At 41.5% G+C, this 280,029-nt stretch overlaps 9 protein-coding genes, 1 long non-coding RNA gene and 2 other non-coding genes across 16 annotated transcripts; 4 read left to right on the top strand and 8 right to left on the bottom strand.

The window, feature by feature from the left end:
- Positions 1-3,388: 3,388 nt before the first annotated feature.
- znf16l (zinc finger protein 16 like) lies at positions 3,389-18,321 on the bottom strand. Of its 2 annotated transcripts, XR_015128284.1 has the most exons (4): positions 17,441-18,321; positions 15,966-16,178; positions 5,893-7,498; positions 3,389-5,569 (listed from the first exon to the last, which is right to left on the bottom strand). XR_015128284.1 is itself a non-coding variant. In XM_086285393.1 (3 exons), exons 1-3 carry the CDS (start codon positions 18,186-18,188, stop codon positions 6,792-6,794), a joined length of 1,668 nt encoding a protein of 555 aa, XP_086141519.1. In that variant the 5' UTR covers positions 18,189-18,321; the 3' UTR covers positions 3,389-6,791. The 2 variants fall into 2 exon arrangements, 1 of the variants encoding a protein (XP_086141519.1); XM_086285393.1 differs by having other exon boundaries at positions 3,389-7,498.
- Positions 18,322-28,475: 10,154 nt separating this feature from the next.
- Positions 28,476-37,971, top strand: LOC147336489 (actin-associated protein FAM107A). Its single transcript, XM_086287676.1, has 3 exons — positions 28,476-28,574; positions 37,249-37,390; positions 37,852-37,971. Exons 1-3 carry the CDS (start codon positions 28,516-28,518, stop codon positions 37,969-37,971), a joined length of 321 nt encoding a protein of 106 aa, XP_086143802.1. The 5' UTR covers positions 28,476-28,515.
- Positions 37,972-42,244: 4,273 nt separating this feature from the next.
- On the bottom strand, positions 42,245-53,148 carry snapc2 (small nuclear RNA activating complex, polypeptide 2). Of its 2 annotated transcripts, XM_086285392.1 has the most exons (7): positions 52,902-53,148; positions 51,695-51,868; positions 49,848-49,968; positions 44,959-45,047; positions 44,421-44,865; positions 43,168-43,256; positions 42,245-42,911 (listed from the first exon to the last, which is right to left on the bottom strand). In XM_086285392.1, exons 1-7 carry the CDS (start codon positions 53,109-53,111, stop codon positions 42,594-42,596), a joined length of 1,446 nt encoding a protein of 481 aa, XP_086141518.1. In that variant the 5' UTR covers positions 53,112-53,148; the 3' UTR covers positions 42,245-42,593. The 2 variants fall into 2 exon arrangements, with proteins under 2 accessions (XP_086141518.1, XP_086141517.1); XM_086285391.1 differs by having other exon boundaries at positions 44,421-45,047.
- An 18,540-nt stretch (positions 53,149-71,688) lies between these two features.
- vgf (VGF nerve growth factor inducible) lies at positions 71,689-79,991 on the bottom strand. The gene is made up of 2 exons (XM_086285390.1): positions 79,751-79,991; positions 71,689-76,066 (listed from the first exon to the last, which is right to left on the bottom strand). Exon 2 carries the CDS (start codon positions 76,014-76,016, stop codon positions 73,869-73,871), a length of 2,148 nt encoding a protein of 715 aa, XP_086141516.1. The 5' UTR covers positions 76,017-76,066; positions 79,751-79,991; the 3' UTR covers positions 71,689-73,868.
- A 4,317-nt stretch (positions 79,992-84,308) lies between these two features.
- Positions 84,309-96,194, bottom strand: ap1s1 (adaptor related protein complex 1 subunit sigma 1). Of its 2 annotated transcripts, XM_086285389.1 has the most exons (6): positions 95,985-96,193; positions 94,931-95,073; positions 93,553-93,731; positions 90,031-90,139; positions 88,774-88,911; positions 84,309-88,090 (listed from the first exon to the last, which is right to left on the bottom strand). In XM_086285389.1, the coding sequence occupies exons 3-6, from the start codon at positions 93,729-93,731 to the stop codon at positions 88,043-88,045; spliced, it is 474 nt and encodes a 157-aa protein (XP_086141515.1). In that variant the 5' UTR covers positions 94,931-95,073; positions 95,985-96,193; the 3' UTR covers positions 84,309-88,042. The 2 variants fall into 2 exon arrangements, with proteins under 2 accessions (XP_086141515.1, XP_086141514.1); XM_086285388.1 differs by lacking the exon at positions 94,931-95,073 and having other exon boundaries at positions 95,985-96,194.
- Positions 96,195-98,260: 2,066 nt separating this feature from the next.
- On the bottom strand, positions 98,261-102,796 carry serpine1 (serpin peptidase inhibitor, clade E (nexin, plasminogen activator inhibitor type 1), member 1). The gene is made up of 9 exons (XM_086285386.1): positions 102,670-102,796; positions 101,635-101,873; positions 101,147-101,371; positions 100,841-101,035; positions 100,539-100,737; positions 100,319-100,419; positions 99,317-99,403; positions 98,906-98,989; positions 98,261-98,820 (listed from the first exon to the last, which is right to left on the bottom strand). Exons 2-9 carry the CDS (start codon positions 101,870-101,872, stop codon positions 98,777-98,779), a joined length of 1,173 nt encoding a protein of 390 aa, XP_086141512.1. The 5' UTR covers position 101,873; positions 102,670-102,796; the 3' UTR covers positions 98,261-98,776.
- Positions 102,797-111,525: 8,729 nt separating this feature from the next.
- Positions 111,526-111,599, top strand: trnat-agu (transfer RNA threonine (anticodon AGU)). Its single transcript has one exon. It is a non-coding gene; the product is annotated as a tRNA-Thr (tRNA).
- A 238-nt stretch (positions 111,600-111,837) lies between these two features.
- trnas-uga (transfer RNA serine (anticodon UGA)) lies at positions 111,838-111,919 on the bottom strand. Its single transcript has one exon. It is a non-coding gene; the product is annotated as a tRNA-Ser (tRNA).
- Positions 111,920-121,983: 10,064 nt separating this feature from the next.
- On the top strand, positions 121,984-122,450 carry LOC147336482 (uncharacterized). Its single transcript, XR_015128283.1, has 3 exons — positions 121,984-122,061; positions 122,152-122,230; positions 122,345-122,450. It is a non-coding gene; the product is annotated as an uncharacterized LOC147336482 (long non-coding RNA).
- A 9-nt stretch (positions 122,451-122,459) lies between these two features.
- Positions 122,460-226,151, top strand: zanl (zonadhesin, like). Its single transcript, XM_086286196.1, has 145 exons — positions 122,460-122,581; positions 122,688-122,881; positions 123,738-123,879; positions 128,473-128,717; positions 130,739-130,887; positions 131,355-131,483; positions 131,570-131,708; positions 131,908-132,049; positions 132,450-132,646; positions 132,835-132,973; positions 133,500-133,616; positions 133,891-134,015; positions 134,452-134,597; positions 135,039-135,182; positions 135,312-135,419; positions 137,228-137,397; positions 137,920-138,122; positions 138,811-138,955; positions 139,222-139,415; positions 139,505-139,646; positions 139,809-140,053; positions 142,136-142,284; positions 143,399-143,527; positions 143,614-143,752; positions 143,952-144,093; positions 144,495-144,691; positions 144,880-145,018; positions 145,564-145,680; positions 145,955-146,079; positions 146,516-146,661; positions 147,103-147,246; positions 147,376-147,483; positions 149,286-149,455; positions 149,978-150,180; positions 150,869-151,013; positions 151,280-151,473; positions 151,563-151,704; positions 151,867-152,111; positions 154,188-154,336; positions 155,451-155,579; positions 155,666-155,804; positions 156,004-156,145; positions 156,547-156,743; positions 156,932-157,070; positions 157,484-157,600; positions 157,875-157,999; positions 158,436-158,581; positions 159,036-159,179; positions 159,309-159,416; positions 161,854-162,023; positions 162,591-162,793; positions 163,330-163,474; positions 163,741-163,934; positions 164,024-164,165; positions 164,328-164,572; positions 166,337-166,485; positions 166,953-167,081; positions 167,168-167,306; positions 167,506-167,647; positions 168,048-168,244; positions 168,428-168,566; positions 169,027-169,143; positions 169,418-169,542; positions 169,979-170,124; positions 170,566-170,709; positions 170,839-170,946; positions 175,288-175,457; positions 176,025-176,227; positions 176,916-177,060; positions 177,327-177,520; positions 177,610-177,751; positions 177,920-178,164; positions 180,248-180,396; positions 181,498-181,626; positions 181,713-181,851; positions 182,051-182,192; positions 182,594-182,790; positions 182,979-183,117; positions 183,531-183,647; positions 183,922-184,046; positions 184,483-184,628; positions 185,070-185,213; positions 185,343-185,450; positions 188,109-188,278; positions 188,846-189,048; positions 189,577-189,721; positions 189,988-190,181; positions 190,271-190,412; positions 190,575-190,819; positions 192,591-192,739; positions 193,207-193,335; positions 193,422-193,560; positions 193,760-193,901; positions 194,302-194,498; positions 194,687-194,825; positions 195,239-195,355; positions 195,630-195,754; positions 196,191-196,336; positions 196,778-196,921; positions 197,051-197,158; positions 199,817-199,986; positions 200,554-200,756; positions 201,285-201,429; positions 201,696-201,889; positions 201,979-202,120; positions 202,283-202,527; positions 204,299-204,447; positions 204,915-205,043; positions 205,130-205,268; positions 205,468-205,609; positions 206,010-206,206; positions 206,395-206,533; positions 206,996-207,112; positions 207,387-207,511; positions 207,948-208,093; positions 208,535-208,678; positions 208,810-208,917; positions 211,355-211,524; positions 212,046-212,248; positions 212,876-213,020; positions 213,183-213,430; positions 213,937-214,114; positions 214,220-214,328; positions 214,631-214,725; positions 216,323-216,499; positions 217,263-217,471; positions 217,557-217,701; positions 217,802-217,899; positions 217,990-218,136; positions 218,239-218,403; positions 218,583-218,710; positions 219,674-219,945; positions 220,022-220,230; positions 220,412-220,556; positions 220,654-220,901; positions 220,992-221,121; positions 221,214-221,409; positions 221,684-221,845; positions 222,105-222,235; positions 222,617-222,819; positions 222,902-223,037; positions 223,455-223,598; positions 224,090-224,186; positions 224,400-224,443; positions 225,929-226,151. The coding sequence occupies exons 2-145, from the start codon at positions 122,747-122,749 to the stop codon at positions 225,982-225,984; spliced, it is 22,251 nt and encodes a 7,416-aa protein (XP_086142322.1). The 5' UTR covers positions 122,460-122,581; positions 122,688-122,746; the 3' UTR covers positions 225,985-226,151.
- Positions 226,152-227,815: 1,664 nt separating this feature from the next.
- On the bottom strand, positions 227,816-245,234 carry trappc14 (trafficking protein particle complex subunit 14). Its single transcript, XM_086285385.1, has 12 exons — positions 244,720-245,234; positions 242,316-242,399; positions 238,952-239,081; positions 238,672-238,758; positions 237,697-237,817; positions 237,432-237,579; positions 234,269-234,330; positions 232,843-233,015; positions 232,222-232,355; positions 231,839-231,984; positions 230,955-231,116; positions 227,816-230,467 (listed from the first exon to the last, which is right to left on the bottom strand). Exons 1-11 carry the CDS (start codon positions 245,152-245,154, stop codon positions 230,975-230,977), a joined length of 1,662 nt encoding a protein of 553 aa, XP_086141511.1. The 5' UTR covers positions 245,155-245,234; the 3' UTR covers positions 227,816-230,467; positions 230,955-230,974.
- A 2,359-nt stretch (positions 245,235-247,593) lies between these two features.
- Positions 247,594-274,696, bottom strand: gal3st4 (galactose-3-O-sulfotransferase 4). 2 transcript variants are annotated; one of them, XM_086285384.1, is made up of 5 exons: positions 274,580-274,696; positions 272,342-272,598; positions 262,168-262,284; positions 252,592-252,892; positions 247,594-251,831 (listed from the first exon to the last, which is right to left on the bottom strand). In XM_086285384.1, exons 2-5 carry the CDS (start codon positions 272,356-272,358, stop codon positions 250,749-250,751), a joined length of 1,518 nt encoding a protein of 505 aa, XP_086141510.1. In that variant the 5' UTR covers positions 272,359-272,598; positions 274,580-274,696; the 3' UTR covers positions 247,594-250,748. The 2 variants fall into 2 exon arrangements, with proteins under 2 accessions (XP_086141510.1, XP_086141509.1); XM_086285383.1 differs by lacking the exons at positions 272,342-272,598; positions 274,580-274,696 and adding an exon at positions 266,151-267,914.
- Between the last annotated feature and the right edge of the window lie 5,333 nt (positions 274,697-280,029).

Genomic DNA, 280,029 nt, shown 5'->3' with positions numbered 1-280,029 from the left:
CAACCCCCATGAACAAGATGAAGACTAAATATGTTTGATAAAATAACATTAAGAGAACAGAATTTGTAATTAGTTTGGTGGTACTGAGTAGTATTACGTGTTTGCTAACAGGATTGCCCAAGCCTGGTCATCAGGAACAAATTCATTTGATTGATGTGTGCCGATGACAGAGTCTTGTTTAACTTCTTACAATTAAAAAATGCATCTCAAACATCTGTGCTGCTATATCTCTTGGCACAGATTGTGTATGCTGTTAACTTCCAGTAACTATTACAAGCCTCTGTGACCCACCATTGCTGTTTATTGGAGTCAGCGGAGATGATTCACCTCTGACCTACTGACTGGCTAATATGTACTGACCTACACACTGGAACACTTGGAAACAACAAGACAACGTTGATGAACAGATAGCGTATTTATGAGATAAATTTGGTTTAGCTAGGGTCTCAACTTTATTTAATCTAGGAAAGGCGGGTTTAGCTCATTTCTGGGGGTGCTGAAGCCCCCCTAAAAATGAATCAAAGCACCCCCAAAGATTTCTTACTTTTTTTGACAATATTGCTGTTTGTGTGACACACTAGTAAAAATATAAAAACTATACTTGGTACTTGTACTTGGTTCAGTCATAATAATGTGACTAGAATAGTGCATTTTCACAAGTCACTTCAGACCTTTCTGATTTCTCTCATTTTTTTTTAACATTTTGAAAAAGTATGTTTACTTTTCAGATGTACAAGCTAAGAGAAGAGAGAAAGAGTTCTTTATGGAGCTGATGAATGCTGAAAATAAGAGATGAGAGATGACAGATGGAGGATAGTAAATGAGAGAGTGGAGTGCATTACTAAAGAAGAAGTGAGAGCAGATATGAAGAGGATGAAGAGGATGAAGAATAGAAAAGACCAGATAACATACCTGTGGACAGACAGTGGACTTTTTGACTGGATTGTTTAACACAGTCTTGGAAAATGGAAGGATGTCTGAGGAATACTGAAGTGTGCTAGTGCCGAGCTATAGTAACTACACAGGCATAAAGCTGATGGACGTAGTTGAAGCGAGGGTGAGAAGAGAGGGAATCATGCTCAGAAGACAAAGATTGCTTTGGACTGTTGATAAATATAGAAAAGGCCAGAAACAGTTCCACTGTGTTGTGTCTTTGTCCTGGTCAGCTTGGATTGTGACAGGGAAACAAACCAAAGATACTTGGATAGTCTCTGCAACTGTTTCAGCTTTGTTTTGGGACTGTACTGCATTAGACTGACATAGCAAAATGCACCAAGCATTGTTTCTGACAGAACAACATGTTTTTGTGACCAAGCTGATAACCAAACATTACAGAGCAGAGATCGACCACTTCCAGCCACTAAGATAGCACAGCGCTGCTGTCACACTGACAGCCACTAATCGAAACAGACTGTGGCGCACCTCCAAACCAGTGTACTTTATGGGAGTTCTACAGGTTGTAAGGTGAGATAATATTTAGCCGAGGGTGGAAGAGACTTGTGGTGGGAGTTCTGGAGGTGCATCAGCCCAACTGTGGGAGAAATCCAGATGTTTGCCATGCAAAAACTCAGGCAGTCATTAATAACAAGTTTAAATTGGTCAGTCTAGGGCCTCCTTTGGAACCCCACCTCCTGTTCCCATAACTTCCTTTCACATTTTCTTTCTGGGAGGCAATGTTTAACCAAGCCATTCCCTAAGTCAAGAGTGCTACAACCCACTTAAAAACCACAGGCTCTCATGGGACTCACCCAAACTTAACTCTTCACTCTAATCGTGATAAAAAGAAAGCATCCTAATACATACCAGCCCTCATGGCCTCACAAAAGGGCGAGGTTTGCCATCAGATCTTTTTTAAACTATGTGTTTGTTTGTTTTTAAATATTATTTTTATACCACTAGGTCAAGACAGCCATACCCCAAGGCATTCTCACGCTCCAACTCAACCTTCCAAAAATATAACAGGAAGTAGTGCGTTAGTCATGAAGACAGGGGTTAGTGAAAGGCAAGTAGAAGGTTGGTGAAACAGTGGGTCTAAAGGATTTTATTGCCATATTTGTCAGCATGTGTATCCCTCCATGCAGCATGCAGCAGTGCTTTCTCACCACTGCTGTACTTTTAGCAGTCTTCCAGATCCAGTTCCAGTTGTATAAATAACAGCAAAAGTAACTAGAAACCAGAATTGCACTGATGAATACCTGGTAGGCAAAACCTCCTTCTTGACCAATTGTTGCTTTGTATATTTCATGACCATGCACACCTCTGTACAAGGAGAATAAAAGTGTCTAAAGCTTTGTAGTAGTGTCTTAGGCCTTTTCCAGACCGCACAGCGATGTATGCCGACCTATATTCACTGTGTGTGTAGTGGTAATTCAATTCAATTCAAGTTTATTTATATAGCACCAAATCACAACAACAGTCGCCTCAAGGTGCTTTATATTGTACAGTAGATCGTACAATAATGGGGATAGGGTAGGTAGTAGTTTCTGTTACATAGGTAGTCCCTATGTTGCAGAAACATGTGTTTATTTATTGGAAAGAGGTTGTTTCTACATTGCTTAGCACTGTATTTTACCTGTCTTTTAGCACTTACAGACAGGGGTTGTGTTGTGCTGATGGGCCAACATTACACCAAGAAAAAGGGTGAAATGTTTTTACACTGAAATGATGTAGCACCTCTGTTAAACCGTCATCTAACGTTGCTTTAAAAAGAAAACATTCCTACATTATCCTATAATAGATAATAGTGAAGAAAACAAATTAAGAAAAACATGGAAACACCGCTAAAATTCAATGTGTGGGCTAAAAATAATCCAGACAAATCTATAACCTATTTTAAAACCTTAAAACACTGAAGATGGTAGAACACCATAGACTTAATCAATGACAAGAATACTTTTGTATCTTGATATATTTTAAAACACATTCAATCACACATTCATGTTTCACAGCAGCTGTAGCTGAAGAAGACGCCCGTGCAGAATAATAAAAAGGAACGGGGCCAGCTGGACTGCAGAGGCTATTAATGTTTGCAGACAAGAGCAAAAGTGTGCCAAACTTTGAAATGTTAAATACAATAAATGTCTTGGCACAGTGGATGTGTTCTCTCGTCAGCGACGCTGGTCCACTATCTGACCGAGGTCTGAACATCTGTGCACATCTGTCTGTGGATGGAAGTCAGGGAAAAGAAGCTACTACATGAAATTATGATTTCAGTTGGGCTGACACAGAGCACAGCTGACTGCATGGATATCTTTCAGGCAGTTTTAATGGTGTATAAAATACTCTGTCTTAAAACACAAAATGCAGGAATAGAATCTGACATTGAGATCGTGAGGTGACTGGCACTGATGCCCTACAGCAAGAGGGCTTTGTGTTTAAACTAACTGGTTAGCTAGAGCATATTTGTGGAGTTTATAGGCTCTTCCACAGTCCAATGAGACACATGTTAAGTTGGAGCAGCTGTACCTCAGAAGGTAGAGCAGGTCTTTCTCTAATCAGACGGTTGGTGGTTTGATCCCTGCTGCTCCCAGTCAGAATGCCAAATATCCTAACTACTACTAACCCCAAGTTCCTTCCTGATATGTCCCATGCTCTGGGGGGCGGGGCTATGGCTTCCCACACCCTCTAGCACATAAGTGTCAAACTCATGTTTGACACTTATGTGCTTTTTTTTTCTTTCAGTGGCTAATGACTTTTCTGCAATTCACAATTTTGTATCATCAAACACACAAACTGTAGAATTAGGTTTTAAATATAAACACAAAGTAGCATCAGGACAGCAAACATATCACAAAAGCCAAGTTTTGTTGGTGTTACACAAACAGTCTACATGTGGGTGGTGCTGTCCAAAAGCTTCGTCAGGTCCGTCCATTTAGTTACACATGTAAGAGGGATCCTGGAGATTCAGCGGGTTTGAGAACAAATCAGTTAATATGAACCTACGAGAGTCAAACTGTTACATTTTAGTTATCAAAGATTCATGATTTAAACATACTTCAACCATGTTGGTCAAATAAGAAATGCTTTGCCTTTCTGATTGAAATATCCCAGCATGTCATCAAGTTTCTGAATGCATAAAAAAAGACCAGTGTTTTACTGGCCTGGTAACAAAGATCATTTTATTACTTAAATAATATGAGGAGTAACATAGTGTATAATAGAGGAGCCAATACTTGTAGTTAGATTTATTTTTATTCATATTTTCAGGAGATAAAAAGTCTACACAATGCTGAGGAGGAAAGCCATTAACTCAGGGAAGCTGACCATTAATCTGGGAAGGGTTAAAGGCCATTTCCAACAATTGCATCTCATTCTGCAGTGAGAACAATTATTCACAAGTGGATAATATTCAAAATCACTGACCCAGGGTTTGATGTCACAGCAAATTCACATGAAGGAACTGTAAACAAACACAAAAAAACAAAACAAAAAATTATTTGGTCTGCTTGTTCTGTTTTGCAGCCACATGATCTCGTAGTCATTGAAGCAGTCATGAGCTTTTCTAATACTGCAGCAGGACAATGACCACAAAACAGAAAATATCAAACAGAATGGTTAAAAAAACAGAAAAGAAAGTGTTGCAATGGCCCAGTCGAAGTCCAGACCATGTCGTGAAAGCTGTGGTGGGCCTTAGCAGACCTGTACATAAACACTGAACTGAACCAACGCTGTAAACAAGAGTAGGCCAAAGTCCCTCCACAACAATGTGATGAGGAGACTGATAAAGTCACACAGAAAACATCTTCTTCAAGTGGTTCTCCAAGTTACTGAGTTCATGGAGTGTACTTAGCTTTTCATACGCCATTACTCCAGTTTGGCATCGTTTTTGGTAAATTATTAAAATGCGTTGTTGTTTCAGGATCTTTTGAAATAAGTGCAGAAAGTTCAGTGTTCCAGAAACAAACACACACAGGCTTTTCTTTTTTTTTTGCCTTTGCTTGTTCAACAAACCTAAAACCCAAGTTGGGAATAACAGGTATCACAATAGTGATTAACAGCTGTCTCTGTTAAGCCGAGCTCTGTGTGCGCTCATATAAACATGGGACTTTTGCACGTCATATGACTCTTCCGCATAAAGTGATCTCTTGGGTTTTTCCCCAATCGAATCACAAATGTTACCAGATGATGATGATAAATATAAAGAATATACAAAATGTAAGTTAAATGCAACATTTTTATTGACATGATGAGAGAATAATGCTGCAGAAAGTTATTAATGTGGTGTTTTATTGCACAGAGTGCTTCAATTAATATTAATTCGAGTTAGTAACTTTAGCTCTAACTGCGCCCTTAGTGCTGCTTTTTATATTGACATTGACAGCTGCACATCGGAGCTCTGAAGATTTCATTTGGACATATTTAAATACTAACTATATTAACTATACGCTAATAAAAGAGATGTGTAAATCGCCTTAATTTGTCAGCAGATCAAAATGAAATTATTTTAATGACTGAAGAGGTATTCTTGATGTGTGTACAATGTTCAATGAGCTGCAACTCCGGTAGAGTAGAATCACTTCTCAAATCTAAAATCAAACCCTCTGCAAAGGACCAGATGATTTCTTATGTCCTGATATAAATGGTAAATGGCCTGTATTTATATAGCGCTTTACTAGTCCCTAAGGACCCCAAAGCGCTTTACATATCCAGTCATCCACACACACATTCACACACTGGTGATGGCAGCTACATTGTAGCCACAGCCACCCTGGGGCGCACTGACAGAGGCGAGGCTGCCGGACACTGGCGCCACCGGGCCCTCTGACCACCACCAGTAGGCAACGGGTGAAGTGTCTTGCCCAAGGACACAACGACCGAGACTGTCCAAGCCGGGGCTCGAACCGGCAACCTTCCGATTACAAGGCGAACTCCCAACTCTTGAGCCACGATCACCTGATAAGCAAAACCTGCGAACCAGCAGCTACTCCAGAAAGAAATTATACTCTAGCTTTAATTCTCAATGTCAGGTGAACTTGTCATTATGGCAAAAAATAAATAAATAAAAGAATTAGCCAAAGGCTTGCCTGATATGTGACCTTGTGGATGCAATACTAACAACAGACAAAATGAAACCCGGTTTAAAAATATAATATTTTGCCATAATTTAGAAATTTGGCTGTGAATATGATATTCTTATTATTAGAAAGGAAGAAATCTAGGACCTTACCTGTTACACATAGAAGCTGACAAGTTTCTGTGTCTGTTCAAGCAGTTTTAAATTTAAAAAATATGTTGTGCTTTACTTCAGGAAGTAGTTAAGTGACTTTAGAGACAGCAGGTTCTTGAGAATTTAGCTATGACACACCTGCCGTCATGTTTATAAGCACCATACTATACACTATACACCATAGGTCTTCCAAGCTCAATGTATACACATTGAAAAAAACTTTACCAATCTCACTGCAGGACAGGTAACTTGTACCAGTGGTTTGCTTAATAATCATTTTGCCGGTGGTTTCCGATTATTCTCAGAGAATTTCAGACTTCATCTGGTGATGAAGGCGTTGCAATACTGTTGAAAGCTAAAGAACAATTCAATGTATTTGCCTTGAGGTCAGTTTATTCAAGACACTGAGGCTCATTAAGCACATCTCCATCATGAATATAACAGAACATGAACATTGGGGCATCATCTCATAAAACCGAATCTTCACATGTCCAGCGTCCTCACGGTGTCATCAGAGAACACTGAAATTACGACTTATGAGTCAAACTCTGGATCACAATCTATCTTTGATCTACATTTTAGACTTCATAGTATTAGGAGTGTGGAGAGCAGAAGCAGAGGCCGATTACTGTCCCGGGGTGCAGCGGTGACTCTTGTAGGTGCCCAGATGTCGGAAGCTGCGCCCACACTGCTGACAGCGGTAGGGTGTGGCCCCGCTGTGAATCCTCTGGTGGGTGTACAAGTTTCCCAGTTCTTTAAAGCGCCGTCCGCACTGAGGACATGCGTATGGACTCTCACCAGTGTGCACCCGTTGGTGTCTCTTGAGTCCTGACAGCACAGAGAAACCTTTCCCACACTGAGGGCAAGGAAACGGGCTCTGGGCACCGCTGTGAATTAGCCTGTGGCTTTTTAAGCGGGCTGCATGGCGAAATCTCTCCCCGCACTCTGGACACACAAAGGGTTTTTCTCCAGTATGGATGCGCTGGTGCTGCCGCAGGTTGCCGAGGTAGTTGAAGCGGCGGCCACAGTCCCCACATTCATACCCCCCCTCAATTTTTATCTCCTTTTTTATAGGACCCCCTCCTTGACTGATGCTTGCAACAGACCCAAATTGTGTGCTTCCCTCATTTTGGCTCCCACCAGCCCTCCTGGAATCACCACTGCTATCTCCCATGGAGGGTGTAGTGGAGGATGTGGACTGGAGTGCCTGGAGAGCCAGGGCTCCAGCAGAGTCTGAGTGTATTAGTTTTATGTGCTCCTCCAGAAAGAAAGAGTCAGGGCAGAAGGTTCCACACATTGAGCAGATGTAGGTGTGACTGGATAACTGCTGGTCTGAAACAAAGACAGTTAAATTTACAATGATGAATAACACAGCAGTAGGGAATAAATTGCATTACAGTCTGAAAGTGCTGTAACTAAGTTTACAGATATAATTCCTCCACTGTTATCGTCTTCGATGACATGTTCCAACATAGAGGAGAGCAGCTACCTGAGCTCCCCCAGATCTAGTTGTTAATAGTGTTGCATCCTCACTGGATATGACTTTGGATACCGTAACTACTCTAAGAAGAAAGTCTCAAATCAGAAGTGCTCTAATGGGGTGATATGGTCCTATAAGGTGGGTGGCTGCAGCTCAGGTGGTAGAGCGGGTCACCTACAAACCAGAAGGTTGTTGGTTCAATCCAGTCTGCATGCCAAATATCCTTGTGCAAGATACTAAGTAAGGGTGAACGTTAGACACAAACTATGCTGTTAAAAACAATATAGAAAAAGCGCTTGTGTGAATGAACCAGTCCACTGACTGATGAGATGTATGTGAGGAGCAGGGTTCTGGATTTAACAGGGAGCCAATGAAGGGAAGCCAATAAAGGAGAAATCTGCTCTCTTTCTAGTCCCTGTCAGGACTCTTGCTGCAGCATTTTGGATTAACTGAAGGCTTTTCAGGGAGTTTTAGGACATCCTGATAATAACGAATTACAGTCGTCCAGCCTAATAAATGCATGTCACTCTGAGACAGAATATTTCTAATTTTAGAGATTTTGCACAAATGGATGAAAGCAGTCCTACATATATGCACTGAAGGACATATCATAGTCAAAAATGACTCCAAGATTTCTAATGCCATGTGATGATCCTGAGCTCTGTCTATCCATGGAGCCAGATAACACACACCAGTTACTTAAACTGCAGGAAAGTCTTAAAAACAAAGACCTAGATGTCCTCTAACTTCCTGCTCCTAAATTCAGATAAACTGAGGTCATTGCACTAAAAATGTTAGAGATATGATATCTAACCAGATCTTTAACCTGGGTGCCATTGCTTTGGCCTGCATTAATAGTGTGAGGAATTTAGGAGTCATTTTTTTAACAGGATATTCTCAATGCACTACTGTAATGAATTATTATCACGTTCCCCCAAAAACTCCCTAAAAAGCCTTCAGTTGATCTAAAATACTGCAGTGACAGCACTGACAGGGACTAGAAAGAGAGAGCAGCTTTCTGCTATATTGGCTTCCTTTCATTGGCTCCCTGTTAAATCTAGAATTACATTGAAAATCCTGCTCCTTACATACAAGGTTTATAATAATTTACCCTATTCTATATTCTTCTTCTTCTCTTGGCTCTTGATGGAGGCGGTCACACTTTCTCCTTCTCCCTCTCCCTTGTCTTTCCTGCTTGGCTTCTCATGTCTATTGTATAGTCTCGCTTATTCTCTAACCCTAAGAGAGTCTCCCAGACTGGTTCTCTAAAAACCTAAAGAAGAATTATGGATTTGATCAACTGGTCCCTTAATGAAACTGACACCTTCCTGGGCTTGGGAGAGCCTGATTGTCCTGCGGCGACGTTTGCTGACGGCTACTCAATGGTAAGTTGCGTCGTGTGTCTGGCGACACTCTCGATGGAGGACAGTGAACGACATCTACCAATTCGGAACCACGATAACAGAGTTCTGGCTGATTGGACCTGGCTTACTGAAGAACAAGAAGCGGCTACAGCTGTTCAAAATCCCACAAGGCTGGCCGACATGATAGACGATGGACAGGGCTGTGAGTACTCAGACTGTGTTTTTGAATGCTATATGGATAAGATCTTGGAGAAGCTCATGGCTCTGCTATATGGATAACATCTTGAAGAAGAACAACACGAATTGAGAGACCTGGTGACCAGTGACAGACATTAGACCAACTGTAAAATTGGAAGCAGTTTGTTCGCACTAACCAAAACAACTACCATCTTCATCTCATGGCGCCAGTTGGATGCTCAAGGCAAAAGCTGACGGGAATAACAATCCTCCTTTGGATAACAAGACTGTGTTGTGACTTTCTCCCTCCTCATTCAAGGCCACCCGCGTCGACCGAAGATTGTTGACTTTTGTCTAACTGGGTGAAGGGACACTTTCTCTCGGCTGAACACGGAACACACACACACTCATACGCACACATATGCATGTACACTGACACAGACCTACAATCACCCCCCTCCTCCAAATGCCTTCGAAGCTTATGTCTTCTATGTAGTGAGATGTGCTGATTCATGTGCTGAGGTGTTTTTTTCTGTTCTCAAACTGATCTCCCTGTTTGAGTTATTTTTTCTCCTCGTCTTTCCTCATGTTATGCATTTTCCATTGTTCTCCAAAAGTTGATTCTGTTCATCTGGACGTAGCATTTTCAGTCTCAGCTGACTGCAGCTTTCAATCTTATAAACAGTACATTTGCATGATGACTGAAACCAGCCCACTGAAGGAACAATGAGCTAGGAGGTCAGTTCCTTAATCTTAATTATGCAAATTTTCATGACCATTGATCAATGAACTGAACTTCAGGTAAGAAGTTATGACCTGCAGTCTATCTGGGTCAGATATAAACCAAGTTTAGGTGGCGTTTATTTTCCTTGTGCTGACTTTTTACTGTCAGTTACAATAACTCGTACTGCATACTAGCTAGCATGACGGAGTTTCTATACAGCTGGGTGGTGCTATGATGTTACTAATAGTGAACTTTATTTTATTCATAAGGTTAGTTAGTAGGGTTGCCAACCATGCCGTATAAAACGGAATCGTCACGTATTCAGAGAAAATATCAAGCGTTTCGTATTGAGCTGAAAAGGAACACAGTTTGTCCTGTACTTTAGCTAGAATGAAAAAAAGACACAAAGCTGGAGTCATTCTGAATCTTTATGCTGTCAGCTGCCTTTTCTTCTCTCATTCAATCATGAAACTGATCAATAATCAGCTGATCGGTATTTCTGATGCAAGTCCCGTCTCTCCTTTGTTTATCTCTGACTTTGCGCCAGAAAGAGGAAACCAGCGGATGTCGCGCTAAACAACAGCAGCACGTTTAAGCTTGATCAGCTGTTGTTAGAATTTATTTAATATTACTTTCTAGTATCAGCTGATGTTTGCTGGAGCCACAGCTGTAAAGCTGCTGGTCATGGTATCGGTTTGGATATGTGGTGAGAGGGAAACATGAAGATGAAACCAGGAGATGTCCTTACTGAATCATCAGAGCTGAGCAGGTGATGGAGAAGCAGGTTTACCTTTTAGGTGACATGAATGAGTTGAAGGGAAGTTATGAACTGTTTCTGAGAGACAAATAACACCAGGATCCTTTTTTAGGTAGCTGACAGCTGGTAACTGTGCAGGGGCGGGTCTAGGAAAGTTTTGCCAGGGGGCCAGGTAGGGCATTAACAGGGAGAGGGGGGCACAAAGACATACTTTCTTATTTTCATTTAAAATATCTAGCTTTTATTAAATAATTATCTGAAGCTTAAACCAAAGTTTTTATCTGATGTAAAATGTATAGAAATCATACATATACCAACAAGACTGTACATCACTGTCACCACAGCGTTTGTTTTCATGCAGTGAATTAAAAAATAAATGGCCGGGCCAGCGGTGCACATTGCAAATTAGCTCGCATAGACACATTAGTTGTACCGCTTCTTAATGACGGTATCTTAGCTAACAACCCCAACTACCAGATTCAACTTGTAATTGGCTAAAAATCACTTAGCCTACTGGTGAGAGGGACGTTGCTAGCTGTCAGTTTTTTCAAGGGATGTTGAAATTTCCACATTCTGACACTTCAAATGTTTCAGGAGCTGTCCGCTCAGCGCAGCAACTGTTAATATAGAGTGTTATTAAATTTATTGCTAATGCAATTATATGGCACATTGACTTCTGAGGAAATTTTAGATGGCACTCGTCATCAAAAAGGTTGCCTACCCCTGCTCTAGGACAACAGGACACACATGCTGTTTGGTTTCTGTGGCTTGATGAACCTCCAACCAAAGGCTGCAAAACTGAGTTGTGCATTATGTGAATGAGTGTTCAAAGGAGCTTACAAAGAAAAGCGGCTGGACTTCTTTAAGTTGCTTGAAGACGTTTCACCTCTCACCCGTCTTCAAGCAACTTAAAGAAGTCCAGACGCTTTTCTTTGCAAGCTCCTTTGACTACAATGACCTGGATGACTGAGAACCTTCACAGACATGTGAATGAGTGGTATTTGGTGTGTTAGCCGGCCTATTCCTGTTAGCTGCAACCATAAGAAAACATCTCAGGCAGTATGAAGCGTTTCCGTTGCAGTTCATGTAATGTGGTGGCTGTAGCTCTTGAGGTAGAGCAGGTCACCTACTGATTGGAAGGTTGGTGGTTAGATCCCTGGCTCCTCCAGTCTGCATGCCAAGTATCCTTGGGTAAGATACTCACCCCAAGTTGCTCTCCGATGCATCCATCGGAGTGTGAATGTAGTTAGAAAAGCACTCAGTTTAGAGTCAGTGCTTGTGAGAATGGGTGTGAGTGGGTGAATGTGACATGTTGTACAGAGTGCTTTGAGTACTCCGGGAGAGTAGAAAAGCGCTATATAAGAATCAGTCCATTTACCATTTGTGGAGAAGGCCTTTTTGGTTACCACAACAGCAAAGGAGATTCTGTCAAACGCAGCCATGAATCTGTGCAAATGGGACAAAATCACCAGATCTGAGAGTTATGTGGACAGACAGTGCACACAAATGAGGTGGTCGTGGAAATGTCAGAATCAGAATCAGTTTTATTGACCACGTATGTGCGCGCGTATACAAAGACAACAACAACACGTATGGTGCAGAGAGCAAAAATGTTGGAATGAAATTATGGGATAAATAAGGGATGGATAAGTAATTACATACAAAAGAACAAAACAGTGTATGCAGTACGCTTTGATTTCAGCAGGTATGGTCCTGTACTATGACTGGTACAGGACTATGTGAATGTAGTAAGTATTCATCAAAGTGATGGCCTATAGAAAGACGCTGTCTTCTTGTTTTGGCATACAGTGCTCTGTAGCGCCTACCAGCACCAATGACTTTTTCTGCAGACCTCATTGTCCGTTGTAGTCTGGTCTTGGCCTGTTTGGTGGCTGATCCAAGCCCTACAATAATGGATGAGCAGAGAACAGACTGGATTATAGACTGGATCAACAGTTCCTGAGGTGAGACTGTGGATCCCAGAAACCTGAAGGTTTCCACAGCAGACACAGTGCTTTTGAGTACGGTGAGGGGGGATAATGGAGAGTCCACAACTAGGGCTGGGCCATATCATACCGTTCACGGTAATACCGGTATAATGTTGGGCAAAAATAAGAAAATGACGCATGTGCAGTGCCTTTGTTTTCATACGCACATGGCGGAAAAAGCATGGCGGCGACGGAAAATGAGAAGGGCGAAAGCGGATCGTTGAATGAAACGGATGAACCAGAATTGGTTTGTAAAAATGCTGCAACTTCAGTGGTGTGGAACTGGTTAAGCTTTCATCCGTCAGATACACAACAAAGCACTATTTTGTCAAATGTTTTAGTACGACTTTGCTAAGCTACGAAGCCGCACTGCTTGATGGACTGTCGGAGCATTACGGCTATCGTAGGCGGAGCCTCGCGGAGTGATACGTACTGTGCTTCAACATAATGTTACCGTATTGTGTGTGCATAACCTCTTTTTAACTTTAGTGGATATTATACATGGTTATGCTGAGGATAAGTCGGCCAATTTCCACTGGAAATGCCTTTTGGTTAAACTGTCAAGAAGGAATTTGCATTTGCAATGTTAAATGTTTATATAACTTTAATGCACATAAAAAACAGCTGCTTGTTTAAGTGAAAATACACTGATGGTTTTTTTTTTTGCACTAATAAAGTTGTGGAGTTGTAAAGTATTTTGTTTAGTGTCAATCATATCGTCAGTTATATCGTTATCGCAAATTTTCAAATGTATATGGTGATAAATATTTTTGGTCATAGTGCCCTGCTCTAGAACTGGGCGATATGACCCAAAATTCATATCTCGATATTTTAGTTTTAAAGCCATAAGGTAAGAACAAAAACAGAGTTCTTTTTGCTGTGTCCCAGATGTCACACAGGCACTTTTATTAACATAGAGCGTAGATGTACATGAAGAAATTACTCAAAAATAAATTATGAGCATTTATTAAATAATAATGTTCCATAAATAAAAGAAAACTGTTTTTGTGCATAACAAAAAGCTCACAATTGTGCAGTCAAAATGTAAACTGACAGACGCTGAGCATAATAACAGACAGATTTCACAGCTGCTCTGTTCCCAAGTTCTACTGCGTGACTGACAGCCTTGAGTTTGAAATCCGCTTCATAACCACGTCTCTGAACAGGTGCCATTTATGGTCCTTATACACAGTACGGTAATATCACGTTGAAGCACAGTACGTAACACTCCGCGAGGCTCCTCGGTAGCCGTAATGCTCCAACAATTCATCAAGCGGTGCAGCTCCGTAGCTTAGCAAAGTCGTACTGAAACATTTGACAGATTGCTGAGCGCTGTGTACCACATAAAATCGGTTTGCGGTCATCAAGCACTACCAGAATTCATACATAAGGCGCGCTGTCAATTTATGAGAAAATGAAAGGATTTTAGGCCATGCTAGGCCATGGTGTTAGGCGGTTAGCTCGCTAACATGTTGACGCTGTCCACCCCCACGCACGGGGCGATCCGCGGTAACTCGTTAACGGAGATTTGCCGTGTCCATCTTGTCATTGCCTGCAGGCGAAGCTATGGGGGAGGAGGGGGAGTGGTGTTCAGTGAAGGAGAGGCGAGGCCGAGTAACGTTGCGTAGAGACAAAAGTGGATGAAAGAGAGGCAAACTTGCGGCTCCACAAGAATAGTTATAACGTAACATGGACTATATCGATATAAACGATATTGTCACATCTTATATGTCGTATGAAAATATATCAATATTTTTAAAAAACTCGATATATCGCCCAGCCCTACCCTGCTCTATCCACAGCCTCTCTAGTTTTGAGCGTATTCAGTTCTGTTACTCTGACTGCACCACAGGGCCAGGTGTTGAACCCCACATCTGGTAAATGGAGTGGTTATTATACAGCGCTTTTCTACTCTGAGTGCTCAGATAGAGTAGAAAAGCACTCAAAGCTCAAAGCGCTTTATACAACTAATTCTTTCACCCAATCAAACCCACATCCACACCACACAAGCACGTTTTCTAAGTCGTTAAGTGCTTACTATCTAACAGTCATACACAGTCATACTGCGATGAATGCATCGGAGAGCGTCCATTCTTGATGAGTCCTGAACTTTGAGGTGTTAACTACTTTACTTGAGGTAGAGGCCATGTTGAATTCACGACCTCTTTCTTATGTGTACAGTGATGCATCAGAGGTCCATTTGGGGGAGACTCACTTCTATTCTGCCAAAGACTACACTTTGCCCATCTCAGACGATCAACGCAAGCTGGGGGGACATTGGTCGAGGACGAAGTATGGGTAGAGATTCTTAACCAGCTTATGGAGCCACTGGCAGTGACAACTTGACAGACGGCTCTGAAGTGAACTGCTCTGGATTTGCTCTGAAGTGTTGAAAGTGGGAGATGTTGTCTTGACTGGAGACAATAACTGACCCTCCCAAACCTGGAGGATCGGGAGAATAGCATTTTTTTCCAGGGAGCGATAAACACATTTGTTCATGTAATGTTCGCACTTGTGAGGAAGTTTGCTGAAGAGACCTGTTCGGCTATCACATCCATTAGAGATGTAAAGTAGCTGGATACTGATGAACAACTGCTGATGGGGGGGTGGGGGGATGTTGTGAATTGAAATTAAATGACACTTTATGATATTGGGTTCAGCTGATTCAGCTTATTCTTCTTGTCATTTATTACAGTGAATATATAAACTGCAGCTATGTTTAAACTGCTAGTGACAATTATTTTTGCTTTATTTTGAAAGGTATAGACAGGAAGTGTTTTTATTTTGAAATGCAGGGAATTATCCTAGTGCTGCTGCTAGCCTCTTGCTGATGTTATGAAGGTTATGTGCAGAATATGAAAGTTATGTATCCCTTGCTATTCGTCAACATCAGCATTTTCATCAAGTAAATATTTAGTTTGAAATTGTCGGTTTCAGTCGTTATTTGAAACGTCCACCACACAACATGCCTTGAGTTGATTATTGTTGTGAACTGGCACTTAAAGGTGGGTGATTTAGCCTTGAAATTAAATCACAGTGTTTCAAATAAATTCACGATAACATTTATGACATAAACACTAAACAAAATTTCATCGCCGAGCGCAGCAACCAGGCAGCTGCATTTATTAGTGTGCACAAAATGAAAGTTATTTTCTTATCAAAGTTTCTGTCACTGATGACAGACAACCTATCTATGTGTCACCACCAGTATTAAAGTTCAGCTGTATACACTGACCTGGTATTGCAATATGCCACTTGTAATTGTATGCAATAAGTACGGGGTTTTAAAATAATTCGCTACATTCGCACCTGCCTCAGGCCTGTCTGTGCAGTCCTCCAAAGGATTCCCTTCCTCCCCTGGAGAGCTCTGAGGCTCCATAGAGAAGTCGCAAGGCTGGGCACGTGACAGCGGAGTCTGTGCTTGCTCAGGTATCGACCCCTCCCTCGTGGTCGAGTCATCTTCATTCCCATCATTCTCTGTCTCAGTGGTGCAGGCGTTCTCATGATCAGGCTCCTTTATAACTGCGGCACAATAGCAGAAAAATCAGGGTTAATATTAATGTTCTACAAGCCAGTGGTTACCATATAAATAGACTGATACAACAGATCAAATCAATATAAAGACTTATTACTGGCAAAACTGTCCAGATCTAAAATGTTGATATATTATTGGATATTTTTGAACAATTAAGTTCAAAATACAAAACATGAATTTGCAGAAAAGTAAAAGTCAACAATGGAAATCAAATTTATCATGAAGTGTATGAATATATTATTGTATTACATTTTTATGCTGTTCATAAAAAGGTAATGATTGTGCTTGATGGTGATGTCCTGGAGTCAGGTGGTCTGCCAGCACCACTTACCTACTAACCCCATAGAGGCCTGTATAGGGTTAGGGTAAGTAAGTGGCCCCCAAATCACATGACTGATTTAAAATGACACAACCTCGCAGTGTCTCATTTCAACTTTTGTCCAAAGTGTGAACCAATATGTACCAGTTTTTTTATTTTGCTGATAGGCAAAGCACAATAAGACTTATGATAAATGATTTACACGATGCTTTCCATGAATGCATCGTCACATTTAGTGCAATAAGAAAAGGTAAAAATGGGATTTTCTAAAGAAAGCCCTCACAAACAAAGTGCTTGTGAGAAAAAGAAAGGAAAAACAAACATGTCACTCCCCATTTCTGTAGGAAAAATGCACCACACCAACCAGGGGAAGAGTGAGCGTAATGGTAAAAGATTTGTGACACTCGGCTTATTTGGAGTGTGTAGTTAGTGTGTAGTTAGTGTGTAGTGTAGTCATTATTTTCTTTTGTGCATCCAAACAGTGAGCCAACTGTTGAATGTCACAGACGCTGGTAAAAAAATCTACCAAAGACAGTTTGCAATATAAACACTGTCCCCACGTGGACAACAGGAGGATGCACCCTGAACGTGCTGGGCTTGTGATGTCATTAGTTATTTTGTTTTAGCAGCAAACTGCAAAAACACATAATTTGTTCCCATTTTAACACTACAAAAAAAAGTGCCAAAAATGGTCACTATGTGCACAGAAGAGTTCATGAGAGGTTCGCGTGTGAAACGCATGCTCAGTCATGCTTTAGGACGCATTTGGAGTTGGAGAGCCTTGGATGCCCTTCAACAAGCCTGGAGAACTACTTCAAGCACTTATACGTTTCTATATTGTGGTAAACACGTACTTGGCTCTGTAGTCATATTAGTCATCAAGTTATAAGTAAATAAGCATTATTTATGACTACGTCTATGTGTGTTTACCTTTCAGGTCTGAAGTGTATTCCATTGGTGCCATCCATTCATAGTCATACATTCGCTTGCTACCGGAAGGGAGCATGCTGAAGATGTCATCTGTGGTGGACTCGGAATCTACGTGCATAGACACGGTCCCGGCCATCCCGCTGTCCGACCACAAGTTGAGGGAATGCGGGTCTGGCCCTTGGCGCACCTCCCTGTCACCGGCCTGGTCGCTCTGGTCTCCGTCCATTTCAGCACATCCTCTCGAGTTCTTGTCTTTCATCAGATAGTGACAAATGGCGTCTATATTTTCCTTCTTCACACCAGACATGAGCGCTTTGGCTCTCCGTGGGTCGATATTGTTGTGCTTGGCTCCAGAGCTGAAGTCATGTTTCTTGAAGCCAGCCTCTGCAGGCGGCTCTACGCTCGCCACGCCAGGAAATGCGTCCCTACCATCCCGCTGAACTGTATCCAGTTGTGCTTTTAACATTTCGATTTCTTCGCTTTTCTCGCGAAGTTCCATTTTCAATACTCTTATCCGGATGCTGACCATTTTACGGATCTCGGACAACGCAGTCTCCAGCACTACGGTGATGTTTCTCCCGAGGTGCTCAGTGATGTCGCTAACCGAGCAGAGAAGCTCTTCGTCGGGTTCCAGCTCCACGAAATCACCGTCAGCTGCACTTACTGACCCGGGAGGCTCCATGAAGACGCCGTGGGCTTCAGGAGACAGGCTCGCTTCAGTGAAACTGTGGTTTCGTTTGCGACTCATAGATTATTTGGATGGAGCGCTCGGTTTTCTTCAGTTTGGGTAGCTGGAAGCTATTTAGCAAGCTAATGTTTGGATGGTGCTGAGAGACGGTCGGATTGTTAGGTTTGCCTCACTTAACGTGACTGTTACCGGAAATGTATTTTCAAAATAAAAGCATTTCGTGCCGAATAGCTGTCTGGATGTAGGCTCATTACCCATTTTGTTTCGAAATGAGTGAATGGAAGTATTGTTTTCGACACGTGGTACTTGACAGACACAGAACAGAGCTGCAGCAATATCAGAGTTTACATGAATTACTATAAGCCAAAAGCATGCACCAGAAAACGAATGCACTGCACTCAGTGAAAATAGGAATGGAACTGATCTTATATTTATTTCACACATAACTATACCATATAAAATCTATTTGAAAACAAAAGACATATCAGTGCATCTGTATATTTGCTGTCTCTATATAAACATCTGTATACTTATTTGTACATAATCTGTTCATAACTATTCCCACCTGTTATCCCCCCACTCTGTGTATAATCTGCTCCTGTTGCACTTACTGCTCTTGCACTTCTGATTAGATGCAAACTGTATTTTACTATCCCGTATTTATACATGTGTATTTATACAATACAGTTGAATCCTAATATCATTAGATACATAAAAACAGCGTCTTATAAAAACAAAACGCTAGTGACTCTATCAATGTTATTATTGATGGACTGAATTTACAAGTTTTGCTGTTTTCCTGTTGGATTATTATTGTTATCAGCATGAAAGACACATAAGTGCGTCGGTGGCCAAGGCGTGCCTGTTCTCTCCTCAGTCTCTCTCCTCTCAAAGATCAGAACAAAATCAGTGTTAGCTTAGAGTAGGTTAATTAGATAAGTATAATTCAAGTCATTTGATTATTATGTGATTATTATTATTACTTGGTTTGTTGTTTGCTTTGCTCCTGCTAAATTGCTTTACTAAAACAATCTTCAGAAAGTCTAAATTGTGGACATTCCCTTTTTAAAAATCTGAGTATTAGCCTTTAAATAAACAGTATCACCTTGGAGCTTAGTTTTCCAAGCCACTAAATTGAATCCACCAAGTCCACCTATGTAGAAGGGAGCTTCTGCAACAGTGTGGCTGGTGAAATACTGGGCCTGCAAAGCTATTCATGACCACTGGGTTTTTATCAGAGTAGGCAGGGTAGACATCTGGAGGATAGAGGCAGTTAGAACTGGGGGAGTCCCCTCACCCAGCAGCTCCATCTAACTTCTTCAAAGACTACTGGGTACCGGTAATACTCACAGGAGCAAACATTAGGATTTCTTAAACAAAGAGCCGATTCAGATTTCCAGTATTGGGGTGCTGGCTCTACAGATTAACAATGCTTTTCAAAGCTTTTAATCAGCTCAGAAACACAGGCCTACATCATAATTTTAAAAAGTAAATTTTACTTTAAAATAAAAGCACATCTGAAATTAAGGGAGAACTGTGTGACATGGTTCACTGTATATATCTACAGGATGATTAAAAATGAATTATGTATTAGCAAAAAAGCTGTTTACATGTTGTACATTTAGCCAACGATGTTTTTTCATTGATATGTTAATATTAAAGTATCTGTCTACCCTCTCTGTTTTAAAATGCAATAGATGCCCTTATCTGTTTAACGTGGAGAAGGGCATCTATACAAGTAGTTGTATGTTGAAATGCAGGGTTAAAGTGGACATGAAACTCCACATGTGTGAAGACTATTTGAAGCGTGGAGCCCTGCTCTCAAAAACTGGATTTAGGGAATAAGTGCTTAAAGTTAGAATTTTTAGAATATGTTTAGCACCATCTTGTGCCAGTACTAAGCATGACAATTACCCCAGCCTACGCAGCAGCAGAGCAGCCCACCAGACCCCCGACCGGGCCAGCCTGCAGCCCCAGAGAGGCGAAGGGGGGTGGGGGGCATGATGCCAATGACCGTTTGCCAGACAACAGCTGGTGTCAGCTCAACCCCTCCCAAGAACCCTCATACAGAGTGCAGGAGTAGAGTGCAAATGGCCAGAAGCAGCAGGTAGTGGCTGAATCTGTGATGATGTCGTGAAGCAATACAGAGGGTATACTGGCGCCTACAGCGAGCAGGAGAGTGCGGTTCAACTGTGGTATAGGCACAAATAAGAAAAGCACAAACAATCAAACATATTTTAAAAAAACTGTGGTACAGGAAAGAGGAACTTCAAATAACACAGGAACATGATCAGAGAACACTGCATCACAAGTTGAGAAAAGAACATAAATGAAGATCAAGTGTGTCCGCCTTTATGTGTGGAATGAGACACAAGGTTAAAAGTGTCCGTGATGTTTACAAAGTCCTTTGCCACTGGCTCATTAATAGAACGTGAACATTAAAATCCCTAACAATGAGGACACCATCATATAAAGCATAATGTCAGTCAAGAAACCATAAAAGTCAGCCCATCCATCCATCCATCCATCCATCCATCCATCCATCCATCCATCCATCCATCCATCCATCCATCAATAAACACAGACAAACAGGCACACACAGACACAAACATGCATTGCCACCCTCATGCACACATATGCAAATACTCAGCACGCACCCAACATGGAGACAAACAGAAGTGAACACTATACACACACCAACATTCTCATACTCTATGTAAAGTCCCCCCTCCCTGGACCCAGCAACCCCGCCGACCCTGGTAGGCACTCCCGTTCCCTGGAATCCACCAAGGGCAACAGCCTGCCCTTGGACCAGGGGTACTGCCAAGCCCCACAGACGCTGGGGCCAAGTGCCACACACCAACCCGGACCCATGCCCCCAAGGCCCAGCCAGAGCCCCAGCCTGGAGGTGGAGCACACACAGAACCCCAAGCCTGCCCCAGACCCACCTAGGTGCAGCTAGACTACTAGCCTGGTACCTATGTCTGCCAGCACAGGCCAGCCTCCATCCTCCTGCACACAGCCAACAGAAAAACACCACCCAAGAGCACATAAACTACAATAATGAAGGCAGGACAAGACCACAACCACGCGTCGACCTTTGCCTTCGGTCGCACAGACTTCCCCGTACAGGCACCAACTCCACTGGGTAGTCGCCATTTCAGCCACCATTCGGGCCAGCTCCTCGCCTTGCCGGCCTGGTCGTGGGTCTGCCGTGCCCCCCATCCTGGGTTTCGACATCCCTTTAAACATGCACAAGGTGAGCCTCTCTAAATTAAATGAAATGGGCTTAGAAGAAAATCATCTATTTGATGGTAAGTCCCTCTCTCTAAAAAGGATTGATCCAATCCACTCCAAAGCCACAAAAATCCTTATTTTTGCACAGATTTGACCTTTTAAAGGCATGTGGTCTAAACTTTTGATCAGGACTGTACTGTAACACTGTTGCACAATTTTTGCACGCAGGAACATATTTTCAAGAGTCCCCCAATGATGTCTTGAATACTTTGTCATAAGTTGAAAAATGCAACAGCGCTGTTTTCACAAACGCAGTTCGACTTCTCAAACACTTTCTGACCAAGAGGCACTGAACAATGAGGGCCACATTTAAGGCTCTCAAGTAACACTAGTCTCAGTATCACTGCCTGTCAGCTCCACACTATGGCTGATGTCCTCAAACAACAAGCTCTCAGGAAGGAACAATGCAGCAAAGGTAGGGCTAAATCCGGCATCCTTTCCCTTTTACTTTGGCTGCTGTATATAAACTACGTAGAGCTGCATGGAGCGGCACTATGTCCAACTGTCACATCATACATGACAATTTTTCATTTTAACAGCTTCTTAGACACGCCTGATAGAATACCTGGATGCAGGTCTGCACATTTCACATTTCTGACTTTATATCATCTGTTATATTTTATCTGTATCATATTGAATATCTTTCTGTGTCAGAATGTGTAACTGTTATTCTGTTTTATAGAAAACTAACATAACAGAGCAACATCAGTGCAAATTACAAAATGTAAATTCTTGTCTGCATTTTTCTTCATGATCTGGCATCGTTAGGCAAGAAGCATTTCTTTACTTTCTACATTTTGTAGTTTTGTAAGTGCGATAGATGATCATTTTTACATTTAATCTCTGTCAAGTAACCATTTCTTATCTGCACTGGGGTGAAGCATTTACATATACACCTACTCAATGACAACATCAATTATGCATTTCTACTTTAGCTATCAGTTTCCACACTACTGTTTCTCTGTCTGCTATCGACTCACATTTCAAGTCTCGCTTTTCATGATACTGAATCAGTCATCCCCATTCCCTGTGCCCTATAAGTTGCTATTTGGTATGCAACAGCAGCTGTGACTTCAGTCTAGGTTCACGCGTACTACTCTTTATCGTGATTTGCATGCACCAAAAATCACCTAAACTGCCCTTCTGTCTCTCATCTCTGCTGTAACATCAACCCAACACATACGACTCATGTGCTTACCTTGTCAAATCTGAAAAAGAGACAAAATAAAATGTACCAAAATAAAGCGATCAGTTTGCTTTCATCTCAAACACAGCTGTCATAACCTCTGGTCTTTCACTGATGGGAGACCAGTGTACAAAGCAGGCTGCTGCCAGCTCTGCTTTGCGTGGTTGTTGAATCTGCATATAAGAACATCATATATCCGAGATGAGTAACTTAAATTTGTCATCTAAACATAATTTAGTCTTGTAATTGTCATATATATGCGTTTTCTCTGGAAGCTCCGCCCCCTGGACAGCAGCTCAGTCCACCATTGTTTGGAAACTTTATTGTGGTCTGGAGATCTACACTTTACAGGTAAATACAAATTTAAAGCTAAAATACCAATGAGAAAGAGCGTAGACCCTTTATATATAGGTAACATTTGGCGGTAACATTTTTTTTACTAGTATGTTGGCTGGTCAGGAGCAACGTAAGGCACCAGTTAGCTAATGTTAACCAATGTCAATTGGTGTGAGAATCAAATCAGAAATATTCAAATATAATGTGAGTTAAGATTATTTACATTTTTAAAGCTAAATTAACAGACCATTATAAACTTTTATCAGTGTCTGGTGTTACCAGCAACAATTACAAAATTATTATTATTAATGTAGCTGCTCCTTTGAAAGTGTGTCAGCAGTAACAATATCCACACACAGCCTTGGGCACGATAAACATGCAGAACTGCAGAAACTACAGGGTGGGCCACTTATATGGATACACCGTAATAACATGGGAATGGTTGGTGATATTAAAGTCCTGTTTGTGGCACATTAGTATATGTGAGGGGGCAAACTCCTCAAGATGGGCGGTGACCATGGTGGCCATTTAGAAGTCGGCCATCTTGGATGCAACTTTTGTTTCTTCAATAGGAAGAGGGCCATGTGACACATCAAACTTGTTGGTAATGTCACAAGAAAAACAATGGTGTGCTTGGTTTCAACGTAACTTTATTCTTTCATGAGTTATTTACAAGTTTCTGACCACTTATAAAATGTGTCCAATGTGCTGCCCATTGTGTTGGATTGTCAATGCAACCCTCTTCTCCCACTCTTCACACACTGATAGCAACACCGCAGGAGAAATGCCAGCACAGGCATCCAGTATCCGTAGCTCCAGGTGCTGCACATCTCGTATCTTCACACCGTAGACAATTGCCTTCAGATGACCCCAAAGATAAAAGTCTAAGGGGGTCAGATCGGGAGACCTTGGGGGCCATTCAACTGGCCCACGACGACCAATCCACTTTCCAGGAAACTGTTCATCTAGGAATGCTCGGACCTGGCACCCATAATGTGGTGGTGCACCATCTTGCTGTAAAAACTCAGGGAACGTGCCAGCTTCAGTGCATAAAGAGGGAAACACATCATCATGTATGTCTGTGAAGGTTCTCAGTCATCCAGGTCATCGTAGTCAAAGGAGCTTGCAAAGCCATCATCATGTAGCAATTTCAAATATCCAGTGGCCTTGAGGTTTCCATTGATGAAGAATGGACCCACTATCGTTGTACCCCATATACCACACCAAACCATCACTTTTGTTGTACCAACAGTCTTGGAGGGATCCATCCAATGTGGGAACTGAGGGTCCTGTTCCAATTTTTGTTTTGCCCATTCTGCAAATTCTGTGCGCCGATCTGGGTCATCCTCGTTGAGATGCTGCAGTAGCTGGAGTTTGTAAGGGTGCCATTTGTGAGTAGCTAATATCCGCCAAAGGGATGTTCGACTAATGCCACTCTCCAGTGACATGTGGCGAGTGCTACGCTGTGGGCTCTTGCTGAATGAAGCTAGGACAGCCACTGATGTTTCTTCATTAGTGACAGTTTTCTTGCGTCCACATTTTGGCAAATCCAACACTGAACCAGTTTCACGAAACTTAGCAAGCAGTTTGCTAACTGTAGCATGGGAGATGGGTGGTCTCGTAGGGTGTCTTGCATTGAAATCTGCTGCAATGACCCGGTTACTGCGTTCACCAGATATCAACACAATTTCGATCCGCTCCTCACTTGTTAACCTCTCCGACATGTCAATGGCTGTGAACAAAGAGAAACTTGTAAATAACTCATGAAAGAATAAAGTTACGTTGAAACCAAGCACACCATTGTTTTTCTTGTGACATTACCAATAAGTGTGATGTGTCACATGGCCCTCTTCCTATTGAAGAAACAAAAGTTGTATCCAAGATGGCCGACTTCTAAATGGCCACCATGGTCACCGCCCATCTTGAGGAGTTTGCCCCCTCACATATACTAATGTGCCACAAACAGAACTTTAACATCACCAACCATTCCCATGTTATTACGGTGTATCCATATAAATGGCCCATCCTGTAGTTTCTGCGGTCAGGGGAATCTACACAGACCCCAGATGTAGTGTAACAGTTATCCAAATGTTGTGTATCCTGTTTGCAAGCACTGAAAATATACTAAATCAAATTAAATGAAAGCTTGCTCCATGCTAGCTGCATGTTCACCATAGACAAGACTGGGCATACTCCAGTTTGTGGGACAACCAACAGCACGCACAGCATTTAGAAAACTGCTCACTTCTTGCTGGACCTACATCTTCCACCGTTTATACACAATGACAGTGACTGACAATGACTGACTAGTTACAGTAAACTGTCAGTGCAATAGCTGCTGCTGTTATTTGGAGTATTGAACACTTACCTTGTAGCTCTGGATACTCTCCTGAGCTGAAGGTTACTTTTGAGGTACTATGGCAGCTTGGTCTTGGGCCGCGTCCCACTTTACTACTTTGCTATGAGACAATTTAGTAATTTTCCTGTTGTAGCTTTTCTTGCTCGAGAGCAGCAGGTTTTCTCAGTGCTGTGTTGTATTACAGTTCAAAAAAAGAGTGTCACATGCTTACAGTGTTAAGTGTAAGTCCAGTTTTGTAATTCTGCAATACTGAGAAAATACAGATAACTGGTTAAAGACACATGTTTTTGTTCATTGCCTTGCTGTTTTTAAAGTGTTTAGAATTAATATCTCAGAGATATTTATTTAAACCAAATGATGTACAAAATGTATTTATCATCTGCAGATGTGAGCCTGTAGACCAACTGATATTTATCTGTAATTTGAGATTAGCAAGACAAATACATATATATAATAATTATTAAAATTAAGTCATTATATTGGTTTAACATAAGATAACTAAATACACTGAACATAAAAAGGTTAAACATAAACAAACATTTTGTGTTATATTTACATGCAATAACTGTAAATGACTGAAAAACATAATAAATATCATATAAAAATCATGTTCATTTAGCATGTAAAAGTTGTGCAGCTATAAATCAGAACATTAATGTTGACTAACCAAAACTTATTGTGTGCAACTGATGTACATATTAATTTTTCTTGTTAATCCAACAGTTTACTTTTTTAAGTGTATAGCTTTCATTTTCTGAGTGAATCAAATATGTTCTAGTTGTTCATCGTTGTTATGTACATGCACACCAAAATATTATGGATACTTGTAGCTGATAACTAGGTGTGAATACTGTCTTTTTGTTTGATGTGACCTTAACTTCTGTGATGAATTTAGGCTACATTTTGTAGATGTTACAAGTTAGGTAAAGGCAGACTGACTTTGTACTCAGTGTTTAGCCATATAGTCATTGTTTGTGTGACTTTTCACTTGCAGTTGATCAGCTGTGTTACCTTCAGTATTGTTTTGCACTGAATAATTTGAATTGATTATTTTATACAATATTTTTATTTGAGATTATCTGTTACTAATTTTAAGTAATTAATACTGTCTAAGTCTAAATATTACTCATATACAATATTATCAGTCACATGCTTCTGTGTTTTGTAGTTCTTTGTGTGCCTAATGTCCAGTGTAACACATGTTCATTGTAATTACAAAGTAGCTCTAACAATACAAAGAGCTTTAATATATAAATGTCCCAACGAAGGACACAAGGTGCCCCTCAAACAAATTAACAACTATTTTCTCTTCTTAGAGGATGTGCAGATATTAATTTATTGAAAAGTTTCAAAAAGAAGAGAAGCTGTGCTTTACAGGGATCTTTGGTGTATTATGGTAGCACACAGTGTTCACAAGCTACTGCTGTCTGAAAAAAGAAAAGTCAACACAGCTTAGGTTTTACCATGTGCGCTTCATACTAACGTAACTCCTCGACCATTTGGACTAGAGAGACACTTCAAACGGTTACTGAAAGACGAGAAGACAAGCTTTACGAAACTTTATGGTGCATCATTAGAAAGCGCATGCAATAACAGTGCAATCACAAGTAAGAATTGATGACGCACGGAGCAGAGAGGCGGGTGTGGAGAAGTGGCAACGCACCAAAAAACAGATTTATAAAACTGAGTAGGCTCCAAAACGTTTTTGTACATATTTAGTGTAGTTCACATTTAAAGTTGATGTTGTGTTGCATTTTGTTCCTGTTTCCACTTAACTATAAATCTGAAAAAACAGAGTCCGTTTGTTGTTGTTTTTCGAATTTAAACTGTGTTTCCATCATAACAATACAATAATATAAAATGAGGCCAGATATTGAAAGCTGAGTTTATTCTGAAAAAAGGGGACAAACGCATTCGTTTATAATATGATTTCTGGTCTTTTTCCAGCCAAAATTACCATATAAGTCCAGGTGGCTTAAATGATGCTTGGTCGATAAAGGATTGTACAACTATTGCAGTGTATACTTGTGCTTTTAGGCAGATGTACAGAGAGATGTACAGGCATGAATGATTTCTTGTTTCATCTAGCCAGCATAAGTGGGAGGGCGAGCTGGAGTGGGACAAAAAATTGGCCCGGGCACTTTGACTCAAGACCAGCCCACCAGGTATTATCAGAAAAGCCATAAACCAACGCTGTTGCAACAGTGATGTACACTGCCTTGTTGGTATATAAGTATGATTTCTATACATTTTACATCAGATGAACACTTTGGTTGTAAGATTCAGATAATTATTTACCAAAAGCTAGACATTTTAAACCACCAACTCTCTCCAGCCATGTTGATGAATTACCTTTATTGGGTGAAAATGTTCATTTCCAGTGAAATGACACAGTCAGACTATGCTTACAGGATGTGATGTTATAACACTAATGTGTAATTTATTTGTTCAAGACGTATTTCTTTGTTATGGTAAAGAACATTAAAATCATGATGAACAACACGAGTGGCGATTTCTCTAAACTTGTGTATATAATTTGGCATTTCTTATTGTAGGTCAAAAATAAATACATAATATAATTTTATTTAGTTTAAAGGTTTATTTGCAAGACACAAAAACAGGCAAAATTAAAAGTTACAAATGTGCTGTGCATGAAACGAATTCAAACGGGGCGACGGAGCCAGGTGCAGATGTGTGTCACAAGTTAATCTGGCTGTAGGCTACTCAGCCACAGGTGGTGGTAATTGACTCGACTCCATTTGAGTGCACACAAAGTAAACTGCACACTTTAGCTGTGAAGTGAAAACACTGAAATCACAGTAATAACACGTACGAGGGGAATAATAACAAAGACTAGATTCTCCTGATCGTTACTCTTGCTGTCCTGTGAACAGCATCGGCGTGGTGTTAATTGTTTGCTGTTCTCACAATCGCCTCCTGCCTGGGAATATCACCAGGTAAACTTCCGACATTTTTAAACATTTTGTTGTTCAACAGCAACAAGACTGTCGGACTGTGTTTGAGGAAACCTCACAAATGTCACAGATGAAATATCTGTTTGCGTGTGCAGAGCGAGTTTAGATATTTGCATCTGTCATTCCTTTGAGCTACTCCTTTAACATTTTTTCTTTTGTTTTGTTTTTTTAATTATCATTTCTGTGTCAGATAATGGAGTCAAATCTGGCGCCTGTGTAGAGCACTCAAAACCCATGAAGGCTTCCAGGGCTCACGATGCACTCCACAAGGAACTGCTCCTGGCACATAAGAAGTAGGTACCATATGAAAACCAAATATTTTCTAACATTTGAATGAAGTCTAATGCGGTCTGTTCATCATTTTTTATCACACACAAATGTGACTTGTAGTCTAAATTACTGCGAGTGGTCAGTAAGACTAGAAAAGTGCTACACCACACTATAGGTGGGAGTACATTACATTGCAAGTCTTCACCTGTTCTTCAAGGGTCACCTGAGGGCGAGTCTGTTTTTACAGGCAACTTCTTTCAACATGTTGCACATATCTTTACAATCATCTGTTCGGGACATTTTTCCACTGATATCTACCATTACCCATGTGATAGTTCATGATTTCTTTGTTAAATAAACTAAATGAGCAAGCTAAGCTTTGTCTGTACAGTCTCTGTTCTTTGTTGTCAATTTTGAGCCAACTTTGTAACACATGTGGGCTCGTTCATAGCTTTGAATGCTTTTTGGAAGCACCAAGTAAAAGTTAATTCTCCAGAGAGAGGGGTTTTGTATGTTGTCAACACATGTAAGTTAGTTCTAGCTTTTTATTTTAGATTCTCGACTTAGTGAGTCCCACTATTGTTGATTTAAATGGGGGGACCGTTTTTCCAGCAGGTTTCAGAGATTGTGTTCTGGGTAACTGTACGTGTTTGTTGTCTTAGTTTGTCTTAGTGTTGTCTTAGTAAGGGTTTATTGCTGGTTAAAGGTGGTCACAAGAAAATGCCAGCTGTAGAACCCTGGTCTTCTGAGCAGGAAGCTAAGGAAGTTCACATTTGCATTGATTTTTGTTAGCTTTTGTTATTTTTATCTGTTGTCACATAAACCCCAGTGATCCTGTTTTATTTGCAGCCATACAAGGTTATCTTGGTTTCGTCAAGCTAAAAAATGTTTTCCAGAACAGAGCAGGCTCTTTTAGATTGGTGTCCATAGATGGACAGTGATACATCTGTCTCAATAGTGTTCTTGACCTGGCAAGTTGTTGTGATGAAGTTTGTCTTAACCAAGAAAGAATTCATCCACCTTTTGTCTTGTGTAGTCTTTTGACAGTTTAAGGGGTTAGTAGGCCACTGCAATAATTCTAGTGTCAGATTTTTCATTTGAAAAATTTTCTGACACTCCGCGGGCACCTTCGTTCTATTTAGCATCTTAGAGCACTGGATTTCGGTTGAAACCCACAGCGGGTAAGGAGCTTTCTTGTCTTGACCAAGGACCAAGATGGCGGCGCGTGAACACGAGGCTCAGTGTCTCTCCAGAATCTGCTATTTAGCGTTTTTTTAATCTACTTTCATCCAGAATTGCTGTGCGTTGCTGACCTACAGCAGACAAGAGCTTCTGGACATCTGGACTCATAACTCCAACAGTTTTATCGCCGATCTCCGACTCATCCCAGAGATCTCCAGAACACCAGAGGCTGCCCACTCTCCCCGGCCGGGCGGAAGTGCACGCAGACGGCGCCGAGAACGTAAACAAAGGCGAGGTAGGCGCGGAGGGCTATGGGCTAAGGGCTAAGCTAAAGCTAACAACAGTATTTTCCTCGCCAATGTCCGTTCTCTGGCAAACAAAATGGATGAGATATGGCTCTCCATCACTAACAACAGACGGATTATGGACTCAAATGTCATGTTTTTCACCGAAACATGGTTGAACAACAGCTGCCCGGACAATGCTATCGAGTTAGCAGGACGCCACACACACCGAGCCGACAGGCTAGCAGATGACTCCGGCAAGACCAGAGGTGGAGGTTTGTGCATTTATATTAACAATGCTTGGTGCATGAACTCCACTACTATTGAGAGTCACTGCTCACCTAATGCGGAGTCTCCTGCCACACCAGAGGAGACAAGACTTTAGACCGTGTTTATTCCAACCTGGCTGGAGCCTACAAAGCAACACCCCTCCCCCACATTGGACAATCGGACCATGTCTCCCTGTTCCTCACACCTCGGTATTCACCACTCGGTATTCACCACTCGGTATGCACCCACGGTGTGGGACGGAGAGATTTCGCAGGTCTTTGCTCCCCACTGCTGTCAGACTCCATAATAAAGACTTTAACTGATCAAGCACACACATCCATACATATGCAATAATACTAAGTGCAATAATCCTTTCTGTCATCGTTGTATTTTTACTCAGTTGTATATAGTATTTGTATTTGTATTCTATTTTTATCTTATTGTATATTTATTTTATTTTATTCTACTGTATATAGTATTTTATTTTATTCTATTCTGTACAGCTGTGTACTGTATTTATTCTTATTGTATTCTAATTTTTGCCTCATAACTTTTGCACTGTCCACTTCCTGCTGTGACAAAACAAATTTCCCACGTGTGGGACTAATAAAGGTTATCTTATCTTATCTTATCATCTAACGTGTGAAACCTGCTGTGAGGACAATTAAAGTGTGGCCAGAGGGGACAGACGCAGTGCTCCAGGACAGATTTAAAAACACAGACTGGAATACGTTCACTCACACAGACCTGGACCAGTACGCCTCATCTGTACTGGAGTACATCTCCAAAACCACAGACAGTGTCACCACCCAGAAACGTATCACCATGTACCCCAACCAGAAGCCTTGGATGAACCGGGATGTTCATCTCCTCCTGAAGGCCCGCAACACCGCCTTTAGGTCAGGAGATGCACACGCCTACAGTACAGCCAGGGCTAATCTAAAGAAGGGCATCAAAAAAGCCAAACACCATTACAAAAAGAAGGTAGAAGAACACTTCTCCAACTCCAACCCCCGACGCATGTGGCAAGGACTCCAGACCATTACAGACTACAGGACCACCAAACCCTCCCCCGCATCCTCCGATGTCTCCTTCCTCAACAAGCTCAACAACTTTTATGCTCGTTTTGAGCGAGGGAACCCCACAATCACAACCAAAGCAGACGTGACGCCAGACCACCAACCTCTGACTCTCTCCCCCACCGATGTAGGAGCGGTGCTGAGCAGGATCAATGTCCAAAAGGCGGCAGGTCCTGATGGCATCCCCGGGTGTGTTCTCAGAGCGTGTTCTGGGGAGCTTGCAGGAGTGCTCACAGACATATTCAACCTGTCCTTGGCCCACGCTGTGGTACCGGCCTGCTTCAAATCCACCTCCATCGTCCCGATACCCAAAAACTCCAACCCATCTTGCCTCAATGATTACCGCCCAGTAGCACTCACCCCCATCATCACTAAGTGATGAAGCACACTTCAAATCCTGTCTCCCCCCCACCCTGAACCCCCACCAATTCGCATACCGCCAGAACAGGAGCACAGAGGATGCAGTCTCCATCGCACTGCACTCTGTCCTCTCACACCTGGACAACAACAACGCCTACGCCAGAATGCTGTTTATAGACTTCAGTTCAGCATTCAATACAATCCACCCCTCACAACTCATCAGGAAACTGACAGACCTGGGCATCAGTTCCCTCATCTGCAAATGGTTACTGGACTTCCTGACCAACCGCCCCCAACATGTCCGGCTGGATAACCACTGCTCATCTACAATCACAATGAACACCGGTGTACCACAAGGCTGTGTGATGAGCCCTTTCCTCTACTCCCTCTTCACCCATGACTGCAGGCCTGCCGATGGTTCCAACACCATCATTAAGTTTGCAGATGACACCACAGTGATTGGCCTCATCAGTGACAACGATGAGGCCGCCTACAGGGAGGAGGTGGATCGTCTGGCTGAGTGGTGCGACAGAAACAACCTGCTGCTTAACACCGAGAAGACCAAGGAGCTCATCGTGGACTACAGGAGGAATGCTGACCCACATCCACCCATCCACATTAAGGGGACGGCTGTGGAGCGTGTGAGCAGCTTCAAGTTCCTGGGAGTCCACATCTCCGAGGATCTCATCTGGATGACCAACTGCTCCAAGCTGGTCAAGAAGGCTCACCAGTGCCTCTTCTTCTTGAGGACTCTGAGGAAGAACCACCTGTCCTCAGACATCCTGGTGAACTTCTATCATTGCACCATCGAGAGCATCCTGACCAAATGTATAACAGTCTGGTACGGGAACTGCTCTGCCTCGGACCGGAAGGCGTTGCAGAGGGTCGTGAAAACTGCCTAGCGCATCGCCGGAGCACCACTTCCTGCCATAAAAGACATCTACAGGAAGCAGTGTCTGAAAAGGGCTGGGAAAATCATCAAAGACCCCAGTCACCCATCACATGGACTCTTCACCCTCCTGCCCTCTGGGAGGTGCCACAGGAGCCTCCGGACTAAGACCACCAGGTACCGGAACAGCTTCTTCCCCACAGCTGTCAGACTCCTGAACTCTGCCTCCTGACATCTGACCCACGTTAACACATGGACTGAACATACACACCCCCACAATGGACAACTGTACCCTCAAACACACAATAATAACATGGACTGAACCACCATTCACAACCACTAGCACTTTATATAGCCTCTGTAGGAATTATATCTCACTTATCTTAACTGCACTACTGTATAGCTCTGTGTAAATAATCATTCTGTACATACGATAATTTTTAATCCTACAACTGTTTATAACCTGCATAGTTCCCATTTCTGTATAGCTGTATATCTCAGATTTCTGTATATTTTTTTATTTCATATTCTGTATAGTTTTTCATAGTTATATCCTGTTCATAGCCTGTACAGCTTGTACTCACTACAGCCTGGACATACTGTACTTAAAGTTATAGCATATTCATAACATACCTTCATACTGTGTATTATAACATACCATAATAGACATATTTCTGTAATATACTTACATATCTACATTATTGCTAATATATATTATAATATATCTATATCATGGCTAAAGCACTTCTGGATGGATGCAAACTGCATTTCGTTGCCTTGTACCTGTGACATGTGCAATGACAATAAAGTTGAATTCTATTCTACTCTAATTCTATTGATGTCAGTGGCTTTTATTTCCTCCTTTCACCAGCTTATTGTCCTTATTGTCCTGTGTTGACTGCTGGGATCTTGTTCCAGAGGTGTGGACTTGAGTCATATGACTGAAAAGAAAAAAGTCTTGTGACTTGTCTTGGACTTTTACACTGATGGCTTGCAACTTGAACTGAACTTGAAACTGTTTACTTGAAAAGCCTTTAGATTTGGAGTAAAATAAAGATAATAAAGTTTATGTCATGGTCTGCGACCCAGTGAGTTGAATTGTTTATTATTTACTTGCCACATTATTGCTGTCGGTGTTTTGGTTTTCTTCCCTTTGCCCCTCATGTTTCTCTGTGCTCCCTCTGTTCTGTGTCTTGCTATCTCTGCCTGTGTGTTCCCTTGTTTCCAGTGTAGTCAGGTCACTGTGTAAAGCCCGTCTCTCTGAGTCTGTGTCTTTGCATGTGTGTTGAGTTTCCTATTTTATCCTGTTGAAGATGGTGGACATCTTGTAACCTTTTGAAGAAACAACATATTTGACACAAGGTAAGAACAAAGTCGCAATTAGTGCTGTCCATCCATACTGTTCCTCAATCACCACCTTAAAAAACTTAAGCCTCAAGTCAATTTCCTGAATGGCCTGGTAAGGAGTTTCCAAGCATCTTTGAACAAAAGATTTCTTGGAATCATTATCAGTGTGCGAATGGCTAGAGCAGCCTCCTCAGATCCAGTGTACCTCAAAGCAGCTGCTTTGGATCCAAAACAATGACGTGGTCCCACCTCTGTCTTGTTCTTCCCACTCAGCTGACATCTCAGGATTTGCCTTACTGTCTGTAGATATTTTGTGGTTGCTGCTTTCCTAGTGGCAGCTTCACGGTTCCCATTTGGCTGTGGGGACACAGGTCTTAAGGAGACAGGACTCACCCCATCTGGTCCAGTAGACTTGCCTGAGTGGAGTCTTCTCATTTGTCTCTGAACCTGGTCTTGAGTGAAAAAGATAGGTGGGGTGATAGAGGGGCGTCAGGACTTTTACAGGAGGCAACGGTGCAATGTGGAGAGGGAGGGAGAGAGAGTGGTATGGCTGTGGATGTAGCTGACTACAGGTAAGGCTGTTGGGGGGTGAGCATTCACTGCAGTGTCGAATCTGTTGAAAAACACATTCAATTCATTAACTCTGTCCTGGATGACTCAGCCCCAGCCTCTGCTGCTGAATTGCTGCATCTGTTGTTTTCTTTAGCCAGTAGATGTGGATCATCGCAGGGGCTGATACTGTCAATCTCCCCCTGCTTGGGACACCTACTTGAATATCTGCCACTGCGATGGATACTCAATCCTGTTTATGGAGGTTACTATAGTCTGCTTTTAGCTCCACTAGCCACTAAGCACTGGTGCAATATGTTGTGTCATTCTGCCATATGCTCTTCTGATATTGCTCGGTCTCAGTTGGGCTGTATACACTGATAGTATACCTTGGATGTCTCAGTGGAGAGTAGCTGGCAGCGCTTCAGGACTACTTCGTGCGCACAGACGGGAGCATGTTTAAAGAAGCAGCCACACGAAACGGCCTCCTGGACCTGGACAAGTTCACTGAATTTGTGACCTGCTACATCAGTAAGTGCACAGAGGATGTAACGGTCTCCAAAAACACACCACGAGAACCAACGAGAAGCCCTGGTTCACTGCAGCAGTACGTGCATGTCTGAGAGAGAGAGATGCTGCTTTCCGGTCTGGAGATAAACCGGCTCTCAGAACAGCCAGAGCCCACCTCTCTCACGCCATCCGACATGCAAAGCGTGTGCATGCACAAAAGATCCAGAGCCACGTCCACAACACAAAAGACTCACGCAGTTTATGGCAGGGCATTCAGGCCATCACACAGTACAAGCCTGGACCAAGCAGCTGCATCAGTAAGGCCTCCTGGATTGTGCTTGACCCCTCACACTCCTCACATGGACTCTTTTCTCTCCTTCCATTTGGCAGACGCTACCGCAGCATCGGGGCCTGATCCTCCAGACTACGGAATAGCTTTTTCCCACAAGCCATCAGACTCCTGAACTCACTACCAGGCCCCCATCTCCCCCCACAACACACCCCCACACAAACTGTTAACAGACTCTTTTGCACTTTACACACCACTCCCTCTGTAAGATGGTAAATGGTAAATGGCCTGTATTTGTATAGCGCTTTTACTAGTCCCTAAGGACCCCAAAGCGCTTCACACTACATCCACCCATTCACACACTGGTGATGGCAGCTACATTGTAGCCACAGCCACCCTGGGGCGCACTGACAGAGGCGGAGCTGCCGGACACTGGCACCACCGCCACATGCTGCTTTATAGACAAATGTTTTACTCCAGGTTTACAAGCTGGTGACTTTAAACCACTCCAAACTCTAAATTGTAACTTCTCTTGATCCCCTAAGACTTAAGTGTATATTTGTTTTTCGTACTCCTTTTTATATCTATTTATTAGCCCTTTTCCACTGATGTAACCGGAGCCCTGTCGTCTTGCTTCTCTGTATGCTGCACTGGATATAGCAGAGATGACAGGATGAAGTTTACTCTGACTTTGACTTTCCTGAATTCTGTCTCCATTGTATACCTCTTCATGATCCTAGCCAGGGATATGAGTCTTTACTTGGCAGTGCTCTACAGCTCCAATAGCTAGCTTTGGAATTTCTCCCCATGTTGCCTTGATCTTGGCATTGCATATCCGTCTCCATGGAGGGTCCTCCTCATTGTGGGTCCTTGTAACCAAGCATTCCAGTGGTTTTAGATAAGTTATTTGGTTGCAGTGATGGTTGCAGTAGAGATTGTCTGTGCTGCATATACATCTGTAGTTGGTACTGATAGGTTTGTAACTTGAACCCATCCGCTGGAACGTTGAAGACAATATAATTACACAGCAAAGCAAGACACAAGGCACCAAAGTTCTCTGGTTTACTCATGCATGAGGGAGACCTGCCTAGAGCCAAGTGTCGTCCCACCACTTGACCTCCACCAGACTCTCAGCCAGGCTCCCCATAGCACTCCTTTTATTGTGGTTACATGAATATGCATAGGGTCATTAACATATAGCATCTTACATAGGTATACATGTGAACAAAGAATACTGTGTGTGTGTGTGTGTGTGTGTGTGTGTGTGTGTGTGTGTGTGTGTGGTACTGCTGATCAAAGGGTCATACATCCTTGGTCAGGAAGAGGGTAGCCTCACCCTAGATAACACGGTGAGGAAGTCCTGCAGCTCATCTAAACAAAAAGCACTTAGACTAGAACAGATGCAACTACGTTAATCCTACCATAAAACAATAAGAGAAGGTACGACCTCTCTCGTGCTCCCAGGATGTGGGTGTGCATTCTAGTGTGGAATACACACCAAGCCTTTGCAGCCTGTTAAAGATCACAGTCCTATCACTACACAATTGATTATACACCTCTAAGCATATGGTTAAATATTTCTAAGCATAAATGACAATCAACAATACAAAACCTAACAGGTACTTCACATAGTCTTGGTAAATCAGTCAGTAGGGTCTGATTTTACCAGTAGGCCTTTACCTGACATCATGGCTCCCCCTTGCTGTAGCTTTCGAGTTTTACCTCATCAATCTTCAGTTGTGATAACAGTTGCTTCCTGATGCTGGAACACTGAGCTACTAGTTGCTTCTTTGTTAGTCTAGATTTTAGGTGTTGAAGATTCCTTAGGTCCCACCTCCTCTTGATGTAACACCTTCCGCTGGTAGGTGTGGTAGCATTTCAACAGCCCCGTATTCTCATCTTAACTGCAGTTTTTCTCTGCTTCCTTTATGGATAAAGGGGTTTGGCTCTGAGCAGCAGATCAGAACTTCAGCAGGTGCTTGAGAGGAGGAAAAGGGAACAGAGTTACCAGGATGAGGAACAACATAGTAGGACTCCTCTGGAGAAAGTCCTACTCAGACGTCAGCAGAAACAGCATGAGGTAGTAAACTTAAAGTGTTGCACCAGCTTTAGCTACTTTTAGTAAGTTCCTTCATTTAATCGGATCATCCATTATAAACAGTGTCTAGTAGGGTTCAAGACCATTTCCTCCAAGACTACTGTAGGGTATTTATCTTACAATATAAACCACCCTGAGGTTACTGCTGTTGTGATTTGGTACTATATAAAACATAATTGTACTAAGGAAGGACTGTAGATAAAATGAGTGGATTTCAGATATCATGAAGAACATTATTAACACAGAACGCAAACGGACTGAACTCAGTTAAAGCACTTCTTACTCAATGCGTTTAATATTTGCATACATTCACGCAGAATGTATTTCATAAACAATAAACATATTATGTCATAAAAAGGACCTTTTTATGACATGAAAAAGTTACTTTTTCTCTGTCATTTATTTTCAATAATAAGTTCTATGTGCTTCTCTTTGTCTCTTAGAGAGAGAGAAAACAAGATGAGGAGGTACGAGAGGAATCCCAGCTGATGGAGTTTGTTCGAGTCCGACAGAACTTAAGAAAGATCCACACCGTGGTCCAGGAGAAGAATGCAAACTCTTGAACTGTTATTGAAAAATATGAAAAGATTTATTGTTTCATTTCACTTTATTCAATGTCTGATGTCCTTTACATGTAAAAACACTGGTTGTTGAAATACAGAAAGGAAAAAAAAAATTAATACAAAATTGTTACACATTTTTGTTATACTTTACATGTGCTATATTATATACTTTTTAAAAAGAAGATATTCATAAATGTAAATAGGAACTGTTCTTTAACTTGTGCTGTTTAGTTATATTGAAGTCTTGTTATAAATTACTGCTACGTTTATGTTTTAATAATACCAGATGTTTTTGCAAACAGTTGCACATAAAATCCTGAACACTGCAGGACAATTAGCATGTTTTGTTGTGAAGTGGAAAAAAATACAAATCAAAATGTAAAATTCACAAAATTTGGCCAATAACTCTTGTTAGTGATGGAACGGACTGTGCTGAGGCTTCGGGGTATGTGTCAAGAAATCCAGTATTAGGAATAAAATGATTATTGTGCAGAGGGTTTTGCAACATGCTTACACATTATACCGTTTAAAAGTCAGGATGATATTTCTGGGCCAAGGGATCAGGGTTCAGAATATCCTGAACTTAGATAATAGATAGAATCAGTAGGATAATATTAATCAAGGTTAGGCAGGGAGGAGTTTTCTGTTATATTCCAGGAGAAGAGCAGATACGAGACAAGGCCAGATGTGAACAGAGAGAGAAGATTCGCAGGGAGACGGCAGGACCGCCACTTTGCTTCCCAGAAGAAGACAGTCATAACAATACTTGTTTGTTCTTGTTTTATAAAACTGTACAGCCCGCTCTGATGGTCATCCTCTGTGTGAGACAGACGGCTGATTTCACTCTGAGGTCCAGCGCTGTAAACTTGTAATTTCAAGTGCTGAAGCAAATTAAATCTTTTAAACAACAGAAGTTCTCCTGTACTTCCTTAAGAAAAAACAAACATGTCACCAGAAAGTCTTTTATGAAGATTCTTCGTCATGAGGCTTGCTTCATTAGGGTGAGTGATGTCACCGATGACATCTGAAGCCTTGCTGGTTCAGAAAGTGGTTGGAGTGTTTGTGTAATTGATGATCATATATTAAGTAGATTGGATCCATGCAAAATTTTCATGTTAGTGTTCAAGCTTGTTTTCATGGAAAAAGAAGTGTCTCCCCCTATATGGCATCACTTTGTCCTGATTTCTCCTAATAAAATATTACACATAATGTGCAATGTGTTACTGCGACTACAATATTCACAAGTCGGATTTTTTTCATCATTCTAAGGTGAAGTATTTGTTGTGTGCCAAGCACCTGACCTATGGGTATCATCTAGAAAGAGGTGCATTAATCCAAGCTGGCTGTGGGATACTCGTCCACTCTGTGGGATACTCGTCCACTCTGTGGGATACTCGTCCACTCTGTGGGAGCCAGGGATTGAACCACCAACCTCCTGATCAGCAGCTGCCCTGCCCTACCTCCTGAGCTACAGCCACATCATTAAATATTTTTTTAAAGTGTCATTAATTAAAAAAAATGTAAAATCATTCAAAGGCATTTAAAGAAATTTGAAGCATTTAATAAATAATAAACACTTTAATGGAATAGTAATGACTGATATAGTTAATTATTTCAATTTTAATTTGTAATTAATTAATTACACATTTAATTATGTATTTATTTTGGCATTTGTGGGCCTCAAAGCCCAAGCACAAAATATAGTTTCTTCCCTCTGCTGCTGAGGATACATTCATCTGAGTCACCAGCCTCAGAAATCACAAGTTAACAGCAGCTCAGATCAGAGCCCAGATAGATGCACACAGAGCTCCAGTAGCAGACACATCTCTACATGTTCAGAGGAGACTGTGTGAATCAGGCCTTTATGGTCAAACAGCTGCTGAGAAACACAAGGAGTGGACATTAGACCAGAGGACATCTGTGCTTTGGTCTGTCCACATTTGAGATCTTTGGTTCCACCTGCCGTGTCTTTGTGCGATGCAGAAGTGAAGGCAAAAGGACCAACAAGTGCTCAGCATCTCTGGGAACTCCTTCAAGACTGTTGGAAACCGTTTCAGGAGACAACCTCATGAAGCTCATGGAGAGAACGCCAAGAGTGAGCAAAGCAGGACTCAAAGCAAAGGGCGGCTTTCATTACTACATAATTCCATATGTGTTCATTTATACTTTTGCAGTCTTGATTGCAGCAAGGAGGAATTATGGCAGGAGCCCTAGCTCCGCCTGGAAGAGAGAGCTGGGGATTCAGTAACAGCAGGTCCTCATCTTTGGCCTACACCTTTGCCATCATTATATCTGGCAAGGAGTAGGCTGGGGCGCCACACAGCTGGGCCTCCAACGCCAACTAAGACAAGCTTCTCTTAAACATAAAACAGAAATTTGGATGCCAGATGGATCAATATCTACCCACCCATCAGCCATAAATGAGTAGTTTGAGAAATTCTACCGCGACCTTTACATCACCTTTTTTTTTTTAGGTATTTACAAGTCTGAAGCTTTACTAGTAAGCACTTCAGACTTTCACAACCACCAGATCATTCAGTTACTGATGACATACTTGATTTGGACCCTTGTGCAAAAGGCAATATTTGAATAAATTATTTCAAGATTCACCGAGCTGGGAAAAAACTAGATTAACATGAATAAAGGATCTCAAAATGGAAATTCCCAAAGAATTCTGGCAGCTCTGTCTAGAGCTTTCTGTATTAGACAATGTTTGATACAATTTAAGAGAGTACTTAGTTACAGACAAGCAAAAATGTATCCAACTGTGAGTGTAGCATGTGCAAGATGCCAATCAGGTTCCAACCACATTAGGGAATATGTTTTGGGGGTGCCCTCGGCTACACAAATTCACAAGAATGTGTAGGTCTTTCATACACATGCAACAGAACAATTTCACCATCGGCCCACATCTCCACCTTTAGGATTCCTGCCCAAGCTGTTATGGTTTCGTCACCACAGCTAAAAGCGATTGCTTTCGCCTCAGTCACGGCTCAAAGGTTTATTCTTCTCCACTGGAAATTAGACAAACCTCCTTCTTTTAACAACTTGGTAAAAGAAATGCTTTAAATGTTACAGCTGAAAAAACTGAGCTACAGCAATTCAGTTCAATTTTATTTATACAGCACCAAATCACAACAGCAGTCACCCGAAGGCGCTTTATATTCTAAGGTAGGCCCAACAATAATCCTTACAGAGGAAAAACTCAGATTCATGGATTTAAAATGGACTCGTAAAGTTTTGGCGAACTTAAAATAAAACAAAAAATAAAGCTCGCTAGCAAACATGAAATAACTTTGCCAGTGTTGGTCTATGGGATGCCAATAATAGTCCATTTGATTAATTTACCATGCTGAGCATTGTTACGTTAACTTGGTGATGACTTTGCTTACAGAACTGTTATATCGTGAGTGGTGCTTCATATGCCAATGTGGCCACATTGTACATCATAGTCATGCACTTTATTTTCATGTTTTACAGTAACAGACACGCGTTTTCAAGAATACAGGTTTATTGAACTTTTTTAACTAACATTTCTCAAACAATTGTGAGGACAGAATATCCATTGTATTAATTTCATTTTTTATATCATGGATTTTTTGCATTTGTGACACTACCATTCAAACCCAGGTCTACTTAATAAAATTACATGTTTCCAACTTCCTGTACTTTTTTGCATTTATCAAAATATGCTGATATTTTATTTACAATGCTTTCTGTAGACAGTGCTGAACAGAACTGTTGGCAGGTCAATGAGCTGCATATCTATTGCTCTTCCTCCTCCAGGTCCCAGCAGCTGCTGAATAGGCAGGCATAATTCAGTCAGGTCCGCTGTTCTCCAATCCCCAAATCCAGACTCCTGTACCCAAACTGCCAGACGTAGAAGTGTGATTCATCACTCCAGAGAACACGTGTCCTCTGGAGTCCAGTGCTTTACACCACTGCATCCAAAACCTTTCATGTAAGGCTCGGATGCAGCTGATCAGCCACGGAAACCCGTTCAATGAAGCCGTCTAAGTGCTGCTCTCAAGCTCATTTGAAGGCTTTCATTCCCAGTGGTTTTCACTTTGTTATACTACTGGCAGACTGGAATATTCAGCATTGCACAGGCATCCTGTAACGGTACCACGCAGGAATGTATTGAGCTCATGACAGCGACCCATTCTTTCATAAACGTAGAACCAGTCTGCAGGCCTGGAGCTCGATTTTATACAGCTGTGTTCGTGGAAGTGATCGGAACACCTGAATTAAAGGGTTTGGGTAGGCGAGGGAATACTTAATATAGCTTTATTACATTCAGCCATTCTCATAGATGAAAGATCTGAAAGTGCTGTTTGGAAGTGTTGTTTAGTTATATTAAAAAGTCAAACAGTTATCTGCAGGAAACATTTCAATAAAAAAAAAAAAGAAGCTAAATGTCCCAAATGCATTTGTTTAACTGTACTAACATAATGAGCTGAAAGAACAGCTTTGCATGAATGATACAGCTCGAAAGTTTGAAATAAGAACCCACGTAATTCAAACAAATAAAGAAAATCAATTAGCAGGAGCTTTTGACACTTAACATACTGTGATGAGCTGAAAGCTCAGTAATGGGTTTAAAATCACTACAACAACAACGTCTAAATAATTATGGATTCCTGTCTACGCTTTAACAGTGTCAGCGGCACAATAAAAGGGTTAAGATGAGGGGGCGTCACATTTGAATAATCTAATTTGCTAGATGTGGTAGAGCTCTGTGTTGATTGGCTGTCGGCTTTGTGCATCAGTGACTTCTTTCCTTCACCGTCCGTGACGTTAGTGCTGTCGGTAGTTCCTGTAGGAGTCTGATGGTCTTGAGGAACCAGTGACTTTAACTGAGTAAAAAGTTCATCATCCAGTTCTTGAAACCTTCTTCTTGTCGTGTTAGAGTCAGCGGGGGCAGAGAGACACTGGTACATCTGAAACACAGAGGGTCTCATCAAAACACTGGAGCAAAAAGTTCCTATTTTTAGGTTCTGCCAGAAACATAAAAAGCCAGACGGCTGACAAAACCTAACCAGCACAGATCACCAACTGTCCTCGGCCTCCAGTGAAAGCCAAGAATGAAATTTATTTCAATCAAAGTAATTTTATCCTCAAAAGAAAAAACAATTTCAGGGCTTTCAAAGCCTGATCACATGAAGACGACGGCTGTGTGTAAGCAGCAGGTCTCACCTGGATCATATGTTTGTGCAGTTTGTTGCAATCTAGCAGGGGAAGCTCCTCTGGGAGAGACATTAAAAGGTCCAACACTATGGCACTCTCTGGATGACAAAATGTATTATTAGCAAATGTAAATTCATCAAGTGAAAGCTATAAACAGACTTTCAGGATCGATCCAATATTTTGAGTAACCAGAGGAACAAGAACACAATGCACGTTTCAGTTTTTCCTTTTTAGCGAAGCTTTGGTCAAAGACAGCACCAAGTCTGTTTCATAATAGTGTAAAAGGAGTTCACAGAGTAGGTGTACCCTGGTTTTATATGTTGTTTCTTCAATTTTTAATTAAAAAAAAATATCTCTTTCAGTCTCTTTGTTGGTAACATCTCCATTTCAACACCTGTCGGTGAAGACAGGTGTTGCCGGCATAAAATGTAAAATAAGCTTCTATTTTTTTAAAAATACAATAAAAAAAACTCAGTTTCAACATTTGAGAACTTGTTTTGTACTATTATGAACTGAATATATGCTTTAAAAGACCTGCATATCATTGTCTGCGTTTGTGTTTAGATTTTATGAAGTGTCCAAACAATTTGGGGTCAACTTGTGACGACCAAAATGGTTTCCCGGAGCTTGAGGGGTTTGCACATTCACAGGTTGCCTGATGGGAGGGGACGCTGCTGCAGACAGTTACAGTCAGACTGCAATCACTCCCAAAGACATTGATGAAGGTTGACAAATAATTGCTGTCGACTTATAGACAGATTGCCATCAGCTGGTTGTATTGTGCTTACTTTCTACAGAACAAGAAAGTTGCTGAGCGCAAATGAAGTCGTTAAATGTGAACTTCTATGTAGACAACAGACGTGAGTTTTTACTATTACAGTTAACTGCTGTATTATTTTACAGACTAATACCCGACTGTTAGCAAACTAAACTCTGTCTTATATTTAAGAAGCACATCTTGAGTACAGCTTTACCAACACGAATAACTTTTGATTTGTTTCTCGTGAAGACATCCTGTTGTTCTGAAGACAGAAACGAACCTTTTTTCATTAACCTCACATGAATATTACATAAAATACTGACGGCACCAGTGCAACCCCTCAGCCTCCTGGCAGACACACCTACATTTGAAAATCCTAGATGACTTCATACTTAAGTTTTCACATTCACAGGATATTTGTGGAAAGGTTTACGTGTGAAATTCAGCATGTTCAATGTGTTTGTTGCAAAAGGATTCTGCCATAATATTCAGCGATGCTTACCCATGGGAGTGAGTTGACAATCCTGATTCGGTTTTTGAACTGTACTTAAGAAGCCATAGATCCTCTCAAAGTCCACTACACACTTGACACCAAACATGTCTTTTGTGGCATATTTGCTGGTCCGACCAAACTTGGCATGAAATGCTGTGGCGGAGATGGACTGTGGGAGAGTAGTGGGTGTGGAGCAGCTGGAAATGGCTGAAGAGGCAGCAGTGGATAATACAGAACGGGGGACTGAAGTAAGGGTAGTGGCAGAGCAAGAGGCGGGCACATTAAGGCTGGAAGACAAAGACTGAGAGGTGGAGGTGATGGCGACGGTGGTGGGCTGTGACTCGGTGGGCTGCTGGGTGGTCTTGTTTATTGACCTGCTAAGACTTGGAGATGTCGAAGACCTAGAAGGGGGTTGAAGCGGTCCTTTCTCTGGCGTCGCTGTCAGAGATGCAGTCTGTAGATATACACATGGCTTGTCAGAAGTTTCAAATGTGGGCGCAGGCTGTTGCTGCGGTAGACAGATTGTGCCGTTTGGCATGCTACATACTTGAGATGGTGCTGGCGGTGTTTTGGATGGCCTTGTGGTTGGTGCTGGAGTCTTGGGTGACTGGACTGCCTTTGTGTACCGATGCGCACCTAGAGAGGGACGTTTTACATTTTTAGTTGCAATATATTTTTTTCACAATAATATGGCAGCAACTATCAACACATGTAATAAGGCGTTACCTTGGGGATCAGAAAGGACACACCTACAGTTTGGCTACTCTGGTCTGCATCTGTGGATGTGTTTGTAAACTTGCAGCTTTTTCCTGTGATTTGGTTTCTTTTAACACAGAAGAGTCAAACTGAACTCTGCAAACCTTAATTCATCCCTACAAACCATGTGAGACTGTTCACTCTGCTTACTGGTCAGCTGTGTCTGTGGCAGGAGTAACAGAAGTAAATACAGGGAGATGTTGCTGTGTGCCGGACTACTGGAGAACATGGACAGTTTACATAGAAATCACAGTTAGCTGCTAACCCATATATTGATGCCTATGATATATCTACCTGCACATTTTTAGTACCTTGATGGTGGAAATAACTCATTTTTGATGTAAACAGACTAAACACCACAGGTGTGAAAAGACCCAAAGACACAAAACAAACAGGCTGGTGACCACTTTCATAGTTGTGACAGAGTATCTGGTCTCACAATCAATATGCAAGTGGCACGACAGCTCTATGAGATTGTCTTAATATACAGTAAAAGCCATAGAAAGCAGGCAGGTGTTTGTTTGTTTTAAAAAAAAACAAGAACATATTTTTCCCATTACCATGTTCAGGTGCCCAAAATATGGAGCAAAACGGATATTACATTTCACAATATGGGAAGCTGTTATTCCAGCTTTATTCTTAAATGGATTAAACTCATTTTCCAATACAACACTCCCTAATGACAAAGTTTGCTTGAGAATTTCAATACATTTGCTTTTATTCCAAATTTATTAGTTAAAAACCAAAAATACAACATGCACATAAGTATTCACAGCCTTTACCGTCACACTCGAAACTGACCTCAGGTGCGCTGCATTTCCTGTTCTTGTCTGCAACTTAATTAGAGTCAAGCCTTGGTAAATTTAATTGATTGGACAAGAAAGGCCAGCTCATAGTTTATGGTGCAGGAGCTGTCTGTAGACCTCCAAGACAAGACAAACACAAATCAAGGCTGCAGACAAACTTCATGAAGGCCCCAGTGAGCACAATGGCCTCCATCAAGTTTAGAAGCACCAGGACTCTTCCTGGAGCTGGTGCTGATCAAGGTGTGGGACCGGGTGGAAGGGCCTTAGTAAGGCAGGTGACCAAGAATCCAACAGACACTTGTGGGCGATCGTGGCTCAAGAGTTGGGAGTTCGCCTTGTAATCGGAAGGTTGCCGGTTTGAGCCCCGGCTTGGACAGTCTCAGTCGTTGTGTCCTTGGGCAAGACACTTCACCCATTGCCTACTGGTGATGGTCAGAGGGCCCGGTGGCGCCAGTGTCCGGCAGCCTCGCCTCTGTCAGTGCGCCCCAGGGTGGCTGTGGCTACAATGTAGCTTGCCATCACCAGTGTGTGAATGGGTGGATGAATGGATATGTAAAGCGCTTTGGGGTCCTTAGGGACTAGTAAAGCGCTATATAAATACAGGAGTTTGTTACTAGCAGCTATATAAATACAGGCCATTTACCATTTACTCTGGTGCTGTTCCAGAGGGAGGAGAACGTTCCACAACGACAACCACTTCTGCATTATTCGACCAATCAGACCTGTATGGTCGACTGGACAGATTAAAGTGAATCCTCAGTAAAAGCGATGATGCTTGCCTGGAATTTGCCAAAATAGATCTGAAAGGCTCTTATACAGTGGGGCAAAAAAGTATTTAGTCAGCCACCGATTGTGCAAGTTCTCCCACCTAAAATGATGATAGAGGTCAGTAATTTGCACCAGAGGTACACGTCAACTGTGAGAGACAGAATGTGAAAAAAAAATCCATGAATCCACATGGTAGGATTTGTAAAGAATTTATTCGTAAATCAGGGTGGAAAATAAGTATTTGGTCAATAACAAAAATACAACTCAATACTTTGTAACATAACCTTTGTTGGCAATAACAGAGGTCAAACGTTTACTATAGGTCTTTACCAGGTTTGCACACACAGTAGCTGGTATTTTGGCCCATTCCTCCATGCAGATCTTCTCGAGAGCAGTGATGTTTTGGGGCTGTCGCCGAGCAACACGGACTTTCAGCTCCCGCCACAGATTTTCTATGGGGTTGAGGTCTGGAGACTGGCTAGGCCACTCCAGGACTTTCAAATGCTTCTTACGGAGCCACTCCTTTGTTGCCCGGGCGGTGTGTTTTGGATCATTGTCATGTTGGAAGACCCAGCCTCGTTTCATCTTCAAAGTTCTCACTGATGGAAGGAGGTTTTGGCTCAAAATCTCACGATACATGGCCCCATTCATTCTGTCCTTAACACGGATCAGTCGTCCTGTCCCCTTGGCAGAAAAACAGCCCCATAGCATGATGTTTCCACCCCCATGCTTCACAGTAGGTATGGTGTTCTTGGGATGCAACTCAGTATTCTTCTTCCTCCAAACACGACGAGTTGAGTTTATACCAAAAAGTTCTACTTTGGTTTCATCTGACCACATGACATTCTCCCAATCCTCTGCTGTATCATCCATGTGCTCTCTGGCAAACTTCAGACGGGCCTGGACATGCACTGGCTTCAGCAGCGGAACACGTCTGGCACTGCGGGATTTGATTCCCTGCCGTTGTAGTGTGTTACTGATGGTGACCTTTGTTACTTTGGTCCCAGCTCTCTGCAGGTCATTCACCAGGTCCCCCCGTGTGGTTCTGGGATCTTTGCTCACCGTTCTCATGATCATTTTGACCCCACGGGATGAGATCTTGCGTGGAGCCCCAGATCGAGGGAGATTATCAGTGGTCTTGTATGTCTTCCATTTTCTGATGGTTGCTCCCACAGTTGATTTTTTTCACACCAAGCTGCTTGCCTATTGTAGATTCACTCTTCCCAGTCTGGTGCAGGTCTACAATACTTTTCCTGGTGTCCTTCAAAAGCTCTTTGGTCTTGGCCATGGCGGAGTTTGGAGTCTGACTGTTTGAGGCTGTGGACAGGTGTCTTTTATACAGATGATGAGTTCAAACAGGTGCCATTCATACAGGTAACGAGTGGGGGACAGAAAAGCGTCTTACAGAAGACGTTACAGGTCTGTGAGAGCCAGAGATTTTCCATGTTTGAGGTGACCAAATACTTATTATCCACCCTGATTTACGAATAAATTCTTTACAAATCCTACCATGTGAATTCATGGATTTTTTTTTCACATTCTGTCTCTCACAGTTGAAGTGTACCTCTGGTGCAAATTACTGACCTCTGTCATCATTTTAAGTGGGGGAACTTGCACAATCGGTGGCTGACTAAATACTTTTTTGCCCCACTGTACCATTCTTGCCTGATGAAACAAAGACTGAACCCTTTGGCCTCGTCTGGCTCTCTTCCACAGCATCTTGTGTCATGCCTAACACCCCTCATCCCCAACTAGTTGCAGCAGATGGCAGCCTGAGCCCTGCTTTGCTGCGGCTTTCTTCCTGTTAAAAAGTAGTGGCTCCCCATCCAACCTGATGGAGCTCGAGAAGTTCTGTAAGTAGAATGGGAGAAACTGCCAAAAATAGGTGTGCAAAGCTTATGGTAACTTATCATTTTGTCATTATGGGGTGTTAGGTGTAGAATTTCTGCTATGATAAATGAATTTAGTCCATTTTGGTCTTGACATTGTAACATGACAAATTGTGGTCCAAGTGAATACTTTACAGATGCACTGTGAACCTTCAGGGGGAATGTTTTTGTTGTTTGTCAATCATTTCACACTGACCTATGAAACACATAAAAATATAGAAATAAATCAGTGTAGCGTCAATACTGGCAGGGCCCAGTCAGACCCTTCAGCCTCCTTGCAGATGCACCTATGGTATAAATCTCTGACTCTCTTCCACAGCATGTCTTTATCTTGTCTTCCATCTCTCCCCCCAACCGATCGCAGCAGATGGCCCCTCCCTCCCTGAGCCTGGTTCTGCTGGAGATTTCTTCCTGTTAAAAGGGAGTTTTTCCTTCCCACTGTCGCCAAATTGCTTGCTCATAGGGGGTCATATGATTGTTGGGGTTCTTTCTGTATGTATTATTGTAGAATCTACTGTACAATATAAAGCACCTTGAGGTGACTGTTGTTGTGATTTGGTGCTGTGTAAATAAAACTGAGTTAAATTCAATTCCAAAATCCAAAATGCCTCATTCTCAACTTATTGCGTTTAAAAGATTTCCAGAAAACCTTACGGTCAAGTTCACTGGCATTCAAAGTTTTTTGAAATTTTTTAGCAGATACATCTAGATTATCATTTTCAAAATCCTAGGTGACTTCCTTCTCCAGTTACTACATCACTTCGTTCTCGAGTTACGGCATACACAAACTTGATTGTTGGCATTGCCCACCCTCATTCCATCCAGTGTGATAAAAATACAAGACCAGCCTTTTATGGCTGATTTACCATGAAACCATGAAAAAAATTCAAATTATAGGCGCTTTGTTACTAGCAGCCTGTTACTTAAAAAATGGTAACTGAGAAACTGAGAAAGATAACACAATTTGACAGTACAAAAAAATATATATTTTTGCACCAACAATGCGATTCAGAAAGAGCCATTAAGCAAAAACCTGGCGTACATCAGCATACTGTGCAGTGTGCGCTTAGAAAACACTCTACCGCTTACCAAACGTTTATCAGAAATGGTCTCAATACAAGGGTGGCTACCATTAAAAATAAAAAGGAGCAGGCTCTCGTTTCTGGCAGCTGAATACATGATGCTGAGAGGTGGTTGGAGGAGCTACAGGTTTGTACCTTGCACTGGCACCGGTATTGGCCTCAAAGGGATGGTACGACCATCTGTGGGTGGTCTGTGCACCTGGGGAGGGTCACTATTTCTCAAAGTGCAAGGCTCTGTAGAAGACACGATCAGCATCTGAAAACACAGAGAGAAGCAGAATGTGGGAGAACAACATTGATTCAACTGTGTTTTTAACTACACAAATGTAACTATCAGCAGGAATTTTAAAAGCAAAGAACAGAAAACTTTAATTTACATGCAGCAAGAATTATTCCTTGCAAATTAAGATGAGCTGTTGCACATTATTGATTTGTCTTTTTTGAAAAAGCTATATTCATTTTGATATCAGCCAAGCTTATGAAGGTGGTACTTTAATGCCATATATTTTCTGAGGTGGTACTCATCATAAAAGGTTTGAGAACCGCTGCTCTAGCTGATCTCGATGAACACCAAGGTGTTCCCAGACTAGCTGAGATGTACAGTCTCTCCAGCATGTCCTGGCTCTGCCCTGGAGCCTCCTTCTGGTGGGACATACCCGTTACGCCTCACCCAGGAGGCGCCCAGGAAGATGTTAGATGCCCGTACCACCTTTACTGGCTTCTTTCCATGTGGAGGAGTAGCATCTCTACTCTGAGCCCTCCTGGGATGGCCAGAACACTCAGCTCTCTTTTCACCACAATTTTAGGTGCAGCATCTGCATCACTGCAGCCGCAGCATCGATCTGTCTGTGGATTTCCTGCACCCCCTCTCTCATCACTCAACAAGACTCCGATATACTTAAACACCCGCACTTGGGACAGTAACTCGTCGTTGACTCCACCCTTTTTCTGGCTAAGAACCATGGCCTCAGACTCAGAGGTGCTGCTTCACACTCGGCTGTGAACCGCTGCAGTGCGAGCTGGAGGCCACCACCTGATGAAGCCAACAGAACCACATCATCTGCAAAGAGCCGAGACGAAATTCTGAGACCACCCAATTTAAATTCTGTCCATAAAAATTCGATAATTCCAAAAGCACCTCTCACAGAATACTCCAAGGGACACGGTCGGATTCCTTCTGCAAGTTCACAAAAGACATGCAGACTGGTTGGGCACTGGCACCCACCCCGTGCAACCTCAAATAAGATTCGGAAAGTACTGGGAAAAATTCTCTGATACAAATATGTGAAACGATAGACTTTGAAAAACTTTGTTTTGCCTGTTTGTCTATGAGTCTTCTTTTTTTGTCAGTGGGTCTTTGGGTATAAAGAACAGGCTCCACCACTTTCCCCCCTCTTTGTTGGAGACAGCACAAAGCAAAGATGACAATCAGCACAAGGAGAGTTTTACCGATTACCACAGCAATTCAACTTGAGAAACATGAACAGGTAGGAAAGAAGGCTGCAGCTTGACTTGTTAGCTGCTGAAGTTCAGTTCTGGCTGCTGGGCTGGGGTCTGAGTAACTTAGCCTTAGCATTAGCATCCTGTCTGTACAGGTGTTTGCAGAGAGCTGAGGTTCTGTTAGCAGTATAATAAGAGATTTGTTTTTCTGTCCTGTATGTAGTTTGCACTTTATCATCATGCTCTTGTCCTTTTCTTCAATAAAAATAAGAGTTCGGTCCATATCCACGCTGTAGACTGCGCCACTATTTTTCTCCACAGGCACACAAATTGAAATCAGCTGACTGTACACAAGTGCAAGGAGAACCAATAAGTGGAACCAATAGGCAAGCAGAATAACAATCCCAATGAATTAAAATACTGGGTCTCGTTTCTCCCTACTGATAACAGATCTATCCTGAAGTATGACTGTTGTGTGAAGGATTTGTTGTTTACTTAAATTATCACAAAAATAAAGTTAAACTAAATTTAAAAATGCCTACCTGAGAGAAAGCAGTGGAAATAGTTTCCTCAAGGGTTCCCACTAAAGAAGAGGCCATGTATGTCCACTCCTCAATGGGTTTTCTAACGTTCCTCTCCTCCCTCCTTTGCCTTTTCAGCTTCAACCTGGCATTTAAGAGCACTTTGTTCTTCAGAAGTTCAACCACAGACTGGATCTGAAGGAGGGAAAGGACAGTGCGTGTCTTTATGCACAGTCAGCACACAGTATAAACAAAAATTAATAAACTCAGTTCAAAAAGTAAGGAATCTTGTGTTAGATTATTTTTTGTAACAATATTTGGCAATAAACCTCATGCTCTTTAGTCCCCTAAAACGCTGTCACGTTTCTAAGGAAAATGCACTTGCAGCGGTTACAACGATGGAAAACTTGCCAAATCTTCTCTATCAATGACAAACAACTTATTCTGACAAGATGCTGACAGTCAGGTCCCTGTGAGCATGGTCAAAGTATGCCACGCTGACTGACCCACACCATAGGGCAACGTTAAGCTGGTGTTGTTGGTCCTAAATCTCCAAATTGAAGACCAAGTTCGAAATAATGGGAGATGTCAGCACTCAGGAACCATAGGCGGTCTTCTACAGATTTGCAGGATTACATGGCACTCCAGACAATCTAGCATAGACGGCACACGGCCAGTCTCTGGCCTCATAGGGCTGCCATGACTGCCCTTTACTGTTTGCACTGGTATTGACAACATGTGCACTGGAACCTGAAGATGTGGAGGAATATCATCTTTGGTGATGATGAGTCCAGATTCTGTCTATGACACGGAGGACGCTACGCTGCTTGCTGCACCAATAAGGTGACAGCTTTCAGCTTTTGGTGAAGGAAGTGTGCGATGGTGTGGGATGTCATCGTTCTCACTGGAAATCCAAAGTTTGTCATTACTGGGGACTCATATTTCCAGTTTCTTCAGACTTTAATCATCCGATCCAATAAATGACACTAAATGTGAGCTGTTTGGCAGTGACAACGATCTGAAGGCACAAATACACGTTCCTTACGATTTAAGGGGAAATATACAGATTCAAGACGTATTAAAAATTAGGACTGTTAAAACAAACAAATAACCACTCAAACACATACTTCCTTACTTTCTGTTTATATAAATTAAAAAGGATATTTACGAAAGACTTGTTTTGACTTAAGTACCAACGAAAAGCGTCGTTTCTGTATGAGGGCCGTACCTCTGAAAGGGACCGAGTAGGCAGGTGTTTTCTCAGGAAGGCACAGTCGATGTCTGTTTTTCCTGCGGCGGTCCTGCTACTCAGTCCTTTAAGGGCAACAAGAAGTTTCTTCTTCTCGTCTCGATGCCAGCTGCATTTACCGGAACGTTCCGGCTCAGCGTCCAGTCTGTCAGCCCACTTTGTCCGAGTAACGCGAGGATGCGGCTTCATGTTCGCCTGAGATTCAACACAGGTTCCTGCTACTCAAAGCAGGAAAACCCAGTGCGCATGCCCTTTGCTCCAAAACTTCCGATAATACATTTTCAGAATAAAAGTTGAATATTTCTATTTGCTACAAATAATTTGTTGTTCAGTGTGCATTGAACTGAAATTACATTTATTTGGTGATACAATTAAAGAAAAAGCGTTTCTAATGGCCCAGGCTTGTGATTTTTTTATTAGATGTGATAATAAAAAATAAAACAAACAAACTGTCTGTCTGTCACATCAATATTATACATTTAAAAAACAAAACTTTTTGCGCTCCACAGGTTTGGAATGTGAAATCAAAGCATTTAGATCCCTTGCTCTCTCTCTCTCTCTCTCTCTCTCTCTCTCACACACACACACACACACACACACACACACACACACACGCACACACACACACACACACTTTTAAAAAAACTTGTTTTTAGCGTATATTGTGGATGAGTAGGTTTCCATTTTATTTTGAAGGTCGTACTGTTTCCGGGTAACTTCAGCGCTGACCTCCAAGGTAACGCAGCATAAAAATATGGACAGAGCTTCGTGAAATTCTGATCGCCTGGCAAAAAGTTTAAAAAAAAATCATTGCGGGAATTTAAGCTGTTATACGTCACCTGTTGACCTACATCTGTCAAAAATAAGCCAATCATATCTGTCACAAACAATTTCAAGTATTTAAAGGCCAAAACGAGCATTCCTGTCACTAAGTAGCTCCTGCAGTCAGTGTTTGGTAAAATATATATATCCTTTGTTTATCTGGGTAAAAAGTGTAATGTTTTTCAAAAAAGATCTTCCCCAAGAGGGAAGCAGAAATTGTGACAAATATAACGTCACAGTTTTATAAACTTATTTGAAACTTATTTGAAATGACCAGAAAGCACTGGATTGATGACAAAATGGGTACAAATATGCAGTCATAAAGATACTTCAGAAACAGGTCATTAATGTATTTGATATATAACCTCTTCATAAATCCTGTCACTACAGTCTGTTTACAGAATTAAAAATTAGATGTATAAAAAAAAACAACCATAAAAACGGAAATCAAATTTTGTCACAACACCTGAATTGAAGATCTTGAAGATGTTGTTCTGTGAAACAATGATTAATGTCTAACAAAGCTCCTTATTATACCAGACTGCCAGTTTTTATGAACAAGAGAAATACTCGCACAAACAAAGAAAGAAAAGTTAAAGACACTGTTAAAGACAGCCGGCTGTGACTCTAATAATGTGCTTCAGCAAAATTCTCCATTTGTTAACATTTGTGTTGCTCACAATAAATCAATCATGCGCTGTGGGTCAGCACGTCACCTGGGCCTGCCACGTCCGCCCCGCGGTTCAGCATGCCGCCCAGACCTGCTCTCCCCTTGCCGGGGTCAGCAGCGCGCCTGAGAGACATGCTCTGAACGAACTGGAGGTCAGCACTTTGCCTGGACCTGCCTAATGATTTTTCATGCATTGGAGCCAGCCAACACTGCCTACGGCTGCCATGCCACCATCGGCTCAATTGCCTGCGGCTCCAACGTCACCACCAGCTCTACCATCAGTAGCTTCTATCTCACTGTCAGGTCCAGCCAAGTCTCTGCCTGAGCCGGAGGTCAGCAAGTCCCCTGGACCTGCCATAGAGTGCCCACTCCGGGTCAGGAATGAGTTCCTACCCCAAGTGGTGGAGTCTAAGTACAGTGGGGCAAAAAAGTATTTAGTCAGCCACCGATTGTGCAAGTTCCCCCACTTAAAATGATGACAGAGGTCAGTAATTTGCACCAGAGGTACACTTCAACTGTGAGAGACAGAATGTGAAAAAAAAATCCATGAATTCACATGGTAGGATTTGTAAAGAATTTATTCGTAAATTAGGGTGGAAAATAAGTATTTGGTCACCTCAAACAAGGAAAATCTCTGGCGCTCACAGACCTGTAACGTCTTCTGTAAGACGCTTTTCTGTCCCCCACTCGTTACCTGTATGAATGGCACCTGTTTGAACTCATCATCTGTATAAAAGACACCTGTCCACAGCCTCAAACAGTCAGACTCCAAACTCCGCCATGGCCAAGACCAAAGAGCTTTCGAAGGACACCAGGAAAAGTATTGTAGACCTGCACCAGACTGGGAAGAGTGAATCTACAATAGGCAAGCAGCTTGGTGTGAAAAAAATCAACTGTGGGAGCAATCATCAGAAAATGGAAGACATACAAGACCACTGATAATCTCCCTCGATCTGGGGCTCCACGCAAGATCTCATCCCGTGGGGTCAAAATTATCATGAGAACGGTGAGCAAAGATCCCAGAACCACACGGGGGGACCTGGTGAATGACCTGCAGAGAGCTGGGACCAAAGTAACAAAGGTCACCATCAGTAACACACTACAACGGCAGGGAATCAAATCCCGCAGTGCCAGACGTGTTCCGCTGCTGAAGCCAGTGCATGTCCAGGCCCGTCTGAAGTTTGCCAGAGAGCACATGGATGATACAGCAGAGGATTGGGAGAATGTCATGTGGTCAGATGAAACCAAAGTAGAACTTTTTGGTATAAACTCAACTCGTCGTGTTTGGAGGAAGAAGAATACTGAGTTGCATCCCAAGAACACCATACCTACTGTGAAGCATGGGGGTGGAAACATCATGCTATGGGGCTGTTTTTCTGCCAAGGGGACAGGACGACTGATCCGTGTTAAGGACAGAATGAATGGGGCCATGTATCGTGAGATTTTGAGCCAAAACCTCCTTCCATCAGTGAGAACTTTGAAGATGAAACGAGGCTGGGTCTTCCAACATGACAATGATCCAAAACACACCGCCCGGGCAACAAAGGAGTGGCTCCGTAAGAAGCATTTGAAAGTCCTGGAGTGGCCTAGCCAGTCTCCAGACCTCAACCCCATAGAAAATCTGTGGCGGGAGTTGAAAGTCCGTGTTGCTCGGCGACAGCCCCAAAACATCACTGCTCTCGAGAAGATCTGCATGGAGGAATGGGCCAAAATACCAGCTACTGTGTGTGCAAACCTGGTAAAGACCTATAGTAAACGTTTGACCTCTGTTATTGCCAACAAAGGTTATGTTACAAAGTATTGAGTTGTATTTTTGTTATTGACCAAATACTTATTTTCCACCCTGATTTATGAATAAATTCTTTACAAATCCTACCATGTGGATTCATGGATTTTTTTTTTCACATTCTGTCTCTCACAGTTGAAGTGTACCTCTGGTGCAAATTACTGACCTCTGTCATCATTTTAGGTGGGGGAACTTGCACAATCGGTGGCTGACTAAATACTTTTTTTGCCCCACTGTATCTCTGGGTCTCGTTCACAAGTGACAGGAGAAGAGAGCAGGAGATTGACACGTGATCGGCAGTGATGCGGCCGCTTTACCGGTCTGTTGTGGTGAAGAGAGAGCTGAGTGTAAAAGTGAAGCTTCCAATTTACCTGTCGATCTACGTCCCTACCTTCAACTATCGTCACGAGCTGTGGGTAGTGACCAAAAGAGCGAGATCGTGGATGCAGCGGAAGAAATGGGATTTCTTTGAAGGGTGGCTGGTCTCTCCCTTAGAGATAGGGTGAGAAGTTCAGCCACCCGGGAGGGGCTCAGAGTAGAGTTGCTGCTCCTCCACATCGAAAGGAACCAGTTGAGGTGGCTCGGGCATTGACAACGATGCCTCCTGGACGCCGCCTGGGTGAGGTGTGCCAGGCATGTCCCACCAGGAGAAGGTCCCAGGGCAGACCCAGGACACGCTGGAGAGATTATATCTCTCGGCTGGCCTGGAAACGCCTTGGTGTTCCCCCAAGCTGGAGGAGGTGGCTGGGGAGAGGGAGGTCTGGGCTTCTCTGCTTGGCCTGCTGCCCCCGCGACCCGGCCGCAGATAAGAAGAAGATGTACGGATGGATTGAAATTAATGTTAAAGTCATAGTGTTTAACTGTTATAAACATCATGGGGGGAAAAACCAAAGAAAACAATACAAGAGTGCTTTACTTTATTTTTTCCAGAGAAAAAAAGTACAAATAAGTTTTCACTGAATAACATATTTAAACCAACTTCACATCAAATCATCAGTTTTAAACGTTTTACAGTTTTACTGTTTATCACTGTTAAATATTCAAATATCGTTCATAGTCTAGATTACAACAGTTCAGCAGTACCAGATACCTGAATTATTATATTATGGATGTATCACTCAGACTTTACACTTCACCTGGGTCTTGCTCTGCATTGTGCAAATTCACATAGCATTGTGGACCCCCTAACACAAATCCTTTGATGTGCCTTGCTTTTGCCTCTCTTCACCCTAATTTCTTTTGTAAGATCTCCCAGAAAGAGTTCTAATGAAGGAACCTACACACCTGGTCAAGGCGAATATAACAGAGTCAGTTCAGGAGTAGGTTGTAAGAACCTCTGACTGCTTTGTTCACACATATCTTAGCAGGGTGGAATCGCATTCCCTCTTTCTCATAATACTCATCAGTGTACTTTTGCAAAGGTTTTCTGGGTCACCCGACGCCTCTCGCTTGCATTTCAAAAACATTTTGACGTCAACCCTCTGGATTCTGATTACTTTTGATTTTATCCTTATATTTCACCTTTTCAAATTGTTCACCATGTCATGTTTGGTATCATTCTTTTCAGCACAACCTCACACGTCTGAATTTAAAGATATTGTTTTTATTCTCACATACTGTATTAACACAACTGACCTAAAATCGGACCAAAGACATAAAAATCAAGTATGAAAAAGTTTGATGTTTTTGCTGTGAAAAACACAAACAAGTTTAACGAATAATTTTCATAACTTGAAAAGAACATATGCTCAAATTTTGTGAAATATAGGTAAATATAATTATTTACCTAAAATGCAGCCAGTGCCTGAGGAGTTTTTCTGCAGCCACTAAAACTCTCTCTCTCTCTCTCTCTCGCTCTCGCTCTCTCTCGCTCTCTCTCTCTCGCTCTCTCTCGCTGCTGTCACTCACAAAGCTTCGCCATCTCCCGAAGCAACCAAATGCCACATTGCCGTAAAAATTTTTTTGATTGGGGCATTTGTTCAGCAATAGGAAAAGCACTCACCCTATTGGTTCTGCTCCTCAGCACAGGTACTACAGCGAGGAAACATCAGTTATCTGTAGGGAAGGCCTGGATGAAACAACCCACCAGGTGGCAGCACAGTGCATTTGACAAAAAACGTGTAAAGCATCTGAACTTGAACATTTTCTTTAATTCAATCTTGTGGTATAATTTCATTGCATCTGCCGAAGAAAGCATTACTGGGGCCGAGATGCTGTGGCTTTCTGTCTGGATGAAGGCCATGACTGTGAAATGAGTCAACTTTAATGACACCCAAAACATATTCTCACATGACCATAACATCAACACAGTGATGCAATCTCAATGCATGTACCTGTTCATAAAACACACAAAGCTCAGCGCAGGACCCCTAACTGACCGGAATAATCTTATAATCAGGATGACATGACAGACAGCCTTGTGAAAGCAGCTGGAAAATTCAGAAGTGGCATTGATGGAAGCGTCGAAACCATCCACAAAATATAGACCCACTCGCCTGTGAGAGCATGTTTCACTACAATGTTGTCTCTGTGGGCTAAAACTGAAGCCGTTCAATAGAGACATTAGTAAAAATCGTATTCTAATTAATATATGCTCCTTCATATGTGAGAGCTTGTATGTCTTGGGAGAGAAACAATGTTTTATACATGCACATACATGATGATGTTAAAGTAGTGAACAATGCACTTGGTCTACAGTTTATGAATGAATGTATGGCAATAGACACATCTTTAGCACAATAACGGTGCATTTCCAACTGAAAATCAAAGATTTTTCTGGAAGACAGTTTGGTATCAAGCCATAAATTTGGTTCACACACTTTCACACGTTGTGTCGTAGCCATCGAATGACAGATCAGGATATGATCCCACATTCATTGGCTGTATTAAATTTGTGTGGAAAGTGACCCTTGTCCAGGTCTTTTCTTATATGTTGTATCACACATTTCACAATACCTGAAATTGTCACAAGGAATCAGACCATGTCTCTGCTCTGGGGTTATTTGCAGATACGATTACAATCTGCATTTTTCACCATGTGCGTTGCTGAATTTGGAACTGTGGTGTAGGGGAGTCTCATGGCCGTAGCAGTGGTTACAGACATAGGATGCACTGAAAGAACCTGTGGAAACCTGTGAGTCATGTGGTGATGTTCATTGTGTAATTACAGCAAGATTGTGGATGTGGATTACTGTGTGTAAAAACACACCAGCAACATGATGGAAGATTACAATCTTGACATTTAAGTATTTTCAAATTTGGTGACATCAGTGTGGGATACCTGCTGATTATCATCTAGTCCTACTGCACTCTATAGCTTTCTTTCTCAGACATGGCAGCACTGGCTGAGTGTGCAAGACATAAACAGAAGTTAAACTTGTTTTCAATATTGTTTGAATTAGACAGTTACTTCCTTTTTTTGACAATATATATATATATATATATATATAAGGTACTCACTCCAGCCTTAAACATTACCCACCTCCATTAACTCTAGTTCTTTGGCTAATAGAATCATTATTACTCTGCATATCTGCTTCATCAAGAAATAAATCCAGGTTATAAATGTTATCTGCATTTAAAACAGCCTGAACATTGCTGGCTACTGAAGGTCCTCTAAAAACAGCATTTATCACACCACCAGGCTGGGAGCCGTCCACTACTCTATCAGGGACATTAGCCAGACTCTCTTACTCTGATGGGCACCTGTTCTGGGTTATCAGCACCAATATCTCTACATACTACTCAGGCATTGAAAGTGGATGTGCCTAATCGTTGCTGACCTGTCGTCACCACTACTGCGCCATAGTCACAGCGTCATTCACATTGTCAACACCAGAGGGAGCAAGAGAAACACGACTCCTGTCATCAGGAGACAGCAGTAGAAAAGCATCACCAGAATTAATATAACAATATAATATAACCACCATTGTTCACATTATCAACAGCAGTAGGTGGCATATAAACACTAGTGTTATAAACACAGCCAGAGAAACACTAACATTATCATAGTGAGAGCCAGAGAAGCAGCACAAGAACTGTTAAAAGCACCAGGAGGCACAGAAGCCACAGCAGCTGCAGGATTAACAAACACGTGGAGTAGTGAAACCAGATGGTTCACACACATGTAAGTGGGTGAAGAGCTTGTGCCAACCATCGCATCTCTATCATATGTCTATTATTATTACCATTAGCATTTGCAAATATACTAATTAGACATGGGTTTGTGAAACGGGGGGCGGGGGCTGCATGACATCTTGTGACAAAGACGCACACACAACAATAAGATTGTTGATTTGTGTATCTGTGCATTCTCACAGTTTGGTGTTCCAGGTGCTGTATGTTGTTTGTTTCTAATTCCCTGTGTTTGCGATACATCATGTTGTTCTATTTGTGCTCTATCATCTTATTATGTTTCCTTCTATTTTCTCCTACTGATGGTCCTGCTACACATATAATGCATTAACTGACATCGCACTAATAGAAATCAATAAATAAGCAGATAAAAGAAACACATGAACAAGAGAAGCTTATACTGACGTTGTAGAGCTCATCGTGGAAAAGCAAAGTGTGTTTGGCACAGAGAGCATTCAGATCATAAACCTGTCTGCAAAAGCTGCCTGACAGGAGGTCAACACACACACACACACACACACACACACACACACACACACACACACACACACACACACACACATGTGTCTCATCCACCAACACCATCATGCAGCCGCTGCTGCTGCATGATGGTGTTGGTGGATGAGTCATCCACTCCTCAGCACATGACATCATGAATCACTTAACCCCTCTGTAGGCAGGAGAGCTGCAGCCATTATGCTTTTCTCTCTCCTAGTAACAAGGCTAGGCACCTGACAGATTCGCTTTTTTGTATTCTTCTGTTTTTCTTTGTCATCCTATTTATTTCATGAGCTGAAATTCATTCTTTTTCAGGGTAGCCTACATTTTCACCCTTATACTTCAACCTTATATCCCTCCCATCTGTCTGTTTCAGTTACTGGTTCATCCATGCATCACATGGAGCAAACATGAATCAGTTTGTTACACACACGTGTCAGAAAAGGCATCCAGTGTGAAGTCTTTGCTAAATCAAACATGTGGATTCAAAACAGAGTCGTCTATACCAGATCAGTCAGGGTCCAGGTTAACAGTGATGGTCTCCAATGCCATTGCCCAACAGGTTGCTGGTGAAAAGTGCTGCTGTTGGCTGAATACAATATTGACATAGGAAAGGGATGAGGTGTGATAGGAGGCAGTGAGAAAAAAAGAAAAGGCAGGAGTGTGTAGGTGAGAACAGAGACTAAATGACTAGTAGAGGGGGAGTGCAGACTGATGTGATGGAGATGATGGCAAACAAACGATAAGTCAGGCTTCCAGCATTGTAGCCTCCATTTCTACACAACGTTTCTACAGTAGAATAACTGTGGTGATCGCTTTAATGTGTCTTTGGGCTGGTTTTCAACTTTGTTTGTGTTGAATGAATATGGTTCAGAGATGGTGACACTTACCAAAAAACAGAAGGTGGAGAAGGAGGTGAAAGAGCACAACATGTAATTATTTTTATTGGAAAAATTGAATAATGAGGATGGGCAAGATTAAAAATGAGTATATCAGAAGGATATCTCAGGTTGGGACAAGACAAGAGAGGTTTACATTGTTCAACACATGCAGAGGAGAGACAAATCATGCTAAATCAGAATCAGAAAACGTTATTGTTCGTTGCAAAGTAATGGAAATTTGTTTTAAACTTGGTTTTCACTGTATAGAAAATAATACAACAACAAAAAACACAATATAAACACAGCATACTGAGATTAATACATAAAAATTATCTCTTTTTTTAAAAACAATATTTTTAGTGCTTTTGCAACCACATACAAAGATTTGTTTTCACAGTAATATGCCGCAGTAGTAAGAACCCCCCCCCCCCCCCCCCCCCCCCACACACACACACACCCTCACCTCCCATCCCTGCTCTCACCCAAGCATACATCAAATAAAAACACATGAAATGTGCACACATTAGTATATTATGTGGCATTTATACATATTGAAGGAAACAAAAAGAAGGGAAAAAAACCAAAAACAAAATAGAAATAGCCCAAATGTACCCAATGCCCAAACCTGGAACCCTGCGTCCACATTTCCTGGTACAAATAAAGCATTTTTCCAAATAGGACTAAACCGAGAGAGATTATTCTTAATATTCCTCATTTCTTTTACTGTAAACCAAACTTCAATCATGTTTCAGACTATAGGATTATTTGTTTCTTTCTTTAATTGTTTTGGCTGTGCAGAGTATAAGTACAAGTTTAATGGCATTTTAAGAGAATTTGTTTCCATCCCCACCCAAGAAGGGATATTTTGGGATGAAAAATAAAACATTATTGTCCTTAGTTGAATAGCCAGATAATGCCAGTAAAAGTTGGGGGCATTTCAACCCCCCTGTGTCGAAGGGAAGATGCAACAAAGACAAGCAAATGCGGGGACGCTTCTTGTTCTAAATAAACTCTCTGATTACAGTTTTTTCTGAATGCTTAAACCCTAACTGTGATTCCTGTAGCACAATCTCTAAAACTATTCAGACTTATAGCAAAACCACTCACTGAGTTTGCAAAACTAAAAGCACAAAAACTGCTTTGCACTCAGTTTGCAATTTTGTAACACACACTTTGCAAAACTGTAGGCACAATTCACTGCACAACACTCAATTACCAAATTTCCAACACACTCCTAGCAAAAGTATACACATGTATGGCTATCATTAACACTAATTTGCCAACTGTCTGGCACACTTTCACATGTGAAAACTTTTTTAGATAATTAGTTCACTTTGCAATCAGCCTAAGCACTATAATACAGGTAAGCTGTGTGTGCGGAGTACAATGGAGGGAGCAGAAAGAGTGAGAAGTAGAGGAGGCCGAGGAAGAGGACGTGGAGGTGAAGAAGTAGGATGAAGAGGACGACAAGGACAAGGAGGAGCAAGAGGAAGACGAGGAAGGGGGAGAGGAAGATGAGGAGGGGGGAGAGGAAGGGTAGGAAGAGTAAGAAATAGAATTACTGATGACATCAGAGCTACAATAGTGGACCATGTAATCAACCGTGGAATGACCCTGAGGGTAGCTGGCCAACGGGTCCAGCCTAACTCGAGCCGCTACACTGTAGCAAGTACCATAAGGACATCTTGAAATAAGAATCGGTTAGTACAGTCACTTCGCACAAAGATTTGTAGCACTGCCGTATGCCAATGAGAAACACACCAATACCATTGATGTAAAAATACTGAAATTGTTACTTTACAGAGTTGCTAGATGACCAGATGCTGGGGCAGAGGAAGCATGTTCACTGCAGACCAAGTAACCCATATAGTCATTATGGCGATTGCAAATAATCCTATACTTGGAAATAAACACTTGTGTTTGTTTTGATGTGTTTGAATAAACACCAGTACTTGAAGTTTGGATCCCTCTATGCTTATGGATCTATGACAGAAGTATGAGCTCAAACTGACATAGCCTACCTTGTGCACAGAGAAAGCAAAGGCCAGATGTGTGTGCAGTTGGCGCATTATGTGCTTAGTAGATGATGGCTTGTGTGTACTGTTTGATACGGAAACACCATTTTTACGAAGGTGTGAAGAGTTAATCTAGCTGTGTTTGCTTTTGCAAGAGAACTACAATGTTTTGATGATTGGGTGACAGGTTTTCTTATTTGTGTGAAGAGTTTTGCAAAATTAGCCAATAGTTACAAAAAATGTGCTTAAGCAATCAGAAAAAACTGTAATGATGCTAGATTGGTAAACAATCCAGTAGGAGGAGCCAGTGGGACATTCTGAAACATTCATTTATTTTAAGACCACTTATCCTTCCAATAACAGATGTTATTATAAACTTATACAACGCTCCAGATCTTTAGAAATTTTCTGTAGAATTGTATTATAGTTAAGAAGCACCACATCTTTTAGTGAAGGAACTATTTTAATGCCTATAAGTGAATTCAGAATTAACAGTAAACCCAGATATATTCTGACTTACGTTTTGACTATACCCTTGTTTAAGTAACATTAATGATGGTTTTGTTACATTTACTTTATACCCTGAGAAGGCCCAAACTGGTCTATTAAATCCTTTTACTGCAGACGCAGAAGTTTTTAGCTTTAAAAATAAAGATTTTTAAAAATAAAATGACATCATCAGCAAATAAAGCAATTCTATGGTCCTGTCTACCAATCTTAACACCTTGTATTTGTCCACTGGTGCTAACACCTATTGCCAAAGGTTCAATAGCTAAAAGGAATAAAGGTGGAGAACCCTGCAGACACCCTCTTTTAATGTCAAATGGTTCAGAAATTATCTCATTAGTTAGAACCTGAGCAACAGAATGACAGCTTGATCCAATGCAAAAATGATTTACCAAACCCAAATCTAACAATGACATCAAAGAGATATGGCCATTTGATTCTATCAAAATCTTTCTCCATGTCAAGCGAGGGAATGGCTGTATCTTCCTGTTCACTTTGATTATGAAGAACGTTGAGGACTCGTCTTACATTATGAAAACCCTGCCTATATTTAACAAATCCATTTTGATTCAATTCAATTTTATTTATATAGCGTCAAATCACAGCAACGGTCGCCTCAACAATCATATGACCCCCTATGAGCAAGCACTTTGGCGACAGTGGGAAGGAAAAACTCCCTTTTAACAGGAAGAAACCTCCGGCAGAACCAGGCTCAGGGAGGGGCGGGGCCATCTGCTGTGACCGGTTGGGGTGAGAGAAGGAAGACAGGATAAAAGACATGCTGTGGAAGAGAGACAGAGGTTAATAACAGACATGATTCAATGCAGAGAGGTCTATTACAGTTTTTTCTGATTGCTTAAGCACATTTTTTGTAACTATTGGCTAATTTTGCAAAACTCTTCACACAAATAAGAAAACCTGTCACCCAATAATCAAAACATTGTAGTTCTCTTGCAAAAGCAAACACAGCTAGATTAACTCTTCACACCTTCATAAAAATGGTGTTTCCGTATCAAACAGTACACACAAGCCATCATCTACTAAGCACACAATGCGCCAACTGCACACTGATGGTATGAATACAAAACACATCTGGCCTTTGCTTTCTCTGTGCACAAGGTAGGCTATGTCAGTTTGAGCTCATACTTCTGTCATAGATCCATAAGCATAGAGGGATCCAAACTTCAAGCACTGGTGTTTATTCAAACACATCAAAACAAACACAAGTGGTTATTTCCAAGTATAGGATTATTTGCAATCGCCATAATGACTATATGGGTTACTTGGTCTGCAGTGAACATGCTTCCTCTGCCCCAGCATCTGGTCATCTAGCAACTCTGTAAAGTAACAATTTCAGTATTTTTACATCAATGGTATTGGTGTGTTTCTCATTGGCATACGGCAGTGCTACAAATCTTTGTGCAAAGTGACTGTACTAACCGATTCTCTTTTCAAGATGTCCTTATGGTACTTGCTACAGTGTAGCGGCTCGAGTTAGGCTGGACCCGTTGGCCAGCTACCCTCAGGGTCATTCCACGGTTGATTACATGGTCCACTATTGTAGCTCTGATGTCATCAGCAATTCTATTTCTTACTCTTCCTACCCTTCCTCTCCCCCCTTCTCGTCTTCCTCTTGCTCCTCCTTGTCCTTGTCGTCCTCTTCATCCTACTTCTTCACCTCCACGTCCTCTTCCTCGGCCTCCTCTACTTCTCACTCTTTCTGCTCCCTCCATTGTACTCCGCACACACAGCTTACCTGTATTATAGTGCTTAGGCTGATTGCAAAGTGAACTAATTATCTAAAAAAGTTTTCACATGTGAAAGTGTGCCAGACAGTTGGCAAATTAGTGTTAATGATAGCCATACATGTGTATACTTTTGCTAGGAGTGTGTTGGAAATTTGGTAATTGAGTGTTGTGCAGTGAATTGTGCCTACAGTTTTGCAAAGTGTGTGTTACAAAATTGCAAACTGAGTGCAAAGCAGTTTTTGTGCTTTTAGTTTTGCAAACTCAGTGAGTGGTTTTGCTATAAGTCTGAATAGTTTTAGAGATTGTGCTACAGGAATCACAGTTAGGGTTTAAGCATTCAGAAAAAACTGTAACACATAGTGAGTGAGAAAGGTGACTGGAAAGGAAAAACTCAATGCATCATGGGAATCCCCCGGCAGCCTACATTTATTGCAGCATAACTAAGGGAGGATTCAGGGTCACCTGGTCCAGCCCTAACTATATGCTTTAGCAAAAAGGAAAGTTTGAAGCCTAATCTTAAAAGTAGAGATAGTGTCTGTCTCCTGAATCCAAACTGGAAGCTGGTTCCACAGAAGAGGGGCCTGAAAACTGAAGGCTCTGCCTCCCATTCTACTTTTAAATACTCTAGGAACAACAAGTAGGCCTGCAGAGCGAGAGCGAAGTGCTCTAATAGGGTGATATGGTACTACAAGGTCATTAAGATAAGATGGGGCCTGATTATTTAAGACCTTGTATGTGAGGAGCAGGATTTTGAATTCTGGATTCAACAGGAAGCCAATGAAGCGAAGCCAAAACAGGAGAAATATGCTCTCTCTTTCTAGTCCCTGTCAGGACTCTTGCTGCAGCATTTTGGATTAGCTGAAGGCTTTTCAGTGAGTTTTTAGGACATCCTGATAATAATGAATTACAGTCGTCCAGCCTGGAAGTAATAAATGCATGAACTAGTTTTTCAGCGTCACTCTGAGACAGGATATTTCTAACTTTAGAGCTGTTGCACAAATGGAAGAAAGCAGTCTTACATATTTGTTTAATATGTGCGTTGAAGGACATGTCCTGGTCAAAAATGACTCCAAGGTTCCTCACAGCGTTACTGGAGGCCAAGGTAATGCCATCCAGAGTAAGAATCTGGTTAGATACCATATTTCTAAGATTTTCAGGGCCGAGTACAATAACCTCAGTTTGATCTGAATTAAGAAGCAGAAAGTTAGCGGCCGTCCAGGTCTTTATGTCTTTAAGACATTCCTGCAGTTTAACTCATTGGTGTGTGTTATCTGGCTTCATGGACAGATAGAGCTGGGTGTCATCAGCATAGCAGTGAAAATGTATGCTATGTCTTCTAATGATGCTGCCTAAGGGAAGCATGTATAATGTAAACAGAATGTATGGTCGACAGTAACGAACGCTGCACTGAGGTCTAGCAGGACAAGCACAGAGACGAGTCCACTGTTAGAGGCGCTGATCGTTTGGAGAAAGTAATTATTGAAGTGAGCTAAGAAAGATCAGTTGGAGAATCTAATTGGAGAGTCTAAATAAATATCAGCAGCCCTGAAATGAGTCACTTTTTTCGCTAATGGTTAACATTTTATTTGTGACAAAATTCATGAAGTTATTGCTGGTTAAGGTTAAAGGAATGTTTGGCTCAACGGAGCTCTGACTTTTTGTCAGCCTGGTTATCGTGCTGGAAAAAAAAAACTATACTGGATTAGTTAGTTTTACTTTTACTCCCTACATTTTTAACCAAACATCTGTACTTTCTACTCCTTATATTTTCAATGCTCCTAACTTTTTGTTTGAAGCATTTCAGTTGTTATTTCACGTCACATTGGTCCTTCATCAACATCAAACCAATCTGAACCTGTAACTCATGAAAAGCAATCCTTTTTGTGTATTAATGACCAGCAGATGTGGCATAAAAAGAGGTAAAAAACAAAATAAACAAACAGGCAAAACTATCAGGGGTTAAAGTGGATGATTTTTTGGTTTGTTTGTTTGTTTGTTAGCTCTCAGTAGAAATAATCGTGACGTGATTAATTTCCTCATGATGAATTTTTAAAAACAGATGTTCCTTCCTTTTCTTTGTTCTACTTAGTTGACTCAAGCCGAGTGCATTTACTAGAATTAAAATTTAGACTAAATTAAATTTTGTATTCCCATCTACAAATTTTATTATTACACAAGGTTCACTTTGCACAGCTGGTAGAGATATCCTCAAAAGAGCTACATTTTCACTTTTACTTGAGTAAAGAAGTTGAATCAGTACTTCAACTTTTACTAGAGTATTTGTCAACAGTAGTATGTGTAGTTCTATTTAAGTCTGTACTTTTGCTACCTCTGCTGAGGATTCACAGTATCCACACTCATACGCAGTGAAGATGTAAAACCATTAACAAGATAATGATATACACAAGATGATGCATGCAATTGAAGAAAAGAAAAGTGGAGGAATTAAAAGTAAGCACTTTCTGAAAGGTGTCTACCGTAATGAAATGAATTCCTCACTGCTGTATAATCCATAATTGTAAATGTGAATGGTATTAGGAAATGACCGGGCAAAAGAGGATCTTTGGAGAATATTGTTAGATGTTCAGGTTTTATGCCATTTGTCAGAATAGGTCTAGAGTGTGAATAACGTGGTGGATGGTTTCTTTTACACATTTAAAAAATTCAGTTGAGTCTAATATTGGAAATAGATATAAAATGTATTTAATCCCACACTGAGGGAAATTAGATAAAAAGTCAGAGAAATCAGAGTAAGGTCCAGGTGGATGATAGATAACAGCAGCAAAAGAACTGGCTTTTGAGTTTTCAGGTTTGGTTGAAAAATGCATCAGGCTTTCAAAACTCTGTCTGGTCTTTAGTGTGGAAGATTGCTGCCACACCCCCTCCTCGGCCTGTGCTTCGAGGATTCAGACAGTTAGTGTTTATTCATTATCACTTATGTTAGAGTTTGTATTGTTGATTGTCATTTATGCTTAGAAATATTTAACCATATATGCTTAGAGGTGTATAATCACTTGTGTAGTGATAGGATGTGTGATCTTTAGCAGGCCGCAAAGGCTTGGTGTGCATTCCAGGAATGCACACCTACATCCTGGGAGCATGGGAGAGGTCGTACCTTGTTTAATTGTGTTATGGTAGGATTAACGTAGCTACGTCTGTTCTAGTCTAAGTGCTTTTTGTGTATAAATGAACTGCTGGACTTCCTTACTGTGTTATCTAGGATGAGGGGGGGTCTACCCTCTTCCTGACCAAGGATGTTTGCTTGTGTGCTTTTATGACCCTTTGATCAGCAGTACCTCACACACACACACACACACACACACACACACACACACACACACACACACGGGCAAGGTACTCTTTGTGTGTATGTAGACGTCATATGTTAATGAACCTATGCATATTCATGTAACCTAAGGACAGGACAGTGGTACGGGAGAACGGAGGAGAGCAACTGGGGCCAAGCGAAGGAACGGCGTTTGTCCGGTTCTCTCCCGTGCACGAGTAACATGAAGAAGCTTGCCTATCCATCTCCATAAAACCTCTCTTGACATGTCTAGATGACATTAAAGCTTGGTTGGCTCGAAACTTTTTAAATTTTAATAAAAAGAAAACAGAAGTGTTGGTGTTTGGACCCAGTGGTCCCTGTGAGTCCTCCTCTGTTGTTTTAGGATCCCTGGAAGTCTATTTTAAATCTGTTGTTACTGACCTTGGTTTTAAGTTGGACAGTGATTTTAAATTGGACAACCAAATCAGAGCAGTGGTGAAGTCCAGTTTTTATCATTTAAGGCGACTGGCAAGACTAAAATCTTTTCTTTCGAGGCAGCACCTTGAAACAGTGATCCATGCTTTTATTTCTTCCCGCCTGGACTACTGTAACTCACTTTATGTGGGGGTCAGTCAGTCATTGCTCTCACGTCTGCAGCTGGTTCAAAATGCGGCTGCACGACTCCTAACAGGAACTCGAAAAAGAGAGCATATAACCCCCGTGCTAGCCTCTCTGCACTGGCTGCCTGTGTCTTTTAGAGTTCATTTTAAAATTCTTATGTTTGTTTTTAAATGTCTACACAGTCTTGCCCCGCCTTACCTCTCTGAGCTTCTTCATCCCCACATACCCTGTCGGTCTCTCAGGTCAGCTGACCAGCTGCTCCTGGAGGTACCGAGATCCAGGAGGAAGCTCAGAGGGGACAGGGCCTTCTCTATTGTGGCTCCAAAATTATGGAATAATTTGCCCATGCATGTTAGAGAGGCCCCTTCACTGTCCACTTTTAAATCACGTCTTAAAACCCACTTTTATTCCTTGGCTTTTAACCTCAGTGAGACTTAGTTTCTTTTTTAATGCAGTAGTTATTTAATTAATGATTTCACTCTTCTTTTATTTGTTTTTTATTTATATCTCATGTAATTTTATTTTACAGTTCCAATGTACAGCACTTTGTGTCAGCTGTGGTTGTTTTAAAGTGCTTTATAAATAAAGTTGATGATGATGATGATGATGATGATTTGTGTCTTGCTTTGCGGTGTAATCATATTGCCTTCAACGTTCCATGCTACAAACCTATCAACTTACATAATCATCCTGATGTAAACAGGTTTCTGTAAGGTAGAATAATCAGCATGTTGATCAATTATTAATTCATGTACTAACAGGGACTTAGAAGACAGAGAGACTTGCACTGTTTTACTCGTTAGTGCAGTATGTTGTTATATTGTTTTTCCTTTCATTTTCTGTGGATTTTTGTTTTTTGGTGGTCGGGGACCAGACACAGTCTCTAAGGGGATGGGGATTTGGGGGACAACAGGAGGAGAGAAACAGCAAAGAAATTTTTAAGACTGCAACCCTGCTTCCTGCTCCAGAAGGTTACAGAAATAAGAGCTGCTCCATCCAAAGTGGATGGATGCCATCTCTCCTAACAAGACCAGGTGCTCCCCTGAAAATTTCCATAGCAGGCGATAGCTTCAGTGTTGCCTGCTCTGGCCCATGCAAGACAATTCACTACGGTTGCTGGTGTCTCTGTCTTCACGTCTCAAAACAGAATTGGTAATATCCAGTTTTTTCCAGAGCAGAGTAGCTGGTGTGGAGTGGTTGGTCGTGCACTCACAGAAGATTGTCGTGGGGGCTCTTGTCAGGCCTGCATCGGCTAATCCACAGTGTTACTTGTGTGGGTTTTTTCACATAGTTGGGCCCCAATGAGACCCTGGACAAGCACATTCTCTTGGGGCTACATAGGATAAGTGTAGGTTTGCCCAGCCTCTACTGCTGGCCCGCACAGACATGTATGTTGGGAAGTAAGACTGCAGTTCTCTATTGAGCTGCTCATGATTATGATCATACTTCAACCAAATTGGACTGGCACAAATATGGTCCAAGCGAGCACAGTACATCATGCATTCTGGTAGCAGCCCGAGAATGATCTTTACCGTCCTGGTTGAGCAGTTTATTGAATCTAGCACTCTTTTCAAGACTGAGAACACTGATGAATACACAAAGGCAGTCAGTCAGGCACTCAGCAAACAGACAGTAGGGAAAAGCCTATACTGATAATCACTGTCGTGATGTGACAACTGCAAGCTCACCATCAGAAGTGTTCAGCTTTACTTTGGTCACCAAAGTCACACATGTTGCCGACCAAAGTGTCCAGGTTCGATGAGATGACGACTTTGCTGTTGCTGTCTCTCTCTCACAGTCTCTTTGTGTCCAAAATGAAACATTTTTTTAATAAAAATATTTTTCTTTATTTCTTTATGTGTAGTAAAATAGTAATTGACATGGACATTTACATCCAGCAAACACATATTTATTACAGCGGTTACAATGAGTTACATCTAGAAAGAGCGTTGGTAACACTCATTGCATACATGACGCAAACAGTTAGTAGTAGGTACACTGACGTTTTTGTTTCATTCATCTTTAAGATTTTTTTATACTTTTTTCATTGATGCATAAATGTCTTTAAAAAAAGTTGTTTTTCAGATGCAAGTATACATAAACGTGCAGACATTGTACCCTCTACTGTGTCTCAGCCCCTTTCTTTATTAATAAGCCAAAAAGAAAAGCATAAAAAAAGCAACAAATCATTAAAAATGACAAAAGTTCAGTTCATTCTTTTTGTTACTCGTAGCTCATGGTTACTTTTTTCTATGACACTTTCAATGCCAAGATGCTGTGCTGATACCTTGATGATGACAAAGATGAACACCAACAAGCCAAAGTGGAAAACTTCTTTTCGATTGGAAAAATAGAAAAAGTAGCAAAAGAAAGTTTTTATTGATGAATTATTATTAGTATCCATGTGAAAACGAAAATCAGGCTGTACAAAGTTTCTTTTTGTGTCATTGTCATTGAAAAATGTTTGGAAATGTGGAGCAAACATAAACATGAGCAAACTGTTAAGATGGTGAGAACATTTGCATTATGCACTTTAGTCTGACTGACCACACAAAGTGCTTCACACCAAACCTTACCATTTTACTCTGTTCTTGCATTGCTTTATTCCCTACACTTACACATTTGATCTGCATTTGACCTGCCTTGCATTCGTACTTTGGCAAATTTAGAACCAGTACATGTATCATGTATGTTTTTCATTGTGGGATTCTCACTAATTAGGAGATTTGAAACTAGAGCCTTCTTGATATGAGGTGAAGGGATGTTACTAAACACTGAACCACCATTACAGGAGAGTTTTCCTATAATCAACATTTGGATAATGGGAAAAATGGGAAAAATAAGCCAAATTAAAACTGAATTTAAAAATGACAAATTAAAAAAAGAACGAATAAAATAAAAGTTTAAAAAAAATGTGTGAAACTGGGATTTCAGAGCACTTAGTGCCAACAACACTTCTTGTAAAATAGAAACTTGTAACATTTACTAAAAAACTACAAAGGCCATCTTGCTTAGAAAAGTAATGTATTAAATGCAAACTGCTGCTTCTAAGGAATCTGTTGAGAGTGACTGAAAATGTAGAATTATTCTTTTGCTTTTAAATATCTCCATGAAAAGATCAGTATGGCTCCACCATTACATCCTCCTCCAATAGCAGGACGTGTAAAACACTGGACTGTTTTCTAGCCAGGGTTTGGCTGAATTTGTTATCACCGTAGCAACAAGGTTGTTGAAGTTATGCAAAAGAATGAGTCATCCAAGCTATTATATTGGTGGTAGTCTGGCTTTTTGATGCATTATGTTTTATTATAAAGAGCTTTGGTGGATATGTGTGAGTATACATTCACAGAAACGTGCTTTCCATTAAAAATTTATCCTTTTATATGAACAATAAAAAACTGATACATTTACATAAACATGTGGTCATTTAAAAGATAATTATAGGGAGTGGCTTTTGATTTCTAAGAGGTGATAGTGAAAGAATGTATGGACACCCTGCCTTTGGGGGCTATTTCCTTCCACTGAGGGGGGACTTTTGGTATCTTTTGGCCAGGCATAATTTTGAGGAAACTATTTTAATTTGATAATTTTCAAATTTTAATGCCAAAACTATCATTCCTGACAGTAGAGCCAACATGGGAATAAATGTTTTCAAATTCATCTGACTGATTCTGAAAAAGGCCTTCGGTACAGGTAACAGCATATTTAAACATCCTCCTTTGTTGGCATTTTAAAATGTCCATATAGAGAATGTTGTCAAGAAAAGTTAAAGGATAGCAAAGGAAATGAGTGCAGTTGTACATCTTTCATCCGTTTTATCCAGACCACCTCTGGGGAAAAGTCTTCTGTGGTGTCCTTGTCTCAATCATAACCAATCAAAATGATTACAGGAAACTTATTACATATGAAAAACCACCTAAATACTTTAACATAAATAAATACACTCTTTTCTGCTTGTGGCTCTTCTTCTTCTCGTCCTTCTTCTCATGTCTGTACTCAGTCCATCATGTATGGCTTCTTCATGGATATCTGCTGTATGTATTTCTCCAGATCATCATAGTTACTGTCTGGCTGCTTTCCAGCCACATAATAATCTGCAGGCGCTGGGGCTGAGTAATACAGCTGCTTCTGCTGAGAATGGATTCTGGGAAGTGGATGTAGTTTGGGGTTGGACGCTGGCTGAAATGTCCAAGGGTACAAAGAGAGAGGGTATCTGGTGTAGTAAGACTTCTGCTGTTGGCCTGTAGGGGGTTTTCTCAGCTTAGGTTGGACCCAGCTGTTGTATCGCCTTTTGGGAGAAAAAGCATAAACATCATCCACTGAATGAGTGAGGAAGTTGTTGAGAGTGAGAGCGGGCTTAAGGATCAAGTAATAGGGTTTAAGTCTGGGTGCAGGAGGAACATAGATGGGGTAGCCTTTGTAGGGCTTCTTCTGGTAGTAGGAAGGATAAGTGTGGGGGAAAAGGGGATAGTGAGGATATCTAGTCCAAGCAGCTTTAGGTGACGTGAGCCAGAGGTCCTGTTTGATCGGCACAGGAGGCTGGGCCCAGATATTTTGATTGCCAAGCTGAGGTTTTGCAGGTTTGTTCCAGAGATCCTCTGATCTTGTTGGATTTTTCTTCTGCAACCAAGTTTTGAGGAAATGAGCTGCTGGAAATGGTTGGTTAGAGGCGGGAATGTCATTTTGATTGCTTGAAATCTGTGATTCCGATGAAAATGGTGAAGATATGGGGGATAAAGGTCGTCGCCAACCTGATATCACGTCAGGCGACAAGTCTTTCTTCTTCTTCTTCTCCACGTCACTGATGATGTCCACCACATCATCAGCAGGGAGGTGGAGCTTGCTGGAGATCTCTATAAGCTTGTCAATGGTCTGAGGATCAATATCGTCTTCCTCTGTGACTTCCTGTTCTTCGTCAGACCTTTTATCCTCTGCAGCGCTGGAGAGAGAAGAGCTGTACTGCTTGTTCCCGTTATTCTGTTTGACCATGTACCGCAGCAGCATGTCTGAGGCAATATCAGCTAGCATCTCCTCCTCCATCTTGGCTCTTTGTGCCTCAGCTGCCTGTCTCCTCATCTCCTCCTGCTCACCTTTGGCCTGAGCCTCCTCTTCCTCTGGACTCAACACCTCCTCATCTTCTTCCTCCTCCTCGTCTGGATCATCATCTTCCATCGTCTGTTCTCTTGGAGCCTGGAGGTCTGCTGAGTTATGATTACTGTCATCAAATTCATCCATAAAATTATCTCCTCTGAACTTTGGGAAGCTGAGAGCTTTCTGCGTCTCTTCTTGCCATTTAAGCTTTTTCTTAGTGATAGCAAGGTCACTGCCTTTATTTATGGGCATGATGTCGTTGTAGCTGTAGTCTCTGCTTTCTCTGTGACTTTGCTCAGAGTCTCCTTCCCTCTTAATGGGCACATTCAAAGCAGGGAATTCCTTCATCATCATCTCAAGACTTTTTAGCTCCTCAGGGCTGAGCTGTTCCTCCTCCTCACTACTGGCTTGATCAGGGCTGGTTGATCCCTGCTGGGAACCAGTACTCTGTCCATTATCGCCTCTTCCATCTGAGCCAGTGGGAGGCTTCTCTCTTGCTATTTCGACTGTGTGGCTTGTAGTACGACTGGTCACCCTCTCGGTCAGCTCCTCTTCTTTTTGTGCTTTCTTCCTCTCTTCCTCTTCCCCCGTTTCCTGCTCCTTCCCCTGTGTCGCCATTAGCAGCTCTAACTCTTGTCGTCCGTCTCTGTCTCGGTCTGCTCCCTCAATCGTTCTCAATTTTCTGTATGAATCTTTGTTTTTATATTCCTCTTTCTCTGCCGTCATCTCTTCTTCCATTCCATCACGCCCCTCTCCTTCGCTCATTTGCTCTGCTTTTGAATTATTCAGTGCCTCTAGTAAAACTGCTGCTAGTTTTTTGGGATCAACATTTTTAAAAAGCTCTTCTTCATGCTCTGCTTCCTCTTGTCTCTGCATTGGCTGGCTTTCTTCACCACCTATATTCCTATATCCAGACACAGTCAGCCCTGACATATGTTGGTATGGCTTGTCAAGGGTGCTGAGAGGATTGGAGGTGGACAGATGGAGAAAGGATGCTGCTGTCAGAAGAAGCAGCCGTATTAAAGCACTTGAGGGATTATGGTATCTAGTCATGGCTAGCCAGAACAGGACTTTCTGTGAGCGGTGAAGGAGATCAGAAATCCCTGGAAAAGAGAAGAAACAGAATCAAATCTTCACTGAGAATGCAAGGATGTATATGTGGGTTTGATGAGTGAATGAGTGAGTACCACATATGACGGCTAAAGCTTGTTTTCTATCTGCAGTTAATCACAACTTTTAGTGTAACCATGACCGTTTCTTCTCCTGGTGCTTGACTAGCCATTCCACTCCTATCACACATATTGCTCCCATGAAAAGATATTCTAAAAAATGCATACTGTGTTTACACTTTAGTAAACCTTTTGTCCCGTTTCATTTTATGAATTTGAAATTAATCTCATTAAATCTGTTACTTTTATTAGATGTCACCAAAAGTTTTGGGAGCTGACACGTAGGGATGGAAACTGATGAGAGCTGAGTGATGCAGATTCCATTGTCAATATCACTTATCAATTATCGATTCTTGTTGGAGCTATTTATTCTTTTTTTATTACTTTGAAGTTTGCTAGGGGTTGTTGTTGATTTACATATATTTTTGGGTTATTCACAAGTTTTATTTGTAGGTTTATACTTCTTTTATTGTTTTGTTTTGTTGTTTGTTTTGTTAAGTCAGCCAGGAGGAACTGTAGGGCCATTTCCTTTAAATGAAGGCACTGGTAAGTGCACGTGGAACTGATAGGTGAGCAAATTTGACGAATCCAAGGAACTGAACATCTCGAGTCCCATCCCTACTCCTAGAGTTGTTCACAAAAAAGAGTTGTAACATAAGTTATAACACACAGGGACCTGAAGTGAACCTGAGAGTTAAAACAATGAAAGTGTCAATTGTCTGCACTTTTCATGATTTACATTTTGCTCTTTGAAGTTTTTTTAAATTCTCCTGTTCTGGTGAACTCTGATATTGTTCCCTGCTCTCTTCTGGCCCACTTGCTAACAATCAACCTTCTTCAGAAGTCCAGCTCCAGTGACAAGCAGTAAGGATCTTGGAGGACTGCACATCTCCTGAAGGTAAAAACCTTTCTCCATCCGCATCCAACCGAATTGTAGAGTTGGGCGGATTGATCCAAATATTGATAGCATCGATACCAGATCGATACTAGCACGATTGGATCAATACTTTGCTTTTATCCTTCAAGTTCAGTATGTGGCCCGCTGAACTGTGTTAATCACTTCTTTGGAAAAACTAAACCTCAAACACGCACTCTGAAAAACGTGCAAACTTTCTGTGCTTTAGATTCAGAATGTTTTTAATTCCAGGTCTCCAAAAACCAAGTTTGAAAACATGAAAAGCTGAAAGGTGTGTTTTGTTGTGTCAGCTAATTATTGTGGAAAGTAACAATCACAGTGGTGATTAAAATGTGTTCAGAATTTGCAAATTGAGAAATCATCTCATAAGTCATGGCAAACTATTCTCCCCCAATTAGCTGCTGAGTAACTTCAGCAATACTGGCCCTGTATTTGCTTTGTATTGGATCGATACCAAAATTTGTAGTGTGGCACAGAAATTCTGTGAATGAGGGAAAGTGTGAACGTGAAATTATGTGACGCTATAATTTGAAATACAATAACACATGAATAACACACAAATCCTGCGTGAAGCAGCCCAGACGAGGTCCTGACAGACATTGACTGATGCGCGCGCGCGCGCGCGCACACACACACACACACACACACACACACAGGGAAATAGGAAAGTGGAGACAGAACACAAAACAAACAGAAAACAGAAGCTCGCGCAGTGAGGACTGAGGGACGTGACGCTGTGCTCTAGCACTAGAGCAATGTTTCCGTGCAACACTAAGAGCACAGCTGGTTTTCACTTTCTGCGTTTTCGCGCGCGCGCATGCGTGTGTACCTGAATCTAGTGTAGGAGTAACTAACCAAGGTAGTTATAGTTAACTAAACCGGGCAGAGGAGGCGTGGGTTTTCACGCACGCAAGACGCGCTACCTGCAGTCCTCGAAGATCCTAACTGCGCGTCGCTGGAAGCGGATGATATGTGACTGCTGAATGTTGATTGGTTGACAAGTGGGCCGGAATAGAGCAGCGAGCGATAGCAGAAGCAGAAAAATAGTGAAAAAACGTAAAACATGATCAAATAAATCATCTCTCAATGTCGCTGCTGCTGACGCGCTGCTCTGCTTGGTGCTGCAATGTTGAACCCAGAGTGCAACAAGTGAAATATCTTGAAATCCGCAACAACCAAACCGGTGCGCATTCACTGCCATGCCGTCTTTGGAACGGGTAAGACGTTTATCACACCGAGTCGTTTACACCATCAGAAAAAGCTGCTCTTGTTTTCAGAAGCCACCGCCTGCCTGCATCGCCATGTGCCACATGCAGCAGTTAAACACTGTAAAAATGCGCAGGAACAGCAAACTCAAATGTATTTTCTAAGAATACCTAAACAACCAGTTGTACGGTGAGATTTTTTTATCCCTATTAAAGCAAAACAATTCAAGTTTAATGTCATTTCGTTCTCAGCTAATTACCACAAACCTTTTTGTTTGTTAAATCACCCAACAGTTCTATCAGTATATTAGTAAATAGTTGCTAAAATCCTTTTGTTTTTAGTTGCAGTAAACACACTTCGGAGATACAGGAACAGCATATCCTGCGGTGGAGGCTGGGCTGTGCCAAAAAAGGGATTTCACATGTTCTCGTGTGTTGTTGTTGTTGTTTAATGTCTAATACATGTACTTATATTCGTGAGTAGACTGTACTGAGCAGGATTTATGAAGAGGCTTTTGAAGTGTCTTCATCACTCTGTGTAATTGTACCCATTTTGTCATCAAGCCCTTCCTTTTTGGTTACTTCAAGTAATTTTATCGAACGGTGATGTTGAGAAATGATTGGCCTATTTTTGATAGGTTTCAGGTCAACAAGTTATTTTTAACCGTTTAAATGTAATCATTGTTTGGCACAACGAGATGACTCTGTTGTTTGCACTGTTGCAGCAGGTCACAGTTCCCAGAAAAGCAAATAAACATGAGCATACAGCCACCTCAGACTCTGTTCGACAGTAACCTCCCCGCAACTCGCACTTCACATGTAAACAACATTATCTCAGACTAACATGGACGTCAGTGTTATGCAGAGACAAAAGGTTGCCGTTGTCTCTGTGGTTTTTAATGCGAATGTCCCCGCGGTTACAGCTTCAGTCTACTTATTTTACAGTGCAGTTGTTTCAGTCTAGGATATGATTGCTGGAAATGACGATGATTGAGATGATGTGGCTGAAGATGAGAAGTAGGAGGGGTTGTAGGAGCAGACACGGTTGATTATAAACAATGAATTTTGACCACATCAAATAACAATACTTTGAGCTGCCATCAGTGCACAAATCCACTTCAACGTGACGCCTGACTTACGAACCGCCTGCGTGTCCGCAAAATATTGACTGGGGCCTAATTGATTTTTATTCAATAAAATCAATTAAATGTGCCACAGTTTGGGACGAACATAAATACTTCCGATTCATCTACTAAACCTCCTCCAACCCATCACACAGCAGGCATTACCACCTTTTTCTGCATTTTCTATATATTTTGCACATTTCCTGCGCCTCGCTTTGCTTTGACTACAAAGCTGTAGCGTGACATCATAATTTTGTTGCAATATTTCAAACATTTATGAGTATTTCTAAGAACGCTTATATTAATGAGCAACAGTACTTCTTTCGGAGAGCACAAGGTTAAATGCTTTAATGCAAAATAAGTTGCCGCTTACTTGCAGTTCAGTGTGTGCGGCGGGGGAATTCCTGCTTTCCCTCCTCGTCACGTCACACAGCTGCTGAAGTCCTGCAGTCATCCACTCCGTGCTCGTCGTGACGCGTGCCGTGTTGTAACGTGCTGTTAATCCTTGTTACTGTTATTGTTGTATGTCGCAGGGTTTCGGACTCTTCGTGTGCTCCTATCACAGGAGTCAGAACCTAATTCGTGTATTTTCAGGACTACGGACAGAGGCTGCGGCTGTCTTCTACCCCCTCCTTCCGCACACACGTGATCCTTGCGTCAAGGTCCCCATTGACGTCAATAGACTGGATTTCATTCATAAGATTTTTCTGCACCCCACCGACCTTATCTTATCCCTCCTCCCCTATTTTATCAGACCAATTAGCTGCAGTGCTGCTGTTGAATAAACAGAATATTCGTAATTCATGGTGCAACCTCAGAGAGCTGGTCCAAGCTTTCACGGGCAAACCTGAGTGCAAGAGGGAACATTTGGGGTTTTCTTTAGACATAGACACGCTTATTTCTGCGGCTGTCTCACGTTTGTGTGCCATCAGAGCTTAAGGATGCTGTGCACTGGTGTGTGACAATGGAGGCAAAAATAGCTCTCCTAATAAGCTGTGAAAGGGCTCAGTTTTAGTAAATAAATACATTTATTTTTCATGGATCATCATCTCCATCCTTCTGTTCACTGGTGCAATTCTGCATTCATCAGCGTCTCCAGTTTTGTGTTAAAATGTCTGGTTAAAAGTCCACTGCCCTCTCTTAGATATTTCCGCACTGCTACAGCTGCATCATCTGAACCTTTCATTCAGTGGTGCTGGTTTCAGTTATTGTGCAAACGTACAGTTTTTAAGTTTGGGGAAACCTGCAGTCAGCTGAGACATCATCTGTTCCTCCCACTGAAAACATCCAGATGAACAGAATCAACTTTTGGGGAACTTTTCTACTCTTCATTATTTTCATAGTTGCCTCAACTCCCTCTTAATTAATCTTCTGCACTTCCTGTTTCCAAGCGCACGCTCTCTGTCTAGCCAATTCATAGAAGTCCAATTCTCCTTCCATACTGTCCAATCTCACGTGCAACACACTTTTTCTTTTCCACCTTTCTTTTTGCAATGCACGTGCCCTACCAGTGTTCCTGGCTACTTCTCCTTCATCTCATAGACTGTCCAACTTTTTTATTACCACTTTTTATTTGCATAACACCAAGTCACAACCGTTGCCTCACGGTGTCGTTATGTACATTTACTTTTAATACCATTGATATTTGGACTGCTTTTCTCCATCATCTGCCTCCCTTGGTCACATTGCAATAAGCTGTTGATGGCTTCTCATGATGCATCATCATGGATTCATAATCTTCATTTAAATGCTTGCTCACAGGGGGTCACATGATTACTGGAGTTTTCTGTTTTCTTTATACTCTATGTATAGTTTCTTCACCTTCTAATATAAAGTATTTGCTCAAAGAGGCTCGTCTCGTTTTCTCTGTATTATTGTAAAGTTTTTTGCTTACAATATAAAGAGTATAAATCAGCTTGAAATATAAATGTCAAAGAATAAAACTGATGATGTGCCAACTAAAAAATATCCAATCCAATGTTTGTTCAAAACGTATCATCACTCAGTGATCACCACGACTACATTTTCTCTAAATAATACAAGATAAAATTCATCAGTTCTCAAAGTTTAGCTCTGTCAGTTAACCTTTATTAACACCAGGTGAAGAGTTCCTGTTATGAATCTGGATGACAAGCATAGTTTTTGAAAGTGCGTAGACTAGTCTTCTAGTTTTTTGTTAGCAGTTTAATCTCACAGTGGTTGGGCATGCTAGTCTTTACAGGTATCTCTGCAATATATCAATGCAGGAAACCCGCAGTCAGCTGAGACTGAAGATGTCACTTGGATGAAGGACGAAACATTTCTCCATCTGAAAACGCTACGTCCAGATGAACAGAATCAACTTTTAGTGTATCCGCACCAACAATCACACCCAAGGCCAATTTGGAATCACCAATTAACCCAGTGGTTCTCCATCTGTGGGGTGTATAGCTACTGGACGTGCACAACTAGTGAAATGTGAAAATAAGAATGTTTTTTAGGTAAACAACAGTTGTCATTGTTCTGAACTTTACTAAACTTGAAACCTTTTCTTTTACTTGCCAGTCAGGGTAATTATTATAATTCTTAACTATTGGGATTCTTATCTAAGTTAAACTGCGCCATTAAAGTTTTAAGTTGCATCTCTATATATTTCATATAGCTCCACTTGCCACACAGATGCATCTGTATGTGCAAGGGTGTGGATTTCTGTGCCACTTTGAAACTGGTGTGTGGAGTGACTACGCTGACCTGTCGTCAAATGACAGAAGACTACAGGATATTTCTGACTGCTGGACCATTCAACCTAGAGCCTAATATAACTGTACATTTGGAGAGACATGAAAAACATTTCCCCCTTACCCCCACCAACCCACCCACTGAGTGCTTTTGACTTTTACACAGGAAAGAAGAAAAAACAAAAACTGGACCATATAGTAGAACTACAGATCTATGGTAAATAAATAAAGAGCAAGTTCCATCACTTATTCTTTTACAAAAAAGGTAAATAAACTCCTAATGTGGGCCTTTTGGGGTTTTTTTCTTTATATATTTTGGCCACACATTGTGGAATATAGAGGATTTTGCCCAATTTTACACTGGACTGAATCAAAAATACACACATTTCATGCTGTGTGTTAACAGTGCTAACTGAATCACACTTGTTGTGATTTACCTCTTCAATATAAATACCTTTCAACAGAATTATGAAGGAAGATGGATTGAGTATATTGTATAAAAGACTTTAAACCCCTTTTCAGAAATGTTTATTAATCCCACCAACTCAGACTAATTTGTGTGATTACAAGCAGATGCATTCAAATTCAAAGGGAAAAGTAAACAAAGTTAGAAACATTGTTCCAGCTCATAAAATATTCCTGCTGAGACAGTATAACGAGCTAAGATTTATTTTAAACAAGCAAACAAACCAGAGAATCTTAAGCCCGACCATTTTAACATAATTTCCCTGGAAAATAAATCCAAGGTGATGAGGTGATGATACACGTCCTAATAATCCCATAAAAAAACATAGACACTGCAGCACCTTAGGGGGGCGTGCTCCATTTTGACCCCGAGACTTCCAGGCCATACTCAGCACAGATGTTTCTGTATCCTATGCCAGCCACTTGGTTATGGCGTTCCATGTATGTCCTGTTTGCTAGCATCTAGCACCCTGTTGTTATATGTGCTCAGGGGCATCTTTGCACAGCCCGCCCTTGGGGTCTTGCCTTGTGTGATAGACCGTAAAGTCTAGTGCTCAGAGTGTGTTCCTCCACTGCCATGATTAGTGCCTTTCTCTCAGTTCACCTTTGTCCAGCCACTGGTAGGATTTCTGGACATCAGCCACTTCTTCTGCCGGCCGTATATACCATGCAGGGTCCTGTAGATCCATGATGCTCCTCTTCTCAAATTTCTGCTGCCTGAGATATTAACTAACCACACTCTCAGTTGTGGCCATCTTCCTGAAGTACTTGTGGATGTTCATTGTCTCATCCTGGGTAGCAGTTCTGACACTCACTAGCCTTGGCCACCTTCCTCCTTCTTAGTGTACAGTCTTAGGGTGCTGCATGCATGTCAGTGGCTTCTATCTTCTCTTTTGGCCAGCTTATTTCATGGTTCGTTCCTATTTGTCTATGGGACTACCCCCTCCCCCTTTTCTTTTAACGATCCAACTACACTTCTCAAGTCCAAATGGGCTGGAAGTAGCCTGCATATGATTATATCTGGCCCTAGATAATTTCACGTCAGTTATTGATGGTCCTCAGTAGAAACAGAATCTTCGGCCCTGCGGAGAAGCCATGCAGGCAGGGATGGGACTTTATTCCGATGGGCACACCATGCAGGCAATCTGGGATCATATCATTATGTTAAAATAGGAAGGGGGCAGACGTTACAAAGACAACAAGTGTAGTGGTACAGGCTTAGTACACAGAGACAAGGGTGCCGGATTTAAACGCTAAGGTGTTGGGAAAAATGAGTGAAAAAAGTAAACTAAGCAGCACTTGGCTGCATTTTAAATAATACTGAAGACTGCTGAGTGCAGAATCTATCAAACTAGGAGCTGGCTAAAGTGACACCAGATTTTATTTTCATCCATTTGCCATTATGGAGGACAAAAGGTTTCAAACTTGTCCAGGCCTTAAAGCTGATGTGTGCTCTCCCATATAGTAATAAATGCATAAAAAATAAGGCTTTTCTGAAAACAATGAATAGAAAAGTCTCACAGGCCAGAATACATGCTTCAAGCCATTTATAATTCTTACCCTGTTTGATCTGTTGCTCACCACAAACAAGCACAAGAAAAATTTGTTACCCTAAACTTTAGTTGCATAAGTTTTACAGCTTTCCCCACTGATAAAAACGCTTCATACTACACAAAATAATTAAGCAAAAACAACTGAATGAAAAAACAACTAAACGTATATCAAAAAAATGGAGTCTGAGCAATGAGCTACCAGAACTTTACACATTTATTTCTTACACTGAAAACCAAAGAGTCATGCTGACAGATTTGTCACAGCAGCTTTTTCTTTACCATCTAGAAACAGTTCAGAATCAGAATCAGCATACTTTATTAATCCCTAAGGAAATTATGTAAATATGTAACTTCTTTACAGTGACGTTGAGTTTCACTAGTCCAGCCCCTTAAGATCAACATTTGCTGTAGATCCTGGTGGTGTGGATCAGTGAACCAGTGTCTCCTTCACTCCTGGCATACAGCTTGATATCATCAGTGTAGAGGAGGTGGCTAATAATTGCTTAAGTCCTTGGCCAGCCTGTTTGATGATCTGGCTGACGGGGGTTCAGGCCTATGCAGAACAGTAGTGTGGGGCAGAACATCTCCTTGGTAAATCCTGCACTTGAAGCTGACCTCTAGTGTTCGCCAAATCCCCATCAAATTCCTTATGGTCCTGTCTTGTACAGTCAGAGGAATCCCAGGATCCATGAGTGAGGCACTGAGTCATAGGCTTTCTTATGGTCAATCAAGGGAGTGCACAGGTTGGTCAGTCTTGTCTTACAGTCTCTGGTAACTGCTCAACCAGTAGCAGGTTTTCACCACTCTCACCACCCCAACATAGCACACTGGAACCTTCAACAGTTTTAGTAAATCCTTTTGTAACCAATGCCATCAGTATATTTTGTAACAAGCTTGCGAAGCTCTTGACAGAGCACACTGGTTTTACACAACATGAGATGTTCCTTGTGTGACACCTTTTTATAGGCCATCAGTTGGGACTTGAGAATTAGCTGATATTAATCTGCACCTGGCGGCAGGAATGCTTTCTAATTACAGAGGGAGTCTGACAAGAGCCAAATTGTGATAGCTAGACCACTGGATCAGCACATTTCCAAAACTGCAGCTCTTATGGAGTGTTCTCAGTCTGCAGTAGTCAAAAGTGGTTGAAAAGGACTAGCGATGAACCAGTGACAGGGTCATGAGCGGCCAAGGCTCACCAGTTCATCTGAGGAGCAATGGCTGGCCCGTGTGGCTGGTCCAACAGACAAGGTACTGTAGGCTTAAACTGCCCCCAAAATATTGGTTCTGAAAGGTTACTGAAAAACAGTGCATTGCATTTTGTTGGGTATGGAACTACATAACAGCAGAACAATATGGGTGCTCATGACCCATCCATCACCAAAAACACCAACAATGGGCACTTGAGCATCAGAACTTAAATGCCTTAATGCAACTGCTGTTGTGATTTGGTGCCATTTAATTGAAATGGAACTGAATTGACCGTGGTGCCATGGAAGAAGGTAGCCTGGTCTGGGAATCATGCTTTCTGGGAATGGCCAGGTTCTGCTGGGGAACCTTGAGTCCTGTCATTCATGTGGATGTTACTTTGACATGTACAGCCAACCAAAGCCTTGTTGTAGACCATGTACATCCTTTCACTGAAATTGTAATCCCTGATGGCTGTGGCCTATTTGAGCAGGATAACCCTCGCTGCCACAAAGCAAAAATGTTTCAAGAATGGTGTGAGGAGCTATCTGTTTCTAACGCCTTGGTGCAAGGTGTGTGTGTGTGTAAACTGTAATCGTTTTAGCAGTTTATCTATTAAGAAGTAGGGATGGGTATCGTTTAGGTTTTATCTGATACAAGTACCAAACCGGTACTTTTGAAACGGTGCCGGTGCTTAAACGGTGCTCAAACCGGTGCTTAAAGAATGGAGAACACAAAATTGGTCCAAAAACCTCTCATGTTTAGCTGTTTTCCACTTTTTCTTTGGTCATTTTAGCCTTTTTGGCCAGGGTGAAGGGAGTACCTGTCATCAAACAAGAAGACAGCTGCATGTAACTACGACGGTGTTTGCTAGTTCACCTTACATGCATTAATGTAATAACGTGGTTAGCCTACTCAACGTAAATTACACACGAACAACATTAAGCTACTCACGCAGAGAAGAGGAACGGCAGAGATGTGCACGGTGTGAGGTCTCGCAGCAAGCTATCAAATACGGCGCTTTTCTCGGCTTTTAAAAAAACGCTATGCGTCGCCAGGTGTTTCATCAGATTCGAGGTGTTACCTCCTTTGCACAGTATCAGCTTAAAGCACTTGTTGCAGGCTGCTGAGTTTGCATCTTTTGCTGTGAAGTACAGCCAGACTTTTGACCGCTTCGCCTTGGGCATTTTTAATCTGTAGCTCTGCTCTAAAAGAATGTACGTACCTGGGCCCGCCTACTACGCTCGCAAAGGTAAAATGATTGGCTGGAATCCAAAGTGCATGACATCTCAGGAAAAAAAAAAAAAAAAAAAAGCACCGAAATAAAGCACCGAAATGTGCGCTGCTTTTCGGTCTGGTTACTACCATTTATGTCAGAACCGATACCGGTACCCATCCCTATTAAGAAGTCTATTATCCTGGAATTTTGTCAGGGGTATCAGCCTGGAAATTTTTCAACTTGTTCAACTGATTTTGAATGACCCGTTCCATTACTGCCCACTGCTCATTCAGCAAAAGTCTGTTTTTCACACAGATGTCACACTGAAAACAAAACTTTGTAAAACATTTACAGAACAATAAAATATAGTTAAGCTAGATAATTCTATCTGCCTTGTAATTTCACCCCAGCCCAAACAAGTAACCACTGCACACAGCATGTCCCTCCTATAACTTTCAACTCTGACCTTTACCTGTGTTCCTTCTCATTCTAAGTTGCACTTTTCTTAAACTGCATATGACATTTCCACCTCATCAGGATACAGTACATATTAATGGTTCAAATGTAAATAAGATCCTTTTTTTTTAGTTCTGATGCCATTCTAAAATGTCTTTGGTTTATTCTTCACTATCAGTTTATCAAAGTTGTGCAATGAAAGATGGGCCAATAACAAGGAATATTCATACAATCTAAAAATATTAAACACCTGAAATAAACGTGATATATTCACACACCAATTGATTACCTAGTACAAGAACAATTTGAGTGGAGCCAGAAAATTAAAATGTCTAATTCTTGTAATTGTTTTGTTTTTAATTTCTTCACTGTTTTATGTAGCGCCTGCATTTCTTAACATGGTGTAAATATACTGTACAAGGCAGGAACACAAGCCATCATACGTGCGAATGGATTATCTAAATAACAGAATGACATTAAATGTTGTTAAATGTATGTATAAATTAAGTGTTTTTTCCCCAACTTACCATCGTCAATGCTTTAAAATTCACTAGTAGCACTTGTAGTGACATTAAATATTTATTACAGTCTTACTACTCAAGTGAGCCCATAGTCAGTACCTGACAAAGCTTCATGACATAATGTGCCTGCTCAACCAGTTTTTGTATCATAGCCCAGTCACACTGCAAAATCACAATACTGTGATAAACATTCAGCAAAATGTTACTTTGCTGAAGTGTATATAACCCACAGTGGTAAACACTGTGGGTTATTTTCTTAGCTGGACTCTGCCTTACTCCTTAAAAAGAATATAAACACACAACTCTGGCAGCCACATAGAAGTGACCTCCCCACCCACACACACGCACACTATCACCCACCCACCCAGAGCTAAAGGGCCTGGCACTGCAAGGTTCTTCCACTAACTGAGTCTCTCCCCCAGTTAAACAGTGTATATCAGTCCCCATTCACATATACATAGTACCAGTACTGTCAAGTTGATGCATGTTCTACCCTACACTGACCCACCCCCTGCCTTCTATATTCTCCCATTACGCTGCTGTGGGCTATGCCAAGCCCATCTCCTCCAGTACACTTCTCGGTGATTCGTCCTCCTGAAAAGATAAACAAATGGAAGACGCAACTTAAATTACAGACAACAAATTGTTCCATTCACATTGCATGGAGCTGTCACCTCTCACAGGCATACGTAGAAAGATGACCGTATGCCATTTATATTAGTATTACTGTATTATATGCAAAAAAAAAAAATGCAACAGTTAGGGCTAGCTGACTCAGAGTGCAGGCAGAGAGGAAACTTACACAAAACTGTTTTTTCACCGACCAGGGAGGAACAAAAACGACACAAATTTACATATGCAGAGTGTACGAACTGCACAACTCCAAACTGAAGTTAGTCTGGTGATCAGGGGCAGGGATAGCTCAGTAGGTAAAGTGGTCGCCCCATGATCGGAAGGTCGGCGGTTCGAATCCACTTAACGGCTACCCTGAGGTACCCCTGAGCAAGGTACCGTCCCTACACACTGCTCCCCGGGCGCCTGCTTAGTGGGCTGCCCACTGCTTCACTGAGTGAATGGGTCAAATGCAGAGAAAAAACAAGTAATTTCCCCATGGGGATCAATAAAGTATCCATTATTATTATTATTATTATTAACACAACAAAATGTGTCCCACAGTCAGTCCATGACTTGTGACTGACTTTTCAGTGATAACTCACAGGTCACTAACTTTAACGCATCGTCTTCTTGAGTCATGTCAACTCTGAAGCCCAGCTTACCTCCTGCAGTAGGTCAGCTTGTTCAATGGCTTTGAGGACACTCTTTTTAGATGTGTCCTGAATCTCTCCTCCCATCAGGAACTCGTCTAAAATGAAGTAGGCCTTCTCAAAATTAAAGATGATGTCCAGCTCACATACCTACACATACACAAAACGCCACTCTTTACCATGCCAGGGAAAGTCTCAGAATGGTCTTTCAACTTTTCCCTTTTGAGAATTCAAACAAAATTATGTTTGAATTCATTGTGAGTACATTTTAACAAGTAGACATTTATCTTTCTGACAATAATAATTTTAGAAAACGTATACAAAATGATTCAAAGAGTGACTGCATGTATTATAGGAGTACATTTTTACTTAAACCAACTAAGGATAAGTTGCTGTACTAAGAATTATTGTTACCCCTGGACAAAATGTCAAACGAAATGTCAAACGATCACTGCGGCATCAATGAGTTAAACTGTCTAAATGCTTTCATCTTTAATAAAATGATCAGTGTTGCAACTTTACCAGGTGTAACAATTAAGTTTAACATCCAAGCATCCATGAAAACAGCATTTATTAAATTCAGCAGTTAGAAGTTAGCAGGAAGTTAGCTTGCTAGTTTCCATGTAAATATACCATGCTCTGAGAGATTTCAGAAAGAAAAAAAATCAAACTTACAGCACTGCTGTCACTTAAATGAGGACAGAAAAACTAAACCGCACTGACCTTTGTAGGGTTACTGAAGTTGGGCTAGCTGGAATATAATGGTTTGCTACATGCTGGCTAGCTACAGAGCTATAGTTAGCATGATATAAAAACATTAGCACAGTGAAGCTGGAGGATGAAATATAAGTTTTTCCTGTTCCTGTTTCCATGTTAAGTTCCTGATCTTCAGCTTCATGTTCCCATTCCAATCTTTATTTGCCTCAGAGTGATTCTTTTCTGACTCATTCAAATTTTTGGTGTCTGAGCAGCTGGGTTGTAGTTACATGGTAAGGTTTTAAAACTGAGCTTTAAAAAGTGTTGCAGATGAATAGTAGTAATGAAAACCCAGACAGGTCGACAGTGATCATGGACTATTTTTAGGGGCTTGTTCTGATTAAACAGAACAAGATGCAAAGCATTAAAACATGCCAAAAACACAACAGCCTTAATAAACGCAGAGTAGTTTGGACCCGGAAGCAGGATTCATATGCCATCAACTAGTCTCTTCCTTCAAAGTAATTCACATGCAAATCAGAAAAATCACATTAAGATGCACATGTGACTTACACTGCCAAAATATTTATCCAGCAACTCTACGAAACGGTGTATAACTTCGAGTGTGATCAGCTCATTGTCTTGCTCTTCAATGGCACAACAGAAATAAAGGCTGGCATACCTGCAAGACAATATACACAAAAGTAGAAACAATTTTAAAATCCTACATTGCCTTGTTCTCAAGTTATCGCATTCACTAGATTTGCAGAAAACGTAACCTCTGACCTTTATGTTAAGGCCACTGAGATTGAAACTCAAACATATTAAGTAGATTCACCTATGGTATCAATTTGAAAACCCAATGTCGCTTCGTTCTCAAGTTAACAAAAACCACCAAGGCCGCAGACTGCCTGCTGTGAGATCCAGTTAAGACTTTCTGCCTCAAAATTCATCACAGATTTTAAAAAAGAAAGAAAGACGAAGAACAACAACAACAACAACAACAACAGAAATGTACATACAGTCGAAGTATGACAGTTTACCATACCTGTGTAGGGCTGCCAGACAGAGCAAGCGTGCAGAGTTCTTTCAGTCCAATAACCTGTGTTTGGGTGCTGACCTATGAAGTAGCATCGGTGTTTTAATCAGTCACTTATCCCCCTGATCTTGTTGACTTGCCTGATTTTGTAATTTGTCCAAGGTAAGTGGGCTAAATGATTAAATCCTTAATTCTGCTTTCTGTTTTAAATGCATTGTTTGCCTAGTTGTGTTGTAACCTCCAAGTTGTGCTTGCGTTTTGGTTATTAACACATCAATATCTCATTATTATATCAATATCCCAAAGGTGTTCTATTGAATTAATATCTGGTGACAGTGGGGGCGATGTGAGTATAGTGAACTCATTGTCATGTTCAACAAACCAGGTGACTGGGGGAAGCTGTCGTCACAGGATGGGCACAATGTGAGCATAAGGGTTGGACGGGTCAGGAAAAATACTCAGGTAATGATCCCATTTAACACCTGCCTGAACATTTCATACAGTGTAGGATAGCCCCATGCTTACAGTGTAGGATAGCCCCATGCTTACAGTGTAGGATAGCCCCATGCTTACAGTGTAGGATAGCCCCATGCTTACAGTGTAGGATAGCCCCATGCTTGCATACTATTTATGTCGAACTCTGACCCTCTCATCCAAACGTCGGATAAGAAACTGAAGCTCAACAGACCACACAATTGTCTTCCAATATTCTATTTCCCTATTTTGGTGAGCACATACAAAGGAATGGCACCCAGTGTGGTCTGCTGCTGCCATCTTGTCTTTTGCATACTTTGGCTGTAATGCAGGGTTATGTTGGTACTATGGTAAATGGACTGGTTCTTATATAGCTCTTTTCTACTCCACCTGAGCATTCAAAGTGTTTTATACAACTTGTCTTGTTCACCCATTTACACAAGCTCTTATTTTTCTCTGTACATGCTTTCTACCACATTCACACACATTCAAACTCAGATGGATGCATTGAAGAGCAACTTGGGGTTAGTATCTTTCCCAGGGATATTTGGCACATATGTATTTGGAACAGCCATGGATTCAGAATAGCGTGCGACAGAGCAACATCCATGCCACATTCAGTCACCTGAATTACATTTCTTCCCCATTCTGAGGTGCTGACCATGTCTACATAAATGCATGGACTGGGTTGCTGCAATGTCAGTGGCTGATTAGACATTCAACAAGTAGTTAAAAAGTTGTACCTAACAAAGGTATACCTAACCTATCTATAGACTTGGAGTACTATGTTAAGCCACCCATCCTTTCTTTATATTTTGCTTCCACTGAGCCAGACTCTTAATTTTTTGTAATTTTTATTCAAAACTTTTACCTGGACATTGTTAGGGCTGTTTTTGTTTTTGTTGTGCATCTGCACCTTATTGTTGTCAATGCCTACGCATGGGACAGTGTGAAACGTAATTTCAATTCCTTTGTATGGCAAGTACATTTGAAGAAATTGACAAATAAAAAAGTATTCTATTCTATTCTATTCTAATTGTAGTTCACTGCCCAGACTGTCCTGTATTTACGAATCACTTTTGTTTTTTTGATTGATGAAATCTCCATAGTAGATAGTGAAAAACAGGAACTTTCCTGTCAATTAAATGTTTATGCTGGTGTAGCATGAATGGCTGTAGATGAAGTCTTTATCAACAGAAAAGATTGTTAGAAATTATTATTAAAAAAATAAATAAAAATACAGTTAAAAGTCCAAAAATGTATGCCCTCCATCACATGTTCCAAAGACTCCAGTGGGCTGAATTGGTGTCTTTGCTGGATTGATTCTGCTCCCCTGGTCTTATGTTTAGCACCACTGATTTAGTCCAGTGTTAGACTATACTTGTAGAGGGGATGCGTTCTTTAGTGATGGTCAAGGGTGGTTCTGTGCCACATAAGATGGTTGTTGTTTTATGCAACAAAGTCTCAGGGACAATGCTTCTTTGGTCTAATTTCCTTCCCTTCGCCTCAGCTGAACTTGTCCGGTCTGTAAAATCTCAAGTATGCCTTCCAAAGCTCTGATGCAGAAAAGCAAATGTTCTAAGGCTTGTTGTGTCAACATTGGACTCAGCCATTAACTCTGCTAGGTGTGGCAAAGCCAGCTGATGTGGCTGGCCATAGTGGGAAGTAGGAGAGGCTACTGTGTCACTATATTAGTTACTATAGTGTGAAATGCGTAGGCTTCTTCAAATTTCAAATGACTCATAAAAATCTAATAATGTAACATTCAACAGAAAGACCTGATGCATCTTCTAAACCAAGTTGTTTTCCTTGGGTACAGCTGGTTTAAGTCCTTAAGATGCGTTTCTCTGACCAGGGAAGTCAAGGGAAGCAGGCCAGTAGTAACTTGACCTGATGCTAAGAGCTCCTGGCAGTTAAGGCAATGCAAATCCAGCCCATGGCCCTGGTGATCAGGGCCACCCATATTCCTCCACTGATCACCGGATGTATGAGGCCATGGTTAGGTTCTCTGTAGTTAGAGCTCAAAGGCAGTAGTTCACCTAATTTGCCAAAGCAGACTTATAGTTCATCTACGTGTTCCACCAGTGGGGGCTGGGCTGGCAGTGAAAGACCATGTACCACTGTGGTGGACGTGGGCCTACCGTCCCCATCTATATGAAAGCAGCTTCTCTTTCCAACAGACATTAATTTTAATGAAATACTCAAATACAGACAAATATGTAGTTTTCCTTCCTGCTGTTTCTTTCTTGGAGACGAAGCACTGCCACATCTCATCCTTTTTACATGTTTAATACTGTGTTACTAACATTTCTTTTAAAAATTTCTAAACAATAAAGGCTACTGCCTAAATGTATAAAAGCACTAGTGCATTTCTTTAGTTTCTTGATAATTAGTGATAAATCAACAGCAGTTCATAGCACGAGTTAGCTACAAAAGAAAATGAAACTGTAAATATCTACTCTAGAAACAACTGTCAGTAACGTTAAAATGAGAAAAGATGAAAATAGTGTAAAGAAAGCACCACAAGAAGCACGTGATGATGTGATGAGTACAAAATGCAGGACTGCCCATGGCACTTTTACCTTTTATAGACAATCTTGAGGTCGCGCCATTCTAGAAAACTGCACATCTTTGGTTTGCGAGCCAACACTATCTGCATCAGCTCCCTGACCATCTTCTTCTTGTCACGCTCAGCTGTGGCTGTGTACCACTTCTGCAGTCGCAGCTTGCCCTGCCGGCTGAACAGCAGCATGAAGCGCATCTACATGCAAAAACAGAACAGCCCCCAAAAAGACAGTACAGCATATATGAGAACATGTATTCAATGTGTAGGTACATGTCAATACATAAATGTAAATTTGAATTACTGGCCCAGTAAAGGAACCTTTCCTGTTAACTGCATTCTTGTGCCCAATTATGAGTCACTTCATCACAGTTTTTTATCATTTGCTCTTTTTGTAAACATTATTATCAAGTCTGACATCATTAACAATTTCTGTGTTCAAATGCTCTTTCAACTCCCAAAAGCAAAGAAATACAGGGACGTCATTAAGAGTTAAATATGGTCAAAACTATTTCAGCTCCAATAAAATAATCAGTGCGGCTGCTCAAGTGTTGCACCATTATGATAAAGAGGATAAATAGGAGGGCCCCATATTAATAGAGGCAGATGCCATCATATGGTAGGAATCAATGGTATGGTATCAACGTTTTGCAATGTGGTCTGGATTACTTGCTTAGAAAAGGTTCAGGTTCAAAGTTTAATATACAGTGAAATCTGAAGTCAGCCCAAGAGAATCACATCCTTGGTGACAAATAAACCTCAGTGTGCACTGTGAGTCTTTAGAAATTAAACCATGTCAACAGTGCACATCTTTTAGAGCACGCGGCGGCTCCTGTCTGCTCAAATAACAAAGAACTGCACCATGTTTGAAATCCAGCAGAATAGATGCTTGGGCTGAGATGTGCTGCACTCAAAAATCAACTCTGACATTTTGTGAGACTTTAACTTGTGGTAAACATTTCAGGTAGAAATATACTGCAAAAAAAAGAGAATAGCATGCCAAATTGTTTTCTCAAATCACAATAAAAAAAATAAAAAAAAAGGTCTAATCTCCACTTGGTGTCTATATTAGATCATCATCCCATATCTACTTGGTCCAAGGGAGTGTCACAATGAAACACATAGGGAGTTAAGCCAGCATTATAAAATAGCCATTTTAAAATGATTTTATGTTACAGTGATCCAGTCAAACCTACCAAAAAAACATAAATAAAACAACCTCATGGCTTTCTGTAATAGGTTATTTAAATTCCAGTCTACTTATCCCACGCCCTCCAAATCCCTCAGTTGTTAATGCAATATCTCTCTGATAGGTCCCAAGTACACTACTGAAAACTGGCAGTTCAAAAGTAGAAGGTGAACAAAGTGGAGCATTTAGCAGTTGAAGAGTCAGTTACCTTTTTCAGGTGCTGGAAGACCAAATTAGGACTAAAACCAAAATTAATAATGGATTTGGTCACTAAAGACTTGCACTAGGATGACAATCTTTAAATATTCTTTGTGAAGTCAGCTGGGATAGGCTTCAGCACCCCCCGCGACCCTGAAAAGGATAAGCAGAAGCAAATGGATGGATGGATGGAATGGATATGAAAGTCTATAATAACATAATGGCCATGACAAATTTACATTGCGATTGTATGTGGCGAGTGTTTCATCATCCTATGCTGTTTCCCCACTGGTAAAGGAAAGGGAGGAACTGACATCAAATGGCTATAATATTTTGGTTTGATATTACCTACACACATAGACGTCTTATACTGCATTTAAAGCAAACCCATATACATAACACTTCAATCACATAATGAAACCACTGGTATAAACTTAAGCTGTAATGTGTATTACAGCTATTTTAAAACTTTGCAGATTTGGCAATACTAATCCCCCGTATCACTTACTAATTATGTTTACTTACATGTGCCTGTTACCAGTCTACAGTCTATTTGGCAGGGACGAGTGTGGGAGCTATGGCAGGTAATATTAACATCACCAGTGTCAGTCACATCATTCGGCCACGCAGAGTTTCAAAAACAACTGCGCTGAGGTTAAGCAGAAAGTTAGCCACATAATGAAACCTATTTCATTACTTTATGTTGTAACCCTAGGCTGGCAGAAAGTAGGAAGCACGGCATCACCTCCGTTGCTGACGATAACTAAAACCTACAGATAAACTAATTACCTGCAACAAGGGCAGGCACACTAGTTTGTCCCTTATCTGTCATGCTAAAGTCTGACTAACATCACACAGATCACAAGCTGCACGAAAGCTATATACAGCGTAAGAAGCATGAAGCATGTTTCTTATGCTGGCCTGTTAGCTTGCAAGGCTATGCTGACAGAAGCCAGGTGTAGTTACCGCAGGTGGTGACTTCCTGGAATCATACACCTTGATAGCATTAGCGTAGCATACCCTCCACGTACACTTTTCCAGGCAGGTGAGACGTAATAACTTACCATTCTGTGGGGTTTTTAACGTTTGTGTCACGTTACAAACGGACTGTACTCCCTCGTTGCCCACTCAGACGTACACCCGAACTAATGCCGAAAGTTCATTCCCGTGTGAGGTGCTCAACTACTGCGCTTGTAATAAGCGCAAACCCTTCCCCGACCGTTGCTTCTGCCAAAGCACTTCCACATCCGAGGAGCATGCGCACTCCGGCACGTCTAACGTGACGTTTATGATTTCGTCTCACTTCCGGAGGGTTCGAATGATCTTAAAGTGTATGAAGTGTAGTGTTACATCCTCACCGTGTGTAACTGCGGACACTGAGTCCCTGGTAAAGAAAAAAAGAGAGTCTCCGTAGCGGTAGGATTTTCCATCATCATCATTCATTAAACACCGAAAAACCAGGTTTCTCTTCAGCATTGAAGCCACGCTCACAAAAAGTCAGAGCTCTGCTGAGTCAAGCATTCCTTTAACTTCATTGATTAAAAAAAATAAATGAAATTTTATCTATTGAAGAACAAATACTCAAAGCCATAGACACATCATTATTTTAAGCTACTTTAAATGTCATTTATGTTTATTTAGACTCTTTCACTTCAGCTAATCTAAATCTGAAATAACTTTAGTAATCGCTTCCTCCAGGTCATCAACGTGTCCATTAGACCTCATTACCCATTCTTACCAACTGCTCAAACTATTACAATTAGTAAATGCTTTAATCTTAAATATGATCATCTATCTCTATTAATAGGCTATGTGCAATTAAGGTGGCAATCATTAAACTATTACTTAAAAAGCAGTAACCTGACCCAGCTGTCTTATGTAATTATTGACCACTCTCCAGCATTCCTTTTATCTCAAAAATTCTTGAAAGAGTTAAACAGCTAACCGATCATCTGCAGAGGAATGGTCTATTAAAAGAGTTTCAGTCAGGTTTCAGAGTTCATCACAGCACAGAAACAGCTTTAGTGAAGGTTACAGATCCTTTCCTATATGGCCTCTGACAGTGGACTCTTACACACTAAGTTTAATTATCCAGTCTTTAAGTGATGACGGGATGAACCCTGCTTCTGGGTCAAAACTACTCTGTGTTTAATAAGGCTGTTGTGTTTTTAAAATGTTAAAATCTTTTTCTATTTATTCTGAACTTCAGCACCCCTAAAAAGCGGGGTGGCTTTTTAGGGACTTGTGCTCAGTTGGTAGAGCAGGTCAGATACTAACCGGAAGGTTGGTGGTTCGAGCCCAGGCTCCTCCTCTCAGTGATGCCGCAGTTTTCGTTTGAGTTTGGGACCTGAAGCGGAGTTTGGACCCCAAAACAGCTAATGATGTCAGACTTAAAGACCGGATTGAGTTCCACATGGTTCTGTGCTAGGACCAATTCTGTTTACATTATTCAAGCTTTCAGTAGTATCATTTGAAGTCACAGTATAGATTTTCCTCGCTAGCAGATGACACAACATGGTGTCTAACCAGATACTTAGTATCTAAATATGATGGGACGCAGAGTCTTCCGCTTTTAGGCCTTCTTTTCTAAAGTATATAGTCAGTGCTCGATCTGGTAACTCTAAATCCTTCCTTATTTGGACCTAGACTGCTGCAGGCTTCCTGTGATGCACGGACTGTTTCTTCGTCTTCACTTACCTTTTTCACATGTGTAACTTGCTAACTTAGCCCTGTAGAGTCAGTGTTAAACACCTGGAATGCACAGAGTTGATTGGTTAAGTGGTATCATGTGGTATGGCTTAGCTTCCATCCAATTGGTCTGCGCATTTCTGCAGCCACTGAACCACTATCAAAGACCAGAATAGCTGAACCAGTTAAAAATAGAACTGCCCTCCCTGGTGTTAAATCATAAACTTCTGTTTTGGCTGTAGGTCTTGGTCCATATGGGACAGCCTGTGGGTCGGTGTCAGTGTCGGGACTCTACCCCACCCTATATCTTTCTTTCAGATACTGTTCATCTACTGTAGATAGATACAGATTTTTTTAGACATGCTTTTGTCTTCCACTTGTCTAGTTTCCTCAGTCACTGCACACCATGCTGTTCAGGTTTTCAGCTAATACCTATTTTGCAGCTTAATAGGACAAAAATGCTGTTTTGTGCAAAGCTTATCTCTGGCAGATTTAACTAAAGAAATGGGAACTAATATTTCTGTTATGTGTAGAAACTATATTGATTTGTTAGGTGCCTTTTGATGCTTGACTCAGGGGGAGAACAGAAAAAGTCAATGTTAACCTTTCAAAGAACTCCTCAAAGACTGCAACAATGTAAAAAATATAGTAGTTTAATAAATATAAACATAGTGACAGAAATAAAAATGTAAGAACAAAACAAACAAAAAATATGAAATATATTTTTTAACAGTAATAATATCAAAATATAACTATTTATAAATACTAATTCATTCAGCGTCCCTCCCTTACAATTAAATCAATATCTTTTGTATCAGAAACAGGTGAAATACCTCATATGTTCACTTTCCTTTATATCACAATATGTTTTATCACTCAGAAACATTCAGAGAAATAAATAATCTATAAAGATATATATATATATGTGTGTGTGTGTGTGTGTGTGTGTGTGTGTGTGTGTGTGTGTGTGTGTGTGTATATATATATATATATATTTAGCAAAATCTTTTTCAATAATGTTGTAAATAAACCTTCCAGTGATAAAGTTTACAGTTTCAAATATGTCATCTGATGTAAGTAGTATATGTCAGATATGTCATCCATTGGATGGTCATTATGTGGAATTTTAGTAGCCTCACGCAGGGGAATGAAAGGTTTTCAGAGTGGGTTACTGCTGAGGCTGGTTGAACTGACCCATGAAAAGAACAGCACCTAAACATAAAAAGGAGAACATTAGGGAGCCACTCTACCAATTAGCAGTCTGGTATTGTAAAATTTTATTCTAGTGAAAGGTTACCTGTGAGTTTGTGCTGGATAAGGAAAAGGAACGGTCGGTCTAGAATGATCTCCTCTACTGCCATACGAGAAAACAAGACAGCAGCTAACAGAATAATGAAAAAGAAAGGGGGGTCAGTGTTGGGTTTATGTGGGGACCTCATTTGGACCCCTCACATTATCTTCAAATAGTTCTCCTGATACATTTTTTGTTGAAAAGTATTTGTTACAATATGATTAATCACAAAAAATGATTAAAATATTTTCTCTGTCTATAAATCAATATCTATAAACATTAAGAACTCTGCTTCTTTTGCCTATTTTCAACATCCCCTTTTAGCTTACATCATATTATGTTCCATACTACCATAAAAAATCAATTATATCACCTGTGCCACAAATAAAAATATATAGACTTGAGAAATGAGGGTACCTGTTGATGCTGCTCCTTTGGTTCCCTCTTCATTCACCTCAATTTTCAGTTTTTGCAGGACCTTCGACACACACAGCCTTTGATCCACTAGAGGGAAAAACACAAAAAAAAACCAAATGAGTAAATAAAGAAAAAAACAATTACATAAAATATGTTTGTTTTTTTCATTATGTAGTTTTTTTTAAACCTTAAATTTTTTTATCTGCTTATTTATAATCTATCATTAAGGCTTAAAATGCTTCAATTTTAAATATGGACAGTCTTGACACACAGGCTTTTAAGGTGGTTGTAATGAATAGATAGATAGATAGATAGATAGATAGATAGATAGATAGATAGATAGATAGATAGATAGATAGATAGATAGATAGATAGATAGATAGATAGATAGATAGATAGATAGATAGATAGATAGATAGATAGATATAAAAAAACTGAGTGATCATCTCTGAAAGACTGGTTTATTTCAAAAGCTCCAGTCAGGATTAAGAGTGTATCATAGTGCAGAAACAGCTTTAGTGATGGTCATGAACTATCTTCTGGACTCATCTCTTTGTTTGTCCTGCTGGACCTCATTAAAACACCATTCGTGTTAAACAGTTCAGTTGTTTGAATTCTATCTGTAACACACTCCGATTTGTTCATATAACAACACAATACACTCATGACTCCAAGTTTGTAAGGAATCTTGGAGACATTCCTGACTCCAAGATGATAGCACTGTTCTATCTACCCGAACACTCACAGTGCTTTATACAACTTATCTCATTTATACCATTCATATGCTTAAGTGCTTTCTATCTAACATTCACACTTAATTATACTCCAGTGGATGCATCGGAGAGCAGCTTGGGGTTAGTATCTTGCCTGAGGATATTTGGCATACAGACTGGGGTAGCTAGGGATCAAACCTCCAACTTTCTGATTGGTAGATGACCTGCTGCACCTCGGGAACTACAGTTACCCCCGAGAGGTGAACATTTAACAAAAAGGTTGACTTACAGGTGATGCGTGTGAAGTCTGCAGTAGCTGGGTTGAAGATGTCTCCTAGTCCCATGTTAACTAGCGCAGTCTTCAGATTCACCTCGGAGTCCAGAGTAAACCTTCAAAACACCAGTCTTTCAGTTTCTTGTGTTTTGTTTAGGCTGACAGCCTTGTGATAATCAATATGAATCAATATAATTTATTGTTAGCTCCAAAGATACACTCTGACCACTCTTACCTAGGCAAGGCCAGCTGCCTCCTGACATTCCTCAGCTCTGTCCTCCACTGTCGGATCTTCTGGCTGCTCAGATCTGCACTGAGCGTGCTCAGAGGAACTTCAGGCTCAAAGGGAGACACCAAGAGCATGCTCAGTAAGTCGCCCTCATATGGGACCTCAATCACATCGTAATCCACTCCATCAGCGGTTACAAACTCTCCTGTTAATTGAGGGGAAAAGAAAGGCCTTAATGAGTAAATACAGATAGAGACCTTAGTCATCTGTGGAACCGTTTGATAAACAAGTGCAACAACGTGGCCCACCGTAGTTGAAGCGGTTGGTGATTCTCATCATGTGGACTGGCACAGTGCTGCCATTAGCACAGTGGAACATCCTCTCCTGTGTCAGTTTTGGGTCAAAGGGAATTTTCCAGAGCCCCTGGAAGTGGAGCGCATTAAGGAGGATGAGGCGTGTCTGATCAGTCAGAGATCCAGACTGCAAGAATTCAGGGATAAGACCTGCAGAAGAGATGACCAAACGATTTCAAAGATGGACACAAAGATAGACATCAGCAGAAATCAAAGCTGATGGAGGTTTCAGACGGGTTTGAGTCTGCTATATGAATATACCTGCAGTGTGATCTGAGACCCATGCATTGATAACGCTGATGGCTTGGTCTGGCTTCGTGAAGTCCACCTGGTGAGGGTTGGTCTTGAAGGCCTTGGCCAAGGTCCGGTGATATCTCTTCTCCAGATTCATCTTCCTCTCCACCATCACCCCGTTGGCTATTTCTACCCCTTCCTCAGTGGACAGGCCCCGCTGCAGAAGCCACTGCTGCCGAAGCATCCCCCGCTCTGCGGGACGAGTTTTGTTTTTTCATGGTTATGGTCTTGACATGCTCTAGTCTACCAAAGTCACAAAACTACCTTTTTTTAATCTTTCTTTAACTTAGTTACAAACTTTCTTTTGCAAACGCTACAGTATGTGTAAAAACAGTAAATAGTGCCATATTGTTGTCCTGATGCTAAAAACTTTATGGATATATTCTCATTATTTCCTGTAACCTGTTCCTGTTGCCGCAGTCCCACTTTGTTGTCTGGATCTAGATGTCACTCACCTTGCAGAGAAAAACCCATAGCTGTAGTTAAGGCCTTGCTGGTGTTTCCATTTGCACCAAGCTGAGCCATGGCCAGAACAGAGGCCACACCATATGGGGACAAGACCACATTCTTGTCTGTTGACTCCTGGGCCAACTGGTAGAAGACCTTCAGCCCAAAATCAGTCTGCTTATCCTGCAGAGAACTCAGTCCCACTCTGCTCAGAGCCAGCACCAGGAAAATATATACACAAAGCATTCTGGAAAAGAAAAAATAGAATTTCATCAAATATGAATAGTGGTGATTCAGTATGCAGCAGACACTCTGTATCTGACACCTGCAAGTATAACCTTTCTTCTCAAACAGCTTTTCTCGCAGTGATTGTACACTACATCACTAAAACTGATGCATTCTTTAGAAATAGGTATTGTTTCCATTTAAAGAGGAGTGGGTTTTTGTTTAACCTTGTGTCTGTAGATCCTTTCTGATTCTTAGTAAGAAACTGCACTGGATTACACAGTGGTACAGAGAAAGGTTAGAGACCTGTCAAAAGTTGGCCATAAAATGATGTCTTAAAATTATGACTGTAAAAACTTGCATACAGAAAGGTTCAAGCAAAGAGTATGAAAATAAATAAAGACAGAAAGAAAACGTGTCAAACTAGCCACAACTGGTAGATGTAAAAAAAAAAGAAAGAAAAGAAGAAGAATATATTAGTCCACTTCTAACTGTGCTTCAGTCAAACACTGACTCAGGATAATGAGATTTAATAATAATAAACTTAATAATAATAATTCAGGATAGGATTTATAACAGATTCAGTTTGTTCTTAGGAACTGAATGCAAGTCAACATTATAGACATCTGTATTAAAAAAAGCTGTGCACATGTGATTGATGGTGTAATTTATGGATGTGGACAAGATCAACTGAAAACTACTCAAGAGGCTAAATTACACTTTATTGTATTAAATAACAATTTCCCTTCTAATTCCTTGTAATGCTGTGTGTGCCTGTATGTATAAGCTAGTCTGAACTGTCAGGTTCAGGTCCTTACCTTGTAGTTGGCGTGTGTCCAGTGTAGTATTTCAAATCCCTGTTTGTTCAGGTTTGTTCTCTGCTGGTCCCTGAGTTTGAAATACTGACAGCGGTTTGCCTATTTATACTAAAAGACTGCCTCCCTCCTACGCACACACATAAACACACAAAGCGTTGGAGACGATGATGTCATCTGACACTGTCTGGACAGACTTCCTTTTCATGAACACACATGTCCACTCACCCTCCCTCTCACTTTTTTCCTTGTCTCTTTTTCCAAGTTATCATTGAGGATATGGAAAGTCACTTAACTCTTTCCCCACACGGACACACACACATTAGTCTGTTCTTCCTGCTCATGCTGGAACAGTTAGTCAGAGGTGAATGCACAGTAATGTTTCGTAATCACTGATTTTTTAAAATGTCTGGATATAATAAATATTGCTGGCTGAGAGGCAAGTGCTGCACTCTCGAATGCTCTGCATTTTTCTACAGGAAATATGGTGTGGAAGTAAATGTGCTATCTGTTATTTGTTTTTCTTTGGAAGGCTATTTTTGACTTCTTTTAGCGTGTCACAGGTTAAAAACATATATAATCCAGTGCTGCAGTGAGTGGTATACATGCTCATGTGCTTTCACTTTGGGTGGGGATGCATCAGAATTCCAAATTTAGTCACAACTTTTAACATTCCTTATCCCACTACTCACCAAGCATCTGGTAGACAGGACAGAGAGTTGCATTTTACACACTTTTTCCAAGTCTATCTACGGAAGCTTGTGGCAGCCTAACAAAATGTAATTGAAGCCATTTGTTATATAGAAGAAAGCAAAATCAAAGAGCTTCCTGGACCTGATTTTGTTATGGAGTGTTTCAATTTCCATTACTAAGAAACAAAGAAACAAAAAGGACAAGAAGATGTTAAAACACTGCAGATACCCAGGAGACACAGAAATTACCAAACTGCATCCCTTAATCATCAGAATACAGTGTCAACAATTACCATCTGTGGATTATCCAGAGTAACAGAAACATAAGAATCACCAAAAACACAAACTAAGTATAAAATACATAAATAAAAAAGGTGAACAGATGTTGTGCTGCTGGAACATCGTTTCTGTGAGGGGACCTTATAAAACAAGCTGCATTCACACAAGCTGTTTCATCCTTGAGAGCTTTTCTAACATTCACTCACATTCTGATGGATGCACTGGGAGAACTCGGGATTAGGATCTTGTCGAAGTATAGTTGACATGCAAACTGAAGCATCCAGGGATCAAACCACCAACCTACTGATAAGTAGATGATGTACCTCTTGAGTTATACTCAGACTGAAAAGATGTGCAAATGTAATTTCATGAATACCTTATTAACAGAGAAAATCAGTTTAAACTAGTTCACCTTGTGTAAAACATTCAAAATAATTCCAAAGAAAAACACAAACCTAGGCTACAAATTTTAATGACAAGGTTTGGGAACCAGATCTTTCTTTATTCTAAGATAACTGAGTCTTTGACAAATGTTTATGGCCATTGACAGTGTCTGGCATTTTTTGCCCTGGCTTTTAAATAGATGTAGTTTTCTGTCTTCAAAATACTCAAAATTTGTTTATTAAGCCTGAGAAGTTCCCATTACTAATACCCTGGGAATGTGACACAGCCACAACAGTGAGAGAATAACAACAGTGAACAATGGGATGACAAGTCCGTTATCAAGCCTTTAGGATCACCACTGTTATTTTTACACATTATGCTGTTTTTGCTTTAGACAATGTTTCCTAAAATATAAAGATGCATCAGCACATCTGGTTACTGTAACTTGGCCCCACAACCCCTGAGGATTCAGTACATTCCATGTAAGGCTGTGACTGGAAATTTGGTTTGTACACCCACTCAGTTCTCTGTGAGAGAAAACAGGAATGAACTGTTGCCAAGGCAGCAAATAACACCACACACTGACTCTTAGTTTTGTTATTGCTTAGCTATTGATTTGTATTTATTCCCAGGTATTTTTGTCCTAGTTATTGGGTTTATTTGTTCCCTCTGTGGGGCTCGTCCCTCTGTATCACTTTTCTCTGGTTAATTTATTTATACATCCATGTTTCTCTATTTAGTTATAAGTCTTATTTCCTGTTTTATATCACCTTCTCATATTGGTAAATGGACTGGTTCTAATCAATCTGAGCGCTCGAAGTAATTTACATAACTCCACACAGTCTGGCTACACTGTCACTAATAACTCTGCGTGCTCTTTGGTTAGAATCCAGGTGACTTGAATAAACCTCATGGGTTTGAAAATAGAGTTAAAATTAAGAGGATAAACAGAAATTTCAGTTCAGTTGTATTTATATTGTGCTAGTTCACAACATTATTACTTTATATATAATTATAAATTTCAACAAAACCTAAAGGCTTAAAATTAACATTTGCACTAATTTTCAGCAATAATATGGTATATTACAGCTGATATATTGTTATAGTATAGCCTAAAAAAAGTGTGGTGACTGCTGCCTTTTGAGTAATACGGTGAGGGATGATCATGTTATGACTGATGTGTCAGAGTGTGGTTGTTCCTCTGTATCAGCCCATCACAGCTGCAGGGACATGTACAATAAGTCCTGAGTGTAACATTTCTGTAGAGACCTATCGCCACACATCAAAGCTGATGTGGTCCTTGTGTTGACTCATCCACTTTCTGTCTGTCTTGCTACATCATGCTCTCTTCTCTCCTGTTTTATGTTCATTAACTGCACCTTCTGTTTCAGGGTCTTCCTCTGTGTGCCACCTTTGCATCCAGCACACCTATATTTCTTCTCTGTGCAGGTACCTGGTTGTGTCTGGGGGACTTGCCAAGAGCGAGTTTTTCCTTGAGAAACAGTTTATCTGTGAATCTGTAGTGGAGACCAGGACATTCCAGCTATCATTCCTTATGCTGTCTGTTGTTTTTACCTTCACTGTAAATAAACACACTGTTAGTGAACCTACTGAGTCCAGTCTTCTCTAGTGTTCATGATGAAAGCATTTTGGCAGCTACCAAAATGCATCCTGATTTTTCTTAAAAACAAGAAATAATGGACTGTAATTATTCTGCTGATCAGTTCTAATAGTTTGTGGTTTAAAAGTAATTAACAGGGTTCATAACAGTTTGGCCGATCTCAGATGAAAATAATTTGTCAAAACAATTCATCCATGTGTTTTATCTTAATTACTCCCCTTTTTATCCATTTCTTTCAGAAAACTATCAAAAAATGTCAAAACTTTGAAGCGCTCCATATTAACAGTAGGTACTTTTGTTGACTTGGAGGCCCCATTATTTCAGAAGTTTTGGTTAAAACTTAAAGTACATAAATATCTCTGAAGACAAAAGTCACTGATGAAGATACACTGTCTTACTTTCAAACTAGCCTCTCCTTTTCTAAATGTATTCTCTATGAAATAAGCAGAGAGGGGGCCAATCACATTTATACTGAAATTTACTAACATGGTTATCATACAAAACACTAGAGTAATGTGACAGTTACTTTTAGTGTATTGACTATCATGTTGAGCTGTATACGACACGGCTCTCAGCCATCCTACCAAAATGAGATAAAACTGAGGCACAGTTATCATATTCATATCCAGCAGTATTCCTCAATTATTTTAACATTTTACTGATATACAGGGACCAAGCCTACAAAAACAACAGAAAGTAATTTTGTTACATAAGTTCCTGCTGTATGTATGATGAAACAGTTTTATATAATCCCTGAAAGTGCAAAGCAGTCAATGAGAGACAGAAGAAATGGAAAACTCAAGTGTTTGTGGTTAGGTGAGTAAATGGGTGTGATTGTGGTGAACAGATAGAAGATCGCTTATGTTCAGAAAACGGGAATTTCCATCCATGAAATGTATTCGCTACTTCATATTCCACAATCAACTGTTTATTATATTCTAACAAAGTTGATGCGATTTGGATTGAAAGCAACTCCACGTAAAATCACAATGGGATCAGTGGATAGTGAAGCGCGTGGTGTACAGTCATCCCAACTCTCTGCAGAATCAAACGACAGTTAGTCTGCTGTCTGCGGCAGGGGAGCAAACTTCCGGCGGCATGCGAGAATGTGTGACTTATTAGTGACCCGTCAGTAAGTGCGAGCTTCACCGGCCTGCTGACAAACCATGCAGGCAGGGGCGGGGCTTTGTGTTTATGGACACCAATCACACGCAAAGACAGACTAGGATCATACCATTACGTGAAACAAGGAAGGGGGAGGGGGCAGACATTCCAAAGACACCAAGTTAGTGGTACAGGCCGGGTACACAGAGGAGATGAGCATCTGGCTGCATTTCAGTGCGATTGGAGACCGCAAAGCAGAATGCAGAATTTATAAACTTAGGAGCTGGATAAAGTTTTGGAGGATGAAAGGTTTCACATTTCTCCTTAAACCTCATGCTCTTCTCCCTAGCAGTAGTAAATGAATTAAAAAAAAATGATGTAGCACTTATCTATCTATACTATTAGGCGAGTTATGTAAACTGCTTTGAGTGCTCAGATAGATATAAGAAGGTGAAGGAAAACTAAGCACGAGAAACAAATAACTGTCAAAGCAGGCAACTTCTAAATATCTCGTGTTGCCACATGTATTTCCACGTGTGGGACTAATAAAGGTTATCTTATCTTATCTTATCTTATTGCCTTCCAGTAAGTTTTAATAACCTGACAGTCCCAGAAAATATAATAGTCTGCATTTGTGTTTCCACATCACAGTCATAGTGAGATTTTTGGTATGTTGTAATAAAGTAACTTATCAGGCTTTTCCAACCAAACTCCCTCCAGCTCACACAGCGTCTTTGAATGGCAGAGATGTAGAAATGTGTGCATGTAGCACAGAGTCATGGTTCACTGAGTCTCAATGAGTCTCACAGGCCGGAATGTGCTTGAAGACTTTTACAATTCTTAACTTGTTTGATCAGCTGCTCACCACAAACGAGCACACATTTGACTTTTAACAGTTTATCCCACATTCATACTACGTGAAGTCATCAAGCAATAAACAGGAAATGACAAGAATTTGTTTTTACTTTCTAATGTCCAAGTTTGTTTTGTTTTCCAACTACAGGTTAAAAAAAAAACAAAAAACTGGAGTGTCGGGGCAATGAGCAGGACAATACAGGACTGTTAATTAAGACACTTTATTAACAAACATTAGCTTACAAGGCTCGCTGTCACGATGCTGTCCTAGTTAAAGAGCAGCTCAGTAAAATATTTAAACAACCATTTTGACCAGCCACTTGGGGAGGGAACCTACACGGGGGAGTGCCCAAGGGTGCCACCAATTACTCACCCGTGCAGTCTCTCTGCAACTTAAACTCCTATTAAAAGCATGATTAAAGTACAACAGTTAACACTAAAACACCATAAAACACAAAGAACCAGTCTATGCCAGTCAACACAACCACAACAAAGCAACAACAAGGCTACAACAAGACAGCAGCAGAGCGTAGGCCTGTAACAAGAGAAAGAAAGCAGTGATCCAGGGCCCACCCTGCTATAAGCCAAATTCCAGACAATCTATAACAGTGGTCCCCAACCTCCCAGGCATCGGACCGGTACCGGTCCGTGAGTCGTTTGGTACCGGGCCGCGAGAGTTGAGGCTCAGGTGTGAAATGTATAGTTTTCAGGGTTTTTATCGGTTTTCAGCATTATTTTGTTATCTTTTTATCGTTTACTCGGTTTTCCTTGGTCTTTTCACTGTGTTATGAATAAATTTTCTGTTTTTCGGTACCGGTACTAGTTTTATTTTGTTGTATTTATCCGCGACACCTTAAAGGCCGGTCCGTGCAAACCAGCTTCTGGTTAACAGCTAAGGGAAGGGTGACTGTTCATGCTGCAATCAGACACCATGCGTGAACCTAACACCTCCTATCAAGTCTAACCCACTCATACCTGTTATTAATCTCTGTCTCTCTTCCACAGCATGTCTTTGTCCTGTCTTCCTTCTCTCACCCCAACCGGTGGCAGCAGATGGCCCGCCCCTCCCTGAGCCTGGTTCTGTTGGAGGTTTCTTCCTGTTAAAAGGGAGTTTTTCCTTCCCACTGTCACCAGTGTGCTTGCTCATAGGGGGTCACATGATTGTTGGGTTTTTCTCTGTATGTATTATTGTAGGGTCTACCAAATTGCCTTGAGGTGACTGTTGTTGGGATTTGGTGCTGTATAAATAAAACTGAATTGAAAAAAATGACTTCTCGTAGCCTCTTATAGTGTGAGATGCTTAGGTCAAAGATATATCCAAACAGAGATATAGCCTGACTGCTCTTGAATACTGGAATATTGTGGAGTACTGTACATGTGTACCAGCAGATAAAAAGTTTCCTCTACCTGTAGTGACTAAATCCATTATTTTGACACTGTGGTTTCTAATTGTTTGGTAGTAGTTTTAACGTTCACTCAATCAAAGTTCACCATGCCGATCTTTGTTTCCATTCATATTCATGAGTCATTTATTTCATTTGCATTGTCTGGTTTTCTTGCCATTTCCATTTATAAAACGCAACAGGTAACTTGATTAAGCACAGGAGAAAACCATTTCTCATCAGCAACACCTGAACAGAATTACCCATGACCTTAAATAACCCTGTACCCGCTTCTGCCATAACCAGTACATAAAATGAAAAACAACCCTCTAGTGGTGATAAAGATAGGGAAACACTACCTCTGTGTGAACCTCTTTGCTCCACTGTTTGACAGTCAAAAGAGGCACGATCCCAAAGGTGTCAGACTGCTTACCCATAAAATGTTTTAGAGTCCATCACTCATGGGTTAAACAGAAAGAAAAACCTAAAAATGGCTAACCATGCACTGTTACAAAGGTTGTTATATGTCAGTATAATCATAAAAAGCAGTTTGTAGAATTACCCATAATGGTAATATATGTCCATATTTTTTTCTAGACATTTACCGTATTTTGTTCCTCAGGAGCCCTGGAAGCTGAAGGCTCTGCCTTCCATTCAACTTTTCCAACTTTGTTTTATTGATTTCAACCATGACATACAAAGTCAGCAACAGCAAAGTCCATTTTGATTTCAGAACAATTGTATGTCCATTACACCCTCCCAAATTCTCCCCCTTCCAGGTCCACCCTAGACAAGACACCGCAGAGATCCAGTCTCTGCACATAAAAAATACCTCAAGACCCATACACATAACAAGCATAACAAAAAAAGAAAAAACCCACCAACAACAAAACGAAAGGAAAAAACCCCCAAAAGAGAACAAAACAAAAGCTTTATAACGTAGCCTCACTCAGTTCACTTCAGTCTCAGGAAGTACAGTAATGGTGACAACCAGTAAAAGAAATGATTTCCAGGTTTTGTTAAATTTCCTAATAGAACTTCCATTCAACTTTTAAATACCCTTTGAGCCACAAGTAAACCAGCAGTCTTTGTCAAAGGGTGTGACACTGGCGACATGTTTTACCATCAAGGACAAAATTGCTGTACTCAAAGAGACCTTGTCTAATCTTGTCCTTGTCTAATCAACGCGATAACACTGATATGGCCGTTGTTAGCAAAAGTTAAAGTGCCACCTAGTGGCAACTGGAAATGTCACGTTTGAATTTTTAATGCACTGCTCCTCACATGTTGATCCCATCCACCTGAAATCTAGTGTGGGTACATATCAGACGCTTCATTGTGAAAATTGTGAGATTTCACTGAAAGGCATGCCGAGTTACCAGGGAGCAGGAAGTAGCTTTAGAGGGGCTTGGAAAGCTCAAAAACTCATGAATCTTAGCATACTCCTCTAATGTGCAGCTTTCCACTTCTGTAGCTGTTATTAGAGCACGAATCTTAACAGTGATTTTTGCACATCAGGTCATCTTGCATATTAAGCTCATGGCTCCTTTGCATTTTGTTTTCTTTCTGTCAACCCTTAACCTATCCGGCATTTGTGTGTGGCAGCAAAGAGAAATGCTTTTTCTTCTTGTACATATGACAATAAACGCTTTGAATATTGAATCTAAAGACCTTGATTATGCTAAACCGAGAAGCTTTTGGGGTTTCGTGAAACGGCGTGGTCATGACAGCATGCCGAGTTTCGATCATTCACCATGAAGCATGAAATGCTGTAGCTCATTGACTAGCCTCTATCAAGCTTGACAGGCATGGTGACAGTCCCACCCCGAACAGATTGATATGCTATTTGTCAGCAGTAGTTAGAGTGCCACCTAGTGGGAAAAGAAAATATGCAAATAGGTATAATTATCAATCTTAATGAAAATTTACTTTGCAGTTCCACACACGATATGCATCAGTGTGACATTTTGGTCAATTGTTATCCTCCATTGCCACCTAGTGGGCTTAGAAGGTGCTCAGCAGGGCTCGACCGCATCGGGGTGCAGCTCTCGCATGGCTGCCTGCAGTGCCCCACTTGATTACTTGCTGTTTCTCCCCGATGCTACTAAATAACAATATATTAAGTTTATATTAACTTGTAATACATTTCATTATGATATTGTGACTAATATAGACAACTTTTAAATAAATATTTTCTTTTCATATCAGGCGTGTATAGCCCTTCCATCCATTTTCTTCCATGTATCCTAACTAATGGTTGAAAACTCATTTAAAGCCGATCTTCAGCGAATTCAAGTTCTAGTTAGCTCTCTCCAGAAGTCGGTGACCAGGTTAGCGCCCCATCTCCGTACATCCCTGGCTCAGTTTGAATACGTCTTTATCATAAGTCCTCCTCATGTTTACTAGAGTTCCTCTTGACTCAGCGCTATATTAAGGATTGACACATGTTTGGGTCCGGCCGGTCTTCACAAAGTTTCGTTTTAAAAATTTTCCGGGTAAGTCTACATCTTTAACGCAAAAATAGCACGGCTGCGGAGTAGGTGGCGCCGTGGCTTAGTTGGTTAAAGCGCCTGTCTAGTAAACAGGAGATCCTGGGTTCGAATCCCAGCGGTGCCTTTTTATGGAAACACATAATTTACTGCCAATTGTTAGAATAATTGTGAAGTACTTTTAATATCCGTATAACATAGACTATCGGACTGACATTTAATCAATGACTCAAATGGGCTCATAGTCTTTTTTCGTTTTAGATAGCGTAATATTTTTATTTCATAGATAACCATCTTTAGATTCCAAGAATAGAGTCAGTAAATTTACATTTTTCTATGAATAAAAGTAGTGAAAGGAAAGCACACGCTGCGAGCAGGGTTCGAACCTGCGCGGGAAGATCCCATTGGATTTCAAGTCCAACGCCTTAACCACTCGGCCATCGCAGCTAAGCCACTACATGGTGGGTATTGTTTTGATAAGTGAGTAAGTCGTATAAGTCGAATAAGTGGGAAAAAAGTGGGCATGTGTTTTGTTTTTCCTTTTCCAGAATTCTGAGAAAAATGTCAGAAGACTTTAGTATCACACATTAATCTCAGAATTCTGACTTTAATCTCAGAATTCTGGAAAAGAAAAAAAAAAGATGTGCCCACCCTCACTAGTTATGTTTCTGATTGAGGCAGTATCACTTATAATGGAGATGTCAGGAATAGACACGGTTGTGGCACTGATTCACTCTTTAGCACTATGGTCACCCCGGTGTGTTGGCCAGAACACCACTTAAGGCCAAGTTGTCCCAGAGTATAGAAGAAGGAGCTTGAAGTTTGGTTTGAGGCACTTTATTCTCAAAGCTCAGTTCCTGTGGCTGTAATCACACGGGTGTGTGTGTGATTTTTTATCATTCACGCACACATCACATCCCACAGGAATCAGTGCATCCCCACCGGACTAACACCGCTCGTCCGACACTAAAACTGCCCACCTTACTAACTGGATGATGTCACCAGACGGTGGGCTGGCTCAAACTGACAGAAGAAGAAGGATTTTCTCCTTCCAAATTGAGTTAAAACTGAGGTTATTGTACTCTGCCGTAGATGTGCCTTAAAAATGTGAAAGCTTAACTTTATCTTATCTTATATCTCAGAAATGTGGTATGAAACCAGATACTTGTCTTCCAGTAACATTGAGAGGAATCGAGGAGTTGTTATTGACTAGAATATGTCCTTCAAACCACAGATTAAAAAAAAATTCTGTGTAGTGTTTTGAAAAAAGTTTTTTAAAACTGCAATTTGAGTGTAAAGCAGGACTTGTGCTTGTAGTTTAGCAGGATTGGTTCTGGGGGTTGGTGGATCAGTTACATGTTGTAGTCATTGTGTCTGAAGTACAAGTAATTGTGTGTAAACAATTGGGGGAAACTGTAACAGGCTGTACTAAAAACTCCCTGAAAAGCCTTCAGTTAATCCAAAATGCTGCAGCAAGAGTCCCGACAGGGACTAGAAAGAGAGAGCAGATTTCTCCTGTATTGGCTTCCCTTTGTTGGCTTCCTGTTAAATCCAGAACCAAATTTAAAATCGTTCTTCTCACACACGAGGTCTTGAATAGCCCCATCTTATCTTAAAGGCCTCATATAGAGCACTTTGCACTCCATCCACATGTCAAAGGAAAAGTGTTTCATTGTTGCTACCCTACTGTATGTGTTGTTAATTTCATTTACACATAAGCAGCTGAAACTGATTAACAACCCTGTCTGCTACTTCACTGACCAGACCAAGAACCCAGAACTTGAACTGACTTGATGCCATACTGTCATTACAAAGTGTTGCTTTAATCTTTTGAGCAGTATAGTATCTAAAACTTGTCACTTGTTTAAGACCGACAGGCAATTATTCATTGTCACATCTACACTTACAGCTTATTTAGAATAACCACCTAACCAAAGAAGCATATAGATCACGCTCCACAGAAAGGGCACAGCTACTTTAGAACAGAATATTTCTGCATTCAGGCGACTCACAACCACAGCACCCAGATCTCATGTGAAACACTTGGTTCTTACTTGGTGTAAAAAAAACTTAACTCCAGGTTGCAGTGTGTGATTTTAAACCACACCCCTGAGAAACACACTATGGTCACAATGGCAACCAACACAAAGGTCCTTACTTTGAAGGACTTCACTCACGTCTCAGTATCTTTATTGGACTAGAACTTTCATGCACACCCATAGCTGATTCATGTTGATGATTTTATATTTTAATGATTCAAGCTAAGCCACCATCCACAGATCATCTGTGTTTAAAGGTTATTTTTCTATATGATGCGTTCACAAGTAAACATAGAAGCTTGTCCGTTGATTTTAAAAAGATCTCATTTGAAAACGACCTACAGAGCTATTATTAAATTAGGTTTATATGCTGTCCAGTACAATGGATGCAATGCTTTACTTGTAAGATTCACTGCAAGGTAGAAAACTTATGTAACACTTTTTAGGGCATAGTGTGATAGCTCTGCATTCATCAAACCAGCAGGAAACTCAAGTCAGAGCTGAATCAGTTTAAAACAAGGATGTTACCTCAATTTTAACATTTTATACCTAATTCGGAATTATTATTATAATGTTGCTGCTGAGCATGTTTGCTATTTGTTTCATTTAATTTATCTTATTTCATAATTTATTCAAGAAATATCAGGAAAATGTTTTGTCTATGTGGGTCATAAAAGCCCAAACCCATTTTCACTGTCAGGAAAACGATGGGAGAGTCCCTGTTGAAACTTTAACAGGAACTTTCTTCCGTGTGTAAAAGGACAGTGACACCTGTATCACCTTGGGTTCTTATGGGTTTAGAACTAAGGAAACAAGGAAGTAGTCCGGGGACCAAGATATAAGAAAAGATAAAGATAATGTTCTGGACATTAACATAGTGCAGTAATATGAGAGAGAATCAGCTGCATCTACGATGACATTCAAGCTCCTGTATCATTTTGTGCATCGTCCTGTATCTTTATTGTTTAATCTCTTCTGTCCAATTCTTGTCATTGACATGAAATATGAGAGCTAGTATTCTGAATTGTTGAGATAAAGTCATTGCTAAGTTGATTGTTTCTGGGTGTGGCCATCATATTTTATTTTATACGTGTTTTATTACAAATTTCTCTTTGGTTTTTCCCTACTCTCAGATCTCTGATATGATACCACACAAATTCTCAAAAAAGATGATTAGATGATTCTTCATATCAGAAATGTCATTTAGGTTGTCATCTAATGTTGTGTCCACTCTTAATAATTTTAAGTGGAGCATGGGATTCAATTTTCCATAACTAAAACCAGCAGAACTTCGAGACTTATTTATGCAATCATGCCAAAGGACTGTTTTTCTAGAGCTTTTAAAGTGAAGGGCCACCACCGCTACCTATAAACCTTTGCAAAAACTTAATGAGCTTAATTGTGAAAGCAGAAAGAGTGTCTGTCTTCAAATCTGAACTGAGATGAGATGATGATGAGATGAGAGCCTTTATTTGTCAGTTGCAGGTCTTTTACCCACAACCGAGATGACAGACCTTGCCGACCATACATACAATACACAAACATCACATTGGGGAGACGGGTCAGGCTAGGTAGCGAGGAAAAAAACATTGAAATGTGTAACACTGAAGGATAATAGAGGAATGCACAGGTATCAACACACCATAGCACAATAAACACAGACAGCAACATGGGAAAGAGTTCCAGTGTGTACATCTGATCTGGGGCCGCTGCAATCTTCGACTGCGCCTCCAACTGACCCGATGTCCACATCAGAGGGGAGGTAAGCGTTGGAGGTGGCGTTGGATCCGGGGTAGGGAGGGTGATGCGTCAGTGAGTGCTTATCAGTATCAGTATATGTATGTGTGTGCGTGTCCATAGTTCAGCTGAGACAGTGTCCTTCGCCCTGCCAGGCTAAGTAAACAGTCTTCCAGCCAACCCAGGTGGCCTTGCATGGAATGGGAAGGAACAGACTCAACACAGTCGTTATCAGGGTGTTGATGTTCAGCTCCGGTCTTGCAGCTGGCGCCGAGAGGGTATCCGCATAAGTGATGGTATTTTTTACCTTAGTGCGAACAGCTCATATGAATTTCAAAGCAGTTCTACAGTCCAACACTGGTCTCTCAATCTCCCGTTGGAGAGCCGCGAGCTTCGCCATACTTGCGTTCTGTGATGTTGTCATTTCTTGTGCTCAAGGAGCCGATTTCTGAGAACTCACGGCAGTGTGCCTCCCCGAGATGTCATCCAATTTTGCGCCCAGAGATGTTATTCCGAGCGAGCCCTTCCGAGATGTATCCAGTCTGCAGTCAGAGGTCTTATTCTGAGTATTCACAGCAGCCGTAGTCTCTCCAAGATCTTATCCGTGCTGCGCTCAATGAGCCCATTTTGAGAAACTCACGCCTCTCCCATCGTTTCAATCCCAGCGGGCAGCCTTGTGGGGGTTTGAACAGCCAGTTCCGCTTCCTTAATTCTTCGATAAGTCAGGGCCAAGCCAGCTCCGATCAGCCAGAACCCTGTTACCATGGTTCCGAATAGGTAGCACTCAGGCTCACCCCAGCCCAAACTTCTCGTTGAGAAAGGGGTGTCAATTGCAATCCATAATTCCTCTTTTAGGTTTTAGAGAACAGACTGTGAGAGAATGTAAGCAGGGAAGATAAGGGAGAGGAGAAAAAGTGTGTCCGCCAAAGAAGAAAAGCTGGGAGCTTGTTTCACAGAAGGCGTCTGAAAACTGAAGGTTTTGCTTCCTTATCTACTTTTAAATACCTGAGGAGCAACAAGTAATTCTGAAATCTGAGAGAGAAGTGCTCTTTTGTTTCTTTAAGAGTTCTTTAAGATATGATGATAATACATGCATGAACTAGTTTTTCAGTGTCACTCTGAGACAGGGTCGTTCTAGTTTTTCTGGTGTGAAACATTTCTAAGATACCTGAATGTAGAAGTAGTGTGTACTGTTCATGCTGATGCACAGATATAAAATGTAGGTATATCAGATAAAGAAAAGGAATAGGAAATGCTGATGTGAGGTTTCGTATTTGCTGCAGTATGAGCTGTCCTCACAACATGATTCCTTGAAGCTTACTGGTTGAGAGTCCATGCAGTAGTCGGTCCACATCGTGTTAACGGTCCATCCGTAAGTTGGTGGTAAAGAAGAACAAATATGTGAACGCAAGTGGCCTTCCTAGAATCACTGTCAATATACATTACAAGCTAAAAAGGTGTGTCCCTCTGATCAAAGTTTCATGTTTATTACACAATAAGCTTGATAATTTCTTAAGTTCTTTTTTATAATATGATGTTTGAGGAACATCCCCACCCTGCTCGTGAACTCCTGAGGTCAAAAGGCACACATGCACACACGTATCCAGTCACGCCTAACGGGACCACACCCTCTCCCTATCATTCACAGTTACTCATTTACTCATTTTGATACACAATATACAGCAGTTCAGCATCCACACCACCTACTCAATTTATCCATCCTGGTTTCCACCCAGCATGCCCCTGACTCATCCCCAGCCTATAAAAAGTCCTGTACTCTGTGTCTCTGTCTTCTTGCACTGGTATCTCAAAGTTAGCCATGGAAATATTAAAGTTTTTAATTTTCTTATTGTGGATGTGTGATTCCAGAGCAGGACAGTTACAGTACAGGTGAGTTCTTAATGCATAACAACTATATAATCAGTTAAGTTGCTAATTATTCATATAGCTGGATCCTTCTAATAAGTTATGACTTTATCGAGCAAGAACGCGTCGTTTCTTTTCTGGTTGTTCTCAATAGCTGCCTTCTTTAATAATTGCTTTAAGTGATCAGTAAGCCTAGAAAAGCACTATGCCACTATGACTCTTATGTATAAAAATGTAAGGCTTAAATCACAAATATATGTCATTATTAGACCTTTTTTTTTGTTAAGAATTGGGAATTTATTTAGTTATTTATTTCTACCTTTAACTTGACTTTCAGTTTCTTTGGATAACTAGGCCTTCTTTGGAATATGGAATGAGTAAAGTGCTTCTTAAATGGACAAAACGACGAGTTTCCTACTTCACAAATGACTGTCACGGCCCATCCATGTTCATGTGCTCATGTGTTTTTTGTAATTTGGCGAATTGTATCGCAGTAGTTGCACTTAATTAATTAACTCTAATGATGTAAGCCACCACATGAATAACAGAGACACAGAGAATTCTGTTTGAAGCACATTTACTTTATGCACTTTGGCCTGTCTTCCACCATCAATGTGTTCCTTGGAGAGTCTTTTTTCTTCTTTTCAATGTCCTGCGCAGTTTTAACCAGACTCTAACCTGCATCTTTCTCTTGTTTGCAGTGCGCAGAATGAGCAGACAGAAGATGGTATGTTGGTTTTTTTTATCATCTACGACATGTTCAAGACATATAAAGTGCACTTATGGGTAACATACTATCACAGAGATGTGACATTACTGCAACGCTGTATCCAACACAGTCCCTGTGTTGGATTTGAACCTTAACTCTTTACAGCTCCTTATCTTAAGTAATGATAATAATGTCCGGCCTAAACGTACAGAAAAATAAACAGTTGTCTCTCATTGTCGAATCAGTTTAATGTCTGTTACTGGGATGTTAACTGTCAGTAACGATTAGGCATAGCTTGAAACCTGACACTAATAAACAGATGCTTGTTTGCATTTAAACACTTGAACTACTCTATCATAGAGAATTCTTCATGAACATGTTTGGCCTTGTGTTCCGTCTGTAATGTGTTTCTACAGCCGTAGTGGTGACTTCATGCGACTTTAACCAAGACAGTGGCCCATTCTGCGATTTCATCCAGGATAGCACAGACAGCAGTGACTGGACCCGGCACAGAGGTCCAACTCCCACAACTGACACTGGTCCCAGTGGAGACTACCCTGATGGAGGTTTGCATGCTTTATTAAAAACACGTTTATTGCGTACTATTGTCGTGATTGTACTGAATGGGATTAATTAAGAGTTCGAGGGTGTAAACAAATAAACATGTTTCGTCTGTGTCCTTCTTTCTGCAGAGGGATACTACATCTATCACGAGGGGGACAATGTGTCTAATGGACAGAAAGCTCGCTTGCTGAGCCCCCCCATCACCTCATCAGCCTCTGAGATCTGTGTTCAGTTCAACTACTACATGTACGGGATTGACAATACCAATAATTTGAGAATTCTGGCAAAATTACCCAGTAGTGAGGCAGAGGTGTGGAAGAGGACTGGAATCCAGAGTCCAAACTGGTTGAACGGCTCTGTTACCGTATCGAAAGCGAGCAGCCAGAGCATTACCGTGAGTGTTACCAGATCACTTTAACAACTTTAAACAGCATCAACAGTAGCAACAGGAGCTTGGGACTTTAGCTATGAAGTGAAGTCATTCAGACACTAAACTCTCATCAGACATTAGTAAGTGACATTAATAAGGTGAAGGAAGCTGCTTTAAACAGCTTTGCAAATATAGAAATCCTTCTGTATTATTATCCTCTAATTTTATTAAGGAACTAATTTAAAGTTTCATTTTGTCGCTGATAATTGAGAACAATTTTTCTACATGCCAAATGAATACACGCAATAAGCAATATTTAGCATTACAAAACAGATAGTCAAAGGTAATAATAGTCAACACACGTAAAGATTATTTTACAGCTGCTTTTATGTCTTTGTAATTGCAACAACAGCTGTAAAACAACCATTCAAAATGCTGAACGAGACAAGAACAGACAGATATGTGCTGAGGCCCATGATAACGCTCTGCTCTTTAAAACATGTTCATAAAGTTTCGGACTGTCACACCCTCAACAGTATTCTGAAGGAGTTGCTTAACGTCTAGTGTATCATATTTGATACATACAGTTTTTGGCACTTCCACATCATCAGTGTGAATTTTCCCCCTGAAAAACCTAAATAAATTGCACAATACCTTTTTAGCAATAAAAAAAAACAGATAAGCAAATACAAATTAAATGTCATATACAGAAATTGAAATGTGATTTATTTTTTAAAAACTTAAACAAAAGGAGGTTAAATAAACACTATTTTCAAAGAATTACAATTTTCTGGCAATGATTTCATGATTCAGGCTTTAAAGGGTTAAAGTAACAGCTGTGCTGTTTCTTACATTTTTTGCACAGTGCTTATCATGTAACAGCTTACCCAGTGCTGTTCAGAACCACACTGTCTGTTATACGCTTCACTTTTGGTGAAGTGAAAGCTCAGGAGGAGGAATTTGAAACGAGTCAGGAAACTCAATAATTAAAGATTGTTTGCAGGTTATTATGTAAAATCAATATATAACACACACAGTGTGTTCTAGCAGACACTTCTGGTCATGTATGTGTGTCGGTTACATCGCAGTATTTAACAACATGAAATCAAAGTACTTACATGCAGGACTAAGGTCGTAGCTTTATGGTCTGAACTATGATACCTTTGTGTCTCATTAGTCTGATACTTCTTCACCTTTTCTAAGAATCCTTTGGTGCCTCTTCTGTCTGTCACACTTCTCATCTCTCACCTCTTTCTTCTCTTGTTCATAAGAGGCCAAATCCTTAAAAACGTTTTGTTTTCATGACTAAATGAAAAAGCTTCAAATATTTAAGAGTCCAGCCACTACCACATGTCAAAGACATGTCCTGTAACCAGTTTTTACTGTCTCAGTTTCTTTATTTTTGAAACACATCCTTATGAGTACATTAAAGTGTAACGGCAGAATGCTGCTGGAATGACACACAGCGGCGGCTTTCTCTGTGTGTCTATTTCTGGAGGAGTGGAATGATTCTTATCATCTTTCACATTTTATTGTTTGGCCAACTCGTCCACTTTGTCACGTGTAGACATGATTTTCTGCTTCCTAAAAGTTAGCTGTAAAAATATTTTCAGGGCCCAAACATCAATGTGCTGAAAAACTGATGAAGCACACAAAGTTATTCATCACTGACACTTGTACTGTTTATGTTGAGGTTGAGCTGACATGAAAACTTTTTGTTCACTTGCCCGCCAGACTTTTATTGGGCAACTAATCTCACTTGCAAATGTTTCCTTCCATCTCTAAAAGCATCAGAGCAATTGTCATTTTGATCAGAAAATGATGTTTAGATAAACTGACTATAGCTTTAAAAATTACTGTTAAAATATGATTGTTATTTATTATAAATTAATTAAAATTACTAGCAAATGGTGCAGATGGCCCCGCCCCTCCCTGAGCCTGGTTCTGCCGGAGGTTAAAAGGGAGTTTTTCCTTCCCACTGTCACCAAAAGTGCTTGCTCATAGGGGTCATATGATTGTTGGGTTTTTCTCTGAATGTATTATTGTAGCCTTACAATATAAAAGCGCCTTGAGGCGACTGTTGTTGTGATTTGGCGCTGTATAAATAAACTGAATTGAATTGAATTGGATTACTTGGGTATCTGGAATAAAAGAAAATAAACCCTTAAGTCTTTTACACCCCCCCAGTTTGTTTCTGCTCCTACCGCTTAGATGGAAATCAAGGCTTTATTGAAGAAAAACTCTTTCTTTAAGTTACTGTGTATATTATGTATATAAATCTCTAGCTTTTTTTGTGTAGGGTGATATTTTCTTTGCATGTCTACAGATCGTCTTTGAGGCTCAGAGAGGCTTATCTTCTTCTTGTGATTCAGCTTTGGACAACATCGTCATCACTGAAGGAGCATGTCCCTGTGAGTTCACACACACACACACACACACACACACACACACACACACACACACACACACACACACACACACACACACAATCACATTTTGAGCTGATATATAAATGTTTTGTTCACAGCTTGTATTTTTGGCTGTGATTTTGACACTTCCGGTGACCTCTGTGGATGGACAACTCAAACTGAGGATCCCAATATGTTTGGCTTCAGTCAGTGGACAGGAGGAACTGAAACTGAAGGCACTGGACCTGATGGTGACTTTTCAAAACCTGGTTGTAAGTGATTTTTCTTTGTGAGGTCTAAATGGAAGTGAATGTTTTACCAAGACTGGCTCTATTTTCCTCTTGCAATATTTGCAAAACATAGAACGCTGCTTTCTGGCCTGATTAAGCACTAACTGACACTATTGTGGTACTGACAATAAATCAGAAATATAATAACAATTCTACTAATAATTTACAATTATTACTACTAGTAGTAGTAATATTATTTGCATTGTTATTATTATGCTTTTAACCCTTACACATGTAGTTGGATCCTATCTGTTGTTGGATTCCTCCGAGGCTATACCTGGAGTCAGTGCTCAGATCACAAGTCCTTTAACAACTCCCTCCTCCTCTGCATGTCTCGAGCTTACCTTCCATTACTACCTGTATGGCACTAGTACTACTATGCAGATCAGTGTCCACACGATCACCACAGGTAAAAGAAAAAAAGGGTGCACTATCATAATAGAAGAATGTTTGACCAAAAGCTAGAAAAGAGGAAAATCATTTTTTGAATTGTTTTTCTCTTTACCAGATGAAACCCTCGGACCTGCTCTCTTCACTGTAACGGGGAACCAGGGACAAGGCTGGAAGCCGGCAAACGTCCGCTTTCTGGGAAATAATGCTATTAAGGTAAATAGTAGAACACCACAAGTCTCTTTATGTGTGTATTCCTGTGTGTGCACAGGCTTCACATCATATGCACATTTATATGCATTTCAGTTTGCAATTGTGGGTACCTATGGAGAAACGCCTCAGACAGATATTGCTATCGATGCTGTTTGTATCATGACCTGCACAGGTGAGAGATCAACCCAAGACGTTTAATTTGCCTTCTTGCACATTCAGAACCTTCAGAAATATGGATCAGTTGTGTCGGTGTTTACATGAGAAACTATATCTGTTTCATTTATAGGTCAGCCTGTTACACCCAAACCACCAACTGCTGCTCCAACTACACCTAAAACAACAACACCCAAACCACCAACTGCTGCTCCAACTACACCTAAAACAACAACACCCAAACCACCAACTCCTGAACAAACTACACCTAAAACAACAACACCCAAACCACCAACTCCTGAACAAACTACACCTAAAACAACAACACCCAAACCACCAACTCCTGAACAAACTACATCTAAACCACCAAGTAAGACTTGTTTTATCAGATATTTCCATTAATACTTCATTCCAGAAGTCCAGAAGTTCTTTCATTCATGCTCCTTTTTATTTTCCATCTTATTCTTTCTATCCAGACCCCTGTCCTCCTAACGCAGAGTATATAGAGTGCGGTCCAGCTTGTATACCCACCTGTATGGAACCCTCCACCAATTGCTCCGGCTCCTGTATCAGTGGCTGCTTCTGCAAACCAGGCTTTGTTTTTAAGGGACGGCGTTGCATACCACTGGAGAGTTGTGGCTGTTTAGACGATGAGAATAACTATTATGAGGTCAGATGTCCTATTTACATATACTACATAAATTCCCGGTCAGTAAACACAGATATACAGTCAACCTCTGCCTATTCAGTATTTGTTGATTTTTCTGTGGAATGTAACTCTAAATTATTGGCAGAAAATTTGCCTATTTGTGGATTTTTTGATAAAGCATATCTAAAATATTCATTAGTTATTTTCATCAGGGTGATTTCATGTTTGAACTATTAAAACAGGCAGTTATAAGCGTTTTTAGAGGGCGTTCTTAAGTATTCCCAGAGTGATTGTGGTCCCTAACCACAATCGGGGGTCGACTGTAGTAACAAAATAGCAAGCATAAGTTGTATTTCAGGTCCCTCTTCTGTGAAACCAGCCCTCAGTTTAGATTTGACTCTCTGCTTTTAGGATTATGCTTACAATTTTTTGATAAAGCTCATACTTAGGGTAGAAGCAGGTGACCCTAAAATAGTTAGTTATACTGCAATAGGTCAAGGCTACTAAGGCGTTCGTATGATAGACTGAATGTCTCTTCTTTGCTTAACTCTTTTCACTTTTTGTGTTTATTTATAAAACACTTTTCATCTCATCATTACTTATCTGGCTGTGTTCCATAGTGTGTCTTTTTTCTTATTTGCCTTTATTTCTCTTTTTCTCAACTCCAACCAGTCACAGCGGATGGCTACTCCTCACTGTGCCTGGTTTGGCAGGGATTTCTTCCTGTCAAAAGGGAGTTTTTCCTTCTGACTGTTGTGAGAAATAAAATAAATCTAGAGGCCACTACTGTTGTTAAATAACTAAAAATGGAATGAATTGAATAATATGTAATTATACACCACGCTTTCTTAGTTTTGATTGTGTTAATTCTTTTCAGCCTGGTGAGATCGTATTTGGAGATGGCTGCTCAAAGCTGTGTCGCTGTGCAGGGAACTACACTTTGGAATGTGTTGATAACTCCTGTGACCCCACTGAAGAGTGTCGGGAAGTTAATGGTGTAGCAGGCTGTTATCCTAAAGGTAATAATGTTTGGCAACAAAAAATTTGTCTTGAAACTACAACATGCATCTTAAAATGTGTAATTTTAATAGATGAATATGCAATGGATGGTCTAGTCACATCTAAAGAGAAAAATATTTTAAAGTAGTCACGTCCACAACTACCACTCCACTGTTCAAAGATTGTTGATATAATACTCCAGAGGTTGATTCTGTTCATCTGGACGTAGCGTTTTTGTGGGAGAAATGTTTTGTCACTCATCCAAGTGACTTCTTCAGTCTCAGCTGACTGCAGGTTTCTCCAATCTCATAAACAGTACATTTGCATAATGACTGAAACCAGCCCGCAGAAGGAACAATGGGCTGGGAGGTCAGTTCCTTAATCTAAGGAGCCTGGAAAGAAAAAGCATCTGGACTTCTTTAAGTTGCTTGAAGACATTTCACCTCTCATCTGAGAAGCTTCTTCAGTTATAGCGTCAAATGGTGGAGAGTCCCAGATTTAAACCCTGTGGGAGTAACCCCACTGAGAGGGCCAAAGGACCCCTAATGATCCTCTAAATAATCGCATGTCAGATGGCCCAGGATGTGAGTGGGCGTTGAGGCGTCTGGGAAGGAAAAACAAAACTGGATTATAGATGGCAGACAGTTGGTGTCGTAAACCACCGCTTCTGTTCAAAGATGGTCGCTCACAGTGGACAAATGGCTTATTTTATTCCTCTTTCAAACCATCTGTCTTCTCTGTCCAAAATGTGAACATTGGCATCCTCGAAAGAGTGACCTTTGTCCTTTAGACGCAGTTGGACAGCCGAGTCTTGTCCTGTGGAGGTGGCTTTTCTATGTTGTGCCATACGTTTGTGAAGTGGCTGTTTGGTCTCTCCAATGTAGAGGTCTGGGCATTCCTCGCTACACTGTACAGCATACACCACATTGTTAAGTTTGTGTTTAGGAGTTTTGTCTTTAGGATGAACCAGTTTTGGTCTGAGTGTGTTGCTGGGTCTGAAAGAAGCTTCTCAGATGAGAGGTGAAATGTCTGTAAGCAACTTAAAGAAGTCCAGACGCTTTTCTTTCCAAGCTCCTTAGACTACGATGACCTGGATGACTGAGAACCTTCACAGTTAGTTCCTTGATCTTAATTATGCAAATTCTCATGACCATTGATCAACAACCACTGATCAATAACCATGAGTCCCATTCACAGAGAGTTGGGGAATGGCTGCAATCACAGCATGTAAGATGGTGACAGATGTACCCTTAGGCCCCCTCCTCGATTCAGAGATGGTCTTTCCCTTTTCACGTAAATTTTCACGTTCCTCCCTGTCCAGGATGTTACATCCTCATCATTGAAAGAGTGTCACTGGCCTGTAGGTGTAAATAGACTGCAGAGTCCTGGCCTGACGAGGTGGCTCTTCTGTGTTGTAGCCAGAGGTTGTTTGGTTTCCCTGATGTATAAATCCTGACAATCCTACTGGCACTTAACAGCGTACACTATGTTACTCTATTTGTGTCGGGGGACCCGATCCTTGGGGTGGACCCATTTTTGGCGCAGCGTGTTTTGGGGTTTAAAAGCCACAGAGACCCGGTGTTTAGAAAAAATGCATCTAGACTGCTTCGATACTCCTGACATACTCCTGACATGTACGGGATAGCTATAGGTCACTATATAGTCAGCGGTTGTCCTTCTCTCCTGGAGCTTTCTTTAGGTGGCTTTTCTTTAGGTGGTAGTAGGAGGACGCAATGTGCAGACACTCAGAGGCGGAACGTAAACTGAAAAGGGTAACAAAACTAGGAATACAAAATACACTTACACAGATAGAAAACGCAGCTAGATAAGGGTAGATCGCAACGCAGACACAGAGAAACACAGGGCTTAAATACACGGAGGGAGGAATCAGGGAATGGGTAATAGGAGGGAAACACAGCTGAGGAAAACCAGGCCTAACGAGACAAAGGAAGCACAACCAGATGCATTTACATGGACTTTCAAAGTAACACAGGAAACATAACACAGACTGAACTTACAGACACAGACTCATAGGCAAGCACTACAGAGGGAACAGAGACGTGGAACCAGGGCAGACACAGACACTGACTGGACACGGGGATATAGCAGGCAGGGGAGACAGCAACTAAGGTTTACACAGAGACATAAACCATAAGACAGAACTCTAACAAAGAAAACAAAGACTAGAAATGATAAATAATATAATAAACTCAAAACCTTGGGTCAACGACCCAGGCATCCTAACATAGGCAGCCGTTGTCCTTCTCTCCTGGATCGGCTGGAGCTTTCTTTTGGCGCCTTACCAGCTTTGACAAAAGTCCAGCTGGGATAATCACATTTACTCAGGGCCTTCTTGATGTGATGTTCTTCTGCCTCCCTGGCCGCTGTGTCTGTGGGGATGGTGTTCGCTCTGTGTTGTAGCGTCCTGATTAGGGATGGGTATCATTTAGGTTTTATCCGATACCGGTGCCAAACCAGTACTTCTGAAACGGTGCCGGTGCTTAAACGGTGCTCGAACCAGTGCTTAAAGAATGGAGAACAAAATCTTTGTCCAAAAACCTCTCATGTTTTTATTTTTTGCAGTCTCTTTTTTTCTGCAAAATGATAACCAAGTTAGCCTTTTCTGTTGATACAACATGAAGGGAGTATCTGCCATCAAACAAGAAGACGGCCGCATGTAACACCGACAGTGTTTGCTAGTTCACCTTATGTGCATTAATTTAATAATGTGGTTAGCCTACTCAACGTGAATTACATACGAACAACAGTAAGCTACTCACCCAGAGAAGAATGGCTGCTGCCGCCACCATCATCATTTTTGCTACACTGGCAGGGCTAGGGCCAGGACTCTCCTCTTCGGGGATGTTGCTAACTCCGGGTCAATAACAGGCACCACATCCGCAGTAAATGTGCTTGGTGCGAGGTCTTGCAGCAAGCTATCAAATACAGTGCATTTCTCAGCTTTTAAAAAAACGCTATGCATCGCCAAGTGTTTCATCAGATTCAAGGTGTTACCTCCTTTGCACAGTATCACCTCAAAGCACTTGTTGCAGGCTGCTGAGTTTGCATCTTTTGCTGTGAAGTACAGCCAGACTTTTGACCGCTTCGCCTTGGGCATCCTCGGAAACGTAAAATGATTGGCTAGAATCTAAAGTGTATCACAGCTCAGGAAAAAAAAGCACCGAAATAAAGCACCGAAATGTGCGCTGCTTTTCGGTCTGGTTATCAGAATCAGAATCAGAATCAGAATACTTTATTGATCCCTGGGGGAAATTATTTTTTGTTACAGTGCTCCATTTTAAACCAACATTAAGACAAGACAGACAATACACTAACTAAGAATAGTACAATATATACATATATATACATACATACATACATAAGTCACTCATAAATAAATAGTTGGAAAAGAAACATGTGTAGTTGTAGCAGCAAACAGTGTGTTAAGTGGATGCGTTGTACAGGGAGATGGCCACAGGTAGGAATGATTTCCTGTGTCGTTCAGTGGTGCTTTTTGGTAATCTCAGTCTCTCACTGAACGTGCTCCTGTGACTGACCAGCATGTCATGGAGTGGGTGGGAGGTGTTATCCAACATTGTCTTTATCTTGGACAGCATCCGCCTCTCCGACACCACCTTGAGGGAGTCCAGCTCCATCCCCACAACATTGCTGGCCTTACGGATTAGTTTATTAAGTCTGTTGGCATCTGCGACCCTCAGCCTGCTCCCCCAGCATGCAACAGCATAGAGGATCGCACTGGCCACAACAGACTCATAGAAAATCCTGAGCATTTTCTGGCAGATGTTGAAGGACCTCAGTCGCCTCAAAAAATAGAGACGACTCTGGCCCTTCCTGTAAAGTGCTGTGGTGTTTGCAGCCCAGTCCAGTTTATTGTCAATGTGTACTCCAAGGTATTTATAGTCCTCCACAATGTCAACACTGACCCCCTGAATTGAAACAGGGGTCAAGTGTTTATGTCATACCGTTTATGTCAGAACCCATCCCTAATTGGGAGTGGACCTAAGGGGGCCGTGGACCCCCTAATGTTCCTCTCCATTATCACATGAGCCACGGTTAGAAAACAGGTGTGGGTCACAATCAGCACAGGTTTCGGGTGAATCCATTGTGAGACCTAGCCTCAACCTATCATGTGACTTACTGAGGTGAAATGACCCAGTATGTGAATGGGTGTTAAGGCGTCTGGGAAGGATCTCAAAACTGCATTATAGATGGCAGACAGTCGGTGTCGTAAACCTGTCCCTCTGTTGAAAGATGGTCATTCACAGTGGACAAATGGCTTATTTTATTCCTCTTTCAAACCATCTGTCTTCTCTGTCCAAAATGTGGACATTGGCATCCTCTTAGGGACACTCCCAATAGGGCTTAAAAGTCTGTGACTGTCCACCAGTTGCTCTTAGAACTGAAGAAGCTGAAGAGGTGAAATGTCTTAAAGAAAAGTCCAGACACTTTTCTTTCCAAGGTTCTTAGACTACGATGACCTGGATGGCTGAGAACCTTCACGGAAAAATCTGCCTTAAATTCTTGATTACATCAATACATTACATTCGTATCAAAATGCCAATATACCATTTATCTCTTGTTATTTTCTTTAGGTACATCCACGTGCGTTGCATCTGGCGATCCACACTACACCAGCTTTGACAAACGCAAATATGACTTCATGGGCAACTGCAGCTATCTGATGTCTAGTCCATGCAATGACACAACTGTGCCCTACTTTGAGGTCCATACTGACAATGAAAACCGGTATAACAGGCCGACCATCTCCTATGTGAATGCCGTACATGTATACGCACAGATGATAAAGATCTCCATTCTCAAAGGTGGCACTGTGCAGGTAAGAAATAAGAGAAGGAAGGAAAACAAATCACGCTATCACGTTATCAGGCACTACTGCATTACAAACAAACATCATTCTGTGGTACAAATCACTGCACATGCTCAGGAACACTTCTGAAAACCACTGCAATTGACCATGGAAAGAAACTTGCACTTACACTTACCACTTTGCACATGTTCAGGAGTTGAGTGATCACATTTGTTGATCACTCAACTGGCACTGGTTTCGCTAGCTACCAGTGCTAGCTAGCGAAACCTGGCTAGCACTGGTAGCTAGCCAGGTTTCGCTAGCTACCTGGTTTCGCTAGCCAGGTTTCGCTAGCTACCAGTGCCATCGGAATGACAATAGTTCAATAGTCTGATCTTGATCCTAACATTCAGGGACGTCGAGTTCCAAATAGGTTAGAGATAGGTCCTTCTCTCACCCCAACCAGTCGCAGCAGATGGCCGCCCCTCCCTGAGCCTGGTTCTGCCGCAGGTTTCTTCCTGTTAAAAGTCGCCTTTGTCGCCAAAGTGCTTGCTCATAGGGGGGTCATATGATTGTTGGGTTTGTTCTCTGTATGCATTATTATAGGGTCTACCTTCAAATATAAAGCACCTTGAGGTTACTGTTGTTGTGATTTGGCACTATATAAATAAAATTGAATTAAATTGAGTAGAACTGGAAACATCGGAAGACTTCGGCAGCCTTCCCTACTCTGAAGTCGCATCCTTGTCTGATGCCAGTATTAATCTTGAAGAAATCCATTGAGAAATCGTCTCTCCGGACGCAGCAGCAGGAGTTGGAGTAGAGACCACAAAAGGCATCTACAAACTTGCTGGGGGACTTCATATTGAAGTTAGATAGCCCTTAGAGTCAGCCGGTGGACGCTGTCAAAAGCCGTCTCAAAGTCGATGAAATTAATAGAAATCTTCTTTTGGTATTACGATGTTTGTTCAATGATCATGCGGAGGGTGAATATTTGGTTGACTCAGGACTGGCCACTCCGAAAGCCAGTCTGCTCTTCTCCCAGTCGTTCGCCCACTGCACATCGTAGCAAACTCAAAAGAATGAGGAAAAACACTTTCCCGGGTACCAACAGCAATGTGATGCCCTGCCAGTTGTTACAGTCGCCCAAATCACCTTCCTTCCGAAGTTTGATGATGATGACTGTAATTGAGCATTTCAGGGAGGATCTCGTCCAGGCCAGCAGCCTTTCCACTCTTGAGGAATCGGATCGCTTTCTTGACTTCGGCGTGTGTTTGACTCAACGTTGGTCTTGCTCAGCTAGGGTGAGCGGGACTCGTCCATTTTTCTCTTGGATTTGGACGCAGCAGCCACCGCGAGCCCCAGTTAGATCTCGTACAATGCGACATAAGGTTCAGGTATCGTTCGGCTGCTTCTTGGGCTTCCATGCCTTTGGTTTCGATCCACTCTCACTTGTGACACCGGCAGCTGCATTTGACCTGTCCGACAAGGTCTTAGTATGCGGCCGTGGCCCTCTTATGCTGCTCTGCAGGAGCATGCGGGTCAAAGGCCAGCTGGTCCTGAACCAACTTCACCAAACAACTTTGAACTAGAAGGCTTTTGACAGCGTCCACCAGTTGGGGACTGGCAACGGTGGAGTTGATGTAAAGAAAACAAACATATAATAAGATCCAGAAAGGCTTCCATACCACATCACCAAAAACAACTACACCCAAACCAAGAACTCCTGGGCCAACTACACCCAGACCCAAACAAACAATTCAAGGACCGGTTGTGATTTTGTTGTGTTAATGTAACACAGCTATAAATGTGCCCATGTGCCAATTGTTATTGAAATGGGTTAGAGTGGAATCAAGTTGAAAATAATCAATTATTATGTTGTTCTTCTTTTTTTTTTATGTCATAATCTGTTGCTCAGCCATCATTGGCATGATGAGGGAACGTTTCTTTTTAGTTACGGTTAGTAATGTTGTGACATGGGTAATTCGAAAATGAAAATGTTGGCTAATAATTGACCAGATTTGATGTACTGCGCCTATTTCCCCATACAGGTTAATGGGACCAATGTCAATCTGCCACTGTCCCCGGCCCCTGGTATTTCTGTGTTCAAGTCAGGAAAACACTACACTGTCTCCATGAACTTTGGTGTGACGGTTCGCTATGATGGAAACTCCTTCATGGACATTAAAGTAATCGAAGAGTGAGTGAAGACCAAATTCATGGTTTCCTTATAAAGTGGTGTTTTAATCACAAGTTCACCAGTCCAGAAATCTACATCCATACTGATACAACTAAAACTATAACACATATTCATATACTGAACATGAATCCTTTATCTGTAAGGAGTAGTAAGGTGATGAAGGCAGAGATTAATGACACAGCTAGGATATTTTATTTAAACAATTTAGCAGGGGCAACACAAACAGCTCCCTCAAAATTTCAAGATAAAATCACACAAAACTTCTAATTTCCTGACTAGTTAATTCTATGCTGATGCTATCAAACGCATCAAATGTACATGTCTGATCTTTTAGTCTTACTAATGTGTGGGGTTTAGTCTACTGCTGAAAAGAAACTTGGCTGGAATTAAAACACGTTGTAGTTCTGGCTGACTTGTTAGTCTTTCTTGCATAAGACTCTAACACAATCATTTTCTGCAACCTGCAGCTATCAGAACAAGCTGTGTGGCCTGTGTGGCAACTATGATGGAGATACCAAAGATGACTTCCGCAAACCAGATGGAAGCTTAGCTGAAAATGCCAATGACTTTGGACACAGTTGGAACATGAATCCAGAGTGAGTATTGCAGAGATGCAAGTGTAAAGAAACATTTACCATTGACAAAAGACAAATGTTCTTAAGATGATGGTCTGTCTTGACAGATGTAATGAGAAACCCAACACTACCATCCCTGGGTGCAATGAAGAAGAACAGGAACTGTATGAAAGCTCTGGATATTGTGGCATTCTGCTGGACAAAAATGGACCTTTTGCTGTGTGCCATCCCAAAGTCAACCCCAATGTATGTTCATGTAGAGGATAGTGCACATATAATGAACAAATGTGGAACCAGTCCTTATTCTGAGCTTGTTGTATTTGTGTATGTGTGTGTGCATTCAGGGTGAAAATGTGATATTAGTAATAGTGGAATAATTTGAATATGTGGTTTTAGATGGTCACACAATATAAAGCATTGTAACAAAGTGATTGTTTGTTCTCAGAATTACTTCAGGGACTGTGTCTTTGACTTGTGTGAGCTGGATGGTGCCAAGCCCATTTTGTGTGAAGCCATTGAAGCCTATGTCAATGAATGCCAAGATCGTGGGGTCAACCTTGGACCATGGAGGAATGAAACCTTCTGCCGTGAGTATTGGAAGGACAAATGATTTAATTTAGTAGTAAAATATCTTTAGGTATATCATTAGGTAAAAATCAGCTTGGCTGAGTAGTTGGGAGAAAATAACACAAAGAAGTTTATGTCAGTTTTGACTTGTGGAAGAGTACTTCATACGGGCTTCCTACTCACTAAAGTTAACCGAGGGAGTGCTGCTTTAGCATACCTAGTTGGGCAGACAACATATGCCAAGAGGCTGCAGGAGACTGGGTTACCACCAAACTCAAACAATCTAGTTACACGGAAGACAACACAGCTGGAAGTGCCAAAGACGTATCTCTTTTCTTGTGAAAAGCTGTCATTTTATATTTTAACCAGCACATACTTTTGTTTCCTATCACTAACTTCAACCTCTTGTGGTCTGCTTAGCACTGAGCTGTCCCCCAAACAGCCACTACGAACCTTGTGCAGATCCTTGTCAGGAAACATGCTTTGGAAAACCCCCCTCCTGCTCTGGTCCCTGCTCTGAGTCCTGTGTGTGTGATCCCAGCTATGTCCTGAGTGCTGGCAAGTGCGTTAAGGAGAACATGTGTGGCTGCAACCACACGAACGGCCAGTATTATGAGGTATGGTGAAGTGGGTCTGATAGGCCGGCAGTGAATCATTTGGTCCTTTGTATTTCAAGTCAGGTCACTTGCAGTCTCTTTATGTCCTCTCTAAAACAACATTTTCATACATACATGCATAAAATGATCTACAAAGAATCATCTGTGCCTGCTATGCTTAATTGTCAATTTTGTTGTCTGTTTGTCAGCCTGGAGAGGAGTTTTTTGAGGAAGACTGCAAGCGAAAATGTTGGTGTGGTGCAGCTGGAATTACCTGTGAAGCCTCTGAATGCCCCCCAATGCATGAATGTAAACTTCAGGATGGAGAGCTGGGCTGCTATCCTACGAGTATGTTTGTAATGTTCACACCTAAAAAAACACAGCAAAGCTGTAGCCATTATATTCTAAGTAGGTTTCCAGATCTCATGGGTTGGACTGCCAACCTGAAAAGTTTTGCAACTGTGTTTGACGTGATGCTGTAGACTTTGTCAAAGTTCTCAAACTAGCATTTTCTATCCCTGCTCTAATATACATAATTAGATTGAGTAATGGAAGATAGAGAAGCACAAACCACAGGTGTCTTTTACTTTCAATAACAGTGAAATATTTATGTGTGTGTTGCTGTTATGTTTCTTTTGCTCTCTTCTGTACAGTTTGTCTATAACAACACGTGTTACATGCATTTCTTTATAATACAAAATCACAGAGTTGCAGAAAATTTTTGTCTAGTCAGGAAAGGATATATTCCTTGCATCTATTTTAATGCCAGTACAAGTCCAAAGCAGCAGTGAACTGCACTGTTATTAGGTAATTGTTCTACAGTGGCTTCATCTGTGTTTCAGTCTGATGTTCCTGATGTTTTTCCCTCTCTCAGGTTTTCAGGATTGTGTAGTTTCTGGGGATCCACACTACAACACCTTTGACAAGAAGTACTACAGCTTCATGGGAACCTGTACTTACACACTGGCCAGAAGCTGTAGGAACAGCACAGGTACACACTATTTTGAGACATTTATTCATTAAGATGTTTGGGTTTCATTGCACCTGTTCTAGTCTTGCCACACCACACACACAAATGAAAGTTTAAATGAGCTAAATTTACTCATTTATTATTTTCATCGCAAAGCATCACAGATGTTGTTTTCATTCACGTTTGCTGCAAAGAGAAGACACTGAATGTCAGTGGTGGTTTGTATGTTAATGCCAATGTTCACCTTTAATATAAACACACAATATTCCTGATTGTCGTGGTCTTCCCTGTGCAGGCCCTTGGTTCTCTGTGGAGGCAAAGAATGAAGAGAGAGGAGTTGCAGGAGTGTCATACCTGAGGAAGCTATATGTGACAGTGGATGGAATTACTGTGACCCTGATGAAGAGCAGTAGAACACTGGTCAGTATGTGAATGAATTACTATCTCTTATATTTCCCATCTTTAAGTAAAATGTGTGCCAGCAGACATCCCACACAGTAGTTGTATCATCACCATGTATGTCTTATGTCTACACATAACTGACATTTTAGCAAAGAACTCAAATTATATCTTTAGTTACTTTGTTGTTAACAACATGTAAAAACAACAAAACAGATTTTTCCCATTTTGTCAGTTGAATCTATGCCAAAGATAACACAGTGTGATAGGCATAAAGCAATGTCTTTCTTGCTTGTTAAAACTATACAAAGTCTGTTTTTGCCTGATATACTGCACATTGCACACTCTTTGTACTTTTATACTCCCTGACCTGTCCACCAATTAGACGTTTACACAGTCTGTTTAACATCTTTATATTCTTATGTTCTTAACATCTTTTTCTTCATCACTGAATCAGGTGAACGGAGTACGGGTGGCTCTGCCCCACTCCCCCTCTCCTCTCATGTCTATTAGTCTTGCTGGTCAGTTCATCACGCTTCAAACATCCTTTGGCCTGAGGGTGCGTTGGGATGGAAACCATTATGCCCAGATCTCAGTTCCCAGGTTAGTATAAATATTGGTTTGAACTATTTTGATATTGTAGAACTTCTTTTTATTTGCTTCACACATTCATACAATACACCTGACCACTGTCTCCATTGCTCCATCATTCTTTTTTTGATGACCACTTTCCTCCGATGCAACCATAACCTAACGATCTGAAGAAACTCTGATAGATAACGATCTAAACTGCTGAACATCACCAGTTGTTTTATGTATGTTGTGAAAACAAAGCAGTCCATTTGTGTGCATATTGTGGACTTATGCAACTTTTAATATATACTAACGATGCCCTGGTTTATTGTATCAGGGATCTTTGCATTCTCTTCATTTGTTTCTAGAATTACAATAAAAGGCCAAGCAACACCTTATTAAACATTGCAAATATTCTTAAGCTTGTCTTATTTTAATCCTACATATCCTACCTTGACTTTGTTCTACCAGCTCCTACTATGACCAAATGTGTGGCCTTTGTGGTGACTATGATGGGAACCCAGACAATGACTTCACTAAACCAGATGGCACTGTGGCAGGAAATAGTAATGACTTTGGGAACAGCTGGCAGACCAAAGACGATGAAGATGACTCGTGAGTTCCAACATATCTATCTTTCTGTCTTTTGGATTTCTTCTGGTTATGTCTTTCGTTACCTTGATGTCGGACTCTTTCTGACAAACTGAAGAGGATGTAACTGTGTTTTGTATTTGTGTTGACCAGATGTACCCCAGGAACAAAGCCTGATCCAGACTGTGACCCCAATTTGGAAGCTGAAGTTGTAAAACCAGAGAAATGTGGTAAAATTACAGACCCTACTGGACCCTTCCGGTAAGAATTCACAACCCCTCCACTTTTGGTTATCGACTTGGTTAAACTGATGGGATTCCTGGGTTTTTACAACGTTTTTTTCCTGACCTTATAAAATCATGAAATAGATGGCAGCATGCCTGGTAATCACCCAACTGACCTGTAAAATATGAATAAATATTTTCAATACTATTACTGTAATGCTGTAATGAACCCTTCTGGCACTGGGATGCCAGTTTCGTTCTTTGTCCCTCATTCTCAAACGCAGCAGCAAGTTTTTACCAATGACTTGCCAGTTTATCTCTATCTATCGTTGCAAAACACCTGGAATACCAGGTTCTTTCTATAACCCTCCTTTGCAAATGCAACAGTGAGCTTTTGGCACCAGGATGCCAAGTTATTATTCCTCATTTGCAAATGCATCAACAAGGTTTTCTACCCAGGAGATTCCAGTTTCCCTTCCCCTCTATCCCTCCCTCGCACAATGCAGCAGCATGCTTCTTGGCACTAGGATGTCAGGCTTTCTTTCTCTATCCCTCCTTCACAAATGCAGGAGCAAGCTTTTAGCACCGGGTTGCCAGTTCCTCTTCTGTCCCTCCCTTTTTCACAAAAATGCAGCAGCATGTGTTTTGGCACAGGAATGCCAGGTTCTCTTTCTCTGTCCCTCCTTTGCAAATGCACCAGCAAGCCTTTGGGCCTGGGATTCTGGGTTACTTTCTCTGTTCCTCCTGTACAAATACAGCAGCAGGCTTTTAGCACTGGGATGCCATGTTTTCTTTCTCTTTTCCTCCTTTACAAATCCAGCAGAATTCCCTCCCTTTTTCACAAAATGCAGCAGCGTGTTTTTTGGAACCTGGAAGCCACTTTCTCTTCCCTCTTTCCCCAATAACTTGGATGCCAGGGTCCATGCATCTATCTATCTTTCCCAAAACATAACAATGCACATTCCTGACACCGTATTGCCAGTCTTTGTCTCCATATCGATCATTTTCAAACACAGCAGTAAAAGCTTTTACGAGCCGTCAAGCCATTGCCTGATGTCTTAAAATACAGACATGCATCCATCCAGCCTCCACACCAGTCGAGCCACGTTGCCACTCGATCAGGGGTTCTCCTCATTCATCTATTAAGGTCTTTCGTTGTCTGAAATCTGCTTTGTGGTCTTCTCCCACCATTCCTTCATAATTTTCCAAGCTCAACCACTCCACTCTCTGGAATCCTTGACCACCTTCTCTCTGCGCTTCTCTTTTGTCCTGCTTTCCTTCTTCCACCTCAGCCGGTAGCGGCAGATGGCTGTCCTTCCATGGGAATGGTTTTGCCAGAAGTTTCTTCCCGTTAAAAGGAGTTGTTCCTTCCCAATTCCCAAAGTGCGTGCTCATAGGGAGTCATATGATTGTTGGGTTTTCTCTGTAGGTATTATTGCAGGGTCTACCTTACATATAAAGCACCTTGAGGCAATTGTTGTTGTGATTTGGGGCTGTATAAATAAATTGAATTGAAAAATTGAATTATTCCTGCAGAGGTCTTTCACCTTCACAATGCACAGTTATTGCTGCTTCTAGGGGATGTCTTCTTTGGGGATCTGCCAGCCCAGGAGCCGCTGCCAGTCCACAGCGAGACCTTCCCCAAACCGCAGTTCAATTCATGTTTAAGCCATTCACCTTTATTCAATGGCCCCATCTAGTGAATTGTTGCTAAACTTATGCAACAATTGTTGACTGTTTCACCACCAATTGTAGCTTGTTTGTTTGTTCGAACTCAGATTTTCAGTATATATGAGCCTCTGCCTTTTCCTACCTAAGCTAAGTGAGTGCTTTTCTCTGTTACAGGGAGTGCATCAGTGTAGTTAATCCCACTCCATTCTTCCAAAGCTGTGTGTATGACATGTGTCAGTTCAATGGCCAGCAGCACGTGCTGTGTGACCAGCTCCAGGCCTACACTGACGCATGTCATAGTGCTGGAGCCAAAGTCTACCAATGGAGAACTCCAGACTTCTGCCGTAAGTTTGAATCTGAGATATACCAAATATATCTAAAAGATATATGATATATAAAACATAGTCACAGTGATATCACCCATTGGCTTGATAAGCCCCATTCTGAAGCATAAATGAATAAAGACTTGAATAATACCTTTTCATTTTGGAAAAATGAGCCTTCAGCATTTTCCCTTTTAAATGGGGTGCATGCCATAGCTTCTCCATTTGGAAGTTGTCTCCACCTGTAAATATAACCACGATATATTACATCCTGCTCACCAACATTATAATTGAACTTATAATCATATTTATAATTGTATAGGGAGGAGAGTTTAAGATACAGTGCACAATGCTGAAACCAATGTAAAATATTCAATGCAGTTAATATTATCCTTGCTTTCATTTATGACACTGAGTTAAATCAATATGAGATACGTAGGTGCCCTGTCTTTGAATCATCGTACTACCCACTCCCTTCTCTGTTGCTATTTGTCCACCATTGTTCCCTCTCATTATTGTTCATCCCTGTGTTTGTCCACACAGCTCTGACCTGTCCTCCCAATAGCTCCTACTCCCTTTGTGTGAGTTCATGTCCTGAGACATGTCTTGGTGTGGTGGGACCACCTGGCTGTGAGGAAGTGTGTGTGGAGGGTTGTGAGTGTAACCCTGGCTTCATTCTCAGTGATGACAAATGTGTGGAACTGAGAGACTGTGGTTGTGTGGACCCCAGTGGAACCTATCACCCTGTAAGTGGAAACAGCCTCCAAACAATTAAAACCATATTCCATTTACCTTTAAAATGTGCTAAGCTCATGCTAACATCATTTTCAGTTCTCTTTATAACTTCAACAGGAGAGACGCCAAGAGACACAAAGACCCTACAGTACAAAAGAAATTAAAACTCAACTAAATTAAGGGTGCATAGACTGCAGAGAACTGTTGGCACATAAATATTGGTTTTACAACAAAGATTTTTACTTTCAACTTATCAAGCACAGATTATATTTATTATACTGTATTTTACCTGAATTTAAAAGACACTGGTGTTATAGAATTTGTATTTATGTCATAGCATTTACATACTGGTGCCACCACAATTAGCAAGCCCAAAATCAATAAATAAATGAGTAAAGGTTGGCCTAATTAGTTAGTGGCATACAGAATCCCTGGTTTGCATCCAAATGTATATTTATCATTTTGATCTTTATATTCGTGTGATGTATAAGAGAGAATGTAAAAGGAGTCTGCAAAGAAAGGCGTCTGGACTTCTTTAAGTTGCTTGAAGACTTAAAGACTTAAAGAAGTCCAGACGCTTTTCTTTGCAAGCTCCTTTGACTACGATGACCTGGATGACTGAGAACCTTCACAGACATATAAGAGAGAATTACATGACAAAATTTTGATTGTTTTTTGCATTCTGTGTACATTTGTCAGGTGGGCGATGACTGGTACTTGGAGGGTTGTGAACAAAAGTGTATGTGTCACAGTGGAGGTCTGCTACAGTGTCATAACACCAGCTGTAACCCAACTACTGAGAGCTGCCAACTACAAGATGGAGAATATGAATGCCACCCTCTGGGTATGTTAATCACACAGCTTCACATAGAAATAGCTGCATGAATGCATGGATGTGGATTACAGTGTCAAGTGCTTTATCCGACTGGCCCTAGAAATGCAGTAAATAAATGCAGTCATTTTAGCAACAGGCGCTCCAAACCTCCACTGTCTCAACTGATGTTGTTAGTTTGGACTGAGTTTGTTAACACTGCATAATAACTTCCTACCTTTTTAGTTCCTGAAAGAGTATCTGCTCATTTTCCAGTAATCCTTTTTCTTTCTACCCAGACCTGTGTCCTCCTAACGCAGAGTATATAGAGTGTGGTCCAGCTTGCATTCCTACATGTATGGAACCCTCTACCAACTGTTCTGGCTCCTGCATCACTGGGTGTTTCTGCAAACCAGGCTTTGTCTTCAAAGGACGGCACTGCGTGCCACTGGACAAGTGTGGTTGTTTAGATGACAACAATAACTATTATGAGGTCAGATGTCCTAGTTAGTACTGTGTACAGTGTACATTTAAAGACATACAGTATACTTTCTCAGTACTGATTGTTTTCATTTTATCCAGCCTGGTGAGATAGTATTTGGAGATGGCTGCACAAAGCTGTGTCGCTGTGTAGGGAACTACACTTTGGAATGTGTTGATAACTCCTGTGACCCCACTGAAGAGTGTCGAGAGGTTAATGGTGTTGCAGGCTGTTATCCTAAAGGTAATAATGTTTGTTGACTTTATTGTTGTTGACTTGATTTAATGCAGTGTAATAAATTACATCTGCACAAAGAGCACCTTGTGTTGTGCTTTACAGTCAGTCGGTATAACTTGATAGTTGACAGTGTGGAAATTACAATTTTCTCATATATTATTCCTTTAGGTACATCCACATGCATAGCATCTGGCGATCCACACTACACCAGCTTTGACAAACGCAAATATGACTTCATGGGCAACTGCAGCTATCTGATGTCTAGTCCATGCAATGACACAACTGTGCCCTACTTTGAGGTCCATACTGACAATGAAAACCGGTATAACAGGCCGACCATCTCCTATGTGAATGCCGTACATGTATACGCACAGATGATAAAGATCTCCATTCTCAAAGGTGGCACTGTGCAGGTAAGACATGAGAGGAAGAAACAGGATGTTTTGCATGTGAAAACCAATCACGCTTTCACGTTATCAGGCACTACTGCATTACAAACAAACATCATTCTGTGGTACAAATCACTGCACATGCTCAGGAACACTTCTGAAAACCACTGCAATTGACCATGGAAAGAAACTTGCACTTACACTTAACACTTAGTTCCTCCTACGCCGAGCGACGCATCGGGCAGCTAACAATCTCCATCGATGACGGTCAGGGGCGAATGTTTCAGCTTCGTCCCAGGCGATGTCGACTGTTTTCAGATCATCCATAAACATTCGACGCCATGTGATATTTGGTCGGCCTTGCTTTTGCTGGTTCTGCCAAAGGCTTCTTCCTGTTAAAAGATGCCTCTGTCACCAAAGTGCTTGGTCAATGGGGCATATGATTGTTGTTTTTTTTCTCTGTATGTATTATTGTAGGGTCTATCTTAAAATATAAAGCACCTTGAGGTGACTGTTTTTGTGATTTGGGACTATATAAAAAACATTGAATTTAAATGAATTGAATTGGAGACGTCGGAGGACACCGGCAGCCTTCCCTACTTTGGAGTTTACATCTTGATCAGAGATCCCATAATTCGAGATGATGCTGCCCAGATATGTGAAATTTTCCAACTTATCAGCACGTTATTGGTTGATTATGACGGGAACATGGGCAGTTGTGTAGCCAACTCCGAGTACCTTGGTTTTCTTGGCGCTTATTCGTAATCCGACTTCCTCACCTCCCTCTGCAAAGCTGCAGTCCATTCTTGGAGGTCTTCCGTAGTCGAGCCCAGTAGGGGCCCAGTAGCCAATTCAAAGGAATAAGGCAAAGCACTTTCCCGGGTACCGACAGGAGCGTGATGCCCCGGCAGTTGTTACAGTCACCCAAATCGCCTTTCGGGAAGTTTGGTGATAACACCTTTTGCCCATTCATAGGGTACACGCGATGTTGTCCAGCAGGCATTTAGGGGTCTTCTAAGGGCGCCATCCAATCATCTGTCTGGACGCAGAACCGGGAGTTGGAGCAGAGACCACAAAAGGCGTATACAAACTGCTGGGGGACTCCATATTGACGTGGGATAGCCCATAGAGTCGGCCGGTGGACGTTGTCAAAAGCTTTCTTGAAGTCGTTGAAATTACCCATTCATAGGGTACATGCGATGTTGACCAGCAGGCATTTAGGGGACTTCTAAGGGCGGCATCCAACTGGGCTTTGTCGTCCTTCAGCATTGTGGGGAGGAACTCGTCCAGGCCAACATCGCTGTCTTGACTTCGGCGTTGCTAATTTTTCCGATATCGAAAGGAAGAAGATCCATGGAGGGTGCAAGTTCTTCGGCCTCGAACAAGTGGAGTGGCTCGGGCTGGTTTAAAGTATCGCAGAACTGTTTGGCTCAACGTTGGTCTTGCTCAGCGTCAGTGAGGAGGACTCGTCCATTTTGTCTCGGATTGGGACAGAGCGGCCACTGCGAGCCCCTGTTAGATCGTACAATGCGATTTAATATTCGGGTATCGTTCTGGTCGACTGTTTTCTTGTGCATTCATGCCTTTGGCTTCGATCCACTTTCGCTTGCCATGCCGGCAGCTGCGTTTAACATGTCGGGCATGACATTTACAGACATCATTGGCATGAGAAATGGTAAATGGCCTGTATTTATATAGCGCTTTACTAGTCCCTAAGGACCCCAAAGTGCTTTACATATCCAGTCATCCACCCATTCACACACACATTCACACACTGGTGATGGCAAGCTACATTGTAGCCACAGCCACCCTGGGGCGCACTGACAGAGGCGAGGCTGCCAGACACTGGCGCCACCGGGCCCTCTGACCACCACCAGTAGGCAACGGGTGAAGTGTCTTGCCCAAGGACACAACGACCGAGACTGTCCAAGCCGGGGCTCGAACCGGCAACCTTCCGATTACAAGGCGAACTCCCAACTCTTGAGCCACGATCGCCCACTAAAGGAACGTTTCTTTTCAGTTACAGATAGTAATGTTGTGACATGGGTAATTAAAAAATGAAAATGTTGGCCAGATTTGATGTACTCTGCCTATTTTCCCATACAGGTTAATGGGACCAATGTCAATCTGCCACTGTCTCCGTCCCCTGGTATTTCTGTGTTCAAGTCAGGAAAACACTACACTGTCTCCATGAACTTTGGTGTGACGGTTCGCTATGATGGAAACGCCTTCATGGACATCAAAGTAATCGAAGAGTGAGTGAAGACCAAATTCATGGTTTCCTTATAAAGTGGTGTTTTAATCACAAGTTCACCAGTCCAGAAATCTACATCCATACTGATACAACTAAAACTATATGTTATGCGCCACGGCGCGCGTGCACAAAAGGATCCAGATGCAGACTCCGCGCTAACAGAAAAGACACTTTATTGAAATAACGAAAGGCGACCCGGGAAAACTAGAGAGCAAAACAAGAAACTAAAAACCCGGGGAATAATGACACGAGGAAGCCAGGATCGGGACCATGGGAGGCTGCAATAGAAAGGGGAGATGATTACTAGGGAGCCGGAAAGTAGGGAAAACACATCAGGACTTAGTTAGAGTAGGGGGCTTACGATGGAACGGGACTGTGGGAGCTCGGGAGGGAAGTGTGGCAGTCCGTGAGCAGAAAGTCCGTGGAAATAGCGAATGGGCCAGATGATGCACCGAGTGATCCAGTTGAGCCGGAGGACAGGCAGGTGGCAGACGCCGAGTCGAAACCTGGACACAAGTAGGCAGATTAAACACAGTTCCAACCAGAAGGGAATGCACGCTTTCGTGGAAGTCTAGTTACCACTGTGGGGGGACTAACGGACTGGCGTGGAGCCTTCCATCAGTGCCGGGTTCAGTAGATCTCCGTGTAGTCACCGTGATGGAGAACAGATGTGCCGGTGATAGCCCGGGGGTGTGGCTACCCGAGCGTCACGCATTCCTCAGACACAGGACCACGGACCATGACACTATATCACATTTTCATATACTGAACATGACTCCTTTATCTGTAAGGAGTAGTAAGGTGATAAAGGCAGAGATTAATGACACAGCTAGGATATTTTATTTAAACAATTTAGCAGGGGCAACACAAACAGCTCCCTCAAAATTTCAAGATAAAATCACACAAAACTTCTAATTTCCTGACTAATTAATTCTATGCTGATGCTATCAAACACATCAAATGTACATGTCTGATCTTTTAGTCTTACTAATGTGTGGGGTTTAGTCTACTGCTGAAAAGAAACTTGGCTGCAATTAAAACACGTTGTAGTTCTGGCTTACTTGTTAGTCTTTCTTGCATAAGACTCTAACACAATCATTTTCTGCAATCTGCAGCTATCAGAACAAGCTGTGTGGCCTGTGTGGCAACTATGATGGAGATACTAAAGATGACTTCCGCAAACCAGATGGAAGCTTAGCTGAAAATGCCAATGACTTTGGACACAGTTGGAACATGAATCCAGAGTGAGTATTGCAGAGATGCAAGTGTAAAGAAACATTTACCATTGACAAAAGACAAATGTTCTTAAGATGATGGTCTGTCTTGACAGATGTAATGAGAAACCCAACACTACGATCCCTGAGTGCAATGAAGAAGAACAGGAACTGTATGAAAGCTCTGGATATTGTGGCATTCTGCTGGACAAAAATGGACCTTTTGCTGTGTGCCATCCCAAAGTCAACCCCAATGTATGTTCATGTAGAGGATAGTGCACATATAATAAACAAATGTGGAACCAGTCCTTATTCTGAGCTTGTTGTATTTGTCTATGTGTGTGTGCATTCAGGGTGAAAATGTGATATTCGTAATAGTGGAATAATTTGAATATGTGGTTTTAGATGGTCACACAATATAAAGCATTGTAACAAAGTGATTGTTTGTTCTCAGAATTACTTCAGGGACTGTGTCTTTGACTTGTGTGAGCTGGATGGTGCCAAGCCCATTTTGTGTGAAGCCATTGAAGCCTATGTCAATGAATGCCAAGATCGTGGGGTCAACCTTGGACCATGGAGGAATGAAACCTTCTGCCGTGAGTATTGGAAGGACAAATGATTTAATTTAGTAGTAAAATATCTTTAGGTATATCATTAGGTAAAAATCAGCTTGGCTGAGTAGTTGGGAGATAATAACACAAGAGAGTTTTTGGTCAGTTTTGACTTGTGGAAGAGTACTTCATACGGGCTTCCTACTCACTAAAGTTAACTGAGGGAGTGCTGCTTTAGCATACCTAGTTGGGCAGACAACATATGCCAAGAGGCTGCAGGAGACTGGGTTACCACCAAACTCAAACAATCTAGTTACACGGAAGACAACACAGCTGGAAATGCCAAAGACGTATCTCTTTTCTTGTGAAAAGCTGTCATTTTATATTTTAACCAGCACATACTTTTGTTTCCTATCACTAACTTCAACCTCTTGTGGTCTGCTTAGCACTGAGCTGTCCCCCAAACAGCCACTACGAACCTTGTGCAGATCCTTGTCAGGAAACATGCTTTGGAAAACCCCCCTCCTGCTCTGGTCCCTGCTCTGAGTCCTGTGTGTGTGATCCCAGCTATGTCCTGAGTGCTGGCAAGTGCGTTAAGGAGAACATGTGTGGCTGCAACCACACGAACGGCCAGTATTATGAGGTATGGTGAAGTGGGTCTGATAGGCCGGCAGTGAATCATTTGGTCCTTTGTATTTCAAGTCAGGTCACTTGCAGTCTCTTTATGTCCTCTCTAAAACAACATTTTCATACATACATGCATAAAAGGATCTACAAAGAATCATCTGTGCCTGCTATGCTTAATTGTCAATTTTGTTGTCTGTTTGTCAGCCTGGAGAGGAGTATTTTGAGGAAGACTGCAAGCGAAAATGTTGGTGTGGTGCAGCTGGAATTACCTGTGAAGCCTCTGAATGCCCCCCAATGCATGAATGTAAACTTCAGGATGGAGAGCTGGGCTGCTATCCTACGAGTATGTTTGTAATGTTCACACCTAAAAAAACACAGCAAAGCTGTAGCCATTATATTCTAAGTAGGTTTCCAGATCTCATGGGTTGGACTGCCAACCTGAAAAGTTTTGCAACTGTGTTTGATGTGATGCTGTAGACTTTGTCAAAGTTCTCAAACGAGCATTTTCTATCCCTGCTCTAATATACATAATTAGACTGAGTAATGGAAGATAGAGAAGCACAACCCACAGGCGTCTTTTACTTTCAATAACAGTGAAATATTTATGTGTGTGTTGCTGTTATGTTTCTTTTGCTCTCTTCTGTACAGTTTGTCTATAACAACACTTGTTACATGCATTTCTTTATAATGCAAAATCACAGAGTTGCAGAAAAGAAATTGAAATAATACAAATTTTTGTCTAGTCAGGAAATGATATATTCCTTGCATCTATTTTAATGCCAGTATAAGTCCAAAGCAGCAGTGAACTGCACTGTTATTAGGTAATTGTTCTACAGTGGCTTCATCTGTGTTTCAGTCTGATGTTCCTGATGTTTTTCCCTCTCTCAGGCTTTCAGGATTGTGTAGTTTCTGGGGATCCACACTACAACACCTTTGACAAGAAGTACTACAGCTTCATGGGAACCTGTACTTACACACTGGCCAGAAGCTGTAGGAACAGCACAGGTACACACTATTTTGAGACATTTATTCATTAAGATGTTTGGGTTTCATTGCACCTGTTCTAGTCTTGCCACACCACACGCACAAATGAAAGTTTAAATGAGCTAAATTTACTCATTTATTATTTTCATCGCAAAGCATGACATATATTGTTTTCATTCACGTTTGCTGCAAAGAGAAGACACTGAATGTCAGTGGTGGTTTGTATGTTAATGCCAATGTTCACCTTTAATATAAACACACAATATTCCTGATTGTCGTGGTCTTCCCTGTGCAGGCCCTTGGTTCTCTGTGGAGGCAAAGAATGAAGAGAGAGGAGTTGCAGGAGTGTCATACCTGAGGAAGCTATATGTGACAGTGGATGGAATTACTGTGACCCTGATGAAGAGCAGTAGAACACTGGTCAGTATATGAATGAATTACTATCTCTTATATTTCCCATCTTTAAGTAAAATGTGTGCCAGCAGACATCCCACACAGTAGTTGTATCATCACCATGTATGTCTTATGTCTACACATAACTGACATTTTAGCAAAGAACTCAAATTATATCTTTAGTTACTTTGTTGCTAACAGCATGTAAAAAAAACAAAACAGATTTTTCCCATTTTGTCAGTTGAATCTATGCCAAAGATAACACAGTGTGATAGGCATAAAGCAATGTCTGTCTTGCTTGTTAAAACTATACAAAGTCTGTTTTTGCCTGATATACTGCACATTGCACACTCTTTGTACTTTTATACTCCCTGACCTGTCCACCAATTAGACGTTTACACAGTCTGTTTAACATCTTTATATTCTTATATTCTTAACATCTTTTTCTTCATCACTGAATCAGGTGAACGGAGTACGGGTGGCTCTGCCCCACTCCCCCTCTCCTCTCATGTCTATTAGTCTTGCTGGTCAGTTCATCACGCTTCAAACATCCTTTGGCCTGAGGGTGCGTTGGGATGGAAACCATTATGCCCAGATCTCAGTTCCCAGGTTAGTATAAATATTGGTTTGAACTATTTTGATATTGTAGAACTTCTTTTTATTTGCTTCACACATTCATACAATACACCTGACCACTGTCTCCATTGCTCTATCATTATTTTTTTGATGACCACTTTCCTCCGATGCAACCATAACCTAACGATCTGAAGAAACTCTGATAGATAACGATCTAAACTGCTGAACATCACCAGTTGTTTTATGTATGTTGTGAAAACAAAGCAGTCCATTTGTGTGCATATTGTGGACTTATGCAACTTTTAATATATACTAACGATGCCCTGGTTTATTGTATCAGGGATCTTTGCATTCTCTTCATTTGTTTCTAGAATTACAATAAAAGGCCAAGCAACACCTTATGAAACATTGCAAATATTCTTAAGCTTGTCTTATTTTAATCCTACATATCCTGCCTTGACTTTGTCCTACCAGCTCCTACTATGACCAAATGTGTGGCCTTTGTGGTGACTATGATGGGAACCCAGACAATGACTTCACTAAACCAGATGGCACTGTGGCAGGAAATAGTAATGACTTTGGGAACAGCTGGCAGACCAAAGACGATGAAGATGACTCGTGAGTTCCAACATATCTATCTTTCTGTCTTTTGGATTTCTTCTGGTTATGTCTTTTGTTACCTTACTGTTGGACTCTTTCTGACAAACTGAAGAGGATGTAACTGTGTTTTGTATTTGTGTTGACCAGATGTACCCCAGGAACAAAGCCTGATCCAGACTGTGACCCCAACTTGGAAGCTGAAGTTGTAAAACCAGAGAAATGTGGTAAAATTACAGACCCTACTGGACCCTTCCGGTAAGAATTCACAACCCCTCCACTTTTGGTTATCGACTTGGTTAAACTGATGGGATTCCTGGGTTTTTACAACGTTTTTTTCCTGACCTTATAAAATCATGAAATAGATGGCAGCATGCCTGGTAATCACCCAACTGACCTGTAAAATATGAATAAATATTTTCAATACTATTACTGTAATGCTGTAATGAACCCTTCTGGCACTGGGATGCCAGTTTTGTTCTTTGTCCCTCATTCTCAAACGCAGCAGCAAGTTTTTACCAATGACTTGCCAGTTTATCTCTATCTATCGTTGCAAAAAACCTGGGATACCAGGTTCTTTCTATAACCCTCCTTTGCAAATACAACAGTGAGCTTTTGGCACCAGGATGCCAAGTTATTATTCCTCATTTGCAAATGCATCAACAAGGTTTTCTACCCAGGAGATTCCAGTTTCCCTTCCCCTCTATCCCTCCCTCGCACAATGCAGCAGCATGCTTCTTGGCACTAGAATGTCAGGCTTTCTTTCTCTATCCCTCCTTCACAAATGCAGGAGCAAGCTTTTAGCACCGGGTTGCCAGTTCCTCTTCTGTCCCTCCCTTTTTCACAAAAATGCAGCAGCATGTTTTTTGGCACAGGAATGCCAGGTTCTCTTTCTCTTTTCCTCCTTTACAAATCCAGCAGAATGCTTTTTGCAATGGTACTCCAGGTTCTATTTCTCTGTCTTTTTCAAATTTGCCAGCATACATCTGGCACCGGGATGCCAGTTCTTTTCCTTCATTTGCAGTAGCAAGCTTTTCTTCCCTCTATCTCTCCTGAGCAAAATGCAGCAGCGTGCTTTTTGGCACCTGGAAGCCAGTATCTCTTCCCACTTTCCCCAATAACTTGGATGCCAGGGTCCATGCATTTATCTATCTTTCACAAAATGTAACAGTGCACATTCCTGACACCGTATTGCCAGTCTTTGTCTCCATATCGATCATTTTCAAACACACCAGAATAGCTTTTACGAGCCGTCAAGCCATTGCCTCATGTCTTAAAATACAGACATGCATCCATCCAGCCTCCACACCAGTCGAGCCACGTTGCCACTCGATCAGGGGTTCTCCTCATTAAGCTATTAAGGTCTTTCGTTTTCTGAAATTTGCTTTGTGGTCTTCTCCCACCATTCCTTCATAATTTTCCGAACTCAACCACTCCACTCTCTGGAATCCTTGACCATCTTCTCTCTGCGCTTCTCTTTTGTCCTGCTTTCCTTCTTCCACTTCAGCTGGTAGCGGCAGATGGCTGTCCTTCCATGGGAATGGTTTTGCCAGAAGTTTCTTCCCGTTAAAAGGAGTTGTTCCTTCCCAATTCCCAAAGTGCTTGCTCATAGGGAGTCATATGATTGTTGGGTTTTCTCTGTAGGTATTATTGCAGGGTCTACCTTACATATAAAACACCTTGAGGCGATTGTTGTTGTGATTTGGGGCTGTATAAATAAATTGAATTGAAAAATTGAATTATTCCTGCAGAGGTCTTTCACCTTCACAATGCACAGTTATTGCTGCTTCTAGGGGATGTCTTCTTTGGGGATCTGCCAGCCCAGGAGCCGCTGCCAGTCCACAGCGAGACCTTCCCCAAACCGCAGTTCAATTCATGTTTAAGCCATTCACCTTTATTCAATGGCCCCATCTAGTGAATTGTTGCTAAACTTATGCAACAATTGTTGACTGTTTCACCACCAATTGTAGCTTGTTTGTTTGTTCGAACTCAGATTTTCAGTATATATGAGCCTCTGCCTTTTCCTACCTAAGCTAAGTGAGTGCTTTTCTCTGTTACAGGGAGTGCATCAGTGTAGTTAATCCCACTCCATTCTTCCAAAGCTGTGTGTATGACATGTGTCAGTTCAATGGCCAGCAGCACGTGCTGTGTGACCAGCTCCAGGCCTACACTGACGCATGTCATAGTGCTGGAGCCAAAGTCTACCAATGGAGAACTCCAGACTTCTGCCGTAAGTTTGAATCTGAGATATACCAAATATATCTAAAAGATATATGATATATAAAACATAGTCACAGTGATATCACCCATTGGCTTGATAAGCCCCATTCTGAAGCATAAATGAATAAAGACTTGAATAATACCTTTTCATTTTGGAAAAATGAGCCTTCAGCATTTTCCCTTTTAAATGGGGTGCATGCCATAGCTTCTCCATTTGGAAGTTGTCTCCACCTGTAAATATAACCACGATATATTACATCCTGCTCACCAACATTATAATTGAACTTATAATCATATTTATAATTGTATAGGGAGGAGAGTTTAAGATACAGTGCACAATGCTGAAACCAATGTAAAATATTCAATGCAGTTAATATTATCCTTGCTTTCATTTATGACACTGAGTTAAATCAATATGAGATACGTAGGTGCCCTGTCTTTGAATCATCGTACTACCCACTCCCTTCTCTGTTGCTATTTGTCCACCATTGTTCCCTCTCATTATTGTTCATCCCTGTGTTTGTCCACACAGCTCTGACCTGTCCTCCCAATAGCTCCTACTCCCTTTGTGTGAGTTCATGTCCTGAGACATGTCTTGGTGTGGTGGGACCACCTGGCTGTGAGGAAGTGTGTGTGGAGGGTTGTGAGTGTAACCCTGGCTTCATTCTCAGTGATGACAAATGTGTGGAACTGAGAGACTGTGGTTGTGTGGACCCCAGTGGAACCTATCACCCTGTAAGTGGAAACAGCCTCCAAACAATTAAAACCATATTCCATTTACCTTTAAAATGTGCTAAGCTCATGCTAACATCATTTTCAGTTCTCTTTATAACTTCAACAGGAGAGACGCCAAGAGACACAAAGACCCTACAGTACAAAAGAAATTAAAACTCAACTAAATTAAGGGTGCATAGACTGCAGAGAACTGTTGGCACATAAATATTGGTTTTACAACAAAGATTTTTACTTTCAACTTATCAAGCACAGATTATATTTATTATACTGTATTTTACCTGAATTTAAAAGACACTGGTGTTATAGAATTTGTATTTATGTCATAGCATTTACATACTGGTGCCACCACAATTAGCAAGCCCAAAATCAATAAATAAATGAGTAAAGGTTGGCCTAATTAGTTAGTGGCATACAGAATCCCTGGTTTGCATCCAAATGTATATTTATCATTTTGATCTTTATATTCGTGTGATGTATAAGAGAGAATGTAAAAGGAGTCTGCAAAGAAAGGCGTCTGGACTTCTTTAAGTTGCTTGAAGACTTAAAGACTTAAAGAAGTCCAGACGCTTTTCTTTGCAAGCTCCTTTGACTACGATGACCTGGATGACTGAGAACCTTCACAGACATATAAGAGAGAATTACATGACAAAATTTTGATTGTTTTTTGCATTCTGTGTACATTTGTCAGGTGGGCGATGACTGGTACTTGGAGGGTTGTGAACAAAAGTGTATGTGTCACAGTGGAGGTCTGCTACAGTGTCATAACACCAGCTGTAACCCAACTACTGAGAGCTGCCAACTACAAGATGGAGAATATGAATGCCACCCTCTGGGTATGTTAATCACACAGCTTCACATAGAAATAGCTGCATGAATGCATGGATGTGGATTACAGTGTCAAGTGCTTTATCCGACTGGCCCTAGAAATGCAGTAAATAAATGCAGTCATTTTAGCAACAGGCGCTCCAAACCTCCACTGTCTCAACTGATGTTGTTAGTTTGGACTGAGTTTGTTAACACTGCATAATAACTTCCTACCTTTTTAGTTCCTGAAAGAGTATCTGCTCATTTTCCAGTAATCCTTTTTCTTTCTACCCAGACCTGTGTCCTCCTAACGCAGAGTATATAGAGTGTGGTCCAGCTTGCATTCCTACATGTATGGAACCCTCTACCAACTGTTCTGGCTCCTGCATCACTGGGTGTTTCTGCAAACCAGGCTTTGTCTTCAAAGGACGGCACTGCGTGCCACTGGACAAGTGTGGTTGTTTAGATGACAACAATAACTATTATGAGGTCAGATGTCCTAGTTAGTACTGTGTACAGTGTACATTTAAAGACATACAGTATACTTTCTCAGTACTGATTGTTTTCATTTTATCCAGCCTGGTGAGATAGTATTTGGAGATGGCTGCACAAAGCTGTGTCGCTGTGTAGGGAACTACACTTTGGAATGTGTTGATAACTCCTGTGACCCCACTGAAGAGTGTCGAGAGGTTAATGGTGTTGCAGGCTGTTATCCTAAAGGTAATAATGTTTGTTGACTTTATTGTTGTTGACTTGATTTAATGCAGTGTAATAAATTACATCTGCACAAAGAGCACCTTGTGTTGTGCTTTACAGTCAGTCGGTATAACTTGATAGTTGACAGTGTGGAAATTACAATTTTCTCATATATTATTCCTTTAGGTACATCCACATGCATAGCATCTGGCGATCCACACTACACCAGCTTTGACAAACGCAAATATGACTTCATGGGCAACTGCAGCTATCTGATGTCTAGTCCATGCAATGACACAACTGTGCCCTACTTTGAGGTCCATACTGACAATGAAAACCGGTATAACAGGCCGACCATCTCCTATGTGAATGCCGTACATGTATACGCACAGATGATAAAGATCTCCATTCTCAAAGGTGGCACTGTGCAGGTAAGACATGAGAGGAAGAAACAGGATGTTTTGCATGTGAAAACCAATCACGCTTTCACGTTATCAGGCACTACTGCATTACAAACAAACATCATTCTGTGGTACAAATCACTGCACATGCTCAGGAACACTTCTGAAAACCACTGCAATTGACCATGGAAAGAAACTTGCACTTACACTTAACACTTAGTTCCTCCTATGCCGAGCGACGCATCGGGCAGCTAACAATCTCCATCGATGACGGTCAGGGGCGAATGTTTCAGCTTCGTCCCAGGCGATGTCGACTGTTTTCAGATCATCCATAAACATTCGACGCCATGTGATATTTGGTCGGCCTTGCTTTCGCTGGTTCTGCCAAAGGCTTCTTCCTGTTAAAAGACGCCTCTGTCACCAAAGTGCTTGGTCAATGGGGCATATGATTGTTGTTTTTTTTCTCTGTATGTATTATTGTAGGGTCTATCTTAAAATATAAAGCACCTTGAGGTGACTGTTTTTGTGATTTGGGACTATATAAAAAACATTGAATTTAAATGAATTGAATTGGAGACGTCGGAGGACACCGGCAGCCTTCCCTACTTTGGAGTTTACATCTTGATCAGAGATCCCATAATTCGAGATGATGCTGCCCAGATATGTGAAATTTTCCAACTTATCAGCACGTTATTGGTTGATTATGACGGGAACATGGGCAGTTGTGTAGCCAACTCCGAGTACCTTGGTTTTCTTGGCGCTTATTCGTAATCCGACTTCCTCACCTCCCTCTGCAAAGCTGCAGTCCATTCTTGGAGGTCTTCCGTAGTCGAGCCCAGTAGGGGCCCAGTAGCCAATTCAAAGGAATAAGGCAAAGCACTTTCCCGGGTACCGACAGGAGCGTGATGCCCCGGCAGTTGTTACAGTCACCCAAATCGCCTTTCGGGAAGTTTGGTGATAACACCTTTTGCCCATTCATAGGGTACACGCGATGTTGTCCAGCAGGCATTTAGGGGTCTTCTAAGGGCGCCATCCAATCATCTGTCTGGACGCAGAACCGGGAGTTGGAGCAGAGACCACAAAAGGCGTATACAAACTGCTGGGGGACTCCATATTGACGTGGGATAGCCCATAGAGTCGGCCGGTGGACGTTGTCAAAAGCTTTCTTGAAGTCGTTGAAATTACCCATTCATAGGGTACATGCGATGTTGACCAGCAGGCATTTAGGGGACTTCTAAGGGCGGCATCCAACTGGGCTTTGTCGTCCTTCAGCATTGTGGGGAGGAACTCGTCCAGGCCAACATCGCTGTCTTGACTTCGGCGTTGCTAATTTTTCCGATATCGAAAGGAAGAAGATCCATGGAGGGTGCAAGTTCTTCGGCCTCGAACAAGTGGAGTGGCTCGGGCTGGTTTAAAGTATCGCAGAACTGTTTGGCTCAACGTTGGTCTTGCTCAGCGTCAGTGAGGAGGACTCGTCCATTTTGTCTCGGATTGGGACAGAGCGGCCACTGCGAGCCCCTGTTAGATCGTACAATGCGATTTAATATTCGGGTATCGTTCTGGTCGACTGTTTTCTTGTGCATTCATGCCTTTGGCTTCGATCCACTTTCGCTTGCCATGCCGGCAGCTGCGTTTAACATGTCGGGCATGACAGACATCATTGGCATGAGAAATGGTAAATGGCCTGTATTTATATAGCGCTTTACTAGTCCCTAAGGACCCCAAAGTGCTTTACATATCCAGTCATCCACCCATTCACACACACATTCACACACTGGTGATGGCAAGCTACATTGTAGCCACAGCCACCCTGGGGCGCACTGACAGAGGCGAGGCTGCCAGACACTGGCGCCACCGGGCCCTCTGACCACCACCAGTAGGCAACGGGTGAAGTGTCTTGCCCAAGGACACAACGACCGAGACTGTCCAAGCCGGGGCTCGAACCGGCAACCTTCCGATTACAAGGCGAACTCCCAACTCTTGAGCCACGATCGCCCACTAAAGGAACGTTTCTTTTCAGTTACAGATAGTAATGTTGTGACATGGGTAATTAAAAAATGAAAATGTTGGCCAGATTTGATGTACTCTGCCTATTTTCCCATACAGGTTAATGGGACCAATGTCAATCTGCCACTGTCTCCGTCCCCTGGTATTTCTGTGTTCAAGTCAGGAAAACACTACACTGTCTCCATGAACTTTGGTGTGACGGTTCGCTATGATGGAAACGCCTTCATGGACATCAAAGTAATCAAAGAGTGAGTGAAGACCAAATTCATGGTTTCCTTATAAAGTGGTGTTTTAATCACAAGTTCACCAGTCCAGAAATCTACATCCATACTGATACAACTAAAACTATATGTTATGCGCCACGGCGCGCGTGCACAAAAGGATCCAGATGCAGACTCCGCGCTAACAGAAAAGACACTTTATTGAAATAACGAAAGGCGACCCGGGAAAACTAGAGAGCAAAACAAGAAACTAAAAACCCGGGGAATAATGACACGAGGAAGCCAGGATCGGGACCATGGGAGGCTGCAATAGAAAGGGGAGATGATTACTAGGGAGCCGGAAAGTAGGGAAAACACATCAGGACTTAGTTAGAGTAGGGGGTTTACGATGGAACGGGACTGTGGGAGCTCGGGAGGGAAGTGTGGCAGTCCGTGAGCAGAAAGTCCGTGGAAATAGCGAATGGGCCAGATGATGCACCGAGTGATCCAGTTGAGCCGGAGGACAGGCAGGTGGCAGACGCCGAGTCGAAACCTGGACACAAGTAGGCAGATTAAACACAGTTCCAACCAGAAGGGAATGCACGCTTTCGTGGAAGTCTAGTTACCACTGTGGGGGGACTAACGGACTGGCGTGGAGCCTTCCATCAGTGCCGGGTTCAGTAGATCTCCGTGTAGTCACCGTGATGGAGAACAGATGTGCCGGTGATAGCCCGGGGGTGTGGCTACCCGAGCGTCACGCATTCCTCAGACACAGGACCACGGACCATGACACTATAACACATTTTCATATACTGAACATGACTCCTTTATCTGTAAGGAGTAGTAAGGTGATAAAGGCAGAGATTAATGACACAGCTAGGATATTTTATTTAAACAATTTAGCAGGGGCAACACAAACAGCTCCCTCAAAATTTCAAGATAAAATCACACAAAACTTCTAATTTCCTGACTAGTTAATTCTATGCTGATGCTATCAAACACATCAAATGTACATGTCTGATCTTTTAGTCTTACTAATGTGTGGGGTTTAGTCTACTGCTGAAAAGAAACTTGGCTGCAATTAAAACACGTTGTAGTTCTGGCTTACTTGTTAGTCTTTCTTGCATAAGACTCTAACACAATCATTTTCTGCAATCTGCAGCTATCAGAATAAGCTGTGTGGCCTGTGTGGCAACTATGATGGAGATACTAAAGATGACTTCCGCAAACCAGATGGAAGCTTAGCTGAAAATGCCAATGACTTTGGACACAGTTGGAACATGAATCCAGAGTGAGTATTGCAGAGATGCAAGTGTAAAGAAACATTTACCATTGACAAAAGACAAATGTTCTTAAGATGATGGTCTGTCTTGACAGATGTAATGAGAAACCCAACACTACCATCCCTGGGTGCAATGAAGAAGAACAGGAACTGTATGAAAGCTCTGGATATTGTGGCATTCTGCTGGACAAAAATGGACCTTTTGCTGTGTGCCATCCCAAAGTCAACCCCAATGTATGTTCATGTAGAGGATAGTGCACATATAATAAACAAATGTGGAACAGGTCCTTATTCTGAGCTTGTTGTATTTGTCTATGTGTGTGTGCATTCAGGGTGAAAATGTGATATTAGTAATAGTGGAATAATTTGAATATGTGGTTTTAGATGGTCACACAATATAAAGCATTGTAACAAAGTGATTGTTTGTTCTCAGAATTACTTCAGGGACTGTGTCTTTGACTTGTGTGAGCTGGATGGTGCCAAGCCCATTTTGTGTGAAGCCATTGAAGCCTATGTCAATGAATGCCAAGATCGTGGGGTCAACCTTGGACCATGGAGGAATGAAACCTTCTGCCGTGAGTATTGGAAGGACAAATGATTTAATTTAGTAGTAAAATATCTTTAGGTATATCATTAGGTAAAAATCAGCTTGGCTGAGTAGTTGGGAGATAATAACACAAGAGAGTTTTTGGTCAGTTTTGACTTGTGGAAGAGTACTTCATACGGGCTTCCTACTCACTAAAGTTAACCGAGGGAGTGCTGCTTTAGCATACCTAGTTGGGCAGACAACATATACCAAGAGGCTGCAGGAGACTGGGTTACTACCAAACTCAAACAATCTAGTTACACGGAAGACAACACAGCTGGAAGTGCCAAAGACGTATCTCTTTTCTTGTGAAAAGCTGTCATTTTATATTTTAACCAGCACATACTTTTGTTTCCTATCACTAACTTCAACCTCTTGTGGTCTGCTTAGCACTGAGCTGTCCCCCAAACAGCCACTACGAACCTTGTGCAGATCCTTGTCAGGAAACATGCTTTGGAAAACCCCCCTCCTGCTCTGGTCCCTGCTCTGAGTCCTGTGTGTGTGATCCCAGCTATGTCCTGAGTGCTGGCAAGTGCGTTAAGGAGAACATGTGTGGCTGCAACCACACGAACGGCCAGTATTATGAGGTATGGTGAAGTGGGTCTGATAGGCCGGCAGTGAATCATTTGGTCCTTTGTATTTCAAGTCAGGTCACTTGCAGTCTCTTTATGTCCTCTCTAAAACAACATTTTCATACATACATGCATAAAAGGATCTACAAAGAATCATCTGTGCCTGCTATGCTTAATTGTCAATTTTGTTGTCTGTTTGTCAGCCTGGAGAGGAGTTTTTTGAGGAAGACTGCAAGCGAAAATGTTGGTGTGGTGCAGCTGGAATTACCTGTGAAGCCTCTGAATGCCCCCCAATGCATGAATGTAAACTTCAGGATGGAGAGCTGGGCTGCTATCCTACGAGTATGTTTGTAATGTTCACACCTAGCATTTTCTATCCCTGCTCTAATATACATAATTAGACTGAGTAATGGAAGATAGAGAAGCACAACCCACAGGCGTCTTTTACTTTCAATAACAGTGAAATATTTATGTGTGTGTTGCTGTTATGTTTCTTTTGCTCTCTTCTGTACAGTTTGTCTATAACAACACTTGTTACATGCAATTCTTTATAATGCAAAATCACAGAGTTGCAGAAAAGAAATTGAAATAATACAAAATTTTGTCTAGTCAGGAAATGATATATTCCTTGCATCTATTTTAATGCCAGTACAAGTCCAAAGCAGCAGTGAACTGCACTGTTATTAGGTAATTGTTCTACAGTGGCTTCATCTGTGTTTCAGTCTGATGTTCCTGATGTTTTTCCCCTCTCTCAGGCTTTCAGGATTGTGTAGTTTCTGGGGATCCACACTACAACACCTTTGACAAGAAGTACTACAGCTTCATGGGAACCTGTACTTACACACTGGCCAGAAGCTGTAGGAACAGCACAGGTACACACTATTTTGAGACATTTATTCATTAAGATGTTTGGGTTTCATTGCACCTGTTCTAGTCTTGCCACACCACACGCACAAATGAAAGTTTAAATGAGCTAAATTTACTCATTTATTATTTTCATCGCAAAGCATGACATATATTGTTTTCATTCACGTTTGCTGCAAAGAGAAGACACTGAATGTCAGTGGTGGTTTGTATGTTAATGCCAATGTTCACCTTTAATATAAACACACAATATTCCTGATTGTCGTGGTCTTCCCTGTGCAGGCCCTTGGTTCTCTGTGGAGGCAAAGAATGAAGAGAGAGGAGTTGCAGGAGTGTCATACCTGAGGAAGCTATATGTGACAGTGGATGGAATTACTGTGACCCTGATGAAGAGCAGTAGAACACTGGTCAGTATATGAATGAATTACTATCTCTTGTATTTCCCATCTTTAAGTAAAATGTGTGCCAGCAGACATCCCACACAGTAGTTGTATCATCACCATGTATGTCTTATGTCTACACATAACTGACATTTTAGCAAAGAACTCAAATTATATCTTTAGTTACTTTGTTGCTAACAACATGTAAAAAAAACAAAACAGATTTTTCCCATTTTGTCAGTTGAATCTATGCCAAAGATAACACAGTGTGATAGGCATAAAGCAATGTCTGTCTTGCTTGTTAAAACTATACAAAGTCTGTTTTTGCCTGATATACTGCACATTGCACACTCTTTGTACTTTTATACTCCCTGACCTGTCCACCAATTAGACGTTTACACAGTCTGTTTAACATCTTTATATTCTTATGTTCTTAACATCTTTTTCTTCATCACTGAATCAGGTGAACGGAGTACGGGTGGCTCTGCCCCACTCCCCCTCTCCTCTCATGTCTATTAGTCTTGCTGGTCAGTTCATCACGCTTCAAACATCCTTTGGCCTGAGGGTGCGTTGGGATGGAAACCATTATGCCCAGATCTCAGTTCCCAGGTTAGTATAAATATTGGTTTGAACTATTTTGATATTGTAGAACTTCTTTTTATTTGCTTCACACATTCATACAATACACCTGACCACTGTCTCCATTGCTCTATCATTATTTTTTTGATGACCACTTTCCTCTGATGCAACCATACCCTAACGATCTGAAGAAACTCTGATAGATAACGATCTAAACTGCTGAACATCACCAGTTGTTTTATGTATGTTGTGAGAACTTTAAAAAAAAGCATAGCAGTCCATTTGTGTGCATATTGTGGACTTATGCAACTTTTAATATATACTAACGATGCCCTGGTTTATTGTATCAGGGATTTTTGCATTCTCTTCATTTGTTTCTAGAATTACAATAAAAGGCCAAGCAACACCTTATTAAACATTGCAAATATTCTTAAGCTTGTCTTATTTTAATCCTACATATCCTGCCTTGACTTTGTCCTACCAGCTCCTACTATGACCAAATGTGTGGCCTTTGTGGTGACTATGATGGGAACCCAGACAATGACTTCACTAAACCAGATGGCACTGTGGCAGGAAATAGTAATGACTTTGGGAACAGCTGGCAGACCAAAGACGATGAAGATGACTCGTGAGTTCCAACATATCTATCTTTCTGTCTTTTGGATTTCTTCTGGTTATGTCTTTTGTTACCTTGCTGTCGGACTCTTTCTGACAAACTGAAGAGGATGTAACTGTGTTTTGTATTTGTATTGACCAGATGTACCCCAGGAACAAAGCCTGATCCAGACTGTGACCCCAACTTGGAAGCTGAAGTTGTAAAACCAGAGAAATGTGGTAAAATTACAGACCCTACTGGACCCTTCCGGTAAGAATTCACAACCCCTCCACTTTTGGTTATCGACTTGGTTAAACTGATGGGATTCCTGGGATTTTACAACGTTTTTTTCCTGACCTTATAAAATCATGAAATAGATGGCAGCATGCCTGGTAATCACCCAACTGACCTGTAAAATATGAATAAATATTTTCAATACTATTACTGTAATGCTGTAATGAACCCTTCTGGCACTGGGATGCCAGTTTCGTTCTTTGTCCCTCATTCTCAAACGCAGCAGCAAGTTTTTACCAATGACTTGCCAGTTTATCTCTATCTATCGTTGCAAAAAACCTGGGATACCAGGTTCTTTCTATAACCCTCCTTTGCAAATACAACAGTGAGCTTTTGGCACCAGGATGCCAAGTTATTATTCCTCATTTGCAAATGCATCAACAAGGTTTTCTACCCAGGAGATTCCAGTTTCCCTTCCCCTCTATCCCTCCCTCGCACAATGCAGCAGCATGCTTCTTGGCACTAGGATGTCAGGCTTTCTTTCTCTATCCCTCCTTCACAAATGCAGGAGCAAGCTTTTAGCACCGGGTTGCCAGTTCCTCTTCTGTCCCTCCCTTTTTCACAAAAATGCAGCAGCATGTTTTTTGGCACAGGAATGCCAGGTTCTCTTTCTTTCTCTATCCCTCGTTCACAAATGCAGTAGCACGCTTTTAGCACCGGGTTGCCAGTTCCTCTTCCGTCCCTCCCTTTTTCACAAAAATGCAGCAGCATGTTTTTTGGCACTGGAATGCCAGGTTCTCTTTCTCTGTCCCTCCTTTGCAAATATACCAGCAAGCTTTTGGGCCCGGGATTCCTGGTTCCTTTCTCTGTTCCTCCTTTACAAATGCAGCAGTAGGCTTTTAGCGCTGGGATGCCATGTTTTCTTTCTCTTTTCCTCCTTTACAAATCCAGCAACATGCTTTTAGCACTGGGATGCCATGTTTTCTTTCTCTTTTCCTCCTTTACAAAACCATGGAATACCATTGCAAAAAGTGAATACTTTTTGCAATGGTATTCCAGGTTCTATTTCTCTGTCCTTCTTTTTCAAATTCGCCTGCATACATCAGGTACCGGGATGCCAGGTTCTTTTCCTTCATTTGCAGTAGCAAGCTTTTCTTCCCTCTATCTCTCCTGAGCAAAATGCAGCAGCGTGCTTTTTGGCACCTGGAAGCCAGTTTCTCTTTCCTCTTTCCCCAATAACTTGGATGCCAGGGTCCATACATCTATCTATCTTTCACAAAATGTAACAAAGCACATTCCTGACACCGTATTGCCAGTCTCTGTCTCCATATCGATCATTTTCAAACACAGCAGTAAAAGCTTTTACGAGCCGTCAAGCCATTGCCTCATGTCTTAAAATACAAACATGCATCCATCCAGCCTCCACACCAGTCGAGCCACGTTGCCACTCGATCAGGGGTTCTCCTCATTCAGCTATTAAGGTCTTTCGTTTTCTGAAATCTGCTTTGTGGTCTTCTCCCACCATTCCTTCGTAATTTTCCGAACTCAACCACTCTACTCTCTGGAATCCTTGACCACCTTCTCTCTGCGCTTCTCTTTTGTCCTGCTTTCCTTCTTCCACCTCAACCTGTAGCGGCAGATGGCTGTCCTTCCATGGGAATGGTTTTGCCAGAGGTTTCTTCCTGTTAAAAGGAGTTGTTCCTTCCCACTGTCGCCAAAGTGCTTGCTCATAGTTAGTCATATGATTGTTGGGTTGTTTCTGTAGGTATTACTGCAGGGTCTACCTTACATATAAAGCGCCTTGAGGCGATTGTTGTTGTGATTTGGGGCTGTATAAATAAATTGAATTGAAAAATTGAATTATTACTGCAGAGGTCTTTCACCTTCACAATGCACAATTATTGCTGCTTCTAGGGGATGCCTTCTTTGGGGATCTGCCAGCCCGGGAGGCACCAGTACCCTTTGCGCCCTTCCCTAAAGCTCAGTTCAACTCATGTTTAAGCCATTCACCTTTTTCTAATAGGAACACTGTAAAATGTAAAATGACAATGTGGACTCAGTTAGTGAGTTAGAGATAAAGTATCCAAACACTTCCCTTCCTGTTCTTATCTATATATAATCCCCCAGTTCTACTAGCTGTTTGTTCTTCCATTCATTCCCAACCCTCCCTCCCCTTTTTCAATTTCAATTCTTTCACTGTTTCACTTCTCATTAGTACATGGGGATCTGCCAGCCCAGGAGCCACCGCCAGTCCCCAGCGAGGCCTTCCCCAAACCGCAGTTCAATTCATGTTTAAGCCATTCACCTTTATTCACTGGCCCCAGCTAGTGAATTGTTGCTAAACTTATGCAACAGTTGTTGACTGTTTCACCACCAAATGTAGCTTGTTTGTTTGTTTGAACTCAGATTTTCAGTATATATGAGCCTCTGCCTTTTCCTACCTAAGCTAAGTGAGTGCTTTTCTCTGTTACAGGGAGTGCATCAGTGTAGTTAATCCCACTCCATTCTTCCAAAGCTGTGTGTATGACATGTGTCAGTTCAACGGCCAGCAGCACGTGCTGTGTGACCAGCTCCAGGCCTACACTGACGCATGTCATAGTGCTGGAGCCAAAGTCTACCAATGGAGAACTCCAGACTTCTGCCGTAAGTTTGAATCTGAGATATACCAAATATATCTAAATGATATATGATAGTTTAATAATAATATCAGCTGTTCTTTCTGAATATCATAAAGTATATATAAAACATAGTCACAGTGACATCGCCCATTGGCTTGATAAGCCCCATTCTGAAGCATAAATGAATAAAGACTTGAATAATACCTTTTCATTTTGGAAAAATGAACCTTCAGCATTTTCCCTTTTAAATGGGGTGCATGCCATAGCTTCTCCATTTGGAAGTTGTATCCACCTGTAAATATAACCACGATATATTACATCCTGCTCACCAACATTATAATTGAACTTATAATCATATTTATAATTGTATAGGGAGGAGAGTTTAAGATACAGTGCACAATGCTGAAACCAATGTAAAATATTCAATGCAGTTAATATTGTCCTTGCTTTCATTTATGACACTGAGTTAAATCAATATGAGATACGTAGGTGCCCTGTCTTTGAATCATCCTACTCCCCCTCCCTTCTCTGTTGCTATTTGTCCACCATTGTTCCCTCTCATTATTGTTCATCCCTGTGTTTGTCCACACAGCTCTGACCTGTCCTCCCAATAGCTCCTACTCCCTTTGTGTGAATTCATGTCCTGAGACATGTCTTGGTGTGGTGGGACCACCTGGCTGTGAGGAAGTGTGTGTGGAGGGTTGTGAGTGTAACCCTGGCTTCATTCTCAGTGATGACAAATGTGTGGAACTGAGAGACTGTGGTTGTGTGGACCCCAGTGGAACCTATCACCCTGTAAGTGGAAACAGCCTCCAAACAATTAAAACCATATTCCATTTACCTTTAAAATGTGCTAAGCTCATGCTAACATCATTTTCAGTTCTCTTTATAACTTCAACAGGAGAGACGCCAAGAGACACAAAGACCCTACAGTAAAAAAGAAATTAAAACTCAACTAAATTAAGGGTGCATAGACTGCAGTGAACTGTTGGCACACAAATATTGGTTTTACAACAAAGATTTTTACTTTCAACTTATCAAGCACAGGTTATATTTATTATGCTGTATTTTGCCTGAATTTAAAAGACACTGGTGTTATAGAATTTGTATTTTTGTCACAGCATTTACATACTGGTGCCACCACAATTAGCAAGCCCAAAATCAATAAATAAATGAGTAAAGGTTGGCCTAATTAGTTAGTGGCATACAGAATCCCTGGTTTGCATCCAAATGTATATTTATCATTTAGATCTTTATATTCGTCTGATGTATAAGAGAGAATTACATGACAGAATTTTGATTGTTTTTTGTATTCTGTGTACATTTGTCAGGTGGGCGATGACTGGTACTTGGAGGGTTGTGAACAAAAGTGTATGTGTCACAGTGGAGGTCTGCTACAGTGTCATAACACCAGCTGTAACCCAACTACTGAGAGCTGCCAACTACAAGATGGAGAATATGAATGCCACCCTCTGGGTATGTTAATCACACAGCTTCACATAGAAATAGCTGCATGAATGCATGGATGTGGATTACAGTGTCAAGTGCTTTATCCGACTGGTCCTAGAAATGCAGTAAATAAATGCAGTCATTTTAGCAACAGCCGCTCCAAACCTCCACTGTCTCAACTGATGTTGTTTTTTTGGACTGAGTTTGTTAAGACTGCATAATAACTTCCTACCTTTTTAGTTCCTGAAAGAGTATCTGCACATTTTCCAGTAATCCTTTTTCTTTCTACCCAGACCTGTGTCCTCCTAACGCAGAGTATATAGAGTGCGGTCCAGCTTGCATTCCTACATGTATGGAACCCTCTACCAACTGTTCTGGCTCCTGCATCACTGGGTGTTTCTGCAAACCAGGCTTTGTCTTCAAAGGACGGCACTGCGTGCCGCTGGACAAGTGTGGTTGTTTAGATGACAACAATAACTATTATGAGGTCAGATGTCCTAGTTAGTACTGTGTACAGTGTACATTTAAAGACATACAGTATACTTTCTCAGTACTGATTGTTTTCATTTTATCCAGCCTGGTGAGATAGTATTTGGAGATGGCTGCACAAAGCTGTGTCGCTGTGTAGGGAACTACACTTTGGAATGTGTTGATAACTCCTGTGACCCCACTGAAGAGTGTCGAGAGGTTAATGGTGTTGCAGGCTGTTATCCTAAAGGTAATAATGTTTGTTGACTTTATTGTTGTTGACTTGATTTAATGCAGTGTAATAAATTACATCTGCACAAGGAGCACCTTGTGTTGTGCTTTACAGTCAGTCGGTATAACTTGATAGTTGACAGTGTGGAAATTACAATTTTCTCATATATTATTCCTTTAGGTACATCCACATGCATTGCATCTGGCGATCCACACTACACCAGCTTTGACAAACGCAAATATGACTTCATGGGCAACTGCAGCTATCTGATGTCTAGTCCATGCAATGACACAACTGTGCCCTACTTTGAGGTCCATACTGACAATGAAAACCGGTATAACAGGCCGACCATCTCCTATGTGAATGCCGTACATGTATACGCACAGATGATAAAGATCTCCATTCTCAAAGGTGGCACTGTGCAGGTAAGACATGAGAAGAAGAAACAGGATGTTTTGCATGTGAAAACCAATCACGCTTTCACGTTATCAGGCACTACTGCATTACAAACAAACATCATTCTGTGGTACAAATCACTGCACATGCTCAGGAACACTTCTGAAAACCACTGCAATTGACCATGGAAAGAAACTTGCACTTACACTTAGCACTTAGTTCCTCCTACGCCGAGCAGGCAGCTAACAATCTCCATCGATGTCGGTCAGGGGCGAATGTTTCAGCTTCGTCCCAGGCGATGTCGACTGTTTTCAGATCATCCATAAACATTCGACGCCATGTGATATTTGGTCGGCCTTGCTTTCGCTGGTTCTGCCAAAGGCTTCTTCCTGTTAAAAGACGCCTCTGTCACCAAAGTGCTTGGTCAATGGGGTCATATGATTGTTGTTTTTTTTTCTCTGTATGTATTATTGTAAGGTCTATCTTACAATATAAAGCACATTGAGGTGACTGTTTTTGTGATTTGGGGCTATATAAAAAACATTGAATTTAAATGAATTGAATTGGAGATGTCGGAGGACACCGGCAGCCTTCCCTACTCTGGAGTTGACATCTTGATCAGAGATCCCATAATTCGAGATGATGCTGCCCAGATATGTGAAATTTTCCAACTTATCAGCACGTTATTGGTTGATTATGACGGGAACATGGGCAGTTGTGTAGCCAACTCTGAGTACCTTGGTTTTCTTGGCGCTTATTCGTAATCCGACTTCCTCACCTGCCTCTGCAAAGCTGCAGTCCATTCTTGGAGGTCTTCCGTAGTCGAGCCCAGTAGGGGCCCAGTAGCCAATTCAAAAGAATGAGGCAAAGCACTTTCCCGGGTACCGACAGCAGCGTGATGCCCCGGCAGTTGTTACAGTCACCCAAATCGCCTTTCGGGAAGTTTGGTGATAACACCTTTTGCCCATTCATAGGGTACACGCGATGTTGTCCAGCAGGCGTTTAGGGGTCTTCTAAGGGCGCCATCCAATCATCTGTCTGGACGCAGAACCGGGAGTTGGAGCAGAGACCACAAAAGGCGTCTACAAACTGCTGGGGGACTCCATATTGACGTGGGATAGCCCATAGAGTCGGCCGGTGGACGTTGTCAAAAGCTTTCTTGAAGTCATTGAAATTACCCATTCATAGGGTACACACGATGTTGACCAGCAGGCATTTTGGGGACTTCTAAGGGCGGCATCCAACTGGGCTTCGTCATCCTTCAGCATTGTGGGGAGGAACTCGTCCAGGCCAACATCGCTGTCTTGACTTCGGCGTTGATGATTTTTCCGATATCGACAGGAAGAAGATCCATGGAGGGTGCAAGTTCGTTGGCCTCGAACAAGTGGAGTGGCTCGGGCTGGTTTAAAGTATCGCAGAACTGTTTGGCTCAACATTGGTCTTGCTCAGCGTCAGTGAGGAGGACTCGTCCATTTTGTCTCGGATTGGGACCAAGCGGCCACTGCGAGCCCCTGTTAGATCTGGTACAATGCGATTTAATATTCGGGTATCGTTCTGGTCTACTGTTTTCTTGGGCATCCATGCCTTTGGCTTCGATCCACTCTCGCTTGTCATGCCGGCAGCTGCATTTGACATGTCGGGCAAGAGCTGAGTTGTTCAGACATCATTGGCATGATAAAGGAACGTTTCTTTTCAGTTACAGATACTAATGTTGTGACATGAGTAATTCAAAAATGAAAATGTTGGCTAATAATTGACCAGATTTGATGTACTCTGCCTATTTTCCCATACAGGTTAATGGGACCAATGTCAATCTGCCACTGTCTCCGTCCCCTGGTATTTCTGTGTTCAAGTCAGGAAAACACTACACTGTCTCCATGAACTTTGGTGTGACGGTTCGCTATGATGGAAACTCCTTCATGGACATTAAAGTAATCGAAGAGTGAGTGAAGACCAAATTCATGGTTTCCTTATAAAGTGGTGTTTTAATCACAAGTTCACCAGTCCAGAAATCTACATCCATACTGATACAACTAAAACTATAACACATATTCATATACTGAACATGACTCCTTTATCTGTAAGGAGTAGTAAGGTGATAAAGGCAGAGATTAATGACACAGCTAGGATATTTTATTTAAACAATGTAGCAGGGGCAACACAAACAGCTCCCTCAAAATTTCAAGATAAAATCACACAAAACTTCTAATTTCCTGACTAGTTAATTCTATGCTGATGCTATCAAACGCATCAAATGTACATGTCTGATCTTTTAGTCTTACTAATGTGTGGGGTTTAGTCTACTGCTGAAAAGAAACTTGGCTGGAATTAAAACACGTTGTAGTTCTGGCTGACTTGTTAGTCTTTCTTGCATAAGACTCTAACACAATCATTTTCTGCAATCTGCAGCTATCAGAACAAGCTGTGTGGCCTGTGTGGCAACTATGATGGAGATACTAAAGATGACTTCCGCAAACCAGATGGAAGCTTAGCTGAAAATGCCAATGACTTTGGACACAGTTGGAACATGAATCCAGAGTGAGTATTGCAGAGATGCAAGTGTAAAGAAACATTTACCATTGGCAAAAGACAAATGTTCTTAAGATGATGGTCTGTCTTGACAGATGTAATAAGAAACCCAACACTACGATCCCTGGGTGCAATGAAGAAGAACAGGAACTGTATGAAAGCTCTGGATATTGTGGCATTCTGCTGGACAAAAATGGACCTTTTGCTGTGTGCCATCCCAAAGTCAACCCCAATGTATGTTCATGTAAAGGATAGTGCACATATAATGAACAAATGTGGAACAGGTCCTTATTCTGAGCTTGTTGTATTTGTGTATGTGTGTGTGCGTTCAGGGTGAAAATGTGATATTAGTAATAGTGGAATAATTTGAATATGTGGTTTTAGATGGTCACACAATATAAAGCATTGTAACAAAGTGATTGTTTGTTCTCAGAATTACTTCAGGGACTGTGTCTTTGACTTGTGTGAGCTGGATGGTGCCAAGCCCATTTTGTGTGAAGCCATTGAAGCCTATGTCAATGAATGCCAAGATCGTGGGGTCAACCTTGGACCATGGAGGAATGAAACCTTCTGCCGTGAGTATTGGAAGGACAAATGATTTAATTTAGTAGTAAAATATCTTTAGGTATATCATTAGGTAAAAATCAGCTTGGCTGAGTAGTTGGGAGAAAATAACACAAAGAAGTTTATGTCAGTTTTGACTTGTGGAAGAGTACTTCATACGGGCTTCCTACTCACTAAAGTTAACCGAGGGAGTGCTGCTTTAGCATACCTAGTTGGGCAGACAACATATACCAAGAGGCTGCAGGAGACTGGGTTACCACCAAACTCAAACAATCTAGTTACACGGAAGACAACACAGCTGGAAGTGCCAAAGACGTATCTCTTTTCTTGTGAAAAGCTGTCATTTTATATTTTAACCAGCACATACTTTTGTTTCCTATCACTAACTTCAACCTCTTGTGGTCTGCTTAGCACTGAGCTGTCCCCCAAACAGCCACTACGAACCTTGTGCAGATCCTTGTCAGGAAACATGCTTTGGAAAACCCCCCTCCTGCTCTGGTCCCTGCTCTGAGTCCTGTGTGTGTGATCCCAGCTATGTCCTGAGTGCTGGCAAGTGCGTTAAGGAGAACATGTGTGGCTGCAACCACACGAACGGCCAGTATTATGAGGTATGGTGAAGTGGGTCTGATAGGCCGGCAGTGAATCATTTGGTCCTTTGTATTTCAAGTCAGGTCACTTGCAGTCTCTTTATGTCCTCTCTAAAACAACATTTTCATACATACATGCATAAAAGGATCTACAAAGAATCATCTGTGCCTGCTATGCTTAATTGTCAATTGTCTGTTTGTCAGCCTGGAGAGGAGTTTTTTGAGGAAGACTGCAAGCGAAAATGTTGGTGTGGTGCAGCTGGAATTACCTGTGAAGCCTCTGAATGCCCCCCAATGCATGAATGTAAACTTCAGGATGGAGAGCTGGGCTGCTATCCTACGAGTATGTTTGTAATGTTCACGCCTAAAAAAAACACAGCAAAGCTGTAGCCATTATATTCTAAGTAGGTTTCCAGATCTCATGGGTTGGACTGCCAACCTGAAAAGTTTTGCAACTGTGTTTGATGTGATGCTGTAGACTTTGTCAAAGTTCTCAAACGAGCATTTTCTATCCCTGCTCTAATATACATAATTAGACTGAGCAATGGAAGATAGAGAAGCACAACCCACAGGCGTCTTTTACTTTCAATAACAGTGAAATATTTATGTGTGTTGCTGTTATGTTTCTTTTGCTCTCTTCTGTACAGTTTGTCTATAACAACACTTGTTACATGCGATTCTTTATAATACAAAATCACAGAATTGCAGAAAATTTTTGTCTAGTCAGGAAATGACATATTCTTTGCATCTTTTTTATCATCTGTGTTTCAGTCTGATGTTCCTGATGTTTTTCCCTCTCTCAGGTTTTCAGGATTGTGTAGTTTCTGGGGATCCACACTACAACACCTTTGACAAGAAGTACTACAGCTTCATGGGAACCTGTACTTACACACTGGCAAGAAGCTGTAGGAACAGCACAGGTACACACTATTTTGAGACATTTATTCATTAAGATGTTTGGGTTTCATTGCACCTGTTCTAGTCTTGCCACACCACACGCACAAATTAAAGTTTAAATGAGCTAAATTTACTCATTTATTATTTTCATCGCAAAGCATGACAGATGTTGTTTTCATTCACGTTTGCTGCAAAGAGAAGACACTGAATGTCAGTGGTGGTTTGTATGTTAATGCCAATGTTCACCTTTAATATAAACACACAATATTCCTGATTGTCGTGGTCTTCCCTGTGCAGGCCCTTGGTTCTCTGTGGAGGCAAAGAATGAAGAGAGAGGAGTTGCAGGAGTGTCATACCTGAGGAAGCTATATGTGACAGTAGATGGAATTACTGTGACCCTGATGAAGAGCAGTAGAACACTGGTCAGTATGTGAATGAATTACTATCTCTTATATTTCCCATCTTTAAGTAAAATGTGTGCCAGCAGACATCCCACACAGTATTTGTATCATCACCATGGATGTCTTATGTCTACACATAACTGACATTTTAGCAAAGAACTCAAATTATATCTTTAGTTACTTTGTTGCTAACAACATGTAAAAAAAACAAAACAGATTTTTCCCATTTTGTCAGTTGAATCTATGCCAAAGATAACACAGTGTGATAGGCATAAAGCAATGTCTTTCTTGCTTGTTAAAACTATACAAAGTCTGTTTTTGCCTGATATACTGCACATTGCACACTCTTTGTACTTTTATACTCCCTGACCTGTCCACCAATTAGACGTTTACACAGTCTGTTTAACATCTTTATATTCTTATGTTCTTAACATCTTTTTCTTCATCACTGAATCAGGTGAACGGAGTACGGGTGGCTCTGCCCCACTCCCCCTCTCCTCTCATGTCTATTAGTCTTGCTGGTCAGTTCATCACGCTTCAAACATCCTTTGGCCTGAGGGTGCGTTGGGATGGAAACCATTATGCCCAGATCTCAGTTCCCAGGTTAGTATAAATATTGGTTTGAACTATTTTGATATTGTAGAACTTCTTTTTATTTGCTTCACACATTCATACAATACACCTGACCACTGTCTCCATTGCTCCATCATTCTTTTTTTGATGACCACTTTCCTCCGATGCAACCATAACCTAACGATCTGAAGAAACTCTGATAGATAACGATCTAAACTGCTGAACATCACCAGTTGTTTTATGTATGTTGTGAAAACAAAGCAGTCCATTTGTGTGCATATTGTGGACTTATGCAACTTTTAATATATACTAACGATGCCCTGGTTTATTGTATCAGGGATCTTTGCATTCTCTTCATTTGTTTCTAGAATTACAATAAAAGGCCAAGCAACACCTTATTAAACATTGCAAATATTCTTAAGCTTGTCTTATTTTAATCCTACATATCCTGCCTTGACTTTGTCCTACCAGCTCCTACTATGACCAAATGTGTGGCCTTTGTGGTGACTATGATGGGAACCCAGACAATGACTTCACTAAACCTGATGGCACTGTGGCAGGAAATAGTAATGACTTTGGGAACAGCTGGCAGACCAAAGACGATGAAGATGACTCGTGAGTTCCAACATATCTATCTTTCTGTCTTTTGGATTTCTTCTGGTTATGTCTTTTGTTACCTTACTGTCGGACTCTTTCTGACAAACTGAAGAGGATGTAACTGTGTTTTGTATTTGTATTGAGCAGATGTACCCCAGGAACAAAGCCTGATCCAGACTGTGACCCCAATTTGGAAGCTGAAGTTGTAAAACCAGAGAAATGTGGTAAAATTACAGACCCTACTGGACCCTTCCGGTAAGAATTCACAACCCCTCCACTTTTGGTTATCGACTTGGTTAAACTGATGGGATTCCTGGGATTTTACAACGTTTTTTTCCTGACCTTATAAAATCATGAAATAGATGGCAGCATGCCTGGTAATCACCCAACTGACCTGTAAAATATGAATAAATATTTTCAATACTATTACTGTAATGCTGTAATGAACCCTTCTGGCACTGGGATGCCAGTTTCGTTCTTTGTCCCTCATTCTCAAACGCAGCAGCAAGTTTTTACCAATGACTTGCCAGTTTATCTCTATCTATCGTTGCAAAACACCTGGGATACCAGGTTCTTTCTATAACCCTCCTTTGCAAATGCAACAGTGAGCTTTTGGCACCAGGATGCCAAGTTATTATTCCTCATTTGCAAATGCATCAACAAGGTTTTCTACCCAGGAGATTCCAGTTTCCCTTCACCTCTATCCCTCCCTCGCACAATGCAGCAGCATGCTTCTTGGCACTAGGATGTCAGGCTTTCTTTCTCTATCCCTCCTTCACAAATGCAGGAGCAAGTTTTTAGCACCGGGTTGCCAGTTCCTCTTCCCTCCGTCCCCTTTTCACAAAAGTGCAGCAGCATGTTTTTTGGCACAGGAATGCCAGGTTTAGTATTTAGTATTTATTTTATTTATTGTCATTGTCAAGAACAATGAAATTGCGTTTGGGGCTTCCATACAACCCCAAAAAAAGAAGAAAATAATAAATACCCCTTAAAACCCAAGTGTACATATTTAACCCAGTGTGACTCCAATGCAATAAGACAATCCTTAGCAATAATGTTCGTAGAAATTCAGACAAAGACCTGAGAAACATGACAAAATACAACAATGCAACCCATTCAATATTATTGTACTGTGAGATATGATATCAGATATGATAGTTATCTATTTAAGAAAGAGGGGGGGGGGCAGGAGGGGGAAGAGAATAAAGATATGATGCACCAATGCAGACCAGTTCATTGCTATTAAGAAGTTGGATATGGTTATTGTCCGTGAGAGGGGGGCAGAGAGTTCAGGAGCCTCACAGCCTGTGGATACAGGCTGTTGGCCAGTCTGGATGTTCTGGCCTGTATAGACCTGTACCTTCTCCCTGAGGGCAGCAGATGGAAAAGGTGGCGCGCAGGGTGATGTTGGTCCCGCAGGATACTGTGCACCCTCCTCAGACAGCGAGTGGGGAAGATATTACTGATCTCTGGCAGACTTGTTCCAATAATTCTGCCAGCTTCTTTCACCACCCGCTGGAGTGCTTGCTGATCGGCCTTGGTGCAGCTGGGGAACCACACTAGAAATCCATACGTCAGAACGCTGCTGATGGCACAGTTGTAGAAGTTCAACATCAGAGATCTGGGAATGTGTGCGCTCCGCAGTCTCCTCAGGTAGTAGAGGCGCTGTTGGGCCTTCCGTACAACTGAGGTGATATGGTTGCCCCAGGACAGGTCCTCGGTCACAGTTACCCCCAAGAATTTAAAACTGCTCACCCTCTCCACCGCCTCACTGCCAATGAAGAGAGGCAGATGGTTGTTATGGCCCCTCTTCCGGAAATCTACAATGATCTCCTTGGTCTTTTTGGTGTTTAAGACCAAGTTATTGTCGTGGCACCATGACTCTAGTTGTTGCACCTCTGTCCTATAGTTTGTCTCATCATTGTTGGATATAAGTCCGAGCACTGTAGTGTCATCTGCAAACTTAACAATGAGATTGGACGCGCAGGAGGAAATACAGTCATGGGTGAAGAGAGTGTATAGCAGAGGGCTCAGAACACACCCCTGAGGGGCACCGGTGTTGACCACAAGGGTGGAAGAGGTGTTCTTACCCACTCTGACACTCTGTCTACGGTTAGTGAGGAAGTCCACAATCCAGTTGCACAGAGAGGAGTTAAGTCCCAGTTGGTGGAGTTTGGGACGGAGTTTGTATGGCCGGATGGTATTAAAAGCCGAGCTGTAGTCTACAAAGAGGAGCCGTGCATAGGTGTTCCTGTGTTCCAAGTGCTTCAGTAATGTGTGCAGCACTGTGGCGATCGCATCCTCGGTTGACCGGTTCTCCCTGTATGCAAACTGGTGCGAGTCCAGGGATGGTGGAAAAGCAGCTCTGATGTGTTTAATGACCAGTCTCTCCAGGCATTTGGCGGGAATGGGGGTGAGTGCCACAGGTCTGAAATCGTTCAGACATGTGACATTTGACTGTTTGGGGATGGGAACGATGGTTGCTGCTTTGAAACAGGATGGTACCAGTGAACAGGACAACGAGGTGTTATATATAGAGGTGAAGACGTCTGCCAGGTCCGCAGCACAGTCTTTTAGCACCCGGCCCAGCACTCCATCCGGCCCGGCCGCCTTCCTGGTGTTAATGCTCCGGAACACACGCCTCAGCTCATGAGTGCTCAGGACCGGAGCAGGGTCGGTTGAGGGGAGAGGGGACAGGACAGGGTCGGTGTTCTCCCTGTCAAAACGGGCATAAAAGAGATTTAGATCCTCAGCCAGAGTAGAACTGTCGGCTGAGGGTGATGGTGTTCTTCTTTTGTAGTCCGTGATAGCCCTGATGCCCTCCCAGACCTGCCTTGGGTTTGTGTTGTTCTCAAACCTGGCCTCGATACGCCTCCTGTGCTGCTGCTTGGCAGTCTTGATGCCTCTTCTCAGGTTGGCCCTGGCAGCACCGTATGCCTCCTGGTCCCCGGATTTGAAAGCGTTGTTCCTTGTTCGAATAAGTTGTTGAACTCCGTGTGTCATCCAGGGTGGATTATTAGGGAACACACGGAATCGTTTCCAAGTTGTTACATTGTCCACACAGAAACAGATGTAGTCCAAGACAGTGGAGGTGTAACTGTCCAATGCGACAGTTACACCTCCTTCTCTTTCTCTGTCCCTCCTTTGCAAATGCACCAGCAAGCCTTTGGGCCTGGGATTCTGGGTTACTTTCTCTGTTCCTCCTGTACAAATACAGCAGCAGGCTTTTAGCACTGGGATGCCATGTTTTCTTTCTCTTTTCCTCCTTTACAAATCCAGCAGAATTCCCTCCCTTTTTCACAAAATGCAGCAGCGTGCTTTTTGGAACCTGGAAGCCACTTTCTCTTCCCTCTTTCCCCAATAACTTGGATGCCAGGGTCCATGCATTTATCTATCTTTCACAAAACATAACAATGCACATTCCTGACACCGTATTGCCAGTCTTTGTCTCCATATCGATCATTTTCAAACACAGCAGTAAAAGCTTTTACGAGCCGTCAAGCCATTGCCTGATGTCTTAAAATACAGACATGCATCCATCCAGCCTCCACACCAGTCGAGCCACGTTGCCACTCGATCAGGGGTTCTCCTCATTCATCTATTAAGGTCTTTCGTTGTCTGAAATCTGCTTTGATGTCTTCTCCCACCATTCCTTCGTAATTTTCCAAGCTCAACCACTCTACTCTCTGGAATCCTTGACCACCTTCTCTCTGCGCTTCTCTTTTGTCCTGCTTTCCTTCTTCCACCTCAGCCGGTAGCGGCAGATGGCTGTCCTTCCATGGGAATGGTTTTGCCAGAAGTTTCTTCCTGTTAAATGGAGTTGTTCCTTCCCAATTCCCAAAGTGCTTGCTCATAGTTAGTCATATGATTGTTGGGTTGTTTCTGTAGGTATTACTGCAGGGTCTACCTTACATATAAAGCGCCTTGAGGCGATTGTTGTTGTGATTTGGGGCTGTATAAATAAATTGAATTGAAAAATTGAATTATTACTGCAGAGGTCTTTCACCTTCACAATGCACAATTATTGCTGCTTCTAGGGGATGCCTTCTTTGGGGATCTGCCAGCCCGGGAGGCACCAGTACCCTTTGCGCCCTTCCCTAAAGCTCAGTTCAACTCATGTTTAAGCCATTCACCTTTTTCTAATAGGAACACTGTAAAATGTAAAATGACAATGTGGACTCAGTTAGTGAGTTAGAGATAAAGTATCCAAACACTTCCCTTCCTGTTCTTATCTATATATAATCCCCCAGTTCTACTAGCTGTTTGTTCTTCCATTCATTCCCAACCCTCCCTCCCCTTTTTCAATTTCAATTCTTTCACTGTTTCACTTCTCATTAGTACATGGGGATCTGCCAGCCCAGGAGCCACCGCCAGTCCCCAGCGAGGCCTTCCCCAAACCGCAGTTCAATTCATGTTTAAGCCATTCACCTTTATTCACTGGCCCCAGCTAGTGAATTGTTGCTAAACTTATGCAACAGTTGTTGACTGTTTCACCACCAAATGTAGCTTGTTTGTTTGTTTGAACTCAGATTTTCAGTATATATGAGCCTCTGCCTTTTCCTACCTAAGCTAAGTGAGTGCTTTTCTCTGTTACAGGGAGTGCATCAGTGTAGTTAATCCCACTCCATTCTTCCAAAGCTGTGTGTATGACATGTGTCAGTTCAACGGCCAGCAGCACGTGCTGTGTGACCAGCTCCAGGCCTACACTGACGCATGTCATAGTGCTGGAGCCAAAGTCTACCAATGGAGAACTCCAGACTTCTGCCGTAAGTTTGAATCTGAGATATACCAAATATATCTAAATGATATATGATAGTTTAATAATAATATCAGCTGTTCTTTCTGAATATCATAAAGTATATATAAAACATAGTCACAGTGACATCGCCCATTGGCTTGATGAGCCCCAAATTGAAGCATGAATGAATAAAGACTTGAATAATACCTTTTCATTTTGGAAAAATGAGCCTTCAGCATTTTCCCTTTTAAATGGGGTGCATGCCATAGCTTCTCCATTTGGAAGTTGTATCCACCTGTAAATATAACCACGATATATTACATCCTGCTCACCAACATTATAATTGAACTTATAATCATATTTATAATTGTATAGGGAGGAGAGTTTAAGATACAGTGCACAATGCTGAAACCAATGTAAAATATTCAATGCAGTTAATATTGTCCTTGCTTTCATTTATGACACTGAGTTAAATCAATATGAGATACGTAGGTGCCCTGTCTTTGAATCATCCTACTCCCCCTCCCTTCTCTGTTGCTATTTGTCCACCATTGTTCCCTCTCATTATTGTTCATCCCTGTGTTTGTCCACACAGCTCTGACCTGTCCTCCCAATAGCTCCTACTCCCTTTGTGTGAATTCATGTCCTGAGACATGTCTTGGTGTGGTGGGACCACCTGGCTGTGAGGAAGTGTGTGTGGAGGGTTGTGAGTGTAACCCTGGCTTCATTCTCAGTGATGACAAATGTGTGGAACTGAGAGACTGTGGTTGTGTGGACCCCAGTGGAACCTATCACCCTGTAAGTGGAAACAGCCTCCAAACAATTAAAACCATATTCCATTTACCTTTAAAATGTGCTAAGCTCATGCTAACATCATTTTCAGTTCTCTTTATAACTTCAACAGGAGAGACGCCAAGAGACACAAAGACCCTACAGTACAAAAGAAATTAAAACTCAACTAAATTAAGGGTGCATAGACTGTAGAGAACTGTTGGCACATAAATATTGGTTTTACAACAAAGATTTTTACTTTCAACTTATCAAGCACAGATTATATTTATTATACTGTATTATACCTGAATTTAAAAGACACTGGTGTTATAGAATTTGTATTTATGTCATAGCATTTACATACTGGTGCCACCACAATTAGCAAGCCCAAAATCAATAAATAAATGAGTAAAGGTTGGCCTAATTAGTTAGTGGCATACAGAATCCCTGGTTTGCATCCAAATGTATATTTATCATTTTGATCTTTATATTCGTGTGATGTATAAGAGAGAATGTAAAAGGAGTCTGCAAAGAAAGGCGTCTGGACTTCTTTAAGTTGCTTGAAGACTTAAAGACTTAAAGAAGTCCAGACGCTTTTCTTTGCAAGCTCCTTTGACTACGATGACCTGGATGACTGAGAACCTTCACAGACATATAAGAGAGAATTACATGACAAAATTTTGATTGTTTTTTGTATTCTGTGTACATTTGTCAGGTGGGCGATGACTGGTACTTGGAGGGTTGTGAACAAAAGTGTATGTGTCACAGTGGAGGTCTGCTACAGTGTCATAACACCAGCTGTAACCCAACTACTGAGAGCTGCCAACTACAAGATGGAGAATATGAATGCCACCCTCTGGGTATGTTAATCACACAGCTTCACATAGAAATAGCTGCATGAATGCATGGATGTGGATTACAGTGTCAAGTGCTTTATCCGACTGGTCCTAGAAATGCAGTAAATAAATGCAGTCATTTTAGCAACAGCCGCTCCAAACCTCCACTGTCTCAACTGATGTTGTTTTTTTGGACTGAGTTTGTTAAGACTGCATAATAACTTCCTACCTTTTTAGTTCCTGAAAGAGTATCTGCACATTTTCCAGTAATCCTTTTTCTTTCTATCCAGACCTGTGTCCTCCTAACGCAGAGTATATAGAGTGCGGTCCAGCTTGCATTCCTACATGTATGGAACCCTCTACCAACTGTTCTGGCTCCTGCATCACTGGGTGTTTCTGCAAACCAGGCTTTGTCTTCAAAGGACGGCACTGCGTGCCACTGGACAAGTGTGGTTGTTTAGATGACAACAATAACTATTATGAGGTCAGATGTCCTAGTTAGTACTGTGTACAGTGTACATTTAAAGACATACAGTATACTTTCTCAGTACTGATTGTTTTCATTTTATCCAGCCTGGTGAGATAGTATTTGGAGATGGCTGCACAAAGCTGTGTCGCTGTGTAGGGAACTACACTTTGGAATGTGTTGATAACTCCTGTGACCCCACTGAAGAGTGTCGAGAGGTTAATGGTGTTGCAGGCTGTTATCCTAAAGGTAATAATGTTTGTTGACTTTATTGTTGTTGACTTGATTTAATGCAGTGTAATAAATTACATCTGCACAAAGAGCACCTTGTGTTGTGCTTTACAGTCAGTCGGTATAACTTGATAGTTGACAGTGTGGAAATTACAATTTTCTTTTTCTCATATATTATTCCTTTAGGTACATCCACATGCATTGCATCTGGCGATCCACACTACACCAGCTTTGACAAACGCAAATATGACTTCATGGGCAACTGCAGCTATCTGATGTCTAGTCCATGCAATGACACAACTGTGCCCTACTTTGAGGTCCATACTGACAATGAAAACCGGTATAACAGGCCGACCATCTCCTATGTGAATGCCGTACATGTATACGCACAGATGATAAAGATCTCCATTCTCAAAGGTGGCACTGTGCAGGTAAGACATGAGAGGAAGAAACAGGATGTTTTGCATGTGAAAACCAATCACGCTTTCACGTTATCAGGCACTACTGCATTACAAACAAACATCATTCTGTGGTACAAACCACTGCACATGCTCAGGAACACTTCTGAAAACCACTGCAATTGACCATGGAAAGAAACTTGCACTTACACTTAACACTTAGTTCCTCCTACGCCGAGCGACGCATCGGGCAGCTAACAATCTCCATCGATGACGGTCAGGGGCGAATGTTTCAGCTTCGTCCCAGGCGATGTCGACTGTTTTCAGATCATCCATAAACATTCGACGTCATGTGATATTTGGTCGGCCTTGCTTTCGCTGGTTCTGCCAAAGGCTTCTTCCTGTTAAAAGACGCCTCTGTCACCAAAGTGCTTGGTCAATGGGGTCATATGATTGTTGTTTTTTTTCTCTGTATGTATTATTGTAGGGTCTATCTTAAAATATAAAGCACCTTGAGGTGACTGTTTTTGTGATTTGGGACTATATAAAAAACATTGAATTTAAATGAATTGAATTGGAGACGTCGGAGGACACCGGCAGCCTTCCCTACTCTGGAGTTGACATCTTGATCAGAGATCCCATAATTCGAGATGATGCTGCCCAGATATGTGAAATTTTCCAACTTATCAGCACGTTATTGGTTGATTATGACGGGAACATGGGCAGTTGTGTAGCCAACTCCGAGTACCTTGGTTTTCTTGGCGCTTATTCGTAATCCGACTTCCTCACCTCCCTCTGCAAAGCTGCAGTCCATTCTTGGAGGTCTTCCGTAGTCGAGCCCAGTAGGGGCCCAGTAGCCAATTCAAAGGAATAAGGCAAAGCACTTTCCCGGGTACCGACAGGAGCGTGATGCCCCGGCAGTTGTTACAGTCACCCAAATCGCCTTTCGGGAAGTTTGGTGATAACACCTTTTGCCCATTCATAGGGTACACGCGATGTTGTCCAGCAGGCGTTTAGGGGTCTTCTAAGGGCGCCATCCAATCATCTGTCTGGACGCAGAACCGGGAGTTGGAGCAGAGACCACAAAAGGCGTATACAAACTGCTGGGGGACTCCATATTGACGTGGGATAGCCCATAGAGTCGGCCGGTGGACGTTGTCAAAAGCTTTCTTGAAGTCGTTGATATTACCCATTCATAGGGTACATGCGATGTTGACCAGCAGGCATTTAGGGGACTTCTAAGGGCGGCATCCAACTGGGCTTTGTCGTCCTTCAGCATTGTGGGGAGGAACTCGTCCAGGCCAACATCGCTGTCTTGACTTCGGCGTTGCTAATTTTTCCGATATCGAAAGGAAGAAGATCCATGGAGGGTGCAAGTTCTTCGGCCTCGAACAAGTGGAGTGGCTCGGGCTGGTTTAAAGTATCGCAGAACTGTTTGGCTCAACGTTGGTCTTGCTCAGCGTCAGTGAGGAGGACTCGTCCATTTTGTCTCGGATTGGGACAGAGCGGCCACTGCGAGCCCCTGTTAGATCGTACAATGCGATTTAATATTCGGGTATCGTTCTGGTCGACTGTTTTCTTGTGCATTCATGCCTTTGGCTTCGATCCACTTTCGCTTGCCATGCCGGCAGCTGCGTTTAACATGTCGGGCATGACATTTACAGACATCATTGGCATGAGAAATGGTAAATGGCCTGTATTTATATAGCGCTTTACTAGTCCCTAAGGACCCCAAAGTGCTTTACATATCCAGTCATCCACCCATTCACACACACATTCACACACTGGTGATGGCAAGCTACATTGTAGCCACAGCCACCCTGGGGCGCACTGACAGAGGCGAGGCTGCCAGACACTGGCGCCACCGGGCCCTCTGACCACCACCAGTAGGCAACGGGTGAAGTGTCTTGCCCAAGGACACAACGACCGAGACTGTCCAAGCCGGGGCTCGAACCGGCAACCTTCCGATTACAAGGCGAACTCCCAACTCTTGAGCCACGATCGCCCACTAAAGGAACGTTTCTTTTCAGTTACAGATAGTAATGTTGTGACATGGGTAATTAAAAAATGAAAATGTTGGCCAGATTTGATGTACTCTGCCTATTTTCCCATACAGGTTAATGGGACCAATGTCAATCTGCCACTGTCTCCGTCCCCTGGTATTTCTGTGTTCAAGTCAGGAAAACACTACACTGTCTCCATGAACTTTGGTGTGACGGTTCGCTATGATGGAAACGCCTTCATGGACATCAAAGTAATCGAAGAGTGAGTGAAGACCAAATTCATGGTTTCCTTATAAAGTGGTGTTCACCAGTCCAGAAATCTACATCCATACTGATACAACTAAAACTATATGTCATGCGCCGCGGCGCGCATGCACAAAAGGATCCAGATGCAGACTCCGCGCTAACAGAAAAGACACTTTATTGAAATAACGAAAGGCGACCCGGGAAAACTAGAGAGCAAAACAAGAAACTAAAAACCCGGGGAATAATGACACGAGGAAGCCAAGATCGGGACCATGGGAGGCTGCAATAGAAAGGGGAGATGATTACTAGGGAGCCGGAAAGTAGGGAAAACACATCAGGACTGAGTTAGAGTAGGGGGCTTACGATGGAACGGGACTGTGGGAGCTCGGGAGGGAAGTGTGGCAGTCCGTGAGCAGAAAGTCCGTGGAAATAGCGAATGGGCCAGATGATGCACCGAGTGATCCAGTTGAGCCGGAGGACAGGCAGGTGGCAGACGCCGAGTCGAAACCTGGACACAAGTAGGCAGATTAAACACAGTTCCAACCAGAAGGGAATGCACGCTTTCGTGGAAGTCTAGTTACCACTGTGGGGGGACTAACGGACTGGCGTGGAGCCTTCCATCAGTGCCGGGTTCAGTAGATCTCCGTGTAGTCACCATGATGGAGAACAGATGTGCCGGTGATAGCCCGGGGGTGTGGCTACCCGAGCGTCACGCATTCCTCAGACACAGGACCACGGACCATGACACTATAACACATTTTCATATACTGAACATGACTCCTTTATCTGTAAGGAGTAGTAAGGTGATAAAGGCAGAGATTAATGACACAGCTAGGATATTTTATTTAAACAATTTAGCAGGGGCAACACAAACAGCTCCCTCAAAATTTCAAGATAAAATCACACAAAACTTCTAATTTCCTGACTAGTTAATTCTATGCTGATGCTATCAAACACATCAAATGTACATGTCTGATCTTTTAGTCTTACTAATGTGTGGGGTTTAGTCTACTGCTGAAAAGAAACTTGGCTGCAATTAAAACACGTTGTAGTTCTGGCTTACTTGTTAGTCTTTCTTGCATAAGACTCTAACACAATCATTTTCTGCAATCTGCAGCTATCAGAACAAGCTGTGTGGCCTGTGTGGCAACTATGATGGAGATACTAAAGATGACTTCCGCAAACCAGATGGAAGCTTAGCTGAAAATGCCAATGACTTTGGACACAGTTGGAACATGAATCCAGAGTGAGTATTGCAGAGATGCAAGTGTAAAGAAACATTTACCATTGACAAAAGACAAATGTTCTTAAGATGATGGTCTGTCTTGACAGATGTAATGAGAAACCCAACACTACCATCCCTGGGTGCAATGAAGAAGAACAGGAACTGTATGAAAGCTCTGGATATTGTGGCATTCTGCTGGACAAAAATGGACCTTTTGCTGTGTGCCATCCCAAAGTCAACCCCAATGTATGTTCATGTAGAGGATAGTGCACATATAATAAACAAATGTGGAACCAGTCCTTATTCTGAGCTTGTTGTATTTGTCTATGTGTGTGTGCATTCAGGGTGAAAATGTGATATTCGTAATAGTGGAATAATTTGAATATGTGGTTTTAGATGGTCACACAATATAAAGCATTGTAACAAAGTGATTGTTTGTTCTCAGAATTACTTCAGGGACTGTGTCTTTGACTTGTGTGAGCTGGATGGTGCCAAGCCCATTTTGTGTGAAGCCATTGAAGCCTATGTCAATGAATGCCAAGATCGTGGGGTCAACCTTGGACCATGGAGGAATGAAACCTTCTGCCGTGAGTATTGGAAGGACAAATGATTTAATTTAGTAGTAAAATATCTTTAGGTATATCATTAGGTAAAAATCAGCTTGGCTGAGTAGTTGGGAGAAAATAACACAAGAGAGTTTTTGGTCAGTTTTGACTTGTGGAAGAGTACTTCATACGGGCTTCCTACTCACTAAAGTTAACCGAGGGAGTGCTGCTTTAGCATACCTAGTTGGGCAGACAACATATACCAAGAGGCTGCAGGAGACTGGGTTACCACCAAACTCAAACAATCTAGTTACACGGAAGACAACACAGCTGGAAGTGCCAAAGACGTATCTCTTTTCTTGTGAAAAGCTGTCATTTTATATTTTAACCAGCACATACTTTTGTTTCCTATCACTAACTTCAACCTCTTGTGGTCTGCTTAGCACTGAGCTGTCCCCCAAACAGCCACTACGAACCTTGTGCAGATCCTTGTCAGGAAACATGCTTTGGAAAACCCCCCTCCTGCTCTGGTCCCTGCTCTGAGTCCTGTGTGTGTGATCCCAGCTATGTCCTGAGTGCTGGCAAGTGCGTTAAGGAGAACATGTGTGGCTGCAACCACACGAACGGCCAGTATTATGAGGTATGGTGAAGTGGGTCTGATAGGCCGGCAGTGAATCATTTGGTCCTTTGTATTTCAAGTCAGGTCACTTGCAGTCTCTTTATGTCCTCTCTAAAACAACATTTTCATACATACATGCATAAAAGGATCTACAAAGAATCATCTGTGCCTGCTATGCTTAATTGTCAATTTTGTTGTCTGTTTGTCAGCCTGGAGAGGAGTTTTTTGAGGAAGACTGCAAGCGAAAATGTTGGTGTGGTGCAGCTGGAATTACCTGTGAAGCCTCTGAATGCCCCCCAATGCATGAATGTAAACTTCAGGATGGAGAGCTGGGCTGCTATCCTACGAGTATGTTTGTAATGTTCACACCTAGCATTTTCTATCCCTGCTCTAATATACATAATTAGACTGAGTAATGGAAGATAGAGAAGCACAACCCACAGGCGTCTTTTACTTTCAATAACAGTGAAATATTTATGTGTGTGTTGCTGTTATGTTTCTTTTGCTCTCTTCTGTACAGTTTGTCTATAACAACACTTGTTACATGCAATTCTTTATAATGCAAAATCACAGAGTTGCAGAAAAGAAATTGAAATAATACAAAATTTTGTCTAGTCAGGAAATGATATATTCCTTGCATCTATTTTAATGCCAGTACAAGTCCAAAGCAGCAGTGAACTGCACTGTTATTAGGTAATTGTTCTACAGTGGCTTCATCTGTGTTTCAGTCTGATGTTCCTGATGTTTTTCCCCTCTCTCAGGCTTTCAGGATTGTGTAGTTTCTGGGGATCCACACTACAACACCTTTGACAAGAAGTACTACAGCTTCATGGGAACCTGTACTTACACACTGGCCAGAAGCTGTAGGAACAGCACAGGTACACACTATTTTGAGACATTTATTCATTAAGATGTTTGGGTTTCATTGCACCTGTTCTAGTCTTGCCACACCACACGCACAAATGAAAGTTTAAATGAGCTAAATTTACTCATTTATTATTTTCATCGCAAAGCATGACATATATTGTTTTCATTCACGTTTGCTGCAAAGAGAAGACACTGAATGTCAGTGGTGGTTTGTATGTTAATGCCAATGTTCACCTTTAATATAAACACACAATATTCCTGATTGTCGTGGTCTTCCCTGTGCAGGCCCTTGGTTCTCTGTGGAGGCAAAGAATGAAGAGAGAGGAGTTGCAGGAGTGTCATACCTGAGGAAGCTATATGTGACAGTGGATGGAATTACTGTGACCCTGATGAAGAGCAGTAGAACACTGGTCAGTATATGAATGAATTACTATCTCTTGTATTTCCCATCTTTAAGTAAAATGTGTGCCAGCAGACATCCCACACAGTAGTTGTATCATCACCATGTATGTCTTATGTCTACACATAACTGACATTTTAGCAAAGAACTCAAATTATATCTTTAGTTACTTTGTTGCTAACAACATGTAAAAAAAACAAAACAGATTTTTCCCATTTTGTCAGTTGAATCTATGCCAAAGATAACACAGTGTGATAGGCATAAAGCAATGTCTGTCTTGCTTGTTAAAACTATACAAAGTCTGTTTTTGCCTGATATACTGCACATTGCACACTCTTTGTACTTTTATACTCCCTGACCTGTCCACCAATTAGACGTTTACACAGTCTGTTTAACATCTTTATATTCTTATGTTCTTAACATCTTTTTCTTCATCACTGAATCAGGTGAACGGAGTACGGGTGGCTCTGCCCCACTCCCCCTCTCCTCTCATGTCTATTAGTCTTGCTGGTCAGTTCATCACGCTTCAAACATCCTTTGGCCTGAGGGTGCGTTGGGATGGAAACCATTATGCCCAGATCTCAGTTCCCAGGTTAGTATAAATATTGGTTTGAACTATTTTGATATTGTAGAACTTCTTTTTATTTGCTTCACACATTCATACAATACACCTGACCACTGTCTCCATTGCTCCATCATTCTTTTTTTGATGACCACTTTCCTCTGATGCAACCATAACCTAACGATCTGAAGAAACTCTGATAGATAACGATCTAAACTGCTGAACATCACCAGTTGTTTTATGTATGTTGTGAAAACAAAGCAGTCCATTTGTGTGCATATTGTGGACTTATGCAACTTTTAATATATACTAACGATGCCCTGGTTTATTGTATCAGGGATCTTTGCATTCTCTTCATTTGTTTCTAGAATTACAATAAAAGGCCAAGCAACACCTTATGAAACATTGCAAATATTCTTAAGCTTGTCTTATTTTAATCCTACATATCCTGCCTTGACTTTGTCCTACCAGCTCCTACTATGACCAAATGTGTGGCCTTTGTGGTGACTATGATGGGAACCCAGACAATGACTTCACTAAACCTGATGGCACTGTGGCAGGAAATAGTAATGACTTTGGGAACAGCTGGCAGACCAAAGACGATGAAGATGACTCGTGAGTTCCAACATATCTATCTTTCTGTCTTTTGGATTTCTTCTGGTTATGTCTTTCGTTACCTTACTGTCGGACTCTTTCTGACAAACTGAAGAGGATGTAACTGTGTTTTGTATTTGTATTGAGCAGATGTACCCCAGGAACAAAGCCTGATCCAGACTGTGACCCCAACTTGGAAGCTGAAGTTGTAAAACCAGAGAAATGTGGTAAAATTACAGACCCTACTGGACCCTTCCGGTAAGAATTCACAACCCCTCCACTTTTGGTTATCGACTTGGTTAAACTGATGGGATTCCTGGGTTTTTACAACGTTTTTTCCTGACCTTATAAAATCATGAACTAGATGGCAGCATGCCTGGTAATCACCCAACTGACCTGTAAAATATGAATAAATATTTTCAATACTATTACTGTAATGCTGTAATGAACCCGTCTGGCACTGGGATGCCAGTTTCGTTCTTTGTCCCTCATTCTCAAACGCAGCAGCAAGTTTTTACCAATGACTTGCCAGTTTATCTCTATCTATCGTTGCAAAAAACCTTGGATACCAGGTTCGTTCTATAACCCTCCTTTGCAAATGCCACAGTGAGCTTTTGGCACCAGGATGCCAAGTTATTATTCCTCATTTGCAAATGCATCAACAAGGTTTTCTACCCAGGAGATTCCAGTTTCCCTTCCCCTCTGTCCCTCCCTCGCAAAATGCAGCAGCATGCTTCTTGGCACTAGGATGTCAGGCTTTCTTTATCTACCCCTCCTTCTTAAATGCAGGAGCAAGCTTTTAGCACCGGGTTGCCAGTTCCTCTTCCCTCACTCCCCTTTTCACAAAAATGCAGCAGCATGTGTTTTGGCACTGGAATGTCAGGTTCTCTTTCTCTGTCCCTCGTTTGCATATGTACCAGCAAGCTTTTGGCCCCGGGATTCTGGGTTTCTTTTTCTGTTCCTCCTTTACAAATGCAGCAGCAGGCTTTTAGTACTGGGATGCCATGTTTTCTTTCTCTTTTCCTCCTTTACAAATCCAGCCGAATGCTTTTTGCAATGGTATTCCAGGTTCTATTTCTCTGTCCGTCTTTTTCAAATTCGCCAGCATACATCTGGCACCGGGATGCCAGGTTCTTTTCCTTCATTTGCAGTAGCAAGCTTTTCTTCCCTCTGTCCCTCCCTCGCAAAATGCAGCAGCATGCTTCTTGGCACTAGGATGTCAGGCTTTCTTTATCTACCCCTCCTTCTTAAATGCAGGAGCAAGCTTTTAGCACCGGGTTGCCAGTTCCTCTTCCCTCACTCCCCTTTTCACAAAAATGCAGCAGCATGTGTTTTGGCACTGGAATGTCAGGTTCTCTTTCTCTGTCCCTCGTTTGCATATGTACCAGCAAGCTTTTGGCCCCGGGATTCTGGGTTTCTTTTTCTGTTCCTCCTTTACAAATGCAGCAGCAGGCTTTTAGTACTGGGATGCCATGTTTTCTTTCTCTTTTCCTCCTTTACAAATCCAGCCGAATGCTTTTTGCAATGGTATTCCAGGTTCTATTTCTCTGTCCGTCTTTTTCAAATTCGCCAGCATACATCTGGCACCGGGATGCCTGGTTCTTTTCCTTCATTTGCAGTAGCAAGCTTTTCTTCCCTCTATCTCTCCTGAGCAAAATGCAGCAGCGTGCTTTTTGGAACCTGGAAGCCAGTTTCTCTTTCCTCTTTCCCCAATAACTTGGATGCTAGGGTCCATGCATCTATCTATCTTTCACAAAATGTAACAGTGCACATTCCTGACACCGTATTGCCAGTCTTTGTCTCCATATCGATCATTTTCAAACACAGCAGTAAAAGCTTTTACGAGCCGTCAAGCCATTGCCTGATGTCTTAAAATACAGACATGCATCCATCCAGCCTCCACACCAGTCGAGCCACGTTGCCACTCGATCAGGGGTTCTCCTCATTCAACTATTAAGGTCTTTCGTTGTCTGAAATTTGCTTTGATGTCTTCTCCCACCATTCCTTCGTAATTTTCCGAACTCAACCACTCCACTCTCTGGAATCCTTGACCACCTTCTCTCTGCGCTTCTCTTTTGTCCTGCTTTCCTTCTTCCACCTCAACCTGTAGCGGCAGATGGCTGTCCTTCCATGGGAATGGTTTTGCCAGAGGTTTCTTCCCGTTAAAAGGAGTTGTTCCTTCCCACTGTCGCCAAAGTGCTTGCTCATAGGGAGTCATATGATTGTTGGGTTTTCTCTGTAGGTATTACTGCAGGGTCTACCTTACATATAAAGCGCCTTGAGGCGATTGTTGTTGTGATTTGGGGCTGTATAAATAAATTGAAAAGAAAAATTGAATTATTACTGCAGAGGTCTTTCACCTTCACAATGCACAATTATTGCTGCTTCTAGGGGGCCAGTCCCCTCTGCGCCCTTCCCTAAAGCTCAGTTCAACTCATGTTTAAGCCATTCACCTTTTTCTAATAGAAACACTGTAAAATGTAAAATGAGGTTGTGGGCTCAGCTAGTGAATTAGAGATAAAGTATCCAAACACTTCCCTTCCTGTTCTTATCTATATATAATCCCCCAGTTCTACTAGCTGTTTGTTCTTCCATTCATTCCCAACCCTCCCTCCCCTTTTTCAATTTCAATTCTTTCACTGTTTCACTTCTCATTAGTACATGGGGATCTGCCAGCCCAGGAGCCACCGCCAGTCCCCAGCGAGGCCTTCCCCAAACCGCAGTTCAATTCATGTTTAAGCCATTCACCTTTATTCACTGGCCCCATCTAGTGAATTGTTGCTAAACTTATGCAACAATTGTTGACTGTTTCACCACCAAATGTAGCTTGTTTGTTTGTTCGAACTCAGATTTTCAGTATATATGAGCCTCTGCCTTTTCCTACCTAAGCTAAGTGAGTGCTTTTCTCTGTTACAGGGAGTGCATCAGTGTAGTTAATCCCACTCCATTCTTCCAAAGCTGTGTGTATGACATGTGTCAGTTCAACGGCCAGCAGCACGTGCTGTGTGACCAGCTCCAGGCCTACACTGACGCATGTCATAGTGCTGGAGCCAAAGTCTACCAATGGAGAACTCCAGACTTCTGCCGTAAGTTTGAATCTGAGATATACCAAATATATCTAAATGATATATGATAGTTTAATAATAATATCAGCTGTTCTTTCTGAACATCATAAAGTATATATAAAACATAGTCACAGTGACATCGCCCATTGGCTTGATGAGCCCCAAATTGAAGCATGAATGAATAAAGCCTTGAATAATACTTTTTCATGTTGGAAACATGAGCCTTCAGCATTTTCCCTTTTAAATGGGGTGCATGCCATAGCTTCTCCATTTGGAAGTTGTCTCCACCTGTAAATATAACCACGATATATTACATCCTGCTCACCAACATTATAATTGAACTTATAATCATATTTATAATTGTATAGGGAGGAGAGTTTAAGATACAGTGCACAATGCTGAAACCAATGTAAAATATTCAATGCAGTTAATATTGTCCTTGCTTTCATTTATGACACTGAGTTAAATCAATATGAGATACGTAGGTGCCCTGTCTTTGAATCATCCTACTCCCACTCCCTTCTCTGTTGCTATTTGTCCACCATTGTTCCCTCTCATTATTGTTCATCCCTGTGTTTGTCCACACAGCTCTGACCTGTCCTCCCAATAGCTCCTACTCCCTTTGTGTGAGTTCATGTCCTGAGACATGTCTTGGTGTGGTGGGACCACCTGGCTGTGAGGAAGTGTGTGTAGAGGGTTGTGAGTGTAACCCTGGCTTCATTCTCAGTGATGACAAATGTGTGGAACTGAGAGACTGTGGTTGTGTGGACCCCAGTGGAACCTATCACCCTGTAAGTGGAAACAGCCTCCAAACAATTAAAACCATATTCCATTTACCTTTAAAATGTGCTAAGCTCATGCTAACATCATTTTCAGTTCTCTTTATGACTTCAACAGGAGAGACGCCAAAAGACCCTACAGTAAAAAAGAAATTAAAACTCAACTAAATTAAGGGTGCATAGACTGCAGTGAACTGTTGGCACACAAATATTGGTTTTACAACAAAGATTTTTACTTTCAACTTATCAAGCACAGGTTATATTTATTATGCTGTATTTTGCCTGAATTTAAAAGACACTGGTGTTATAGAATTTGTATTTTTGTCACAGCATTTACATACTGGTGCCACCACAATTAGCAAGCCCAAAATCAATAAATAAATGAGTAAAGGTTGGCCTAATTAGTTAGTGGCATACAGAATCCCTGGTTTGCATCCAAATGTATATTTATCATTTAGATCTTTATATTCGTGTGATGTATAAGAGAGAATTACATGACAGAATTTTGATTGTTTTTTGTATTCTGTGTACATTTGTCAGGTGGGCGATGACTGGTACTTGGAGGGTTGTGAACAAAAGTGTATGTGTCACAGTGGAGGTCTGCTACAGTGTCATAACACCAGCTGTAACCCAACTACTGAGAGCTGCCAACTACAAGATGGAGAATATGAATGCCACCCTCTGGGTATGTTAATCACACAGCTTCACATAGAAATAGCTGCATGAATGCATGGATGTGGATTACAGTGTCAAGTGCTTTATCCGACTGGTCCTAGAAATGCAGTAAATAAATGCAGTCATTTTAGCAACAGGCGCTCCAAACCTCCACTGTCTCAACTGATGTTGTTTTTTTGGACTGAGTTTGTTAACACTGCATAATAACTTCCTACCTTTTTAGTTCCTGAAAGAGTATCTGCGCATTTTCCAGTAATCCTTTTTCTTTCTATCCAGACCTGTGTCCTCCTAACGCAGAGTATATAGAGTGTGGTCCAGCTTGCATTCCTACATGTATGGAACCCTCTACCAACTGTTCTGGCTCCTGCATCACTGGGTGTTTCTGCAAACCAGGCTTTGTCTTCAAAGGACGGCACTGCGTGCCGCTGGACAAGTGTGGTTGTTTAGATGACAACAATAACTATTATGAGGTCAGATGTCCTAGTTAGTACTGTGTACAGTGTACATTTAAAGACATACAGTATACTTTCTCAGTACTGATTGTTTTCATTTTATCCAGCCTGGTGAGATAGTATTTGGAGATGGCTGCACAAAGCTGTGTCGCTGTGTAGGGAACTACACTTTGGAATGTGTTGATAACTCCTGTGACCCCACTGAAGAGTGTCGAGAGGTTAATGGTGTTGCAGGCTGTTATCCTAAAGGTAATAATGTTTGTTGACTTTATTGTTGTTGACTTGATTTAATGCAGTGTAATAAATTACATCTGCACAAGGAGCACCTTGTGTTGTGCTTTACAGTCAGTCGGTATAACTTGATAGTTGACAGTGTGGAAATTACAATTTTCTCATATATTATTCCTTTAGGTACATCCACATGCATAGCATCTGGCGATCCACACTACACCAGCTTTGACAAACGCAAATATGACTTCATGGGCAACTGCAGCTATCTGATGTCTAGTCCATGCAATGACACAACTGTGCCCTACTTTGAGGTCCATACTGACAATGAAAACCGGTATAACAGGCCGACCATCTCCTATGTGAATGCCGTACATGTATACGCACAGATGATAAAGATCTCCATTCTCAAAGGTGGCACTGTGCAGGTAAGACATGAGAAGAAGAAACAGGATGTTTTGCATGTGAAAACCAATCACGCTTTCACGTTATCAGGCACTACTGCATTACAAACAAACATCATTCTGTGGTACAAACCACTGCACATGCTCAGGAACACTTCTGAAAACCACTGCAATTGACCATGGAAAGAAACTTGCACTTACACTTAGCACTTAGTTCCTCCTACGCCGAGCGACGCATCGGGCAGCTAACAATCTCCATCGATGTCGGTCAGGGGCGAATGTTTCAGCTTCGTCCCAGGCGATGTCGACTGTTTTCAGATCATCCATAAACATTCGACGTCATGTGATATTTGGTCGGCCTTGCTTTCGCTGGTTCTGCCAAAGGCTTCTTCCTGTTAAAAGACGCCTCTGTCACCAAAGTGCTTGGTCAATGGGGTCATATGATTGTTGTTTTTTTTCTCTGTATGTATTATTGTAGGGTCTATCTTACAATATAAAGCACCTTGAGGTGACTGTTTTTGTGATTTGGGGCTATATAAAAAACATTGAATTTAAATGAATTGAATTGGAGATGTCGGAGGACACCGGCAGCCTTCCCTACTCTGGAGTTGACATCTTGATCAGAGATCCCGTCATTCGAGATGATGCTGCCCAGATATGTGAAATTTTCCAACTTATCAGCACGTTATTGGTTGATTATGACGGGAACATGGGCAGTTGTGTAGCCAACTCTGAGTACCTTGGTTTTCTTGGCGCTGATTCGTACTCCGACTTCCTCACCTGCCTCTACAAAGCTGCAGTCCATTCTTGGAGGTCTTCCGTAGTCGAGCCCAGTAGGGGCCCAGTAGCCAATTCAAAAGAATGAGGCAAAGCACTTTCCCGAGTACCGACAGCAGCGTGATGCCCCGGCAGTTGTTACAGTCACCCAAATCGCCTTTCGGGAAGTTTGGTGATAACACCTTTTTCCCATTCATAGGGTACACGCGATGTTGTCCAGCAGGCGTTTAGGGGTCTTCTAAGGGCGCCATCCAATCATCTGTCTGGACGCAGAACCGGGAGTTGGAGCAGAGACCACAAAAGGCGTCTACAAACTGCTGGGGGACTCCATATTGACGTGGGATAGCCCATAGAGTCGGCCGGTGGACGTTGTCAAAAGCTTTCTTGAAGTCATTGAAATTACCCATTCATAGGGTACATGCGATGTTGACCAGCAGGCATTTAGGGGACTTCTAAGGGCGGCATCCAACTGGGCTTCGTCATCCTTCAGCATTGTGGGGAGGAACTCGTCCAGGCCAGCATCGCTGTCTTGACTTCGGCGTTGATGATTTTTCCGATATCGACAGGAAGAAGATCCATGGAGGATGCAAGTTCTTTGGCCTCGAACAAGTGGAGTGGCTCGGGCTGGTTTAAAGTATCGCAGAACTGTTTGGCTCAACATTGGTCTTGCTCAGCTTCAGTGAGGAGGACTCGTCCATTTTGTCTCGGATTGGGACCAAGCGGCCACTGCGAGCCCCTGTTAGATCTGGTACAATGCGATTTAATATTCGGGTATCGTTCTGGTCTACTGTTTTCTTGGGCATCCATGCCTTTGGCTTCGATCCGCTCTCGCTTGTCATGCCGGCAGCTGCATTTGACATGTCGGGCAAGAGCTGAGTTGTTCAGACATCATTGGCATGATAAAGGAACGTTTCTTTTCAGTTACAGATAGAAATGTTGTGACATGAGTAATTCAAAAATGAAAATGTTGGCTAATAATTGACCAGATTTGATGTACTCTGCCTATTTTCCCATACAGGTTAATGGGACCAATGTCAATCTGCCACTGTCTCCGTCCCCTGGTATTTCTGTGTTCAAGTCAGGAAAACACTACACTGTCTCCATGAACTTTGGTGTGACGGTTCGCTATGATGGAAACTCCTTCATGGACATTAAAGTAATCGAAGAGTGAGTGAAGACCAAATTCATGGTTTCCTTATAAAGTGGTGTTTTAATCACAAGTTCACCAGTCCAGAAATCTACATCCATACTGATACAACTAAAACTATAACACATATTCATATACTGAACATGAATCCTTTATCTGTAAGGAGTAGTAAGGTGATAAAGGCAGAGATTAATGACACAGCTAGGATATTTTATTTAAACAATTTAGCAGGGGCAACACAAACAGCTCCCTCAAAATTTCAAGATAAAATCACACAAAACTTCTAATTTCCTGACTAGTTAATTCTATGCTGATGCTATCAAACACATCAAATGTACATGTCTGATCTTTTAGTCTTACTAATGTGTGGGGTTTAGTCTACTGCTGAAAAGAAACTTGGCTGCAATTAAAACACGTTGTAGTTCTGGCTTACTTGTTAGTCTTTCTTGCATAAGACTCTAACACAATCATTTTCTGCAATCTGCAGCTATCAGAACAAGCTGTGTGGCCTGTGTGGCAACTATGATGGAGATACCAAAGATGACTTCCGCAAACCAGATGGAAGCTTAGCTGAAAATGCCAATGACTTTGGACACAGTTGGAACATGAATCCAGAGTGAGTATTGCAGAGATGCAAGTGTAAAGAAACATTTACCATTGACAAAAGACAAATGTTCTTAAGATGATGGTCTGTCTTGACAGATGTAATGAGAAACCCAACACTACGATCCCTGGGTGCAATGAAGAAGAACAGGAACTGTATGAAAGCTCTGGATATTGTGGCATTCTGCTGGACAAAAATGGACCTTTTGCTGTGTGCCATCCCAAAGTCAACCCCAATGTATGTTCATGTAGAGGATAGTGCACATATAATAAACAAATGTGGAACCAGTCCTTATTCTGAGCTTGTTGTATTTGTCTATGTGTGTGTGCATTCAGGGTGAAAATGTGATATTCGTAATAGTGGAATAATTTGAATATGTGGTTTTAGATGGTCACACAATATAAAGCATTGTAACAAAGTGATTGTTTGTTCTCAGAATTACTTCAGGGACTGTGTCTTTGACTTGTGTGAGCTGGATGGTGCCAAGCCCATTTTGTGTGAAGCCATTGAAGCCTATGTCAATGAATGCCAAGATCGTGGGGTCAACCTTGGACCATGGAGGAATGAAACCTTCTGCCGTGAGTATTGGAAGGACAAATGATTTAATTTAGTAGTAAAATATCTTTAGGTATATCATTAGGTAAAAATCAGCTTGGCTGAGTAGTTGGGAGAAAATAACACAAAGAAGTTTATGTCAGTTTTGACTTGTGGAAGAGTACTTCATACGGGCTTCCTACTCACTAAAGTTAACTGAGGGAGTGCTGCTTTAGCATACCTAGTTGGGCAGACAACATATGCCAAGAGGCTGCAGGAGACTGGGTTACCACCAAACTCAAACAATCTAGTTACACGGAAGACAACACAGCTGGAAGTGCCAAAGACGTATCTCTTTTCTTGTGAAAAGCTGTCATTTTATATTTTAACCAGCACATACTTTTGTTTCCTATCACTAACTTCAACCTCTTGTGGTCTGCTTAGCACTGAGCTGTCCCCCAAACAGCCACTACGAACCTTGTGCAGATCCTTGTCAGGAAACATGCTTTGGAAAACCCCCCTCCTGCTCTGGTCCCTGCTCTGAGTCCTGTGTGTGTGATCCCAGCTATGTCCTGAGTGCTGGCAAGTGCGTTAAGGAGAACATGTGTGGCTGCAACCACACGAACGGCCAGTATTATGAGGTATGGTGAAGTGGGTCTGATAGGCCGGCAGTGAATCATTTGGCCCTTTGTATTTCAAGTCAGGTCACTTGCAGTCTCTTTATGTCCTCTCTAAAACAACATTTTCATACATACATGCATAAAAGGATCTACAAAGAATCATCTGTGCCTGCTATGCTTAATTGTCAATTTTGTTGTCTGTTTGTCAGCCTGGAGAGGAGTTTTTTGAGGAAGACTGCAAGCGAAAATGTTGGTGTGGTGCAGCTGGAATTACCTGTGAAGCCTCTGAATGCCCCCCAATGCATGAATGTAAACTTCAGGATGGAGAGCTGGGCTGCTATCCTACGAGTATGTTTGTAATGTTCACACCTAGCATTTTCTATCCCTGCTCTAATATACATAATTAGACTGAGTAATGGAAGATAGAGAAGCACAACCCACAGGCGTCTTTTACTTTCAATAACAGTGAAATATTTATGTGTGTGTTGCTGTTATGTTTCTTTTGCTCTCTTCTGTACAGTTTGTCTATAACAACACTTGTTACATGCAATTCTTTATAATGCAAAATCACAGAGTTGCAGAAAAGAAATTGAAATAATACAAAATTTTGTCTAGTCAGGAAATGATATATTCCTTGCATCTATTTTAATGCCAGTACAAGTCCAAAGCAGCAGTGAACTGCACTGTTATTAGGTAATTGTTCTACAGTGGCTTCATCTGTGTTTCAGTCTGATGTTCCTGATGTTTTTCCCCTCTCTCAGGCTTTCAGGATTGTGTAGTTTCTGGGGATCCACACTACAACACCTTTGACAAGAAGTACTACAGCTTCATGGGAACCTGTACTTACACACTGGCCAGAAGCTGTAGGAACAGCACAGGTACACACTATTTTGAGACATTTATTCATTAAGATGTTTGGGTTTCATTGCACCTGTTCTAGTCTTGCCACACCACACGCACAAATGAAAGTTTAAATGAGCTAAATTTACTCATTTATTATTTTCATCGCAAAGCATGACATATATTGTTTTCATTCACGTTTGCTGCAAAGAGAAGACACTGAATGTCAGTGGTGGTTTGTATGTTAATGCCAATGTTCACCTTTAATATAAACACACAATATTCCTGATTGTCGTGGTCTTCCCTGTGCAGGCCCTTGGTTCTCTGTGGAGGCAAAGAATGAAGAGAGAGGAGTTGCAGGAGTGTCATACCTGAGGAAGCTATATGTGACAGTGGATGGAATTACTGTGACCCTGATGAAGAGCAGTAGAACACTGGTCAGTATATGAATGAATTACTATCTCTTGTATTTCCCATCTTTAAGTAAAATGTGTGCCAGCAGACATCCCACACAGTAGTTGTATCATCACCATGTATGTCTTATGTCTACACATAACTGACATTTTAGCAAAGAACTCAAATTATATCTTTAGTTACTTTGTTGCTAACAACATGTAAAAAAAACAAAACAGATTTTTCCCATTTTGTCAGTTGAATCTATGCCAAAGATAACACAGTGTGATAGGCATAAAGCAATGTCTGTCTTGCTTGTTAAAACTATACAAAGTCTGTTTTTGCCTGATATACTGCACATTGCACACTCTTTGTACTTTTATACTCCCTGACCTGTCCACCAATTAGACGTTTACACAGTCTGTTTAACATCTTTATATTCTTATGTTCTTAACATCTTTTTCTTCATCACTGAATCAGGTGAACGGAGTACGGGTGGCTCTGCCCCACTCCCCCTCTCCTCTCATGTCTATTAGTCTTGCTGGTCAGTTCATCACGCTTCAAACATCCTTTGGCCTGAGGGTGCGTTGGGATGGAAACCATTATGCCCAGATCTCAGTTCCCAGGTTAGTATAAATATTGGTTTGAACTATTTTGATATTGTAGAACTTCTTTTTATTTGCTTCACACATTCATACAATACACCTGACCACTGTCTCCATTGCTCCATCATTCTTTTTTTGATGACCACTTTCCTCTGATGCAACCATAACCTAACGATCTGAAGAAACTCTGATAGATAACGATCTAAACTGCTGAACATCACCAGTTGTTTTATGTATGTTGTGAAAACAAAGCAGTCCATTTGTGTGCATATTGTGGACTTATGCAACTTTTAATATATACTAACGATGCCCTGGTTTATTGTATCAGGGATCTTTGCATTCTCTTCATTTGTTTCTAGAATTACAATAAAAGGCCAAGCAACACCTTATGAAACATTGCAAATATTCTTAAGCTTGTCTTATTTTAATCCTACATATCCTGCCTTGACTTTGTCCTACCAGCTCCTACTATGACCAAATGTGTGGCCTTTGTGGTGACTATGATGGGAACCCAGACAATGACTTCACTAAACCTGATGGCACTGTGGCAGGAAATAGTAATGACTTTGGGAACAGCTGGCAGACCAAAGACGATGAAGATGACTCGTGAGTTCCAACATATCTATCTTTCTGTCTTTTGGATTTCTTCTGGTTATGTCTTTCGTTACCTTACTGTCGGACTCTTTCTGACAAACTGAAGAGGATGTAACTGTGTTTTGTATTTGTATTGACCAGATGTACCCCAGGAACAAAGCCTGATCCAGACTGTGACCCCAACTTGGAAGCTGAAGTTGTAAAACCAGAGAAATGTGGTAAAATTACAGACCCTACTGGACCCTTCCGGTAAGAATTCACAACCCCTCCACTTTTGGTTATCGACTTGGTTAAACTGATGGGATTCCTGGGTTTTTACAACGTTTTTTCCTGACCTTATAAAATCATGAACTAGATGGCAGCATGCCTGGTAATCACCCAACTGACCTGTAAAATATGAATAAATATTTTCAATACTATTACTGTAATGCTGTAATGAACCCGTCTGGCACTGGGATGCCAGTTTCGTTCTTTGTCCCTCATTCTCAAACGCAGCAGCAAGTTTTTACCAATGACTTGCCAGTTTATCTCTATCTATCGTTGCAAAAAACCTTGGATACCAGGTTCGTTCTATAACCCTCCTTTGCAAATGCCACAGTGAGCTTTTGGCACCAGGATGCCAAGTTATTATTCCTCATTTGCAAATGCATCAACAAGGTTTTCTACCCAGGAGATTCCAGTTTCCCTTCCCCTCTGTCCCTCCCTCGCAAAATGCAGCAGCATGCTTCTTGGCACTAGGATGTCAGGCTTTCTTTATCTACCCCTCCTTCTTAAATGCAGGAGCAAGCTTTTAGCACCGGGTTGCCAGTTCCTCTTCCCTCACTCCCCTTTTCACAAAAATGCAGCAGCATGTGTTTTGGCACTGGAATGTCAGGTTCTCTTTCTCTGTCCCTCGTTTGCATATGTACCAGCAAGCTTTTGGCCCCGGGATTCTGGGTTTCTTTTTCTGTTCCTCCTTTACAAATGCAGCAGCAGGCTTTTAGTACTGGGATGCCATGTTTTCTTTCTCTTTTCCTCCTTTACAAATCCAGCCGAATGCTTTTTGCAATGGTATTCCAGGTTCTATTTCTCTGTCCGTCTTTTTCAAATTCGCCAGCATACATCTGGCACCGGGATGCCAGGTTCTTTTCCTTCATTTGCAGTAGCAAGCTTTTCTTCCCTCTGTCCCTCCCTCGCAAAATGCAGCAGCATGCTTCTTGGCACTAGGATGTCAGGCTTTCTTTATCTACCCCTCCTTCTTAAATGCAGGAGCAAGCTTTTAGCACCGGGTTGCCAGTTCCTCTTCCCTCACTCCCCTTTTCACAAAAATGCAGCAGCATGTGTTTTGGCACTGGAATGTCAGGTTCTCTTTCTCTGTCCCTCGTTTGCATATGTACCAGCAAGCTTTTGGCCCCGGGATTCTGGGTTTCTTTTTCTGTTCCTCCTTTACAAATGCAGCAGCAGGCTTTTAGTACTGGGATGCCATGTTTTCTTTCTCTTTTCCTCCTTTACAAATCCAGCCGAATGCTTTTTGCAATGGTATTCCAGGTTCTATTTCTCTGTCCGTCTTTTTCAAATTCGCCAGCATACATCTGGCACCGGGATGCCTGGTTCTTTTCCTTCATTTGCAGTAGCAAGCTTTTCTTCCCTCTATCTCTCCTGAGCAAAATGCAGCAGCGTGCTTTTTGGAACCTGGAAGCCAGTTTCTCTTTCCTCTTTCCCCAATAACTTGGATGCTAGGGTCCATGCATCTATCTATCTTTCACAAAATGTAACAGTGCACATTCCTGACACCGTATTGCCAGTCTTTGTCTCCATATCGATCATTTTCAAACACAGCAGTAAAAGCTTTTACGAGCCGTCAAGCCATTGCCTGATGTCTTAAAATACAGACATGCATCCATCCAGCCTCCACACCAGTCGAGCCACGTTGCCACTCGATCAGGGGTTCTCCTCATTCAACTATTAAGGTCTTTCGTTGTCTGAAATTTGCTTTGATGTCTTCTCCCACCATTCCTTCGTAATTTTCCGAACTCAACCACTCCACTCTCTGGAATCCTTGACCACCTTCTCTCTGCGCTTCTCTTTTGTCCTGCTTTCCTTCTTCCACCTCAACCTGTAGCGGCAGATGGCTGTCCTTCCATGGGAATGGTTTTGCCAGAGGTTTCTTCCCGTTAAAAGGAGTTGTTCCTTCCCACTGTCGCCAAAGTGCTTGCTCATAGGGAGTCATATGATTGTTGGGTTTTCTCTGTAGGTATTACTGCAGGGTCTACCTTACATATAAAGCGCCTTGAGGCGATTGTTGTTGTGATTTGGGGCTGTATAAATAAATTGAAAAGAAAAATTGAATTATTACTGCAGAGGTCTTTCACCTTCACAATGCACAATTATTGCTGCTTCTAGGGGGCCAGTCCCCTCTGCGCCCTTCCCTAAAGCTCAGTTCAACTCATGTTTAAGCCATTCACCTTTTTCTAATAGAAACACTGTAAAATGTAAAATGAGGTTGTGGGCTCAGCTAGTGAATTAGAGATAAAGTATCCAAACACTTCCCTTCCTGTTCTTATCTATATATAATCCCCCAGTTCTACTAGCTGTTTGTTCTTCCATTCATTCCCAACCCTCCCTCCCCTTTTTCAATTTCAATTCTTTCACTGTTTCACTTCTCATTAGTACATGGGGATCTGCCAGCCCAGGAGCCACCGCCAGTCCCCAGCGAGGCCTTCCCCAAACCGCAGTTCAATTCATGTTTAAGCCATTCACCTTTATTCACTGGCCCCATCTAGTGAATTGTTGCTAAACTTATGCAACAATTGTTGACTGTTTCACCACCAAATGTAGCTTGTTTGTTTGTTCGAACTCAGATTTTCAGTATATATGAGCCTCTGCCTTTTCCTACCTAAGCTAAGTGAGTGCTTTTCTCTGTTACAGGGAGTGCATCAGTGTAGTTAATCCCACTCCATTCTTCCAAAGCTGTGTGTATGACATGTGTCAGTTCAACGGCCAGCAGCACGTGCTGTGTGACCAGCTCCAGGCCTACACTGACGCATGTCATAGTGCTGGAGCCAAAGTCTACCAATGGAGAACTCCAGACTTCTGCCGTAAGTTTGAATCTGAGATATACCAAATATATCTAAATGATATATGATAGTTTAATAATAATATCAGCTGTTCTTTCTGAACATCATAAAGTATATATAAAACATAGTCACAGTGACATCGCCCATTGGCTTGATGAGCCCCAAATTGAAGCATGAATGAATAAAGCCTTGAATAATACTTTTTCATGTTGGAAACATGAGCCTTCAGCATTTTCCCTTTTAAATGGGGTGCATGCCATAGCTTCTCCATTTGGAAGTTGTCTCCACCTGTAAATATAACCACGATATATTACATCCTGCTCACCAACATTATAATTGAACTTATAATCATATTTATAATTGTATAGGGAGGAGAGTTTAAGATACAGTGCACAATGCTGAAACCAATGTAAAATATTCAATGCAGTTAATATTGTCCTTGCTTTCATTTATGACACTGAGTTAAATCAATATGAGATACGTAGGTGCCCTGTCTTTGAATCATCCTACTCCCACTCCCTTCTCTGTTGCTATTTGTCCACCATTGTTCCCTCTCATTATTGTTCATCCCTGTGTTTGTCCACACAGCTCTGACCTGTCCTCCCAATAGCTCCTACTCCCTTTGTGTGAGTTCATGTCCTGAGACATGTCTTGGTGTGGTGGGACCACCTGGCTGTGAGGAAGTGTGTGTAGAGGGTTGTGAGTGTAACCCTGGCTTCATTCTCAGTGATGACAAATGTGTGGAACTGAGAGACTGTGGTTGTGTGGACCCCAGTGGAACCTATCACCCTGTAAGTGGAAACAGCCTCCAAACAATTAAAACCATATTCCATTTACCTTTAAAATGTGCTAAGCTCATGCTAACATCATTTTCAGTTCTCTTTATGACTTCAACAGGAGAGACGCCAAAAGACCCTACAGTAAAAAAGAAATTAAAACTCAACTAAATTAAGGGTGCATAGACTGCAGTGAACTGTTGGCACACAAATATTGGTTTTACAACAAAGATTTTTACTTTCAACTTATCAAGCACAGGTTATATTTATTATGCTGTATTTTGCCTGAATTTAAAAGACACTGGTGTTATAGAATTTGTATTTTTGTCACAGCATTTACATACTGGTGCCACCACAATTAGCAAGCCCAAAATCAATAAATAAATGAGTAAAGGTTGGCCTAATTAGTTAGTGGCATACAGAATCCCTGGTTTGCATCCAAATGTATATTTATCATTTAGATCTTTATATTCGTGTGATGTATAAGAGAGAATTACATGACAGAATTTTGATTGTTTTTTGTATTCTGTGTACATTTGTCAGGTGGGCGATGACTGGTACTTGGAGGGTTGTGAACAAAAGTGTATGTGTCACAGTGGAGGTCTGCTACAGTGTCATAACACCAGCTGTAACCCAACTACTGAGAGCTGCCAACTACAAGATGGAGAATATGAATGCCACCCTCTGGGTATGTTAATCACACAGCTTCACATAGAAATAGCTGCATGAATGCATGGATGTGGATTACAGTGTCAAGTGCTTTATCCGACTGGTCCTAGAAATGCAGTAAATAAATGCAGTCATTTTAGCAACAGGCGCTCCAAACCTCCACTGTCTCAACTGATGTTGTTTTTTTGGACTGAGTTTGTTAACACTGCATAATAACTTCCTACCTTTTTAGTTCCTGAAAGAGTATCTGCGCATTTTCCAGTAATCCTTTTTCTTTCTATCCAGACCTGTGTCCTCCTAACGCAGAGTATATAGAGTGTGGTCCAGCTTGCATTCCTACATGTATGGAACCCTCTACCAACTGTTCTGGCTCCTGCATCACTGGGTGTTTCTGCAAACCAGGCTTTGTCTTCAAAGGACGGCACTGCGTGCCGCTGGACAAGTGTGGTTGTTTAGATGACAACAATAACTATTATGAGGTCAGATGTCCTAGTTAGTACTGTGTACAGTGTACATTTAAAGACATACAGTATACTTTCTCAGTACTGATTGTTTTCATTTTATCCAGCCTGGTGAGATAGTATTTGGAGATGGCTGCACAAAGCTGTGTCGCTGTGTAGGGAACTACACTTTGGAATGTGTTGATAACTCCTGTGACCCCACTGAAGAGTGTCGAGAGGTTAATGGTGTTGCAGGCTGTTATCCTAAAGGTAATAATGTTTGTTGACTTTATTGTTGTTGACTTGATTTAATGCAGTGTAATAAATTACATCTGCACAAGGAGCACCTTGTGTTGTGCTTTACAGTCAGTCGGTATAACTTGATAGTTGACAGTGTGGAAATTACAATTTTCTCATATATTATTCCTTTAGGTACATCCACATGCATAGCATCTGGCGATCCACACTACACCAGCTTTGACAAACGCAAATATGACTTCATGGGCAACTGCAGCTATCTGATGTCTAGTCCATGCAATGACACAACTGTGCCCTACTTTGAGGTCCATACTGACAATGAAAACCGGTATAACAGGCCGACCATCTCCTATGTGAATGCCGTACATGTATACGCACAGATGATAAAGATCTCCATTCTCAAAGGTGGCACTGTGCAGGTAAGACATGAGAAGAAGAAACAGGATGTTTTGCATGTGAAAACCAATCACGCTTTCACGTTATCAGGCACTACTGCATTACAAACAAACATCATTCTGTGGTACAAACCACTGCACATGCTCAGGAACACTTCTGAAAACCACTGCAATTGACCATGGAAAGAAACTTGCACTTACACTTAGCACTTAGTTCCTCCTACGCCGAGCGACGCATCGGGCAGCTAACAATCTCCATCGATGTCGGTCAGGGGCGAATGTTTCAGCTTCGTCCCAGGCGATGTCGACTGTTTTCAGATCATCCATAAACATTCGACGTCATGTGATATTTGGTCGGCCTTGCTTTCGCTGGTTCTGCCAAAGGCTTCTTCCTGTTAAAAGACGCCTCTGTCACCAAAGTGCTTGGTCAATGGGGTCATATGATTGTTGTTTTTTTTCTCTGTATGTATTATTGTAGGGTCTATCTTACAATATAAAGCACCTTGAGGTGACTGTTTTTGTGATTTGGGGCTATATAAAAAACATTGAATTTAAATGAATTGAATTGGAGATGTCGGAGGACACCGGCAGCCTTCCCTACTCTGGAGTTGACATCTTGATCAGAGATCCCGTCATTCGAGATGATGCTGCCCAGATATGTGAAATTTTCCAACTTATCAGCACGTTATTGGTTGATTATGACGGGAACATGGGCAGTTGTGTAGCCAACTCTGAGTACCTTGGTTTTCTTGGCGCTGATTCGTACTCCGACTTCCTCACCTGCCTCTACAAAGCTGCAGTCCATTCTTGGAGGTCTTCCGTAGTCGAGCCCAGTAGGGGCCCAGTAGCCAATTCAAAAGAATGAGGCAAAGCACTTTCCCGAGTACCGACAGCAGCGTGATGCCCCGGCAGTTGTTACAGTCACCCAAATCGCCTTTCGGGAAGTTTGGTGATAACACCTTTTTCCCATTCATAGGGTACACGCGATGTTGTCCAGCAGGCGTTTAGGGGTCTTCTAAGGGCGCCATCCAATCATCTGTCTGGACGCAGAACCGGGAGTTGGAGCAGAGACCACAAAAGGCGTCTACAAACTGCTGGGGGACTCCATATTGACGTGGGATAGCCCATAGAGTCGGCCGGTGGACGTTGTCAAAAGCTTTCTTGAAGTCATTGAAATTACCCATTCATAGGGTACATGCGATGTTGACCAGCAGGCATTTAGGGGACTTCTAAGGGCGGCATCCAACTGGGCTTCGTCATCCTTCAGCATTGTGGGGAGGAACTCGTCCAGGCCAGCATCGCTGTCTTGACTTCGGCGTTGATGATTTTTCCGATATCGACAGGAAGAAGATCCATGGAGGATGCAAGTTCTTTGGCCTCGAACAAGTGGAGTGGCTCGGGCTGGTTTAAAGTATCGCAGAACTGTTTGGCTCAACATTGGTCTTGCTCAGCTTCAGTGAGGAGGACTCGTCCATTTTGTCTCGGATTGGGACCAAGCGGCCACTGCGAGCCCCTGTTAGATCTGGTACAATGCGATTTAATATTCGGGTATCGTTCTGGTCTACTGTTTTCTTGGGCATCCATGCCTTTGGCTTCGATCCGCTCTCGCTTGTCATGCCGGCAGCTGCATTTGACATGTCGGGCAAGAGCTGAGTTGTTCAGACATCATTGGCATGATAAAGGAACGTTTCTTTTCAGTTACAGATAGAAATGTTGTGACATGAGTAATTCAAAAATGAAAATGTTGGCTAATAATTGACCAGATTTGATGTACTCTGCCTATTTTCCCATACAGGTTAATGGGACCAATGTCAATCTGCCACTGTCTCCGTCCCCTGGTATTTCTGTGTTCAAGTCAGGAAAACACTACACTGTCTCCATGAACTTTGGTGTGACGGTTCGCTATGATGGAAACTCCTTCATGGACATTAAAGTAATCGAAGAGTGAGTGAAGACCAAATTCATGGTTTCCTTATAAAGTGGTGTTTTAATCACAAGTTCACCAGTCCAGAAATCTACATCCATACTGATACAACTAAAACTATAACACATATTCATATACTGAACATGAATCCTTTATCTGTAAGGAGTAGTAAGGTGATAAAGGCAGAGATTAATGACACAGCTAGGATATTTTATTTAAACAATTTAGCAGGGGCAACACAAACAGCTCCCTCAAAATTTCAAGATAAAATCACACAAAACTTCTAATTTCCTGACTAGTTAATTCTATGCTGATGCTATCAAACACATCAAATGTACATGTCTGATCTTTTAGTCTTACTAATGTGTGGGGTTTAGTCTACTGCTGAAAAGAAACTTGGCTGCAATTAAAACACGTTGTAGTTCTGGCTTACTTGTTAGTCTTTCTTGCATAAGACTCTAACACAATCATTTTCTGCAATCTGCAGCTATCAGAACAAGCTGTGTGGCCTGTGTGGCAACTATGATGGAGATACCAAAGATGACTTCCGCAAACCAGATGGAAGCTTAGCTGAAAATGCCAATGACTTTGGACACAGTTGGAACATGAATCCAGAGTGAGTATTGCAGAGATGCAAGTGTAAAGAAACATTTACCATTGACAAAAGACAAATGTTCTTAAGATGATGGTCTGTCTTGACAGATGTAATGAGAAACCCAACACTACGATCCCTGGGTGCAATGAAGAAGAACAGGAACTGTATGAAAGCTCTGGATATTGTGGCATTCTGCTGGACAAAAATGGACCTTTTGCTGTGTGCCATCCCAAAGTCAACCCCAATGTATGTTCATGTAGAGGATAGTGCACATATAATAAACAAATGTGGAACCAGTCCTTATTCTGAGCTTGTTGTATTTGTCTATGTGTGTGTGCATTCAGGGTGAAAATGTGATATTCGTAATAGTGGAATAATTTGAATATGTGGTTTTAGATGGTCACACAATATAAAGCATTGTAACAAAGTGATTGTTTGTTCTCAGAATTACTTCAGGGACTGTGTCTTTGACTTGTGTGAGCTGGATGGTGCCAAGCCCATTTTGTGTGAAGCCATTGAAGCCTATGTCAATGAATGCCAAGATCGTGGGGTCAACCTTGGACCATGGAGGAATGAAACCTTCTGCCGTGAGTATTGGAAGGACAAATGATTTAATTTAGTAGTAAAATATCTTTAGGTATATCATTAGGTAAAAATCAGCTTGGCTGAGTAGTTGGGAGAAAATAACACAAAGAAGTTTATGTCAGTTTTGACTTGTGGAAGAGTACTTCATACGGGCTTCCTACTCACTAAAGTTAACTGAGGGAGTGCTGCTTTAGCATACCTAGTTGGGCAGACAACATATGCCAAGAGGCTGCAGGAGACTGGGTTACCACCAAACTCAAACAATCTAGTTACACGGAAGACAACACAGCTGGAAGTGCCAAAGACGTATCTCTTTTCTTGTGAAAAGCTGTCATTTTATATTTTAACCAGCACATACTTTTGTTTCCTATCACTAACTTCAACCTCTTGTGGTCTGCTTAGCACTGAGCTGTCCCCCAAACAGCCACTACGAACCTTGTGCAGATCCTTGTCAGGAAACATGCTTTGGAAAACCCCCCTCCTGCTCTGGTCCCTGCTCTGAGTCCTGTGTGTGTGATCCCAGCTATGTCCTGAGTGCTGGCAAGTGCGTTAAGGAGAACATGTGTGGCTGCAACCACACGAACGGCCAGTATTATGAGGTATGGTGAAGTGGGTCTGATAGGCCGGCAGTGAATCATTTGGCCCTTTGTATTTCAAGTCAGGTCACTTGCAGTCTCTTTATGTCCTCTCTAAAACAACATTTTCATACATACATGCATAAAAGGATCTACAAAGAATCATCTGTGCCTGCTATGCTTAATTGTCAATTTTGTTGTCTGTTTGTCAGCCTGGAGAGGAGTTTTTTGAGGAAGACTGCAAGCGAAAATGTTGGTGTGGTGCAGCTGGAATTACCTGTGAAGCCTCTGAATGCCCCCCAATGCATGAATGTAAACTTCAGGATGGAGAGCTGGGCTGCTATCCTACGAGTATGTTTGTAATGTTCACACCTAAAAAAAACACAGCAAAGCTGTAGCCATTATATTCTAAGTAGGTTTCCAGATCTCATGGGTTGGACTGCCAACCTGAAAAGTTTTGCAACTGTGTTTGATGTGATGCTGTAGACTTTGTCAAAGTTCTCAAACGAGCATTTTCTATCCCTGCTCTAATATACATAATTAGACTGAGCAATGGAAGATAGAGAAGCACAACCCACAGGCGTCTTTTACTTTCAATAACAGTGAAATATTTATGTGTGTGTTGCTGTTATGTTTCTTTTGCTCTCTTCTGTACAGTTTGTCTATAACAACACGTGTTACATGCAATTCTTTATAATACAAAATCACAGAATTGCAGAAAATTTTTGTCTAGTCAGGAAATGACATATTCTTTGCATCTTTTTTATCATCTGTGTTTCAGTCTGATGTTCCTGATGTTTTTCCCTCTCTCAGGTTTTCAGGATTGTGTAGTTTCTGGGGATCCACACTACAACACCTTTGACAAGAAGTACTACAGCTTCATGGGAACCTGTACTTACACACTGGCAAGAAGCTGTAGGAACAGCACAGGTACACACTATTTTGAGACATTTATTCATTAAGATGTTTGGGTTTCATTGCACCTGTTCTAGTCTTGCCACACCACACGCACAAATTAAAGTTTAAATGAGCTAAATTTACTCATTTATTATTTTCATCGCAAAGCATGACAGATGTTGTTTTCATTCACGTTTGCTGCAAAGAGAAGACACTGAATGTCAGTGGTGGTTTGTATGTTAATGCCAATATTCACCTTTAATATAAACACACAATATTCCTGATTGTCGTGGTCTTCCCTGTGCAGGCCCTTGGTTCTCTGTGGAGGCAAAGAATGAAGAGAGAGGAGTTGCAGGAGTGTCATACCTGAGGAAGCTATATGTGACAGTGGATGGAATTACTGTGACCCTGATGAAGAGCAGTAGAACACTGGTCAGTATGTGAATGAATTACTATCTCTTATATTTCCCATCTTTAAGTAAAATGTGTGCCAGCAGACATCCCACACAGTAGTTGTATCATCACCATGTATGTCTTATGTCTACACATAACTGACATTTTAGCAAAGAACTCAAATTATATCTTTAGTTACTTTGTTGCTAACAACATGTAAAAAAAACAAAACAGATTTTTCCCATTTTGTCAGTTGAATCTATGCCAAAGATAACACAGTGTGATAGGCATAAAGCAATGTCTTTCTTGCTTGTTAAAACTATACAAAGTCTGTTTTTGCCTGATATACTGCACATTGCACACTCTTTGTACTTTTATACTCCCTGACCTGTCCACCAATTAGACGTTTACACAGTCTGTTTAACATCTTTATATTCTTATGTTCTTAACATCTTTTTCTTCATCACTGAATCAGGTGAACGGAGTACGGGTGGCTCTGCCCCACTCCCCCTCTCCTCTCATGTCTATTAGTCTTGCTGGTCAGTTCATCACGCTTCAAACATCCTTTGGCTTGAGGGTGCGTTGGGATGGAAACCATTATGCCCAGATCTCAGTTCCCAGGTTAGTATAAATATTGGTTTGAACTATTTTGATATTGTAGAACTTCTTTTTATTTGCTTCACACATTCATACAATACACCTGACCACTGTCTCCATTGCTCCATCATTCTTTTTTTGATTACCACTTTCCTCCGATGCAACCATAACCTAACGATCTGAAGAAACTCTGATAGATAACGATCTAAACTGCTGAACATCACCAGTTGTTTTATGTATGTTGTGAAAACAAAGCAGTCCATTTGTGTGCATATTGTGGACTTATGCAACTTTTAATATATACTAACGATGCCCTGGTTTATTGTATCAGGGATCTTTGCATTCTCTTCATTTGTTTCTAGAATTACAATAAAAGGCCAAGCAACACCTTATGAAACATTGCAAATATTCTTAAGCTTGTCTTATTTTAATCCTACATATCCTGCCTTGACTTTGTCCTACCAGCTCCTACTATGACCAAATGTGTGGCCTTTGTGGTGACTATGATGGGAACCCAGACAATGACTTCACTAAACCAGATGGCACTGTGGCAGGAAATAGTAATGACTTTGGGAACAGCTGGCAGACCAAAGACGATGAAGATGACTCGTGAGTTCCAACATATCTATCTTTCTGTCTTTTGGATTTCTTCTGGTTATGTCTTTCGTTACCTTGCTGTCGGACTCTTTCTGACAAACTGAAGAGGATGTAACTGTGTTTTGTATTTTTGTGTTGACCAGATGTACCCCAGGAACAAAGCCTGATCCAGACTGTGACCCCAATTTGGAAGCTGAAGTTGTAAAACCAGAGAAATGTGGTAAAATTACAGACCCTACTGGACCCTTCCAGTAAGAATTCACAACCCCTCCACTTTTGGTTATCGACTTGGTTAAACTGATGGGATTCCTGGGATTTTACAACGTTTTTTTCCTGACCTTATAAAATCATGAAATAGATGGCAGCATGCCTGGTAATCACCCAACTGACCTGTAAAATATGAATAAATATTTTCAATACTATTACTGTAATGCTGTAATGAACCCTTCTGGCACTGGGATGCCAGTTTCGTTCTTTGTCCCTCATTCTCAAACGCAGCAGCAAGTTTTTACCAATGACTTGCCAGTTTATCTCTATCTATCGTTGCAAAAAACCTGGGATACCAGGTTCTTTCTATAACCCTCCTTTGCAAATGCAACAGTGAGCTTTTGGCACCAGGATGCCAAGTTATTATTCCTCATTTGCAAATGCATCAACAAGGTTTTCTACCCAGGAGATTCCAGTTTCCCTTCACCTCTATCCCTCCCTCGCACAATGCAGCAGCATGCTTCTTGGCACTAGGATGTCAGGCTTTCTTTCTCTATCCCTCCTTCACAAATGCAGGAGCAAGCTTTTAGCACCGGGTTGCCAGTTCCTCTTCTGTCCCTCCCTTTTTCACAAAAATGCAGCAGCATGTTTTTTGGCACAGGAATGCCAGGTTCTCTTTCTTTCTCTATCCCTCGTTCACAAATGCAGTAGCACGCTTTTAGCACCGGGTTGCCAGTTCCTCTTCCGTCCCTCCCCTTTTCACAAAAATACAGCAGCATGTTTTTTGGCACTGGAATGCCAGGTTCTCTTTCTCTGTCCCTCCTTTGCAAATATACCAGCAAGCTTTTGGGCCCGGGATTCCTGGTTCCTTTCTCTGTTCCTCCTTTACAAATGCAGCAGCAGGCTTTTAGCGCTGGGATGCCATGTTTTCTTTCTCTTTTCCTCCTTTACAAATCCAGCAACATGCTTTTAGCACTGGGATGCCATGTTTTCTTTCTCTTTTCCTCCTTTACAAAACCATGGAATACCATTGCAAAAAGTGAATACTTTTTGCAATGGTATTCCAGGTTCTATTTCTCTGTCCTTCTTTTTCAAATTCGCCTGCATACATCAGGTACCGGGATGCCAGGTTCTTTTCCTTCATTTGCAGTAGCAAGCTTTTCTTCCCTCTATCTCTCCTGAGCAAAATGCAGCAGCGTGCTTTTTGGCACCTGGAAGCCAGTTTCTCTTTCCTCTTTCCCCAATAACTTGGATGCCAGGGTCCATACATTTATCTATCTTTCACAAAATGTAACAGTGCACATTCCTGACACCGTATTGCCAGTCTTTGTCTCCATATCGATCATTTTCAAACACAGCAGTAAAAGCTTTTACGAGCCGTCAAGCCATTGCCTCATGTCTTAAAATACAAACATGCATCCATCCAGCCTCCACACCAGTCGAGCCACGTTGCCACTCGATCAGGGGTTCTCCTCATTCAGCTATTAAGGTCTTTCGTTTTCTGAAATCTGCTTTGTGGTCTTCTCCCACCATTCCTTCGTAATTTTCCGAACTCAACCACTCTACTCTCTGGAATCCTTGACCACCTTCTCTCTGCGCTTCTCTTTTGTCCTGCTTTCCTTCTTCCACCTCAGCCGGTAGCGGCAGATGGCTGTCCTTCCATGGGAATGGTTTTGCCAGAAGTTTCTTCCTGTTAAATGGAGTTGTTCCTTCCCACTGTCGCCAAAGTGCTTGCTCATAGTTAGTCATATGATTGTTGGGTTGTTTCTGTAGGTATTACTGCAGGGTCTACCTTACATATAAAGCGCCTTGAGGCGATTGTTGTTGTGATTTGGGGCTGTATAAATAAATTGAATTGAAAAATTGAATTATTACTGCAGAGGTCTTTCACCTTCACAATGCACAATTATTGCTGCTTCTAGGGGATGCCTTCTTTGGGGATCTGCCAGCCCGGGAGGCACCAGTCCCCTTTGCGCCCTTCCCTAAAGCTCAGTTCAACTCATGTTTAAGCCATTCACCTTTTTCTAATAGGAACACTGTAAAATGTAAAATGACAATGTGGACTCAGTTAGTGAGTTAGAGATAAAGTATCCAAACACTTCCCTTCCTGTTCTTATCTATATATAATCCCCCAGTTCTACTAGCTGTTTGTTCTTCCATTCATTCCCAACCCTCCCTCCCCTTTTTCAATTTCAATTCTTTCACTGTTTCACTTCTCATTAGTACATGGGGATCTGCCAGCCCAGGAGCCGCCGCCAGTCCCCAGCGAGGCCTTCCCCAAACCGCAGTTCAATTCATGTTTAAGCCATTCACCTTTATTCACTGGCCCCAGCTAGTGAATTGTTGCTAAACTTATGCAACAATTGTTGACTGTTTCACCACCAAATGTAGCTTGTTTGTTTGTTCGAACTCAGATTTTCAGTATATATGAGCCTCTGCCTTTTCCTACCTAAGCTAAGTGAGTGCTTTTCTCTGTTACAGGGAGTGCATCAGTGTAGTTAATCCCACTCCATTCTTCCAAAGCTGTGTGTATGACATGTGTCAGTTCAACGGCCAGCAGCATGTGCTGTGTGACCAGCTCCAGGCCTACACTGACGCATGTCATAGTGCTGGAGCCAAAGTCTACCAATGGAGAACTCCAGACTTCTGCCGTAAGTTTGAATCTGAGATATACCAAATATATCTAAAAGATATATGATATATAAAACATAGTCACAGTGACATCACCCATTGGCTTGATAAGCCCCATTCTGAAGCATAAATGAATAAAGACTTGAATAATACCTTTTCATTTTGGAAAAATGAGCCTTCAGCATTTTCCCTTTTAAATGGGGTGCATGCCATAGCTTCTCCATTTGGAAGTTGTCTCCACCTGTAAATATAACCACGATATATTACATCCTGCTCACCAACATTATAATTGAACTTATAATCATATTTATAATTGTATAGGGAGGAGAGTTTAAGATACAGTGCACAATGCTGAAACCAATGTAAAATATTCAATGCAGTTAATATTATCCTTGCTTTCATTTATGACACTGAGTTAAATCAATATGAGATACGTAGGTGCCCTGTCTTTGAATCATCCTACTCCCACTCCCTTCTCTGTTGCTATTTGTCCACCATTGTTCCCTCTCATTATTGTTCATCCCTGTGTTTGTCCACACAGCTCTGACCTGTCCTCCCAATAGCTCCTACTCCCTTTGTGTGAATTCATGTCCTGAGACATGTCTTGGTGTGGTGGGACCACCTGGCTGTGAGGAAGTGTGTGTGGAGGGTTGTGAGTGTAACCCTGGCTTCATTCTCAGTGATGACAAATGTGTGGAACTGAGAGACTGTGGTTGTGTGGACCCCAGTGGAACCTATCACCCTGTAAGTGGAAACAGCCTCCAAACAATTAAAACCATATTCCATTTACCTTTAAAATGTGCTAAGCTCATGCTAACATCATTTTCAGTTCTCTTTATGACTTCAACAGGAGAGACGCCAAGAGACACAAAGACCCTACAGTAAAAAAGAAATTAAAACTCAACTAAATTAAGGGTGCATAGACTGCAGTGAACTGTTGGCACACAAATATTGGTTTTACAACAAAGATTTTTACTTTCAACTTATCAAGCACAGGTTATATTTATTATGCTGTATTTTGCCTGAATTTAAAAGACACTGGTGTTATAGAATTTGTATTTATGTCACAGCATTTACATACGGGTGCCACCACAATTAGCAAGCCCAAAATCAATAAATAAATGAGTAAAGGTTGGCCTAATTAGTTAGTGGCATACAGAATCCCTGGTTTGCATCCACATGTATATTTATATACATTTTGATACATTTATATTTATATATTTATTTATCATTTTTGATCTTTCCCACAAATTTCCCACGTGTGGGACTAATAAAGGTTATCTTATCTTATCTTTATATTCGTGTGATGTATAAGAGAGAATTACATGACAAAATTTTGATTGTTTTTTGTATTCTGTGTACATTTTTCAGGTGGGCGATGACTGGTACTTGGAGGGTTGTGAACAAAAGTGTATGTGTCACAGTGGAGGTCTGCTACAGTGTCATAACACCAGCTGTAACCCAACTACTGAGAGCTGCCAACTACAAGATGGAGAATATGAATGCCACCCTATTGGTATATTAATCACACCGCTTCACATACATCTAAAGATTATTATTTCATTTAACACATCTGACATCTCAGTGCATTATCCATTTTATATAGTTCCACTGAAATCTGCATTTGTTTTGCTCATCATGGTAAATGATAAAGTAACTCCCTGCCTTCTTTGTTCAGGAAATGGTATCTGCTCAGTTTCTGGTGATCCTCACTACATAACCTTTGATAAACGTACTCACCATTACATGGGTTCATGCTCCTACACCTTGACCAAACTCTGCAATGTCTCCTCTGGCTTGCCACATTTCACGGTCCATACCCAGAATGAGCACAGAGGAAGTAATAAGAAGGTTTCCTATGTGAGGGCTGTGGTGATCAATGTGAATGGTATCACTGTCATCCTTGGCAAGGGACACACGGTCCAGGTAGGCAGAGGGTTCTTCCAGTCACTCATACAATAAACAGTATCTCTGTTTGCTATCTTAGTGCTTTTACCCATTTTATTTACTACCAACTGAATAATTTTAAGGCCAATATGTACAGCCTAGGCCTATTGGAACAAGAACCACTTGTAAGATTTTCTTTAAATCTCTTCATAATCAGATTTAAGATTTTTATAATCTGCAGCAGTCAAAATAAAACACAATTTTTAAAAAATTAAACTAGTTCTCCACCAAATTTAAATCAACAGAATGCAAGTATAACAAAGCTATATTTATAGCAGCCTCTTTACTGAATGTGTTTTCCTAACATGTGTTTTAATAACAGATTCAGCCTCGTCTCAGTAGAAGGTGGAAACTGTCCCCTGCTGCATTTGTATATAAAGATGGTTGATTTAAAGGAAAAGTCTACTGTAGAGGAACAAAGAACAAGTACACATAATAAGCTGTGTTTTTCTGGCAATAATATTGTGATCTCTGGCTGTTGTCAGGTCAATGGCACTGCGGTTGTTCCACCTGTTACCTCCATCAGGGGAGTTAAGATCTACTTGAGTGGAAAGTTTGTTGTCTTAGAAACATCTTTTAATCTGAGGGTGCGTTTTGATGGAAACCATCATGCTGATGTCACTTTGCCAACTTCCTACAATGGCCTACTCTGTGGGATGTGTGGTAAGAGCCAGTGCAATTATTTGCTGTTGTTCCTTACTAAGTGAATAAAACACAGGATTTGACTAATTAAAATAGAGTGATTTTGAATATCTGTTGTCTCCACAGGAAATTTCAATGGGAACCCTAACGATGACAACTTGAAACCAGATAACACACCAGCTGCTAACACCAATGAGCTAGGAGACAGCTGGCAGGTTGCTGACTCAGACCCCGAGTGAGTCACATTACAGAAAACAGAATATAAGACCTTTAATTTTATCTATTTGTAGATTTTCATTTCTTCATCATTATGTCAATACAAGAATTGTTGATCCTACTTTATTCCTAAGTTCCTTTTATTTCATTGTCATTCGGCTTTGACTGCTACGTCTGCATTAAATATCGCTATTAAACTTTTCAAGTTCTTCCCAGAAATTGTCCTGTACATGTCACCAGTCTCCTGCTAATCTTAGCCTTAGAATTACCAAGCACAAACATGTTGACTCCATTGCAATGAATTCTCCCATTTCCTCTCAGCTGTACTGATGGTACAGAAGAAGAAGATTGTGATGTAAAGGTGGAGGAAGAGGCCACGAAGCCTACCAGCTGTGGCATGATCACTGATCCCAACGGTATGAAAAACACATATGTGTGTGCACGCGCTCTCTCTCTCTCTCACTAAGATACACACACACACGCACACATAAAAGAATGTTATCATTACAACTAATAGTCTAATATCATCTACCCATCCATCCATCCATCCATCCATCCATCCATCTATGGTCCTGGGGGCAGTAGTTTAAGGAGACAAGCCCAGACTTTCCTCATCCTAGTCAGCTCTTCTGACATTAATAAGTTATATTTCCAGCGATCTCTCACTCCAACAAGTCCTGGAACTGACCCGCCTCCTTCAATCACAGAATACCTTAACTCAAATGTGTCCAGGTGGCATCCTAGTCAATGCCCGAACCACCTAATTGGCTCCTTTGAATGTGGAGGAGCTGCCACTCTACTCCAAGCTCTTCACCCTATCTTGGAGCCCAGCCACCCTTCGAAGGAAGCTCATTTCCGCCGCTTATGTACATAACCTCATTTTTTTCGGTCGCTACCCAGAGCTCTGAACCGTAGGTCAGGGAAGGATCATAGATTACCCAGATGCTATCCCAATCTGTCTGTCAAATCAATTAAATTTTATTTGTACAGCCACAAATCACAATAACAGTTGCCTCAAGGCACTTTATATTGAAAGGTAGACCCTACAATAATACATATGCACAAGATCCCAAGACCCCTGAACTCATCCCTGACCTGGAGTGAGTGCTCCACCTTTATCTGGCTGAGAACCGTGGTCTTGGACTTGGAGGTTCTCGCTTTACACTCAGCTGCGAAACGTTCCAGTGGAAGCTGGAGCTCACCATGTGATGAACAACAAAATCTGCAAAAGGCAAAGATGGAATCCTGATGCCACCAAATGGACAGCCTTCATTACTTGGCTGTGCCGAGATATTCTTACATAAAAACTATGAACAGAATCAGTGAGAAAGGCCGCCCCTGGCAGCCTACCACTGATTTTCCCAGGGAGGGTGAGAAATGTGATCCCTTATAGTTGGTGCACAGACTCTGCTTCCATTACAGAAGACCTGACTGTAGGATTGAGGATTGTTTGCCATTTTAATGGACTCACCAAACTCCTCCTTTTTCATCTACTGCCTTTCACTCCATTTGGCCCGCAGGTACCTGTTGGATGCCTGTAAATACTAAATAGACTGATTCTTATATGATGCTTTGTATTGTCACAAGCACGTGACTAGAACACACAAACTCCTGCACTGAAACAATATGCTGGTTTACAGTGTGTACTTAATCTTATTAAGCACTGACATTTGATGACTTCAGCACCCTTGTAGACAAAACATGGCTCTCAGCACAAGCCAGGAACTGTGGAAGCGATGCTTGGGAAATGATATGACGTATACATGCAGTAAAACAACCAATTGGTTTGGTGATGTGAAATATAGATATGTGCTGTTAGCTGAAGTAAGCCCTTCATGCCTTTTTCCCACTTTGTATATGTCTCACATATATTAAACAATCTTTACATTTACCTTAAAACTTGTGGGCTGGCCTCTCTGATATATATCACTGTTAGGCTAGACAATGTGGTGAAAATCATCCCCAAGCAGTCGCTTCAACTACACTTTGTTCTATCTTTGATCTTAACCTCAGGAATCTTTAAGCCCTGCCACTCTGTTGTATCCCCTGAGCCATACTTTGAGAGTTGTGTATTCGACATGTGTGCCACTGGAGGTGAGACCGTGGCTCTGTGCCAGGCCATAGAGACCTACGCCGACATGTGTGCTGCTGCAGGAGTCCCCATCGAATGGAGGACGAACACCTTCTGTCGTGAGTCCTGTTTTTCTTTGTGTGTGTATAGAGAAAAAATAGGATCTTAAGTAATACTTTTTCCATTGCTACCAAACGTATTACTAAAGTAATAATAACAATATTAGATGTTTCCCTGAGAAATCAGTGCCTTCATTTTGAGCGTGACAAAATGATCAGTTTAAATATAAAAAGTTGAGTATAAAGTAAGAAAATCCCCATGATTTGTCCAATACACCCAGGTCATCTTCCACTTTCTTTACTACTAGTTACATTATAGTACGTAGTTTATATTTCCATTTAAAACTGCAGCGTCTGCTGTCTAACAGAGGTTACATACGCTTGATTTTTAGGTGCTAAGGAATAATGCTTATATGCCGCTTTATGGGAAACACAAAGGTTTATTGGTCCACAGAAACATATAGTGGACATTCCAGACCCTCCCAGATTTCAAGAAAATTTACCAATATTTGTTTGTTTGTTTTTTTCAGAAAAATATCCTGGTGAAAATAGTGCAGTTTAAACTATATACTCTCATTTGTTTCACTTTCACTAGGTTACATCTCTCACAAGGTTTAGATAATTCCACTGCGAGCACCAAAACTGTCCCTCTTCTGAGTTAGGGGCCAACAATGGTTCAAAAAGAAATGCTGTACACAAACTTTATGAGTTTTGCTGTAACATGTTTCCTGTAGACAAATACAACCTTCTTTTTGTTTATAGCTATGTAACAACTGTTGTGCATTTTTACAAACAACCCTAAAAATTGCTTGACTCCCTCCAGCTCTGAAGTGCCCCCCAGGCAGTCATTACACCTCATGTGGCCCTGCATGTCCTCAGCCGAGCTGTCAGAACCCTGCAGGACACGGCGGCTCTTGCGATCTTCCCTGTGTGGAGGGCTGCATCTGTGACACTGGCCTCATCCTCAGCGGAGACAAATGTGTCCCAATCAGCCAGTGTGGATGCACTGATGGTGATGGGAAATACAGGCCGGTGGGTGTGCAGTGGGAGATTTTCCTTTTTGCAAGAAATTGTGTTTTATGTAAGGGTGCATTAAACTTTTTTGGTATATGTTTAGGTTGGAGACACTTGGTTCACAAAGGCTGACTGCTCAGAGCAATGCAAGTGTGCTGGAAACAACAACATCAGCTGTGAGTCTTGGCAGTGCAGCCCTGCACAGGAGTGCAAAGTGGTGGAAGGAGTACTAGGCTGTCATTCTACAGGTAAACTGAACGAAGGGCTGGATAATTACATGTTCACGTCACCTAAAGCTGTGTCAGTGTATGTTTTTGCCCTTTTACCGAGTCTCATATCCGACCTCAGGTAAAGGAGTGTGTCATGTAGCTGGAGATCCGCACTACTACACTTTTGATGGTGTGATGCATACGTTCATGGGAACTTGCACATATACTCTGGTGGAGGTATGGGAGCAGTTTAACTTACTTTGTACACAACAGATATTCCTGTGGCGCTGTTTTGTCTTTGAAAACAAAATATACACTATTTTAAAGGTGTGCAACGCCACCCAAGTCACTCCTTTCAACATAGTGGCTAAGAATGAGGAACGTGGTCAACCAGAGGCATCATATGTTCGCTCTGTGAAAGTCACCCTGTACCCTGGCACTGTTATTGAACTGCAAAAGGGCCGCAGAGTTCTGGTATGTGACATAGTTTATGATTTTACAGACATTCAAATATAGAGGAACTACGCCATACTGAAACAATCAGCAGCTGACATGATTTCACTTTTCTGTGCTCAGGTGAACGGACAGCGGGTGAAAACCCCAGTTTCCGTTGACTTGGCTGGAGCTAAAGTGATAACCAGTGGAGCCTATAGTCTGCTGGACACAAACTTTGGTCTACAGGTGAAATTTGACGGAGTCCATCACGTTGAGATCACTGTTCCAGGAGAATATTTTGATAAGGTATCAGAAATTAAGACCATGTTTTCTAGTGTCTGCATCACAACTCTTTCAATGTCAAGTCACATGAGGAAATTAAAAATTACAAATTGTGTATGCTAGTCATGGCTGCTTGTAGTAGCTGCTCTGCTGTATATTACAGAAACATTGCAATAACCTTGTTCCACTGGCCTCTTCTCCAGGTGTGTGGCATGTGTGGAAACTACAACCAGAACCCCTCTGATGACAACCTAATGCCCAACAAGAAACCAGCCAAGGATGACATTGAACTGGGAAACAGCTGGAAATCAAATGGAGACAGTGATCCTGGGTCAGTGGGTAACAACCAGTGAACAACTTTTAGTGTTGTTATGCGGATATTAGTTGTAACTCTATCCGGTCTTTAAGTGATGACATGTTGAATCCTGCTTCCAGGTCCAAACTACTCTGCGTTTAATAAGGCTGTTGTGTTTTTAACATGTTTTAATGCTTTGTATCTTGTTCTATTTAATCTGAACAAGCCCCTAAAAACAGTCGGCTTCTCTTGTTTTTCTTTTCTGTTTTTTTACCACTGTTCATTTTAAAGCTCAGTTTTTAAAACCTTACATGTAACTACAGCCCAGCCCATGCAGCAGTACATTAATGACTAACCTCGTATTGTGGATGGATTATCTCAGTTGTTCTCCTGACTGAAGTTTGGTCCGTTTACAGCATCCTGCCATGCGATTGCATTTTTCCCTAACCATCTGGAACCCTCATGTTAACTTTTATCGAGTGGAAAAAGCGATATATAAACATGTAGCACATGATTATATACCAGCTAGCCTACAAACGCCACTGCTGTTTAGTTTTCTGTCTTCATTTATGCTGGAAATGATAGCAGAGCTGTACATTTTGGAAATCCCTCATTCAAACATGCTATATTACATATAGATGGAAACTAGCGAGCTAACTGCTTGCTAACTTCTAACTCCATTACATTTCATAAATTCGGTTTCCATGGATTCCTGGACATTAAACTTAATTGTTCCACCTGGTAAAGCAGCAACGCTGATCATTTTATTAAAGATGAAAGAATTTAGACAGTTTTTAACTCTCAGTGATGCTGCAGTGATCGTTTGACTTTGGGACCTGCAGCGGAGTTTGGACGTCAGACTTAAAGATAGTAGTGGTCTCCAGATTCACCAAACACGCAAAACACCCCTGGTTCCAGATAGTGGTTACTCTAATGAATCAAATGTATGCTGTCCATGTTGGCGAAATTACACCCTGATCCAAATGTTCTTCTGTTCAGTTGTCAGCCAGACACCCGTCCAGACATCCACCCAAAGTGTAGCAAAGAAGAAGAGATGCTGTATGAGGCTCAGTGTGGTGGGGTCATTCTCTCCAATAACTTCAAGCCGTGCCACGCTCTAGTGCCCCCTGAGGCTTTCCTGGCTAACTGCGTCTATGACATGTGCGAGTATGACGGCATGCAGACTACGCTCTGTGACAACGTGGAGGCATATGCTCAGGCCTGTCAGAGTGCCGGTGTCACCATCAGCTGGAGAAACAGCAGCTTTTGCCGTGAGTTACAGTAACAAAGATTCACAAAGATTTGAATTTATTGTTTGTCTTACCTCATTCTCGTCCCTCTCTGCAGCCCTGCCCTGTCTTCCTAACAGCCACTACTCAGACTGCACAGCCCCCTGCCCTCCCACGTGCTCTGACCTCTTCCCTGTCTTCTGCCATCTGCCTCCAACTACTTGTCTCGAGGGCTGCCAGTGCAATGCTGGTTACGTCCTCAGTGACGGCAAGTGTGTTACTCTGGACCAGTGTGGCTGTCTGGACTCAAACAGGGAGTACCATGATGTGAGTACAGTACTGCCCGTACTGTTGCTAGATGATGGACTCAGTGGGATGTTCCATAATAGAAAATCCTGAGCTCAAAAGTACACAGAGGCTATGAGGATTTAATATTAGCATATTGAAAACCCTTTATTCTAAATCCAGGTATAACCAGTCCCATGCATGTCTGTGTGTGCGCCCACAGGTAGGAGATTTGTGGCTAACAGATAAATGCACTGAGTCGTGTACCTGTAACCCTGGTGGTGAAGTCAGATGTGAGGACCACAGCTGTAATTCGAATTCACTGTGTGACCTGGACAAGAATGGAAACCGCTACTGCAGACCCACCGGTGAGTTTGAGAGACTTCAAACCTTAATAAACAAGCAAAGTAACAAAAATGACTGTGGTTTTTGACCATGAATCCTCCCATTTTCCACCATCGTTAGAGTTCAATCAGTGCAGCATCTGTGGGGATCCTCACTACCTAACATTCGATGGCTTCAAGCATCACTTCCAAGGTGTCGACACCTATGAACTTGCTCTGGGTCACAACCTGTCGAGCTCCCTGACGCCCCTGGTGGTGAGAGGAAAGAACGTTAGACGTGGAATGAACAAGAGGGTGTCGTTCCTGGAGGAGATGGACATCAATGTTTACGGTGTCAATGTTAAATTCCTGCAGAAGAAGACTGTCCTGGTCAGCTGACACTTTGTTAAAAAAGAGCAGGTTTTCATGCATTTCTAATGGTAAAAATGATGTAACGCAATCCTACCTGATCTCCTGTAGGTCAACGGGGAGTATGTAACACCTCCTCTCACACCAGTTGATGGTTTGACCATCACAAGGAACTCCAGGCAGATCCAGCTCACCGCTGACTTTGGACTCACTGTACGCTTTGATGGCAACAGTCGAGGAGGTAAAAGAAGAAGACAGTTCTGTCTGAGAACGTCTTAGGCTTTTGTACAAATCTGTTCACGTTCCTCTTATGTCTCTCTGTTTGTGTATCAGAAATCATACTTCCTGGTACCTATAAGAATTCTGTTAGAGGACTGTGTGGGAACTATGATGGCATCACCAGAAATGAATACATGAAGCCAGATGGGACAGTAGTCAGGGAGCTTAAAGAATTTGGAGATAGTTGGAAGGTCAATGATCGACCTGCCAACAGACTTAGGATCTTGGACCGTCCTATCCGTGCACTGAGGTACGATTACAACCAGGCTCACTGCTTCTACAGATTTCTGTCACTATTTAACAGAGAATATTGTTGTTAAAGAAAACTGCCTTATGTTATAAAATAAAGATAATTATTGCTGCCCGACAATAATTAGCAGAGCTTGGCCCAAGTCTGTCTGCCTGTTAAGTGCTTGATAAAAGAAAATCTTCAAACAGAATAGGCTCGTTTCATGTTACAGTTTTTGTGGAAACTAAACTTCATGTTACACACGGCTGTTACACAACAGTTTCTCTGTCTCCAGACAAGAAGCAGAGACTGATCCAGACTCAGGGTTCGAGGTGTCAGACTGCTCTCAGTCACAGCTCAGCGACTACAACAGCCCGACGAAGTGTGGGGCGCTGTCTGATTCCAGTGGGCCATTTGCTGCCTGCCACGCCACCGTGTCACCCCAAATCTACCAGGAGTAAGTAGTCTGCACTTAAGTGGGGATATGTATGAAGCTGTCTTCTGGACACATTTCAGTACAATGTTAACTTGAGCATAATCGATATAATTCATCTGAAAAACGCAACGTCTAGATGAACAGAATCAGCCTTTTGGGATTTACGTACCTGGATGATTGAGCGTGCATCAAGACATATTCAATATAACACATGACAGCAGCTGTATGAACCAACGTGCATGTGTGAGCTTTTTGCTTGTGCTCATGTTTGTCCTTTCAGTGACTGTCTGTTTGACCTGTGTGCTGAGGGAGGCAGTGAAGCTATGCGCTGTGCCAGTTATGAAGCATATGCAGCAGCTTGTCAACAGGCTGGAGTTACATTAGGATTGTGGAGGCAGCAGCTGGACTGCGGTAAGAAATGCTGCCCTTCATTCACATCATGTGGGAAGACAAACAGTTCAGAGTCCATCTCCTCACTCCACCTGTTGTGTGTTTTTGTTTGTATTCATAATTTGAAGTAAAAAAAAAACAAACTGCATTCCAAAACTGTCAGAAAACGCAGATTGTAATGTGCTGTCCTCACTGAGACAGATATGTGGTAATGCAGTTTGTATTCATCTTATATAGTTTACAGTTTCTTATTTCTTCTTTATAGTTTCTTATATAGATACTCTTGCACATTATCAAATCTCCTGTAAACGTGAGGCATTGAACTAAGACACATTTGCAAAACAAAGAATTACATTCTGTCGAACGGTTTGCTGTAAATAACATCACGTTTCTCTTTCCCAGTCCTCTCTTGCACCGCCAACAGCACTTACTCCCCCTGCATGTCATCTTGCCCCGCCTCCTGCGCCAACCTGGCAGCACCCTCGGAGTGTGAAGTCACTTCGTGTGTCGAAGGCTGCCAGTGTGCCGCCGGCTTTGTTATGAGTGAGGGGACTTGTGTGCCATATGCACAGTGTGGCTGCACCTTCCTAAACAGATACTACCCTGTAAGTGGCCTTCAGTTACACGAGTGACTGTGTATCTATGTGACCACGTGACGATGTGCGCTCATATCTCTCCATCCTGCAGCTCAAAGAGAAGTTTGTGACCGAGGACTGCTCTCAGTCTTGTGAGTGTAGCAGTACCGGTGCTGTGTGTGAGCCGAAGACCTGCCAGGACGCTTACGTGTGCACCATCTACAACTTCAAACGTGACTGCTACAAAGGTACGTGTTCATGCAAGTGTTTGCGCACTGTGTATTTTGAATCATACAATCATACAGCAGGGCTGTGTGGGAGAGTCTGGGTGCTGAACTGGTCTGTGTGCAGTCCAGGCTGATAACATAAAAGAAAAAATACAACAAAGAAAATCCAGGACCATGGAGCATCTCTAATCCCACAGTAAACAGGAATGGGACAACATTCACTCCACTAACTGGTCCCAGTTCACAGCTGTTTATGGACAGCTGTTAAAAAACTGATGTTTTTTCACAATTACCTCGTTTTTTCCTAAAACTTTATAGATTCTCAGTTTAATTCCGTGATTATGTGTTTCCTGTTGTGAATAAAATATCTTACAAATTAACTGAGAAATGAACTAAATTAAACTGTCAACAACAACACCTATTTTTGTCTTCTTGCAGCAAGTCCCTGCCTCAATTACCCCTGTTTGAACGAAGGCACATGTCAGGACTCAGGCAACAACACGTACACCTGTCTGTGTGCAGAAGGCTTTGAAGGCACAAACTGTGAGATGGAAGTGATGCCACCCACCGGTGGAGGACTTGGTACGACTGAAACATGACTTCATTCTTTAAAGCTGTCACATTTCCTCGTGAACTTTCCTGTTTCTATACTACTCTTTGTGTCTGCGATGTCTTTGTGTGTCTTTGTGGATGCAAGACTAAACACAGAAACATTTTAGTATCTAACACTGAAAAACTAACGTTCAGCTAGATGTCTCATACTTCACTGTTTATCATCATAAGATCTGTTTGCACTAGGATCAGCTGATATCAGAGGTATTAGCCAACATGGCGTTCTGGACTAAAGTAGAATTATAATGTCCGTGGTTGATATAACCCAGAAAAGTGACAATATAATGTCGAGATAAGAGGTATCATATAAAATATTGACTTAATATCTCCTCCAAGCTCAGTTTCAAATTCATGTAAGGACCCTGCACTCACTGTGATTGGTCAAATGAATTATTTCACTGAGAGTGGAGGACATGTGGTTAACGGTTAAAGACTTTGTTTCTCATTTTTGTGTGTTTCAGAAACTAAGTGGATTATCCTGATTGCGGTTCTGGTCCCAGTTGCTGTCATTATCATCACCGTGACTACCATTGTTCTTGTTTGCAAAAAGAAAACCATGTGAGTGTTAACAGATCATCTTAACAAAAATATGCGCTTGAATAAGTACGTCTGTGTGCACTGTATGAAATTTAAACACAAACACAGGTTTTAAAAATATATCTGGGCCAATATCTTTTGTTTTTTCCAAATACCATTATAAAACTTCAACTAAATAAATAACTGTATGCATGCACACATTCAAGTCTCTAACCTCAGTTTTTCTCTTTTCAGGAAAAAGAAGAAGAAGGAGACAAATATCAGCATGGAATCAACAAGTAAGGATCAGGAAAAAGATTAAATGAGCTTAAAAACAAATCTGCAAAACGCAATAAAGCTGCTCTACCACAATAAACATCTAGTTAGTGTAACACTTACTACTGTTAGTAGTTGTTGTTGTTGTTGTTTCCATAATGTCACTATAAGCATCAAATTGAAAGGGTGTGTAGCAGTCAAGCTCCTGCTCATCAAATCCACATGACCATCAGAGTGACCAGTTTGCTGGGCTGGAACATTCAGGTGTATATTAACACTACACCACCAGGCAAGGATGTGCCAGCAAATCCACTCAAAGGTCTGACAGTAAAAAGCACAACGAAAGAGCAAAATATAAAAATCTCAGACTCTGTGTGCCTCGCTCAGCATGTTATGGGTAAAAATCCACGACAGCGTCCTTCGAATAAGAATAAGTGTCGCTTGTTCGGAAGCTTTTTCTCTCTTAAAAAAAGGAGCATGGCAGCCCACCTTAGGTCTGCAAAGACTTCTCTTCCTGTCAAACTGTCAACAATAGTAGAGGAGGGATGTGCTGGTCGCAAGTGTGAGTAATTCCACAGATTAGAAGTAGGTGGGTTTCTGCTTCTCGAGTCCAATTAAAGTCAAAAACACAAAAATCACAGGAGAAGAGCAAAGGTCTACGCCAGCTGTTTTATTAAACAGAGAAGCTCAGCAAAACAGAAGGAAAGGCAAAGCTCCCCTAGGGTGTTCGCTGTTAGCGCATGCAGGTTGGGACCAACCCCAACGGACAGACAGCAGGAAAAAGCCCAGAGGACTTTCCCAGATCCCCTTCTACAGGAACCCACCTCCCTGCTGTGGAGTAACTTTCCCACGCGCCCAAAAACAGCAGGTGCAGGGTCAAGTACGGGCCAGGACTCTGGCTGAGGGCCCAGCACAAAGGGGCACCCTTAAATTAACCCTTTGCTTTGCCTTCTGACAATAGGTCACAACATGGTCAAAGGTCACACATTACTACAGCAAACAGCGTACTTTTTGTGATAATCTTATGATGTACATGTGAATAATACTTGGCCTAACTACATCAAATATATGGGTTAAATACTTTACATAATAATAAACTCTCCATCGTAGGTTAATAGTGTGTTTCAGTATCTCTGTTACCATGTTACTATTTTCTAAGAGCTGCATGAAAAATGTTTATTGTGTGTGTGTGTGTGTGTGTGTGTGTGCGTGCATGCGTGCGTGTGTGTGCATAAGGGCAAAATACCTCGTGCCTAATATTCTACGTGAAAGCTATCTAGTACAGATAGATATACAGTGTATAGAGTTATATAGGTATACATGTCATACAAAAATCCACCACAGGGGGTGATGAAGGGGCAACATGAACTCCTCTGTATACCAGAGTCAAATGTGATGTCATCTCTCTGACAACTAAAGCTTTGTGTATAAATACTCGTATGTATATAATGTGTGTGTATTTTACTTATTTTTCAGCTCTAATATGTCTCCCATGTCTTCTGTTTTAGGTGTTCCATACACAAACATTGATAACCAGAAAAAGGAGAAAGTCACTGCTTTTTGATGACAAACTTCAATGAAACTATTTTTTCTCTATGTAACCACTTGTCATGTCAAAGAAGAGTAAAAATGAAGATAAGACTTGCTTATTTGTTTATTTGTTGCTTTTTTAAGTTATGCTTGAACATGTCATTTGAAGTGAATGTTTAATTAAATAAATAGTTATATGTGTATGTGCTTCTTGTAGTGTCTGCCCACAGTTTTTCAGAGTAATAAGTTCCACCCTGTCTTTACTTCAGAGTGTGCCCATTACTAACCTGCTGTCTAATAACCAGCCAGTAGATGTAGAGAGAGACAGCAAAGCGAAACACCACTGTCCCCTCTGCACCAAAGCTCATGGAAAAAACGACTGAAAGTAGAAAACCATTCTGTATTCAGGCAAATCAAACATTTTTCATTCTTTTGGGAAAACATGAACTCCAGACAATCTGATGGAGTCACTAAAATCATATATTAAAACAAGAATAGGACAACATTCCTCTCAAAGAAACCTCAGTTCTGAAATATTTGCAGACTGTTGAATGAATAGGAAACGCTGCACATTAGTACGCACTGCCATATCTCCTCTTTTTTGATAAATGTTGCTGTTATCAAATTTCAAATTATTTTTCCCAAAAAATCCATTTTAAATACTGGAAGTTCTGTTGTGAATAATAAATGTTTTTACAAAACTGGCCCGCTCTGTTTGTATTTACCTTTTACATGGAGTCCAAACGTTTTCAGAGCATTTGTAAGAGAGGTGGCACATTTCTGGAAAAAGTCTTTGGACAGATACAATCAAGTTTAACTTGTATCCAAATGATGGGAAGATAAAAATATAGAGAAGGAAAGGAACACCGCGTGATCCAAAGCACATCATCATCTGTGAAACACCGTGGAACGTGAAGTGTGCCGGGCTACAATCACTGTGGAGAGTCAGCAAAGTGCTATAACACACTGCAAATGGGGGAAAAATGGATACTATTACCGCGCAAGCAGTAGCTGGTAGTCGGGCCACATGCGTGTCCTTGTGCAGTTGAACATAATCAACAAAGTCCGCTTGTAGTTGAAAACAAACAGGCAAACATTTATTTCCAGTCTTGAAATACAGTGATCCGTTTGAATGTTCCTGTACACGGTAAGAAAACTGTTTGACTCCACAGCTAGTTAAAGCCCCGTTACTCCACACTCGTGCACGGTTACCATGTATTAAAGGAACAGTACGTCAAAATTAAATAAGGAAAGAAAATACAATTTAATTGTAAATATTACGCTAAACAAAATTATATAGTAAAAACTGAAATTCCCTATTATCTTACACTTATCCAAACTAATTCAAATTATTAACAAATATACATTCTGTGCAATCTGAGTAAACTAAGAGATGATTAGACCTTTATCTTACACAGTATACTGTAAATGCAAGCTACATGTTTTTAAAGGCAAAACACAGGAAATTGTTCACGAGCCCAGCGAGTCAACTGTCCTCTACTCAACAGAGTTATCAAAGAACAATGCAGAAAACCCAGGAACTGAAGGCAGGGCAATAAAAGCCTGCCAGAGCATGTCACGGGCATCTGATGATGTAAATGAGCTCTAGATTTTAGGGTCACTGACTGCAAAGGATTTTATTCATATATTTAAAAAACAAACTCCTATATTTACAAGTTTAGCCTCTAAAACGTGGGAGAACATCTAACTAATGACCAGCTGGTCAACTCTACTAAAAATACACGTCTGAAAGTATGAATAGAGAATATTTTGCAGAGGTTTTATACATATTTTTATTCACAGCTTTATACAGTGTAGAACAACTGATGACACTATGAAATCCCAAATTTATTAAGAAAGTGAGCTCAAACTTACAGTCAGTCATAAAAAAGAAGAATCTAGATCGATCTATGCACGCACGCATAAACGCACAGACTTCATAGTTTCTCACACGGTACAAAATACTAAATAATCAGGAAGTTGTCACGGTCCGCTGTGACGGACCGAGTGGAGAATGCGTGTAATGGACCCAGGTGCGTACACAAGTGAACAGACGGGAGTGAGCTTTAACAGAAGGCGAGCCTTTATTATGGCTGAAAACAAGGTGTGCAAATACAGCAGGGATGGCGTGGCTAAACAAAAACCTAAACTGGGAACAAACTATGGTGAGGCTATGGCTTGGAAGACAACAGACCAGGCATGGAAACACGGAGGGTGGGAACACAGACGACGCGACACAGACTGTAAGAAACACAGAGACTAAATACACATGAGGGATGATCAGGGGAAGTGGCCACACATGGGAACGCAGCTGACACACATGAACTTAACGACAGGACAGGAGGAGTGAGCTGAATACACAGACAGTGAATGCAGGCCTTCAAAGTAAAACAGGAAACATGAGACATGAACCGGGGAGACGTAGTACAGGGGGAGGTGACATAACTGACAGCATGAACTTGACAGTACAAGACACACAGACATAAACACACGAAGGGCAAGGGAGACGTAATGCAAGGGTAACATAATTACAAAAAGGACTGGACTACCTTAAAGAACCTAAGCAAACAATAAACATCAAAATAGGTTAAGCATAACACACTGGGTCACACGACCCAGGACCATGACAGAAGTACTGTGTAGCACCCACAGTGTGGTTGATGCCACTTGCTGCACTAGAGAACCAGGAACGTATATTTCCAAACTGGGTTACGTTGTTAGAAAGGTCGCTCAATACTTTTAACAAAAGCAAAAACCCAGCAGCTGTGCACAGACTCACTAAGATTACAGTCTCAGCTGCACATATTCAGGATGTTGTGTCCTATGTACACTGTGCTGAACACAACTGTTCTAATGAGAATGAGAACTTTGATGGCCCATGATGCCCTAACCCTAATACATTCACAAAGTATTACATCATCTGACCCTGACAGTCACTGCACATACCTGTAACTGTTACGTCCGTTTTTTAATTGTAAGCCTATTTTTGCATTTAACTCTACTAAACTGTGCACAATGTTTAGGCAGATGCTCAGATTCTAAGACATTGGTACCACCAGTGCAATGACTCCAAACATGCACTCGCACATGCAATCATCTTCAGTCTCAATAAAAATGAGTTACAGTGGGATGCAAACGTTTGGCAGCCTTGTTAATAGTCCTTATTTTCCTGTATAAATCGTTGTTTAATAAAAAATGTCAGTTAAATATATCATACACACACACAGTGATATTTGAGAAGTGAAATGAAGTTTATTGGATTTACAGAAAGTGTGCAATAATTATTGTAACAACCAACGATTTATACAGGAAAATAATGACTATTAACAAGGTTGCACAAACGTTTGCATCCCACTGTACGTCCTCTTTAAACTGTCAGCCTCCTACAGTATCGCTCGTTTTCTACTGCACAGAAAAAGCAGTTTTAATAAAATCAGTGTTAGCAAAAATTATATTCACAACTAAAGTGCAGATTTTATAATTGTTAATGTTTTTTATGTAAAAAAAAATCAAGCAGCTGTTTCTAAGCCGCATCGGGCCCATTTTTGGTCCACGTTCACAAAGTTGAGTGCGCTGCCCGCCAGCTCAGCTGCTGGGATATTTACTCTGGTTATCCTCGTCTTTTTATGATCTGGAACATGCAAGTCTAATAAATCAAAAACAAGAAGGAGATGAAGGAGGGGGCAAATATCACAGCAGGAAGGTCTGAAATATTAGACAGTGCTGCTAGAAGTTAAATCAAAAGATAAACTGAAAGTAAGTAAGTAACTACTGCAAGGGCTCGACACACTCTGACTGGATCCTACTATAAAACAAAACTTTTAGCCCATCAGTCTCTGTGCAAACCATAGAGGCTGACATAAGAATAGTTTAAGACATAAATCCTTTAAGTTTGAGGCAAGAAGCCAAGAACCAGCTGTAAACCTTTGACATGTTAAATAGAATGAGTAATTACATTTTTATTGTTACATATAAAGGCCACATGGCACAGTATGCAAAACAAAACAAAAAACATTTCTTTACAAAAACGTAAAAAGTAAAAACTTTTGTTATCACATCCACATTTTGAGACATGAACATACTGGAGCTTACTTTGTGCTATTGAGCCTGACTCAATGATGCTAAAAGGAAACTCGAGCGAAACCAACAGATTCAAGCATAAACAGAGACGTGTATGAACAGTTATACACAGTTAAACAGGTTTAGCAAAAACAAACATTTTTAAAAGGTCTTTAAAGGAAATAAAAATGTTGATGTGATGGAGGGAATTTGTCATCAGGGAGAAGCGTAACAAACAGAAGTATCCCTCCACTGACCTGAGCTCACATCAGAATCTCATCAGCACCAGTCCTCTGACTCATCTTTCATTCCTCATTCACTGACTCCATCTTTACCATTTATTATAGTAGGACTGCTGCTTCTTCTTCATGAAGACAAAGATCTGACGGCTGCTCTGTGTTGAAGCACAGCCACAGAACAGTGATGCTTTTGTCATAAGCTCCCACAGTCCAGATCACCTGAACGGAGAAACAGAGTGAGAAGAAGTTTAAAATGCTCCTAGGAAATGTACCAACATTAGACCAGTTTGCAGTAGATTTACATTTGTGTACATTTTGATAGATGGACATTTTTCACCACTATCCATTTGATGGCAAATAATCGAAATACAAATTTCATTCCAATTAATTTTAGGGGGTCTAATGTTACTTAGAATCAAACCGCTCCTTCCAGTCAGCTTGGACAAAGGTTACTAACACTTTCGGCTGTCGTGTTGCTTTAGTCCCATGATAGCTTGTTGTATTGTTTTTCTACAGCCAGAAGCTGAATGTTAACCATGAACATTAAGTAACATGAAACGTATTTCACTCCAGCTTCCTAAGTTTTGTCTTATTTTTACAACATTAAGAGCCAGTCCATTTTGATTGTGCAACTACAGAAGGCGGTTAATGTTTCACCTCAATAAAACAGGTAATGTTGAACAGTACATGCACCAAAGTTTCCTACCTTTTGTGTACATCTTTGATTCATTCCAGCACTAGCACCTTACACTCTCTCTTGGCTATTTTTACCAGTGAAACAAAGCTGGGGTCGGGGGGCAGGTGAGGGGCTCGATTAACAGTTCCTGCAGGAGAGGTTGTTGTCTGGAGCTCTGCCATAGCGCCTGACCTGGACCCAGAACAAAGATATCACAGACATCATTGTGGAGTGTGGAGTGCAATATGAAAGATTGTCTTAAATGCGTCTCCAATCTTGCATAACTACTACAATGTCTCTAAAAAGTGTATCGTCTATTATGTGAATCTTTTATACAAACATATTTGGCTTAAATCTGACATAGCTCAAAGGAATTTCCATCCATCTTCTTCTTCTGGAAACAACCTAAGCAGAGAAGTCTCCAGCCACCTCCCACAGCTTATTCAGGGGGACGCCAAGTCGTTTCCATGGCAGCAGAGAGATATAGTCTTACCAGTTTGTCTTGGGTCAGCTACAGGGCTTCCTCCAGGTGGGACACCTTGGAACACCTGACCTGAGAGGAGCCAATGAGGCAACCTATAGATGCCCAAAACAATGACCCGGCTCATTTCCAGAAGCAATAGCTCGACTCTGAGCACTTCTTGAATGACTGAACTTCTCACCATCTCTAAGGGAAAGGGCAGCCACCCTCTGGAGAAAGCTCGTTTCTGTTGCTTGTATCTTTGATCTTGGTCACAACCCTCGCCCACCCAAGTTGATAAAAGGTCATTTCTTCCCTTTTTACAGTTTTCAATTAATTCAACTTAACTTTACTCATTTAATAAAAACTTTTTTTCCCAGTCGCCCACACCCCAGTGGAAGTATCTCAGTGCCCCACAGTTTGAGAAGCAGTCTTGTACAATGACCCTCCATACCTGAGATTTACTGACCAAAATGGCTGGTGGTGGGGGAAGCTCTTTAACCGGCTCAGGCTTCGTCCTTCGAAGGTGTTTTTCAAAGGTGACTGAGGCTCCGTGGGCGGTGCGGGCACAGAAGCTGTAAACTTCATATGCTGGCTCAGCTACCGCGTTATCATAGACATGTGGAAGATGGAAAGCCATTACTTACATTTTTTGTCAAGCAAAACTGTGCCAAATAAAAACAATACAGCAGTATGAGCGGTGTAGTAATTCCTGGTTTAAAGTTCTTCAAGGATCAAATATTAAACGGAGCATAAACAGGATTTACTGGGCTGGGTTTGTGCACTGTTAATATTAAGACAATGTCAATACATTTAACAACTTATTTCCTTTGGTACCTCAAAAATCCCAGTTTTGAGAATCTGGAAGGCCACAGTGAAGGACAGCATGGAACCTTTCTTACACTGGCCCAGGTTGTTGAGTGGAGACTGGCACACAACCGCTCCCACACTGGGATCCTGCTCACTTCCTCCTAGATGGATGCATGGACAGTGAGGAGCAGGTAACAAACATAAGCAGGGGGAAGAATGAGAATTTAGACTGGATTAGGTATCCGATAGAGGATTGGAGCAGAGAATATTTATCCAATGCAAGAATCTAAGGCTACGTTCACACTGCAGGTCTTAATGCTCAAATCTGATTTTTTTTATCAAATCCAATTGTTTTGGCTGCTTGTTCACAATACAAATAAAATGTGACAGCAAACACGCTCTAGGGTGAACCCTCAAAGCGGCCCGCATGTGCAAAAGCAGACGTCACACACAACGCGCTCTGTTTACGGAAGTAAAAATGGTGGCTACGGATCTAGTAGGTGTTGTTGCAGCAGTCTATCAATTTCTCTCCATGCTAATCAAGTCCAAAACCTCAGTTTCTGTCCATTGACTCGCTGCAGATTCAGGAGAGGGAGCAAATAATTATTTCCCACACACTAGGAACTGTCTGTAGGATTTGATACTCACCCTCTGAATTCCAGATCAGACGAACAGCAAGGAAATCTTGCAAATTGTTGAGCAGCGTATATTTCACCCAGAAGTGTTGTTGAGGCCTGACGGTCCTTGGGCAGGACGCCATCATCACCAACTCCGGACGATTTAAGTGAACACTGGGTATCGAGTAACAAGTAGAGATGCATCTGGAGAGAGCATGATAAGTATTATATTTCTATTATTAGAACATATAGCAGGAATTCTTCTTATAAGAGAAAACAAATAGCACAACAAGGCTACAATTTCAATTCTATACAATTATAAACAGAAAAAAGTCATTTAATGTTCTTATATGGAGAGTGTTTTGGTTTCTTCTTTAATACATTTTGTATTTCACACATAAAGGCATACAAAATGACACAATGTGCTTATCCCTGTCAGTGTCACGGGGGGCAGGAGCCTAGCTCGGCTACCACAGGGCGAGAGACAGGGTACACCCCGGACAGGTCGACCAGTCTATTGCAAGACTGATACATAGAGACAGACAACCATTCCCACTCACAGTCGGGCAATTTAGAATTATAAATTAACTTAATCCCACTAAACTTTGGTCTTTGGACTGTGGGAGGAAGAGAACCCACGCAAACTCCACACAGAAAGGCCCCAGGCGCTGGAACTGAACTCAGGATCCTCTTGCAGTGCTTATCGTAGTGTTACGCCTGCTTGCGTTTGTTGAGCAATTGCTGTCCTTCTACAGCAATGCATAGTGGTCAAAGGTCTAATGTAGTGCAGCCACATACATGATCCATAGTTGCTACAGTCTGCGCTAAGGGTGCAAACACGCACTCAGTTGTTATTTAAAATAGATGTTAAACTACAAATTCTGGAAGTCATATAAATATCATCTCTTAAATTGTTTAAAAAAAAATTTTATTTTGCCACAGTTGGTGAAATTAATCAATTTATTTTTATACTAATTTTCTCTAAATCCTGTTATATGTTTGTGTTCAGTCAAATAACATAATAGTGCTGTAGATCCAAAAATATAGGATTATAGATCTCTCTCTCTCTCTCTCTCTCTCTCTCTCTCCATATACATATATATATATATATATATATATATATGTATATTAAAGGTTATTTGTATTTAGCAGCCTGCAGCCTTTTGATGATCCTTTGGTGCCCTCTAGTGACTCATGTGAAATAGTGATCAACTGGGAAATTAATGTTATTTCTGTTAAATAAACTTGTACGATCTTTATTTGTAGACCACACTAAGCAAAAGATAAATAAAACTCAAAGGGAACTTTAAGTCTGTTTGCCATCCTTTACTGGATGCAAGCAGCAGCTGTAATTACTTTAAAATACACAGCAGTCGTTTCATATACACAGTACATGCAGACTCCAGGATTGTTATGTACTGCTACAGAAATACCTCAACAAGAAGACAAATAGTTACCTCATGGCAGGATGTACTGGACTGTGCCACTGTAGGACAGCCAACAATGGGACTTCCAAACCCTATGAAAAGACAACAACATTATTTAATAATTAAAACCTCCTCTTCGACCCCTCTACCTCTCACATTGGACTCTCCGGGAGGCTTCAGACTGAAAGCCCCATAGAGGGCAGAGAAGTGACAAGGTGATGAGAGGCATTATGAGGTATGGTCTTTCCATGTGATTTCCATGCATCCTCATTAAATTTTCAGTTTTTACAGGTGGGATAAGGTCCCTAGGCTAGATGCCCCATGCTAACCAAGCCTACCTCGGATATGGGCAAGAGAAAAGGGAAACCATACCATCGCCAGGATTAACAAGGTCCCTGTCAGGTGTTGAGGAGCCAGGATACTGATGAAAAGTGTACTGAAACAAGAAGGCTCAAGTCGGCAAGAGATGAGAACAGGGCACTGTTGGAGTACTAATATGCAAGTAACCCCAGGAGAAGAGGTTACATGAGCGGGATGTGGGACCTCTGGTATCTCCAGCATCCAGATTGTCAGCAAAACAACTACTAACTCAGTGTTCCAACATTTGGAGGAAGGAACTGCTGTCACAGCTAGAGACCGACGAGGTACAACACACAAGCTACGGCAAGGGGGAGCCAGGAAGACAAGTTGGGGGGAGATATCATCATCACCCCCACCCGAGCTTGGGTACCAAGCCCAGGTACGATGGAAGAAGGAGCGCTGAGTGTGAGAGAAACTGACCTGAAAGGTAGGATCATGGTGAAGCTTTAAATTTGGACCCTCCGTATTCGGTTACCAAGATTACGTGAAGCACTCTCTGAAGGTCTACTAGATGATGTGAATGCAGCACTACGGACAGTTCCTACTGTAACCATCACTGAGACTAATCAATACCCTTCAGTACCCTGGAGAAGGAGACTGGAGGTCAAGATCAAGGTAGCGTGGAGGGAAGTTATCGGTATTGAAGTAGAAAGAAATACAGCAAGCATGATAACCTGCCTCAGTACCACATGGAAGCTCCTGTCAGGCATCATATCGGAGGCTGAACAGGCAAATGGTTCAATACAAGAGTGGCGCACAGAAAGGAATCAGCAGGAATACTAGAGGAGTGAATCCCCAGCTACTGGTAGACAGAGCAGGCGCCTGAGACTGCAAGAGTTTGAATAGTACAGGCTAAGGGAAGCATGTATAAAGTAAACAGAAAAGGCAGAGTGCCTTTAATTCCTATGGCATGTTCTAACCTCTGTAATACAAACGGTGGTGACCAGTAATGAAAGCAGCACTGTGATGTGGCAGATTTCTTTTCTGATGTATTAATCATACATTTTTATCGTGTCACATTAGTAATAGTAATAGCAAGAGCACTCCTGTCACTTAGTTGTATGCATGTGCACTACAAATGGGCCTTATGCTCTACACACACACACTTGACGCAGTGAGGCCAGTGTTAGTTCATGGGAGAGGTTAAACAGATAGTGAGCCTCCTGTTTATCAGGGACGTAAATCCTTGGGTGACGGCCAAGCAGAAAACAAAGTCATAATTCTGTCTGTGAGGGAGAATTATGACTCTGCGGTCCTACCTACCTATGTCATGTTTGGTGACAGGGTGTGTACCACACTCAACATGGACCAGAGGAAGCAAAGGAAAGAGTTGTCTCAGGAGATTAGAAAGAAAATCATAGACAAGCATGTTAAAGGTAAAGGCTATAAGACCATCTCCAAGCAGCTAGATGTTCCTGTGACTACAGCTGCACATATTATTCAGAAATTTAAGATCCATGGGACTGTAGCCAACCTCCCTGGACGTGGCCGTAGGAGGAAAATTGATGACAGATCAAAGAGACGGATAATCCGAATGGTAACAAAAGAGCCCAGAAAGACTTCTAAAGAGATCCAAGGTGAACTTCATGCTCAGTGAACATCAGTGTCAGATCGCACCATCCGTCGCTGTTTGAACCAAAGTGGGCTACATGGGAGACAACCAAGGAGGACACCATTGTTGAAAACAAATCATCAAAAAGCCGGACTGGAATTTTCCAAACTACATGTTGACAAGCCACAAAGCTTCTGGGAAGATGTCCTGTGGACAGATGAGACCAAAATTTTACTTTTTGCCAAGACACATCAGCTCTATGTTCACTGACAGAAAAATGAAGGAGGAGGAGGGTCGGTTATGTTCTGGGGCGGCCTCTGGGGTTGAATCTGTGCAGGGTACATTGAAATCTGAAGATTGTCAAGGTATCCTAGAGAGAAATGTGCTGGCCAGTGTCAGACAGCTTGGTCTCAGTCGCAGGTCATGGGTCTTGCAACAGGACAATGACCCAAAAACACACAGAAACACCCAAGAATGGCTGAGAGGAAAACACTGGACTATTCTAAAGTGGCCTTCTATGAGCCCTGACCTCAATCCTGTTGAGCATCTTTGGATGAAACATGCCGTGTGGAAAAGGCGCCCTTCAAACTGGAAACAACTGGAGCAGTTTGATCAGGAGAAGTGGGCCAAAATACCTACTGAGAGGTGCAGAAGTCTCATTGACAGTTACAGGAATCGCTTGACTGCAGTGTTTGCCTCAAAAGGTTGTGCAACAAAATATTAAGTTGTGGGCACCATCGTTTTTGTCCAGGTCTGTTTCATGCATTTAGTTTTTTTAAATAATTCTGTTCAAGCATGGTTAAAAAGCAATGTGTGACTTTCAATGGTTAACATTCATAGAATTTGTATTTACTTATACTTTTGTTTTACAGTTATTTCTGTGACCATTGTGAGTTTTTCGCTCATTGACTGAAGGGTACCAAGAATTTTGTCCACGTCTGTAAATCATATATAAATCACGGTTTATGCAAGCAAATTGTTAGTACAATCACTTCCTTTATTTCTACCGTGTGTGGACTCAGTGGAGACCTTCAAAAAGCAGCTAAAGACGTGTTTATTTCAAAAAGCTTTTAATTGGAACAGGGTTTTATGATATATGTGTTTTTACCTTGTAAAGCACTTTGTGACACGTGTCTGTGAAAGGTAATATATAAATAAACTTTACTTCCTTACTATTTATTGTAATCATTTGGCAGCTTTAACTTTGCACTAAAACTTGTTTTCACAAAATCGCACTGGTTTTAAAAAAGTAACGACACACTCTCCAGTGTGCCTTCTCACCTTGCTGGATTGCTGTTCTTCTTTCTCTTGTAGCTGCAGCTGAAAAATGAAGGTCTGCTCCTCCAGGGCACTAAGCATACAAGGTAAATGTGATGATTTGTTGTCTATCCGACAGAATGAAGCCATGCTGATCTCTGCTGACTGGTGGCTTTAATAGAAAGTATAAAGCGTTATGCTCATTAGGAGGCTAAAGAACACAGAAAACAACTTGCCAATTACTTCCCTGCTTACAAAGCATTTGCACACCGAGTGCATATGTACTTACCAGACATTGTCGACTACGAGCACTGAGCCATCAGGCATCATGGGAAGGTAAGACGAGTTATAGTTTGGAAGAATCTTGACATCTTTGACACACATTCTGTCCTGTGAGCTGCAGTTCATCACTGAGGAAAAAGTAACCCACTAATCATTAGCTGTTTATGAGCTTATTGTACTTCTAGGTACAATTGCATCATTTTGGTGTTTTGCTAACTTGACGCAGTTTTCTGGACCATTCAAATTCCCAATTTTTGCTAAATTTAACAGAATAGTATTGTATATTGTGTATATTCATTTTGTTTGAAGTTTAAAATGCAGTAAAAATCAGATGAAGGTAGCGTGACAGACGTTTACTTTGATTACACAAAAATGAGGCAGGACTACGTGATGGATAATTCTAAGGAGCTCGGAAAGCAACCAGCTGGGCTTCTTTAAGTTTCTTGAAGACGTTTCACCTCATACTTAAGCTCTAAAATCAAATAGTGGCGAGTCACAAGTAATTACACCCTATTTAAACCCCAGTGGGCTGCCCCCTACTGTTGCATTTAAACCGTATTTAAACGTGTTTGGGTTTATGTTAGGACTACTCCTGGCAACGAATTTCTTACTTGACTAACTATGTGGGGGGGGAAATGAGACACTTGCTTAAAACTAAGAAACACTCAAATATTCATTTGAGAACTGTATGATGAAAAAATGTCAATTCCATAATAACAAAAGGGATTTGAAACCACGTATCACACTGTTTAGTAATGAATCATGGCGCTTAACTGTGTGGCGTCTGACATGGTTAATGATCAACATTAAACATTACACGTAGCTGCTTTAGTTTAAGGGTCGTGATATAGCGGCTGCTGTTTCACTTAATACTGAGACAGGTAGCTGTCGTTTAGGAGAGATCCAGATTTGGGAAAATACAATTAAAAAAATAATAAAAGTCCACGTTTTGTGTCTGTGTGTGCATGAGCTGCTGTTCTACCCTTGAGGACGGTCAGATGTTTTCCAGAAACAGTCATATGTCGACACTGGACACTGGGAGGTGGAAGAACATCCAGGGTAGTGCTGACTAGGAAAGAGGAAACCATGGTGTTTGTTTACTATCAGACTGGACAATGGAATTATAATTTATATGTAATCCAATGGGACAGATACTGGTTTCCTAGTCTTATGACCTCATTAGTTGTAGGTTTTAGACTACAATCCTTTTTAACTCTTGTGACACACAGAGCTCATTCAGTATGTTGAGATGGCGTGTTTACCTTGTGCCTTGAAGGTGCTAAGATCTTGTCTGAAGGTGCATGTTGGACTCCTAAACTGCAGCAGAGTCAGGTAGCCAAGCTCCCTTAATTCTGCATTTTCCTCCATCTGCTTCCACACAGTGACTACAATCTGTCATCACAGAGAGGCATTCAACTACAGGTTCCACCTCTAGAGTTCATCATACAGGGTACTATGCAAAAGTCTTAAGCCACCTTTAATTTCTTACACTTTGTTAGGAAAACTGGAAATAATAATAATGGATTGCATTTATACAGCGCTTTTCGGGGCCCCAAAGCACTTTACAATGCCACTATTCATTCACTCTCACATTCACACACTGGTGGAGGCAGCTACGGTTGTAGCCACAGCTGCCCTGGGGCAGACTGACAGAAGCCAGGCTGCCATATCGCGCCATTGGCCCCTCTGGCCAACACCAGTAGGCGGTGGGTGAAGTGTCTTGCCCAAGGACACAACGACCGAGACTGTCCGAGCCGGGGCTCGGCAACATTCCGGTTACAAGACGAACTGCCAACTCTTTGAGCCACGATCGCCCTTATACATAAATACATAAAGTTTTACTGAAACTCAAGTTGTCTGCAGCGTTTCCTGACTGCCAGTGCCAGCCTTGTCCCTGAGACGCTGCGAAGGGCGAACTGAACCTCCAGCCTCCCGGGGATCCGGCAGCTTATGTGCCACAGCAGACGCAGCTGCAGCAGGAGGCAGAGGGCCAGCAGCTGCTGGAGCGTCGTCATCCTCGGCTCCTAACGTGTTCGAGTCAGGGGTCACCAATGTGGAGGTAAACACAGACGAGACGAGAGCTCTCACACGCCAACGTTTCGCACTCTAACGTTATTCTTGAACAAACAACAACTGCAAACATCGTACCACAAAACTCAGCAACACACTTCCTGCGTGTGAGTGGAGTCCACCACAGTGGAAATAAGGCAAAAACAAGAGTTTGTAGATAAGATAAGCTTTCTTGTCATTTCTGTCTTCACAAAGATTTTTCCGGGCTTCTTGAAGGGCTTTCCAGAGGTCTAATAGGGTTGTTGGCTGCTGCTGTTCTCTGTAAAGATGATGCGGGCTCCGAGGAGGCCGATCCATGATGTACTCCATTGTGTGTTTTTCTCTTCAGGTACGCTTTTACTCCTCTTTTTTACTTTAGTTTGGTTTTAAAAATTTTGTCATCTAGTTTTTGTTTTTAGTTTAGTTTTGGTTGATTGTAATAACATTTCTACTCAGTAGTGTGCGAGCCTGACAATATCAGGCAGAACTGATCCAGGGTATCACTGAGCTGGATCGTCTCAGGTGCATAGTCTCAGATTGACCGAAACAATGTCTAGATTGAGGTCAGGCATGTGTGGGGGCTGGTCAATAGTATCAGTTCCTTCATCATACTCTTGTCACATGAGACCATGTGACCATTCTGGTGCAACACAAGAAACCCAGGACCTGCTACACCAGCGTATCATCTGACAGTGGCTCCAAAGATTTCACTCTGACACCTAACGGCCATCAAGCTGCCGTTGCCTAGCTTGCAGAGGGATGTGCATCCCTCCATGGATGAGGTTGCCCATTCCCTAACCTACAAACAAACCAGTCATGCTGAGCATTATTACAGGCAGCATAACATCCCCCATGACTTCTCCATTACTTTCACATTTGCCACATCCACTCAGGGTGAACCTGTTAAGAGGTAAATGAATTGGTTTTTATCAGCACCTCCAAGTCTGAGGCCATGTACCTCAGCTGGCAAAGGGCGGAGAGCCCACGCCGGGTCAGCGACAAGTTCCTGGTTGAGGTTGTTCAGGAGTTGGGTGCCTCCTGGGTGAGGTGTTCCAGGCATGTCCTACCAGGTGGAGGCCTCGGGGCAGACACAGGACATGTTGGAGAGATTATATGTCTCTACAGGCCTGCGAACGCTTTAGTGTTCCACGGGATAGGCTAGAGGAGGAGGCAGGAGGTCTGGGCGTCTCTGCTTAGGCTGTTGCCCCCGTGACCCGGTCGCAGATTTGTGGAAGAAAATGAAAGGATAGATGGAGTGGTCTTGTTATTGGCCCTCTAGTAGGCCTGTAGTTAATGTAATTAACACCAAAGCAACTGAAACCGATTAAAAATCCCCTCTGCAACTTAACTGACCAGATTAATATACCAAGGGTTGAATTTATTTAATGCTTTACTTTGATTAAAAAGTGTTCCTGTAATTAGTTTGAGTGTATAAAGAAATCAGGGATGAGTCAAGACTTTTGAACAGTTTTGTACCATTTAGGAACAATAAGCACAGTACAAACAAACACTAACAAATATAAACACTAGAACCTATACAATACATGTTTACGTTTTTTTACACCATTTAAATTCCTTTTACTGAAGGCATCAGAACTATGAATGAACACATGTGGAATTCTGTAATAACAAAAAAGTGTGAAATAACTCAGGACATGTTTGATATTTCAGGTTCTTCCAAACAGCCTTTGCTTTGAGTCCTGCTTTGCTCCCTCTTGGCGTTCTCTCCATGAGCTTCATGAGGTCGTCTCCTGAAACGGTTTCCAACAGCCTTGAAGGAGTTCCCAGAGATGCTGAGCACTTGTTGGTCCTTTGCCTTCACTCTGAGCTCCATCTCATCCCAAACCATCCACACTGGGTTTAGGTCAGGTGACTGTGGAGGCCAGGACCCATCAGACCAAAGCACAGATGTCCTCTGGTCTAATGTCCACTCCTTGTGTTTCTCAGCAGCTGTTTGACCATAAAGGCCTGATCCACACAGTCTCCTCTGAACATGTAGAGATGTGTCTGCTACTGGAGCTCTGTGTGGCATCTATCTGGTCTCTGATCTGAGCTGCTGTTAACTTGTGATTTCTGAGGCTGGTGACTCGGATGTCTCCTCAGCAGCAGAGGGGACTCCTGCTCTTCCTTTCCTGGGGCGTCCTCGTGTGAGACAGTTTCATCGTGGTCTTGATGGTTTTTGTGACAGCACTTGGGGACACATTCAAAGTTTTAGCAGTTTTACAGCCTGACTGACCTTCAGTTCTGAAAGTAATGATGGGCTGTTGTTTCTCTCAGCTGATTGGTTCTTGCCATAATATGAATTCTGACAGTCGTCAAATATGGCTGTCAGCTGTGCACCAACCTGACTGCTGCACAACACACCTGATGGTCCCAACCTCATTAAGAAGGCAAGAAATTCAGCAAATGAGCCCTGACAGGCTCACCTGTGAGGGGAAACACGTCAGGTGACGACAGCATGAAGCTCACTGAGAGAAGGCCGAGGGTTTGCAGCGCTGTCAATCTATCTACATCTATACACACACACACACACACACACACACACACTACGTGTACATGCATACAGGTGTGTCCAACCTTGGCTTTACGTGTACTGACTGGCAGCTTGTCCAAAGAGACAGTGAGACAGAAGATAAGCTGGTCTTCCAACACCCAAGCAGACTGCAGGAGATCAACATAAGACAATTTTTGTTTAAATAAATAAAATAATATGGACTGAGTTAAACAATCAGTCACAACAGTACGATATCTAACAGCTGCCATCACAGGTAAAACTCTTAAAACAAACACTTTGGTAAATAAAAAATGAAACCTGTGCTCGCTTAATGCTAGTTTAGCTTTAATTGTGGTGGAAAATAATGTATGCGTTTCAGTTTTCTGTTTGCAGATATTTATGTATAGACATTTACAACAGCTGATAAATTAAAATTTAAAGAATAGTTTTACAATCATTTGTTGTATGTGTTTGTTTTTTCCTGAACAGTTTGTTGTAGCAACTCTTTTAACTCTGCATGTTATGGTAATTCAACTGTGCAGGTGCCCTGCTGCCACTGGTGCATGGATGTACGGCTCCTGTATGACTGGCTGCAGCCTTATATATAAAGCCTGGAGCGCTTCACACACTTCTCCTAACAGCTGAGGAAGTGGAGTGGGTGAGCTGCCGTTACTTTGAACACATCGTTTTCTCCTGTTTTTGGACAGGAGGTCAGACTCTGTCTTTATTTTGGTTCCTTTCCTCTGTGAGGTCGTGTATGTTGGCATCCATCAGACCTTAGCTTTGTTTTATTTACTATTTTGGCCTCAGGTCACCCTGAAGTGTTGACACTCCTGTTCTGTTGTTTTTGCCTCATTACTTTGTAAATAAATGCCATGTAATGACCAGTGATTGTTTCCTGTGGCTGCGTGGGTGTTGGTGGGGAGCAAGTGCCTCATCCATGCCATCTCCTGGCCCGCAGACGGGTTGTAACAACAGGGACTAGACAGGAGAGTGCTGAGAGTGTTTTTGTACTTACGTAGTTTGTTTTTCTAAAAGTAACCTTTTACTTTCACTCCTCACATTTTCAAAAACAGACTCATTACTTTGCATTCAAGAGGAGTTATTATTTGTTACTGCGAGCCTCCAAACATCAAACTGATTTAAGTCTAAACAGTAACACATCCATGGCAGTCCTGTTGTGTAATCGTCAGCAGAGGATGATGCATAAAAGAGCTGAAGTGTGTCAAAGTCAGGGGTTAAAACTGGGCTTCATGAGCTGCAGGGCTTCAGCATCTAGTCAGCCCCACAGAAGGTGAGTGAACATAAAGGGAGTAATGTGTTACTGAAGGTCATTTCAAATGCAGCATTTCTGCAAACACACAAATAGTTTTTGCGCAGTTTGTGTAACAGTGTGTTGACAGGGAGAGAAAAGAAAGAGCTAACTTCACTCAGACAGACAGGACGTGGCAGGAAGAAGAGAGCTTACATTTAAAGGTAAGGATGCTCGTGGGATTTTTTAAAACGAGATACTTTGTTTGTACATGTGACTTTTTTTAAATTTTGAAACATGCTGCAAATCAAACTAAGGCATGAAAACCCTCTGCAGGTTAGTTTTCTGCACTGGGACGACTTAAAGTAAAGCACAGTGTGTGCCTGGTGCACAGTGGCTGTGGGTTCATGGCCACAGTTAGCTTAAATCACATGTAGCAGAGAGTCACATGAATTTGATGAGCTTAGATCCACTGATGAACTCCACCTTGATACTGGTTTTATAGCATCTAGTATAAAGACAGTATAAATTGTGGAGGATGAAACATCTGCTCACATCTGGTTGAATCCAGGTGTGTCCATCCACAGAGAGCAGCAGGTCAGCTGATCACAGCCTGCACAGTAAGAACACCTACTGGAGCTCTCAGGAGAAATGAGTGTGAGTTTGATTCAGTTCCCCACACTGAGCCGTGACAACCAGTTTTAGGTTCCCCACCTGCTGAACCCACTTTAACCTCTGACTGTGCACACTTCCTGTTTACAGGCAAAGTCCCCTCTACAATGGAGGCAACAGCAAATAGATTTGATTTTCCTTTTTCTTCAGACTCTAGCTGAGTATAATTAGAATCAAAAATAGACTAAAGTTTGTGTTCCCCTCTGTTATTCTATCATTGTGTTCACATAGCACAGGGTTCAGCGTCCTCCTTTACTTCGAGCACATTTAGAGCCTTTACTTTTTTTTATTCAAGTAAATAAGTAGAATCAGTACTGTAACTTTTACTGGAGTATTTTTACTAGTAGTATCTGCACTTCTACTCGAGTACAGACAATCTAAACCACCCTGTTTTTTGTTTTGTTTTTTATCTAATTAGGACATATGTGTAGGTTACTTAAAAACCAATTTTTTTCCTGTCTCGTTGTAGGTAACATGCGACAATGAGTGATGACAGTTCTGCAGAAACATTAGATGTGTGTAAATCTATGGACTTCCTCTTCTTCAGTACTGGCTTATTTTACCTTGGCTTGTTCTGTCTCGCTGTGCATCGCTGCACTACTGGGTGAGCACTTATGACTGAGGAGTTGGTGACACTGTGTGAAGGTCTGCTTGTCCCCCCGTCTTCTTCCGCTCTGTTCTACGGTCCTACACTCTACATCCTCGCTGTCTTCACTGCAGCTGCTCATGCGGTCACACTGCTCAGCCGGTGTCTGCCTCCAGCTCTCCGCGGCGCACACGCTCGCCAGAGCGCACAAAGAACCCCCCAGGTCCTTCCGAGACAGAACACCATCGTCCCTGTCCGTTAAGCCCCGAAACCGCAACACCAGCAGAAACTGGAGAGTCTCCCCGAGGTAGACGTTCTTTCGCTGAGGAAGCGTTGTGTAGTTTGCTGCGTCTGATAAACTCGATATTTGGGCGACAGGAAAATACAAACAAAACTTGTATTGCGACTCCATCGTGGCGGTGGCTAACTCTGCCTCTGCATTTCACCGCGCCTGAACAGGAGCTTACTGAAAGCGCCCACCGATGTGTGCATCCTGCTTCCTTTCACTAATAGCGACAAAACAACAGGACGATTAATCGATGTAGAGAAGACGAATCAGACCAATGCAATCAAAAGTCAGTGACGAAAACCAGAAAAACGAAGGCATGCTGTACCAGGATGCAGTTTACACAAATAACATTTATAATAAGATAATTTTACGTCACCTTGCAGTGACTTCCTACTAAAGCTTAACTCTAAGCCCATGCAGCCCTAACTGACAGCTGCCACACGATATTGCCAACAATATTTGCTCATCTGCAAACACACACATGAACCTGAGTGAGATCCCATTCTTAATCAGCTCACCTGGGAACCTTGCTTTCCACAAGGTGCAGGTCTGTGTTTATGGGAAATCTGACCAGTCTGACCATTTGTGAGGTCAGACACTGATGTTGAACCAGACGCCCGAATCATAATCTCTGCTCTAGTTAATTCCTCAGGTGTTCTGTCAGGTGTTCATTCACACCAAACTGTCTGATCCATGAACAGGGAGGGGTCGTACCCATCACTGGGAGCATGAAGCTGAAGTCCATGAAGCTCTCTGCACACTGTTCTTAAGGTAATATTACAGCCACAGTCTTGGAGGTTTGCTGGCAGCCTCTTTCATTCCCAATCACGTCCACTTCATTATAACTGTGTCAGTTGGCGATATCCTCCTAAGACCCAGCAATTAACTTTTGTCCTCCTTTGGGGACACGAGTCTGATACTTCTACATCATGCACCATATATATGACTCCTGCTGTACTGTCAGGGGGCATCCTGGCTTTTGTGTGGGCTGGGCAAACAGAACACATCAGCTTCCATATTTTATGGCCATGAGAGATTAAGTGATACTTCTGTTTTTTGTAGATTCTATTGCTTAAACTCAAATTGTTCCTTCTTTAATTTGAGCATCTTAACTTAGATCTAGATTTCTCAAATGCGTAGTAATTACAGGCTTTCCAAAACAAAACTTTTATTCTGTGTTCTTTTAAGTCGGCAGAACTTACTACCTCATAACCGATTCGAACAGTGTCTATACTTCAGGAAGTAGAGGGCAGAATGAGGCAGAAAGGATTTTACTCAGAGCTGTCGAAAAGGAATCAGTCAAAGGATGAAGTGGAGGAAGGCCAGACATCAGAGAGGGAAGGTGAAAGCTAAAAGGAGTTGATGCACCTCATCCAAAATAAGAACTGTTAAATGTAGGGCTGTGAAGTTTTTAGGCACAACAGTATCAAACAACGTGGCCCACAACCACGTGATTCTCTGACTACATCAAACAGAAAATAGGCAACACTTTGAAATAAATATTAGCAAGTCCATTAAGGCAACAAATGAGAACAAATGTCCTCAACAAGGCTGCCAAGGAAAGATGTTTCCCTTCACAGGCGATTTCCTGTCTGAGAAACCAAACCTCATAACTTCAGAGCCCGTTCTCAGGCTCCTCAAACGCTGGCACGTCCTTTAATCTTTTTGTTTGCCCTGTCTGTCCTGCATCTCTGACAACTTCCACAGTTCTGAATAAAATATTTTTCAGCTTCACTCAGCTTCACATTCTGTGATCAAACAAGCTGATGTCCACGTCAAGGAACAGAATATTACAAAAAAAAATGTTTCTGTGAAATTAAATTAAATTATCTAAAAAAATCTAAATATCAAAACATGTCTCGGGAGGAGTGTTATGAACTCCTTGGCCTGCTGTATGATCTGATTCGAGACAGTTTATACCTCAGTATATTTCTGAGTGCTAACTATAATGTACAAAGCAGCCTGCTAACTAAACTCACTAGCTTTAGCTGATAACTGAGCAGTCCAACCTGTCGATCAAATATGGTTGTTTCACAGAATAGTTATAAAATGACATGGTTTCACGTATCTACTAATTCTACGTCATTTAAACCTGCAGTGTTTCTAATGCTGGCAGGGCATCCTCGGGTTGCATGAACACTGCATAGAAGTCTACGGGAAATGATTGTGTAGGTCTGTGAGCTCAGTAAAAAGATTTTTAAAGACATTTTTCATTGAATAAAATGTGGAGTCTATGAAGATGTTCAATATGTTCAACTTGAATATGATCTAACGATGTACACAAGCTTGAATAACAAGTTTTAATTCTTAAATTTAAAGATGAAACAATTGTGAAAATAGTCACAAATATGGAGGCTGATATTTGCACAGATGCAACGGCAGCTGTAAACTTACAGTTTGCTTTGCACTCACTGCATTTTCTGTTTCATGATTATAAATGTAACAATTTACACATAAAGTTCTTTGATCTTTTTACTCAGGACATTTTAATGCAGCACAGAACAACCACCGTATCACACAGCTGCTGTCAAATGTTACAAACAAGGAGGCAAAAAGACGTAGGAGAGTTAAAGATTTTTTTAATTATTTAGTACAAGAAAACAAACACAACAGATGCACACAAAGAGCGTGATCTACTACAAATTTCCGACAGAATACAGTTTCAAGTAAGATCATAGCCACATATACTGCAGCTGCTCGGCCTGCTCAGTAACATCTGGAGCAACATGAGGAGTTCTCTGTGAAATGTCCTGTCAGGGCTGTGGGAGTGGCTGAATAGAGATCGTTGGCGAAGTGGGCATGACAGAAGGTAAATCACACCACCTACCACTGATTCTTACTCTGACCTGTACCGCTCTTGTCCACTATGTACAACATGGAACTTTAATACTGAAAACGAGCTACAAAATGAGTCACATTACAGTATTTGCGAAAATTCAAATAAAGCTTTATCCTAGATCGGGAAGCAAAGTTTGACTTTCTGGTACCTTCTAGTACCAGAAGCTGTTTTTAATTAAAAGGAAGAAAACACACACACACGTGTTTAAACACCAATAAAAAGTATGAGCAGACAGAGGTGACAACACAGTTACTGTCCTGAATTTAAGAAACAGGTTTAACTTTGTTATTTATTTATGTGAAAATGTTTCACCTCATTTTATTTTTACTTGTTTACATTTTTCAACTTGTTTGCCATCTTCCATATTTATATTGGAATTAAGTGTGTAATAAAGAAATTTCCTCAGCATTAATAAAGTCTTTTTATTTCTTTATTGCACTGTGCTGATTACATGACACGACTGTGGTATCCTATAGAAGGGCGCTCGAAAAGCACAAAAACATTATGATGGAGTTTTCAGCGTATTAACTGTTTGTCGTCCATGTTGGCAAGAATTGATTGGCATTCGTCAGCGATTGAGTACCGACATGTATGCTGTGTGTAAATATGACTTATCACCACTAACCTTCAGAGAGTGACAAAATGTACCTGGATATAATAGTCACAGTTATCTAATAACCAAAATATAAGGGACACTTATGTTACAGCATGTAGTAGCACTCTATGATAAAAAAAATCCATATTGTGTAATTTTTTGAATGTTCAGCTGTTACTGGTGTAAAACACGAACAAGCAGAATAGGAAGCGATATTCTTCGAAATCTAAACGAAAGCTGGCAGGTGCAAAAGACAGAAAGGTCTCTTTCAGTGAAGTCAACACGACGTGACTTGGAAACCAGGAAAACCACGGGAAAGGAAACCATTTACTTCAGTTACGCTGCTGTGACATAGAAGCAGCCGTGCACACGCTGCTGCTGTGACATAGAAGCAGCTTCTGTCATTCCAAACGTCTGCGTAGGCTTGACCTCCAGAGACCTTTCTGGATGTGACATCGAGCACATTTTAATTAGCGCGACTGAAACAATGTTGTTGAGACCCCAGACAGGACTATGACACTCCTGAAGCAAGAGTTTCACTGTTAATGATGGCTTATTTATGAATGAAGAGAAAGTCAGTTTTAGAGTAAACTAAAATAAATCACTGGTTTCCTGAGTGAAGGGAAATAAACACCTTATGTCCCTTTGATTTTAAGACGTTGTTCAGTATTGACTCTCTTTAAACACACTGACTGTAAGAGATGAATAATATCCTTTCATCAGAGGAGGTAGCCACTCAAACACAGTATGCCTGAATCTCCCTTACGGGCCACTGCTGAGGTGACCAGATGTGCGCTGTGTAGGGTGGCCGACTCTGGACGGAGAACAAGACAATCGAATGTTTGACACTGGGCAATAAATTCAATACTTTCAACAATGAACGAACATGTACGATCTAGGAAACAACCTGTTGTAAGGAGGTTCATTTAAAAACAAAGTGGCGCATGCATATTTCCTGTATATGCATGCAGTCACGTCTGACGCTGTCTGTCACCTGTGCTACCTCGCATGCAGGGATGACCCTCACTAAGGCAGGGCCAACACTGTCAGTGAACCCACTCTGTGACACTTCTTATGCAATCAAAGAAACGTTGTTTTCAGCCTGTGTTAGATTGTACGGACAGCAGTTGGTGAAGAACACAACTGAAACAGTCGTCTAGCTTTAGCACTTTACCTGCTAAAACTCCTAATATGGTCTGTGACTCTACTTTCCTTCCACAGGCACGTCCTCAGAAAGGAGGGAAAGGTAAGCATGCTGGCCCTGCACTTGCCCAATGTAGCTTTGGACCTCACTATGGAAGAGCAGGTCAATGACAAAATGAAACTGGGACTGCTGGGAGTCACTGGAAACAACAGCGAGCCATAAGCTTTCTGCCTGACAGGTGCAGACGTGGTTAATGTTGCTGAAAGTGTGGATCTGAAACAATATAGCAATCTTAGTCTAAAGCTAAAAGATGTATTTTCCTAAATGTAAACAAACTGTGGCAGAAAACTGAAACTCATAATCCAGAAATAGCTTTTAGAGTCCAGACTCACCACTCGACAGCACAAACAAGCCTGTGGTGTTTCAGGAGACACGCCCACAGGCACTTATTTTGAAGCACTACCTTAATTTCACTGGGAAAAAAATCATTACACAAACCTGATGTAAATCAAAACATTTAAAATCCTGCCTAAAAGTGAATTTTTAAAAATTCATCTGGAAGATGTACCTGCACCACCACAGCTGCTATCTGCGGACTTCTCCTATAGATGAGATTTGCTGTCTCTGAGCCGCGTTTAAAGGCAAGCTTATGTAAAAAACAGTCTGTATGTTAAAATACAAAAAAAGATTTGAGCAAGGAAGCGATCATTTGTCTGATGAAATCAATAACAGCTGTTAATGCAACAACAAACCTAAAAGGTCTTGGTTTTCTGCAGTGCTCTGTCCAGCGAGACTGTCTTCATGTTTTTATTTTCACAAACTCCCGCCTGTGTCGGATCAGCCACAAGACCCGAGCGGTGTACCCCTCCTCTGTAACCTTGGGACAGCTTGTAACTTTCATTTAATTTAAGCATCAACACAATAAGAAAATGCAGTTCCAATAATAAAATAGACTGTCACTGGGAGTAATTGCCAAAGATGAAAACATACCAAACCAGAGAGTGTGTTCAGGAAAAGAAAGAAAACTGGAAGTGCTGCAGAGAAGCTTGTTTCTTTCTCACATGTAAACTAAATTTGGCTCAGGCGTCTCTGGTCCGTTTCCCCTCACAAATCAAAGGTAACATGTAACTCACCTTAAACTATCTCAATCTTTCTTTTTCTCGCACTCCTTTTAAAGTCTGGTTACTCTTCATTATACGGCTTCCATCCCAGTCTCTTTCTCTTTCCATCTCAGCTTCTCCCATCATCATTTTCTCTCCTGTCCTAGATGAATCATGTCTTACAAAAGCACCACCAGCTGCTAGCAGTCCCTGTCCCTGCTGTCCCAGCTGGGGTTGGACAGCCCGTGGGAACTGTTTACTATCCAGCAAATCTTTGTATTGGATCTCGGGCCTAATCATCCTCAGACAGGCCGTCCTGGTAGCATTGTCGAGACCCGGCTGGAGCTCGTATCCAAGAATCTTTACTACTCCGCTCTGAAAGGGTCGGATATTTTTGTCTCGTATCCGGTACGCTTCTATGGGCTTTCCACCATCCTTCAGACAAACCCGGCCCAGGATTTCCCGCCGCATCCTGAGAAGAGCTACTTCTTGCTCCATCTGGGCACGACCAAACTTGTCGATATCCTCCCAGAACGTGCGGTTGAAGGCTTTGTATAGGTACCAATCTAAGGCGTTCCACTGGCGTAGCTTCTCCCGCTGATGATCCGTTAGCGACAGATTGGGCAACATCTTGCCTTGTGAGCGTCCAGCTCTAGCACCGACGCCAGCCGCTACGGCAGCTTTGCCGACCCAGCTTCCGCTCATTACGCTGTTGCTGCTGGGCTTTTGCTGCCGAGCGTTAAGGCTAAATGAGACTACAGCATCCAGTGGCCAGCAGAGGGCATGTCTCAGCAGGATCATAGACTGGTCAAAGTACTCGGACACAAGAATCAGTCTGAATGTCTGGCGGATCATGGCCTCACCATGCTGAGCTAATTCCACTGAGAAATTAGCATTATTGTCCATGCCAAAATCAAACCACAGCAGGTTGCGGGCATAGTGGTTGTTGCGAAGACGAGGGTCATAGTATTTATTTGGGTCGTCGACAAAGTCGCCCAGCCCTTTTGCCTTCCGAAAGGCAGGAGCTACTTCTTTGTAATAAGCAAAAGAGGACTCCGCCAGCGCGACAGGATCCCTGATGATAGAAAAGTAGAATGTGTCTGCAGGCATCACTTTCTCCACCTGGAAGACAAAAATTGAAACAGTTACAAATAACGATACTACTGCAGTAGCATCGCGTATTGTCTCTGACATCAGCAACGGTTCAACTATCCATTGTTTTAATTATGAAACCAACAGAAGCTCCTCTGATGTCATTCTACCGCTGAGCATGCTCAATCTGGACAGAGGGTTTGGCTTGCTGACACGGGTATTTACAGGTATTTACACTAGCAGTCTGGTGATTAGCCAGAATGACAAATAGTGCTAATGCACAGCCCGGCAGAGTTAGGCTAACCAATCCCACTGGGACCTTCTAGTGCTGGTTGAAGGGTTCAGTTTCCTAAGAGTCTGAAGGTTTGGATGGGCTGGCAGTCCTCCTACAGTCATACAGGCGGTTAGGTTAAGTCAGACTAAGCATGGAGTTTAGTGTCTGTAGTGTTTTTAGTCCAATTTGAGCAAATTTCTAAATGAACATCACTTTAGCCCACAAAACGACCTTTGTGTATTATTTTTGTGTATTTTGTTCATTAGTTGTTGTTGATTATCTTCTGCCAATTTTTATTATATGGCTGAGGCTACTGATGTCACATCTGTATATGAGTTTGTACACTTTCATTTTCTATATATAAACTATAAAATGAGTCTCTTTAAAATGTCCAGCCATGTTGGAAATTTGAACAGTGGAGGATTATACAGATGGCTGTATGATTATCAAACCATTTTCAGTCATTACTGTCAGCCTTCTATTTTACCCACCATTCTCTTCGTGTGAACGACTTACCTCTGGCTTATTAAACCTCATGTGATTGCCCATGATGTGAAACTCCGTGGCTCGGGGACCTCGATAACCTTTGACTCTGTGAGCATTGAAGGGTAGTGGGTACCCCAGCTGGTAGCCCAGTGGAAGGGCAAAGCGAAGGTTGCGTTCCTCTCCAAAGCGGTACAGCATGTTGAGCACTGTGCTGCTTGCTGTCTTGTGTGTCTTGAGGAACATGATGTGAGTGTGGGGCTGACAGGAGCCCAGAGACGGCCCCTGGGCATCAGGGGATGAAAAGATGGAGTGAGCAGCTGGTTGGGCACTGCTGTTGGACGAGTGGGAAGAGAGGAGCAAACTGTAAATAATTATTATTCAGAACATCTCTGGGATTTTACCACAACTCAAATCTACTCACCATATGATAGTATTGACATTTCTACAATCAATGCAAATCAATTCTTGGTCTTACTTGTACTACAAAATCAGTAGGTTTTCACCCCACATCAGAAATCATGTTTAAAGCAAACAGCTTAGCAGCATCACACTGTCTCAACCGATAGAACTGATGTGGCTGTTCACAGGAAATGTAAAAGAAAGGCAAGGCAAGTTTAGTTGTATAGCACAATTCAACAACAAGGTGATTCAAGAAAGGACAACAAACAGAAACAGTTCAGTTGCTGAGTACACTTTGAACCTAACTCCTTACTTAATGCAAAGATAAAATGTCTTAAAGAAGTATAAACGTATGAGCTTTGAATTTATTAGTTGCTGTGAACTGATTTTATAACTGAGTTTTATTCCTGTCTGGATGGTTTCCTTCTAAGCAGATGTTACATAAACACAGACACATCACAGCCAAAATGTTCAAAGCTATACTGTGGTAGCACGGGGATTTCATTTCACACAGGCACAAATACTCCAAGAAAGCAGCAGCAATCATTTCTTCATCATTAATAGCAAACTGAATGAGAAGCATGTGATTGGGTAGCATTTGTCCTGCAGCTGTGGCTTAATGGTTGGGTAATAGTGGGACAGCAAGGACAACAGTATTTCACAACATTCAGGGCCCTGTTCTGTGGAACCAGGGTTCAGGAGACAGACAGTATCTCTACTTTGAAGACTAGGCTTACAGATACAGCCACTTTAAAAACGGCTGTCTCATCCCTGACAGGACCGTGGGTGGGCGCGTGACGGATTTCTGACCAATTGCCAGCTGATGGGTGGCTGTAATGATACCCTCACCTGGACGATGCAACCATGGGTGGTAACGTCCCAAAAGCAGCATTTAGGAAAACCGGTGGTAATATCTTGTGTATCCACCAGGGGGCGCAGTGTGGAGGCTTGTTATCCTCCTGAGACCCAGTAATTCATTTTTGTGCACTGTAGTACACATTTAGTTTTTGCTTGTAGCTCTTATAGTCTACTTGCCACTCTTCTAAGTCCTGATGTTTCTTAGAGAGGACAACAGTACCTTTAAAATGATATCACATGTGTGGGGGTGTGGCCTTGCCAATTGTCTTTTACCCACCTTTTCAAAATGGTTGGCATGCCTACCAGCATATTTTATGGAAGAAAGAAAGGTAAACTTGATATTTACATTTAAAATGTTTTTTAATTTTCAAAAATAAACATCTAGTAAATAATTTGAGGGGTTTTTAAGAATTAAGCTTATTTAGTTTCACAGAGAACATGACTAATTTATTAATGTGTACTCTAGTGCACGTCGGGACTTTGTACTTATATTTATTTCACTTTTTCCTAGTAGACAACTCTTTGACAAAGGCGGAGAGAATTCTTAACAGAATAATTGAGCGAGATTCAAACAGAGATTCTTCAGAAGATGAGAGTCATGTGAGCCAGATAGGAGAGGGTGAGAACCCAGGAGGAGCCACACAAAGATTATCGAGATGCAGTGGCAGATGTGATAGAGAAAAACACAGGGCCACCTGAAATCTGTCGTCCTATCTGGTCCAAAACCAACATGTAGGAGAATCTGGAATTTTTGCTTTGAGTTAAAAATAAAATATGGGTAAAATGCAGGAATGATTTCCAGTATAGTAAAAAATAAGAGTCGCATTTATAGCTGAATCCATGACACCTGATTGTTTCTACACGATCACGTCTTTGCTGAAAGTTATCAATGATCTCAATGTGCGAAAAGAACTCCCAGTATCTGGAGTTCAAGCTCCTCTTGGCTGAGAAACCAGGGACAAACATGTGAACAAGACCTGAATAATACCAGTAATGAAGAGTTCTCTCCAAAAATCAAGAAAAGGAGGCCCCAATCAGATGAGAGTGTAGCAAAATATGGTTCCCTCCACTTGCCTGAGATGGTTAACAGTCCAAGGCATTTCAGTTGTAGAATGGTTGGGTGCAACAGTAAAACATATGTGAGATGTGGGAAGTGCCAAATGTTCCTTTGTGTCTCCAAATAAAAAAATCACAGTACTTCCTCAGATATCATAAATGAATTGATTTTTGTGAAATAGAAAGCCCAGTGCAATCACTTGTTCCTGAACCAATGGCTTACAGCTAGTGAAGTGTCAGTGACTTCTAAGTTGGTCCCTGATCTACATTTTTATGATATTGTTATATAAATAAGGTTTAATATGCTGCTTACAACAAATTCAGTGGAGCTTTTAATTTTCTTAAATAGCTCTTGAATGTTGTTAGTTTCACATTCGTGATCAATGAACTCCCCTTGTGCACTGTAGTGCACATGTTGTAAAATTTAAATAAAATTAGTTAAAAATAATTTTGTTTTTGTAATGTGTTTTTTTTACCGTCCCAACACTTGATTTATCTGAAAAAAATCAAAATCAAAATATTTTTTTCCCCTGGGTCTCACCATGTACATGTGAAACTCGAAATATTAGAATATAGTGCAAAAAAATTTTCAGTAATTCTACTTAAAAGGTGAAACTAATGTAGACTCATTACATGCAGAGCGAGATATTTCAAGACTTTACTTGTTATAATTATGATGATCATGGCTTACACTTATGAAAACCCTGGATAGTATAATCATACATAAGTACTCAGTACTTGTCTCGGGCCCCTTTTGCATGAATTACTGCCTCAGTGCGGCGTGGCACGTCAGCAGTGACGTGTTATAGAAGACCAGGATGCTTCAATAGCAGCCTTCGGCTCTTCTGCATTGTTTGGTCTCATGTGTCTCATCTTTCTCTTGGCAAAGCCCGTTCAGGTCACGTGAGTTTGCTGGCCAATCAAGCACAATTATCCCATGGTCATTGAACAAGGTTTTACTAAACCGTCATGACTTTGTTTCTGAGAGTGTCTCATGACAATGACGTAAGCCCGTGCGACGTCCGTGGCAGCAACAGATGTTTGCAGATCAATAATGGACGACCATGCAGCGTTTAAAGCGTGAAAGTAATCACATCACTTTGAGTTTGATTCTGTAAAAAGTGACAAAAACATCAGCGTTTGCTGCACACTCTGCGCGGAAAGAAAACTTCTTTCTACACCGAAACATTAAACTTCAACTCTGAGCGAGCAGCGAGCACGCTGCCACGGGAATGTGACGTTCACAGAGAAACCCCCGGATCCTCCCACTGACAGGACCACTGTGGGCAAACCTCCACCCGCCCCACTCCTGCTAAACAGGTGACAATAGATTTAAGAGCTGCTGAGTCTTTGATTTTATTTATTTTCTGCTGTGTTTTACTCGCATCTATTTGAAAGAGTGAAAACACAAAACATTATTTTATTTTATGTGCTGGAATATGCAGAAAATAGATTTAAATGTTAAACATTCTTCCAGTCAGAGAATGTCGCATATTATTTAATTTTTGCTTCATGCATGAAGTTAAAAGATTAAAACTAACAAAACAAGTTTTTCATTTGATTACATTTTATATGATGGATTATGCAGAAAAAGTAGAACTGGGCTGAAAGGTCTGTTGCTCTATTACATATTCAGGTTGTTTATCATGGTTTTAAAATGTAACTAAGTAACTAATTACTTTTGAAAATAAGTAATCAGTAAAGTAACAGGATTGCTTTCTTGGAAAAGTAATCAGTAATTAGTAACTAATTACTTTTTCAACTAACTTGACCAACACTGCTCGCCATTCTTCCTCCAGACTCTAGGACCTTGGTTTCCAAATGAGATGCAAAATTTGCTCCCACCAGAAACTGGACTTTGTGCCACAGATTAACAGAGCAGTTCTTTTATTCTTTAGCCAGGTGATTCTGTTTGTTGTTCAGGATCAGCTTGACATGAGGAATAGAGCATTTGAAGCTCAACTCCAGGATCCGTCTGTGTGTTGCACTAACTCCAGCCTCAGTCACTCCTTGTGAAGGTCTCTCACACTGTTGAACGGCCTTTTCCTAACAATCCTGTCCAGGCTGAGGTCATCCCTGCTGCTTGTGCACCGTTTTCTTCCACAGAACTTTCTATTAATGTGCTTTGATGCAGCACTTTGAGAACATCCAACCTCTTTTGCAATTACCTTTTGAGGTGTTCCCTCTTTATGGAGGCTGTAGTGATGGTTTTCTGCACAACTGTCAGGTCAGTAGTCTTCCCCATGAACCAGACTGAGAGACCATTTAAAGGCTCTTTGCAGGTGTTTTGGATTAATTAGCTGATGAGAGCGTGACACTTTGAACCTACGATATTGAACTTTTTCAAAATATTCAAATTTGCTGAGCTTTTGAATTTGAAGTTTTCATAAGCTGTAAGCCATAATCATCAAAATTATAACAAATAAAGGCTTGAAATATCTCGCTTTGCATGTAATGAACCCAGAGCAGCATCTAGCGGTGTGGCTGTTATTTTACTATTACTGTATTATAGTATATATATTGCTATATGCAATACTGTTGAGCATGTATTTGCCTATGTAGAGCTTACAGCGAGGGGGTTTTCAACCACTGCAAACGTACTCCCATGCTGTAGTCCTCCACAATACCAACTGCATGTTGCTCGACATGGATGATGCTGTATGTTAGTTAATGCCAACTGCTTGACAAGTCAACAGGTACTAGCGCGATAATAGTTGACCAGGAATGAGACAAGTACAAAGACATTACACACTCGTTTATGCTGAGTTAGTATGAAACGTAGAGAGAGCTGTTTATGACCACAAACCAGTGATCTCTGTTTCACTTTCGGTCTGTACAACTTCACTTTTCTTCACAGATGGACGAAAAAAGGACATCCAATGGTTGTACCAGCTCTACCACATATTTGTGACACTGTTACCATGTGACAAAAACCCACTCTATAGGAACACGGGCAGCCCACAGTTGTCCATGAACTGCCAACATAATTTCCTCATAATAGAGAGAAAGAAAACTAAATCTGATGCAAAAATGTAAAAATCCAATGCAGTTCAAATTGAAAAAGTCTGTCTCATCCCTGACAGGACCGTGGGTGGGCGCGTGACGGATTTCTGACCAATTGCCAGCTGATGGGTGGCTGTAATGATACCCTCACCTGGACGATGCAACCATGGGTGGTAACGTCCCAAAAGCAGCATTTAGGAAAACCGGTGGTAATATCTTGTGTATCCACCAGGGGGCGCAGTGTGGAGGCTTGTTATCCTCCTGAGACCCAGTAATTCATTTTTGTGCACTGTAGTACACATTTAGTTTTTGCTTGTAGCTCTTATAGTCTACTTGCCACTCTTCTAAGTCCTGATGTTTCTTAGAGAGGACAACAGTACCTTTAAAATGATATCACATGTGTGGGGGTGTGGCCTTGCCAATTGTCTTTTACCCACCTTTTCAAAATGGTTGGCATGCCTACCAGCATATTTTATGGAAGAAAGAAAGGTAAACTTGATATTTACATTTAAAATGTTTTTTAATTTTCAAAAATAAACATCTAGTAAATAATTTGAGGGGTTTTTAAGAATTAAGCTTATTTAGTTTCACAGAGAACATGACTAATCTATTAATGTGTACTCTAGTGCACGTCGGGACTTTGTACTTATATTTATTTCACTTTTTCCTAGTAGACAACTCTTTGACAAAGGCGGAGAGAATTCTTAACAGAATAATTGAGCGAGATTCAAACAGAGATTCTTCAGAAGATGAGTCATGTGAGCCAGATAGGAGAGGGTGAGAACCCAGGAGGAGCCACACAAAGATTATCGAGATGCAGTGGCAGATGTGATAGAGAAAAACACAGGGCCACCTGAAATCTGTCGTCCTATCTGGTCCAAAACCAACATGTAGGAGAATCTGGAATTTTTGCTTTGAGTTAAAAATAAAATATGGGTAAAATGCAGGAATGATTTCCAGTATAGTAAAAAATAAGAGTCGCATTTATAGCTGAATCCATGACACCTGATTGTTTCTACACGATCACGTCTTTGCTGAAAGTTATCAATGATCTCAATGTGCGAAAAGAACTCCCAGTATCTGGAGTTCAAGCTCCTCTTGGCTGAGAAACCAGGGACAAACATGTGAACAAGACCTGAATAATACCAGTAATGAAGAGTTCTCTCCAAAAATCAAGAAAAGGAAGCCCCAATCAGATGAGAGTGTAGCAAAATATGGTTCCCTCCACTTGCCTGAGATGGTTAACAGTCCAAGGCATTTCAGTTGTAGAATGGTTGGGTGCAACAGTAAAACATATGTGAGATGTGGGAAGTGCCAAATGTTCCTTTGTGTCTCCAAATAAAAAAAATCACAGTACTTCCTCAGATATCATAAATGAATTGATTTTTGTGAAATAGAAAGCCCAGTGCAATCACTTGTTCCTGAACCAATGGCTTACAGCTAGTGAAGTGTCAGTGACTTCTAAGTTGGTCCCTGATCTACATTTTTATGATATTGTTATATAAATAAGGTTTAATATGCTGCTTACAACAAATTCAGTGGAGCTTTTAATTTTCTTAAATAGCTCTTGAATGTTGTTAGTTTCACATTCGTGATCAATGAACTCCCCTTGTGCACTGTAGTGCACATGTTGTAAAATTTAAATAAAATTAGTTAAAAATAATTTTGTTTTTGTAATGTGTTTTTTTTACCGTCCCAACACTTGATTTATCTGAAAAAAATCAAAATCAAAATATTTTTTTCCCCTGGGTCTCACCATGTACATGTGAAACTCGAAATATTAGAATATAGTGCAAAAAGATTTTCAGTAATTCTACTTAAAAGGTGAAACTAATGTAGACTCATTACATGCAGAGCGAGATATTTCAAGACTTTACTTGTTATAATTATGATGATCATGGCTTACACTTATGAAAACCCTGGATAGTATAATCATACATAAGTACTCAGTACTTGTCTCGGGCCCCTTTTGCATGAATTACTGCCTCAGTGCGGCGTGGCACGTCAGCAGTGACGTGTTATAGAAGACCAGGATGCTTCAATAGCAGCCTTCGGCTCTTCTGCATTGTTTGGTCTCATGTGTCTCATCTTTCTCTTGGCAAAGCCCGTTCAGGTCACGTGAGTTTGCTGGCCAATCAAGCACAATTATCCCATGGTCATTGAACAAGGTTTTACTAAACCGTCATGACTTTGTTTCTGAGAGTGTCTCATGACAATGACGTAAGCCCGTGCGACGTCCGTGGCAGCAACAGATGTTTGCAGATCAATAATGGACGACCATGCAGCGTTTAAAGCGTGAAAGTAATCACATCACTTTGAGTTTGATTCTGTAAAAAGTGACAAAAACATCAGCGTTTGCTGCACACTCTGCGCGGAAAGAAAACTTCTTTCTACACCGAAACATTAAACTTCAACTCTGAGCGAGCAGCGAGCACGCTGCCACGGGAATGTGACGTTCACAGAGAAACCCCCGGATCCTCCCACTGACAGGACCACTGTGGGCAAACCTCCACCCGCCCCACTCCTGCTAAACAGGTGACAATAGATTTAAGAGCTGCTGAGTCTTTGATTTTATTTATTTTCTGCTGTGTTTTACTCGCATCTATTTGAAAGAGTGAAAACACAAAACATTATTTTATTTTATGTGCTGGAATATGCAGAAAATAGATTTAAATGTTAAACATTCTTCCAGTCAGAGAATGTCGCATATTATTTAATTTTTGCTTCATGCATGAAGTTAAAAGATTAAAACTAACAAAACAAGTTTTTCATTTGATTACATTTTATATGATGGATTATGCAGAAAAAGTAGAACTGGGCTGAAAGGTCTGTTGCTCTATTACATATTCAGGTTGTTTATCATGGTTTTAAAATGTAACTAAGTAACTAATTACTTTTGAAAATAAGTAATCAGTAAAGTAACAGGATTGCTTTCTTGGAAAAGTAATCAGTAATTAGTAACTAATTACTTTTTCAACTAACTTGACCAACACTGCTCGCCATTCTTCCTCCAGACTTTAGGACCTTGGTTTCCAAATGAGATGCAAAATTTGCTCCCACCAGAAACTGGACTTTGTGCCACAGATTAACAGAGCAGTTCTTTTATTCTTTAGCCAGGTGATTCTGTTTGTTGTTCAGGATCAGCTTGACATGAGGAATAGAGCATTTGAAGCTCAACTCCAGGATCCGTCTGTGTGTTGCACTAACTCCAGCCTCAGTCACTCCTTGTGAAGGTCTCTCACACTGTTGAACGGCCTTTTCCTAACAATCCTGTCCAGGCTGAGGTCATCCCTGCTGCTTGTGCACCGTTTTCTTCCACAGAACTTTCTATTAATGTGCTTTGATGCAGCACTTTGAGAACATCCAACCTCTTTTGCAATTACCTTTTGAGGTGTTCCCTCTTTATGGAGGCTGTAGTGATGGTTTTCTGCACAACTGTCAGGTCAGTAGTCTTCCCCATGAACCAGACTGAGAGACCATTTAAAGGCTCTTTGCAGGTGTTTTGGATTAATTAGCTGATGAGAGCGTGACACTTTGAACCTACGATATTGAACTTTTTCAAAATATTCAAATTTGCTGAGCTTTTGAATTTGAAGTTTTCATAAGCTGTAAGCCATAATCATCAAAATTATAACAAATAAAGGCTTGAAATATCTCGCTTTGCATGTAATGAACCCAGAGCAGCATCTAGCGGTGTGGCTGTTATTTTACTATTACTGTATTATAGTATATATATTGCTATATGCAATACTGTTGAGCATGTATTTGCCTATGTAGAGCTTACAGCGAGGGGGTTTTCAACCACTGCAAACGTACTCCCATGCTGTAGTCCTCCACAATACCAACTGCATGTTGCTCGACATGGATGATGCTGTATGTTAGTTAATGCCAACTGCTTGACAAGTCAACAGGTACTAGCGCGATAATAGTTGACCAGGAATGAGACAAGTACAAAGACATTACACACTCGTTTATGCTGAGTTAGTATGAAACGTAGAGAGAGCTGTTTATGACCACAAACCAGTGATCTCTGTTTCACTTTCGGTCTGTACAACTTCACTTTTCTTCACAGATGGACGAAAAAAGGACATCCAATGGTTGTACCAGCTCTACCACATATTTGTGACACTGTTACCATGTGACAAAAACCCACTCTATAGGAACACGGGCAGCCCACAGTTGTCCATGAACTGCCAACATAATTTCCTCATAATAGAGAGAAAGAAAACTAAATCTGACGCAAAAATGTAAAAATCCAATGCAGTTCAAATTGAAAAAGCAAAACCATACCTCTTGTTGAAGATGATTCCCAGCAGCTGGGTGGCAAAAGCAATGGCCACAAAGAATAGCAGCGCTTTCCACATCCAAACTGGACCCAGCCGACCACAAACCAGCGATCGCAACATCCTGTGAGGAGGAGAGAAGGATGGATGAATGGAATGATGCACATAGTTGTGAGCCCAAAGCAGTCAGTGGAAGAGGAAGATACAGAAAAAGAAGGGGAAAAGTGTGTGGAAAGAGAGTAATACGGATGGATGGATGGATGGATGGATGGATGGATGGATGGATGGATGGATGGATGGATGGATGGATGGATGGTAGTCGGACGATTGGATGGATGGATGGATGGATGGATGGATGGATGGATGGATGGATGGATAGAACGATGGATGGTAGTTGGACGATTGGATAGATGGATGGTAGTCGGACGATTGGATGGATGGATGGATGGATGGATGGATGGATGGATGGATGGATGGATGGATGGATGGATGGATGGATGGATGGTAGTCAGACGATTGGATGGATGGATGGATGGATGGATGGATGGATGGATGGAAGGATGGATGGTAGTCGGACAATTGGATGGATGGATGGATGGATGGATGGATGGATGGATGGATGGATGGATGGATGGATGGATGGATGGATGGATGGAAGAATCAAACACAGTAAGATAATGTCATTAAAGTGACAGGATAGGGTTTGAAGAGGAGAAAAGGCATGAAGAGACGGGGACAGCTGGATGAGTCATAAAACAAAAACGACTGAAGTATCTTCGGGAAGGAAACCAGTCTGAAAATAGATCTTGTATTCCTTAGATTCCTTAGATACTGATGTCCGGTTCATTCTTATAACAGAAGATGAATAAACTCAAAGCATACTTTTAACCAAAATTTAAATACTAATCAGTTAAAGGTTCAAGTTAATTTTACATAGCACCATGGACTTTTCCTTGGCTAGGAAAGGCTACCACTCGCCATTGAACAGAGTTTTTTATAATGTGGCACAAACAAGGCATGAATGTGATTGGTTTGAAAAAGTTGGGGAGGGGTCACAGTTTAAACCTGGCCTCCCTACTGGTCTTTGTTCTGGTGTCTGGCTCATGTTTCCCCTTACACTTTGTGCAGGGGGCTTGTCTCTGTAATGAGAAGAAAGACGACTCCTCTCTACTTTACCATGGCAACCACCTCTCTTCTCGAGTCAGTCCACTGGAGAGTGAAACTCTTGACACCTTGAAATTTTTGTACCGTGCTGCACCATCTCCAATGAATTCATTCCCCAAAAATTCCTAAGGGGGGACGGGGGGGTCCTCCCTGTTTATGCTGTGTTTTAGTTAGTATCCGTGTACCAGTCTGCCTCTGATACCAGTGTCTTGATTTTTCCTGTGGGTTTATATGTATGGGTGTGGCATTTTCTTACAACACTCTATTCTATGATACATATTTGTGTAGTAATGTTAGAACAAATTATGAGGTAATTGTGAAACCTAAAATAATGGGGTGTATATGTAATAAAGATTTTTAAAAATGTGTTCAAATGTGTATCTGTTCATTGTAAACATGTATGTATTAATGTCTGTAACTGTAACTTTAACCTCAGCCAAACGTCTCCGAAAACGTCGGAGCGCTTTTGCAAATATGTGGTGTCTTGATAAACCGAGCAGATATTTGAAGTTTACACAGCTACAGTATCGCCTGAAAATGTGTTAAAGGTTTATTTTGTGACCCAGAAATAATAAGAGTAATATTAAAACTAAGTAGCTGCTGCCATTGTTGGAAACTGGAATTGGCTGAGTTGTGCTATGAATTCTGGGAAAGGTTGGTCCACGAAGGATACACCAATCCTTCAAATCTGGGGAGAAGGAGGACACATTTTTCTGAGTCTTCGAATTTAGACATTTGTCACGTCGCTGTAACGTAATCAGCCAACAAATGTGGCCTGCGAAGGATGCAGCCCCTGAATTTGTACACAGCTACGATACTGGACACAGCTTCTTCTTCTTCGGGGTTTAACGGCAGCTGGCATCCTTGTACATGCAGTGCTGCCATCTTCTGTTTCAGTCCGTTATTACACTCTTAAATCCTGCTACTTATTCCTGCTTTTGGGATCTTACAAAGCTTCAAATGACGCGTCGAATATTAAATCAGTCGTCGACGATTTTGATAGTCGACGTAATCGTGACTGGTCAACTAATCGTGGCAGCCCTAATGTCTATTGATGTCTATGGTGTTTCCATAGTTGGCACTACTAATTATTAAAAGGGTTTGCCCATCTTAAACAGTAAGTGTGACAATACTTTCCATTATCAAGCATTTAAATAAAAACCCAACACCACTAGAAAAGGGATAAAAATATACATCAATAAAAGTCTTTTTTTTAACATATTCATGCATATGTAACAAGTTCTATGTAAAAGAGCCTGTAGTGAGCTGTCAAATGAAATAGTACTTTCAGACAGTCTGTTTTTCAGTGACATTGATTGCTGTCACACAATCACACTGGAACAGATCAATGTAACAGGATTTGTGATAGATGTGTGTTCATTGGTTTGGAATCACACACAGGTGTCATCAGAGCGTGAACACAACTGGCATGGTCTTTTTGTGTTTGATAACAAAGGAACACTCACAGGAAGTGGCTGTTATGTCATACAATTGCACGTATATTAAACCTAATTTAACCTAATGCATTTTAGTAAAATGCTTATTGGTAATAAGCTGCTACATATTGCCAAAACAACCTTGCAACTCTGTTGAAAGGAAGCGTATTTCCTCACTTTTGGTTTTTATCATACTGATAAAGAGCTGATACACTTATCAAAGCCTCCCACGGGTCTTTAAAGCTGAGAGGGGCTCAGTGTAAAGACCATAACATATGATTCACATCAATTCAATTTTATTTTTATAGCACCAAATCACAACAACGGTCCCCTCAAGGCGCTTTATATTGTAAGGTAGACACTACTAAAACAATCATATGATACCTATGAGCAAGCACTGTGCTGGCGACAGTGGGAAGGAAAAACTCCCTTTAACAGGAAGAAACCTCCGGCAGAACCAGGCTCATATTCATATCTATCCAACTTAACAGTGATGCCTCGTTCCATCTAGCTGGGCGAACAGAAAAAGAAAGAGACCATTCGCACTATTACAGCAATATTGTTTTCAGAGGATAAAGGCAACTTTGTCGACTTTGCCACATTAGCTTTGTACTGTTAATATGTGCATAGAATTTATGCTTCTATTACAATTTTGTAAAAACATCTTTATTAACTTTATTTTTTTTATTTAACCCTAAAAAATTAATTTAAAAAAACTACAGTTAAAAATGTCTTATACTGATGTATATTACTATTTCAATCGACCCAGTTACGTTACTGGCTAATGGGACACTGGAAAAGTTTGGGGAAAAACTTCTTCAGTGGACTTGGAGACGTTGATGACTAGAATAATCTTCTGACACTCTCCTAATATGTGATGGACTAGTTCTCTATGATTATTTGACATTTAAACCCAGACGGATTCATAACTTTGCAGTCAGGCACGTTACAGTGTGGTATGTCATATGACAGCTGAAATCACACTTCCTCTAAATAGATTTGTGCATTTCACTGTTCACTTTGATCAGATCTGATCACACTGCCTCTCCGTCTGATTGTCACTTCTGCAGACCAATGTGAGATTAATATTAGGGCAGCAGCCACCACCCTGTTCACCACATATTACAAGTCTGAAATGCCCAAGCGGAGTTGGAGGGAGAGGCTGTATATATGTATATGGTTCCCGAACTTGTGACCATGTTAAGACTTGGCGTGTGAAGAATCCCTACACCCACACCTTCGCCCATGTCTGCAAAATCGCAGCCTAGCGCCGCCCATTGTACACCACAGTCTCTCCATCCTAATAACCCCGTTATGGTTTTGCTATCAGCATCTTGTTCTGTGCCCACTTGTTCCATTCTCACATCTATTGCTAGCTATTTCAAGTTACCTGGCTCTCCGTCTGAAAATCATAGCTGTGTCCCCAGGCCGGTATCGGTGACGCTGTTATTGTGCAGCTGCAGAGAGCTCGGAGCATCTCGGAGGCTTCAGCTGCGGCAGATCCACTGCTCGGGCCGTGGACCCGGATCAGCCCCGCGGAGGGACACGGGCCGGAATACGTCCCTGTTGGGCTGAAAGCCCGTCTAGTTCCGAGGACGTAAAACGAAATTTTCTTTCTTCCAGCTGTAAACCTTCCTGCCTATTGTGCTGATAATGAGAATACAGTAGAGTCAAGAAAAGAACAGAGGATGTGGCGTACTTCCGGGAAACATCAAAATAAAAGCATTCATGTGTCTGGACCGTGAACAAGCCGTGAAGGGTATTAGCGTTAGTCGACGTGGGTGCCGAGCAGTGGGTCGGGGGGTCTGGGTCCGTTCATAAAACTCACTGTACCCCGTCCGATGAACTATACACATACTCAGTCTACAGGTTTGAATTTGACATGTCGCCTGTAAAAGTGGCTCCGCGTTGTATCCGGCTGCTCTTGCTGTCGCACACCGTGCTTTTATTAAGTGCGTTATTCCGCTTCGGTTTGTTTTATTGACGTCAGCTTGGCGAAGGGGGTTCGCCATATGTGACGTCACACGGTGTGACGCTGTTAGAAAGGCATCCGCAGAAAAAGAAAGATTCGTTCCCATCGCTTTTCCTTGACCTCCAGGGAAACAAATCCAAGTCCAGGAAAGGTGGTAAGAGAACTGATAAGGAGTTAGGAAAATGCTCTGAAAATCCGAAAGACCCTGCGCTTGTCTCATTATCAGTGTGATGCCGGATATCCGCCATATTTAAACTACTAAGTGCACGTTCTACTCCTTTAATCGAATCTCGGCAGTATTTGGACCTTTATTACAAAGGTTGGAAATTTGACGAAAACGGAAAAATTAGGCCAGATTTACTAACGCAAGGGGGAGTAAAAATACATGGCCTTGTGACATGTATTTGTAAAGAGGAGAATATTTAAATGAGTCACTACAAAATCTGTGCCACACAGTTTATTGCAAATTGCATAATATCTAAAGCCCCAAAAATCATGTCTTATGCCTGCTGCTGTTGTGATAGCTACATCTTTTTGTTTGTTTGTTGCTTAAAGACAGGAGATAGATGGTGATGTGGATGTTGCAAAGCTGTGCCAAAACCGTGTCTCAGTAAAACTTTGCACTCAAGCTTATAGGCGAGCCCCGCGTATTGCTCTTCAATAATTCTGGGATTTTCATGTAAAACTACAAAAACAACCACAACTCAGATTCTCTTTCTCAGCAGTGTGCACACAATACATCTTATTTTCTCGTATTAACCTGCTGTGATCTAGTGGAACTCCTTTCCTCCACGGTTAGGATTTGTGTGACTGCAGTACATCCATCCATCAAAAGTTTATCAAAAGAAGTAAAAGTTTATGATGTCCCTAAAAGGACCCATCTCATCTTCAAGAACTCATTGTACTGTATCTCCTCTTTAGAGTACTTTGCTCTAAGACTGCTGGCTTACTTGTGGTTCCCAGGTAGACGTAGTAATGGGAGGCAGAGCCTGCTCTTCTGTAGAAGCCTGTTTCTGCTGGCACTTAACTGTACAATCGAATGTGCCTTAAAGCAACTGTTTATGTGGTTTGGTGATTGAATAAAGTCTGCAATGTGACAAAGAGCATTACCAATAATGCAAACTAACTGTACAGAACCTCAGACAGACTGTTATCAGTAAATATATATCAGAATTTTTATCTTCTAAATCTGCCTTCTTAATAGGAGACCGCGACTCAACTAAAAGTTGTTTTTATTCCTGTTGTGTAATGTTCAGAGTGCAGCTGTGCATTTAACAGGCTGTTGCTAAAACTAAAAATATAGGGTTGAAGAAACATTGGGACGAATGTGTAAAATGTATCATCCTGATCCATGCTCTGGTAAGAAAATCCCAGAAAGTTGATTCAGTGTTTTCAGAAACGTTTCATCACAACAGTCCTCAAATGTCTGGGATATACCTCATCATAACTTCTTGGAGGTTTCCCTGAGAGAATAAGCAATCTTATAGCTGGTGGCTGCCCACTACACCTAATCTTAAGGTCAGCATAAAGTTATTTTCCCTGTAGGAATCAGTAAAAGCTACCTTAGTCTACAATTTGGGGCTTAATGTTGAAAAAGATCTAATACCTTTTGACACAAAATTCCACTAATCACTGTCACACTTTCCTGATTTGGTCTCACTGCCATTACTGAATATTAAAAGTAATAAATGACAGGTTTGGTGATATTTTCATAAACTATTCATTTACCACATCAATAAACACCATGACGGCGCAAAATGTTTTTTCTAACATGGCAACCTTTAAAAAGTGAAAGGAGACAGAAAGACAGGTGGGAAAGAATACAACTTAATGAACTTTTTGATGCCATTTTACACACAGTACTGGTGCAGAATCTAGAAAATGTGGGGAAATACTGGCATCATATACAGTACTTACTTCTGAAGAAATTATGATGGGACCCTGAAATCAGTGGCGTGTCTAGAAAATTTTTGTTGGGGGGGCCAGGTAGGGGCACAGATTTGGAGAAGGGTGGCAGATGTAATTGGCAGATAATGTTAAAAACAATTCCACCAACCCTTAACCATAATTCAATAACCCTGTAAACCTAATAACCGAATGCGCTTTTAACTCTTATTAGAATGAGATTTTAACCACTACGGTGCAAAGTTTTTAGATACTGCGTTGATAAAGTACAAGAGATACAATCAGTCAGTGTTTATTCAGCATTCAAGGACAGCAATATTTGCATAGTATTTTTACTGACATATAGTGCACATATGTTTTGGGCAAAAACATTTTTGAATATTAAAATACGAACATTTGTAACAAACAATTGACAAATTAGCCAGTTCCAATGTAAAACTTTCTCTGCCTGTTAAAAAAAGAAGATAATCTTCTCACAAACTGGTGATTTATTTTGAAACAGGAAAAAAGTGGAGAAACAACTGAAAAGACTAACATTTGAATAAAACCTGAAAGCAAGTAAATACTTTCTCTGCTGCCTTATGGTAAACTTTGGTAATATTGATAAAGAACAACACTGGCTGATGATAAAATACAATCAGCTGGCATGGTGACACTGCCAGTATTAACCTGCAGGGCTGGACTGGGACAGAAAATCGGGCATTTTGACTACAGACCGACCCACCAGGTATTAAAGCCATGAAGCCTTTGAATGAAAACAAACCCTGTTGTGACAGTGATGTACAGTCTTGTTGGTATATGTATGATTTCTATACATTTTACGTCAGATAAAAACGTTGGTTGTAAGATTTAGATAATTAATTAATAAAAACTAGATATTTTAAATGAGAATAAGAAAGTATGTCTTTGTGCCCCCCTCTCCCTGTTAATGCCCTACCTGCCCCCTGGCAACACTTTGCTAGACCCGCCCCTGCACAGTTACCAGCTGTCAGCTACATAAAAAAGGATGCTGGTGTTATTTGTCTCTCAGAAACAGTTCATAACTTCCCTTCAACTCATTCATGTCACCTAAAAGGTAAACCTGTTTCTCCATCACCTGTTCAGCTCTGATGATTCAGTAAGGACGTCTCCTGGTTTCATCTTCATGTTTCCCTCTCACCACATATCCAAACCGATACCATGACCAGCAGCTTTACAGCTGTGGCTCCAGCAAACATCAGCTGATACTAGAAATTAATATTAAATAAATTCTAACAACAGCTGATCAAGCTTAAACATGCTGCTGTTGTTTAGCGCGACATCCGCTGGTTTCCTCTTTCTGGCGCAAAGTGAGCGATAAACAAACAAGAGAGAAAAGCCGATCAGCTGATCATTGATCAGTTTCATGATTGAAGTAGAAACAGGAGAGGGAGGGGAGAGAATGAGAGGAGAAGAAACAGCTGTGCAGCGTAACGACAGAATGACTCCAGCTTTGTGTGTTTTTTTTTTCATTGTAGCTGAAGTCCGGGACAAACTGTGTTCCTTTTCAGCTCAACACGAAACGCGTAATATTTTCTCTGAATACGAGACGATTCCGTTTTTTACAGGACGGTTGGCAACTCTACTAACTAACCTTATGAATAAAGTTCACTATCAGTAACATCATAGCACCACCCAGCTGTATAAACTCCGTCATGCTAGCTAGTACGCAGTACGAGTTATTGTAACTGACTGTAAAAAGTCAGCATAATGAAAATAAACTCCACCTAAACTTGGTTTATATCTGACCCAGATAGACTGCAGGTCATAACTTCTTACCTGAAGTTCAGTTCACCTGACACTCCGGCCGCTGCTACCTCGGGTCTCTGCTCCTCCTGCCTCCCCTTTCCCTCATCCACCTGTTGCCTCTGTGGAAGCTCCGCCATAGCCACCACCAAACAACTGACTTATTTTTACACATCTGCCAGCATCTGGCCAATCCACCACCGTTCATTGTTTGTACCGTTAAGGGAAGAAAGACAACAAAAAAGCATTGACACCAGGCGGTGGGCCGATGGCCAGTCCAGCTATGGAGAGTTATCAACCTCTGTCTCTCTTCTACAGCATGTCTTTATCCTGTCTTCCTTCTCTCACCCCAACCAATCACAGCAGATGGCCCCGCCCCTCCCTGAGCCTGGTTCTGCCGGAGGTTTCTTCCTGTTAAAAGGGAGTTTTTCCTTCCCACTGTCGCCAAAGTGCTGCTCATAGGGGGTCATATGATTGTTGGGGTTTTCTCTGTATCTATTATTATAGGGTATACTGTACAATATAAAGCACCTTGAGGTGACTGTTGTTGTAAATTTGGCATTGTATGAATAAAGTTGAATTGAATTAATCTGTAGTGGAATACATTTAAAAACATCCAACATAAAGACAGGGGCTGTCATTGTCCCTGAATCTTCTCATGCTTTCCTGCCTGTTATCTCTCTCTGTCTCTCTGTCACAAAGGTAGTGGTTGCCCCATGATCGGAAGGTCAGGGGTTTCAATCCACTGAACGGCTACCCTGAGGTACCCCTGAGCCAGGTACCGTCCCTACACACTGCTGCCTGGGTGCTGCACTGGTGGCTGCCCACTGCTTCACTGGGTGAATGGGTTAAATGCAGAGGAGTAATTTCCCTACAGGGACTAACACATACACATTAGGTATATCACATTAGCCACCTGAAAGCATGAAGAAGGCTAAAAGCACTTGGTTAAGGGAAGAGATGCGAAAGATGGGTCTATATGGTTCTCTGTGGATTATTTGATGCTTATTCACTGCCCTGGGTCGACAAACTCCTGGTTGGATTAAGTACTGCTCGTCTTTATACAACACACCAAGGACTACTTGTAGATTGCCTTGTCTCCAGAATCCACACAGATATATATTTTGGAATATCACGTTTAATGGGAGCAACTTTTCTAATGTGCACCTCGAAAAATTACACAGTGTAGTAACCAAACGTGATATTCAAAAAGATATATCTGGACAATGATTTTGTTTTTTGTTCAACTAAACCAGGGGTCGGCAACCTGCGGCTCCGGAGCCACATGCGGCTCTTTAGTCTTTATACTGCGGCTCCGTGGTTTGGGGAAATAAATTGTAAAAGTATTTAGCTGAAGTGTATTTTATTTATGTTAGTTTTTTTTTTTAACTTGTAGTTCTAAATTGGAAGATTATCGTGATCTTGAAATATCTTGAAAAAAATAAAATCCCCACATCCCCACGGCTTGCCCTGGCAAACCGTGACAATGCCTAATTTGTGGATTGTCGATCTTCAGATCCTCATACGTATTTGAGCAGCTTTTCTCCACCATGAACTATGTTAAAAACAAAAACCGCTCACGCCTCACAGACAACAGCTTACAGTCCTGCGTAAAGATGAAAGTGACTTCGTACAGCCCCGGTCTCCAGACGCTGTGCGCAGAGGTTCAGGAGCAAAAGTCCCATGTCAAACATATCACGGCAGACCCAACGATGTTTGCATGAACAGAATGGCTGTCGCCATCCTCCATCTTTAAAATGTATTACCCTTCCAGGACCTGAAGTTAAGTAAAGCGCCAGGGTTCTTATCAGTGTTTTCCGTATTGGACCTTATCACTGTTTAGTTTTCACATTTCCTGTTTTATTGTGTTAGCCTCGGACTGTGTGTATGTTCCACTTCCTGTGTCATTAGTTAGATTTAGTCCAGCTGTGTGTACTCACCTGTTTCTTGCCATCATGAGCCGGTGTATTTAAACCCTCAGTTTCTCTCAGTTCCTCGTCTTATCATCGTCTAATCCACAGGTGTGTTTCCAGGTCTACTTCAGTCAGCCAGTCTTTCAGTTTCAGATAGCTTCTGTCCGTCCAGCCTCACTAATAAATACCATCCACACCTTCAATCTGCCTGCGAGTCCTGCATTTGGGTCCACTCGCCCTCTCTCTACAGTGTGACGCCTGACAACTTGACATCGACCAATCAGCTGAAAGGAAGAAAAATCTTGTCAAAATTTGTATGTGCAAGTTGAAACTCACACGCATGTGAGGGAACTTGAACAGGAAGCTTCACACATATTTTTTTGCCTTCTATCCGTAAACAGACATTAACCAAACAACTTGTAACTTGTTTAATTATCTTTTACAAATACAAATCTTTTTTAGGCACACATTTTAGATATTTTGATTTACAAGGTTACAAAACTCACTTCACAACTAGACAGTCTGATTTACAAGTACAAAATATTTATGACCATAATTTGAGCCTCTGAATCAATCTGCAGTCCTAATCCCGAGACCCCTTTGCACAGTGTTCAGAAGAGTTGTTCCTTATATTTCTTAAAATGTTTCTTAAAGGCACATTTATATTCCTTCAGCCTCCTCTCATTTTGCATATAAAATAAAATACATCTAATTTTCTTTGATGTACTTGCTGTGTAACTCTTGTCCTCCATACATCACAGACCGCTAATCACACTTTTATCAGTTAATATCTAATATAGCGTTCCATGTTCTTCCTCCTGCAGCAACTGTGTTATAAACAATGAAACGCAAAATGCAGTTACAACGAAGATTCACACAATCTGCTCAACTGTGTTTATGCTGCTCTCTATAAAACAGGAAGTGATGTGTGACCTAATACAACAGACTTCACACAAGAGGGAGAAACGCTGAGGGAAGAATTTGGAACAAATAACTGGATTAAGTTCACAAAGAGAACCAATACAGGAAATAACCTAAACATTATAAAAAACCATCCCTTGATAAATAACCAAAACAGTCCAAAACACTGAAAACAACTGACCGAGGACCATGACAGTGTGTATTTGGGGATTTGTTTGCATTCATTTACACACACTCCATTTTCCCAAGACTTCAGGATGGACACATAGTTGAAAAACTAGATGAAGTTCCCATCGATCCAACCATTCTCTTCCGCTTATCCTTTTTCAGGGTCATGGGTGCTGGAGCCTATCCCAGCTGTCTTAGGGTGAGAGGCAGGGTACACCCTGGACAGGTCGCCAGTCTGTCGCAGGGCAATGAAATTCCCCAAATCCGAAAAGCAAATCCAGAATCTAAAAGTGTGTATTTATTTAGGAGTTTAAATGTAATTAATTCCCAATTAAAAAACAAGTTAACTTTGCAGAAACTCACCACTGCTCACACTGTGGGGACAGGAAGCCGTCCTGATTCTAAATTTAGAAGCAAAGCCTCTTATCAGTTCACTGGTGCCTTTGTTAAGGAGCACAACACCTGCTGCTCCTGACCAGAGTCTACTCCACTTTAATCTACATGGCCCAGTTCAGAGAGTCGTAACAAAAACGAGCACAAGAAAACATGCACTGCGATATCTGCTTTTGTTCTATTAAACACAAAAACAGCTGCAAAGAGGAACTGATGAAGTCACTGTGTTTAGAATAAGTAACAGTGTGCTTAGTGGTTGCGTTAATGTTTTGTCCCAGCATGGTTTTCTAATAATGACGACAAGTACAGTAATACTCATCATTACATTATCAGAAAAAAGAGAAAACAAACTGTGTCAGTTTATTTTTATAAAGCTTTTATAAGTTTTATAAAGCCTTATGAAGGGAATCGTTTTACAACATCAGTGTTACATCCCTGAATCAATGTGACATCATGTGCACCAAACTGCACCGTTTATGCTTTTGTAAAATGACTTTTCCTGTGAAAAACTAAGAATGCTCCATGATTCAGTGCCACCTTTTACACCTTTAGTAAGAAGGTACAGGCGTGAGGCAGGTTAATGCTTCACTGCTGTGAAGCTGTAATAAACCTGTCACAAATCTTTCTCTCTAATAATTTTGTCTTAACTTCAGATTCAAGTTTTATGTTTCATTAAAGGGAAATCAGACTGCCTCGTTTTATTGCCACCTCCAGGTTAACACCCTGATGTTGCGCAGTTTACAACGTCGCTGTTTGGATGTTTTAAAAGCAAAATACACTCACGGTGCGGTTCAGCAGGTCTTCCTCGTATAGCGGTGTCCGGTTAGTGAAGAAAACAAAGGGCGTCCTTGTTGCACTGCTCCTGTTGGCTCAGCAGACGGCTGAGAAAGACCTCTGAAGTTACCGTGTCATGTGGTTCCTCTGCGCCACACAAACACCATCACGGACACGTCACTTACCCACTTTCCCGTTTTTAACTTTAGCTCCTGAATAAAAAAGTTTTAAATTCGGTATTGGGGGAAACAGTAATGAATACATGTGAGCTGGAAAATGTCTCAACACGTTTATTATAATATACAACCCTGAATTATACTGATTCAATTCAAGTTTATTTTATTTATATAGCGCCAAATCACAACCACAGTCGCCTGAAGGCGCTTTATTACTGATGACCCAAAGACAATTCAGTCCACTGATGAGCAGAATGCGCATCAGGCAGCTACGTGAAGTTCACCACAATTAAAAAATGAAGCTTGGAGAAAAAATAGATCCCGGGGTCAAATACGTGATGAAACAGGCTTTTGTGTAGCTACCATTCACTGCGCGTTGTTAGTTAGTTTATGTCACACTGGTTACAAACTATACTGCAGCTAAAGTATGTTGATAGTCATGTTTCACCTTTAACAACAGCATCACTGTTCTCGCACTTTCATTCCAGACGCATTTGTCTGTCCTGCTTTGTGTTTCTTTGCTTTTTGCGCTGTCCACGGCACGTGCTGCAGAGACATCTTGTGGTCATCTTGTGAACGTTTAATGGGTTGTGATTGTTATTTTAGAAATTCAGAGCTTTGAATTCGTTTTAGAATAGTAACATCACAAGTTTAAGTTAGATAAAAGACTCTTGACAGCTTACAGGAAACAGAATCTGCATATACTGCACTATTTCAAATTGCTGACTGAATCCTCCACATTGCTGCTGTCTTTCCAATTTGAATAAAGCATTTGTTTTTCGTACATGGCTTAATTTTTAGCTAGATCAAATCGTTGACTATTTCAGAATCAGAATCAATGAAACGTACAACAGACACCAAGCAATCATATAAAGTGTAGAAATAGAGATATAAACATAAATATTAAAGTATTAACACTAATGTTTCTGGGATATTACAGGTGTGAGTGCACAGGTGCACAAATATACTTTGTGGCGTACAAAAAGTGACAGAGTGTCTGGTTCAGTGTGTGGGTCTGACCCAAGTAGATGCATTAGTTTGATAGAGGGAGGTAGGAACAACCTCCTGTGTCATTCCCTCAGACTGCAAGGTTGAAGAAATCGCTCTTCAGTGTGTTACGGAGAGGGTGGGAGTCATTGTCCGTGACCGGCAGCTGTCATGAAACGGCCCAAATGCAGGCTCGTAGGTGGGGGGAGCCTGCATCTGTGAGACAGACACGCAAAATTAAAAAGGAAACCATGAGAACAGACATGAAAACTTGACTAGACGTGACACATGGAGCACAAAGGAGGCACAATAACAAAACCCAAGATCTAAAACTCATTAAAGAAAACCAGAAACTAAATTCAAGATCCAAAATTATTTATTTGTCACATGCATCGTTATACGAGTACAACATGGGCTCCGTAGGCTGCAGCGCCCCTGAGAAGGACAAATGGATGGATGGGTTTTTAAATAAATCTAACACCAGAAGTTTGTTCTGACTGATAGATCCACCTCCCATTTCCCAATAGGAAGGGATCTAAGCAGCTTCTAAAGAAAAATGTGTGGACTTCTTGAAGTTTTTCAAGAAACTTTTCTTTCCAGGCTCTTTAGACTTCGATGACCTGGATGACTGAGAACCTTCACAGACATAATATGAAGGGATATTGATTCATCTATTTTGGGGAGCTGTTACGGTTCAGCGTGGGGGACTCAAGCGCAGGAAGCCAGAATCAGCTGTACACAAGAATTTATTTACAGAATCCACCAGGTGTATAAACAGGAAGTGCAGGGCAGTGCTATATACAACAAGGTGAGGGACGGCGCTCCAGGGAAATCCAAAGGGGTAGTCACTCGTTCTCCAATTCTCCACACACACACATGACCACAGGTCCACTCTCCACACACTGATTCACACGGGAAGGTATCCAGGAGTCCTGTAGACGAGGAAACGAGAATTAATTACAACGTTCACAATGTTAACTGAGCTGTAACTTTGACTCTCACTGACGGGTGGCAGACAACGATCCAGCGAAGACCAGCAGACTCCTTCTGGCTTAAATGCCGATCGCCTTGATGGGCATCAGGTGTGTTCCCCTTCCGTGGGCGTGAACCCACAGTGAGTTCTTCCCCGGCGACAGAGAGGAGGAGAGAGAGAAAGGTAGAAATGGCCGATCAACGTCCTGCTGACCCCCCAGGCCGTGACAGGAGCGTCCTATATATAACTTGGGAGTTCTGAGAAACTGTGCACACTTGATGGTGTTTTTCATTTAGACTTGATTAGGTTTAAATTTCTTTTTTATTATACATTTCATTTGTTGATATTCTAAAAATCTTTTCTTGTTGAACCCGTACTGTAGAACTAATCTGTCGAACAGAATAAAGTCTGTTCCTTCTAAAATATGTTCCAAGTATTTGATTCCTTTACGACTTCAATCTGTGAAGTTTATCATATTATTGTTTTGTAATATGTCCGGATTGTTCCAGATAGGTGTACGTTTGCATGGGATTCATGAAGACTGTTATTTTTAGAGACTCCCACCATGCTGTCAGAGAGGAGCTGATGTTGATGCTTTTAAAGCATTCATGTCGTTTGATGTTTGAGCTGATAAATGGTCAGAAATCTCCAGATTATTGCACAGTGCCTGTTCTACAAGGCTCATCTTAGTGGGCGTGTTTTAACCATCCGGAGATGAACTGAAGCCTGTTGGTTAAAAAGTAGTGTTGAAAGTTAGGCGGCTCTAGTCCTCCTTTATCCTTGGCCCTTTGTAGCATTTTTCAGCTGATACGTGCAGGTTTATATTTCCAAAGGAATTTAGAAATGTACGAATCCAGAGATCTGAACCAGGCAGCTGATGGTTCACTCGGGATCACATAAAATAATCAAACCACCATTTTTCTTGAAGCAATCCTTCCCATGAGTGATAGGGACAGAGACTTCCCTCGAGTCAGATTGTCTTCTACTTTCATTAAAAGTGGCATGTTGGTTAATTCAGTTAAATCTGCAAGCCTAGGAGAGTTAGCTCTTCTGTGTTGTGCCACTGGCTCAGCAAGAGGTTGTTTAGTTTCCCTGGAGTGTAAATCTTTGCAATCTTCCTGGCACTTCACAACAGTCCTGGTGATATGTTAAATAAGGAATTGTTGTGGAATTTGGTGATATAAATTAGACTTGTTTTGCGGTAAATCTTTTAGAACCTACCATCATATTAAACACTACAGCCAAAGAAACAAAAAAGTGCTCACAGATTATCCTAACAAAGGAAAATTAACTCAAAAAAGCCTTTTAAACAATCTTGTGTTTTTGGATTACAAATGAATTAATTTACGAGATGCACTGTAGGTACTGTGCATTGCCCAAGAATGTAAGTGTGCACATTGTTTTCATGATCAATAATATAAATTATTGATCATTTTGAAGTAGATGTTCTTGCTGATGTTCAATTTTACATGAATGTCTGCAAGAACTTTTCCCATCCTTTTGTTCAACCACTTGGAGTCACCAAAAGCTTATATTTTACACTGCATGATTTACACTGAGATGTACGCTTCATTGCCCAAGTGTACAAATAACTAACTAATATGTAAACCGTTTCACCATAACGTAGGAATGCTACTGTGTTTAGTAACGACTGTGTCGTCCATGTGGCCTCGGTCTCCACATCAACCAATTATTCTGATTGATTGACTGAGTATTTGCAGATATGTCCTTACAGCCTTTATTATAAAGAAGATGTGATTGTGAGCTTCTGATAAAGCTTCAAAGCCAGAAAGTATAATCCTAGAAAAAGTGAAAAAATGCTGTTCTTCTTTTTATTTTTAATGCATTTTGTTATTAATAGTTGTCCTACATTGTCACTGTAATACATCGAAATGACAAACACATCTGTACCATAGCTACAAAAATAAAAGCACTTATTGGTCAGGAATCGTCGCATATCCACCACTAACTAAAGTAGTGATTTAGCAAACGCCTCCTTGCCTGAGACCCTCTGAGTATTTATACTTTTTCATTTGAAGGCTTGTGCAGTACTCTGCTCTCTGCTCTACTGATGTGTTATTATAGGGCTGATCCACCTCTGTGTGTCTTTAAATATTACATTATTATACTACTTTAAAACATAAGGGAAATGATCTGATGCCAATGTAAAACTGTACAGTTGTATGATGAAGAATAAAATGTGTAGCCTTCCAATAAAGACATGGTTGATATTCCAGGTCCTAATGCTGGATGAAGTGTTCAGATTTCTAAAGTAGCATTCTCAGCTGAACCTTCCGATTGCTTTGATTCTAAATGTTGATTTTAAACTTAATTTGGTCCTCGCAAAGAAACAGCCGCAGCGGCATGCTTTTCACAAGTAAAAATACAGTTTCTTTACACGTTCAAGCATTTCAGTTTGAACAAGAGGAAGTTACAGCAAAACTAGAGCCTTTGCGTCTAAGGTCTGTTGTTTTTAGAGATCACACACATAGACAACCACACCACAGGAAGCCACAGACATGAACACAATTTCAACTTCTCATAAAGATCTGTCTGTTAAAGTTGTGCAGTCAAAGCAAAAGCAGACGGTTCAAGGTTCTTTATTTGTCACATGCATAGTTATACAAGTACAACACACAGTGAAATGTAGCCTGACACGCTCCTCGACATGTGCAAATAAATGGGGGGGGGGGATGTAGAGGAAGAACATTATATATATATATATATATATATATATATATATATATATATATATAGTATATACACATTGGGTGAATGTGCAGTAGTAGCAGCAAGCAGGTGAATTCTGTACATTAATATGAATGGACATCTGACTATTTTACAGGATAGACAATATAAACATATTTAAAATTAAAGGAATTGAAATGTACATTGTGCCTTGGTTTAGAGTGTCTGGAAGAGTCCTGACTCAGTCAATTATAGATGATGTGAGAGGGCAGGTGTGTGTGTTTAGGGCCCGGATGGCTTGGGGATAGAAGCTCCTCTTGAGTCTCTCTGTCCTTGCCCGGAAGATGCGGAACCTTCTACCAGATTGCAGAAGTTGGAACAGTTTGTTGCCAGGATGGGACGGGTCCTTCAGTATCTGCGCTTCTCTAGTCCGGCATCTCCTGGTGTAGGTGTCCTGAAGCGGGGGGAGAGCAATCCTGCAGCAGCGTTCTGCTGTACGGATCACTCTCTGGAGAGCTTTTTGGTCCTTCACACAGCTGTTCCCAAACCACGATGTCATGTTCTGTGTGAGGATGCCCTCCACAGCGCCTGTATAGAAAATCCTGAGGATCTTTGGAGAGACCCTGAACTTCCTC

Source organism: Aulonocara sp. 'chitande type north' Nkhata Bay, linkage group LG3 (genome assembly GCF_057382095.1).
Source record: "Aulonocara sp. 'chitande type north' Nkhata Bay isolate Kocher_YH1m ecotype deep benthic linkage group LG3, A_spYH_male_GT1.1, whole genome shotgun sequence".
NCBI classification, from domain to species: domain Eukaryota; kingdom Metazoa; phylum Chordata; class Actinopteri; order Cichliformes; family Cichlidae; genus Aulonocara; species Aulonocara sp. 'chitande type north' Nkhata Bay.
This window is presented reverse-complemented; position numbering and strand designations above follow the sequence as displayed.

Coding starts and splice junctions, on each gene's coding strand:
- zanl (XM_086286196.1), top strand. CDS start 122,747: ATGGAACCCTCCACCAATTGCTCCGGCTCCTGTATCAGTGGCTGCTTC. Junction 139,647..139,808: donor TGCAGGCTGTTATCCTAAAG/GTAATAATGTTT, acceptor TTATTCCTTTAG/GTACATCCACATGCATAGCA. Junction 204,448..204,914: donor GACATTAAAGTAATCGAAGA/GTGAGTGAAGAC, acceptor TGCAATCTGCAG/CTATCAGAACAAGCTGTGTG.
- serpine1 (XM_086285386.1), bottom strand. CDS start 101,872: ATGCTTTGTGTATATATTTTCCTGGTGCTGGCTCTGAGCAGAGTGGGA. Junction 101,372..101,634: donor TATGGGTTTTTCTCTGCAAG/GTGAGTGACATC, acceptor CTCGTCCCGCAG/AGCGGGGGATGCTTCGGCAG. Junction 99,404..100,318: donor AGACTTCACACGCATCACCT/GTAAGTCAACCT, acceptor TTTTCCCTCTAG/TGGATCAAAGGCTGTGTGTG.
- LOC147336489 (XM_086287676.1), top strand. CDS start 28,516: ATGAAGGCTTCCAGGGCTCACGATGCACTCCACAAGGAACTGCTCCTG. Junction 28,575..37,248: donor CTGCTCCTGGCACATAAGAA/GTAGGTACCATA, acceptor TTATGGATAAAG/GGGTTTGGCTCTGAGCAGCA. Junction 37,391..37,851: donor GTCAGCAGAAACAGCATGAG/GTAGTAAACTTA, acceptor TTTGTCTCTTAG/AGAGAGAGAAAACAAGATGA.
- vgf (XM_086285390.1), bottom strand. CDS start 76,016: ATGACTAGATACCATAATCCCTCAAGTGCTTTAATACGGCTGCTTCTT.
- gal3st4 (XM_086285383.1), bottom strand. CDS start 266,173: ATGATTTTCAGACGGAGAGCCAG. Junction 252,893..262,167: donor GGAATCATCTTCAACAAGAG/GTATGGTTTTGC, acceptor CTCGTCCAACAG/CAGTGCCCAACCAGCTGCTC. Junction 251,832..252,591: donor TGAGGTTTAATAAGCCAGAG/GTAAGTCGTTCA, acceptor TTTGTCTTCCAG/GTGGAGAAAGTGATGCCTGC.
- znf16l (XM_086285393.1), bottom strand. CDS start 18,188: ATGAGTCGCAAACGAAACCACAGTTTCACTGAAGCGAGCCTGTCTCCT. Junction 16,179..17,440: donor ATACACTTCAGACCTGAAAG/GTAAACACACAT, acceptor ATTGTGCCGCAG/TTATAAAGGAGCCTGATCAT. Junction 7,499..15,965: donor CACAGACAGGCCTGAGGCAG/GTGCGAATGTAG, acceptor TCTTTGTTTCAG/ACCAGCAGTTATCCAGTCAC.
- snapc2 (XM_086285391.1), bottom strand. CDS start 53,111: ATGAAGCCGCATCCTCGCGTTACTCGGACAAAGTGGGCTGACAGACTG. Junction 49,969..51,694: donor TTTCCACTGCTTTCTCTCAG/GTAGGCATTTTT, acceptor CTGTGTTTTCAG/ATGCTGATCGTGTCTTCTAC. Junction 42,912..43,167: donor TGCACAAACATATGATCCAG/GTGAGACCTGCT, acceptor TCTGTGTTTCAG/ATGTACCAGTGTCTCTCTGC.
- trappc14 (XM_086285385.1), bottom strand. CDS start 245,154: ATGGAGTCGCAATACAAGTTTTGTTTGTATTTTCCTGTCGCCCAAATA. Junction 238,759..238,951: donor TAGCACCTTCAAGGCACAAG/GTAAACACGCCA, acceptor CCTCTTTCCTAG/TCAGCACTACCCTGGATGTT. Junction 232,356..232,842: donor TCTGATCTGGAATTCAGAGG/GTGAGTATCAAA, acceptor GCATCCATCTAG/GAGGAAGTGAGCAGGATCCC.
- ap1s1 (XM_086285388.1), bottom strand. Junction 88,912..90,030: donor TGGATAAATATTTTGGCAGT/GTAAGTCACATG, acceptor GTGTATGTGTAG/GTATGTGAGCTGGACATCAT. Junction 88,091..88,773: donor AAGCTGACCTACTGCAGGAG/GTAAGCTGGGCT, acceptor TTATCTTTTCAG/GAGGACGAATCACCGAGAAG.